Source organism: Mus musculus, chromosome 16, assembly GCF_000001635.26.
Source record: "Mus musculus strain C57BL/6J chromosome 16, GRCm38.p6 C57BL/6J".
Classification (NCBI taxonomy): Eukaryota; Metazoa; Chordata; class Mammalia; order Rodentia; family Muridae; genus Mus; species Mus musculus.
Window position 1 is genome coordinate 4,561,180 of NC_000082.6, and position 274,034 is coordinate 4,835,213.

The 274,034-nt window shown below is 47.1% G+C and overlaps 8 protein-coding genes and 1 long non-coding RNA gene across 28 annotated transcripts; 4 read left to right on the plus strand and 5 right to left on the minus strand.

Moving 5' to 3' along the window:
• Positions 1-29,760: 29,760 nt before the first annotated feature.
• On the minus strand, positions 29,761-33,076 carry D330022H12Rik. Its single transcript, XR_875867.3, has 2 exons — positions 32,253-33,076; positions 29,761-31,538 (listed from the first exon to the last, which is right to left on the minus strand). It is a non-coding gene; the product is annotated as an RIKEN cDNA D330022H12 gene (long non-coding RNA).
• Positions 33,077-33,140: 64 nt separating this feature from the next.
• Positions 33,141-63,962, plus strand: Glis2 (GLIS family zinc finger 2). Of its 5 annotated transcripts, XM_011246050.2 has the most exons (8): positions 33,141-33,756; positions 47,419-47,639; positions 49,079-49,251; positions 50,101-50,277; positions 50,354-50,487; positions 50,572-50,690; positions 60,430-60,527; positions 63,291-63,962. In XM_011246050.2, exons 2-7 carry the CDS (start codon positions 47,468-47,470, stop codon positions 60,480-60,482), a joined length of 828 nt encoding a protein of 275 aa, XP_011244352.1. In that variant the 5' UTR covers positions 33,141-33,756; positions 47,419-47,467; the 3' UTR covers positions 60,483-60,527; positions 63,291-63,962. The 5 variants fall into 5 exon arrangements, with proteins under 5 accessions (XP_011244352.1, XP_011244350.1, XP_011244351.1 ...); XM_011246048.3 differs by lacking the exons at positions 60,430-60,527; positions 63,291-63,962 and adding an exon at positions 52,879-54,777; XM_011246049.2 differs by lacking the exons at positions 60,430-60,527; positions 63,291-63,962 and adding an exon at positions 50,823-51,067.
• Positions 55,287-63,767, minus strand: Pam16 (presequence translocase-asssociated motor 16 homolog (S. cerevisiae)). Its single transcript, NM_025571.1, has 5 exons — positions 63,672-63,767; positions 56,740-56,824; positions 55,947-56,083; positions 55,634-55,699; positions 55,287-55,454 (listed from the first exon to the last, which is right to left on the minus strand). Exons 1-5 carry the CDS (start codon positions 63,672-63,674, stop codon positions 55,368-55,370), a joined length of 378 nt encoding a protein of 125 aa, NP_079847.1. The 5' UTR covers positions 63,675-63,767; the 3' UTR covers positions 55,287-55,367.
• A 1,742-nt stretch (positions 63,963-65,704) lies between the features above and the next one.
• Coro7 (coronin 7) lies at positions 65,705-118,541 on the minus strand. The gene is made up of 28 exons (NM_030205.4): positions 118,373-118,541; positions 115,757-115,853; positions 114,584-114,658; positions 109,323-109,393; positions 108,679-108,862; positions 107,565-107,641; positions 100,686-100,736; positions 94,369-94,455; positions 93,831-93,913; positions 74,205-74,259; positions 73,806-73,863; positions 73,583-73,728; positions 73,410-73,502; positions 73,120-73,251; positions 72,535-72,658; positions 72,076-72,251; positions 71,234-71,342; positions 71,040-71,126; positions 70,808-70,950; positions 70,632-70,736; positions 70,270-70,355; positions 69,185-69,326; positions 69,009-69,098; positions 67,877-67,993; positions 67,497-67,632; positions 67,005-67,096; positions 66,431-66,517; positions 65,705-66,320 (listed from the first exon to the last, which is right to left on the minus strand). The coding sequence occupies exons 1-28, from the start codon at positions 118,430-118,432 to the stop codon at positions 66,315-66,317; spliced, it is 2,769 nt and encodes a 922-aa protein (NP_084481.3). The 5' UTR covers positions 118,433-118,541; the 3' UTR covers positions 65,705-66,314.
• On the plus strand, positions 78,766-89,987 carry Vasn (vasorin). Its single transcript, NM_139307.3, has 2 exons — positions 78,766-78,969; positions 87,003-89,987. The coding sequence occupies exon 2, from the start codon at positions 87,012-87,014 to the stop codon at positions 89,031-89,033; it is 2,022 nt and encodes a 673-aa protein (NP_647468.2). The 5' UTR covers positions 78,766-78,969; positions 87,003-87,011; the 3' UTR covers positions 89,034-89,987.
• A 4,349-nt stretch (positions 118,542-122,890) lies between the features above and the next one.
• Dnaja3 (DnaJ heat shock protein family (Hsp40) member A3) lies at positions 122,891-146,516 on the plus strand. Of its 2 annotated transcripts, NM_023646.4 has the most exons (12): positions 122,891-123,165; positions 126,058-126,191; positions 128,802-128,885; positions 132,033-132,233; positions 133,185-133,337; positions 135,210-135,357; positions 136,072-136,136; positions 138,570-138,698; positions 139,990-140,105; positions 141,032-141,129; positions 144,665-144,781; positions 145,389-146,516. In NM_023646.4, exons 1-11 carry the CDS (start codon positions 122,955-122,957, stop codon positions 144,766-144,768), a joined length of 1,443 nt encoding a protein of 480 aa, NP_076135.3. In that variant the 5' UTR covers positions 122,891-122,954; the 3' UTR covers positions 144,769-144,781; positions 145,389-146,516. The 2 variants fall into 2 exon arrangements, with proteins under 2 accessions (NP_076135.3, NP_001128584.1); NM_001135112.1 differs by lacking the exon at positions 144,665-144,781.
• A 3,621-nt stretch (positions 146,517-150,137) lies between these two features.
• Positions 150,138-158,177, minus strand: Nmral1 (NmrA-like family domain containing 1). Of its 4 annotated transcripts, NM_026393.2 has the most exons (6): positions 157,716-158,177; positions 155,118-155,356; positions 154,422-154,451; positions 153,238-153,487; positions 152,461-152,651; positions 150,138-150,424 (listed from the first exon to the last, which is right to left on the minus strand). In NM_026393.2, exons 1-6 carry the CDS (start codon positions 157,753-157,755, stop codon positions 150,245-150,247), a joined length of 930 nt encoding a protein of 309 aa, NP_080669.1. In that variant the 5' UTR covers positions 157,756-158,177; the 3' UTR covers positions 150,138-150,244. The 4 variants fall into 4 exon arrangements, with proteins under 4 accessions (NP_080669.1, NP_001277690.1, NP_001277691.1 ...); NM_001290761.1 differs by lacking the exon at positions 154,422-154,451; NM_001290762.1 differs by lacking the exon at positions 154,422-154,451 and having other exon boundaries at positions 150,138-150,501.
• A 7,004-nt stretch (positions 158,178-165,181) lies between these two features.
• On the plus strand, positions 165,182-205,563 carry Hmox2 (heme oxygenase 2). 4 transcript variants are annotated; one of them, NM_001136066.2, is made up of 6 exons: positions 165,182-165,292; positions 201,380-201,498; positions 202,550-202,667; positions 203,427-203,918; positions 204,584-204,710; positions 204,799-205,070. In NM_001136066.2, the coding sequence occupies exons 2-6, from the start codon at positions 201,416-201,418 to the stop codon at positions 204,924-204,926; spliced, it is 948 nt and encodes a 315-aa protein (NP_001129538.1). In that variant the 5' UTR covers positions 165,182-165,292; positions 201,380-201,415; the 3' UTR covers positions 204,927-205,070. The 4 variants fall into 4 exon arrangements, with proteins under 4 accessions (NP_001129538.1, NP_034573.2, NP_001365928.1 ...); NM_010443.2 differs by lacking the exon at positions 165,182-165,292 and adding an exon at positions 180,434-180,560; NM_001378999.1 differs by lacking the exon at positions 165,182-165,292 and adding an exon at positions 195,702-195,948 and having other exon boundaries at positions 204,799-205,563.
• On the minus strand, positions 204,282-229,113 carry Cdip1 (cell death inducing Trp53 target 1). 9 transcript variants are annotated; one of them, NM_001358082.2, is made up of 6 exons: positions 228,973-229,113; positions 209,492-209,556; positions 208,864-208,972; positions 208,461-208,616; positions 207,566-207,839; positions 204,282-207,470 (listed from the first exon to the last, which is right to left on the minus strand). In NM_001358082.2, the coding sequence occupies exons 3-6, from the start codon at positions 208,946-208,948 to the stop codon at positions 207,359-207,361; spliced, it is 627 nt and encodes a 208-aa protein (NP_001345011.1). In that variant the 5' UTR covers positions 208,949-208,972; positions 209,492-209,556; positions 228,973-229,113; the 3' UTR covers positions 204,282-207,358. The 9 variants fall into 9 exon arrangements, with proteins under 9 accessions (NP_001345011.1, NP_001345009.1, NP_001345010.1 ...); NM_001358080.2 differs by lacking the exon at positions 228,973-229,113 and adding an exon at positions 228,652-228,762 and having other exon boundaries at positions 208,864-208,917; NM_001358081.2 differs by lacking the exon at positions 228,973-229,113 and adding an exon at positions 228,652-228,762 and having other exon boundaries at positions 207,566-207,788.
• Between the last annotated feature and the right edge of the window lie 44,921 nt (positions 229,114-274,034).

Consider the following 274,034-nt stretch of genomic DNA (forward strand, 5'->3'; position numbering starts at 1 on the left):
TTGCACACCTGTAATCCAGAATTCTAGCGCTTGGAGATCGAAGATACGATCGTGCCTCTAAAAAAGACAAAGAAGCAAGGCGGTGGTAGCGCATGCCTTTAATCCCAGCACTTGGGAGGCAGAGGCAGGTGGATTACTGAGTTCGAGGCCAGCCTGGTCTACAAAGTGAGTTCCAGGACAGCCAGGGCTATACAGAGAAACCCTGTCTCGGGGAAAAAAAAAAAAAAAAAAAAGACAAAGAAATGGGAGAAGAAAAAATCAGGAAGGCAGGTGAAATGGCTTTATAGGTAAAGATGTTGGCCTGCAAGCCTGATGACCTGGTTTTTATTCCCAGAATCCCCGTGGTATAAAGAGAGAACCAGCTTCCACAAATTCTCTCCTGACCTTGGCATGTGCACTTTAGCATACATACATACATACTTAGAAATTAATTTTTAAAAGTTTAAAGGAAGTAAAGAATATGAAAAAAGGCAATTTCACCCCACCTCCACCCCCAGACTGGGTTTCACTATATAGCCCTGACTGTCACAGAACTCACTGAGATTCCTCCCCCCACCCCCTGCTTCCTCTGGAATTAAAGGAGCCACCACTGCACAGATGTGTGTATGTGTGTGTATGATTGTTTCACCTGTGGGTGTCTCTGTACATCAGGTATAAACCTGGTGCTCTCTAAGGCATCTGAAGAGGGCATCTGATCCCCTAGGACTGGAGTTAAAGATGGTTGTGAGCACCATGTTGGTGCTGGAAATTGAACCCAGCTCCTCTGGAAGAGCAGCCAGTGCTGGATGCTGAACCATCTCTGCAGCCCTTGGTTTTTGTTTTTTGAGATAAGAGTCTCCTGTACCCCAGGCTGGCCTCAAACACCTCCTCCCAAGTGCTGGGGTATTAGGTGTGTACCACCAGAGATTTTTAAATCCTACCACACACAGCCTCACACAGCTTTTTTAAAAAGATTTATTTATTGATTATATGTAAGTACACTGTAGCTATCTTAAGACACTCCAGAAAAGGGAGTCAGATCTCGTTAAGGATGGCTGTGAGCCACCATGTGGTTTGCTGGGATTTGAACTCTGGACCTTCGGAAGAGCAGTCTGGTGTTCCTATCCACTGAGCCATCTCACTAGCCCCCCTCACACAGCTTTATAATAGGGTCTTGCGTGCGCCCAACTGGCCAGGAAGAACGACGCTGCAACAGGATCCTTCCACACATGTTTATTGGGAGAGCTTGATTGCAGAGGCAAAGTGACCCCAAGCCCAGAACTGGTGCTGCTTATATAGGCCTAGGAGAGGCGTTCTCTCTCATCTGATTGGTTAACTTTGGTTAATTCTCAAAACCTCATCTTGGCAAAAGAACCTTTACTGCCTATGTATGTGTGGTGGCCAGCAGTAGCCAACTGCCACTCTGCAACTGCCACTCTACAATGGCTTCCCACAATCGGGGTCTTATTTAGACGTTTATGTACCCCTCTGAGCATTACCCCTGTGGTTATCCTTGATTAGCTGTGACCTTAACCTGATCCAGAGTACAGAGTGTGAGTGTCTTTGGCCCCTTCCTTCCAAAAGAGATGACATGATACAGGGAAGGGATGTGGCAGACCCACGAGGACTCTCATTCTTGAAGTACTTTGAAATGTTGACATTTAAAACCTCACATCCAAAGAGAGATGGCTGGGCAGTTAAGAACACTTGCTGGCTTGCCAAAGGACCAGAGTTCTATTCCCAGCATCTTTATCAGCTGGCTCATAGTCACCTGTAATTCCACCTGGAGGAAATTTAATGCCCCCTTCTGGCTGCCTCTGGTGCCACACACATGTGCAGACACACATGTATACAGGCACGCACATATACATGCAGATACACAAGTGCTCAGACACACATGATTAAAAATAATGCCAGCAGCAGTGATGGCTCACAGTTTGAATCTCACATCCTAGAGGCAGAACTCGACAAAGTTCTATGAGTTTTCAGACAGCTTGATCTAATAACAAGTTCCAGGCCAGGCAACATTTCTTAGTGAGCCTTTGTCTCAAAAGGGGAGTGTGTGTGCTGGAGAAACGGCCAGTGGTTAAGAGCGATGGCTGCTCTTCCAGAGGAACCAGGTTGGATTGTGGACACCCACATAGCAGCTCACAACCACCTCAAAGCCCAGTTCCAGGAGATCCAGTGCTCTCTTACAGCCTCTTTGGGCACAGGGGAAAAAACAAAAAGCTCAGTATTGGTGGCACACACCTTTAATCCCAGCACTTCGGAGGCAGAGGGTCAATGTGAGTTCGAGGTCAGCCTGGTCTACAGAGTGAGTTCCAGGACAGCCAGGGTTATAAAGAGAAACCTTGTCTTGAAACAAACAAACAAACAAACAAAAAAACAAAAAAACCTACAATCAAGCTCATTGCAGTGGCTCAGGGCTGAAATGACAGCACTTGAGAAGATGAGGCAGATAAAACCCTCAAGTTCAAGGCCAGCCTGTGCTACCATGTGAGACCTTGTCACAAACAAACAATTCCTGAGGAAGAGTTCATAAGCAAGGGGAGCTGCTATAGTTCTCTTTACAATGTTTATGTCTCCGTTTGATGCAGGGCGTCAGGGGATGTACATGTGTTCCCATGCCAACAGAGATCAGAGATGTTTTATCACTTGGAGCTGGGGTTACAGACAATTGTGACCCATTGAATGTGGGTGCTGAGAATTGAACTCAGGACTTTTGGAAAAGCAGTCAGAGCTCTTAGCCACTGGGCCATCTCTCCAGCCCCTGTATGTTTTCTCATTTTTTTATGCAGTCCTGGGCCTCGATTTGTAACTGGGCCACATCCTTATCTCTGTGGAGGAGGGATAATTTTCCCTGTTTCTAAACAGCCATCCTACAGGTGTCTAGGATGCTGTTCTTTTGAGTTCCTGTTGCTATATAACAAATTTACACAAGGCTGGCAGCTTAAAATCGTACCCATGTATCAGGGCTGGGGATGTAGGTCAGTACAATCCTTCCCTAGTGTGCATGAAGCCCTGGGTTTTATCCCTAGTGACAAATAAGCCAATGCCTTTAGTTCGAGCACTCCAAGGTGGAGAGAGGAAAATCAGAAGTTCATTCTTTGAGTGTGACCAGGATGAGCTACATGAAATCCTGTCTCAAAAACAAACAAAACCCTATACCCACATGTCAGTTATAGTAAATGAGTAGCTGTGTACAGTGTTATATGGCAAAACTTTCCCTGAGGAGACACAACATATGCATCTACTCACCCCAAATAGGGACCCCACAACAGACCAAAGTATAGATACCACCAATTGGTACTTGGTGAACCAATGAGTTTAACTGGGGTTCCTTAATATGGGTGAAGAGTCACTTACAAGAGTAGAAATGACTCGAAGACAGCTGCATCACCAAAGCCCATCCCAGCATAGGTGACAGCTCACAAAACCTGAGATATATGGAGCACACTGTACAGCCTGCAGGCAGCCCAACAGGTTGCAAATGTCCTAAGTGATTTTGATATAAACCTCTTCCAGGCAGCTCCCCTGGTTTCTGCTGCTCCCAGGTAGCTGGTCTGGTCTTAGAGTCTTCACTGCAGCTTGGCTCTGCTATCCTAAAAGAGACTCTCCATTTTTATTGCTTACTCTGGCCAGACAGGGTATAATAAATCTGATCAGTTTCAGGGACTTTGTGAAACTTTTGTTTCCCCTCCTGCATAAGAAGCGTCTCTGCTGGATAGAATGTTTGAATCTTGGAGTAAACTATTACACAACAATCAGTAATATTAGTAGAATTTCATCATTTTCATGTGCTACAACAGATCATATTTTTTTTTTATTATGGCACACTTTAGGTCACAAATGCAGGCCATGTGACTAAGCTGGACCCTGAGCTTGGAGCCTTGGTGGATGAAATCCACCTGCGTTCCTCTGAGGTTTGGCATGCTCCTCTAGGCCCTCTGGTTGTTGTCTGCAGAATTCTTGCTTTTGGCTAGATAGCTAAGGTTACCCCCTATCTCAATGACTCCTGTAGGGACCACTCCCACCTCTTCAAGTCCTTATGGCATGGCCCCCTCCCTGCAAGCCACAATCCCTCAGTGTGGCCTCTCCTTCTCTGTATCCTCGTGTCTCTGTCTTCTCTCTTTAAAGCTGGCATTAAGTTCCCCAGGCATTGTTCTTTCTGGACTCACATGGCCCTTCTGCCTCTCTCCCAAGTGGCTAAACCTACAGGCGCACACCCCTGTGCCCAACTCAAGCCTTCTCCTGCTTTGTCTTGATTGCTTCCTCTTCTCCAAACACCTGGAGGAACCCTGCTTATGCAGGACCCACCAAATGACCTCTCCAAGGTCACCAGTCACAGAAGTCAGAATCACAGTCTACCTACATTGGCCTAAGGAATTAAAATGAGAGGAGAAGCTAGACATAATAGCACACACCTGAGGTCCCCGTACCTGAGAGGCTAAGACAGGTGGTTTGGATCTTGAATTCTGGGACAGCCTAGACATACTGAGATCCTGTTTCACAAAAGCAGCAGCAGCCGTGAGGGAAACATAGATACTACATGTTACATGTTACACAGAGTGGGGACATAAAAACAAAACAACAAATTAAGAGATATTCTAAGGACACACAGCAAGCTGGAGATGGATCTGTAATGTTTAATTTTAATTGTTATCTTGACACAATCTAGAATTACCTGGGAAGGGAGTCTTAGTGAGGCATTGTCTAGTAGGTTGGCCAGCACGCATGTCCTTGTGGCATTGTCTTGATTCCAGTAATTGATATGGGAAGACCCCAGTCCCACAGATAGTGTCATCTGTCAACTTGATGCTGTCTGAGTTGTCTATTGGGAGATCATCTTAATCATTGCCTGTAGACATGTTTGTGTGTCATTTTCTTGATTGATGCAGAAGGACATTGTCCACTGGGCAGTATGTTCCTTTGGCAGGTATAGAAAAACTACCTGGTCTGGGGAGATGGCTCAGCAGTTAAGAGCACTGGCTGCTCTTCCAGAGGACCTGGGTTCTATTCCCAGCACCCACGTGACACTCAGACCTGTTCGGTAAACCTCCAGTCCAAATATGCCCCGGCAATGAAAACACAACTCAATGAATATGATTACATGCTGTGCACCTAGATTGGGCAGATGTACCGCTACACTACCATCTTCCACATCTATACATCTATGTCTGTCTTATAACTTGTGGTTTCTCCAGGCCATGTGCTTCTGCTTGCTCCTCCTCTCCCTCCTCTTCCTCTTCTTCCTCCTCCTCTTCTTCTTCCTCCCTCCTCCTCCTCCTCTGCATCCTCTCCCATTTTGTCTTCTCTCCCCCACCTTCTGCTCCACCTTCCCTTTTATCTGGCCCAATCTGCAGCTCTCCTTTATTTCACAAATTAAGGTGGGAAGCAGGTTTACAGAAAATCACCAGAGTGCCCACACATTCCGGGTTCTTGTTCAAAGCCTCTCACAGGAGAACAGAATTAGCATCAAATATAATTAGCCCCGGGGCTATCTACAACACACACCTGTCTGTAATTCCCGTACCAGGGAGCCAGACACTCTCACACAGACTTGCTTGCAGGCAAAACACCAATGGACATAAAATAAAAATAAGTAAAATTTTAAAGAAAGGAAAAAAGAAAAGCTTCCTGACTGATCATGGAAGAGGAAGCAGGCCTGTAAGTGCCACACACACCCCACCCCACCTCTGTATGATTCCTGCCTCCCGACTTCCCACAATGGTGGATTATGACTGGAAGAATACACTGAAATAAATGCTTTCTTCCCCAAGCCGCTATGGGTCTTGATGTTTACTACAGTGATAGAGAGCGAACTAGAACACCCCATGTAACCACAGGCAGCACTAATCCCTGGGCTTGGGTACTGGGCTATAAAAAAAGAGACAATGAGCCTGGTGGTGGTGGCGGTGGCGGCAGAGGCGATGCACACCTTTAATCCCAGCACTTGGGAGGCAGAGGCAGGCGGATTTCTGAGTTCGAGACCAGCCTGGTCTACAAAGTGAGTTCCAGAACAGCCAGGGCTACACAGAGAAACCCTGTCTCAATAAACCAAGAGAGAGAGAGAGGGGGGGGGGGGGGAGAGAGAGAGAGAGAATGAGCTGAACATAGTATGTATGAGCCAACTCCGTGTCTCTCTGCTCTCCACTGCAGATACGCTGTGCCTAACAGCGTCACCTCGAATCCTCTGCTATGAATGAACCCAGCAGGACTATGTCCCTAGCTTCAATTTGAAGATGTTTCTCATAGCTCCATACACTATATACACTAGGAACAAAAGTACAAATGGGGCATGGACCACTTAAGCCCTGGTATGCTCTGTGGGAAAACAGGATCTGCTATGTATAAAGAGTGGACACCAGCCCGGTACACACCTGTAATCCCAGCATTTAGGAGGCAAAGTGGGTAGATCTTTTGTTTGTTTGTTTGTTTAAAGATTTATTTATTTATTATATGTAAGTACACTGTAGCTGTCCTCAGACACTCCAGAAGAGAGAGTCAGATCTTGTTACGGATGGTTGTGAGCCACCATGTGGTTGCTGGGATTTGAACTCCTGACCTTCAGAAGAGCAGTCGGGTGCTCTTACCCACTGAGCCATCTCACCAGCTCTGGGTAGATCTTTTTAAGTTCAAGGCCAACCTAGTCTACACATCAAGTTCCAGAAAAACCGTGACTTTGTAGAGCGATCTTATCTCAAAAAACAAAACCAAAACAAAACCAAAACAAAAAAAAAAAAACAAAAAACAGTGAATACTAATTATTGGAGCCAGGATGAGACTTATAGACTGAAAATATCAATGTCTGGGAAAGGACCCAGTGATCTGGGCAGAGTAAGGTTCCAAAGTCCCTGTTGGGGTTAAGAGCAAATCCATTATCCTTCAATACCTAGTCCCCCTATCCCAACAAAGCTGGGACCCCGAACCACTAGAGGGCGCCTAGCACATGTGCCACTTTGTGGACAATCGACCCAGGAATAAGAACTAAGCAAAAAGTTTATTCATGCTAGGATGGAGCCCTGTGGCATCCACAAAGCCTTACAGATCTAGATAGTGCCCAGCTTGACCTCTATGTCTTCACCCAGCTATGGTCATAAGCCAGACCTTCAATGCCAGCCAGGAAAGAGAGGCACCGCTCTGTGTGTCTTGACCTCTGCCAGGGTTGACTGCAGCTTGTCTTTCCCAGCCATACCCTGCCTTCTTCTTTTGAGCATATAAGTTCCCTTGCACTCAGCTCCCTCACTTAGCAGTTCTTCCCCTTGGGACAGTCCCTGCTTCTCAATGTACCAACAGACAATGCAAACAGGTTCTTGGGCTGCGTTGCCCAGAAACACAACTCCCCCCTTTTTTTAAATTTTTTTTTTCCAGAGCTGAGGACTGAACCCAGGGCATTGCGCTCGCTAGGCAAGCGCTCTACCACTGAGCTAAATCCCCAACCCCTTTTTTAAAATTTTTATTTATTTTATGTATGTATTATATATATATTTTTTTTTTTTTTTTTTTTTTTTTTTTTTTTTTTTTGGTTTTTCGAGACAGTGTTTCTCTGTATAGCCCTGGCTGTCCTGGAACTCACTTTGTAGACCAGGCTGGCCTCGAACTCAAGAGATCCACCTGCCTCTGCCTCCCGAGTGCTGGGATTAAAGGCGTGCGCCACCACGCCCGGCGTATTATATATTTTTATGTATTTTATTTATTTTATGAATACACTGTTGCTGTCTTCAGACACACCAGAAGATGGCATTGGATTCTACTACAGATCATTGTGAGCCACCATATGGTTACTGGGAATTGAACTCAGGTCCTCTGGAAGAACAGTCAGTGCTCTTAACCACAGAGCCATCTCTCCAGCCCTGTACCCCCTTTTTATTAACAGTCAGTTTATATCTGCGTGCTAGACCGTTCCTGATTCTGACAGAAACAGATGTAACTGCTCCTTCCTCATTGGTCTCAGTGAGCAGGTGGAGCAGTTACAATAGTTATGATAATCCCACTAGGAAACAGTATGGTGGCACATGCTTGGAACTCCAGCAAAACTTGAGACGCTGAAGCAGAAAGGTCTTGAGTTCGAGGGCAGCCTGAGCTACCTTAAGACACTGTCTGCTCACTTGAAACAAAAGGAAAAGAAACCCAACAGGTTTTATATCAATCAAAGACTCAGAAATCAGTATCAGCAGTGAAGAGACTGAGCCAGTGCTGAGGTACCTGACACCCAGCTGGGCCCCTCTCACTGGGAGTGAAGCAGGAAAACACCTTAGTTTTGGTTTATGTAAAAGGAAGTTAGCCAAGGAACCAATGGGTGTGGCTGGAGAGAGCCAAGGAGGCCCACAGGAAGCCAGAAGGGGATATGTTTTGAATTCAAAAGAAAGGTAGGGAGGAGGTGGGGTACGGGAGAAAGGCTACTATCTGTCCTCTCATGGAGTGGACAAAGGTAGGGGAGAAAGTGGAATGCCAGGTCATTTTTCTGTTTCTTTTCTTCCTGTTTCCCCTAGTACTGAGGAGGAACCCACAGTTTTGCTCATTAGACAAGTGACATCCCTGTCCTCTTAATTCCTTTGGTGACTAGAATAGAATGATCAGGAACTGGTCAGGATGGAAAAGGGACAGGGGCTACTGTCATAAGCCAGCCCTGGACTTCAAAGTGAGAGAGGGAGCCATAGAACAAGGACACAATTTCCCCAGGGAGCGTGAGCTCAACACTCCAAGACCTCCTGGGAAGCTGCAAACTGTGACCCCAGTACTGCTCTGGCCAGTTTTCTTTTCTTTTTTCTTTTTTGTTTTTTTTGAGACAGGGTTTCTCTGTATAGCCCTGGCTGTCCTGGAACTCACTTTGTAGACCAGGCTGGCCTCGAACTCAGAGATCCACCTGCCTCTGCCTCCCAAGTGCTGGGATTAAAGGTGTGCACCACCACGCCCAGCTCAGTTTTCTTTTCTTTTTTCTTTTTTTTTTTTTGGGGGGGGGTCTGAGACAGGGTTTCTCTGTGTAGCCCTGGCTGTCCTGGAACTCACTTTGTAGACCAGGCTGGCCTCGAACTCAGAGATCCACCTGCCTCTGCCTCCCAAGTGCTGGGATTAAAGGTGTGCACCACCACGCCCGGCTGTCTGGCCAGTTTTCTTATTTCATCTTTGAGACAGATCCCAAGTCTTCATTCCAGATCCAAGCAACTTGCTCTCCATCATTACAGCTGATCAGTACTGAGCCTAGGTCATTTCACACTCCTCTAGTAAGTACCCTGTGAGATGCTCTGAAGAACACCATCCACTCTGGCTTTTCAGCTCAAGAGCTCACCTGGTGCTGGTGGCCCAGCCATCGTGAGAGGCAGCCAGGTGCCAGAGGCATGTCCAGCAGGCTGCACAGAGGGATGCAGAGGGAAAGCCATCACCATGCAGGCTTAAGATAAAGGTAAGCAGAGAGGTAGCACATGCTGTTAATCCAGCACTCGGAAAGGCAGGTCTCTAGACCTGATCTAGATTGAGTTCTGGGACAGCCAGAAGTACACAAAGAAACCCTGTGTGTGTGAATGAATGAATGGATGGATGTGCAAATTGGCATGTAATCTATGCTCTCTGGTGCCAACCTCAGGGTCCTGGAATTTTGGTCAATAGGGAAGAAAGAGGCAAGATGAGTCCGTGAATAGGATGAACCAGGGTGCAAAGGTAGAGACTCAGAGACTCACCAGAGTGCGGCTCTGTCCTCACGCTAGCCTTCCAGGCTTTGGGCCGCTGCTGCTCAGTCCTAGAGGAGCTGGCATTGCCACCAGCACATCAAGAGTTAACATCTGCCTGCTGCAGAGGCTCAGACCTGCCAGTAACTCAGAAGCTGAAATGTGAGATGTTGGATGTCAAGGGCAGGACTGGGGAAGGCTGAAGGGAGAGGGTTCCCTGGCAGGAGCCAGAACCTGCTACTTGAGCTTTGGTTCTTTGGTCCAGGCTCTCCATAAAGCTGCCCCTCCTGCCTCAAGCTAGTGTCTATAGCACCCACTTAGGGCAGTTCATGGTCCTGGCCGGTATCCAACCATGTTGACCACGGGGTGACATTTCCATACTAAAGATCTGTAACAGGAACAATGGGCTATTTCCTGCAAGACTTAAGAGGACAGGGACATCTCAAGGGTTCTGACCTCAGACCCAGACTTGAGACCCCTGCATATTGTGCAGAACAGAGACATAGGAAATCTCCCAGGCAACCAAGTCTCTTGCTAGTCGAAATATGAGGATCCCAGGCCTGGGTGCTGGCATACCTCTACACAAGGGTGCCAGGCATGATGTAAGAGCCAATTAGCCCAGTGGCTTCCACCTTCCTAACGCTGTGACCCTTTAATACAGTTCCTCATGTTGTGGTGACCCCTACCATAAAATTATCTTTGTTGCTACTTCAGAACTGTATTTTGCTATTGTTATTAATTGTAATGTAAATGTTTTTGGAAATAGAGGTTTGCCAACAGGGTTGTGATCCACAGGTTGAGAATCACTGAACTAGAAGCATAGCTGAGCATTGGCCTCCATTCTCCCAGATAATCCTGAGTCCACCTGTGAGTGGAGACTGTTATTGATGGAGAATGGGAGTTCAGAAACTGAACACCACACAGCCAGTCAGCTGGCAAGACTGATTTGAAATTGGGCTTGTTTGACAGGTGGACTCATACCCACCATACCACAGTACAGGAAAGAACCGGGTGGAGATGCTGCTTGCTGTCCACTCGTGGAGTAGACAAAGGTAGGGGAAACAGTGGGATGCCAAGTCTTTTTTTTTTTTCTTTTTTACCCCCCCCCCCCCAGTACTGAGGAAGAACCCACAGCTTTGCTCATACTAGGCAAGTAAGTGCCTTACCACGGAGTGACCCCCCTGTCCTGTCCCGTTCCTTTGGTGACTGGAATAGAATGATCTATATATATGGGAAATGTGGGTCTATGTGCTCAATCAAGAAGGTAAGGAGTGGATGGCAGCAGCCCTGAAGAAGTGGTCAGTGGTAAACAGAGGGGCCTAGCACCTATCCTTATGGGCTGAGAACAGCATCTAGACTCTAGATTCTAAAAGAAGCTGGGAAATGCCTGGCCTGCAGGCCTGGGGAAACTATTGTGCAGCAGGAGGGAACCTTTCACCCCCTTCTACGCCTCTTGGGACAACAGGTACTTTCTTTTAATTTTTATTCTTTTAGACAGGTTCTCATGTTCATGCTGGCCTGAAATTCAATACATAGCCAAGTATGACCTTGACTTTCTCGTTCTTCTGTCTCTACCTGGCAAGGTGTATAGGCACAGATCCTCACCCCCCAGTTTGTGCTGTGCTGAGGACCAAACCTGAGGTTCTGCTCATGCTAAGCAACAACTCTACCAGCAGAGCCACATCCCAGCCCCACGGATCACTTCTGAGCAGCTATCAAGCATCCACCTATAGAGATCACAGACGTTTCTGAAGTCTGAGGTTACATGGACCTGTTTAAAAAATCAGTGACATTTGCTGCAGGGTAGCACTCTGCCAAACAGTGTTGAGAAGGATCAGAAATGCCTTCATAGGCATCACAGCATGGTGACTCAGAAGGTCTCAGCTTCCCTGCCTGGCCTGCCTCACTCCCTCACAGCAGCATCACTGTCTTCTTGTCTGTAGATGGGAGGGTGCTGCCCGTGAGCAAACTACCATCTTGTTTTGTCTCTGAGACAGGGTTTCTCTGTGTAGCCCTGGCTCTCCTGGAGCTCAATCCAGGAGACCAGGCTGGCCTCAAACTCTCAAGAGATCCAACTGACTCTGCCTCCAGAGTGCTGGGACTCCAAGTGGTGTACCACCGCCACCACCTGGCCTAGCTGTCTTTTAGCTCATTCTCTCTGTCTCTGTCTCTGTCTCTGTCTCTGTCTCTGTCTCTGTCTCTCTCTCTCTGTCTCTCTCTTTCTCTCCCTCCCTCCCTCCCTTCTTCTTTCTTTCTCTCTCCCTCCCTCTTTCTTTTCTTTCTTTCTTTCTTTCTTTCTTTCTTTCTTTCTTTCTTTCTTTCTTTCTTTCTTAAGTTTTTCCTTCCTTCCTTCGTTTTTTCTGATTTTAAGACAAGGTCTCACATAGCTAAACGGGACTGGAACTCACTATGTAGCTAAAGATGACTTTGAATGTTTGACCCTTCTAAATGCTGAGATTACAGGGCTGGAGAGAAGGCTCCGTTAAGAACATGGCCTGCTTTTCTGGAGGACTTGGGTTCAGCATGGCAGCTCGCCATCATCTATGACATTGGTCCCAGGGAATGCAGTGGCCTCTCCTGGCCTCCTTTGGCGTCACGTACATGTGGTGAAAATACCCATCTAGTAAGCATAAATTTAAAAATTACAAAAAACCCACAACAAACAAACAAAAACCATTATAGGCATGTGCCAGCATGCCAATTGTTATTTTTTGAAGATTTATTTATTTTTATGTGCATTGATGATTTGTCTGCATGTATATCTGTGTGAGGGTGCAAGATTCTCTGGAACTAGAGTTAAAGACAGTTGCGAGCTGCCATGTGAGTCCTGGGAATTGAACACAGGTCCTCTGAAAGATCTTAATGGCTCAGCCATCACTCCAGCCCCAATTTGTTTTATTTTATTTTAAAAGATTTATTTATTTATTTATTTATTTATTTATTTATTTATTTATTTATTATGTATACAGTGTTCTGCCTGCAGGCTACATTATAGATGGCTGTGAACCACCATGTGATTGCTGGGAGACCTCTGGAAGAGCAGTCAGTGCTCTTAACCTCTAAGCCATCTCTCCAGTCCTAGTCCAACCTTTTTTTTTTTTTAGTAAGTCAGGATCTTGTGAACATATTCAGGTTGACTTTAAACTTTATTTGTGGTTCAGGAAAGCCTTGACTTGGCTCCTCCTTCCTCAACTAAGAGCTACTGGGGTTTTTTTGTTTTGTTTTGTTTTGTTTTGTTTTGTTTTGTTTTTAAAGGCAGCACTTCTCTGTATAGCCCTGAATGTTCTGGAATTTGCTTTTGTAGACCAGGATGGCCTTGAACTAACAGAGATCTGCCTGCCTCTGCCTCCTAAGTGCTGGCATCAAAGGTGTGTACCACCACACCAGGCTAACATTTTATTTATTTTTTTAAATTTGTATGTGTGGTGTGTTTGGGGTGTGTGCACATGCTCATGTGCAGGCCAGAGCAGAATACTGGGTATATTTTTTCATTAACTTTTACCTTGATGCTTTAAGTAAGACAGGCTTTGAACTTGAAGAAAGCTTGATGTTTTGCTTAGGTTGGCTGGCCATTGAACTCGGTTCATCTGTCTCTGCCCAGAATCCTGAGAGAAGGGGACACACTCAGCCAAGCCCAACTTTTGTCTTGGGTGCTGGGAATTTGGACTCAGGTCTGTATGCACTGTCAGGGTTCCCTAAAGGAGCAGAACCAATTAAATGACGGTTAGATTGGCAGTGTAGACAATACAGTCTGGGTAGCCCAACAATGGTTGTCTTCATATGGGAAAGGCTGAGAATCCCATAGCTGCTCAGTCCATGAGGCTGATACCTTAGTCAACCTGACTTTGTAGGATTCCTGGATAGCCACTGGCTTTCAGTCCACACTAAAAGCTGAGTTCTTATGCGGTGTTGGAATGCCATGGTATAGACAATGGGCCAGATGAACTCACAGTCACCCACAAAGGCAATGAAGCCAAAAGACAAAGCTTTTCCCTTACATCCTCCTGCTATCTGAAGTGGCAACTGAAGACCCCACCCACATTTGGGGTGCATCTTCCCACTTCAGATAGCCCTACTGAAGCCTTCTCTCACGGTGTGCCTGTCAGTTTCTCTCTTAGTTGACTCAATTAACAATTACACAGAGGCAGTGCTCTCATCCACCGAGCCATCTTCCAAGCCTCCCTTTCTCCCTGTTTAAATTGTTTGCCTTTTGCTTTGCTGGGAATGGAACTAAGTGCTGGGGAACACTCTACCTCTGAGCTAAAACTCCAGCTTCCGGGTCGGGTCAGCATTTTGAAAATTTGTTCTCATTTTATGCTTGTGAGATTTGCCTGTAGGTATGTATGTGTGCCCTTGAAGGCCAGAAGAGGACACTGGAACCCTCTGGAGTTGGAGTTACGAATGGTTTTGAATATTGAGAACTAGACCTGCGTCCTTTGCAAGAGCAGCAAGTGCTCTTAACCACTGAGCCACCTCTCCAGCCCCCAGATCAGTATTATTAAAACAAAAAACAAAAAAAAACCACACACACACACACACACACTTTAAAAGCTTAGAAAATTTGGCTGTGTAAACCTTTAATCCCAGCCCTTGGAAGCAGAGGAAAGCTGATCTTCTAGTTTGAGGCCATCCTGGTCTACAGTGCAAGTCCCAGGACTGTCAGGAGTATCCAGAAAAATCCTGCCCCCCCCCCCCCCAAAAAAAAAAAAATTAGAGAAGGAGAGAGAGAGAGAGAGAGAAAGAGAGAGAGAGGCTAAAGAGATGGCTTAGCAGTTAAGAGCACTGGCTGCTCTTCCAGAGGTCTTGAGTTCAATTCCGAGCAACCACATGGTGGCTCACAGCCATCTGTAATGGGAACTGATGCCCTCTTCTGGTGTGTCTGAAGACAGCTAGCTACAGCATACTCATATACATAAAATAAATAATTAAAAAAAAAAAAGAATGAAAATCACTGAGCTCAGATGGATGGGCTGATGACCAAGGTTTGGAGACTGAATCCTGCTTTTGCAGATGACTCCAGTTCAGTTCCTAACACCCACCTCAGGTGTCTCAGGTAACTCCAGCTCTGAGAGATTCAATGCCCTAGGCCTCTTTGGGCCCCTGCACTCATGTGTACACAGCCACACATACAATTTAAAATAGAAAAGTTTTTAAAAGATTTATTCATTTTACTTTATGCATATGACTGTTTTGTCTGCATGTCTGTCTGTGCATCCCATGTGTCTCATGCCTATGGAGGCCAGAAGAGGAAGTCAGATCCCCTGGAACTGGAGTCTGCAGTGGTTGTGACCCAGCCAGTGTTGAGAATCAACAGGTTCCCTGCAAGAGCAGCAGGTGCTAAGTGCTCTCCAATGAACCAGCTCTGCAGCCAGTCACTGAGCCGGGACACAGCATGCTCTTTCTAAAAGCATAACCTACCTTCAGCAAATTCCAGGAGGTGCTGTTTCCAGGGCAGGAAACAGCAGCAAACAGAAACGCCCATTATTTTATATGCTAATTAAAACAAGACTTAGAGGAGGCCTTTGCTCCTACAGGATTTAGACAGGGCATCTAAGAGGCTCTGCTTGGGCACTGAGTCTCCTCTTTGGAGAAGTCAGGGCCAGCCTCCTGATCCTGACCCACCAACAGCCTCCAGGTGTCCGGAGGGAAGGCAGAGATCACCTGAATGCTGATTTAGTGACCCTCATAATATATACTGTAGCTGTCTTCAGACACACCAGAAGAGGGCATCAGATCCCATTGCAGATGGTTGTGAGCCGCCATGTGGTTCCTGGGAATTGAACTCAGTGCTCTTATCCATTGAGCCATCTCTCCAGCCTCCCTTCTGCTCTATTTTTTTTTAAAGATTTATTTATTTATTATATGTAAGTACACTGTAGCTGTCCTCAGACACCCCAGAAGAGGGCATCAGATTTTGTTACAGATGGTTGTGAGCCACCATGTAGTTGCTGGGAATTGAACTCAGGACCCTTGGAAGAGCAGCCAGGACTCTTAGCCACTGAGCCATCTTTCCAACCCCAACCTTCCACTATTAAATGACCACACATGCATCTGATGTAGAAGCTCCTTAGAAGATTACCAGCCCCTCCTCCAACCTCAGGTAGAGCCTAGGGAGTTCCCAGGGGCAGCCTGGAAGGGGACATCTCAGGGCCAGGTCAAGCCTTCCAGCCCTGCAGCTGAAGCACACTTGCTGGGACTGATCTGCTTTCCTCCTGCCCACTTCCTGCCCACTGTTTCCATCAGCTTTCCTGTGCAGCCCGGCAGCCCTCTGCTGGGGAATCAGACCTTACAAAGCTCTTGGAGTAGCAAAAGGGAAGCTGAGCTGGGTGGGCCTGCTGGTGCACGCCATCTGACAGCCCAGCTGAAGCATAAGGATCCCAAGTTCAAGACCAGCCTAGGTAACTGACTGAAGCCTTGCTTCAGAATAAAAAGTAAAAAGAGGCCTGGGTGGCATCTGGAGATACAGCTCAGTTGGTAAAACGGTTGCATAGCAAGCATGAAGCTCTGGGGCTGATCCTGAACACTACATGAACTGGGTATGAGAGCACACACCTGTCACCCCAGGCAACCTTGAACTTCTGATCCTCCTGGCTTCACTTCTCGTCGCTGTATAATGAGTTTGATGCTAACCTGGGCTAAATGAAACCCTGTCTTAACTTAAAAGGATGGGGGACACTGATGGGAATACAGCTCAGTGATAGAGGGCCTGTCTGTAAGGCACAAGACCCTAGGTTCAATGCCCACTATTGAAAACAAAACAAAACAAAGCAAAAAACAAAGCAAAACAGTAGGAGCTAGAAAGATGGTTCAGTGGTTAAGAGCTTGCTGTGGGCTGGAGAGATGGCTTCGTGGTTAAGAGCACTGACTGCTCTTCTGAAGGTCCTGAGTTCAATTCACATAGTGACTCACAACCATCTGTAATGGAGTCTGATGCCCTCTTCTGGTATGTCTGAAGAGAGCAATGATGAATACATAAATAAATCTGTGTGTGTGTGTGTGTGTGTGTGTGTGTGAGAGAGAGAGAGAGAGAGAGAGAGAGCACCTGCTGCTCCTGCAGAGGACCCTAGTTCAGTTCCCAGCACCCACATTAAGCAACTTACAATTGCTTGCAACTCCAGCTCCAGGAGATCTGATATTCTCCTCTGGCCTCTTTTGGGCACCTGCACTTACACATGTAAGCACACACTCACAAATTCACCCCTGCCCCATTCACGTAGTTTTTTAAAAAATAAAATCTTAGGGAAAAAAACAAACAAACATAGGGGCTAGAGAGCTGGCTCTGCAGTTAAAAGCACTGGCTGCTCCTCAGAAGACGTGGGTTCACTCACATGGCAGCTTACAATCTTTTGTAACTCCAGGGGATCCAACACCTGTCTTCCTAGGACAGTAGGCACACATGTGGTACAAAGACATATGCATTCACATCTGCACAAAGATAGAACACCATTCACATTAGAAAAAAATAATAAAATAAGGGAAAGAGGGCCACCACTTGGGAGAACACCTTTGTAGATTATACACGGCCACAACGTAAGTCAGAGAGAGACATGGTCCTTTTCACTGTGTGTCCTCTGGCCAGGCAAATGCCAAGAGATCTGGATGCACTATCTCATTCAGTCCTGAAGGGAACCCCAGGAAATGCCGCAGATGAAGACAGTGAATTGCTTAAGGTGGAGACTAAGCTGAAGGTATGGCCCTGGTGGATAAAAGCGCACAGTTGGGCACAGTGCTGCGTACAAGCTCCTATAGCCAGTCCCACGGCCACAGCCAGCAGAGCTGAGCGCCACTCAGGAAGGCCCCTACTCACAATTTCTTGTAGCAATAAAGCTTTTGTGTCGGTGTGAGCTTCTGATTCCCCCACAGCAGTCTAATCACCTGCTTGGAGACCTCCTCAGGGATGAGTTAGGAGCTGACTCAAGCTAAGAAGAGTCCAGCCTGGGGTCTTGCTAGAAGCCACCGGAAGCTGCAGCCCTGTGATTTCACGGCCTCCCCTTTGGAAGTACTGGTTTGAGATCAAAGCAAATGAGGAAGCTGCTCCTTTTTTGGCTCTTGCAATCGCAGTTCCCGTAGGTAACGGTGCTTTTAACTCAGACTTAACCTGTCCTGTCCCTAAGCTCCCGGTGGAGATTCTAATAGTAGTTTAGGGCTTGGGACAAGGAGAAGAGCTAGGTCTTATCTCTCTCCCAGCCCCTCTGTTGACCTTCCCAGCTTACATGCGTAGTAGAAATGCTTTGTCCTCCAGGGATTCAGCTTCCAGGTCAGGTCCAAGGCAGTGGCCAGCAGCAGAGGTCTCCCTCCAGACGGAATCAGTCACTTTCCAAAGGTGCAAAGGCAGGGACACACCCGAGGCAGCCTGGGGCTTCAGTCTTCCTCTGCTATCTGCAGCCTCAATCTCCTTCTTTTTGCCTCCTCTTATCTGCCAGACTAAGCTTTGAGTTTCCTTCCCAGAGACATTCCTCTGCCACTGAACATACAGAAAACCACTGGTGCTGGAGACTCCACGAGCTTCTTGAATGACTGGCTTTCCACATCATCAATATAGGTGAGCTTGAAGGTTGTTTGTTTGTTTAAGATTTATTTATGTATGTGAGTACCCTGTAGCTGTCTTCACACACATCAGAAGAGGACATCAGATCCCATTATAGACACTTCTGAGCTACCATGTGGTTGCTGGGAATTGAACTCCAGACCTCTGAAAGAGCAGCCAGTATTCTTTTTGTTTGTTTGTTGTTTTTTTTTTTTTTTTTTTTTTTTTTTTTTTTGAGACAGGGTTTCTCTGTGTAGCCTTGGCTGTCCTGGAACTCACTCTGTAGACCAGGCTGGCCTCGAACTCAGAAATCCGCCTGCCTCTGCCTCCCGAGTGCTGGGATTAAAGGTGTGCGCCACCACACCCGCCTGGCGAGCAGCCAGTATTCTCTCTCTCTCTCTCTCTCTCTTTTTTTTTAGTAAAATTCTGATATCTTTATCTAGTTGTCTGAATATTTCTTTTTTATTTATTTCTTTTTAGATTTTTGTGTGTGTGTGTTTTTGACCATGTAGTTCTTAAACTTTTTTTTTTTTTTAGATTTATTTATTGTTATACGTAAGTACACTGTAGCTGTCTTCAGACACACCAGAAGAGGGCATCAGATCTCATTATGGATGGTTGTGAGCCACCATGTGGTTGCTGGGTTTTGAACTCAGGACCTTCAGAAGAGCAGTCAGTGCTCTTAGCCGCTGAGCCATCTTGTCACCCCCGATATTTTCTTTATATACATTTCAAATGCTATCCTGAAAGTTCCCTATACCCTCGCTCCGCCCTGCTCCCCTACACACCCACTACCACTTCTTGGCCCTGGCATTCCCCTGTATTGGGGCATATAAAGTTTGCAATACCAAGGGGCCTCTCTTCCCAATGATGGCCAACTAGGCCATCTTCTGCTACATATGCAGCTAGAGACACGAGCTCTGGGGGTACTGGTTAGTTCATATTTTTGTTCCACCTATTGGGTTGCAGACCCCTTTGGCTCCTTGGGTGCTTTCTCTAGCTTCTCCATTGGGGGCCCTGTGTTCCATCCAATAGCTGACTGTGAGCATCCACTTCTGTAAGCAGCCAGTATTCTTAAGCGCTAAGCTGTCTCCAGCCTGCTTGAAGATTTTCTTTCTTATTTATTTATTTATTTATTTATTTATTTATTTATTCACTTCACATCCTGATCACTGCTCCCTGCTCCAGATCTTCCTTACAGTCCTCCCTGACCCCCTTCTCCTCTGAGAGGGGAGAGTTCCCTCCCTGCCATCTCCCACCCTATCCCACCACCCTGGCACATTGGAGCTTAAAGATTTAGTTAGCTGCCAGGCGTGGTGGCGCACTCCGGGAGTAGGCAGAGGCAGGCAGACTTCTGAGTTCAAGGCCAGCCTGGTCTACAAAGTGAGTTCCAGGAAAGCCAGGGCTATACAGAGAAACCCTGTCTCGAAAAACCAAAAAAAAAAAACAAAAAACAAAAAATAAAAAAAAAAAAATAAAGATTTAGTTAGCACATACTAATTGAGCACCTATTGTGTGGCAAACAAGGTAAAGATAAGCCTCTGACTTTCTGATTTCATGGAGCTCTGGAGCAAGAGAGTCAGAAAAAAATCAAGTTCGTAAACAGAAAAGAATTCCAAGGGTGGAAAAAAGCTACAGAAGGAAGAAGGCGACAGAGACAGATGACAAAGTGGTAAGGGGAGAGGGGGGCATGATAGAACTCTTTGGGCAAAGGCACCAGGAGAGGGCCTGGATCCCACTTTAAGTGGCTATGAACTGGTGGGGGGGTGCTGGGAATTGAAATTGGGTCCTTTAGAAAAGCAGCCAGGGCCGGGTGTGGTGGCGCACTCCTTTAATCCCAGCACTCGGGAGGCAGAGGTAGGCAGATTTCTGAGTTCGAGGCCAGCCTGGTCTACAAAGTGAGTTCCAGGACAGCCAGGGCTACACAGAGAAACCCTGTCTCAAAAAAAAAAAAAAAAAAAAAAAAAAAAAAAAAAAAAAAAAAAAACAGGAAAAAAAAAAAGAAAGAAAAGCAGCCAGGGCTCTTATCCACTGACATTTCACCAACTCCCTGGATCATTTTTATAAAAGTTTCAATGAGATAATTTCTAAGCCATTTGATGCACACTTTATATATTTATTTATTTTGGTTTTTCGAGACAGGGTTTCTCTGTGAATCCCTGGCTGTTCTGGAACTCACTCTATAGACCAGGCTGGCCTCGAACTTAGAAATCCACCTGCCTCTGCCTTCTGAGTGCTGGGATTAAAGGCGTGTGCCAGATGCACACTTTATAACACTATAGAATTTTTTAAATTATTATTTATTTATTTTATGTATATGTATATATATGTATATACTGTATGTATATGTATATACTGTAGCTGTCTTCAGACACACCAGAAGAGGGTATTGGATCCTATTACAGATGGTTGTGGGCCAACATGTGGTTGCTGGGAATTGAACTCAGGACCTCTTGAAGAGCAGACAGTGTGCTCTTAACTGCTGAGCCATCCCTCTAGCCCAACACTATAGAATTTAATGGTTTTCAGCATAGTTACAGTGTCCTGTGCCCACAATCTATTTTAGAACATTTGTTGTTGTTGTTGTTTTGTTTTTTTGAGACAGGGTTTCTCTATGTAACCCTGGCTGTCCTGGAACTCGATTTGTGGACCAGGCTGGCCTCAAGCTCAGAGATCCACCTGCTTTGCCTCCTAAGTGCTGGGATTAAAGGCATGCGCCACCACTGCCAGGCCGGAAGATTTCCCCCAAAAAGATACCCTAGACTACACTTGCAACCCTAGTGCTCAGAAGGCTGGGGAAGTATGAGTGCTTCATATTTACAGTCTATATACAATTTCAGGCCAGCCTGGACTTGGAGTAGAACTCTGTCTTAAAATACAAAATAAAGCCGGGCGTGCTGGTGCACGCTTTTAATCCCCGCACTCGGGAGGCAGAGGCAGGCAGATTTTTGAGTTTGAGGCCAGCCTGGTCTACAAAGTGAGTTCCAGGACAGCCAAGGTTACACAGAGAAACCCTGTCTTGAAAAAACAAAAACAAAAACAAAAAAAAAAACCCAAAAACAAAATACACAAATGCATGAATAAAATGGAGAGGACTGCTGCTGTAGCTCACTTGGTAAAGGTCCTGCCTAGAACTTATGAAGCCTTGGATTTGATCTTCAGCATCACATACACCAGGCAAGGCGGTATACACCTGTCATGTTAGCATTTGGGAAGTGGAGGCGGTAGAATTGTTAAGTCCAATACCATCCTAGGTTACATGGCCAGTACAAGCCACCCAAAGAAGCATGATGTTATACCAACATATAAAACAGGGGCTGGAGAAGTGGCTCAGTGTTGAAGAGCATGGCCTGCTGTTTGTTGTTCTAGCTCTCATATTAATCACTCCGCTAATAATAATTGTATTATAATACAAATGAAATTGAGGGTAGCCTGCTCTACCGAGTGAATTCTAAAACAGCCAGGGCTACAGAGAGAAACCCTTTCTCAGAACAAAACAAACAGGGGCTGGAGAGATTGCTCAGAGGTTAAGGGCATTGACTGCTCTTCCAAAAGTCCTGAGTTCAAATCCCAGCAACCACATGATGGCTCACAACCATCTGTAACAAGATCTGACTCCTTCTTCTGGAGTGTCTGAAGACACAGCTACAGTGTACTTACATATAATAAATAAATAAATCTTTAAAAAACAAAACAAAAAACCACAAAGGAGAACAGGGTTTGTTCTTTTAAGAGGACCTGGGGTTCAATTCCCAGCACCTACATGTCAGCTGACACTCCAGTTCCAGGGAATCTGACATCTCCTCAGGCACTGCCCTTGTGTGGTGTACAAACATGTGCAGCAAAGCTTCCATATACCTGAGCAACCAAAGCACAACCAAAGCAAGCTTGGCCTGGAGGCTCACACTTTTAGTCCCAGCACCCAGGAGGCAGAGGCAGGTGGGTCTCTATGAGTCTGGGGCCAGCTTAGGGCACATGAGAGTCTGTCTACTTTTGTGTGTGCTTAAGATTTATTATTTTTATGTATGGATTTTTTTTTTCCTGCTTTGTGTGACTACTTGAGTTTCTGGTACCAGAGGAAGCTAGAGGACAGTATTGGATCCTCTGGAACTGGAGTTATAAAGTTGTGAGCTGCCATGTAAGTATAGGGAACTGAACTCGGGTCCTCTGCAATAACAGCAAGTGCCTGTAACCTCGAAGCTATCTCTCCAAAACTGAAAACAACTTTAAAAGGAAACTCTGATATCTTCACGATTCCTTCATGTAGCAGTCAGTGATTCATTCCTTTCTAAATTCACTCTCCTATCAGTAGACACAGGCCAGTCCTCTAAGACTTGATGATGTAGGACATTTGGAACCAGGTATGGTAGCAAACGCAGGCAATTCCAGCAGGCACAAGGCTGAGGCAGAAGAGTTTCATATTCAAGGACCTCCTGAGGGTTAGGCTAGCTTCAGTGACCCTACTTCTTAAAAAGGGAGGAGGAGGAAGAGGAGGAAGAGGGAAGAACAGGAGGAAAGAAGGAAAGAGAAGCAGAGAAACAGGACTTTTGCTACAAGGTTTGATGTTACAGACTCAAGGCTGGAGCTGTTAACTCAGTGATATGGTGAGAGAGAGACAGAGAGTCATAAGCAGAAGTGGGAAGATCTGATAGTTATCTTCAGCACTGCAAAGGAAACCACAGAGGCTAGCGAGATGGCTCAGTCAATACGGGTGCTCCCTGCTAAGCCTGTGTGTGTGTGTGCTTGTCTAGAGGCTGGAGGTCAACCTCAGGTGTATTTTATACACGTACCTATCATATATATGGGGCATGTGTGGATACATGCCATGGCAGAGGTGTGGGAGAACAGAGTGTGGGGTCAGCTCTCTCCTTCCACTGCTTAGGTTCCAGATAGCGAAGTCAGGTCTTCCAGCTCGGCAGCAAGCACCTTCTCCTTACCATCCTGCTGGCCCCAGCTTGTTTTCTGGGTCTCTCGATGACCTGGAGCTTGCCAAGAAGACTAGACTGCCCAGACAGCATGTCCTCAGGACCTATCTGTCTTTACCTCCCCAGTGTAGAGATCCCAAGTGCTACCAACTCTCTGATTGATCCAGGTCCCCAGCCCTCTCATCCCATCTTTCTCTCCAGGGAGTTCATGACTCTTCTTTTGTGTAGTCTTGAACCTCTTGGAGGCTCGAAAGGCACTCCTGCCTCCTCCATTCCTGGTATTACATTCTTATAGATTTTGTATTTATTCACTTTGATTTGATGTGAATGGGTGTTTTGCCTGCATGCACGTGGACCACAGGCATTCCTGGTGTTTTGAGGCTAGATAGCGGTAGATCCCCTGAAACTGAAACTGCAGATGGCTGTGAGCTGCCCTGCCAGGGCTGGGAATCACCCGTGTGAGTGAAGTGTTCCTCTGAAGAGCAGACAGAACTCTTTTTTTTTTTTTTCTTCGAGACAGGGTTTCTCTGTGTAGCCCTGGCTGTCCTGGAACTCACTCTGTAGACCAGGCTGGCCTCGAACTCAGAAATCCACCTGCCTCTGCCTCCCAAGTGCTGGTATTAAAGGCATACACCACCACCGTCCGGCAAGCAGACAGAACTCTTTTTTTTTTTTTAAGATTTATTTTATTAATATATGTAAGTACACTGTAGCTGTCTTCAGATACTCCAGAAGAGGGAGTCAGATCTTGTTGCGGATGGTTGTGAGCCACCATGTGGTTGCTGGGATTTGAACGCTGGACCTTCGGAAGAGCAGTCGGGTGCTCTTACCCACTGAGCCATCTCACCAGCCCCAGACAGAACTCTTAACCATCCATCCATCCCTCTAGCCCCTAGTGTCCCCGCCACTTCCCCACTCCCACTCTTCTTCCCTCCCTCCCTAAAGCTACTTTTACCTGACTGCATACCCTGGAGAGGTGACAGCTCTTTCCAGACAATAAAAGCATCTTCCAGAAGAAGATATCTATGATGGCTGTTTTAGTCAGGGTTTCTATTCCTGTACAACATCATGATCAAGAAGCAAATTGGGGAGGAAAGGGTTTATTCAGCTTACAGTTCCACATTGCTGTTCATCACTGAAGAAGTCAGGACTGGAACTCAAACAGGTCAGGAAGCAGGAGCTGATGCAGAGGCCATGGAGGGATGTTCTTTACTGGCTTGCTTCCCCTGGCTTGCTCAGCCTGCTCTCTTATAGAACCAAGACTACCAGCCCAGAGATGGTCCCACCCACAAGGGGCCTTTCCCCCTTGATCACTAATTGAGAAAATGCCTTACAGTTAGATCTCATGGAGGCATTTCCTCAACTGAAGCTCCTTTCTCTGTGATAACTCCAGCTGTGTCAAGTTGACACAAAACTAGCCAGTACAATGGCTTAGCCACACCCTTATTCTGTGTAGGGTGCCCTTTACTGGGACAGGTCCACAGAAGCAGTGCCTGCTCATCTTTCATCTCTGGGGATAGGTCAGTCTCTGCTCCTAGCCCTAGCATTGAGAGTGGGAAGGGAGGACTAGAGGGTCTCTCTCTGGTTGAGGTCATCTAAGTCTGGTCTCCACAGCAGGTTCAGGCAGTGATGTCAGCCATCAGTCTCAATCCCGGATGATATCTACCTATAAAGCTACGTGACCTCAGGCAACTAACTTAATCTTCCTGAGCCTGATTTCCTTCCAGATAACAAGAGAGAGCACTCACTTCCAGCTGTCTTGATAAAACAAAACAAAAACCAAACAAACCAAAACCCATAAAACACTTATCACCTGCTCAAAACAATAAGCCTTTGCATCATAAGTCCATTCTCTTTCTGCACTCCAGCCACACCAGGCAGCACTTTCGACCAAATGCATTCAGGTGGTCTGTTCCCCTGCTTCCTTCGGGTCTTTTTGGACAGGATTTCAAGTGGTTCACGTTGCCCTCAAAATCGCTACACAGCCGAGACCTTGAATCCTGGTGCTCCTGCCTCTAGAGAGCTGGGATTACAGGTACGCGCGAGGCCAGCCCTGGTTTTATGTGATGCTGGGCAGTACTTTACTACTGAGCTACATCTCTAAGCTCCTTCCTTAAGTCACCTTCTCAGCTACTCTTCCGTTTCTGTCTTGTTTCTGCCAGCCTACTGGTTGTATTTTTTTGGGCGGTGGTCCATTGGAACTGGAACCAAAGCCCCAGGGCTGTTCTACTTTTTACGCTGGAGCCGAAAGAAGGAATCCCTATGGCCTCTCCTGCAAGTCAGACTTGCGTGAGGGGGGCGGACAGGGACAGAGTGGAAGAGGACCGCGGGACAAAGCTTAGCCACACCTACGGACTGCCGCGAGCTCCTCCCCGCGACAGGCAGTGGAGAACACACAAGAGGTCAGCTCTCGGGCGCTCCCGGCCGGAAGGAGGCCTCTTACCGGCCGGAGGGGCGGGACGCCCGAGGCTAGCCAACGCCCCCAGCTGCAGGCTCTCTGTGTGGGGCGGAGCTAGCAGGGCTGGGATATGCTAACACTTCCGCGCCCAGTCGCCTCATTCATATTTATGAGCCGGTGGGGGCGGGGCCCGGCTCGCCCTCAGTGCCCCGCCCCCGGCCTGGGATTCCCGCCTCCGCGGAGGCTCCAGCCCCAGCGGGGCGCCCCCGGCTTCCGCTTTGGGGAGGGAGTTTCCACTTGGTCACGACTCAAAAATGTGTCGCGGCCGCTCCTCCCTGCCCCAGGGTGTGTCTGTGGGGTCTCCTCCTTGCGAGGGAAGGAGCAAAGAGGCTAAGGAAAGGATTGCACCTCTCCCCTGGGAAAGGACAGAGAAAACGCTGGGCAGACCCGCTGCTAGTTGTGTTGCTGCCTGTAATTAGTCTTTTCTTTATTCAGGAGAGGGGTTTCAAACTCAGTACCTCAAGCATGCTAGGCCAGCATTCTACAACTGAGCTAGACCTTTGGTTGTATTTTCCTTTCTTGTCAGGCCCCGTACCCGCTATATGAACTACCTTTTAAACCACCCAACAAGAAATCAACAATTAAATTTTAAAAGTTCACTATTTCACTGATATACAGTGTTCTCACACAAGAAGTTCAAGGACAGCCGAGATTTGATGAGATAACACAGTGGCCCTCCAGGTAGCTGGTGCTTGACCTCCCATCCCTTCATAACCAAGGCTTTCAGTAAGGCCCTCCTGCCTTGCTGTGTGCAGCCAAGGGGCAACTTGTCTCAGTGTTTAAGTCCCAGGGAAGCCAAAGCACCAATGTTTCTTATGCAAGGACAGACTTCTTAGGCAAAATAAAAAGGCAGGCGCTGGGGACAGCCAGACATTCCAACCGGCTGTCACTTCAGTGTGCCAGCACAGTAACTGCATGGGCTGCATGTCCACGAAGCCAGACTGCTGAAAGATCCCAGCCAGGGCCTTTTCTAGGGTGGAGTAGCCACTGTGGATAGCGCCACTTGCTGTGTTATTCTCCCCTTGGAGCATCCAGGGCCTTTAGTGAGAGTGTGTTCTGGGTCTACCAGACTTAGCCAGGGGTTAAGGGTATGTGTCCTGGACATTTTCTCCTTGGCCTTACAGGCACTGTATAGTCATGCCCAGGGTAGGTCTTAATTCTTACTCTAGGCCTGCTTTTTCTCCTGGATAATGGTATGAGGAACAGCCAGGGCCACTTCCAGAATAAACACTCCACCCATAGGCAGCACCAGCCCTGCAGACTCAGCAGGGCCAGCAGCAACCAACAAATTGCTGGAGTGTTGCTCACTGCTCACAGTACCCATTACAGAAGGTTAATAAGTCATCCGCTCTGTTCCTCCTATTGCCCCTTCTACCTAGGCCTTGCCAACATGGCTTGTAGCATTAAGAACAAGAGAAACCATTTGTTTCCTTATCTTTTCCAGCTGCACCTGTGGAAGTCTTTCCTTGAGCTTTCAGCTGAGCCTCCTGTAGCCCCAAGGAATCCCAGTAGACTGCTGGTCCACAGGTGGGGAGTGAGGCTTAGATATCTATGTATCTATGTATCTATGTATCTATCTATCTGTCTGTCTGTCTGTCTGTCTGTCTATCTATCTATCTATCTGCCACCTATTTATCTATCTATCTATCTATCTATCTATCTATCTATCTGCCACCTTTTTCTCCACCACTGCCTGGCTGTCTCCTGTTTTTTCAGCCTAAGGTCTCAAGCTTACAGAGATCTAGCTACGTGTGAGTGTTAATATTAAAGGCCCATTTCACTACACCTGGCTTTGCACCATAAGCCTAAAAGCTCATTCTTATTTATGTTCATTTTTATTATTCAGCTCATGTGGTTTTTTTGTTTGTTTGTTTGTTTGTTTTGAGACAGGGTTTCTCTGTATCACCCTGGCTGTCCTGGAGCTCACTTTGTAGACCAGGCTGGCCTCAAACTCAGAAATCCACCTGCCTCTGCCTCCCAAGTGCTAGGATTAAAGGCGTGCGCCACCACGCCCGGCTAGCTCGTGTGTATTTTATCATAGGTTTTATCTGCTTGTATGTATGTGCACAATGTGCATGCTTGGTGCCCTGAAACTTGAGTTGGGCTACATCAAGTGGGTGCCAGGTTTAGACCCCAGAACTTCTGCAAGAGCAGCAAGTAATCTTAATTACTGAGCCAGCATCTCTCAAGCTCCTATTTAATTTCTGTTGTTGTTTTTGTGTTTTGGGTGTTTGTTTGTTGAGAAAGGGTTTCTCTGTGCAACAAGCCTGTGCTAGTCTTGCTTTGTAGACCAGGCTGGCTTCAAACTCACAAAGATCTTTTTTCTTTTCTTTTTTTTTAGTATAGAATAGAGTTTATTAAGGGCATGGGGAGGGGAGTTAAGAGGGTAGTAGAGGCAGAGAAAGAGAGTAGAGGAGTAGAGGCCAGCCATGAGCATGGGGAGAGAGGAGGGAAGGAAATGGGGAGAGAGGGGAGGGGAAGCAGCAAGAGAGGAGCAAGATTAAATAAATTAAATAAATCTTTAATTTTTTCTTAAAAGATTTTTTATTTATTTTATGTGTGAGTACATTGTTGCTGTCTTCAGACATGACATCAGATCCCATTACAGATGGTTGTGAGCCACCATGTGGTTGCTGGGGATTGAACTCAGGGCCTCTGGAAGAGCAGTCAGTGCTCTTAACCGCTGAGCCATCTCTCCAGCCCCCTAATTTTTAAGACAGAATTTTATACTTGCCAGGCTGGCTCAAAATTATTGTGTAGCCTAGGATGACCTTGAACTTCTGACCTGGATGCCTCTACACCAACATTTCAATTCTTTCAGGTGATGCTGGGCCTGGAATTGGGTCTTCCCAATGCTAGGAAAATGCATTACCTCTGAGCTCCACTCCTAGTTCAAGGCTCACTTATGTTGCTTTGTATCATTTACACTGGGCTTCCAGCTCAGAAAAGACAGAATCTTCCTTATGCCTCTGATGTCTTTATGGCCCTAACCCTGGATGTTAACTGAAGAACCCAGTCATTAAACTCCTATATGGTAAAGGCGCTCGCTCTCTGAGCTGCTGTGAGCATGAGCAGTAATCCTTTGGGGATATGACAGTAAGAGGTTCCTCTAGACTCAGTGATCTCCTTAAAGCCTTGGTGGGGGGCTGGAGAGATGGCTCAGAGTTCAAATCCCAGCAACCACATGGTGGCTCACAACCATCCGTAACAAAATCTGATGCTCTCTTCTCGAGTGTCTGAAGACAGCTACAGTGTACTTACATATAATAAATAAATAGTTATATAAAAAAAAAAAAAAACCTTGGTGGGGCTGCCTATCCTAGCACATATAGTTGGCCTTCAATAAACAGCAAACAAACACATAATAATTTAATAATCAGTCAGGTACAGTGTCACAAGCCTTTGACCTCAGCACTTGGGAGGCTGAGACAGATCTCTGTGAGTTTTTTTTTGTTTTTTGAGACAGGGTTTCTCTGTAGTCCTGGCTGTCCTGGAACTCACTTTGTAGACCAGGCTGGCCTCGAACTCAGAAATCTGCCTGCCTCTGCCTCCCAAGTGCTAGGATTAAAGGCGTGCGCCACCACCGCCAGGCTCTGTGAGTTTTTTTGTTTTTTCCTCTTAACGGTTTCACACCCTCTTGAACTCTCTCTTCAAAGGTCTTTTCAACTTTCCTTTACGGTACTTGTTGACTATCGGTCTCATGCTGGTATTTAGCGAGTTTTTTTTTTCTTAAAGATTAATTTATTTACCAAAAACAAACAAACAATACAAGACAGATGGTGGTAGCGCATGCCCTTAATCTGGGGTCTCAGAGTTGGAGGCCAGCCTGGTCTATAGAGCAAGTTATAGCACAGTCAAGGATACACAGAAAAACCCTGTCTCAAAAAATATATATATTCATTTTTTAAATGCATGAACGTTTTGCTTACATGAATGTATATCACATGAATGCCCAGTGCCTGTGGAAGTCAGAAGGACATTGGATCCTCTGCAACTGGAGTTACAGGTGTTTGTGAGCCATATGTGGGTGCTGGGAACTGAACGCAGGTTCTCTTCAAGAGCGAGGAGTACGCCGGGCGGTGGTGGCACACGCCTTTAACCCCAGCACTTGGGAGGCAGAGGCAGGCAGATTTCTGAGTTCGAGGCCAGCCTGTTCTACAGAGTGAGTTCCAGGACAGCCAGGGCTACACAGAGAAACCCTGTCTCGAGAGCAAGGAGTACTTACTTAACCACTGAGCCATCTCTCCAGACCTCTCTGAATTCAAGACCAGCCGGGTCTATAAAACAAGTCCATATCAGCTGCGGTCACAGAGTGAGACCCTGCTTCAAAAACTAACATGCAAACAAATAAACGAACAAAAGATCTTAATAAGCAGTTTTTGAATGGATGTGGGCTGAAGACATATTCAACACATGGTTTCTTTGCTGTGCTTGTTCTTGGTGATGCTAACATGTACTGTCCCACTGAGCTAAACCCCCAGTTCAATACATGTTTACCAGTAAAAGATTAGGACACCAAATTCATCCTTCAGACATACCACGCAGTCATAGTTTGGAGGCATTTACTCCTCCGAAGGGGAAAACACGTGAATCCTACCTTGGGGGCTTACCATCTTCTAGAGAAAACACTCCTCCTTCCACGTCCTTGGCACAAGAGGAAGGATGCCTCTTTAGAGAAGGGCTCTGAGAGAGGAGAGGGCCACTACCGAGACACTAAGATCAGAGAGGATCTTTACTCATTGTTTATCATGAAGAACTCCAAAAAAAATGTCCTGACCCCTATAGTTCCTTCCCTACCTTTCCCAGTATCTGATGTCCTAGGGAGGCAGTGGGTTTCAAGTACATACTTTGGAATCAAACCACTGAGACTGCAACCTGAACTATGCCTACTAACTTTTTTTTGTTTTTAATTTTTTTGGTTTTTCGAGACAGGGTTTCTCTGTATAGTTCTGGCTGTCCTGGAACTCACTCTGAAGACCAGGCTGGCCTCGAACTCAGAAATCCGCCTGCCTCTGTCTCCCGAGTGCTGGGATTAAAGGCGTGTGCCACCATGCCTGGCTGCCTCCTACTAATTTATAAAACCTCGTTATCAATGAAGGTTGAGGTGGAGTGGGGGAGGGGGGAAGTTGAGGTGGGGGTGGGGCACACCTTTAACCCCAACACTAGTGAAGCAGTGGCAGGCCCATCTTTGAGGCCAGCTACACAGAGACCCTATGTTGAAAAACAAAACAAGCAACCACAACAAAACCACTGACTATGTCAATGTCCCTTTGCCTCAGTTTCCACTTTTGTAAAATGGGAATAATGGGAGTTACTCTTGAAGTTGTTGGGAATACAGTGAAAAATGTAGAGAGAAAATAGTACAGAGAGAGAAGTGGTCTCCTTGAGGATGGGTATTTAGGATAGAATCTTGTATCCCCAGCCAGCTTTAAAATCCAGACACTCCTAGCTCAGCCCACTGAGGACCAGCTGCCTGGATTGAGGCCTGAGTTACTTCTACACCTAATTTAGCAGTCTGTCTTCACTCCTTTTTATTTACGTATTTATTTAGTTTTTTTTTTTTCTGACACAGGCTCACTCTATGTGGCCCTGATTGTCTTGGGACTTGTTATGTAAACCAGGCTGGCTTTGAACACATTATTTTTAAATGCTGATAAAGATCTCACTTTATACATAGCCCAGGTGGCCCTGGAATTCACTATGTAATTCAGGCCAACCTCCAACTTGTGGTGGTCCTCCCAAGTGCTGGGATTTCAGGCTTCTGTGTTTAATCTTGTTGGTTTTGCAGAAAACATCCAAATTTTGTTTACTTTTTTCTCTCTCAGTAGTTACGAGGACACCAGCTAGGTTGTGAAACTGGACCAGGCTTGACATCTAAGGGACCACTTGCCTAGTTTATAGTAAGTGTACCTCCATGTTCCCAGATTGCAGTGAGGAGGGGTCATGCCTCACCACCCAGCCTTGGATTCCAGTCTGAATTCTCCCTGGGAACAAAACAAAGAAAAACACTCTGAAGTTTCTTAGGCTCAAGCATTCCTCAACTGAGGTTGTTGGCCTTTTGTCGCTAAAATGGCACAGCACCTGGTGTCCCCCAATGATACTTTTTTCCCCCGTTATCAGGGACTGAACCTAGGAACACGTGCTGAACTACTTTAGCTCCTGAATAAGCTTTTTTTTTTCCTTTTTCTAAACAGATTTATACTAACTAGTACACCAGTTTCACACTACCGATGTGCCTCAGTTCCTGTAGTCAGCTTAGGTGAGATACTGCACTAGGGCTGGGTTAACAGAATAACAGAATAACTAAATTGCAGATTCAAGATGCCGGGAGAGGGCGCTTTGCAGTCCCTCGCCTCAGACTCTAGTGATGTTCGGCGGCCCTTTAACAGCCTCTTCCTGGAAGCAAGCTTTAGGTCCCAGAGCTGGCCTTCTCCGGGTCCATCTGCCAGCTAATATTTAACCCGGCAGCACTGCGACATTATCCACACAGGGGAAATGGGGGTGGGGGGGCATTATCCCCGCCTTACTCCTGGTGAACCGACCTCTTCCTAAATCCCTTTCATGTATTAAAAGATCATAAGAATCTAATATGTGTCTTCGTTCAAACCGAAGCACCCATCATGACTACATAATCAGTTAAGAGCACTGACTACGTATCCATTTGATCACCACATCAGGAGCACCAATTATGTGCCTACCTTCGCACCAGACCAGGAGCGTGTGCCAAGAGCAGTGCCTGGGAATGGGGATGCCCCATGATCAAGATTCATGTCTTGATGTGGCTCTGGCGCAGACCGAGGCATCAAATGCCCGAATAACAGATTTCCAACCCGGAGTCAGTACTTCACCTACTGGTGATGCTGACTTTGAAGTGCCTTTTCGTTTCCTGAGTTCAAGTCCAACTTCGGATCAGGAGGGCTGTCTTTTTGAACTGAGATTTGTCACCAGACAGGTAAAAAGATATTAGGCGTGGACTCAAGACTCGCCCAAAGAAAACACTAAAGAACGCCAAGTCTGAGCTTCCCAGGAAAAGGTGGGAAACAGCTTGGCTGCGGTGTGCAAGCGTTACTGACTTACATCCACTTTTCAGTGACCAACTCATTGAACTTACTGACGCCAAGTGCGATGACCCCGGCGGCGCTCAGATTAGGGGACCCAGGTTGTCCAGGCGGATGTCACCAAGATAACGGAATCCTGGATTGGTTGTGCCAGGCCTTGTGCTTATTTCACCAGGAGGGCAACTGAGGCTGAAGACAAGGCAAAGCTGGAAGAGAGAAGCGTGGCCTCGAACCTGTCGGAATTGAAAGGCCTTTGCCTGCGCGGTCCTGGATCTGGACTGGGCGGGGAAATCAGGGCCTTCCAAGAGGCATTTCTATCACCTCCGCGGCAGCCAAGGGCCGCGGGGGCCCTGGCCAAGGTGACCCCGCAGGGGGAGGCGAGGGTCCCCGCCCCTCGCCCGCTGCGGCCGCCTCCATCTTCCCGGTCCTTGGGGCTTTTCCTCCTGGCCGGTTCGCCCGCCCCTCTCCCAGGCTTCCCCCAGGGGCGGGATATCTCGCCCTGCCCCCCGCCCCCCAGGCCTTGTCCTAGCGCTGCCCTCGGGCTGGGGGCGGGACCGCGGCAGGCGGGGATGGGGGGGGGGGGAGTCGAGGAGGACGCGCGTCTCTGCCGTGGCGGGGCTCCCTCCTTCGCTCCCCCTTCCCTCCGGTGCCCGCTCCTGCGGCCGTCCGCTCTCCTCCCCTCCCCGGGCCCAGCCTCCCCCCACCCCCACCCTCCACCCCCCGCGCACGCTCCGTCTGGCAGCTGGCGCTCCGGGCCTGGGGCCGCAGTAGTGAGAGGGGTTTGTAGGGAGGGCGGGAGCGAGCGAGCGAGCCGCGAGGGAGGGAGGGAGGGAGGCCGCCCCCCGCGCCCCTCCTCTTCGCCCTCCTCCAAGGCCGCCAGTCCCTCCTCCCACCCCCTCCCTCCTCTCCTCTCCTCCCTCCCTTGCAAAGACATCCCCGCACAGCCCGGCCGCCGCGGCCACCTTCCCTGCCCCGAGCTGCAGATGTGGCGGAGCGGCCGGGTGCCGCGCGGCGCCAGGGGAGCCCGTGCCCCGTAAGCCTCGCGCCCCGGCCCCCGCCCGCCCCGGCCCTCCCCCTCGCCCGCTCCCCGCTGCCCCAGGACCGCCGGAACCCGCAGCCGGAGCCAGTCAGCCCGGCAGCCGAGGTAGGAAGCCCCCGGGCGTCGCGCCGGGAGGACGCGGGCTGGGCCAGGGACTTGCCTGGTGCGCGGGGCAGCGTAACCAGAGGGTCGCCTCCCCCTCCCGCGTCCGCGCCTTGCTCCGGGCCATTGTGAGCCCTCGCTGAGGCCCCTGCGCTCGTTGGTTTTGCGCTCTCCCTTTCTCGCCGGCTCCCTGGCTGGGTCCTTCGATTTCACCGTCTTTTTTCTCTTTCCTTCCCTCCTTCTGTTTGGGGGCCGAGCTGAACTGTGGCCCGGCCCGGGGCGGGCGCAAACTTCACTGGGGAAGTTGGGCGTCTTCAGTAGGGGTGCTCTGCGAGGTGAGAGGGGGCCACCCGAAGCCTGGGCATGAAGTTGTATGGGGCATCTGGCAGCCACCTTTGCTCACCGGTGAGCTCGGGTTATTTGGAAGGTACCCTCCCTTTCTGGGTAAAGTCCTGCTCTCACTACCCTTAACAAGCCTTGGGGGAGGCAGAGAGGGGGGCGTCCCTTGATTCAGCACTAGGAGTTGGAATATTGTGTAGCCTTTGGTCCACTCCTGAAGGGTGGATGGAAGCAGGTGAGGGACCTGGCTGGATGGAGAGGGTGAGTGATTGCATCCTCAGGATGGGTCTGGAAAAGAGGTGACGAGGCAGGTGCATCCCCCTCCTACCAGGATGATGCTTGCACCTCCCCGCAGGCCCCCTAGGATGGGGCTGGAATCCAGGCTGGCACCTGGACGCCTTGGCACACTGCCCTACCCAGTGGGATACTCAGGCCACAGCAGGGCAGCATGCTGCCTGTCTGCCTACCCAGGAGGGCCCGCCCAGCCCAGCCAGAGGGTGGCGGGGAAGCACTGGTTGCAGGGAGTTGCCCAGCCCTGCCCTGGGGCCTGGGAAGCTGGAAGGGATGCTGGGAGGAGCCCTGGGCCCCCAGCCATCAGGGCCCAAGATCTTGGCTCTAGAGGGAATGCTTGACACCAAGGGGGCAGTCAGGCTAGCCAGTGGCCCTACCAAGACTTGAGCTCCCATGGGTCTGGCCAGGGCTAGGGCCTGCGTCTTGGGCTTCGGTGGCAGGCACCCTGCACGGCTGTCTCCCTGTTGTCCTGGCACCCAGGAAGGAAGGTGGGGTTGAGCCATGGCTAGGGAGACAACTGCTATCTTAGCTAGCTTTCTGAAGCCCCTAGGCTCAGGGAATGTAAAACTGTCCCCTTCAGTGTGCCCAGCTCTCCCCAGGCCCTGCTCTGGTGGCACAGTACCACAGCTGTCCCAGCCCCAGCCCACACATCCCTCTCTAGTGACCTCAGAGCCCTCTCTCTCTTTTCTTCCCTCTGGGCTCAGGCTGGGCCTCTCAGCTGGCCCTGGCTTGCACTGGGGGAGGGGTCTCCTAAGACACCCTTTGCTGAACTGCCGTCTAGCTCATTTCAGGATCCAGTCCCAGTGTAATATGTCCCTGTCTGCCATCAGTCAAGCAGGAGGCAGTGCCAGGCTGTGGTTTTGTGGGGTGGGGAACCCTTGGAAGTAGCCCTGTGTCTTTAGCCTTTCCCCCCTCCCCCTTCTTTCCGGAGCTACCATTAGTGCTGACCCCCTGACCCCCTATGCCTGCCTGTCCTTCCCTGTCTGTGACCCCTGACCTTTGGTGTTAAATCCCTCCAGCTGGGTCTCTCCAGCCTCAGAGTGACCCTAGCCCAGGCCCCCTGGGGCAATCTGGCTCTTGGCTCTCTATGCGGGGACACCTGCCAGCCCTCCCTCCTAGATTGGGGGTGGGTGGGAAGCCAGACAATGAGTCACCCCACTTCCAGGCACTGCTGCTTTGGGGGTCACTGGCCGTTAAGGGACTTGCTGGATCCAGGACACAATTTGTGTGTAGGGCATATGGGGGAAAGCTCTTGGCCAAGAAACCCTTTTTTTGTGTCTTGGGTTCAAATCTTGGCACAACCATCAGCATTTGAGTGTTGCTTGGCCTGACTCTTCCCCTGTCCAGGCCTCAGTTTCCTCATCTGTAAAACTTAGGGTCAGGCAAGGTGAGATAGCTGAGTCCTAAGATGAGGCTGGCCTGTGGGTGGGGGCAGGGAGAAAGGATATGTCCAACAAAAGCCAACTCTCAATTATCCGTGGGTGGAGCCAGCATGAATAACTGGATGCCACAGACATCCCAAAACCTCATTTTAAACAATAGTGGAAACCTCTTTCCGCAAAGCTTTTGTTTCTGAAAAACTCAGCTGCAAAAGGGTACTTGTAGTCATTTCTTCTTTAGCCCTCTTTGCTTAGTGTGAGTGTGAGTGAGGGGCTAGAGGGCAAATTGGACACAAGACAGACAAAAGTCTGCCAGGGCCACTTCTCAGGACCCGGAGGGAAGCTGGACCTCACCTCTGCATCTCAGGCTGTCTTCCAAGGCTGGTTCAGCCTTGGCCCTGTGTAGTGGGAGGGTGCACTGGCCACCTAAATTGTTCCAGGGTCTGTGCTGGCTTTGGCGTGGAGGGAAGAATGTGGTTTTCCCATGCACATTTCCGTCTCCCCAGCTGGACTCTCCTGGAATCTGAATTTCCCACTTATGGGAGAGGGCGGTGCCAGTGCTGGGCAGGGTTTGGGGCAATCCCAGAATGAGGGAGGAGAAGGGTAACAGCTGTGGCTAGGGGACCAGATGTTGAGGCTGGGGCCTGCAATTCTGCTCTTGGGGAGGCATTTGGGGTGCGCGCGCGTGTGTGTGTGTGTGTGTGTGTGTGTGTGTGTGTGTGTGTGTGCATGTGCTATGTTGCTCCTGGCTTGATCCCCCTTGGGCCTTGTACCCAGTTGGGAAATTTGGATTCCAGAGGAGAGACTCTCTCAGTCAGGGCTGAGTGAGCCTTTCCCAAGGCTATCCCTGAATCCCTTCACTGGTCATCAATGGTTGTCACTTGGAGGCCATCCTTACTGAGTGGGAGGGCCCTTTCTCTTTTCAAGGATGGTGGGGACCCTATGGCTGGTATGGGTGTGTGCTAAGCAATGAGGTACCCTCTCTTATCAGACACAAGGGTCTCTGGGTGGAGATAGAGCATTTGGGTTCTCCAACCTCTGCCTAGAAGTCTCTTCCCTAGGAGCTGTGGAGCATCCTCACACCAGCCTGAGTTAGAATCCAAGCATGCATATGGAAATTCACCTCTCAGGACAGCAGAGCCGGGTGATGGGCCAGTCATCCACCCCTGGCCCAGCCTGCTGCCAGGGGAGTGTGGACTGAGGCCCCAGCTAGGCTTGTGGGACAGTGTTTTTCTTAGGTGGCTGCAGCGGGCCCCACCCTGGGGAGTTCTAACACAACACACAAGCGTGGCCAGGTTGGGAACTGGGCATTTTTAACAAGCACCTCCATGGCTGATCACAGGGACAGGATGGAGCAAGCCTGCTCTGCTAGTAGTAAGAGGCCATGTTCGCATGACTGTCTGCCTGCCCCCACCTCTATCTTCCACCCTCTCAGAGTCAGCCCCCCTACTCACTCTGGCTAATAAAAATGGCACAAGTTCCCCAGTACGGTGTTGAGGGGTAGCGCTGATACCCTCCTAAAATTCCTCCCTGGGAAAACCCCAATCGACATGCCTTCCACTTGCCTGGCTAACTTGGCAAAGGGTGTGTTTGTATCCTCACCTGAAATTGCCAAACTTGTGACTGAGACTCATTTATCCCAATTTGATAGTGAGGAGACTGAGGCTCAGAATGGATAAGGGCCAGTGGGCATGTGGGCATGGGAGGGGTATGCCAGCTAGTTTCCTAGTCTGGACATAGCTAGGGCCTTGTGCCCTGAGCCGCTTGCTCGGTTTTCCTTTACAGCTGCCTCACCCTGCTTCTCTATGGAAGATGGGAGATGAGAGGTTAAACCTGGCTGTCCTCCCCATTTGTGCCCTGGGGTTTGGAGGCCATCCTCAGAAGGCCTCTAGAAACCTCACTTACATCTGGTTGGTCCCCTAGGAGTCCGGAGATTGAATCTGGGTGACCCTTCTGGCACTGCAGCTGGGACACCTTCCTCTAGGCATCTCCAGGCTGGGCAGACACAGCCCTTGACTGTGGCTGGTCATTCCACATCCCCCAGATTGGAGAGGGAGGTCCTAGTTAGCTGGTGGCTGGGCTGGGAGGGGCGTGAGGGTGGGAATGACTTTGCTTCGGGAGCACGGGCTTCCCATCTGCTCCAGATGCCCTCGGTGGGGGATGGGTAAATGGGCTGAGAATCCTCCAGTGCCAGGACTGGGGGTGAGTAAGGAGGACTCCTCAAGTTCTTTGTCTTGGGTGCCTGAGAGCCTAGGTAGTATCCACCACAGGGGAGGAGTCTGGGGCCTTCCAAGAGTGAAGTGTAGGTGCCCTAGCAGATGGCTAGGGGAGGGGACTCACATCTAGCTTTGGGTGTCTTCCTCCAGTCTCTCGGCCAAGAGTGGGTAGAAACCCAGCAAAGGCCCTCAGCAGGAGGCTGCTGTGCCTCCTGTCTCAGTCTGGGCTGGGAGCCTGAGGGAAACAGCCCCTCCCGTCAGACAAGGGCTCTGTGGGTTCACCATGCTCACTGTCCCCTTGAGGTCCCAGCAGTAAGGCTAGTGGGGGAAAGGGAGGCTCTGAGGTTTGGTGACTTGTCCCTTGGTCTCTGAATGAGGGGAGGGTAGAAGGGAGCTGGCATTTAGAACTCTCTGGTTCTGACCCACGAAATGCTACTTTAGCCTGGAACCTGACCAGTTCCACTCCTAATTCCCAACTCTACCGCCAGTATCTGTGGAAGACCCTGTCCTTTGCCACCACTGCCCTCTGGGTCTGACTGGCACATCCCAGCCTGCTCGAGCTAGTTCTCCCTTGAACCACACTTTTCAGAGCCTACACTGCCAGGTTACAAAAGCTGTGCAGCCCCTCCCTGAGAAAGGTATTGGACCTCCCTCCTGAGTGCCCCTGGCCATGTCTCTGGGATACCTTACCTTACTCAGTTCCACAACCCTGGACCCTCAGGTCGTGGGTCAGGTCAGGTCTGGCAGGGCCCCATCTGGTGGGCATTTCCCTGTGATGATGCTTCTGGATTTGCTTTGTAGTCCAGAGTGTACCCACTAGGCAGAAAGGGATAACTGAGGAAAGAGGTGGGGTAGAGGCCAGGGATTATGCGATGTGCCCACTGGTGTGGCCTGGATAGGTGGGAATCCCAGGAGATGAATCTGAGGAGTGAGTCCTTCCCCACTGACCAGTAATGGGAATATTGTCCCTCCTCTCGACCCTTGTTCAAGTCTGTACCTAGTCCCAGTGTGTAGGTTCCAAGTGCGTGTCCCAGACAGGAGGAAGAGTTCTGTGTCCTAGGCCCTGCTTCCAACATTGACCTTGGATGTCACTTACCAGCCGTAGGGCACCTGCCACCTCACGTGGATTATAAACACAGTTGAACTCACTTATCCACTCACTCAACAGACATCCATCAGAGACCAAGTGTTTGGGAGAAGAGAAGGTCAGGCATAACAGAGCCATGTGAGGAAACAGGTCTGGGTATTGTAGGGGTCCCTGCTCCCATCCCACTCCAGGGCAGCTCCATTCTGCTACAGCAGGGAAACGAAAGCCCAAAGTCCTGCCTCATACCAAGTCAAGACACATTGGTTTTCCAAACCCATAGCTCAGGGTCTTCACATCTCTGCTCAGTTCAGTATGGAAAGACGATCATTCTCTGGGTCAGCAGGAGCAGGGGAAGGGTCTGCTAGTGTGATCTTCCCCTCTGTATGTGTGTGTGTGTGTGTGTGTGTGTCTGTGTGTCTGTGCGCACACACACGCACGCACTCATGCACATGTGTATGTAGAGGTCAGAAGTTAATCTTCAGTGTATTTCCTTGGAAGCTGATCACCTTGTTTTTTGAGAGGTCTCTGATTGGCCTGGGACTCACCAGTTAGGCCGGCTGGAGCCCCAGTGTTGCATTATAACAAGCATGTGTCATTAATGCTGGCTTTTTGGTTCTGAGGGTTGAGCTCAGGCCCTTACGCTTGCATAGCAAGCATTTTATCAACTGAGTCATCTCTCTAGCTTTGCGCATCCTTTCTATTCCTCAGTGGGATTGGAGCTGCCCAGGAGCCCCAGGCCTTGCCCACCTTAGGCCTTCCTTCTTGGTAGGAGGTCCTTATGCCCGGAGAAGGCTTGAGGCTGAAGGTCAGGCAGCAGGACACAGGGCACAGGGCCCAGCGAGGGCTAGGCACACTCAGTGTGCTTGAGAGTTGGTGACATTGTGGTATTAGTGATGCATTAACCTGGATTTAGACCTAGGGCTGGCATGGCGGGCCCCACACCACTGCTGCTGGGCTTGGTGAGTCTCCTGGCTTTCAGCAGTAGCGAGCGTCCTGCTGGATACTTACTTGTTCAGGTGGCTTTTGAGGCCAGGGCTGAGAGGGTGTATCCCAGAAGACACGCCAGACAGAGGAGGGGTTTGGGGGAAGTGATAACTGCAGGGGAATATGGGTAGCTGTCTACTTGATAAGTAACCCTCAGGCTTTTGGGGAGGTAAGGATCCTACAAAAGGAGAGGCTAAGGAGAGGAGGCTCTGAGCCAGAGGGGCAGGTGATGCTCTTCTGTGTAGAGCACTCTATGGCTCCCCAGTGCCCCACAGCTTTAGGTCCAGTCCCTCTGAGAAGCCTCTCCCTTTGCTGCCTTGTCCTAGGCTGTTTGGGGGCCACACTTGGGTCCTTGCTGCAACCTTAGGCTTAGAAGACTGCTTTGGAGAGAGGCGTTGAATCTCAACCAGCCTCCCTATTTACAAGCTGTGACCTTGACAGTGGACTGTAACTTAGAGATGGGGAGACCAGCACTTCATTCACAGGTGGCAGGGTAAGATGGGACATAGGAGGCCTGTAGGTTTGTCTCTGGCCAGGGAGGACTTGGTCCCCTTGTCCCCAGACTTCTTTTTTTTTTTTTTTTTTTTTTTTTGAGACAGGGTTTCTCTGTGTAGCCCTGGCTGTCCTGGAACTCACTCTGTAGATCAGGTTGGCCAGGGACTCAGAAATCCGCCTGCCTCTGCCTCCCAAATGCTGGGATTAAAGGCGTGCGCCCACCACCGCCCGGCTGTCCCCAGACTTCTTCGTCCCCTTGGCCACTTTGACTTTTCAGAGCAAATGTAGGCTTAAGGAAATGTGAGAAAACCCAGAGTGGGAGAGGCTCAGAGAGAGGGCTATCTTCTTTTCTTACTGTCCATTTTGAGACAGGATCTTACTGTGTCACCCACAGTGGCCTTGGGGACTCACTCTACAGTCCAGAATTTGTAATCCCCCTGCCTCAGCCTCCCAAGTACCTGGCAGTGTAGGCAGCTCCCAGGTTTGCTTTGTGTCCCCATGGCCTTATCAGATCTGCCCCTCCCAACCCTTAGCAGAGCTGTGTGCCCCTGACACTGCTTCCTGGGTTGCCTGTAACTGAGCGACCTTCAGGCCCTGTTCCATCTGATTTATCCTGGACCCCAGCTGGTGCTGGAATGCATAAATGAAGTGGGAGGGAAGGGCCAAAGTCCAGAGCCTGCCTTCACCCCCTGCTGTTGGGTTGGCAGGTGTGGTTGTTCACAGTGGATGGGGGTTGTCTGTCCCGAGGAGGTGAGAGGGGGTCACATGTGTGGAGCCTCCTGATGTGTTCATGAAATGGCCCGGCTTGGCTTGGGAAGTGCAGTTTTCTTGCTTTTATGGATTGGTTGCCCATACTTATCTGGTCTCCTGAGTAACAGCAGCACCAGCCATTGACGCCTAGGGCAGGCCTCTGCTGCTGTGCACAAGGGTAAAACACACTCTGCTTGCCCACCGACACTGAAAGACTGGCCAGTGCCTGCGCTGGCCTCAGAGCACTGCACCCCCCCCCCCAACAGCCATGTAGCAGCTTGGTGGGTTGGTTGGTTGTCTTTTGGTGTTTGTGTAGCCTTGGCTGTCCTGGAACTCTGTAGACCAGGCTGGCCTGGAATTCACAGACATCAGCCTGCCTGCCTCTGCCTGCCAAGTGCTGGAATTAAAGGTGTGTGCCACCACCTCCTGGCTGGCTTTTTGTTTCTTGTGACAGAATCTCATTATGTTGCCCATGCTGACCATGAACTTCTGACCTCCCTGCCTCCACTTCCCGAGTGTTGGGGTTACATGCCTTTGCCACCATGCCTGGTTTGTGCAGTGCCAGGGGCAGAAATTGGAGCCTTGTGTTTGCTAAGCAAGCATGTTACCAGAAGAGCCCCTTACCCAGAACGGTTCTGCCTGTGTTCGACCTTGCTGAGTCTGTGCCTCTAACTGCCCACCCCTCCCAGGGATTGCAGTGGCCGGCCTTGCCCAGCCCTGCGTCCTTCCCTTCCCACCCAGCAGGCTGTGTGGGGGCTGCTTGGCCTGCTTGCCTCTGGCTGAGGCCCAGGTGCAGGCTTGCTCATGGCCCTATACCCTCCCCCCCAAAGCTGGGCAGACAGGAAAATACCAGACATAGTTGTGCAAAGGTGGCTGCAGGCGGGCAGGCAGCAGGAGGTGGGGGCCGGAGAAGGGGGCCCAGAACATTTGGAGGCCTCTGGACCAGACAGACCTTGCAGCTGAAGGGCCACATGTTTGCATGAGTGCTTGTGTGTGTCAGGGTTCTCAGGGCTCTGTTAACCCATCCTCCAGGTCTGGGACAAGGACAGGCCTATGGTGGGGCTGGTGAGGGGTGCAGAAGGAGTAAACCTCCTGGCCTTTAAGTTTCAGCTCTGGAAGACCTTGGTAGACTCTGTGTAGGTCACCCCAGCCTAGGGCAGAAATGTGGACCCTCAGGGCTACTAGTTACTGGCATCTCCCGTGTGGCTGCCTCTAGGGCAAGGCTTGTCCTCTAGGATGTCCTGAGTATCTAGGCTCATACTGTGGTGCTTGAGTTACCAGTGAAGAAACTGTCCTGTGGAGGCTGAGACAGTGACTGGGAGCCACATAGCCAGGGGAGGTTACAGCCAGGTAGTTTGCTGGCTTTGTTCAATGAACTTGTAATGGTCAGGTTCTCTGCAGGCTGTGTTCTCAGGTGTCGCTCAGCCAGTCAGTCCTCAGTGCTCTTTAGCAGAGAAGAGTTCATATCTGGACTGGTTGTCTGGGGACATTTGAGTTTCTAATGAGGTGGTGTGAATAGGCCAGGTGCCCCCACTTAGGACTGTGAGGGAGCTACACATAGTCATGGCTTTCCAGGGAAAGCAGACTCCAGGCCCTTCCAGGACAGTGGCCTTGGCCCCTTTCTTAGGCCTAGAAGGCTTCTGGCTTCTACACCCTCCTTCCAGGGCCTCTTTGTGCTGTCAGGCTCCACAGCCCCCCCCCCCCCCCAGGGTACCCTCCCAACTCTGTGGTCACTCCACAGGACAGTAGAGGCTCTCGAAGCGGTACAAGCCAGCCAAAGTTCTGGTCTGCAGTGAGAGTTTAATGTTTGTACAGGGAGGACCAGGCCTCAGGACTGTTCTTATAGGCTAGGGACCGTAGCAGGGGTGACCTCAGGATTGTTCTTATAGGCTAGGGACCGCAGCAGGGGTGACAGGATGATGTTCACTTTACAGTGCCTACTGTGTGTCTAGCGCTGTTCTATATGTTGAACGTTACATCCCAACTTAGGGAAGGGGAGAAGGGGGTCAGGGAACGACAGGAAGTAGCAGAGTGGGGTTAAGGCTCCATGTGGTCCGACCCATTAGAACCCTGCCTGCTGCCTGGTTGGGAAGGGCCCTGAGAGGTCCTTCCTTGCCGTTGCCCTCCAGTCTCCCTCACTGGGCGGCCAAGGAGGGTGGGGCTTTTGGCCAGAGTAGGGAGCACAGGCGGTTCCCAGGAATGTGGGGTTATGGGCCGGCTGCTTTGGCAAGTGTTGCTGCCCTCAGCTCTCCCAGCCTTCTGGTGGCCCCCAGTCCCCTCGTCCCCTCCAGTGCCTACCCAGTGCCTGCCCTGCTGCCTTTCTTGGGTTCTGTACCTAGGTATCCCTCCATAAACCCTCTGAGTGGGGAGGCAGTAACCAACCTAAGTCAAGTCCAGGGGCACAGGTGGGGCCGATAATCCCTTGTTTGTTACAGATGAACTCTGTGACCCAGGGCAGGTCACTCTCCCGAGCCTCAGTTTCTGCATCTATAAAGTGGGATGAAGTGGCACCTGGTGTGACAGGTGCTGCTATGATGGACTATCAGCCTCTGGCTGGTGCAGTCACTGACATAGACAGCATGGTGGTCTTGCCACCCATGATTACAACCCAGGGCAGACACTTCCCCCTAGACTTCAGTTTCCTGGTGCTAAAGTGATGTTCCAGTTGGAGACACTCTTAGATCAGGGCCTGGCTACTGTCAGGTGAAAGGAGACCAGGAATTCAGTTTTAAGTGTGTGTGTGTGTGTGTGTGTAACTGTGAAGCTAGCCTTGAATTACTGATCTAATTGCCTCCATCTCCCAAGTGAGCATGACTGACTGTGTGGAGAGGTGCATCTTGGGTCACTGTCCCCAAGTTCTAGGCTGGTTTTGCCATAACTAACTAAATGTGCAGTTTCCAGACTACCCCTGGTGAAATGGGGGTGTTCACCATATTAGTGATACATACGGCTGTGGGTTGGGGGGCAGTTCACCTTTGCTGAGGTCCTTGTTGAAGGTAGCCCTCCCTCTGGAAGGGAAGAAAGGACTTCACCCCAGCGGGAATTTGGTCCCCTTCTCTTAGCTTGGTGTCTTTGAAGCTTAGTTTCCCCAAGAGGGAGGGATGGTGGTCTATATTGGTCTATAGGGGGCCTGGTGCCCTGCAGGAGCTGCAGCTGGGGACCGTCTGCGCAGGGTCTGCAGTGGGCGCACAATAGCAGTCATTGTCTTGGCATGGCTGGCTGGAGGCGCCCAGCCCACCCTCAGGGTGACCCCCGCTCGGGTTGTGGGAGGGCTGTCTCCACCCCTGCCACCCCGGTGGTCTCTGCTCTTCCTCCCTTACTGCTGCTTCCTCCAGCTCCCTCTGCTCTAATTAGTTCCTTTTGCAGCTGGAAGAGCCTCCAGGGCTGGCCCAGCACCCTTTGGGGTTGCTGCTGCGGGTTCCCTTCATGGCCCTTGCAGGTGGGTGTGTCTCGGGACACACCTAGCCTACCAGGAGTGAGTGCTACAAAGCATGGCCTTTGGTCCCTGATCGCAGCCCTGCAGCCCAGGGTGAGAGTCACTCAGCCATCTGACCAGTAGGAAAACAGGCACAGGTGGTTTCTCCGGCAAGTCTTTCAGGCGGGTGGACTCCCTACCCCTGGGTATTGTACCCATGAGAGAGGGTGGTATCCCGTCCCTTTGGACCAGTAAGTTCCGGAGACCCACTGGTTCCAGATATCCTGAACTATAAGGGCAAGCTGCTGCTGGACCTTGGCTAAGGAGGTGATGGCTTCACTTTTCCCAGGATCATGGCCTGCCATTGTCCTTGTTCCAGGCATTTAAGTCTGGCTGGAGAGCTGAGCTGCAGAGTCAGTTAGAAGAATGGGGGACCTGCCTTTCTCCTCCCCCTTTCATCTAGCTCTAGGACAAAACCAAGCTGAAGCCAGATAGGCTGCTGCTGGCTGGGAGTAGGAGTGAAGAGGTCTTTGAGGTTGGCCATGGTCAAAGCATGAGTGGGGTCATAGGCCATCTGCTCCCTTGGGGTGGAGGATCAGAAAACTAGCAGGACTCGTTGCGACATCTCCTTCCTCCTTTCTTAGGAGGAGTGCAGAGCCTGGGCTGGATCCTGGCTTCCAAGAATGATCCCTACCTCCCTGGACAGAACCAAGGGACAGGAAGTGAAAGGGTATCCCTGGAGACTGGATCTGCTGATGGTGGGGGTGGGGCAGTCATTGGCGTCTCCTTTCCTGCTCTGGGTGCTGGCCTCCTCACCCAGGGAGATGGACCCTAGGTGAATGCTGTGCTGTTCCCTGGAGGTCCTCAGAACCAGATGACAGATCAGAGGCTCCTCCTAGGCTCCCTCTGGTGGGAGGACATGAGACAGGAGCAGGTGCCAAAGGCTACTGCTTGGTTGGCACTGTGACTGAGAGCCAGTGCTTGACTCTCTAGCTCAGGCACCCTGCCAGGGGTCTTTTCTCCATGGTGGGTGGTGGGGGCAGAGAAACCTGTGGCTTTGGGCCAGACGAGGGACCAGGCCACCAGCCCTTCCTGGCTCCTGAATTCTTAATCAGCATAAATATTTACTTCCTTCCTCCCCTTCCAGGCTCCCAGCATAGAGGAGCTTCAGGGAGGTTAGACTGAGACTGCGTCTAAAAATAAACAGGTAGAGACAGACAGACAGATTTAACGGGCTACAGGTCAGGCAGAGGGCAGCCTTTGCCTAGACAGGAATGGATGAGAAGGTCTAAGGCCATCACCATCACCTACCCACCTACATGGGTCTGGGACTCCCAAGAGGGTGGTGCTCTGGTCACCAGGGTATGATACAGTGAGTCTCTGGTCCAAGCGTTGTCTGAGCAGTAACAAGTGCATCTGACAGCCTCAGTGGGGACAAGTTACAGACCTGAATCTCACAGTAAACAGGTTTCCTGTGCTCTGATGATGCAGCCCTGTGTGCCCAGATTCCATGTAGCCACATGTAGTGGGAGCTGGAGATACATCCTTACAAGCAGGATTGCATTGCAGGCCAAGGAAGGGTGCACACTGTGTACTGGGGAATGCCGCTGAAGCTTGGAGTTTGAGGGCATAAGAGGGAAGCAAGGGACGACCAGGTAGGAGAAGCTGCCCTAGAGCCTTGGCCTGGAGAACAGATGGGAGGAACACAGTGAGTGACTGTCCTCTCTGCCATCTCCGCCCCATGTAAGGGCACAAGGTCTTACAAGCCCCCGAGGACACACTCAGCTGCTCCAGGTATTTTTCAGGTTTTTCCTTCCATGCCCACTTTGTATTAAATACAGTAGTAGAGTCTTTTAGTGTGGGTGTTCAGTAAAAAGATTTTTGCAGTGTGACAGTCTACACGAACAAAGGCCAGAGAAACAAGTGGGAGGTCTCTCGAGGGCGGAAGGTGAGGTGTTTGGTGTGGAAGGGCTGGCCTTGTGCTGTGAAGACCCCGCAGTTGCATGAGAGGAGGAGAGTCGCAGTATGAAATTTTAAGAATGTTACCACTAGCTTTTTCTACCTACTGTCCTTTTCTGGTCCTGCAGAACAGGTCTGGCCACAGTCCTCAGCTGCCCCCTGGTGGCAGCCAAAGCTCACTGGCCCTGGTTTTTGTCACAGCCTCTTTTACCTGGGAGGTTCAGTCCTTGTTCTTGCAGAGCCTTGCCTGGGACCAGCCCTCAGGCTGCTTTCCTTGGAGGTGATAGTCCCCTGCCCTGACCGGGCATTTCTGGCACGCTTAGTGGGTGCTTAACTGGTCACCAAGGACTACTGCTTGCATCTTGGAGGATTTTTGCTGCTCCTGGCCTCCTTTTAGGTCTCCGGATTCAGACTGGCAGGCCTCCTAAGCGTAACTTCCCATCTATCAGAAGCAACAGTTGGGGCTTAGCCAGCTAGTTTCTGGGAGATGTAGCTTCAAGTCTGGCCATTCTGCCAGACTGTGAGTTCTGCGTGATTGGGGGCAGTCTCTAACACTCCCATGATTAAATGGAGACTATAAACTTGGCCTATCCCAAAAGGCTAGTAGGGAGTGGCAGTGGAATGTAATTTGACTCTCCAGGATGCCAGTAAGCCAGGCCATTTAGGCTGTCCTCTCTACTCCTCTGCTCCCAGAAGTTTCAATGGGTATAGCTGAAAGAGAAACCTAAGGCTACACGACCTCTCCTGCAGGTTCCTGCCTCAAGACCAGTTGGGTACATCTTTGACACGCCCTCCCACCATGCACTCCTTGGACGAGCCCCTCGACCTAAAGCTGAGCATCACCAAGCTCCGAGCGGCAAGAGAGAAGAGAGAAAGGACACTGGGTGTGGTCCGGCATCATGCTTTGCATCGAGAGCTGGGCCTGGTGGACGATAGCCCCGCCCCTGGCTCCCCAGGCTCTCCACCACCAGGTACTTCACCCGTCAGCTGGGGCCTCAGGCGGGACTGCGCCATGTGTGCCCAACAGGAAGGAGCTTACAGGTTCCAGCTGACAGCGCCACCGGCACTCGTGTCCACTCATCCCTTAAGTGGATGAGATCTGCCTAATTTCACACGGCATGCAGGCATGCATGTAGAACTAGCTCCAACCGAACAAAGCCTATGGAAGGATCTGGAAAGAAGCGGGAGAGGAGTGGGCAAAGCTAAAGTTCCGAGACTGTAGCTGTGGACTCTGAGGTTATTCTATGTATGGGTGGTGACTGAGGGTAGTGATGTGTCTTAGAGATGCTTCGTGCCCACACCTGGGTGGTATTCATCTCATCTGTTTAACCTTCCGAGAACCGGCGTACCATGTGCTTGAGGTGGGAGAGTCAGTCAGCTCATGGAGAATGAATCTAATTTAATAAATCTCAGTGCAGGGTTCCTTCCCGCCTTACGCCATTGACATTCCCCAATGAACACACACAGGACAGACACACACAGCCTCAAGCAGCACAGTAGCAGGGCCTAACCTCCACGCTGCTGCAATCACCTCCCACCCAGAACTCCGAGTTACTACTTACTAGTTTCTGTGTCCATCTTGGCTGCTCTTGACCCAACTGAGCAGCCATCTGGGTCAAGTTCTCTTGGCCCCTTTACATGGCGGCCCTGCTTCTCCCTCCTGCACTCTTCTTCTTCCATGGCCTCTCTCTCCTCTCCTCTCCTCTCCTCTCCTCTCCTCTCCTCTCCTCTCCTCTCCTCTCCTCTCCTCTCCTCTCCTCTCCTGCACACTTCCTAAGGCATGGCAGCTACCTACCTCTTCTCCTCCTCATGGTCCCAAGCTGGAAACCTAACCCCACCCCTCTCTCCTCCCCAACTATTGGCTGCTGGCATCTTTATTTACCATTCAGAATTAACTGGGGGTAGGGTCCTAGAAGCTATGTGCAGACACCCTAGTGCAAACAGTTTTGAAGAACCCAAATTAGCATTTGAATACAAGCAGCTACAAACTTATCCCAGTTTTCCCATTTTATAGAAGGGAACATGGAGGCAGAATATTATAGGGAGTAGGGTAGTCTTGTGTTTCAGTTCCAGTTCTGCTGTTTATCCCATGAGGTAGGTCTCATCTGTAAGATGGGTATTTCTAATTTCCTTCTTTGTTGTTGAGATAACCTTGTGTAGTGTCGGCTGCCTCAGCCTCTTGGGTGCTGTGATTACTCAGGTATAAACACCACAGTATAAAGTCAGCTTCCTGTTTGTGGCAGCCAGCTCTCTTGGTGAAGGTCAGACACTCTGTGACTATGCTAGCTGTTCCTTGGATGTCTGGGGTCCCAGAGGAGTTGGAGTTGGAGATGGTGACAGGGATCCAGAGGTGGTGGGACTTGGTCCACCAAGATGCCAGCTGGCTTCTCTGAAACATGATCTCCTTCAGGTTTCCTGCTGAACCCCAAATTCCCTGAGAAGGTGGACGGACGCTTTTCTGCAGCCCCCTTGGTGGACCTCAGCTTGTCACCACCCTCTGGACTGGACTCTCCCAATGGCAGCAGCTCCCTGTCTCCTGAGTGCCAGGGCAATGGGGACTTGCCTCCACTGCCTACTGCTGTGGTAAGAAAGGGAAGGTTCGCTGGGCGTGGTGGCGTACTCCTTTAATTCCAGCACTTGGGAGGCAGAGGCAGGCGGATTTCTGAGTTCGAGGCCAGCCTGGTCTACAGAGTGAGTTCCAGGACAGCCAGGGCTACACAGAGAAACCCAAAAGAAGAAAGGGAAGGTTCTAGAGAGGGCTCCTTGACAAGTGCCCCCAAATTAGGTGGTTTAAAACAAGAGAAAGGAATTCTCTCAATTCTACAAACTAACAAGTAAAGATGGTGAGAGAGCTGAGCTCCCTAGAAGATTCCAGGGGAAATTCACTCCTTGCTGTTGTAGATTCTGTAATCCTTAGCATTTGTTCCCAGGCTGGTAACTACATCCCGTGTCTCTGCCTGCATCTTCAGCTGGTCCTTCTCCCTGTGTGTGTATGTCTGTGTCCAGGCCTCGCTCCTCTTTGTCATAAAGACAGGAGAGGATCACCTTACAGAAGGACCTCACCTTACCCCATCATCCAGGACAAACTGTTTCCAAACAAGCTCACATGTGGACACCATGAATCAGTACTTCTGTTTGTCTTTTGGGCTGATTTTTTTTTTCCCGTCTTTTTGGTTTTTGTTTTTTTTTTTTTTGTTTGTTTGTTTTATTTTGTTTTGTTTTGTTTTTTGAGGCAGGGTCTCTTTACCTAGCCCTGGAACTTTCTGTAGACTTGGCTGGCCTTAAGATCTACCTGCCTTTGCCTTTCAAGTGCTAGGATTTAAAGGCATGTGACATGTTGATAGAATTTAACACTGTCTACAGGAGGGCAAAAATGGGGGGTGTCTGGGTCTGCCGATGGGGCACTAACTCGCTCCTGTCTTTACTCCTTAGGATTTCCAGCCACTTCGCTATTTGGATGGTGTCCCCAGTTCCTTCCAGTTCTTCTTGCCCCTGGGTTCTGGTGGGGCTCTGCACCTACCTGCTTCCTCCTTCCTTCCCCCCCCCAAGGACAAGTGCCTCTCACCAGAGCTGCCCCTGGCCAAGCAGCTGGTGTGTCGATGGGCCAAGGTGAGTGGGGGCTGGGAAAGTGGTGGGGGCTGGGGCAGCACCCTACTTGGGCTCAGAACCCTGCCTGGCCCCACAGTGTAACCAGCTCTTTGAGCTCCTCCAAGACCTGGTTGACCATGTCAACGACCATCATGTCAAGCCTGAACAGGATGCTCGATACTGCTGTCATTGGGAGGGCTGCGCCCGCCATGGCCGTGGCTTCAATGCCAGGTGAGGAAGCAGGGTGAGGGCAGGAAGTGAGGGGCTGGGTTCCCACTGAGCTGAGTGTGCCCCCCTGGGCTCTTCCTGGAGCAGGTACAAGATGCTCATTCACATCCGGACACACACCAACGAGAAGCCGCACCGATGCCCCACCTGTAACAAGAGCTTCTCCCGCCTGGAGAACCTGAAGATCCACAACCGCTCCCACACAGGTGAGCCTCTTGTGGAGGGGCAGGGGACTGCAGGGAGGGCCTGGAAAGAGGAACAAATCTCATTGTTCACACCCTGCTCCCCTTGTTTGAGATAGGGTTTCTTGTAGCCCTGACTGGCTTCTAACTCTGTAGGCATTGATGACCATGGACTGACAATATTCCTGCCTTCGTCTCCAAGTGTTGGGATTACAGGCATGGCTTTCACATCACCTTGATGTCACTTGCTGGGGTCCACACCTTACAAGGACATGCTCATCTGACACCACCTTAGGGTAGACAGACTGGGCCTGCTCCTCCTCACTGTTCCCTGAGCCCTGCAGAACCACACACACCATCTTAAGTTACTCAAGTACTACATTAAAAGGAGAAAAGCTGGGCACGGTAGCATATACCTTTAATCTCAGTATTTGGGAGTCAGAGGCAGGAGGCAGGAGGATCTCTGCGAGTTCAAGGCCTGCCTGGTCTATATAGCAAGTTCCAGGCCAGCCAGGGATACACAGAGAAATCCTGTCTCAAAAAGCTCAAAAAAACCCAAACCAAACCAAAAAACAAAACAAAACAAAACAAAAAAACCACAAAATTTAAAAAAGCAGTATGAGATAGGTGAAATTAATTATAACTGTATTCTATGAAACCCAATATATAAATATGCATGCGAATGTGTGTGTGTGTGTGTGTGTGTATGTGTGTGCGCGCGCACATTTAAATAATGCCAGCAGACCTAGGAATGGAGATGAATGTCTGTACTCCCAAATGATTGGGAACTTGAAACAGGAGTATCAACACAATGACACCCTATCTTAAAAACAGAAAAACAAGCTGGGCGTGGTGGCGCACGCCTTTAATCCCAGCACTCGGGAGGCAGAGGCAGGTGGATTTCTGAGTTCGAAGCCAGCCTGGTCTACAAAGTGAGTTCCAGGACAGCCAGGGCTACACAGAGAAACCCTGTCTTGGAAGAAAAAAAAAAGAAAACAAAAAAAAAACCCAAAAAAAACAGAAAAAGAAACAATGACCAAAACAAGAGATCTAGCAGGTGTTAGCCTCACAGCATCTCCTTGTGGACCCAGCTCCATTTCCAAGGCTGAGTAGCTCCAGATGGCTCCCGTCCTGGCCAGCATAGTGACTCTGTGACCTAAGTCATGCATGGTGCACTGTAATCCCAGCACTCGGGAGGCAGGCGGATGTCTGAGTTTGAGGCTAGTCTGATCTACAGATCCGGTTCTAGGATAGCCAGGGCTACACAGAGAAACCATGTCTTCAGAAAGAAAACTGTGAGCCATTCTGAGTAAGTCCACACAAGAAAGCCAAGCAGCCGGTGGACCTTACCTGTATGGACACACTCTTCAAGGTCAGGTTCTGCCTACAGCAAAGGACCTGAAGGGTGCACAGCCAGGAGGCCCACGCATAGCTGCAGCTGTTGGGTCAGCCTGCTTCAGGAGCTCTGGGCCTGGGAGAGGCAAGAGAATAGTGGAAAGATCTGTCAGTTGCCAGCACTCAGTGCAACCCATCCTTATAGGTGAGAAGCCCTACGTCTGCCCCTATGAGGGCTGCAACAAGCGTTACTCCAACTCCAGTGACCGCTTCAAGCACACCCGTACCCACTACGTAGACAAGCCCTACTACTGCAAGATGCCCGGCTGTCACAAGCGTTACACGGACCCCAGTTCACTGCGCAAACACATCAAGGCCCATGGCCACTTTGTGTCACATGAGCAGCAGGAGCTCCTGCAGCTGCGCCCACCCCCTAAACCACCACTGCCCACTCCTGACAGTGGCTCCTATGTCAGCGGGGCTCAGATCATCATCCCGAACCCTGCTGCCCTTTTTGGAGGCCCCAGTCTGCCTGGCCTGCCATTACCTCTACCTCCTGGCCCCCTTGACCTCAGTGCTCTGGCCTGTGGCAATGGTGGAGGTGGGGGTGGGGGTATTGGCCCTGGGCTGCCAGGCTCTGTTCTGCCCCTCAATCTGGCCAAGAACCCGCTGTTGCCCTCACCCTTTGGGGCTGGTGGACTAGGCCTGCCTGTGGTTTCTCTCCTGGGTGGCTCTGCCGGTAGCAAGGCCGAGGGGGAGAAGGGTCGTGGGTCAGTACCTGCCAGGGTCCTGGGCCTGGAAGATCACAAGACGCCCCTGGAAAGGACGGAGCGCAGCCGCTCCCGGCCAAGCCCTGATGGACTCCCTTTGCTCCCAGGCACTGTACTGGACCTGTCCACAGGCAACTCAGCAGCCAGCAGTCCAGAGGTGTTAACTCCTGGCTGGGTGGTCATTCCACCAGGGTCTGTGCTGCTCAAACCAGCTGTGGTAAACTGAAACTGGGCAACCCATCTACCAGCTGTGACAGCCCAGCCACCTACCGTGGGCTCATCCCCCGACGAACAGAAACTCTTCTGCGAAATAGCAATAATATCCTACTGCCCCAGGGCCAAGCTGCAGCCCCAGACAAGCTGGGTGGCAAGGTGGCAAGGATGGTGCTAGAAGGTCTGTGCTGGCCTCCTGGCTCCAAAGTGAGGACTTGGCTTGGACCTGCTGTCCAAGAAGAGCCATTCTCTTGGGTGCTAAGGCCTCAATCACTTCCATTTCCCTAGTCTGTAGTCTGGGTGAGGCCTTTGCCTGTCCTCCCAGGACGCTCAGTCCTGCCTCTTGCTCTGGTGCGTTCCTCTCTATGGCCACCCTGGCTGGGCAGGGTTCCAGTCCTCCCTGCCTTACCTACTTGTCAGCTAGGAGCCCCCAGTGATCATAGATAGGCCCACACTTGGGAATTCCTTAGACCCCTTTCCCTCTGGTCCACCTCTAGAGGGAGAGCAAGACAGACACTGCTGCCTTCTCCTGCCTGCTGCTATGACAAGGTGCTTCTCTGCTTGCTTAGCAGAGAAGCCTGCTCTGCCAGCACTTCTCTTTCCTGCCAGAGGGTTGGCAATACTTTCCAAAGAGGAGGGGTAGCTGACCACTCAACCTTCTCCTTGGGGATGTGCAGGCAGGTACAAGGGTCACTGTGCTGACCTGGCCCGGCTTGGCCTGGCCTGAGCAGTGTTACTCTGCAGAAGCTTATAAGGCACTAGTCTACACCACGTGGGCTCTCAAGCTTGGGACACAGCTACAGGTTTGGGGGCACCAAGTAATGGGATGCAGGGAAGAAGACTCATTGGAAAGGCGCTTTCTAGAAAGCACTGACTGAAGCCCCTGAGTGTTAAGGGAGGCTAGGCAGCCAAGCACAGCATTAGCTTGGGAAAAAGCTAGCTAGAGAAAGGCCTGGCCATCTGGCAGGGTTCTTTCCTGACTCTAGTTGAACCCTTTTCTTGGTGCTGCCTCTCTTGCCCATGAGCTCTGCCCAAGCCAGCGACCCCAGGGCTTGTGCAACAAACCAAGGACATTGGAGGACTGTGTGCTCCATAGCTCCAAAAGGCTAGCTGCCCCAGCTTGGGCTTCTTGCTGTCCCCTGTACTATGCTGCAGTGGCTAAGCCCCTCATGTCCCCATCTGTAGAACAAGAGAGCTGCTGAGGTGCTAGTGGGTCCTTGGCTCTGTGGTTCCTCTGAGCAGTTCTGTCTAGTCTTTTTCTCAGACTGCCTTTCTGTTTCAGAAGGGTCACCCTTCCCTAACCTACCTGACTGCTGGCCTTAGAACCCCAGCCCTGATGGGGCTCGGCTGTGCTGGCTCTCCTTGATGGGGCTGTGAGCAAGTTAAGGAGCTGGTCTCCTACCTTTGGGTCTGCCTAGGATCCAAGCAACTCCTGGCTCTATTAGGGTCCTAGGCCTTAAGTCCCTGGCTGGGGGATTTGGTTTGAGACTCAAGCCAAGGAGAAGAACAGAGCACTGGACATTAGCTCAGCATGTGACTCAAGTGATAGACCAGGCTCAGAAGGGCTGGTTACTTCCTGTCAGTTTGTTGCACATTCCAGGATTCAGTATTTTAACAGGTTCTAAGTGCCTTTCTCTTGTAGTGTATGGTTTTCCTCCTTCTGGCTCCATGGCTGTTAGCATAGAGTTTAAAAAAAGAGAGATAAGCTAATGACTATAACAATATATTCCTCCATGGGAGAGGAAGTTTATACAGAAACAATAAAGTGAGTTGCAAAGATGGTTTCTGCACGTGCCAGGGCTGGGACACCTGCTTTTGTTCGTGCCTGGTTGTTGACCTCCCAACTAGAGCTCCCGAAAGCCGTCTGGAGCTTTCACCTCAGCCTACCACAGGCCACCTTCATTGTGAAAGTGATCCGAAGGCCTCCTATGTGGGACTAGAAGGGTAGGTAGTAAGGGACAAGTGGGTAGAGGTTATTCTGAAGGTCACATCACAAGGTTCAGGTCTTGGTCTGTCACTGCCTGCTGGTCAACACCTTGGTCCAAAGCAAGAGGCAAACCAAAGCTGCTTCCCAGCTACACATAAACATTCTGACCAATCTACTGAGCAATATCCAATCCTAGCTGGAAGTTCCGGGGCTAGTACTTGTTTATCCCTAGGGAAGGCAGGGACAGACCCTTAGGTTCTCAGGACTGTGGTAGGATACATAGGTGGGAACAAGTAGCTGTAAAGGCTACCTCCTGATTCCATCACAGCCCAAAGTAGGCAGTGAGTGAGCAAACCTTCTCAAACAGGAACATATGCAGTGGAGAAACACGCAAAAGACATTTATTACTAGGCTATAAATTATGAGGCAATGGCTGGGGTGTGGAGAGCCCAGCAGTCACGTTTTGGGCTTCTGCCCTTTCTCTCTGTCTTCCTGGGCTTGTATTCGGAGTTCCTCATCTAGACGTTCCTTTGCACGGACAACCTGAGGAGGAAGAGGGAGATCAGGTTCTGACAGTCTGCTCTTTGCCTGACTGGAGGACACCTCCCGCCCCCCACCACCAGAGGACAGTGGACTTAAATGATTAAAACAGCCTTAATAGCACCCCAGGGTAGGAGGGGAAATATGTGGCATCCTTCCTCAGAGAGTTAAGGAACACTCACCTTTGACTGCAGGTAGAAAGAGCCACCCACGGACTTATCATTCACTTTAAATAGGTGTTCATAATTCTGCCAGGAGATGAGACAGTGCACATTAGTCTCTGAGACATTAGGAAGGCCTGACCTCTGATCTGTGTCATGCAGGAAGCTGGTGTGACCACAAGGATTCAGAGGGACAGGTGGCTGCCATGTTTCTTTAGTTGTTCTGCCTGGGGCTTTTCAAGCTCCCACTGGCTGTGGTCAGCACTTGCACACTTGCCCTCCCTCTTCTGCCTGCCGGTGGACCACCACCCCATCACAGATATAGGGGCCTCACCTTCTGGACCTCCTCGGGGCTCAGCTTGGAGACGTTGAGAATCTGCTGGGCTTCCTGGAGGCTGAGGCCAGAGAGATTGGATGCAGCTGCAGACTGGTGCCCAGCACGCCCTCGAGCGTCAGCGGCTGCCTGGCTGGCTGTGGATACACGGGTGACTGCTTAGCCCTTTGGTGGCCCAGAACTTTCCCCAAGCCTTCTAAGTGACATGAAAGAAACAATCGGCCCAGGAGTGGCAAACACTCCACACTGAATGGTAGATATGGCCAGACTATGCTTTTGGTCCCCCAATGTAGACTGCAAGACAATTTACTCCTCTTCCTTCCCTCACTCCTTGTCCCAGAGGCCTAGCAAATGTGGAGCTTTAAGCTACCCTGGGGATTAGAGTGAAGCTACGGGCAGGGGAGGGGCAATAGCTGGTGTGTGGAGCCTCCACAATTGCCTGGCCAGTGCCTAGACTATCTCATAGAACTTGAACTTTGCAGCCAGTCAGTCTGTGTTGGGATTACTCAGCTTCTTGAAGGCAGCCAGATGTGACTCTTACTTTATTTACCAAAATGGGCCGCCAAAGGGCTGCTCACCTTGGACACTCTAGCCAGGCCTAACTGGAAGTTAACTTTTCCTATGCATAGGAAACTATCAAAGTCTGGCACTGCCTCCTACCACGGGAAAGTTCTCCAGGTCACCCAAGCCACAGAACTCTACCCAAAAGAGATCCCTTTATTCACAACTGACACAACACGTGGGAAATCTAAACTGGTAAGGTTCCCAAGCACACAAGGAAATAGAGGCTTACCTGCAAACTCCTGCCTCAGGGCCCTGGCAAAGGCTCTGCCCACCACCTGCACACCCATCACAATGATCTGGGCCAGGTACTTGGCCTGTGGGCAAAAGAGGCACCTTGTAGATGGCTACTGAGCAGAGAATCTATGGACTAGCTCTTCTAAGCATCCTTTCTTTGGTGGCTCCAGACACTCACACTGGAGTTCACAGAGGCAGACTGGCTTCCCTCGGCCTCCAGGAAAAGGCTGGATGGGATGAAGACATTATTTTTGGGAAGAAACTTTTTCTCGAGAACCAACAGTCCAGACTGCCACCAGCTTAGTCCAAGGCCACTGATGGCTCTCCTGTACTTGTGAAATTGTCTGGCCCAGCTTTTATATCACCAGGGAAAACAGATCCATCCTAACTCTCGCAAGACTATTCAAGTCCTATGACTTGAAATCCGTCTATGAATATAACAACAACAAAAATCACTAAAGGTCTGTGTGTGGTACCGCATGCCTATAATCCTAGCATCGGGGAGGCTGAGGCAGAGTGATCATGAGACTGGACTTCATAGTAAAACCTTGTCAAATGGGGGCCAAGAAGATGGTTCAGCAATTAAAAGTGCTTGCTCATGTAAACATAAGGACTCGAGTTCAGATCCCAGTATCTGTAATAAGCCAGGAATGGTCTTGCCCTGTGTGTACCTGTTATCCAAGCACCGAGTAGGGTGGAAGCAAGAGGACCATTGGGGCTTCCTAGCCAAAAACAAGTGTTTCAGTTCAGAGAGAGAGACCCTGTCTCAAAGGAAAAAGGTGGAGAGTGATAAAAAAAAGCACACCTAACACCACTGTGCATGCAGCCATGCACAGGTGTGCATACACACACACACACACACACCCCGCTATACAAAGGGGCGGGGAGAGCTAAGGGTCCACAAAGCTCAAGAGAGAAGAGCTTACAAAGGAATTCAGTAATACAGTAAGGTAGGAACCCAGCAATTGGAAGAATACAGTCATGTGTTAAGCTACTGGGTTCACAGGTCTATTCAGTCAGTTTGCTTTGGACAAAGATGCATGGGACCCAATTCCTGCTTTCAGAGCAAGCTGTACACCCACCGTTGAAGCAGAAAAATCAACTCCCATATGGCATTGCCACCCAGATCCCAATACTATGTAAATCAAAGTACCATGAAGGCCCTAGGGAGACTTGACCAGCAGCAGTTTAATGAGGGAATAATCAACAATGGGGCAGAAGTTCTAGGGGAAGACAGCATTTCTCGTAGACTGGGTCTTGAGGTGCAGGTGGAGCCATGTCACTGAGCCACAAGTGAAGCAGGCAGGTCTAGGATTAGACACCCTGGGAACATCCTAGGCTGGAAAACCACCGAAGGGAGGATGGATTTGTGGAGAACCAGTAAGCTTTTTATTGTGAAACAAATATTTGTAGCCAGTATTCATAAAACTGGATCCCACACGGGGCTGGAGCGATGACTCGGCAGTTAAGAGCACTGACTGCCCTTCCAGGGGTCCTGTGTTCAATTCCCAGGAACCACGTGGTGGCTCACAACCATCTGTAATGGGATCTGATGCCCTCTTCTGGTGCGTCTGAAGACAGCCTGTAGTGTACTCACATACATAAAATATTCTTTTTATAAAAAGTTACACATGGATTAAAAACACACACAACTGGATGCCATGTCTGTGAAGTGATATAAAGGGACAAGCCGAGGACTTAAAAAAAAAATGCTCACTGCCCTAGCAGTGCTCATGTGGCACAGCTGAAAGATTGGACCTTTCTTCCTAGTACATCCCTGTGGCTAATTTTCTCAGTCAACAAGTATTGACTGAGCTTGTGTAGCAGGTACTGTGTCAAACACATTCTAGTGCCTGTGCCATTTAACCCCAAGAACTTAAGAGGTTTACTGGAACCAGTGAGAGGGCTGGGATAGCTCAAGTCCTATTACCCATAGCGCCTTACTCCAAAGGGATAACAAGGTGGCCTTGCATCAAGACTCAGACTCTAGAATTCGCCTTTCTGGCTTCTAGGCTCTGTCCTTTCTTTAGCAAGCAGATATAATTATGGGTCATTAGGGAAACCTCACAGTAGATTGGAATTTTATAAGCCCTACCTTCCATATGAGAAAGCATGGCCCAGAGAAGTCCCTTCTGTGATCAAAGACAGGCATGGGGTTGGGCAGCTGTGGCACGGATCAGGAGTAACAAGGCGCTTGCTGACTGGTAATCTCACTTGACTTGTGCCTTGCTCACTTAGAACCACTGCCAAGTAGGACAGGAAGCTTTGAGATGGAATTTGGTTTCTGACTGGCTCTAGAGGGCTCCTGGATCTACAACCCCCCTCAGGAGATCTCACATCACAGCAAGTCTGCCCTTTTTGTTGCCACACATCCATCCCAGGGCCCTGGAAGCAATGATGTACTTTTCTGATAAGGTCCATGACTACTGTTAAATAATGTTAAGAACTGAGGCTGAGCAGGGCAGTGGTGGCGCACGCCTTTGATCCCACCACTTGGGAGGCAGAGGCAGGGGGATCTCTGTGAGTTTCGAGGCCAGCCTGGTCTACAGAGTTGAGTTTCAAAACAGCCAGGGCTGCACAGAGAAACCCTATCTCGAAAAAAACAAAAACAAAACAAAAAAAAGAACTGAGGCTGGCCAGCATGATAGTGCACACCTTTAATCCAAGCACTGCGGAGGCAAAGGCAGGTGGATCTCTCAGTCCAGTGACAGCTCCGGTCTACATAGCAAGTTCCAGGATGGCCAGAACTATATAAACACTCAGAAAGATCTCTATGCAGAGTAACAAAAACAATAAAACAAGCTATAACTTCAGAACCCCACTCCACCCTCAAACACTTCAAGCCTAGAAGCTATTAGAGAAGGCAAAATGCCTGCAGAGGTCCACCAGCCACCAGGGATTTGCAGACAGAACTACCCATGTTTGAGATGTTCTCTGGAGGTTGGCAGACTGATAGAGCATTTATGTAGGCCATCATTGAGATTATCTCCTGTACCCATCCCAGCTTCCTACCCTGGTCAAATTCTCAACCCCTATGTGCCTCAGTTTCTTGACAGCACAAGTGGCTATCAGAGATTGATGTTTAGCATGAAGCCTAAATGACACAGCAGGTAACCAGCAAGTATTGGTCTTCACCTGTTATTATTCTGTTTTAATAAAAGTTTTTTAAGGCGTGGTGGTGCATGCCTTTAATCCCAGCACTTGGGAGGCAGAGGCAGGCGGATTTCTGAGTTCGGTTCTACAGAGTGAGTTTCAGGACAGCCAGGGCTACACAGAGAAACCCTGTCTGGAAAAAACAAAAAAAAAAACAAAAAAAAAAAAAAGTTTTTCAGTGGTCAGGCAGTTAGCCTGGTGGTTCATGCCTTAATCCCAGTACTCAGGAGGCAGAGGTAGGACAGCCACAAGTTCAAGGTCACCTCAGTATACATAGTGAATTCCAGCAAGGGTTATATAAGGAGACCCTGCTTGTTTTTAAAAGAAAGGAAGGAAGGAAGGAAGGAAGGAAGGAAGGAAGGAAGGAAGGAAGGGAAAAGAAAGAAGAAAAGAACAAAACCACAATTTCTTCCAGTCAGGCCCTTTGGTACCTCAGAGGTAAAATCTACACAATGGTCTTCTAGGAGCAATGAAGAAGGGAAAGGAGCCAAAAAGAGGCTGAACCCACTGGAATCCTTCCTTTGCTTTGTAGCCTTGGACAAATTACTCAACTTTTCTGAACCACATCTTAAAACTGCAACGTGAGGAGAATAATATCTGCAGGAGAGGTGTAAAGCCTTGGACTGCCAGGTAAGGAGGGTCCTAGAGTCAGAGCTCCAGTTGGCTTTGCTCTCAAACAGTACCTGCTTGGTGCTCATGGTCGGGGAGTCGATGCTTTGCTCACAGCTGGAGACTTCCCGTGCAGAGCTCTACCAGCTATAGCCCACTCCAAGGGTATTCAAACAGCCATAACTAAGGCCCCTCTAAGAAGGCCTCTAAATAACTCACTGACAAGCCTGCCAGCTCAACTGGTGGGTAACTTCAGACCAAGCAGTAACTGAGGGCAGGCAACATAGACAGGACTCCGACCCTGAAACCTGCCATTAGCAACACGCTACTGTGGGGCAGAGGACGGTGACATCAGACAGAGAACTGCCAAGGTAGTAGCAAAGTTGAGAACCCCGATAAAACTTAAAATGGAGAATGGCAGGAGTTCAGACTAGCTCCTGATCAGGTTCCCGTCCTGGAGCACACGACCATGACACTCCACTAAGGGGACCATGACAACCAGTCACATAGCATGGAACTTACAGTTCTCTTGCTAACGAGTTATCTAGGGATTCCTTACCAATGAGCTTTTCTTCCTGGGTATCCCTTCCTGCAAAAGGTATTTTAATCTCTGGTTCACCCCGAGTAAGTCGCATGCATCTTCACCATTAACAAAGCAGTTTGGACAAGCAAGAACTGTCACCTTCATCAAGGACCACCATGAGGGTGGAAGGTGGGGGCTGTGTCCTACAGAGCAGTGCCTAGTGCCTAAGTCTCCTGCAGAAGCTCTTTCAGCACTCCTGGCACTACCCTGAGCTAAGCTGGATTCCCCACACCTTAGGGCTCATCGCAGGCCCTGTTCTAACTCTCTCTCTCTCTTTTTTTTAAGATTTATTTACTATATGTAAGTACACTGTAGCTGTCGTCAGACACCCCAGAAGAGGGAACCAGATCTCATTATGAGTGGTTGTGAGCCACCATGTGGTTGCTGGGATTTGAACTCAGGACCTTCAGAAGAGCAGTTAGTGCTCTTAACTGCTGAGCCATCTCTCCAGCCCCTGTTATCAACTCTTTGAGGTTCCCAGTGATGTCTGGGTGCACAGGAGTTTGAGAACCACAGCCATCCTCTCAGCCCCCACTGTCTATCACCTTTATCAACATGATCCCCCCATCTTAGACTGTATTTCACCTCTCCTGAGCAGTATGTTGGTGACCCAAGAACCTGGCACCCCACCATCAAGAAGTAAAGCAGGAGGTTTATCCCTCAGTTTACCCCAAGTATCCTTCTAATACCCCAGTGGCAAGGTGGAAATGCAGACCACCACATTTCATTTCCCAACTGGGAAGCAATATGGCACAAAGAACCTCAACAAGGGTGGTGAGCAGGGATCCCAAAAATGATGCTTAAGTCATGGAAGTGCACTAGGAGGGCCCTAGCTTTCAGGTCTGTGTACAGTGTTCCTCCAGTGCACAGTGGCAGGCCTTACAAATAGTTACTGGTGTCCCAGCTAGACAGGAGGAAGGTGGGCACTACAATGGCATTTATGACAGTGTTTCTGGGTCCCTACTGGCCTGAACAGCACATATCTGAAAGAACATGATTGTTCATGAATCAACACTTTAATCAAGTCACTCTTAGCTCTGTTTGGTCAAAGCTACAGTCTCATACAGTCCACTCCCCAGGCAGGATTTCTGTATGCCTCCAATGCTGAGGAAAGGCTCTGGCGGGGGCCCAGTTCTTGCACAGTGCCCCACCTCTGATGCACTGCACTGACCTCCTTCCTATCTAGACACTGTCAGAGACTCAACACTGCCAAGGCATGGTGGTAGTAGTGTCCTTGGGAAGCGGAGGCAGGAGGGTTTGAGTTATAAAGCATGACAGTACCCCAACCCAAACCTGGGCCATTCCTAAGGACCTGACAAAATTAGACATAATCGGACTCCCAGGGGTAATCTTCTAGGCTCCTCTTACCTCACCTTCCAACAGTACTTTCTCATCCTCTTTTGGATGAGAAATCCATCTGGGGATGGATTTAAGGCCTTTTACCTGTGGTGGGCAAGCACTGCAACACTGAGCTATACTCTCAGCCCTATGTACTAAAGTTGCCCTGGAACTCACAAATTCCTGATCTTCCTGGCCCAGCCTTTCAAGTGCTGGGTTTACAAGTATAAGCCTTACACGAGCAGCTGAGGTAAGTTCAAGGTGGAATGTGGAGAATGCACGCTAAAGACCGAGTTCCACGAGGAACCAACAAAGGTTCTTACTAAATGGCAGCGACCTAATTACAAGGAATAATATAGTGGCAAATGTTTAGTCTCAGAACAGAACACGAACAAAGCTGGGGCCAAACTGACTCTTGTGGGAAAGATGAGCTTGGAAAAGTCAAATTCTCTGAGCTTCAAATCCCTTAAATTAAAATGGGGACGATTGAGAAGGCTTAAATGACAATCTACATAAAGCTTCAGCTCCAGACAACGCATTGTGAGCGGTTAACTACTACCTACTTTCCCATGGTCAAGGAAGATGCTCCCAGCTGGGTGAGATGGCGCACACCTTTACTGCCAGCCCTTGGGAGCCAGAGGCAGAGACAAAAGGATCTCAGTGAGTTTAAAGCCAGCTTGAGCACATAGGGCGTTCCGGGCGAGCCACACTATCTATATACATAGTGGTACTTAGTCTCAAACAAACAGATAAATAGGCTTCCCTAACCTTCCAATCACTTAGGGGCAAATCTCAAGAACCTGCGGGCAACTTTCAGGTGCCAATGGTGCCAAAACGCTCAGCCTTTCTGGTTTCAATTCTAGCAAGTCTCAGGTCTACCACTTCCTTGGATGAGCCAACTGTCAAACGCGGTTAAAAGCCAAGCGACACAACACCAATATCGCCGAGTCCTGCCACTCAGGAGCCGGCCCAGTCAACGACCGTCTCCTCCCACTGCCCACAGCGGACCGCGCACGCCGAGGCAGGGAACGCACAGGCCGGGATTGGCCGGGAGCTTTCCGCCAACCGAGCCTCGATTCCCCGGTCCGCGGTCGTCACTGCCCGGGCACCAACGACCGACCGGGCGCCACGCTACAGACTCTGCTTCCTGTGAGGAACCCGGGGGGCTCACGGCATCAGGACCAGAGCCCGCTGCTGGACTCCGATTTGACCTCCCTTCCCGAACACCCCATCCCGGGCCTCACCATGGCGGACGCTCCACTTTAGGGGGACGGGTGCCGCTTCCCGACCCAGTGGGACCAGCTCAAGGGTTGCTGGTGGGTCAGAGGTCAAGGGAGACCGGAGAGCGCGTGCGCAAGGACGCGACGCGTTTCCAGAGGCGTGACTCTCGCGGCACCGCGCATGTGGGCGGAGCCTGCCTCGGGGCCAGAGGACCAGTGGGCGGCCCCAGACTTGGTGCAGTTTGGTGGCCTTCCCTTCATTTTCCCAAAACACTTAGGAAGAAGCTATCATATGAAATAAACCAGAGTATAATAGGGTTGGATGTTAAAATCGCTAGAATATTTAAGAGAACCAGGTATTTCAAAATAGGATTTATTTCACATTGCCCCTTCTGGTGAAGCTCTTTCCTAGACGCCTGAGGAACTGTTTCTGCCCATGTTCAGTCAACTTTGTAATCTAATGCCATCTCCTCAGTGAGGGCCACCAAGTCCCCTACTACAGTGGCATGCCCAGCACGCTGTCCTGATTTCAAAGGTCTGAGGTGTCCTTTAAACATCAGATGCTTAGTTTATTCTTTTCTGATTTTTGTTTGTTTTGTTTTTTTTGAGACAGGGTTTCTCTGTGTAACTCTGGCTGTCCTGGAACTCACTCTGTAGACCAGGCTGGCCTTGAATTCATTGCATTCTGCCTGTCTCTGCCTCCTGAGTGCTGGTATCAAAAGGCGTGCGCCACCACTGCCCAGCTGCTTCTGGAATCTTTATGCCAGGTTTGGTCTCTAGTCAAGCTTCTTTGCTTGGTTTGCAAAGGCTTCTCGTCAAGTCCTCACAAGACCTTCTCTGGTCTGTGTGTCTGTGTGTTGGGACAGTTCCATCAAGACAGCCGTAATTCACACACCAAGCAGTTCCACCTTTTGGAGTGTACAGTTCAGTTTTGCCATGACCAACATCCAGATCAGACCAGTTCTTGCCCAGCAGCCACGCACGTCCCTACTTTGAAATCTACTCATCTGTACTTTGTGTCTGGGTTTCTCCTCAACAGTCCACAGACTCAGAATCGGAACAACACATGGTCTTGTGACTCCATTATCATTTCATGCTTCCTTTTTTCCCCTTAGTTCTCAATTTGTGCATCTTAACTCCTTTGGCAAATTTCTACCTCCAGAAATATTTACATTGTGATATATAACAGTACCAAAACTACAGTTATGAAGTAGCAATGAAAGTATTTTTTATGATTGGGGTTCACAACATGAGGAACTGTATCAAAGGGCTGCAGCATTAGGAAGGATGAGAGACACTGCTCTATGACATAATTCTTCTTTTTTTTTTTAACATTTATTATCATTGCTATGTCTCCTACTAGAGTAGGCACTCACAGTGAGCAGGACATTTATGCCTTTACTCCTAGCTATCAAGCACCGGGACGGCTGCCTGGCATGGGTACTCATGTATGTTTGGTGAATGGCCTTAAGTCAGATGCCTCTAGACTAGTGGTTCTCAACTCTCCTAACCCTTTAACATAGTTCCTCATGTTGTGGTGACCCCCAACTATAAAATTATTTTTGTGGCTACTATTATGGACCGTAATGTAAATATCTGTGTTTTCTAACATGTTAAGCCACCTGTGAAAGGGTCACTTGACCTCCCAAAAGGGTTTGTGACCCACAGCCTGAGAACCTCTGACCTAGACCAGTGCCCAACCTACCTCCACACTCTCCCTTCCCTGCGTACAGTGCTGACCTTCCATTTGCTTGCCATTGGGTCCTGCAGATCTTAGTTTTCACTTTAGGAACGGAAACATCTCCCCCTCAGGCCCTGACCCTGCCATGAGCCCAAGTCAGCTCCTTTTCCGTTTCCTCATTGCTTTCCTATGCACCACTGGTTCCCTAGTGTAACAGAGCTGCAGTCAGCGGAGCGCCATCTTTCCTGTATATTACAAGGAACGTGTAGCAAAGTGAAACCAGCACGAACAGGAACAGACCCAAATCTTGCTCGCTCACTCATATCCCTGTATCCTTCTTTCTATATTCCCAGGGAGTGGAGCAGCACAAGAGGCAGCCAGCTTAGAAAAGTTTAATTGCTGGAAACATCCAGAGCATATCCTATATAGGCTGTTTGTTATGGGGTCCACACCACTGTAATGAGGCTGTTAGCGCCATGAGACCCTTTCTCCTCAAGCCAGGAGAAGCAGGACAAATGGTCCTAGGCCCCTAAGGAGAAAGCGGCTCCCAACAGCTTGGTGGGGGACCAGCCCCCAGTGTCCTTGACTGGGGCTGGTGCAGTAGGCAAGACAGCTTGGCTTGTAGTAACTGAAGATATTAGAGGAAACCAGCAGAAAGACTGGGAGAGACAGGGCATCCCGAGTTGGCCCAGAGACATGCTACTGACACCTACCTCCCACCCACTGGTGTCACATGCTAACAGGCAGCTGAAGATAAACAGTTGGCTCCAGAGGGTTAAGGAGCAGGCAGTCTCTGCAGCTGCATGGAGGCCCCACAGCTGTGGAAGTGCCTGAGGCTTGCGTGACACCCAGGGCTTCTGAGCTGGATGTGCGTGCCAGGGCCAGTGCAGCATTGTCCAGGTTGCAGAGATCTTAGGTGTGGAGGGCAGCAGGTAGTTGTAGGAGGTGGCAGTGGCAGCTGTGATTAGGCGTGCCTCGCGTGCAGGCTAGTCCTGGGGTGAGGCAGGAAGCAGGAGTTAGAGGCCTGAGAGGTGAAAGAATGCAGCACACTGTCTCCAGGACAGTGCTGCTGGCTGAGGGAGCCGGGCCAAGTGCCACTCACCCACTCATCTTCATCCACCCCTTCAAAGGAGTCCTGTGGCAGTGGGTCTTCTCGGTTCCCCAGCTTTGCTACCATGGCATTCAGCAGCTGCGAAAGTGAACAGGAGAGGGACCGAAAGAAATGACTCTCCGACCTCAAGAACTTAAAACCCCATTTTTAACCCCAACAATGCTAAAAAGCGCCCTTTCAGTTAGAACTAAGTTGTTGGGTTTTCATTGTGAAACACAGTAAAAAGGGGTCAGAGACAAGAGACTGTAGCACGTGGAACCTGACATGAGGAGCCGCCATCTCTTGTGCATTGCCTCAAAGGCTCAAGTGGACACCAGGCTGACCAAGGGCTTAGGTCTTCAATCTTTAATGTTGGTTAGGTAAAGGCTGGCTAGCATGTGTGCCTCTTGCTGCCCTCCCTGGCTTCCTGTGCCCTGGGTGTGACTCCCTACCCAGAGTCTGGTGTGGAGACAGGGGTAACACGTGGTTCTTCCTGCCATCTGGATTGAGGCTCCTGAGTTGGCAGATAACTAAGCGCATGGGGGACACTGCCTGTACCACATAGCAGCCCTCTCCCGAGGTTCACCTCTTCTTTCTTTTGTTGGTCAGACTTCTCTTCCAAGTATTGTGCTGAAGATGGGGCTCTTCGGGCAGGGACCTCACGGGGGGCCTGGCTCACTGGGGTAAAGCAAGGACAGGCATCAAAGAAGGTGCTGTTTAGAATCAACCCTCAGGGAATTTGCTGGCACAGATCAAAGAAGTGGCATTAACAAGTTATTAAAGCCCCTGTTCACCAGGCCTGCCCATAGCACCAGGATATGTATATGTAAGGATACTGCATGTGTTAAGTATACAACACATGCATGTGTGTGTACATATGCATATGTGCTAGGATAAAACACAAGCCACAGAACTTGCTCTCCAGGGGTTCAGAGACTGGGTCTGGAGACATGTCTAACATCCTTAGGAGGTCTGTGGCAGCAGGAACGAAGGACTGTACTTGGGCCTCCTGTTCCTCCTTCCACCCCTGTCCAGATTCCCCGCCCCTGCTGTCTCCCCGTTTTATTCCTTACTCTACCTGGGGTCATGCCAGGGGGCTGCAAACTCAGTAGCCGGGGCTGTCCATTAGCACCCTCAAACCAGGCTTTGGCACTGAGTGCTGGCTCCCAGGTCACAGCTGTGTCCGGGAACACATCATCCTGGAAGAATTCTTTCTGCAGAGGGTGAAGGGGCTGTCCTGAGACACTGACCAGCAGCCCAGGACACAGAGGCCTGAGACCTGGCCCCACCCATGCTGGCATTCACATGCTCTGCAGAACTTCAGTAGAATACGAAGGCAGATATTCCCTCCAAAGTAGACAGCTGGGAGGTTTGGGTGCAAGAACAGGTAAGAACTTAAATTCCTTGGTCTCTGGCCAGCCACTAAAAGAGGAGCTTGAGTGCTTGACCCAAACTCACTCTGACCCGGGGCAGCCGGAAAGCAACAGGCTCCAAGGAGGTCTGGCGCAGCCGCAGGCATCGGGCAAACTCCACATCCTGAATGTCACACTCAGTCTTGGGCAGAAGGACAAAACCCTAGGGGGAGTGAGGAAGCAGGAGCTAGAGTCAATCCTCCTGGGTGGGGCCTCCTGGAGTAGCAGAATTCCTTAGGCCCAGACACGCCTGCCCTCAGGGAGCCGTGGTGCTCTGAATGAGAATCTTTCCATGGGCTCATCTATTTGAATGGCTGATTCTCAGAAAGTGGAGCTAAACAGGCTAAAGAGGCATTGCCTTGTTGGAAGAGGTTGCCACTGTGAACGGGCTTAGAGGTTTTAGAAACCCATGCCTTTCCACACTTGGCTCTCCCTCCTCACCTGCTGCCCGTCTCCCTGCCACGATGGTCACGACCTACCTCTGAATCAGTGAGCAAGCCCACAGTTAAATGTGTTCTTTTATAAAAGTTGCCTTGGCCATGGTGTCTCTCCGCAGCAACAGGAAAGTAACTAAGTAACTAAAGTACTGGTGTGCTGTCAATGGGAATAGCTAGTGCTTTTAAGGGAAAAAGACCAGATATGTAGCACTGGCCTATTTCTACAGAGAACAAAAGTCCCACCAAGTCCTACTTCAAGCAGTTGAAAAGAGATGTGAGGGGTATGCTACTGTGGGAGGGACATGCCACTGTGGGACAGTCCCCTGAGAGTTTAACACACATGCACACCACATCAAGATAAGCAAGCAACTAAAGAGAATCTGTTTCCTTGGATTTCTGTTTGACTGACTGAGACAAAGTTTCACCATAGCACCCAAGTTGGTCTCAACTCATGATCCTCCTACCTTGGCCTCCAGAGAAGTGGTATGACGGGTATGTGCCACCATGCCTGGTTCATTTAACTTAACCTTATATGGTTTAATTTGTAGTAGTGGCTGAATATAAAGCCAGCTCTCCAAACTCCTGGATTACTACAGTCTGCTCTATCTGCTGCTGGGCACAGGACCTCGGCTCTCCTGACCCCCATTGGCTCCTGCACTTCCACACATGGCCACGAGGGGGCACGGAAACCTTGCAGTGCAGCTTAGGGACAGGAGGTTCAGTGGTGAGGGTGATTATCACCTTGTGAGGGTCAGGTGATGTGAAGCTGTTGCACTCCAGGAAGAAAGGGGCCTCCGGGAGCACCTCATACAGGAACACACGGGTATCACCCTGGGGGACAGAGGGGAGGCTATGAAAGGAAAGCACCCAGCCTCATCAGACCCTGCCCGACCCCCAGCCAGTCCATTCCAGCTAACCTTGCCAGTGAGAAGCACCAGGCCTGTGTCAGGGTCATAGCTGGGAAGCAGGGTCGAGGGAGCTACATCGAGGCCCAGCAGTGCTGAAGGGCCTTGTGCCAGGGCGTCAGCTATGTACAACTGTAGCTGGCGTTCACTCCGGCTGCCAAGGAGTCAGGGGTAGAGCAGATTCTTAGAGCTGAAGAGGCCTGAGGTAGGGCAAAGACTCCTACAGAGACCCTGCTCCTTTCTGGGCTGCATAGCCTAAGGGCCAGTAATCAAAGGAGAGATGAGTCTAGCCCTTAGAAGTGGCCTGGTGGGGGAAACAGTGTCCAACTTCCTGTTTGGCCTCCACTTGTCTTGTCCTCTATACAACCCTGGCCCCAGTGACTAGCCTGATCTACTGCGGCCTCCTGTCTGGCCTTCTTCCCTCATGGTCTGTGTTGCACCCTCAGCTCCAGCAAGGCTGGACGTCTCCCCTGCAGTTCAGCCTTTCTCCTCAGGCTTGGATGACCCAGATCATATGATACCTTCCTTGGGATGCCCTCCCCAATCCATCATGCAAAGTACCCGAGGCCCACCCCTCAGGCCTCTCCTGTGGGTTCTCTTCCCTGTGTTCTACCTGGTCTCCATCAGGCAAGGGTTCCTGGGCCTGACCTTACCCTCTGAATCCCGTTATGACATATTTCTTCTCCAATACTTCCTCCCACCCAACCAATTGCCTACCTATTCATCTGTCTAATCATTTACCAATTTATCTACCCATCACTCGATAATCCACTGATCCATTGAATGTACACACACACACACACACACACACACACACACACACACCAACCTCATTTATCCATTCTTCCATTTAATCACCCATCATGGGTGGGACCAGTTTTTTGTTTTATTTTGAGACAGGGTCTCTCTACTATGTAGTCCTGGATGTCCCTAAACATCTTATGTAGTCCTCAAACTCACAGAAATCCACTTGTGCTGGGAATTAAAGGTACACACCATCACACATAGCTGTGGCAAGTTTTTGCAAGCTGTGACTTTGGGAAAAAGGAACCAAGATAGCTGATGGAGCCAGGGAATGGTAGTCCCTAAGTCCTCACCTGTCAAAGCCAGAAACCAGCAGGCAACCACCATCACACACCCAGACAATGCGGGCTCCGCGGCCACCTTCAGGTCCTGGGCCTTCCTGTTGAGGTCCATCACATGAAACTCAGTCAAAGCCCCCTCAAATCAGTAAAAGAGACCTTTTACCTTTAGCCCAAAGGTGCTCACCTATGGGGATGCAGAGCTGCCCCAAGGCTCATTCATAGACCCTGTGCCCTTCCCCCAGTTCTATAAAGCTGCTCAGGGACAGTAAGACCTTGAAATTCCCCCACCCCCAGCCCATGCATGTGCACCTGCAGGGATGTTCAAAGGGCTGTAGACCCTAACTTTGTCTCTGTCCCAGATCAAGCATGCTTACCTGTAGGGGTAAAGGGCTGCTGCGGGGTTCATAGACCCGCACATGCCCATCCTTGCATACGGTGGCCAGTTGCTTTCCATCTGGACTCCAGGCCAAGCTAAAAATCTGGGGACAGACAAGGGAGTAAGAGGGAGCCTCTCTTCTCATTTCTGGGCCCGTCTCTGCAGCTGTCCTACCTGGTCCTGATGGCCCTGCAGTTTCAGCCGCTCAGCTCCAGTCTGAAGGTCCCAGATGCGAACGGTTAGATCATAGGAACTGGAAGCCAGTACATCGGCAGCCAGGGGGTGGAAGCGCAGAGAGTAGATCTTTTCTGTGTGGCCTGGAGAGGACCAGGAAGTGATGTTGAGTCCTTGAGAAGCCACTGCCCCAACTGGCTCTGTCTATCCCTCTATCACAGGTCCCTCTAACCTGTGAGCACAGTCTCAGGTGTGGTGAGAACATTCTCGAGGCCACCAGGGGGCACCCGCCATAGTCGGATCCGGGCATCCTCCCCAGCTATGGAGAGAGGAGTGTATCTTCACTGAAGGGCCAGACATACCTGGCTTCCCTGCCCACTCAGGGACTGGAGCCTTCTCTCAGTCCTGGGCACCCAGGCTCCTTACCCACAGCAAGCCGGTGTGGGTCAAAGGGATCCCAGACCAGATCCATTACAGCTGTCCCATTCTGAAGTGTAGGCAATGCTGTGTCAGGCAGGCGGCCTGGCTTCTGCAGCTGTAGGAGAAACCCCCATCCCAAGGCATATCAGAGCCAAGCACAAGAGCCAGTCCCAGGAAAACAGGCGCCTGGGACCCACCTCCTTAAACAGACAGCCTTACTACTGGGTGGCCCAAGCTCTCTGCCTTGGCCAACTTGTGCTAAGTCCCAAGTGCCAACTGTGAGGCCCCAGAAAGTGAGGGCATAGCAACATGGACTGGTGGGAGGAGCCAGGTGGGACTGGTGGGAGGAGTCAGGTGGACTGGTGAGAGGAGTCCAGCTTGGAGCTCAGGTTGCTTGGGTTTGAACCCTGCTCCACTTACGAAGCTGCATGACAGGGTCAGGTCACTACACCTCTCTGATCTTCACTCTCATTTGAAAGACGGGGTAGGGCTGGCGAGATGGCTTAGTGGTTAAGAGCACCCGACTGCTCTTCTGAAGGTCCAGAGTTCAAATCCCAGCAACCACATGGTGGCTCACAACCATCTGTAATGAGATCTGACGCCCTCTTCTGGAGTGTCTGAAGATAGCTACAGTGTACTTACATATAATAAATAAATAAATAAATAAAAAAGAAAGACGGGGTAAGGAGCCTACCACACGAGGCTGCAGGGGTGGTCAGGGTTATGCCAGACAGCTGCCTAATGCATGCATGGTCTGTGCTCAGTGACTCGGGGTAGACCTTAGTGTCCTATTCTTGCCCACTACAGGGACCTGAGTCAGGGTAACCCTGAAGGGGCAGGGCCCTTACCTCAAGCACAGCTACCTGCCCACCACTGCTGAGCAGGGGAACAGCCACACGCAGCCGGTTAGCGCAGAAGCCATCACTCTCACCAGGTGTTGTGAGGTTGAGTCCCTTAAGGTTGGTGATGTGACTGTCGCGGTGGAGGAGGCTGCCCTGAGTGTGGCGAAATTTAGAACTGGGGCCTGGTGGGCAGTGGGGACACAAGCAAGTGTGAGAAAGCTGTGCCTGTGCATCCTGTACCTAGTCATGGCCACCCACTGCCCTTGTCATTGGAAGGAGTCTGGAGTGGGCCCAGCTAGGCTACTGCGGGTGGGGTTGCCATGCACAGCTAGTCTAAGAAGCTTGCCCACGTTTCTCTACAGCCTGCAAGCCGGTGGTCCTAGAGGCACAAGTCTGGGCTAGTCTCTATAAGGCCTCTCCTTAGGGCTGCTGGGAGACAAGGCCTTCCCACTGTGAGCAGCTTACCCAGCAGACTCTGAAGGGACCTCTGACTGGGGCTGGTACCAATGCCGCTCGTGCTGGAGAGTGAAGGCCCCAGACTGGATGGTGTGGAGGGTGACATCAGTGAGCTAGGGGAAGAAAAGCCCTCCTGGAGAGAAGGATGTGGTCAGCCAATGGTCCCTGGGTGTACTAACCAAGCAGAAAGGGGTCAGATGGCTAATTCCTGGGCAATGTCTCTGGGCTCCTCTGGGCTTTGGGATAATGCGCTGGGCATGAGCCTGCTGAAGCATGAGTCAGGTGGCAATTGAAAAAGGGAAATGAGCTTTAGGTCATGGGGACAGAGGTGGCTGCTCCTGTCTCCCAGTTTTCTTGGGGGGTGGGTGGGGGACATTACAGCTGCCAGCATTTCAAGAAACAACCCTGCTTCTTTAACACCTGCTCAGCTTAGCACACAGTGCTAAGTTCTTTACTGTGCTGCACACACCTCTGTTATGCCTGACAGCTAGAGATCATAAAGGCTATTTGGCAGGTGAACAGACTAGCCTCTTGACCACTTCACTGTCTACTGTGGTATCTCATTAGCTGTGGGTGAGGTGACTTGGTACTTACACTTAGGTCTGTGTCAGCTCTGGGCATCTCTGCAGGCTGGACCATGTCAGGGGCCGGTTCCATAGTGGGCACCAGGGAGGACGTGAAGCAAGGGTGGGGTCGGCGAGCTGGGTTGAGGCTGACCTTCTGAACCTGTGGGTAGACAGGTCACTGAGGGAGGCACATGCTGCCGGGTATAAAGGGGCCCTATTGAGGGTAGACATGAGATTGAGAGAACCACATGAGAGCTCCCAGGGGTTGCTGGGACCAGGGGATGAGAGGGGAGCAGCATGAGGCAGGGCTGGCCTTACCTGCTGGTTGTCCCCAGCCCACCACATGTGGGCATCAGAAGCAGGCACAGAACCGGCTGTGTCTGGAAACAGGTCCTCATGGAACTCTACAGCCTGGTGAGGGACAGGCAGGGAGCTAACGAGGCCCAAATCCCCTTGGTCCCTCTCCAATCCCTTGCCAGGGCCCCTCTCACTTTTCGGGGCACGTGGTGGCTGATGGGTATGATGGCTGTGTCACTCAGCTGCAGGACTTGGAGCACCTCGCAACTCATGACAGCCAGTGCTCGCCGGGGAACAAGGGCTGCTCCTCGTAGTACATTCTCCAGAATGCACTGAGTCACTGTCAAGGACACCATAGGGGACAGTCAACAAGGGAAGCAATCCAGTGGCGGGGTGGCAAGGAGAGCAAGGACTCACCTGGGCTCAGTGCAGGCTGCTGTGGGGTCACCTCGTAACAGTATAGCTGATTCTCACCCTGAAACAAATACAGCCTGACTTCCACCTGACCATGTGCTGTAGACCTGCAGCAACCACTCAGAGGCCTTGATTCTGCTGGGTGCTGAGCTGCACCTGCCTCAGGCCTTCCCTCCGCACTCATTACATTATGTGGTGAGAACCATCAGCATTTATGGCACGCCAACGGCATACCAAACACCCACCGTGGTCTTTTCCTCCTAAGGACAACCTAGAGGTCATTTCATCTTGGCTGCCTACGTGGGATGCACAGCTCTCGCTCACAGAAAACAGCCCAGGGGCCTAATTTCTGAGTAGTGCACATGGAGGGCAGTGGGTGGGGCGATTCAACTTTTTGCTCACCTTTCCTGCCAGGACCAATAGCCCAGAGTCTGGATCCAGCAGAGGTATCAGAGGCCTGGGGAGAGAGGGCCAGCGGGCTGGGTGACAGGATGACAGCAGGAAGTTTGCAAGGCTGTGAACTCAGAGCAGGGACCAGGAAGGTTCTAGCTGGACCTAGCCGGCCTCTAAATCCTCAATCTCTTCTTCTGGCACTGCCCTTGTACTAAGCCACAGTCATCCAGCTGCTCTGTTCCCTACAGCACTTGCACTGGCCCTGGGCATTGGGAGCTCAGGCCTGACTCTACTCCAGGCACTCATGAGAACACACACAACGCTACTTCAACCAGTGTATGTGACCAGAACAAGCAAGGAGGTTAAGCGGGTAGCTGCTCCAACCAGGGACTCTCCAGCCTCCAGTGCAGCCTACGCAGAGTGTGTCCACTCTGGCAGCTCTAGGGATAGGGTGGTACTGTCTTCTTCATCACTCTATATCCTAGAAGCTCAGATGGCCTCTGTACTAGTTCAAGCTGCCTGTGCCCGGCTGTGCCCAGCAGTGAGAAAGGCTGCAATACTGCCAGGCTTTCCTGGACACCCCCTGCCACCCCCCAGCGACAGCCCAGAGCAGCGGAAAGCACATTCCTGAGGTGAGGACATGGGGGAGGGGTTTGGGGTAGGCTGGGAGCCCAGTACTATGACAGCCCAAGGCCAACCTTTTCACTGGCCAAGAACTCCCACCTCCCCTCTCTGGGCCCTGGAGACCCTTTACATAAAAGTCCCAGGCCCAAGGCACCCTGCCTTGCAATGACTTCTCGTTGAAGGAGGGGCATCCAAGAGAACTTGAGAATCTTCTGGTTATTTTTTTGAGTCAGGGTATCTTTACGTAGCCCTGGTTGTCCTGGAACTTGCTACATAGACCAGGCTAGCCTTAAACTCTTGCCTCTACCTTCCATGTGCTGGGGATTAAGTGCTTGCACCCCCATACCTGGCTGTGAGAATTTATCCCTTGCTCCTGGTCCCAAACAGTGTTCCATCCCTGTTGTGGTCCCCCAGTGGTGTCTGCTGTCCAGTCCCCTCCTCCCCTACCTACTAGTGTTCTGCCAGGAGGCACAGAGTGGGTGGAGAGCTGGGTGGGGCCCCGAAGTGTATCTGTAATTTCTTGGAGGGCCCTAAAACTGGTAACTTGTAACACAGGCCAGGCCCTCATTACCTCAGGCTGGCAGGGTGAACTGGCCTCACTGCTGGCCTTCTCCACTCAGCCTGACCCCTGCCTGCCACAGCAGAAGGCATGTAAGACATATAAAGGGTGGTCAGTGGCTTAGGGTCACCCTACAAGACTGGAGTTGACATTAGCACTCTTCCATTTGGTTTTCCTCATTCGTTTATAATCATTTAATCTGTGCTTAGTCCTCAGCTCAGCTTGACCATGTGAATAGAGGAGAGCTGCGACCCAGTACAATGCTCAAGGCACTCAGTTGCCTGTGCACAAGGCAGACACAGCTCAGAACTAGACAAGTGAAGAAGGCTTCCCTGGGGCTGAGCAGTAGCAGGCAGGATGGCTTGGTTTTGGCTAGGCCACTGAGGAACGGGTGTTTCTTTGATTCCAGTGTTAGGCAGAAGCCAAACATGACAGGGGATAGAGTCCCAGACAAGGAGAACGTTATATGCCAAGAGCTTATAGCAGGAATTGAATTAAGGCCTTTTGGGGATAGGAAATGTGGTGTGTGGTGACCCTATGCAGTGAGGAGATAGCTGAGACTCAGGTGGGCAGGGCCAGGTGAAACAGAACTTGCTGAATCAGAAGTTCTGTCTGCAGTAGGTGATAAGCAATTAGAAGGTTGTCATTCTTGTTTGTTTTGTGAAACTTGGGAGCTGTGATTCAGGGCCTTATACATGTTAGGCTAGATGGTACGATTTAAACAAAGTGGGGAGGGAACGAGACGGGTGCACAGACTTTTGAGGCAGGAAAGGTTGGGAGATTGGGAACTAAAGGAGCAGAGCACTGGAGCAGAGCTGGGGACAACTCTGTACTGCCCAGGAGAGAGCATGAGAAGAACCCCGAGAATTCCACGGGAGCACGGGCAGTTCACCAACTCTCTGAAACACCTCCTGAAGAAGCCTGTTTAGGCCTCCCCTCATGCCACCCCCTCAGAGCCTGCCCACTGACTCAGGTGTTGGGTGGCAGGAGCAGGAAGTCAGAGAGGGCAGGGCTGGCTCCTCTGACAGGTCAGGCCAGTCCTCCTTGCCTCAGGTAGAGCCATCTGGACATCTCTGCTAGGCAGGAGCATCCAGCTGCCCACTGCCTAGGATGGGCAGGGAAATGGGGTCACAGCATCCAGCACTAACAGCCAACACCTGGCACAGGCCTGCCTCTAGGCCTTGTGAAGAGAGCCAAGCTGTGTTTGGGTCAGGATGCAGAACACACTTTGACTTGACAGAAGGCCAGACGGGAAGGGATACTGTGCCCATACCTGTGCTGCTGCTATGGTCACTATGGTCACCGCCTTGAAGGGTTTCACTGACATCTGTCCAGAGTCTACCCCAGATCCAAAGTCGGGGAAAGGCAAAGGCCTGGAGCTATTCCTAACTAGAAGACTAAGGATGTTGCCACCTACTAGATGGTAAGAAGTGACTACAGTCTGACAATGTCATGAGCCTGCCAAGTGCCCTGTGATGATACTGTGAAAGAACAGGGGGGCTGGTGAGATGGCTCAGTGGGTAAGAGCACCCGACTGCTCTTCCGAAGGTCCAGAGTTCAAATCCCAGCAACCACATGGTGGCTCACAACCATCCCGTAACGATATCTGATGCCCTCTTCTGGAGTGTCTGAAGACAGCTACAGTGTACTCACATATAATAAATAAATAAATCTTAAAAAAAAAAAGAAAGAAAGAAAGAACAGGGATAGTGTTGCTGGGGGACAGCAGCTCTTGAACATCTCCGCTATCCCCTCCATTCATGCCATATATCCCATAGATCTGTCACTGCCATCCAGGCTGGGCCAAAAGCATCCCACACTCTCTTCCCTTGTGGGGACCTGGGTGGTACCTGGAGAGCAATGAGAGACTGGACAAGATGGGATATACTGGAAGCTGTGAGTTCTAGGAGGATGGGGCCTCAGAGGCCTCATGGTTCATGGGAAGTGGCTTGGGACAGTCTGACTGGAAGTCACAGAGCACTTGTGTATTCCCTCTGTTTTGCTGGTACTGGATATTGATCTAGGGCCTTATTTATCTCAAGTGCTCTACCACTGAGTTAAACCTTCAGAGTTTTATTTTGAAAAAGGTCTTAAGGAGTTATTCAGGCTGACCTTGAATTTGTGATCCTCCTGCCTCAGTCTTCAGAGCAGCTGGGATGACAGACCTGACTTACAACACTCGGGGCTTGAGGAGCCTGCCATCCAGAAGATTGGTGAATCTGGGGACAGTTGCCACCCAGCCTTCAAAGACGTCCTGTTTAAGACAAGCTCGGAAAACTAATTGTCATGTGAAATCACCCAAATTTTCAATTCTGGAAATGACATCCAACTTTCAAACCTGCCACACAGGCCAAATGAAACACCTGGGGTCAGTCCTGCCCCCAATTGTGGGGGTGTGGATGCCCTGCCTTTACAACACAAGTACCAGCTGAGGCCAGATAAGCCTCCAGATAGTGTGACCCAGACAAGGCCTTCAATACAGACCCGGCGGGAAAGGGATATGATGGTGAAATCCAGGAGCTGAGTTGGGTCCCCAAAGGCCCTGAGGCCTGACTCTAACCACAAACCATGGGGGTGGGGTGGGGTGGAGAGGATGACCATTTTCCTGGAATCCTACAAGGCAGGGGATTTTTTCTGAACCAGCCCCTGGCACAGCACCCTCCTGCTTAATCAAGGGCTGCTGTCAACAAACACCTAGGTCCCTCCTACTGCTGATGACGTCCCCAATCCTGCCTCCCATCCCAGGCATATTCTAGTCTTGAAGCTTTCAGTAACTGAGGGGCTTGAGCTGACATATGCTCCTAGGTCCCAGTCTCTCATTTAGAGCTGGGGAAGGTGACCAGGGATGCTGTCATGGCTACAAAGATCTCAAGTCCAGCATTAAGAGATTTTATATAAGAGGCTCTTGGAACCACTTCATGTGGCCTTTCTAGCTTTTGAAATTGGAATTAGCTAACAACAAAAACACATTGTGAGATTACGCCTAAAAAATCTAGATTTGTATGAAAAATCCTCAGTTTTGGCAGACTGGGTTGGTCATGGGGACTCAGCCATCATCCCTGCTGGCCCCTACAATCTACCTCTGCTTCTCCAGCTCTTTACTGACCCTAATGTCCACTTCTTGAATTTGTGTCACCAGATATTTTTCAGTTAAAAAGCAGGAGCCTGTCCAAATGTCACACAGCAAAAGATAGACTTAAGCCAGCCTAATAAAATCACTCCTCACTGGGATCTGGAGGTATATCTAGGTGCAGACTAGGCCTGCTTAGTGCAATGACCCATTCAGAGGAGGTGGGTGTGTATAGGCTTGGTCAAACCCCGCCTCAGCCAATTGGAGGAAGCCCCGCCCTCGGTACAGACGGTCCCACCCACTCCTACATCTTAAGCAGAGACCAGCCTCTTACGAGTCAACTTCGAGTCTGGAGCCGGAGCCAGAGACCGGGGCTGGGAAACCCCAGCCCGGGACGGGACGCAGCAGCCTCTGGATCCCGGGACCCCGGACCTCTCAGGACCGGCCAGAGGTGAAGGACTGAGGCCCCACTGAGGCCTTGGACCGCACCGCCTGGCTCCTTCAGCCGCAGTCGTCTCCTGGTGAGTGTCTAGGGGCGAGGGTGGGGGCGACAGGCGGAGCTGATCACACTGGAACAGCACACTAGCACATTCTCCAGTGGGACTGCGACTGCCGGAGCGAGGGGCTTATCCCCGCCTCGGGCGGTTACCTGGGCGGGAACGTCCAGTTGCACCCCCCTTCCTGAGTGGGTTCAGGGGCCTCCGTTGACCCTCGGGAGAGCCAGGGCGTGCGTTTGTACATGGCTAACCTACCCGTGAGGCTCTGAGTAGACAAAATAAACACCCCCTCCCTTGCTTCCTCCTCCCACGACTGGGCCCTCTGGCGTGACCAGTTTTATGAATCAACCCTCTTTTAGGGGATGGCCCAGCCGTAGTCTGGTTACTTTTCCCTCACGGGGGTCAGACAGTCTGGTGCCCTTGTGCAGAATGGTTGCTTGGGATCCTCTGGGCCTTGTCACACATGGCAGAAGCCACGAATACACAGGCAAGCCTGGAGAGGACCGGGAATGGGGAGATTGATAGGTGTACCCCCAGGTGAGGGATGAACTTTGGCTAACCATAATCTTTAGTGCTCCAGTATCAGCGCATCTCATCTCTACCAGTAATGGGCTTTGCTTGGGCTGCAGACCCAATGGCCTATAGCCAGTCTAGTCCTTTGTGTTCCCCAGCTTGCAGCTCTGGGGCCAGAGGACTGCTTAGGTTCCTTGTGGTCACAGGCAGGCCAGCTGATTGGTGCCAACCACACTACCTCACCCCCATTCGTTAACGATTACCACACCAGGGTCATTGACTGCTTCTATTGGATCCCAGAAGCAGCCTCTGCAGTAGAAGAAACCCAAGGCTCAGGAGTTCCCTTGCTTGTTTTTTGCATTAATAGTAGGTGATGCTCCAGGAAGAGGCACCAAGAGAGCCTTCTTCCCTATCTGGGTCAAGAGTTCCTAGGGGAGAGGGTCTGGCTAAAAGGTAAAAGGTCCCTTCCCCCTAGGCTGCTGGGAAAGCAGAGATGTGGGTGGGCTGGAGCCTTGTGAGGGGCTACATTGGTATGGGCAGTGAAGGCCAGTATGGACCCAGCTGTTAGCATGAGCTGGAGCAGGCAGGTGGGGGATGGGAGGGTAGTCCCTAGAGTTTACTGTCCTCTCCCAGGGGAATCAGCCCCCGGGGAACTTCTGTAAACAGAGTGTCAGAGGCAGGAAGAGGGCTCTGGTAATGAGCAGCCCAACTGGATTCCCTCCAGACCATTATCTAGCATCTCCCATCCAGAGAGGAAAGGACCTAGGAGCACACATGCCAGCCCAGGGAGGGGGACAGACGCTGCTTGTCCCCAACTTGCCAAGCCTCAGAGTTGCACACCAGAACAGCCACCTGAGATCTGTGGGTAAAGAGGGCACTACGCAGAAGGTTACTGTGGCAGAGTGTTTGGAGACCACTCTCTGGAAGTGGTGGGAGAAGAGAGAGTACAAGAGGCTTCTCAGACACTGTAAGACTTATACTTTCCTGAGCAAGTCCTCTCTGGCAGATAGCCCTGGGGCCAAGAGAGATAGCCAGACATGCATGCAGGCAGGCAGGCAGACAGACAGTCAGGCACATGCTTAGGTACATGCACACACACACACACACACACACACACACACACAACACACACACAACACACACACACACACAACACAACACACACCACACACACACACACACACACACACACACACAGAGTCACTGCCATTCCAGATATCCCCAGCCTGGGTTAGTTAGGATAAGTACTAAGGAAGAGCCAGGATTTTTGTGGCTAGGTTCAACTGGAGTCCCAGGAAAGTGGGGCTCCATTTGGCAGCAGGAAGTGGTTCCTACCTAACCACCCCCAGCACAGTTCTCTTGGGTAAGTGCCTAAAGTCATTCTTGACCACTGGCAGGTCCTAATCTTATGTGAAGGAACCAGTCACCTTAGATCCCTTAGAGCCCCCCGCCCCCTTCTCCCAGAGCTGTGGAACCCAAGGCCCTTGTGTTGCCAAGAAAACCAGCTCCCCTCACTGCTATGGAATTTGTGTGTGCTTTTGGAAAAGGGAGAGGTGTGTGTGTGCGCTCGTGCGCACGCGCGCGCACACACACACACATATGCAGGAGTGTGGCCCAGAGGGTGTGTGTGTACACGTGACGGCAGCAGGCCAGTAGGGGTGCTCTGGCATCGTTGGGAGGACTAGCCCTCCTTCCTTTTATCAGTTTCCACATTCCAGAGTCAGCCCGGCTGCTTTCCCCAACCCCTCAGCCTGCTGTCCAGGCAGCAGGCCTCCCCCGCTTTTCCTCATTCCAGTCTCCCTGGGTGTGAGGAGGCTTCTTCAGGCCACCTCAGTTTGGGGGCGGCTGGGGAAAGGCAGAAGGCCAGTTCTTCTTTAAGGTTGGGAACACCCCCTCCCACTCCCCCCCCCCCCCAGCTCCTCCTGGGGAATGCAATAAGACTCTGACATTCCTGGAGGCTGCCTAAGAGATCTCATTAAGGAGAGAGCTGGCTTGCCTGAGGGAGCTGGGGTGGGTTGAGAGCCTTCAGCCCCAGCCACTGGACAATAGTGACAACTGTAGGGGCAGAGTGTGGTTCAATGACCAGTTCATAGACCCCAGAAGGGGTTTCTGTGTGTCATACAATAGCTGAGGGTTCATCTGAGATTGCTGAGTAACTTGTAGGACAGTGGTGTGACAAATGGAATAGAGAAAAGACCCTTGTGAGGCCATTGCCTTCTCAGACTCCTGTGCCGGGGAAGCTTGGGGTGGGTGGCCTTCTGTGGTGACTAAGGTGTTGTGGAAGGTCCAGGGTTAATTGCAGGGTTACAGCTCATTCAGTGGGTGACAGGCCCTGGGCAGGGACAAGGCAGTAGGAGGCCGAGCCCCAGGAGCGGCACACCTGCCACGCGTGCTGACAGTGTCCTTCTCCTAGCCCACATCTAGTTGGGCCACAGCCACCACATAGCTCCTGGGGCCACAGGTGTTCTTGCCCAACAGGTGGCACCTCTCTTAAGATGGCACAACCTGCCACCCCAAGGGTTCACTTAAGCCAGAGACTGATCTTAGTCACTGATCTATCTCCCTTGGCTGACAGGTCTGACAGCAGCCAGGTCACCCACCTGGGTGGAGACATGCCACCTTGGCCACACCTACTCCAAGACCCAGAATCCTTTCCTGGACAAACACAGCAGTTGCCCAATGGATGTTCTCGCGGTCCTTTTGGCAGTCCCTGTGCAGACGACCCAACAGAGAACTTTACTCAGAATATAGCTGCTTGACTCTCCCCACAGGAATGACTTAAAAAACATAGACAAAGCCTAGGGAATTGCAGCTTAGAGAGCTTCCTAGGTAGGTGATCTATCCCTGCAGCTCAGATAGGAAAGCCCTGAGTTAGCTATAGGCAGAGACGGGACCCAACACAGGGAAGGGAGTTGGGGTGAGGTCACAAAGCAAAATGAGCAGAACTGGCTTGGGATCCCCTGACTTAATGACCAGTCTGGGCTCTGCCTCCTTTCCTCGAATTCTATTCGAAAACCTATAATAGAGACCCTCAACTCCTCTTCTCTGTTGGGCCAGGACTGCTGTTCTAGAGAGGCAAGATGGGGTGGACCAAACCAGAGCCCAGAACTGCCTTGGACACGTCAGCGAAACTGGAGCCAGCTATTCTGGCCGCCGGCACAATCCCGCCTGCAGGAGGGGGTTGGGGGGGTGGTGTTGGCAGCCTCCTGGGGCTGGGCTGCTGCCAGGCCTGGCAGGCAGAGTAGAGCCCATTCAGTCCAGCCCCAGGAGACAGAGGCTTGGAGCCCAGAGCTGAGAGGCAGACCTTGCAGACCCTATCTATATCTAGCCTGAAGAAGTGTGCGAAGAGGGGTGGCTCTCAGTTGTCCTCTCCACCTCGATGGGCACATGACTAGCTCCAGGGCTGATGTGTTCACTAAATGCCTGGGTCCTACCCCACCCACTCTCCCGTCCCTGCCTGACCTCAGGCATGTGTATGGGTGGGTGTCCACAAGTGTGTCACACACTTGGGTGTGGAGGGCATCCTTAGCCCTTGAGAACTAGATGACCAATACCCTTGGTTGTCTTGACTCACAGATCCCCTGCTGGAGGTCATGTGCTTCAGGAGGTTGGACCAAAGGACCGCTGACCCCACATTCCTTTACAAAACTAAGGACTACACCCCCACTTTCGTATTGCCTTAAGAGTAGACGGATGCCTAGTCATGCAGCTTTGGCCTGGGCCCAGGGGTCCCTAGCTAGCATGACAGTGATACAGTCTCCACAGTAGATCCTGCTCATTGAGGAAGGCAGAGCTCCTGGCTTACAGGCAATACCTCCAGTAGCTAATAATGTTTACTGACCATCTGGCAATTGCTTTGGGAAGCAGGTGCTGTGATTAGCTCCAGTGGATGCTGAGGTGGAGTTTGTGGTCTGGTTCTAGAGCCTGACCTAAATACCTCCTCCTGGCTCTTGGGTACTGAGAACCAGGCCTGTCTGCTGTGATAGAGTCAGGCCGACCTAGGTGAGGAATCTAAGAAGAGGCAGCCTGACCCTTCATAGATGCTGCCCTCCTGACCCCTAAAGGCCAGGCTGTTCCAGAGCTCTCCCCATAACTTTTACAAAGGAAATGGTCACTCTGTAGCCCCACAAGGATCAGATATCAAAACAAAAGCGCTAGTTCTGTCAGAGCATAATCAGCTGAAAGCACAGGCCAGTAGCAACTCTAGAGAAGCTACCTGCCCCCGCCTGTTCATACAGCAGGCACAAGGACGGGCATCCCAGACAAGCTAAATGTCCTTCAGAACTTATTAAAAGAACTCCTTGTTTGAGGCTGGAGAAATAGCTCAGTGGAAGAGAGCACAGGCTGTTCTTCCAGAGGACCCAGATTTGATTCCCAGTACCCATAAGGACACTCACAACCACCTGTTCCACTCCAGTTCCAGGGAGTCCAACAACTTTTCTGGCTTCCACAGGCACTGTACACACCTACACCTACACACACACACACACACACACACACACACACACGCAGGCAAAATGGCAAGGCAACTTTATATATTAAAGAATAAATTCCCTGTTTAAAATCCACACCAAAAAAAAAAAAAAGGAGAAGGAGGAAGGAGGGGGAGGGGAGGGGGAGGAGGAGAAGAAGAAGAAGAAGAGGAGGAGGAGGAGGAGGAGGAGAAGGAGAAGCCATCGTCCATAGGACTGCCTGTAACAGCTCACCAGCTCTGTAGGTGAAAGATGAGGCTCAGTCCAGAAGGAACCCAAGCTGGGCATTGGTGATGCACACCTTTACTCCACAACTTCAGAGGTGGAGGCAGGAGGATCTCTGTGAGTTGAGAATCTGCCTGGTCTATGGAGAAGGTTCCAAGACACCCAATCTCAAGTCAGGCCTGTCTTCTGTTGCTTCCCACCATGGTTAGCCTCTGTCCTAACCACACTGTTCCCAGAACTACCCATGACAGAGCTCCCAGACAACAGACTATCGCTTGCAAACTGGAGTTTTCCAATGCTTTAGATCTACCTTTTGCCAGGGGTCAGGCAAAGAAACTAGCATTATTGGAGGAATGGAATTGGATTAGCTATTCCTTGTATGGTCTTCCTGGCCTAGAACCCTGGTCACTGCTTATCTCTCTTCTACCGATTTGTATGGCTATTCCATAGCTCTCAGCCCTTAGCCAGGCATCCATCCCATGGTCAGCCACTCCTGCATATCCCTTTTCCCTTCGTGCAAAGTAAGGAGCCCCTCCTTAGCACCCATTCAGCCCCACAGCTCTAAGATGGGGAGGACATACGGAAGAGAGTCAAGTGCTAAGCTGATGCCCCCAATTGAGGCCTCACAGCTTGGACAACTGACTGTAGGGCCACCTGCCTGCAATGAGCTCTTACAAATCAGCAGTGTGGCCAGGCTAGCCACGTGCAGGGTCCCCTCCTGTCTGATCCTGGCCTGGTTGCACTGAGAAGACTGACTGGGGGTAGGTCTCTCACCTCCTGTGTGGATGGAGGTCATTTGAAGCCCATATCTGGCAGCCAGGCCAAACAGGCTACCTTGAGTTAGGGAGAATAGAAATGGTCCTATAGGTAAGGGAGCTAGGGGTACGGCACGGCTAACAGGTTTAGGTTATTAACTGAGGAGCCCCATGGTGCTGGTAGGTCAGGGACCCTTGATCCTTGAGGTTCTGGTACTTGTCTCAGCTGATTCTCAATAGGAGCCCCTACCTAAGTGCTCCCTCAGCAGAAAAGCACTGCACAAGCTCTGCAGCTCAAGGAGAAAGGTGAGCAGGACTTCTGCCTAAGGAAGTTGTGAGCTATCTACAGAGCAGGTCAGGGGTTGGGAAAGCTACAAGGTGTTCTTCACTGAGGGATGCTTTGTAGCTCAGAGTAACAGAAGAGAAGAGGCTTTTAGAGTTACCAAGGGAAAGATTCCCTTCCCTGACAAAGGGATACTGCAGGTAGTAGACAGGCAAGTGGACTTAACCTGGGCAACAAAGACTTTTCTTTCACTTAGAGCTGGCATAAGGCCCCACGCAGCTAACTCACCTGTCCTGGGACCCAGTCTGTCTGTCTTCTTCCCTTTCACACCAGGGGCCCTTGTACTTTGGAAAAGGGGAACCCATAGATGGGACAGTGGTAAAGGAAGACCGGGTAGGGGTCTTGTTACCTGTTTTAGCCACACGTGGGGGAAGGGAGGCCCCAGCTCTAGCACAAAAGGCCCTTGTGTGAACAGCAGGTGCCTGGAACTGGAGGGGATTGTCAGCCATTAGAGAGAACTACCTGCCTGGGGAAGGTTTACATACCAGCAAGGCTCAGGCCTATGGGGCACCCAGAGTGAGGACTGTGCCTGAGTGTGGCCCTCTACTAGGAGCCTGAGTGAAGCGAGCAAGCTGTTAACCCCTCTCATCCCAGGACAAGAGCGGGCGCCCCAGCTTTGGTGGGGTTTGATAGGACATGCAGCCGTAGAGGGCATGGGCCTCCCAGGGGCAGACCCTATCACACTGGCTATGCTCAAGTCCTGGGCTCCAGCTCAAATGCACTGTACCTTTAAAAGCCCCTTCTCTGTTACTCTGGAGTGACAAATGATCTCAATTGGCTGCTGAGGGGACTGAGACAGCAGCGGCTGAGCAAGCACTGGCATGTGGAGAGGATGGGCCACTGTCACTTCTGGGGGACAATGCTGTTTATTGTTCTAAGGGCTAGCCCAGAGCAGAACCTCCAAAAATTATCTGAAGAGTTAGCCTGATATTCTTGTCCACTGTTACAGGCCACTGTTCACGGTGAGGACAATGTCTTTCCCCTCACCTGAACCAGAGAGTTCCTCATCTTTAGTTCGTGCTTTGATGATAGGGGAAGAAAAGGAGTTTCAATTCATCCAGCCACCCCTTTCCCCAGACGGGGACCCGACAGGCGAGGACAGCCAGCCAGCCTTTACCCTTCCTCTAAGAACCTCATCACTAGCCACATCCTGGTAGCCCACAGCCCCCATCCTGGGCAGGTCTGACAGCACAAGTGGAAAAACACAGATCCCATAGTTTCCATGTGAAGTTTTCCTGCTGCGGTCTCTCCTCCCTCAGAGGAGGGAGGGAAACAAGAGTGTGTTGCAGGGGCCAGCGGCCTCAACAGTCAGCTTCTCTGCTTACGCGCCCGGGCCAACTGCCCATCCTGTCTCTCCAGCTTCTACAGGGAGGGGCTTCAGGACCCACAGTTCTTCCCGGTGCATGCAGCCAGCTAGAGGGACTGAGCTTGGCTGGGGCAGAGAGGTCTGGGTTCAAGACAGAGAACCTTGTGTTGTCATTGAGCTATTGCGGTGGCTGACGGTCCTTAGGCTAAGCTAGCCTCCACATGATCAGCCTGCTGTGTGTTCATTCATGACAACACCACCGTCGTGGTATGATCACATAGAGAAGAGATGACAGAGATGGCCCAGAAACCGGCCAAGGGCACTAGGGACCTGACTCACACGTTCTGGGCTCTAGTGCATCTGAGGGTGGGGAATCGAGAATTCTTCTCTGGCTTCCTGATGTGTCTGCCCTCAGCCCTGACTCATAAGCTCTTTGCTCTTAGGGACAGAAGATGCACTCCAGGAGCTGCCTGCCACCTCTCCTGTTGTTGCTTCTGGTGCTCCTGGGGTCTGGAGTACAGGGTTGCCCATCAGGCTGCCAGTGCAACCAGCCACAGACAGTCTTCTGCACTGCCCGTCAGGGAACCACAGTGCCCCGAGACGTGCCACCTGACACAGTGGGCCTGTACATCTTTGAGAACGGCATCACGACACTTGATGTGGGCTGTTTTGCTGGCCTTCCGGGCCTGCAGCTTCTGGACTTGTCACAGAACCAGATCACTAGCCTGCCCGGGGGCATCTTTCAGCCACTTGTTAACCTCAGTAACCTGGACCTGACTGCCAACAAACTGCACGAGATCTCCAACGAGACCTTCCGTGGCCTGCGGCGCCTGGAGCGCCTCTACCTGGGCAAGAACCGAATTCGCCACATCCAACCGGGTGCCTTCGACGCGCTTGATCGCCTCCTGGAGCTCAAGCTGCCAGACAATGAGCTTCGGGTGTTGCCCCCATTGCACTTGCCCCGCCTGCTGCTGCTTGACCTCAGCCACAACAGCATCCCAGCCCTGGAAGCCGGAATACTGGATACCGCCAATGTAGAGGCATTGAGGTTGGCTGGCCTAGGGCTGCGGCAGCTGGATGAGGGGCTTTTTGGCCGCCTTCTCAACCTCCATGACTTGGATGTTTCTGACAACCAGTTGGAGCATATGCCATCTGTGATTCAAGGCCTGCGTGGCCTGACACGCCTGCGGCTGGCTGGCAACACCCGTATTGCCCAGATACGGCCCGAGGACCTCGCTGGTCTGACTGCCCTACAGGAATTGGATGTGAGCAACCTAAGCCTGCAGGCCCTGCCCAGTGACCTCTCGAGTCTCTTTCCCCGCCTGCGCCTCTTAGCAGCTGCCAGGAACCCCTTCAACTGCTTGTGCCCCTTGAGCTGGTTTGGTCCTTGGGTGCGTGAGAACCATGTTGTGTTGGCCAGCCCTGAGGAGACGCGTTGTCACTTTCCACCCAAGAATGCTGGCCGACTGCTCCTGGATCTGGATTATGCAGATTTTGGCTGCCCAGTCACCACTACCACGGCCACAGTACCTACTATAAGGTCTACTATCAGGGAACCCACACTTTCAACTTCTAGCCAAGCTCCCACCTGGCCCAGCCTCACAGAGCCAACTACCCAGGCCTCCACCGTACTATCGACTGCCCCACCAACCATGAGGCCAGCTCCTCAGCCCCAGGACTGTCCAGCATCCATCTGCCTGAATGGTGGTAGCTGCCGTTTGGGAGCAAGACACCACTGGGAGTGCCTATGCCCTGAGGGCTTCATTGGCCTGTACTGTGAGAGTCCAGTGGAGCAAGGGATGAAGCCCAGCTCCATACCAGACACTCCAAGGCCCCCTCCACTGCTGCCTCTCAGCATTGAGCCGGTGAGCCCCACCTCCTTGCGTGTGAAGCTGCAGCGCTACTTGCAGGGTAACACTGTGCAGCTACGGAGCCTCCGGCTCACCTATCGCAACCTGTCTGGCCCTGACAAACGACTGGTGACATTACGGCTGCCTGCTTCACTTGCAGAGTATACAGTCACCCAGCTGCGACCCAATGCCACCTATTCTATCTGTGTCACACCCTTGGGAGCTGGACGGACACCTGAAGGTGAGGAGGCCTGTGGGGAGGCCAACACTTCCCAGGCAGTCCGCTCTAACCATGCCCCAGTTACCCAGGCCCGTGAGGGCAACCTGCCACTCCTCATTGCGCCTGCCCTGGCTGCTGTACTTCTGGCTGTGTTAGCCGCTGCAGGGGCAGCCTACTGTGTGCGGCGGGCACGGGCAACTTCTACAGCTCAGGACAAAGGGCAGGTGGGGCCAGGGACTGGACCCCTGGAACTAGAGGGGGTGAAAGCCCCTTTGGAGCCAGGCTCCAAGGCAACAGAGGGAGGTGGGGAGGCTTTGTCAGGTGGTCCTGAATGTGAGGTGCCTCTTATGGGCTACCCAGGGCCCAGCCTTCAGGGGGTCCTCCCTGCTAAGCACTACATTTAGACTGGTGAGAAAGAGCAGCCAGGGGGTCAGGCTTTCAGTCACCACCCTCCTGCTGCCACAGAAGGAAGTTCTCAGTATACACCACAGTGCACGTGCATGATGGAGCTGTGGGACCCTCTCTGGGCTGGGTCTCATCTGTAAGCTGCTACAGCCCAGATGAACTCTGCCAGCCGCCAGTGCATCCAGTACAGCGCCTGCCATCTTGTGCAATGTGCAACCCTGGGATGTGAGCCCTGCCATGTGCTGGTAACATGGCTAGGCATGTTGGGCTTCCCAAACCATGGAGTCTGGTAACCAGTGAAGGAAGCCCCCAGAAATAATGAGTGGGGAAGGTACTAGGGCACTGGCCTTGGCCTCAAAAGTGCAGGCACACTTGAAACTGGAAAGGAAGGTGCTCTGGGCACATGTGGATTTGCTTCTATTGTTTTGTTTTGTTTTTTCTAATGTATTTATAAAAGATCTTTTCCCATTTATGCTGGGAAAGTGTTTTTCAAACTCAGTGACAAGGACTTTGGTTTTTGTAAGACTGTTGATGATATGAAGGCCTTTTGTAAGAAAATAAAAAATAAAGTAAATTGCCTGTCTCTCTGGTTGGGCTTGAGATTTAAGGTCTGTGGACATGCACAGGATTGGAGGGCTGCTGCCCTGCCATTAGAATGCTCTAGCCATGGGTCCTGACCCATGGTAAGGCTTGCACTTGGGTGGGGCCGGAAAATGGACTTGTTAGGTAGCTTACCCTAGGCTAGGCCTCCTCTTCTGCCAGCAGGAACCACAGTGCTTAATGTATAAGGCAGAAAGGGGCTCATAGAAAACACAGAACACAAAGGGAGGTCACATCCCTCCTTGGGTGTTCTGAAAGTGCAGTCCACTATCTTCAACTAGAGAAGACAGCCTGGAGCTTCCTCATTCTAGAGCCTAACAGCTGATCCTGGGACCAGGTGGCTTCCAGACTGGACCACAGAGTCTTAGGCTGGCTAGGTATGTGTGTCCTGGCTCCTTCCTGCTGTCCACACTGTTCTGGCACAAGCCTAGCTGTAATGAAGGGCAGTGGTGGGGGAAATGTGGATTACCAAGGCAAGAAACCCAGTGGGTGGAAAGGAGGGCCAGACAGAACATTAGCAGTAAGGACAGGGCTAAAGGACTGCCTGGCTTGCAGACGGTGCCAAGTTTGGTGGTATTCCTTAACTTCCTGCTCTGGGATGTGACCAAGAATTCTAGAACCCCAAAGGATTGTTTCCTAGGAAGACTACAGGCTGTGGGGGCAGCAAGACTAGGTTCAAGGACAGCTGTAGCCTGGACTGGGTGTGGGCAGCTCCAAAAACTGATGGCTCATCTTTGTCTGTTACCCTTAGGGCTGAGAGAGGAGTTGGGCCCTGGCAGAGTAGAAGGGCCCAGCAAAAGCAGAAGCCAGTCTCTCACAGGCTGCGATGCCAATCAGTGTCTTCTTGTGGGTCATGGCCCCGGTACCAGGTCTCGCCCCTGAAGGGAAGGAGTAGGCCCAGCCAGGCCTGGGGAACAGGCCCTGTGGTTTGGGGTGTTGATGTCAGCATCAAGTCAGGCTGAGCCACATGAGGCTCTGGATTCAATTAGTGGCTGCTGAGGCTCTGGGAGAGGGAGGAGGTGGATGGTGGGTCATGTTTGGCAGTAGGTGGTAGCACTGGCCAGGGTGGGGCTCCTTTCTACTGAGGCTGCAGTGTGGCGGCAGCAGCCCAGGTGGATTTCCTGTAGGCCTGGGTTCTATTAGGGCAGTAGGCGTGGCGAGGCTGCCCCTCTCGGCAGCCCCATCAAAGGGGCCTTTGTGGGCCTGTGGGGCACTGCTGAAGAGCAGTGACTGCCGAGTAAATGTTTTTGCTGCAAAGCAAACCTGGCTTAGAGGGATGGCAGGGTAGGGTGGCAAGACCTAGAGAAGGGGGAGGAGCCCTCCAAGAAAGATATCCAGATCATGTCATCCCTGGTGGGGTCCAGGCCAAGATGCCAGCCTCCACTGAAGGTAATTCTCCCAGCGTGAGGCCAGGCGGATGTGGGGAGGAAATTTGGGCTCTTCTCACCAGGAGCATGGTTCCTTAGAGCTTTGGAAACTCAAGTTCCAAGCCACAATCTCCTTTAGGGAAGAGGAGAACATCCCATGGGAGACAACAGTAACAGCTCGTAGTGGCAAGATGGATGGGGTCCTAACACCTGCTTCCTGGTCTCCAGCAAGGTGAGGTGAGCAGCTGCAGGGAGAGCTTTCACCCTCTTGCTATAAAAAGCAGGACTTGCAGTTCACTCACACTTCCATACAATCTCCACAGACACAGCACCTCAGTACACCCAGGAGCAAGGAACATGAAGCAGGCATTTCTCTTCACCTCTTGGACCAAAGCTGCTCTTTAGTAGGGGCTTTGCAGAACTTCCTGCTCTCATGCACCTTCCCCCATGTTGAACCTGGGATCTGGTACATGGGAAATGCTGGGACATCCTCTGCATGTCAGCGTGAGCCCTCCACAAGGCATGACGAAGCCTGGCAATGTTCTGCCACTCTGCACAGAGCAAGGATCCTCACAGACACTCTAGAAATGACCAGGAAAGTGCAGAGACAGGAACCATGCAAAGGCCTTGGCAGAGATTGGTGGTGAAAGGCACGTGCCTGACCCTTGAGCCCTGTAGCTCTTGTGAGTACATACTGTTCTGCCTAAACTAAGATGGAAACTCTGTAACAGAGAGATCAAGAGTGGCAAGGAGACACAGCTGCCAAACTCCCCTATGGCTGTGTCCAGAGTTGGCACTCTGTAAACTTTCCATCTTCACAAATGGGGGAGGGGGGTCTGCTTTATGATATGCCTAGGAGGACCCAGGGACCTACCACCTCTCTGAACAGTCTGGATACTGGCGTGTGCCAATGTCTACCAGGTTTGTGGAGGCTGGAGAGTCCTAGCTCCCTTGCCAAGGGTGTCAGCTTGCCAGGGCATAAGCCAGAACTGGGGGACTGAGGGAAGGAATGCTGGCCTGACAGCCCATCTGGGAGTAATTTGACAAATTCCAGTCCTTGTTGGTCCTTCGAGGCTATTCTTAACTGCAGTAATTACAGGGTCAGCCTGGCCAGTGGCACCATGGGGTCTGGGCATGGTTAACTCTTCCAAGGGCCATCCTAAGGCTAGGCAGGAGATGCCCTGTGGGGGAGGGAATAGTCTAATCACTACAGACTGATTGGCTGGAAGTAGCAGGTGAAGAATACTGGACTGAAGGTGCCAGGGACCCCACAGCACCTCTGCTGGAGGCCTGTAGAAAACAGGTCATCTGGCTTGAGTGTCTGGAAGAAACGATGCTAGGAAGGACAGTGCCAGGCCTGGGGTGGATGGACAAGACAAACTCTGGTTGTGCAGCCCCAAGGCTAGCACCTCTGTCTCCTCCAAGGCATGACCATCTTGATGATAGCTTTTTCTTGAGACCTAGCCCCAACCCTGAATATGTCTCAGCTTTGCCTTCTTCACTCTAAATAGATATCACCAAGTCAGGCAGTGGTGGCACACGCCTTTAATCCCAGCACTCGGGAGGCAGAGGCAGGCGGATTTCTGAGTTCAAGGCCAGCCTGGTCTACAGAGTGAGTTCCAGGACAGCCAGGGCTACACAGAGAAACCCTGTCTCGAAAAACCAAACAAACATCCTGGCTTCTCCTCATCCATTAGAGGGTAGGATCTCCCTGACCACACCTCATTCTCTGAGGGCATAAACAATATTTCTTTCCCAAGCATTCCCTGACCCCACATATGATACTCTTGTTTCTGGGCCTTTGAGAAGTCCTTGTCCCTCATGATTCAGGTTCTTCAGTTCTGAGACATCCTAGAAAGGATGTGCTGGACAAGATAGCTAAGGGCAGGACGCCTTTCTTGGATCTAGTATTCCCTGGATCTAGAAGGGTCTCTGGACAGCCCTTCCATTAGTCACAGCTATGGCTTCAGAGCTGGAATTGAGTCCCTCCCTCCTTCCCCTGCAGCCATGCCTGGCCTGTCAAAGTCTCTGATCCTCTTGGAACCTTCATTTCCTTAGCTATTCTTACAGACTGAATAAGTGCTTATCCTAAGTGCCAGCTTGCTAGTGCCTGGTTTATAAGCCATTACAGACCAAGGCCATTTCTCCACAAAGCTGCTCAGCCTGGCCAGGGATCCCACCAGGAAGAGTCGTAAACTTTCTTCCACACTGTTCTGGGAGGCACTGGGAGGGAAGAATGAGAGTATGAAGCACACGTTACCATCCTGTGCTGTCTGGGAACAAATGTGAGGCAGGTCTCAAGCAAGCTTCTTACACAAATGGCAGTAGACTCCAAGCCCACCTGTAGCTGCCACACACACACGGGCAAACAGCCGTCCGCCCCAGCATCTCAGATCTCATATCCACTAGTGTCTCTCTTCCTACCACAACCTCAAGTATCCTTGGGCCCTCAGCTCCATGAAAACATCCACAGCAAAAACCACGCTCATTCCTGCCATCTGTCCCCCTGGTAACACATTTTCAAGGTCATAACCCCTACCCTAAATTTAAAAACACACTTAAATGAACCTCTAGAGAGTGAAGTGTGCCCACGACCAGGAGACTACATGCCTGACAGAGTTCATGTACTGGCCCATTTAGGACTGCCTCAGCACCACCTGCCGGAGAAGCTGGGGATCCTGCAGGGTTGGGCCCAGGTCCAGCCCAGGCTCGGCATCTGTCACGCTCTAGGGAGCAGCCAGCCTCAATGTCGGGGGGCCACCACTAGTGGTCACTTGGGACACCTTCTAAACACTAGGCTCCCAGCTCCCAGTCTGTCAAAAGTCCTACCCAGGAGAGGTGTCCAGGGTGACGGAGGCCAGGGCACTGCTGAAGAGCCGGGTATCCCAGAGCTTCGCTTCTCGCTCACGCATCTGTGGGGAAGCCAGAGCAAGGCTCAGAGGAGTCTCCCTACTTCTGGAACCCAGTGCCCGAGGGTGCAGCCTGGCATCGCCACTGCCCCAGAGCATAAGGGAGTCATGGCAGGGAAGAAGAGTTTGGGTTTCATTTCCTGCCCTGCCCCTTTAAGAACTTTTAGGTGACTAGGGACAAGGGGTGTTTCTCTTCATGGACTCTGGTCCCTATGGGGCCCGCCATGGCTCCAGAGGTCAAGCTTAGCTACTGCAAATGGAATCTGCCAGTTTTCTAAAGCCCTCAGTTCCCTGGGGCCCTGAGACCCAGCTGCAGTCAGGCCGTATATGGACAGGCCTATAACTGGCTGTCTGCACCTCACCTCCCAATGGCCTCACCCAACGTTCTTGAAGCAAGGGCCTAAAGGACTAGACAAGACCCTGGCTGGCAGTACCATGAGTGCTTGAGGAACCACTACCTGGTTGAATCCAGTGGACACAAGGTGCTCTTGAATGCCTGTCCATGCCAACCGGATGTCTCTGTTGTTCTCATGGGCCTGTGTGCTCTGCAAAAGACAAGAGACAGCACTGAGCCACCAGGGCCCCCTGCTGGGGACAAGGATCTCTTGAGTGGCTGGGAGCTGGGATGTTCTGTGCCTACTTGTCTGAGCACCCACAGAGAACAGGGGAGGTCCTGAAGGCCACAGGAATCACAAGAAGAGCCTTGAGGGTCCCTGCATGCAGGGGACAGCAGGCTCAGCTTCATTCTCCCTCCTTCTGAGAGGGCTGGTGTGGTGGGGCCACCTCTGTAGGTACCCCGAGGAAGCTGATGGCTGAGGGTCCTCATTCTGGAGCTGTATGAACCTGGGGAATGCACACCCTCTACAGAGCTCATCTTCTCACTTGTAAATGAGGCTTACAGTGCCCGTGCCACCCACTCCTTGGGGCTGCCTAGAGGATCAACTGAAAGCGCACACAGAAGGACTGGGCCTTGAGAAAAGCCCCGTGCAAATCATAGGATTAGAGGGATTATTTCTGCCTCCTGTCGCTGCCAGTAGGCCAGAGGGAGGGCCTGGGGCCAAGCTCTGGGTAGCATCCTGGGAAGGGTAAAGCGGTGCCCCTGGTGGCCCTTCAGGGTGTTGGAGCATCTGACAGACAGGAAGGCTAGAGGCCTCAAGAAAGGAAGAAGTTCACATAACAGGCAGAGCAAATGGTCCTGTCCCCCTTGGGCCCTGGCAGGAGGGAGTCCAGGGGCCAGAGGAAATGCAAACAGCTTCTCTCCCAGTCACCCTGGCCCCTAGAGCCTGAGACAAGGACCCTGTTACCAAAAATAGCTCACCCAAATGTGGCCAGCCTCCTCCAAACTTCCCACGATCTTGTCCTTGGGAATGAACGAGGGAGGGAAGCATCGTGGAGAAGCTGTCCCTGGGCCCCCTCCCCAGCACACAGAGGCTGACCCCAGCGTGGGAGACCACTGGAAATGCTCCGCCTGTCCTTCAAGGGACTTTTCCCACTGTTCCCGCCCACCCAGCCACAGTGACACAGGAAGTTGGAGTTAGAGCCTGAGAACTAAGGCCCAACACTTCTCTCTCCATGTAAGAGGGGCTTAAGGGTCAGGACAAAGGTGAAGCCATTGGCCTGCCCCACCTCTGACACACTCACTATTACGGGTCAGAAGTGCTGTGTGAGCTCTTGTTCCTCATGAGTGTGCAGAATCCCTTGTGAGGCGGAAACTGGATGGTTTGTAACTGGTTTGCATCTCACACACTCACTCACATTTAACAAGCACGTGAGGCTTGCCATGGCAAGAGCTGTGCTAGGAGCTCACAGTGGGGTAGGACAGGTTTCAAAGACAAGCAATGTGAATATGCCGTGCTAGGAGCAGGAGACACAGGAGACAAAGCAGGTCCGGTTCCTAAGTCCATGGGACATTTATACACCAGGAGGCCAAGAAGACTAAACGGGGTAACTCAACTGCTGCGGCTATTAAGTGCCACAGAGGAGAAAACGAAGGCTGTGAGAAGCACAAAGACACCTTCCCTGGACATCTACTTCAAGGACTAAGTATTAAAATCTCCTAAATGCTCAGCACTGAACCTGTATTGTGCTGTTTGAATTGGGGGGAGGGGGGCACACGTTTTTTGAGACAGGGTCTTGCCAAGTCTAGTCCAGGCTGATCTTGAACACTTGATTTTCTGCTACAGCCTCCTAAGTGCTGGATTTACGTGTTTTCAGATGTGCACCACAACATTCAGCTACAGATATGCATTTTACAAGGTAACACGGCACAGAATGTATCTGAAAACATTACAAATGATGTTTTGTTTGCACTAGAATGAAGACTCTATACAGAGCTAGCACTGCAGAGACTGGAAGGGAACTTCTCCCAGGGTGGGGGTGATTTCTTCAGCAACTACAACTAGCAGCAGATACCTACGTGTTTCTTGGCTGCCTCTCCTCCCTCTCCCCAGCTCTAGTTTTGAAACAGGGAATCACTATATAAGCCACGATGATACTACCACCACCTTCCTCTTTAGCCAGCATCTTGACATTAGGAGGTAGTTAGAAAGCATCGTCCAAAAGACAAGTAAGAGGGCTTGTCCTGACCTCTCCTGTCGCTAATTCAGGTCTTGAGTCCTCACCACTGACAGCCATCATTGTTCAAACTCAAGAGCATTATGTTGCTCAGAGGTTAAGGGTACTACTGCTTCTCCAGAAGAAACAAGCCTGGGTCTCAGAACCCACATGGCAGCTCACAGCCATCCGTAATCCAGTCCCACTTACATACATGCAGAACATTCATACATATACAAATAAATACTTTAAAAATAAGAGCTGCTGCTTCTCTGGATTGGCAATGGCTTCAGGGCTCTACCCTAAACTCTGTCTTAAGGGACAGCAGAGAGTCTAAGGAGAGACTGCTGGGTCCTAGGCCAGTGACAGTGGGGACTTCTTCATCTCAAAAATAAAATTAAGCCAAAGACAGGCAAGCCAAGCCAAGGCAGGAAGACCAGAAGTTCAAGACCAGACTCAGCTGTGTAGTAAGTTCAAGACAAGCCTAGGCTACATGAGGCCCTGTCTCAAACACAAAACCAGCTTAGCGGTGGTGCTTGCCTTTCTTTAATCCTACTACTCAGGAGGCAGAGGCAGGTGGATCTATGAGCCGAAGGCCAGCCTGGAGAGAGAGAGCCAGTTCCAGGACAGAGCTAAACAGAGAAACCCTATCTTGAAAAAAATTAAAACTAAGTAGGGGTATAAAATACAGTAGGGAGCTGGGCGGTGGTGGCACACGCCTTTAATCCCAGCACTTGGGAGGCAGAGACAGGCGGATTTCTGAGTTCGAGGCCAGCCTGGTCTACAAAGTGAGTTCCAGGACAGCCAGGGCTATACAGAGAAACCCTGTCTCAAAAAAAAAAAAAACAAAAACAAAAAAAAAAAAAAACAAAAAACAAAACAAAACAAAAACAAAAACCAGTAGGGAGCCACCCAAGGGTCATTTGCTCCAAGACCAAGTGCCTAGAGGAACAGGGCAAAGTTGAGTACAACTCTAGTGGTATGTACAGCCTCCAACCTCTGGGGACAATGGGGTTCAGATGAGGAGAGGCCCAGAAAAGGCACAGGTAGGAGGATGCAGGGCAGTACACTGTACCCACCCCCACCTTGACTCCTGTTAGACAGGAAGGGGGAACTCAGAGAAAGCACTTTCAGAAGGAGTCTCGCTGAGCTGGCCCCTCAGCTCACACCACCCTGGCCAACAGCCGTGGTTTTCCTAATAGAAGCCAGGTGTGGGCCAGATGCCCTGGGCGGAAGTTGGGGGTGTGTGTGTGCAGGGACGGTTGGAGGGCAGCATTCCAGGCCTGCTGCTGCCCCCGCATCGCATAGAGCCAAGCACAGGCACCATCCTGGCGGCCAGTGGAGCTGCCCACGCTCTTCCCAGATCTCCTGGCTAAAGCCCCTCCAGGGGGCTCCTGCAGACTCCCCCCCCCCCCCCAAGTCCTCAACGCCTGCCTGTTTTCTTCAACAACTTGGAGCCCGCCCCTTGGCTAGCAGCCACAGCAGCTCCACCTCAGCCTCACTCACAGACCACCTCTGTGGGGTGTTAGGGAGGCGTAGGAGGGGAGGGAAAGGGGAGGGGGATGGGGGAGAAGGCAGGCTGGAAAGAGGCCACTGGAAAGGAGAATGGAGAAGGAAAAAAACTAAAGGATTTGGCCGGGTAGGCGTGAGTACAAGGTGTTGTGCCCCCCAAACCCTGGGCAAGTCACCCTTAAAGGGGCTTCTATCTTACCTTAAAACAAATCTGGGGACATCTAAAGCTTAGAGATCAGAGAAAGCCTTCCAGGCAAGGCCTACATCACCCTGAGATTCAAATAACCCTGTGGGATGGGATCAGCAGGGACATGGGGCTAAGGTGTGGCCAACTTTGGCTCTCTGCAGTTCTATCCAGTGGGGCCTCGTTTGGCACAATAGATTTTTGAGGATGAAGGGATGCCCCAGGCTGTCCTTAACTCCCCACGGGGAACAGAACAAGAGGGCTTAGGTCTTTACTAGGAAACAAGAGTTTGTACTACACCTCCCTGGGGGTGGGGGTGGGCCAAGCCTCATCACATTCTGGTTCTTTTTTTTTTTTTTTTTTTTTAAGATTTATTTATTATTATATGTAAGTACACTGTAGCTGTCTTCAGACACACCAGAAGGAGTCAGATCTTGTTACGGATGGTTGTGAGCCACCATGTGGTTGCTGGGATTTGAACTCCTGACCTTCAGAAGAGCAGTCGGGTGCTCTTACCCACTGAGCCATCTCACCAGCCCACATTCAGAACAAATTCTTAGGGCTGAAGAGACGGCTCAGCTGTCTAGAGCACTGGCTACTTATCTAGAGGACCCCCAGGAATCTGATTCCCAGCACCTACATGGTGCTCCTAACTCTCTGTGTTCAAATCCCAGAGGATCTGATACTCTCTTTTGGCCTATGAGGGAACTAGGCATGCATGTGGTGCCACAGACATATGTGGACAGTACTCATACCCATAAAATAAAAGTGCGCTGGGCGGTGGTGGCGCACGCCTTTAATCCCAGCACTTGGGAGGCAGAGGCAGGCGGATTTCTGAGTTTGAGGCCAGCCTGGTCTACAAAGTGAGTTCCAGGACAGCCAGGGCTACACAGAGAAACCCTGTCTCGAGAAAAACAAAAACAAAAAATAAAATAAAATAAAAGTTTTTTTTTTTTTTTTCTTAAACTATCCTTTTTCAAAAACGAAATAGAAATCCTAGAGTTAGAGACAGTTCGGGGTTAAATGTGCATGATTCTCTTGCAGAGGATCCCAGTTTGACTTGCAGTACTCATGTTAGACAGCTCACATATATGTGTGTTTTATATATATATACATATATATAACTGTTTTAGTTATATATACATATATATGACAATTTTTTTTAAAAAGAAAAGAAATATAAATCTTCCAAGTATGGTGGTGTACACCTTTAATTTCAGCACTCAGGAGGCAGAAGCAGGTGGATTGCCTAAGTTCATGGTGTACATAGAGTGCCAGCTGGGGCAACATGAGAGAGAGAAAAAGAGAGAGACCAGAAAAGATGGCTCAGCCCCGGAGGGTCTGGGCAGAGTTCCCAGCACCCACATCAGGTGGCTCACAACCACCTACATCTCCAGCTCTAGGCAGCCAATCTCCTGTCTGTCTTCAGTGGGCACCCATGTATATATGTGCACACACAGTCTGCCCCACTCTTCCCCTCCCTCCCTTTCCCTCTCTCTCTTTTCCCCCACTTCCCAACACACATAAATAAATAAATCTTGAGAGAGAGGGGCTGGAGAGATAGCTCAGTGGTTAAGAGCACTGGCTGCTCTTTTAGAGGTCCTGAGTTCAATTCCCAGCAACCACATGGTGGCTCACAACCATCTGTAATGGGATCTGATGCCCTCTTCTAGTGTGTCTGAAGACTTATACATAAGATAAATAAATAAATCCTTGAAAAAAAAAACTCTTGAAAGAGAGAGAAAATACAAATAGGAATTCACTGGTCTCACTCCCTGCCTACAAGCCCAGGGGACCTGTGTAAACAGCCTGCCTCTCCTCTGGACCTTTCAGATGATTTCTAGAACAAGCTCTCACCTTCCCTCTATACCCCTCTAATGACTTCTAGAACAGTCTTCCCACCTCAGTCCCTCTGCTTAGGGCCTCAGGGAAAACTGAGTCCTAATCTGTAAGCCAGTTCCTCAGGACAAACACCAAGCCCTCCCGAACAGAGAACCTTCAGCAATCATCAGGGGCAAGGCCAGATGTGTGGCTAGCTGATTGCTGTCTACAGGGGTCTCAGTCTGAGAAATAAATGACTCTCCAGTGGCCCTCATTTGGAAATCATGACAATGTGGCTTCCAGGCACCAAGTAAACAGAGAATAACAAAATACCTACAGTCCCCAGGTCTAGTAGGAAGGGGATATGAGTCCATCCCATGGCTCACTAAAAGACCTAGATACAGAAAGTGATGAATTGAAGATTCTTTCTGACTCCTAAGTAGCTGGTCTGTGCTGACCATGCTGAGAAAGGAAGGATGGGTATCAAAGGAGGGGAGGAAACTGAAATCTCAAATTACATTCTTGCAGTCAGGGAATGACTGTCTGTGGGCAGCCTGGCTGGGTCCCACCCTGTGATCAAAGCTAGGCCCTTACAAGGACCCAGACATCAGGCCTCTGCACCCTGAACTCCAGCAGCAGCTGTTGCCACCGCCAAGTCCCTCACATGCTGGACTGTGTGGTCCTCATCCTGTGCACATAACTCACCTGAGAAGCCTGGGTTCTTGCTCTGGGGTCAAAGATCCGAAGCTGCTTGTCCTAAATGAAGAAGAGAGAAAGAACCAAATGATACAGTTAACTGGAAGGTTGCTGGAGGGGGGCAGCCTGCCTTCACACTACAGGCTCTCAGTGAGTCCTACATTACACAGACGGTCTCCAAAGAACAGAGCTTACTTCCTTCTTACTTGGAAGGTCCCCTCCTGCCCAGACTCCCAGAAGATTATATTCAACAACATTCCACCTTTTAAAAAAATTAATTAATTAATTAATTAATTTATTTATTATTTTTGTTTTTTTCGAGACAGGGTTTCTCTGTGTAGCTCTGGCTGTCTTGGAACTCACTCTGTAGACCAGGCTGGCCTTGAACTCAGAAATCCACCTGCCTCTGCCTCCCAAGTGCTGGGAATTAAGGCATGAGCCACCACTGCCCGGCTTACCCTCCACTTTTTTAATTATTATTATCTATCAGACATGTCACGTGTATGCCCTCTCCACAGCCTTTCTGTTCTCTTTCTTTCGTTTGCTTTTTCTTTCTTTCTTTCTTCTTTTGAGACAGGTCCTATGCAATGATGTTACTTCTGCACTTGAAGAACTTCATCCTGAGACTAGAGAGATGGTTCAGTTGATACTGCGTGCCATGCAAGCATGTGGACCTGAGTTTAGTCCCAGTGCTTATATAAAACAAGGTGTGCATCAGTAAGCCTAGCCATGGAGCACGAACAGAAGGGCACTCAGCTCTCACTGCTAGCCAGCCTACCCAAAACAAAGAGACCCAGGTTTGGTAAGAGACACTATCTCACAAAATAAAGTAGGGGAGGGCTGGAGACATGGCTCAGTGGTTAAAAGTAATGGCTCCTTTACCAGAGGACCTGGGTTTAATTTCCAACACCTACATAGTGGCTAACAACCATTTATAACCATATATATCCAACTGGCCTGTGAAGGCACTGCACTCATAGGATCGCTGTCTTCAGACGCACCAGAAGAGGACGTCAGATTCCATTACAGATGGCTGTGAGCCACCATGTGGTTGCTGGGAATTGAACTCAGGACCTCTGGAAGAGCAGTCAGTGCTCTTAACTGCTAAACCATCTCTCCAGCCCAGATTAAATGATTATTAAACATAAAAAGAACTAATCTTTCCTAACCATCCTTTCAGTGCACCAACTGATCAAGATTACCTGAGGGCTCAGATGAAAAAAGACAAATGCTCATGCCCTATATACAGGTCCTATTTCTGCAAGATGATCTGGGTGTCTACATGCTGTCAACATGCCCAAGCACAAATGCATAAAAGCTGGAATGTATGCCTGGCCGTGAAGCTCAGTAATAAAGCCCAGACCTAGCATGCAAACATACAAAAGATCCTGGGATCAACAACTCAAAGAAAAAACAATTCAGTAGAGTTTCTACTCACTATTTATAGATTTGGCCATAGTGAATTGTTAGGCACAAAGAGGGAGTTGAAGATAACATGCCATGGTGTGAGTCTGCTATGGTTACAATAAATACAAATCTCCATTTGAGTGACCATGCTCTTAGACACTTTGGAGTCAAGCAGAGAGAAAAGACTGAACTCAGACCAGTGAGTTAATGCTGGGTGTGAGGGATGTGAGGGGAAGTGGAGGCCAGCCGCATTTCCTTTCTATAGTTTAGTACAGTTCAACTTTGTCTCCATCAACACAGATGCCTGCTTTCATATTTTGAAAAATGATACTCAGACTTACAAATTTAAACATCACCACTTGCATCAGCACCAAGGAAATTAAATGCTTATTTATAAATCTTACAAAGTAAGTATCCACAAAACATGAGGCAAGCTACAAACACCGATGAAAGAAACCAAAGATAGAAACTAACGATTGCATAGTCCATTTTTATGGATATAAAATCAGTTTGGGTGAGTAAAGCTATTGCTGTCCAAGCTTGAGGACCCGAGTTTGGGTCACTAGTACGCCATAGGAAACCAGGCACAGCAAGGCACATCTGTAATCCAAGCACCAGAAGATGGAGGCAGAAAGATCCAGGTTAGCCAATTGGTAAGCTTTAGGTTCACTGAGACAGACAGTGATGGATGGGCTGGGTACAGTGGTTCTACACAGTGAGCCCCAGACCAGCTGTGATGGTTTGCATATGCTTGGCTCAGGGAGTGGCACTATTTGGAGGTGTGGCCTTATTGGAGTAGGTGTGTCACTGTGGGACTGGGCTTTAACACCCTTGTCCTAGCTGCCTAGTAGTCAGTCTGTTGCTAGCAGCCTTTAGATGAAGATGTAGAACTCTCAGCTCCTCTTGCACCATGCCTGCCTAGATGCCACCATGTTCCCACCTTGATGATAATGGACTAAATCTCTGAGCCTGTAAGCCAGCCCCAATTAAATGTAGTCCTTTATAAGACTTGCCTTGGTCATAGTGTCTGTTCACATCAGTAAAACCCTAACTAAGACACCAGCCAATGCTACACAGTGAGACCCCACTTAAATAAATGAAATAGGGTAGAGGGGCTGGTGAGATGGCTCAGCAGATAAAGGTACTTGCTATGGATCCTGGTTGGGTTTTTAGTCAACTCAACACAAGCAAGAGTTACATAGGAAGAACTACCTCATTTGAGAAAAGTCTCCCATCAGATTTCCTGTAGGTAATTCTCTTGACTAGTGATTCTTATGGGAGGACCCAACTCAACTGGGGGTGGTGCCTCCTCTGGGTACATCATCCTGGATGGTGTAAGAAAGCAGTCTGAACAAGCCATGAAGAGCAAGCCAGGAAGCAAGCAGCACCCTCCATGGCTTCTGTGATAGTCCCTGCCCTGAGTCACTCCTGACTCCCCTTAGTGATGCATGTGACCTACAAGTGAGATGTAATGAGTGTCCTCCCAGGTCGTTTTTGAAGGCAGTATTTTATCACAGCAATAGCAACCCTAACTAAGATACTGTGTAAGTCTGAAGATCTGAGTTTGAATCCTGGAACCATAGTACAGGTGGGAGGAGGAAACTGACTGACTCCATAAAGTCATCCTCTGACCTACCCAACTTGTGTACTATGGCACAAGCACAAAATAACTTCTTTCTTTTCAGTTTTTAAAGACAAGGTCTCTCTATATTAGCCCTGATTGTCCTGGAATTCACTATGTAGACCAGGCTGGCTTTGAACTTGGAGAGACCTCCCTACCTCTGCCTCAGGACTGCTGGGAATAAAAGCATGCATCATGCCTGGTTTGGGGGCGTGAAATGCTGACTCAGTAGTTAAGTGCTCTTATCGCTGTCAAAGAGGACCAGGTTCAATCAATCCCCAGCTCTCATTCACAACCATTGTTGACTCCAACTGCAGGGGTCCATAGCCCTCTTCTGACCTCCATGAGCAACAAGCATGCACTGGTGAGCATACAAATATGCAGGCAAAACTCTTGCACAGAAAAGAAAATGAATATATACTGGGGGAAAGGTAGACAGTGATTAGAGAAAGCCACCAATGTCCGGTCTACATGTACTGCACACCCCTCTCCAACATGGAGACACATCAGCAAACAACCTCATGAAAACTGGACTTCAGTTTCTAATAATTTATCAATATTTATATAATTGTAACAATGTATCTAACTAATGCAAAAGGTAATAAGGAGAAGCAGGCATGAGATATGTTGGTAATCCCAGCACTTGCAAGGCTGAGGCAGTAGAAGGTTTCCAAATTCAAGGTCGGCCTGGGTTATATAAAATACAGTAACAGGTCTGAGCATGGAGGCACATGCCTTTAATCCCAGCACTAAGGAGGCAGAGGCAGGTGGCTCTCCATGAGGTCAGTCTGATCTATGGAGCCAGTTCCAGGTCAGTCAGGGATACGTGGTAAGAACCCGACTCAAAACAATTCATCTTATATACAACAAGGTAACAAAGGAAATGGATGTGGAGGGGAAATATATGAACTTTCTGTATTACCTGCTATATTTCCTCTACAAAACAGTCTGCTAAATAAAACTAAAACTGCCAAGAAGTGACTCGCACCTACAATGCCGGTGGTCAGAAAGTGGAAGCAGATCACTTTGAATCTGATGCCAACTTGGATTATGTAAGTGAAGTTACAGGTCAGCTTGAGCTACAGGCTAAGGCTTAAACTATAACCTGAGATCCTGCCTCAAAATATGTTTTGGGGGTGCTAGAGAGATGGCTCAGCAGTTTAGAGCACTGGATATTATTCCAGAGGACTCAAGTTTAATTCCCAGCACACACATATCTGTTTACAACCATCTGTAACTCCAGTTCCAGGGATCCATGGGCACCAGGCACCTATAAGGTACACAGACACACATACAGACAAAACACATATACACATAAAAAAACAAAACATGCAAACAAAAACAGATCTTTTCTGTTTGTTTGTTTGTTTGGTTGGTTGGTTTTTTGAGACAGGGTTTCTCTGTATAGCCCTGGCTGTCCTGGAACTCACATTGTAGACCAGACTGGCCTCGAACTCATAAATCTGCCTGCCTCTGCCTCCTGAGTGCTGGGATTAAAGGTGTGCACCACCACGCCCAGCCTAACAAAAACAGATCTTAAAACCTATCAATAAATGAATAAAAGATCAAATATCAGGGAAGCCGGGTTAATGCTTGCTCTGTGCATAGCTGGAGTCTGTGCTTGAGGAGGAACAACGAACAGCCAGTTCCAGGAAGGACAAGTTCACAGCAAAAGGCTGCGGTCTCCAGCCGGAGACTCACAAAAAAGCCTGGAAGAAACCTGAGTTGAAGCTCAAAAGTCAAGTACGAGACAAGGTGGAAAATCCCATCAAGATGCTGAGACAGGCTTGCTGGTGCATGGTGTGAGGGGAAAGACACACAACGAAGCAGATAGGGAAGATGGAGGAGCAGTGGGCAAAACTGAGCTGCAGGAGGCACATAGTGGCTAGACAGGGCTGGGTACCTAGGCCTGCTAGGACAGTCAGGGAAGCCCAAGGTCTTCTGGAAAAGATTTCCCAACTGCACTTTGCTCTGCACCAAGCACAGTCTGGGTTTTGGGTCCTGAGCAGCATTGCCCCCAACAGTCAGGGTTCTTGGGGCCATGTGACATGCGATCAGCCACGAAGAGGAGGAGGAGGAGAGGCAGAGTAAGAGTGAGCACAGCAGTGACAGCAGAGGGCAGAGAAGAACGTTAGAGATTCAGAACGGGGAAACAGCCACAAGGGATGAACAGCCACATGGAGATGGAAAGTTCCTAAACAGGAGAGCTAGAGAGAACACTTCTCACTCAGCAGGGCTAGAACTGCTGAGGAGAGCTGGATGCATACATTCAAATGCTAACCCCACCACTGACCAGCTTTGTGACCTGTGCAAACAGCGTCCACTGAGCAATGACCAGGTTCCAGCAGCTTCCCTTATAGGGAGGCAACAAACTCCACAGAGAACCAACTAAGTCTAACAGTTTAAGGCTGGATGCAAACCAGGTTCAGAGCAGGCTGGCTTTGAGCTCAAAGCAGGCCAAGCCTGCCATCTGTGATGGTTGTGCGCCCTCTAGTGGCTCTGTTTTCTTCTCTCAGTCATTAGGATTAGCCTGAGTGCTCAGAGAGGAGGCTGAGCAGCCCTGCTTTAGCAGTGGTAAGACAGGACTCAGGTACCCCTGATGGAAAATGTCATGCCATTTTGGCAGCACAAGCAGCAATGGCAATAAGCTGTTAGGCCAAAGCCTAGTCTACAACTGCTGGCAAAGAGGGGCTCTGACTCTGTCTCATGGAGTGAGCTTACCTACCACTCTGGGCATCCTATGTAAGCCCATGGGCATCTCCACCTAGCCTGTGGTCATAAGGGGCAGCCTCCTGCTATCAGTACTATATTAGTAAAGCTAGGACTTCCTCCCAGGATCTCAAGACACCTTTCCAGCGAAGGAAAGCAGAAGTGGCATATGATCAAGGTACCTTCTAGTCCTAGCATGTGCTAGGGGCCAGCCTGGAAGAGATGGTACATCCCCACCGGTAGCACACCTAGGTCTGGAAAAGAGGGGAAGGAGCAGGGGCCACTTTATAAGCTCATAACTTTACTGTGCCTTCTGCCTGGGAAACAGAGATTGCTTGTCCTGAAAGCTTTGAGCTCTGGGTATAGAGAGGAAATGTCTTCGTGTGCGGAACTAGCGTGAGTCTCCTGGGCTTGGCTTTCTCCATCTAAGTTTGCCTTGCAAGATACAGCAGGCCACCCACCCCTCAGACCCTAACCTTCCTACCTGTTCACTGCCACCACAAGACCACCAGCTCTTACTCCTGAAGGCTCGGCAGTGTCTCCAAACCACAGACACATGCTCACTCTGCCATTCCTGCCCCCGGAATGAACTCTGCCTCTGGCTGAGGCCAAATCCGGATCTATGACCAATCTGATCAGTTCAAAGCACTATGTCCCTTTCAGAGGTTAAGTTACAGGTCATATCTGCCTAGTTATCTGTACTGTCCTTGAAGCAAGTTGGATGTTATGGAAGGCTATTTGGAGAAACTATTCAGGCAGCTGGTATGGCTTTGCTTATAGGCAAAATCAAACCAAACAGCACAGGCCAGCAAGAGGCAGCGTGAACTTTCCTCAAGCCCCTCTAGTGGGGCCTCAGATGGAGCAGGGAGCTCAAAAATGCCAATCCCTAGCACCTAGGTGGTGGCGCACGCCTTTAATCCTAGCCCTTAGGAGGAAGAGGCAGGCAGATTTCTGAGTTTAAGGCCAGTCTGGTCTACAAAGTGAGTTCTAGGACAGCCAGGACTACACAGAGAAACCCTGTCTCAAAAAAACAAAGCAAAACAAAAAAATGCCAATTGACTGACTTGGCTCTTCAGCTCATATTGTTAAGCATACAAGGCTGATCATACCAGCCCCACATGATGTTTTAAGACTGCTTGCTGCCTGCTTACCTTACATGCTGTGCCCACAATGGCTCCATCCCGGCTCCAAACAGCACTCTGCACCAGGTCCTTGTGGGCCTCCAACTCTGCAGGGAAACAGCCAAGGTTAAGCACCAGGTGCTGAGGGAAGCAGGGGAGTAGATGAGGGGAGGCCTGCCTTGGGGTAACCCCAGTTGCAAAGTCAGCAGCAATGATGGTCTTTCAGCCTGCAGGGAGTGGGGACAGCAGCTTTATCAAGACATGCTACAGATGCATCTACAGGCTTCCTTCAAGTCTGCCCTCACCAGGATATGCCTCTATTTGATAACCCTCTGAGGCTGCTGCATGCTTTTAATCCCAGTACTCAGTGGGCAAAGGCCAGCCTGGTCTCCCACCCCCTCAGGAAAAAGCTTCCGAGATTCCCTGCTCCGCAGCGTGGCTCTCATTTCCCAGGCACATTTGCTGGCTCTAACACATCCCGAACCCCGGCACTGCCACCACCACTGCTTTCCAGCTCCCTCCTCCTTCTGTAGTTTGGGGGTTTGGAGTACAATAGATGCCTGCTGGAAGCGGACAGTGATATACTACTCATTATAAGGCTTTAGAATGTATACCCTATGCCTGTCATCTTTTGTAGGTTGTTGGGGATGGAACCCAGGACCTCAGAAATGCAAGGCAAGCAAGCACTCACCATCGAGTTGTACCCCATCCTTGATATTTTATTTATTTATTTATTTATTTATTTTGGTTTTTCAAGACAGGGTTTCTCTGTGTAGCGCTGGCTGTCCTAGAACTCACTCTGTAGACCAGGCTGGCCTCGAACTCAGAAATCCGCCTGCCTCTGCCTCCCAAGTGCTGGGATTACAATTTTTTTTTTTTAATCATATTTAAGTACATTGTAGCTGTCTTCAGACACACCAGAAGAGGGCGTCAGATCTCGTTACAGGTGGTTGTGAGCCACCATGTGGTTGCTGGGATTTGAACTCCGGACCTCTGGAAGAGCAGTTGGGTACTCTTACCCACTGAGCCATCTCACCAACCCTACTTTTTTTAAAAAAAACACTACCAAAAACACCAATAGAGAAGGGAGGGTTGTCCAGACAGGGGCTGCCAGAGAAGGGGAGCCCTTCCAGAGTGACCGTACCTGTCAGGGGCTGCTGCTTGGCTACATCCCAGACCTTCACAGTCTTGCCAGCTGTGCTCACCAGAACACCGTCTACAGTGGGGTGGAACTGCAGTACCTCCACTGGCAGCTCCTCAGGACCCAGCACCACTCCAGGCACAGAGGGAAGCGCTTCTCCAGTGCCAGACAGACGCCAAAGCTTTATCTGAAAGAAAGATGGAGTTTACGATCCAGGTGCTGAGAGACACTACGATAGCCAGACCTGCCCAAAGCTATCCTGGTCCTATCAAGAAAGGTCCCATGCTGAAACAAGGCCTATCCACAAGAGGACAAGGTATCTCACCTGCCTTAGCTGTTGGAGTTAGGTAACCACATATCTTGCCATGGAGAGGGAGAGAGCCCAACTCAGGAAACATAGGACGTGATCAGAGAACAGCAAGGATGGGCTGTGAGTCAGGGCATGGGTTCTGAACTCCTCTTTGGCCTCACACACCACCCTAGCCTGCTCCCCCCAGGGCAAACATCTATTGTAAGGGCAGATCACAACAGCAGCTCTGAGAAGGCACTTGGGGCGAGCAAGGGCATAAACAGAAGCCAGGGCTGCTTGGAGACCCCAGGGTGTAGGGGGTGGGTCATAGGCAGCTCTTGGAATCAGCCCCACTCACCGTCCTGTCAGCTGAACCGGAGGCCAGGAGGAAGTCATCAAAGGGGGAGAAGTCCAGGTCAGTGACCAGGTCTGTGTGGGAGGAGCAAGCGGATGTGCTGAATAGCCCTTCCTTACAGAGTTTCAGTCCTGTCACTTTCTTTTTTGCTTTTTTGGTTCTTTTTCGAGACAGAGTTTCTTTGTATAGCCCTGGCTGTCCTGGAACTCACTTTGTAGATCAGGCTGGCCTCGAACTCAGAAATCCACCTGTCTCTGCCTCCCAAGTGCTGGGATTAAAGGCGTGTGCCGCCACCACCGCCGCCCGGCATCACTTTCACCCACATTAAGAAGCCACATTCTTTCTAGACACATCTAGGTCTCTTCCTACAACACATATCCTGGTGAGTCCTTTGGCTGCTCTTTCTGTAATTATATTAGAGTAGAGCTCTACCATGTGTGTGGTCTGTGTTGCTTCTAGCAACAAACTGCACAGTTACGTACCTTTGGAGGTTTTGTTGTTTGTTTTTTGAGGGGGTTTCACTGTGTATCCCTGGCTGTCCTGGAACTTGTTCAGCAGATCCATCTGCTTCTGCCTCCTGGGTACTGAGATAAAAGTGTGCACCACCACTACCCAGCTTCTTTTCTTTTTTTTTAAGTGTTGAGGATCAAACCCAGGGCACTGTGTGTGCTAAGCACACCCTCTACTACTTCCATGCAACTGCTACCCACAGTTGAGTACTTGGGGCAGAAGTCTTGGCATACTAACATACAAACTCCCTTGAACTTTATAGAAAATGTTTGATGGCCCTACTCTGTGCCTTAATGCAGTATCACACAGTATAGTACAGAGTCTTTCTGACCAGTTTGTTTCTCTCTCTCTCTTTCTTTTTAAAAAATATTTATTTATTTATTCTATGTAAGTACACTGTAGCTGTCTTCAGACACATCAGAAGAGGGCGTCAGATCTCATTACAGATGGTTGTGAGCCACCATGTGGTTCCTGAAATCCTTCGGAAGAGCAGTCAGTGCCTCTAGCCCTCTTTCTCTTTCTCTCTCTCTCTCTCTCTCTCTCTCTCTCTCTCTCTCTCTCTCTCTCCTTCCTTCCTTCCTTCCTTCCTTCAATTTTTATTAGATATTTTCTTCATTTACATTTCAAATGCTATCCCGAAAGTCCCCTATACCCCCGCCCCTGCCGCCGCCCTGCTCCCCTACCCACCCACCCCCACTCCCCTACCTACCCACTCCCACTTCTTGGCCTTGGCGCTCCCCTGCACTGGGGCATATAAAGTTTGCAAGATCAAGGGGCCTCTCTTCCCAATGATGGCCTGTTTCTTTCTTTCTTAATTAATTTTGTCTGGCATGTGGGTGTTTTGCCTACACGTATGTTTGTACACCACTTGCATGTGTGATGGCCACAGAGGACAGAAGATGTTAGGTTCCCTGGAACTAGAGTTCCAGATGCTCGTGAGCAGACATATGGGAACTGATCCTGGATCTGCAAGAGCAGTCATTGCTCTTAACTCTCTCCAGACTTTCTTTCTTATTTTTTGAGATCCATTGTGATGTGACATGTAAAAAAGAAGTTTCTCTCTCTCCCTCTCTCTTTTTCTATTATTACTGTCATTATTATTATTATTACTACTACTATTTTGTCGGGAGTGACTTTGAACTCCCGAGTCTTTTTCTCAAGTGCGAGGATTAAAAGTATGTGCCACCAATCTGGCTTGTTTTCTCATCTGACTTTAAACACGGTTGTGGTTAAGTATACATATTGGTGTTTTAATTATTTTATTGTAGTTAGTGTATGTGTATGTATGTGCAGGCATACACATGTCACGGCAGCCTGTGAAGGTCAGAGGTCAACTCCATTGAGTAAATTCACTACTGTTCCTTGATGAGACCCAAGGACTAAACTCATACCATCAAGCATCCATACAAGTGCCTCTACCTGGTCAGCCATCTCCCCAGATCAGCAGTAGTTTTAAAATAACCCACATTGGGCCTGTGAGATGCCTTTGCAGGTAAAAGCATTTGCCATGCAAAGCCTGATGACTTAACTTTGATCCCTAGAACTCCTAATGGAGGAGATCCAACTCCTGAGCTGTCATCTGTTCTCACATACATGCTGTGTTCTCCATACATGCTGTGACATATGTGTACCTCAACACTGACTCTTGTATCTCTCCTTCACACACATACACACACATACCAACACCAACAACACAACAACAACAACAATAATAACCCATACCAGCATTTGGGAGGCAAAGGCAGATGGATCTCTGAGTTTGAGACCAGCCTGGTCTACAGAGAGAGAATTCCAGGACAGTCAGGGCTACAAACACAAAGAAACCCTGTCCCCAAAACCCCAAATAGTAGCTAGCTAGATACATAGATCATAGATGATAGATAGATGGATAGATAGATAGACAGACAGACAGATAGAAAAATAACCCACATTTTGGGTTAAAAAAACCCTGAGGTTCAGAACTAGAATCAAGATCTAGATGTGCCTGATCTCATGTTTGCTTCTTGATGCTTTTTACTTATGAGGGAACTACTCCAAGTTGTTAATGTCTGGAGAGTAGTAAGCCCCCTATCAATAGAGCACTCTACACAGAAGGCAGAACAGTGTGCGGGTAAGTTGGTAGCTCTGGTGCAGTGACTTTAGAGTTTTTCTTTGCAGGGTCCCTGCTGTCAGGCTGCCCTTTCATGTAACTAAGCTCTGGCTCCCCAGAGCCCTCCCTAAGCTGAGGTTGGTAGCATAGATCTTTTAAGTCTGTAATTCTAGCTACTTGGGAGATTGGAACAGAAAGAATAAAAAAGTTCAAAGTCTGCGTGGGCAACCCAGTGAGAGGCTGTCTCAAAAATAAACAGTGATGAAAATATAAAAAAGGTTAAGGATATAACTCTGAGATACAGAGGGCAATGTCTGCCCTAGAGATAGTAAGTGTTATCTGGCCCACATAGGCACCAATAAAGGGAGACCCTGGGCACACAAGACCTGGCTACTGCCCTGACTTTGGAAGCTACCTGCCCTTGAGCCTCTTTCATCTTGGGGCACACCTGCTTGGACCACCCAGCAGCCAGAGGAATGGAATAATAGGGGCGTCTACAGTTCCAACCATACAAAAGACAGCATGTTACCACGCTGGCAAGCATGGGTTCTGAAGCAAGACTGGCTGCAACTAACTGTCAGCCACTCCTTCTCAGCTGTGTGCTTCTGGGTCTGTTTCGTACCCTTTGGGTTTGGTACCCTCATTTTCCTAGTTGGGATGATGCTGTAGCACTAACTGCTGGGTTGTCATGGGGATCAGGGAGGCCTGTGTGTGCAAGGACTTGGTAAAGGTACACTCCCGTGACTCAGGTTAACTCCTTTTTAGATGCCAGCTGCCTGCTCTACGGCCTTATCACGCTGGCTAGAAATCCAGATGAGTCACTGGAAGGGTCCCTCTCCACATCCATCTCACTTTCCTTGCTTCCTCTGACACGAGGGACAGCAGTGGCATCTCTTGCTGTGGTGATGCTGGTTTGTTGCCCCGGCCACAGCCCCATCTTTAACCCGCTACCCTCCATGTTTCCTCTCCACTGCATTCCTCCAGCCCTGATATCCCCTTAGCATTGGTTCATCCTGCACCACCATATTCTCCCCAGTTAAATAAGAGAGAGAAAGAGAGAGAGAGAGATCAGCTGTTAAGCCACAATGAGATTTGTGGGGTGAATCCCAGCAGCCTTCCACAATTGGAGGTACGGCCGGATGTGTTACCTTAAGAGGAACTGGGTTGGGTGGTTGTGGTCCAACCGTTTCCTGCCTGCTTTCCTGCCAACCTCAGATGGTTATGCCCGTGAAAATCATGTGCAGATCTTTGTTTTAGAAGCAAAGAGTAAAATGACTGCTGCCTAGGACTCTGTGATGATATTTCCTACTAGACATAAGGGATCCTGATAAACAGAAATGCTCTGAAACAGGATGCTGGAACCCACAACTCTATAACTTTAAAAAAACAGGCAGCTAACAGCCATCTGTACCTCCAGTTCCAGAAGACCCAACACCATTTTCTGGCCTCTGAGGGCATTGCACGAATGTGGGACAAACATGCAGGTAAAACAACCATACACATAAACAAACTAACAAAAACAACCTAAAAAGTCAACGATCCACTTATAACAAAGTCTCTATATGGTATCCAAATGACATCTCAAAACTCTTTTTCAAAATTTGGATTAGCGGGCTAGAGAGATGGTTCAGTAGTTAAGAGTACTGGTTGCTCTCTCAGAGGACCCAGATTCAGTCCCAGTCCACATGGCACTCACAGCCATCTGTAACACCAACCCCAGCCTTCTCCTGGCCTCCTTGGCACCGGCATGCATGTTATACACAGACATACATGCAGGTAAAACACTCATACATAAAGAAATTTATACAAAATTTAGATTGGGCTAGGCATATTGGTGCACACCTTTAGTTCCAGCACTTGAGAGCTCTGGAGAGGCAGGGGGATTTCTGAGTTCAAAGCCAGCCTGGTCTACAAAGCAAGTTCCAAGACAGCCAGGGCTACCCAGAAAAACCGTATCTTGTAAAACAAGAAACAAGCACATTTAGATTAGAAGACGTTCGGCATACTCTACATAAATCTTGGCTTTTGTTGTTAACAACCTAATGATCATCATCAGAACTCTGACAATGAGCAGAACCCTACTTTCAGATCTCCCTCAAACCACCCTACCTAAGGAGTAAGAATTTATCCTCTTCCTTTACCCCAGGTCTTTAATAAGAGATCTAGCTCATAGAAACCACAGCTATGGAGACTAAGCCGACTAGGCCAATGCCTAGAGTATAATAAATGTTCCCCAAAGTGGGCATTCTGCCACACAGGCTGCTGAGGACCCCCAGAATCAGCTGCAGCAGACAAAAGTCCTTTGTAAGGGTTCATCTCCACCCTGCAGCTCAGCATAGCCACTCCCTGGAGTGGCTTTTAGCAGCATGGCTGGGCTTAGAAATGAGAGGTGCCCTGCTAGACTCCAGAGAATATGTAGGGCTGAGAGCCATAAGGGTGTGTGTCTGGTCCTCAGGAAGGAAATCCAGGGGCCCAGGACTTCCTTCTGCCACCCCGATGGACTGGAACATCTACCTTCCTTTCTGCAGGCCAGAGTTCCAAACCAGATGCAGCCTTCTGACCCCCCAAGGACTTTGCAGAACATACAGTGAGAACAAGAAGCCATAGGCGACAGGACCAAGAATGAATCCCTGGTCACAGGTTTCCTGACTCAGGCATCACTCACCTGAATGACAGCCAAGGTAGGTCACATGCCTCTTGTTTTCCTCATGGCCTTCCAGAGATATGACACCCAATACACCTGTTAAACAAACACAGAGGTTCTCACTTTGAGCTTAATGGTGGCCACTTATCTCCCTTCAAAGGACTCCAGACCCCAAGCCATGTGACCTCCTGAAAGCCTCTCCCAGTTGTCCCTTTTTTTCCTGACACTGAAGGGATCTAGGGTCTTCCCCAGCTTGAACCATCTGCACTGAATGTATAGAACACTAGAAAAGGAGGTGCTCTTTTTCTCACACAGACCATGGACGAGGTCAGCTTTGGGCTATCAGCTGGCACTCCCACCATCCTCACCAGAGAAGGAAGTCAGCACCTCAAGGCAGCAGGGTTGAGGGACCAAGAGAAAACTGGGAACAGGTGAGGTGGTTTACACCTATAGTCACAGCCCCTGGGAGACAGGGCTAGAGGAATCCTGCAAGTTGGAGGCCATCTTGGGCTATAAAGTGAGATGCTATCGGAAAGCAATAGGATGGGGGTGGGGTTAGAGAGTGCAAGTGGAGAGAACTTGAGCAGCTTTGGCTCCAACTCTGCCTAGAGTCCCTGGTGAGGAAAGAGGCATTTATCTGTGCTAGCTTGGTCTATCGATGTTGTCACAAGCAGCCAAGGGAATTCAACCACACAAAAACTCATTTTGGTTTTTTTGTTTTGTTTTGTTTTTTTAAGTTTTTGGTTTTTGGGGTTTTTTTCTTTTTTTTTTTTTTCTGTTTTTTGTTTTCTTTGAGATGGGGTCTGAGTAGCTCAGGCTGGCTTGCATCTCAAACTCTTCCAGATTCAGCCTCCTGGAGTGCAGAGATAGCAACACAACACTGTACAAGGACTTTTCAAATCTTCATTGTGATCAATCCCAGCCCAAGGTCCAATACAAGGAGGGGGATTGTCTGTGGGGATGGCTGAAAACAGAAATACCATTTTCTTTCCTCCCTGGCTAGAACCACCACCATAGTTTACATATAAGCAAGATCTGACTGCTATATGTTGACCAGTGTATAGGGGTCTAAGGCCTGCCCCTCCCCACAGCCCACTCCATTCCAACTCCCCACTATGAATGGAGTTTGCCCTTTTCCTGACCCTATCTATGATGATAATGTCTGAACCTTTTCTTCTATGTCTACCTCCCTACCTGGGCGGTCAGAGTTGAAAGCGATCAAGCTGCAGCTTGATTTGATGTGGTTCCCGCATGTGGGGGTGGTTACAGCACGAATATCACTGATCCAGGCCTGCAAATGAAGAATAACATGGTTAGTGTCAGGTCTCTCCTCAGGGCCATAGACAGGGCCATAATGCAGGAAACTGTGTGTGTGTGTGTGTGTGTGTGTGTGTGTGTGTATGTGTGTGTGTGTCTGGTGTCATCCACGCAAATCACCCACTTTGTTTTTTGAGACAGGGTCTTTCCCTGAATCTAGAACTCACAAATTCTGCTAGGCTGGCTGGTTAGTGAGCTCCAGCCGTCCTCTTGTCTGTGTGGGTGTGTGATGATTGTAAGCATACATCATCACTTAGGTTCTGGACATCAAACTTATGTCTTCATGCATTATAGCAAATATGTTACTAATAAAGTTGTTTCTTCAGCCCTTAAAGCTGCACCATTAGAGCAGTATTTTTTGGGATAGATATTTGGATTTTTTTTTTTTTTTTTGGTCTGCCCCCACTCAGTCCCTTAAAAAATAGCAAATGTTCTTGAAATAATCTAACTAGCTCAGAGGGTGATTCTATTTAGCAAATCAGTTCCCTAATAAGGATGAGGAGGCGGCTGTCAGAGGAAATGCATGTGTCTCTGGGGGGAATATTTCAGTTCAAAGAGTGGGAAGGAGCTGGGCAGTGGTGGCGCAGGCCTTTAATCCCAGCACTCGGGAGGCAGAGGCAGGTGGATTTCTGAGTTTGAGGCCAGCCTAGTCTACAGAGTGAGTTCCAGGACAGCCAGGGCTACACAGAGAAACCCTGCCTCAAAAAGAAAAAAAAAAAAAAAAAAAAACAAGAGTATGAAAGTGGCAAGGAAGTGACCATCTAACAGAAGATGGGTGTGCTCCTGTGGCTACTCTGCTGAAGCCAGGGCCCACGGCCCCTTGTGAACATCACACTCAGTAGGGAGAAGATAAAGATCTGGCTTCCTCAGAGCATGCTCCGCCCTGGATGAGTGAAGGCAGTAATGGTGACACCCCGCATATGGGAAAGAAGAGCGCTCGCCCTGCAACTGAGATCAAGGACCCCATTCCCTCTGTTGGTGTCAAAGCACAGATCTGCAATCCTTCTTGCCTCAGTAACAAGCACTCCTGAGGCCCCCGGTTCTGTGGGCCTGTCTGATTAACTTACTAGAAGGAGGTCCATACAGAGAGAAGCCACAGAGCCCTGAAGGTCTCTCCAGATCCGTCCACTAATCATTACTGCACTCTTAGTAATAGTCTGCATCCAAATCTAAGCACTGTGTACTTCCTCTCAAGCTTTCAATGGCGCCATACTATACTCATAACAAAACTCAACTTCTTCCTCTGAAGGGCTGCCCTGTAACTCATCTGTCACCAGCTTTGCCTGGCTAATGGCCTCTGTCCACCCTGGGTTCACTTTCTTTTTTTCTTTTTTCTTTTTTTGGTTTTTCGAGTCAGGGATTCTCTGTGTAGCCCTGGCTGCCCTGGAACTCACTCTGTAGACCAGGCTGGCCTCGAACTCAGAAATCTGCCTGCCAAGTGCTAGGATTAAAGGCCTGCACCACCACCGCCCGGCCACTTTCTTTTTCTTTACTGGCTTTTTTTCTTCTCACCCTTCTGGCCTCTGTTGAAATCCACCCACCTGGGCACTGTCCTCCACAATACTATTACGTTCAACTCTACTTCACTTCTTTACATCACAGCCCACCACATACCCCCGGGTGTTCTGATTCTTCAGTGGATTTATATTGTGCTTGCTGACCAGAGGCTGTTAAGTTCCACAGAGAAGGGGAAATGTCACAATGTTCACTGTTTTAGAGAGCTGAGCAGCACACAATAGGTACAGAAAGGCTAACTGTCCAGAGAATGAAAATGGAGCACGGTTGTCCTAACTTGCTTTGGGACACTAGAGGTCCAAATAACACAGGGGGAGAAAGGCCAGTGCCTCACCGAGTGGAGTGTCCTTCTTGACACTCCATCTGGGATCCACCTGCTCTAGGCTTCTCCAGGCCCCAACAACCGCTAGTATCATCACCCCAGTAAAGGAAGAGCTTGCACCAGTAGACAAGGAAGAGTGGCAGAAACTCGAGGGAGGAAGCCTGCCTGGCCCCAGGGGCTCCCTCTCCAGATGATACCTTCCCTCTCACTGAGACCACAAGAAAGAGATGCATCTCTCCCACAGCCCGGCCGGCCCGGAGCAGGGGTGATCCTAGACTGCTGGAAGGGGGAGACCGGCGTCGACAGTTTCCCAGCCAGGTTCCCAGCAAGGCCGACCGGAAACAGAGGCCTGTTCGCGTCTGGGAGTGCTGCGAGGCCTCCTGGGGTAACAGGGGGAGGCGAACCGGCCAGGCCGACCTCCGGGATCACCCAACTACTAGGGCGCGTCATCAGACCTCCGGACTCTGTCCTCTGAGCAGTGAAGGGGCGGCCTGAACTCTAGGGTTCATCTAAAGGGAGAAGTTCCGGGTGGACAGATGGGGCGAGGTGGGGTGAGGGTCTTCACAACCCAGAGTGTGCACTGCACAGGCAGGCACTGGGAATGGCAGTCCTCCGGGACCAGAAGCCAGGGAGTGGGGTCCACTGGCCGGGCTCACCTCTCGGCGGGACGGCCGGGCCTCCATATGCCGAAACTTGGACACCTTGAAGCGACTCATGGCAGCTGGGACAGAGCAAGCTCAGGCTGGAGAACGAGGGTCGTCAGGTACTAGGTGAATGAAGAGAAGCCGCCCTGGACTCTTGCAGCCTGCCGCCTCAGCAGCCTGCAGCCTGGTGCCACGCCCTTATTGATGACAACCAATCGGAAGCTCCTGCGGCCTGCCTAGGCACGCCCCCACGTCACCCTTCTTCAGCGCGACGGCCTTCAGCCCCGCCTTCTTCAGAGGCCAGGACGACCTGAGAAGTCACGCCCTGATGCCTGGGGGACTACTGCACTGGTCGGAGGTCATGTGAGCCGCAGCTGTCCTACCGAAGGAACCACACTTCAATTGCTGCAGGATTAGACTTGCAATACTGGTCCCTGAGGTTTTACAATGACCTGAGAAATAGCAGGACAGAATTAACTAGACTAAAACTGGGAATAATCCCCGCGACCCATAAAAGATAAGAACCACTGAGACTCAATCTTTCTCTCTCTCAATCTCTCTCTCTCTCCCTCCCTCCCTCCCACCTCTTGTCTCCCCTTCCCTCCCTTTCTACCCCTTTGTTTTGAGTTTTATTTTTATTTTATTTTATTTTTGTTTATTTATTTATTTATTTATTTTGAGACAGGGTTTCTCTGTGTAGTCCTGGCTGTCCTAGAATTCACTCTGTAGACCAGGCTGGCCTCAAACTCAGAAATCCCCCTGCCTCTTCCTCCCAAGTCCTGGGACTAAAGATGTGCACCATCACTGCCCAGCCAAAAATACACATTTTATAATGCAATTTTTTTCATACTAGAGTGTATGATGATAATGACCAAGTGATATATAGCTTTATTCTCAATATCTGTGAGCATCAATTTTCCCTTAAAAATGATTTTAGCTGTGGATTGTAGCTCAGTTGGTAGAGTGTTTGCCAGGCATGTATGAAGCCCTGGGTGCCATCCCCAGCACAGTGACATAGTCCTATAGTCCCAGCATTCAGGAGGAAGATCAGAAGTTCAAGGTCAGCTTGGTTTACATAGTTCGGGACTATATAGTGAGAACCTGCCCAAAAAGAAAAAAAAGAAAAAGAAAAAAGAAAGAAAAGAAAAGAAAAGGGAGAAAGAAGGCAGGGTTGGGAAAATGGCTCAGTGGGTAATTATGCTTGCTCTTGGTTAGACTTGTTGGATCCCCTGGCCTTGTGAAGTGTCTTAAACTGCCACATGGGTGCTGGGAATCAGACTTGGGTCTTCTTCGAAAATAAGGAGAAACAAGTACTCTTGACTGCTGGGACATTTACTTTTGTTCACCTGTCTATCCCTGCCTACTCATCTGTGTGCACACAATGTTGGGGTCCAGGAATTGCCTCACAAATCACACAGACATTGATCTCGGTCAGACCAGGATGGTTTATTGATCATATGCTCCAGGATTGGTCGACCAGGGCCATGGTCAGGATTTCAGAACTGAGCCACTACCCTGAACTAAGATCCTACAGGGCTTTTAAGCCCAAGATCTACAAACATTTGTGCCAAGTTATTTCATCAATCGGGATTTAAAGACAGGAAGATTTCCTTAGGAACATGTCTTTGTTGTACACTTATCCTGCTCCCATTGGTTGGGGTAGTCAACTGTGGCAGGCAGGGGACTTGCCTTGTCTAATAATATTCATGTCCTAACTTGTCAACCAGGATGGGCTTTGTCTAACATTCATGTCTTTACTTGCTAACCAGGATGTCTTTTTCTGCCAAGTAGGATGTCAGTTCCTAAGGAGGTCTTGGGAACTTAAACTTTACTAGACTCCTACTCTAAATGGAAGTCTTACTCCAAATAGTTTCTTATATTGGTGCAGGTGCTCTCTTATGTTGGAGTCCATCTCAGGGGCAGCTTATACCATAAAAGCTCATACGCAGGTGCAGGAAGTGCTGCTGGGTGGTTGGTTCAGGTCCAAGCTTATTGTGGGTAACTATACAAAACAGTTCTACCGACTTCTATAGTGATTGATTTCCAGGGACACAGAACATAAGAGAATATGTAATCAGTCTTGGCATTAGAAAGTTTCCTAGTAACAGCAGAAACTTATGACAAAGTTTCCTTATGGTAGACTATCAAAGGTAGGTTCTCTGGAAGCACAGCAAGAGCTCTTACCTGCTGATCCTTCTCTCTAGCTCCAATAAAAATGATTCTTGCAGGGCTCAGTGGTGCCTATCTGTATTCTTAGAAATTTTCAAGAGTGAGTGGGAGGCTGGCTTGAGCCCACAAGTTTGAGACTAGCCTGGGCACTATAAGATTAATGACATTGCTATAGCGTGTACAACAGAGCCTGAGATTTGAGCAGTAGGAGCTCCAACTTTTTGTTGTTGCTGTTGTTTTTTGTTTTTTTGTTTTTGTTTTTCAGTTCATAGTCTTAGTCATTGTGCTGGAGATATTTGAATGCATTTGCTGCTGGATGCATTACAGAACTGTCCCCTCTCATTCCCTGCGCCTTGCCTTCCTCCTTGTTTCACTGAAATGCTCTTTGTTCCCATCACTGACACCCATGCACAAGCTCTCCAGCTGCCCTTGCACTTTACACTAGCTTCATAACTACTTTCTGCTTGATTGGTAGTTTTTGACCTTAAGAGTCTCAGAATCCACTGAGAATTTGGTTGGTGAAGGTTATGGATATCTATCCAGGGTAACATGCACACACATTTTGTGTACAAAACTGGGGGGTAGAAAGTGCCAGTGTGCTCTCTCTTGTGCACGTGTATGTGTGTGTGTGTGTGGTGTCAATGTAGACTGATCATCCTAAACCCATTCATAAGCCCTCAGATTCTCTTCCTTTTATTTGGGAGGGTGGTGAAAAATGTAACTTTCCTAACTAACCAGCCCCAGTCTAGCTTTCTGGCTTCATTTTCAGTTATGTATACTAAATTTAAGGTTTAAGCATATACTTCTACACATTTAGACACCAGCTTTTATAGCTTTTTTAAAAAATTTTTGTAATAAACTGATGACATGACTGTTCCATAGTATGCTAGACCTGGTAATTTGAGGAGAGAGAGAGGGAGAGGGAGAGGGAGAAAGAGAAAGAGAAAGAAAGAGAATCGAAGGGTTATAAGCTTGGGGAAGTGGGACCCATGAGCTGCAGAGTTTGAAGTTGGGGAAGAAGTGAGAAGAGCTAGGATGCTAGCATGAACTTTGAAATTTGAAACAGGTACTTTTGGTACAAGGGAGCCTGAAGGCCTGATGTGCTTTGGTATGCTAATAGTCACCACAGATAGCCACGTGTCCCTTCAGCCAGGGATAAAGAAAATGACTCCTTTTGATAATAGGAACCAGCTTCACAATTTTTTTTTTCAAAAACAGGATTTCTCCAGGTAGCCCCAACTATCCTGGAACTTGCTCTGTAGTCCAGGCTGGCCTCAATCTTAGAGATCTGCCTATCTCTACCTCCCATGTGTTGGGATTAAAGTTGTGAGAAACCATTGCCTGACTTGCTGGTTTTTATCTAACCACTAGAAATCCTGTACTCCAGGTTGAGTCTTATTTCTGGATATTTGTACTGCCTTTTGGAGTTTGGGGAGTTGGATTTTCCTTCGGGCCTAACTCGAAGATGGGGGTCTCATGTAGCCCAGACTATCTCGAATTTGCTCTATAGCTGAAAATGATCTTGAACTCCTGATCATCCTACCTCAATCTAGTCTGGCAGCTTTTGGTGTTTTCGTCACTTGGAATACTACATCTGTACTCGATTCACTTTTCATCAAAGTTCAGTTATGGACATTATGACTCAGAAAGTTTAACAGCCCACCCCCACCCCCCACTGCCAAGCCTTATGCGTGTAAGAAACTTATCATAAGAAACAGATCGAGTACACTGGTATGCTTGTAACTGTGCACCTTTGATAGCACTTACCGTTGTTACTTAATAAGAAGTCTGTCCCTGTAAGGCGAGTTTGCTCCCCTGGAGCGGGTTTCCTCTAACATTCTTTCTAGAACATGGATAACAAACAGCAGGCGCACAATACATAATAGGCATTTACAATGCTCATTGAATTTTCGCTACAGGTTTGGAGAAGGCTAACGTGTTTAAGACGGACCTGAGTGTTTCAAGTTCTGCTGGGAAGGAATCAGACGCGGAAAAACTGCAGCCAACAACCGGGGTGGAGCCTTTCTGAGAGAACATGTAATAAGATGTAATTTTCAGGGTCAAGGGAGGGCATCCACACGGGGTATACCGGAATCTGATACTGACGCCGCGTTGTCTGCTGGGGTTTGTAGTTCCTGCCAGGGCAAGGCTCGCTAGATTATGGTTGCTGCACTCAGCGACAACATTCACAAGTAAAGTGCAGCATTCGTTCCTACCTCACAAAATTCCAATACAGGGAAAAGTTACAAACTGACATCCTCATAGTCTAGCACTTGTACACGTTGGCCTAGGTTCTACCGTTCGGAGACCGAGGCGCGTGCGCAATGCTTACGCTCTGCGTGCTACGGATGCCTCGCCTCCGGAAGACGCGACCGGCGAGGCGGGCCAGTGACGGTCTGCGCAGGCGCAGTGTCCCCGGGCCAAAATGGCTGCGTGGTGTTCCCCACGCTGGTTGAGGGTGGCAGTGGGGACTCCCCGGCTGCCGGCTGCAGCGGGGAGAGGGGTCCAGCAGCCCCAGGGGGGCGTAGTGGCAACATCCCTGTGTCGCAAGCTGTGCGTCTCTGCCTTCGGGCTTTCCATGGGCGCTCACGGCCCCCGGGCGCTGCTGACATTGAGACCCGGTGTCCGCCTCACAGGTGAGGGAGGCTTCCAGCTCTGGAGTAGAGGCTCCTGGGATTAGAAAGGGCGATTCGGCTCCATCTGATGACCAGGGTAGCGGGATGGAGATGTCTTCCGGCCCAAGAGAGGAATTTCTGGGGACACAGGCAAGCAGGAGGCAGAGAGGCCAAGGTGCTGGCTACCCAGAAGCCGTCGAGGGGAAAGAGCTGCGTGGAGCCGGAGGTGTTGAAACGCTCCGAACGCCATGAACCTTCACCTCTGTCAACAGTTCACCTCTCTGTCCAGGCTGCTGCCCCCTTGTCATAGCCCTTCTCTTTTTCTTCACGCTCTAGCTTGTAGTGGAAGATGTAACTGCCATTTAGTGAGTGCTAGGCACCCATAAATCAAGGGAGATGCAGGTGCTTGCCCTCATTAAGGTTAGAGAGTGTGATGAATTGTCATTTCATAGCGTTCATCCTAAATATCACGTGGTGTAATAGAAGGGCATTTATCAGTCTTTTAGAATCCTTAAGTCAGTGAATGTAATAATGGAGTCTAACATTTATTAAACATTGTGTAGGAAGTATGATTTCACTCCTTGGAGAATGTTTCAATGTGACAGGCATTGTTAACCATTCCATTTTATGGAGAAACAGGTTTAGATGTTAAAAAACTTGAAAAAGTCACAAAGCTAAAAACTGGTAGACTTGGTATGGTACCTACCTTCCTTATAGCTGGAGGGGATGCCAAATTAGTGTGCATTAAGCCTTGAAGTGTTTTAGCCACGATCTTGTCTGTCTCTTTAAAAAATATTTTTGTAAGTTATTTTGAGTTCTGTGTGTCTGTGTGTGGGTATGTGCTCTTAAGTACAGGTGCCCAAAGGGGCCAGAGGCATCTGATCCCCTGTAATTATGAGCTGCTAGACTTAGGGACTAGGAACTGAACTTGTGTCCTCTACAAGAGCAGTATGTGCTTTTAATTGCTGAGCCATCTTTCTGTCATCATAGTTCCTTATACTGTGTTATCACTTAATTTTCAGTGAGAATGAAGGAAGCAAGCACTGAACTTTATTTTGGGTAGTTCTAGGGATCAAGCATAAGGCTTCATGCATGCCTTAGAGTGGCTTTTAAATTATGTATCCTTGTGTGAGAGAGATATGGAGGCGCATGTACACAGGCACTAAGTATTACTTCTGTATGAAAGCATAACTGAAGAACTGCAGTTGGCTTTCCTCAAGTCAGCCCATAGGCTACAGTGGGCATATTTTATCTCAAGTGACAATATGTGTGGACATGGCATCCTGTAGTGGTGTATCCTGACACCACATCTAAGGTCATCAGTTTGGCCCCAAACTTTAGTCTGTGATCATTCCTCAAGTCCCAAACAGGGGCTGGAGAGATGGCTCAGCTGTTCAGAACGCTGACGGCTTTTCTAGAGGACCCAGGTTCAATTTCAATTCCCAGCACTCATATGGTAGCTCTCAGCTGACTGTGGCTGTAGTTCCAGGGGATCTGACACCTCTTCACAGACATACATTCAGTCAAAATACCGAAACATATGAACTAAAAAGAAATCATAAAAAAGAAATCTCCTAACCAGAAAGAAATCAGCAATTAGCTACTGGATTAGGCATTCTTAGAACAACATGAAGACTAATCCTATTCTGGGTTCAAAAAGCAAGACATGTGCTGGGCATACTTTGTAGAGAAAAAAAATAGATATTTCCTAGTAGTTGCTAATCATTGGCCTTTAGAATAGAAAAAAGCATCCGCTGTGTAATAGTTACCTGTGGTTATTCACAGTTTCCTTGAGCTGTCTGCTGATGTCGTAGAAGCTGGTACAGCTGACAAACTTTTGCCACTAATAGACTCATGCTCCTGATAATGGAAGGAGTGAGGAGTACAGGAATACAGCCAGGCAGGTAGCAAGTAAAGAGATCCAATATAGGATCACCAAGTATCGAGGTCTAATGTCTTCTCCGGGAGTGACTGAAGAGTCAATCACAATCTCATTCTGATTATTCCTGCTCATTCTTTTTTTTTTTTAATTCCTTTCTATATACTTTTTATTTTATTTTATTTTAATTAGGTATTTTCCTCATTTACATTTCTAATGCTATCCCAAAAGTCCCCCATACCCACCCCCCCCACTCCCCTACCCATCCACTCCCCCTTTTTGGCCCTGGCGTTCCCCTGTACTGGGGCATATAAAGTTTGCATGTCCAGTGGGCCTCTCTTTCCAGTGATGACCGACTAGGCCATCTTTTGATACATATGCAGCTAGAGTCAAGAGCTCTGGGGTACTGGTTAGTTCATATTGTTGTTCCACCTATAGAGTCTATATACTTTCAACTTCTCTGGCTGATTGTTTGTTTGTTTTTGTTTTTGTTTTTTGTTTTTTTGTTTTTTCGAGACAGGGTTTTTCTCTGTATAGCCCTGGCTGTCCTGGAACTCACTCTGTAGACCAGGCTGGCCTCGAACTCAGAAATCCGCCTGCCTCTGCCTCCCGAGTGCTGGGATTAAAGGTGTGCACCACCACGCCCGGCTGTTTTTGTTTTTACTTTGGAAACAGGGTGTTCTATGTTCCAGACTGGCCTAGAACTTCCTGTGTAGCTATGAATGGAGCTTGAACTTTTGATCCTCTGCATCCTTTTCCTCATGTTAGGATTATGCTGGGTTTGTTCAGTTCAGGGAATCAAATTCAGGGCCTTGTGCATACCTGGTAAGCAGTGTACCTACTGAACTATGTCCCTGAGCTTTGCCCACATTTGAAGAACATTGAGTTTGGCCTCTAGTGTACTCAGTGGGAATAGGCCCTATAGCTGGGGCTTGTTTGCTTTTTTACAGATATTTCGTAGCTGGTCACTTATTTATAATTTCTTCTTGTTGGATAAACTCCCAGACTAACTTACTTTCTTGTTTCATTTCCAGGAACAAAAAGTTTCCCTTTTGTTTGTACCACCTCTTTCCACACAAGTGCTTCTTTGGCCAAAGATGATTATTACCAGATCCTGGGAGTGCCCCGAAATGCCAGCCAGAAAGATATCAAGAAAGCCTATTATCAGGTCTGTATTGGTCTTAGGTTTACTGACAAGACTGTAGAAAGATTGCTGGTCTGGTCACTGTGTGTGTATGTGTGTGTATGTTTTGCTTTAATTTTTGTTGGTTTTTTTTTTTTTTTTGTTTTTGCTTTTCGAGACAGGGTTTCTCTGTGTAGCCTTGGCTGTCCTGGAATTCATTCTGTAGACCAGGCTGGCCTGGAACTCAGAAATCTGCCTGCCTCTGCCTCCCGAGTGCTGGGATTAAAGGCATGTGCCACCATGCCTGGCTTTTGTTTTAGTTTTTAAATTTGTGCATCTGTGGAATATGCACATGACTGCAGATGTTCACAGAGGACAGGGGTAAGGGATCCCCTTGGGACTATAGTTACAGGCAGCTGTGAACCATCTAACATGGCTGAGAATTGAGTTCAGGTCTTTTGGGAAAGGGGTATGTGCTCTTAGCCACTGAGCCATCTCTTCAACCCAGCTTGGTGCTGATGTTGTCTGGTCCTTACTGCCTTGATGTATAGCCTGCTAAGGCAGGTCACAAGCAGCCGAGCCTATGGAATGATCTGGGAAAGATGGAGTTTGGGGTGCCTTTGGTGGGCAATGAATGTGATATCAATCTGTTAACGTTTTAAGAAAGAAGAGAAGAGGCAGGTAAGATGGCCCAGTGGGTAAAGGCATTTGACATCAAGCCTAGTGACCTGAGTTCAATTCCTCCAAAACCATTTAAAGTCAGGAGAGAACTGATTTCACACGTACACCATGCTGTCCACACAATTATGACATATATAAATAAATAGAAATTATATAGGTAAACATCATTACTCTTTTTTTTAAAGCAGTTTTATCATTATGTATTTTATATATAGGGGTACACTGTAGCTGACTTCAGACACACCAGAAGAGGGCATCAGATCCCATTATGGATGTTTTTGAGCCACCACGTAGCTGCTGGGAATTGAACTCAGGAGCTCTGGAAGAGCAGTCAGTGCTCTTACTGCTGAGCCATCTCTCCAGCTCCTCATAATTCTTTCTTAATTCTTAATTTCTTTATTTTTTATAGCAGTAACTGTCATACGTTTATTACGTAATTCTTCAAAACCTTGCACAGCAGGCAAGCCAGGTGTGGTTGTGCTGCCTTTTTATCCCAGTACTGGGAGACAGAGGCAAGCGAAGCTCTGTGAGTTTAAGGCCAGTTTGTCTCAAAACCAAACCAAACCAAAACAAAAAACCATACTAGTCTACAGAGCTCATTCTAGGACAGCCAGGGCTACATAAACCCTGACTTGTAAAACCAAACCAACCAACCAACCAAAATTGTGCAGGTTATTTGCTTCCCTGTTGCATAGGTTCAGAGCACCAGGATGCTAAAGGGCTAGTCAAGTATTTACTTATTACTTTTTTAAAAAAAGATTTATTTATTTATTTTTATTTATTTATTTTTTTAAAGATTTATTTATTTATTATATGTAAGTACACTGTAGCTGTCTTCAGACACACCAGAAGAGGGAGTCAGATCTCATTACGGATGGTTGTGAGCCACCATGTGGTTGCTGGGATTTGAACTCAGGACCTTTGGAAGAGCAGTCGGGTGCTCTTACCTGCTGAGCCATCTCACCAGCCCTTTATTTATTTTTATATATGTGAGTACACTGTAGCTGTACAGATGGTTGTGAGCCTTCATGTGGTTGTTGGGAATTAAATTTTAGGACCTCTGCTTGCTCCGGCTCAAAGATTTATTTATTACTATACATAAGTACACTGTAGACACACCAGAAGAGGGTGTCAGATCTCATTACAGGTAACCACCATGTGGTTGCTGGGATTTGAACTCAGGACCTTCGGAAGAGCAGTCAGTGGTCTTACCTGCTGAGCCATCTCACCAGACCCTACTTATTACTTTTAACATATATTTATTTTTGGTTTGTGTGCATGCATGTTTGTCTCATGTACATATACTGCATGCATTCTTGGTGCCTTCAGAGATCAGAAAAGGACATCAAATCCCCAGGAACTGGAGTTTTAGAGTTGTGATCTAACACATCAGAGCTGGGAACTGAATCCAGGTCCTCTGCAAGAGTAGTAAATGCTTTGTTTCCTAAAGATTGTTTTATTTATTATGTATGGAGTGTTCTGCCTGCATGTGTACATGCTTGCCAGAAGATGGCACCAGATCTCATTACAGATGGTTGTGAGTCACCCTGTGGTTGCTGGGAATTGAACTCAGGACCTCTGGGAGAGTAGCCAGTGCTCTTAACTGCTGAGTCATCTCTCTGGCCCCTAAGACATCTGTGAAGGAATGATTTATTTTCAAATTTTAAATCTTGCTTTAAGAATTTGTTGCTGTCTTGGCCGGGCGTGGTGGCGCACGCCTTTAATCCCAGCACTTGGGAGGCAGAGGCAGGTGGATTTCTGAGTTCGAGGCCAGCCTGGTCTATAGAGTGAGTTCCAGGACAGCCAGAGCTATACAGAGAAACCCTGTCTCGAAAAACCAAAAAAAAAAAAAAAAAATTTTTGTTGCTATCTTAAGAGAGACAGCTGTTATAAAGAGACATAATTGTAGCAAGTATTTGGGTTCTGTTTTAGTGACTATCCATATCTATAGTAATTTACTTTTTTTCCCCTTAGCTTGCCAAGAAATATCATCCAGACACAAATAAGGATGATCCCAAAGCCAAGGAGAAGTTTTCCCAGCTGGCAGAAGCTTATGAGGTAATGTGACTTGTGGGTTCATTCACTGGCCATTCAGCTCTGTGCACACATCAGAGTCTGCACTGCACAAGATAGCTTGGCATATCATACAGTCCAGGGTGGTGCTGTGTCCCTGCTAGTTCTGCTAACTTAGACTCTAAATGAAGAAAACAGGCTGGTGCGATCTATCTGCTGCCAAGCCTGATGACAAGTTCAATCCTCAGCAACTTCCATAAATCGTCCTCTGACCCCTGCTGAGTTCCATAGCATTTGAACACTCACATATGTACACAAAAGGAATAGGTGTAATTTTTAAAAAAGAAAAGAGACCCGAAGTGGTGGCATATATGTAATTTAGCACTGGTGAGGCTGAGGGCAAGAGAATTTCTGTAAGTTTAAGGCTAAGCAGGGCTATATAGTCTGCCTTCATACAAAACAAAACAAGAGCAAGGTTCATCTGATCAATAAATATACTCAGGTAATTCATATTGATAGCTGATCTCGGGAAATCCCAGTTAGACTGATCAAATCAGTCCTTATTTGATGACTTAAGTTAGCAATTGTAAAAATAGACCGTAAAGCACATAGGAAGAAACCAAATATCTGTGAGAGAACCATTGACCAGTTACAGAATTATTGGAGAATGACCCTGTGTCTTAGCTAGGGTTTTGTTGTTGTTGTTCTTGTTTCTGTTTTATTTATTTATTTATTTATTTAATGTTATGTTTATGGGTTCACTGTCGCTCTCCTCAGACACTCCAGAAGAGGGCATCAGATCCCATTACAGATGGTTGTGAGCCACCATGTAGTTGCTGAGAATTGACCTTACGACCTCTGGAAGAGCAGTCAGTGCTTTTAACCAGTAAGCCATCTCTGCAGCCCCGTAGTTAGGGTTTTAGTTCTGTGAAGAGAGACCATGGCCACAGCAAGTTTTTTTTCATGGTGCTAGAAGGGTAGCTTTGCGTTCTGCATCTGGATCAGCAGACAGCAGGAAGAGAAAGCAACACTGGGGCTGGCTTCTGAAATCCCAAAACTCACTCTTAGTGACACACTTCCTCCAATAAACCCACACCTTCTAATAGTGTCACTCCCTGTGAGTCTGTGGGGGCCATTTTCATTCAAATTACCATAGCATTCCTCTTGGAGTTGACTATCCCCAATGGGTTCTGCATGTGTTTATGTGTTCAAGGGCCTAGATAGCAACATGTAGAGTCATAGTTCAGTAAGTACGAAGGTTTTATTACCTGTCAGCCATAGCTAATCTGTGCTAGAGCTTTCTCGAGAAGTAGAACCTATAGGATATAGGCAATCAGAGATTTATTAATTGGATCATAAGATCAGCTGCTGAGGGACTGGAGAGATGACTCATTACAATGTTACAAGCATTCTAGAGGACCCAGGTTCAATTCCCAGCACCCAATTGGTAACTTATAACCATCTATACCTCCAGTTTCAAGGGATCCAGTGCCGTCTTCTGGCTTTTTTTTCTCTTTCTGAGACAGGGTTTCTCTGGTGTCCTGGAACTTGCTCTGCAGACCAGGCTGGCCTTGAACTCACAGAGATTCACCAGCCCTTTCCTCTCAGTGCTGGGATTAGTAACATGCACTACACCTGACGATTTTCTGGCTTCCGAGAGCACCAGGTACACAAGTGGTAGACAGACATCAATGCAAGCAAAATACCCATACACATAAAATTATTACTGTTTTTTTTAAAACAGGGTGTCTTTGTACCCCGGATGGCTGGAACTAAGAGATTTGCTTGCCTTTGCCTCCCAAGTGCTAGGATTAAAAATATGAACCACCATGCCAGGCTTATAAAAATTATTTGTGCTGGGCATGGTGGCGCACGCCTTTAATCCCAGCACTCGGGAGGCAGAGGCAGGCGGATTTCTGAGTTTGAGGCCAGCCTGGTCTACAAAGTGAGTTCCAGGACAGCCAGGGCTACACAGAGAAACCCTGTCTTGAAAAACCAAACCAAAAAAAAAAAAAATATATATATATATATATAATTTGTAAAAGAAAGGTGCTGCTCAAGAGCCCATGGTGGCACCTACAGGCTGTAGCATCAGAGCAACTGGCAGCTGCTCAGTCTAAAGCTAGAAGCAGTGGCAGTGGCCCAGTCTGGAGCTGCAGGCCTGTGGGCCCCTGAGAGGGCCTGATGCAAGTGTACATTTGAAAGCTGAAGAAAGGAGCGAGAGAGATGGTTCAGTGCTTAAGAGCACTGTCTGCTCTTCCAGAGGACCTGGATTCAATTCCCAGCAACCACATGGAAGCTTATAACCATCTCTAAGTCCAGTTTTAGAGGATCCAACACCTTCACACAGATACACATACAGGCAAAACACCAAATAAAATAAATATTTCTTTTCCACATTTTTTTCTAGGACAGCCTGAGCTACACAGAGAAAGAAATCCTGTATCAAAACACCAAAAAGTATAGTGCTGTACCAGTCCTGTCCTGTCCTGTCCTGTCCTCTCCTGTCCTCTCCTGTCCTCTCCTCTCTTCTCCTCTCTTTTCTTTTTTTTCTTTTCTTTTCTTAGAGACATGGAGGGTTTCTCTGTGTAGCCCTGGCTGTCCTGGAACTCACTCTGTAGACCAGGCTGGTCTTGAACTCAGAACCGCCCACCTCTGCCTCCTTAGTGCTGACATCTAAAGTGTGCGCCACCAGGCCTGGCTATTTTACATTTAAAAATAATTTCTGCCCAGTGTGGTGGCGCACACCTTTGATCCCAGTACTTGGGAGGCAGAGGCAGGCGGATTTGTGAGTTCGAGGCCAGCCTCGAACAGAGTAAGTTACAGGACAGGCAGGGCTATACAGAGAAACCCTGTCTTGGAAAAAAAAAAAACAAAAAAACCCCTCAAAAACAAAAGAAAAGAACTGAACCCAAGGATGTGCAGAGGCTTAACGAATGCCCCAGCACTGATCTCTAACGTGATTGTGGTGTTTGTTGAAACAGGGTGTCACTGTGCAGCGCCAGCTCTCTTCATACTCATCCTCTTGCCTTAGCCTTCTCACTGGTGGGATTTCACCACCATGCCCGACTTCTGTAGAGTGTTTTGCACTTAGTAAATCGACAGACTTGTTTGACATAAGCTGTGTTGCCTGTGTCCCTGAGCCTTAGAAGACTCAGAGCTCTCTGACTGCTGTGTTATCTTTCATCACAGGTGTTGAGCGATGAAGTGAAGAGGAAGCAGTATGACGCTTACGGCTCTGCTGGCTTTGACCCTGGCACCAGCAGCTCTGGGCAGGGCTACTGGAGAGGAGGTCCCTCTGTTGACCCCGAGGAGTTGTTCAGGAAGATCTTTGGGGAGTTCTCATCTTCTCCTTTTGGTGATTTCCAGAATGTGTTTGATCAGCCTCAGGAAGTACGTTTCTTATTCTTTATTTTTGTATTTTTTGAGAGAGGGTCTTACATTCTAGCCTTGGCTGTCTTAGAACTCACTCTGCAGACCAGGTTGGCCTTAAACTCACAGAGATCTGCCTACCTCTGCCTCCCAAGTGCCAGGATTAAAGACACGTGCCATCATACCCAATGTTCTTTATTTTAAAGGATCAACTTTTAGGTTTAAGTGCAGCACAAGGGTCTTTTTTAGTTTTTGTTTCTCAGAAAGGCAGTGGAATGATTTAACGTCATCCATTTGACAGGAAGGAATACTTGGAAAATCCTTTAGGTAGTGATGAACATGTACATTGTGATGTCATTATCAATAGCTGCTTACTCAGTAGATTGATTCATCTAGAGCAGGGGTTCTGAAACTGGATTGTGACTTCTTCGGGTGGGGCTTGAATATGAGATATCCTATGAACCAGCTATTTTTATTATGATTTATAGCAGTAGCGAAATTAGAGCTATGAAATAATGTTATGGTTGGGGGTCACCACACCTGTGTTAAAGGAGCTCAGCGTTAGGAAGGCTGAGAGCCACTGATTCTAAAAATAAAATAAGAGGACACATCCCCAGTGTCATAAAACCTCTCACCAGACTCCACCTCTTCAAGGTCCTCTACCTCCCATTAGTACTAAATTGAAAACCAAGTGTTGGGCCTTTGGGAGATAATCTAGATTTAGGCCAAAACAAGTGTTAAATGCAGACATTATTCATGTCTTCAGTTGAAGAGAAAATTTTTACCTAAAACATTTTAGAATCTGTATTTTACATCTATTGATCAACTAAATAAATATTGCCATTCTTCCCCTGAAAAGTGTACATGTACACATGTTTGGTACTTCAGAAGTAACTCCAGCTACTGACCTCAAACAGAGCATCACTGTAGTCACTGTAAAGCTAAGCGACAGGCCATGCCTCACTCTTTCAGTACATCATGGAATTGACATTCAATCAAGCTGCCAAGGGTGTCAACAAAGAGTTCACTGTGAACATTATGGATACCTGTGAGCGCTGTGACGGCAAGGGGAACGAGCCTGGAACCAAAGTGCAGCATTGCCATTACTGTGGCGGCTCGGGCATGGTAAGGATGGATGCTTTGGGGCCCTGCCCTACTTCTCCTGGTACTGATTTGCTGTTACCCACCTGCCTGTGCTGCTCTCCAACCCTTTCTTTCCTGTTCCAAGAGATCCTTTATTTAGATAGTCCTGGGGCTTGGGCTGGGTCCCCTAGCACTGGACCAGGCTGCTCTCCAACTACCTATATGTGTGAGGATGATCTTCCTTTATCTTCCAAGTGCTACTGTCCCACCCTGGCTCTTCTAGGGAGTGGGGGTTAGAGGAAGGACAGGGTCTCACTCTATTTCAGGCAGACCTTGAATTTATATCAACTCTCTAGCCTCAGGCTCTTGGATGCCGGAATTATAAGCATGTGTCATGCCTGGTTATAATTCTTAAAAGTCTTTTTTTATTATTATTACTTTATTTATTTATTGTATGCTCATGTGTGCTATGTGTGCCCACATGTGGCATTCAAAGGACAATTTGTGAGACTCTTTTCTTTTTTTTTAAACACATCTTTTTTTTTTTTTTTTTTTTTTTTTAAGATTTATTTATTATATGTGTGTACACTGTAGCTGTCTTCAGACACTCCAGAAGAGGGCATCAGATTTTTGTTACGGATGGTTGTGAGCCACCATGAGGTTGCTGGGATTTGAACTCAGGACTTTTGGAAGAGCAGTCGGTGCTCTTAACCGCTGAGCCATCTCTCCAGCCCCATGGGACTCTTTTCTCTTTCATCGTATGAGACCCTGGGAATGAACTCAAGACATTTTGCTTGGTGGCTTTAAGTGCCTTTACCTGCTGGCCATCTTGCCATCCATTTTATATATTTATGTTTTATTTTATTCATTGAGACCGAGTCTCAATGTATAGTTCTGGCTGCTCAGGAGTTTGCTGTTTAGACCAGATTAGCTTCAAATTCAGAATTGTTCTTCTATATCATGTGCAGGCATTCCATATTTAGAGTTCTTGTATAGGGCTGTGTCTAATTGGTGAACATGTTCTTAGCATGCTCAGAGCTCTGAATTCATATTTTGTTTTGTTTGAGATAGGCTTTAACTCTAATCTAGGCTGGCTTGGAACTCAATATATACCTCAGGCGGCCTTTGAGCATGAGTTAGTCTTCATTTGTCAGTCTCATTAGTGCTATCCAAACAAGTGTGAGCCATCGTGCCCAACCTTGAAGTCAGTCCTCAGCACGTACATATGCACACACACACATATACATATATTCATTTAAAATATTTGAGTGTTGGCACACACCTTTGATTCCAGCATTTGCAGAGGCAGGTGGATCTCTATGGTCTATGAAGCAGGATCCAGGACAGCCAGGGGCGGGGTCAGGGTGGGGAGTTGACTTCTGTGCTAGGTGTGGTTGTAGGTATTTGTACTCCCAGCACTTGGTAGGTGGAGTCAGAAACATCAGAAGGTGGAGTTTATTCTTCACTACATAGCAAGTTTGAATTCAGCTTTGGCTACATGAGATATCATCTTTCTTCCTCCACCAGAAAAAGAAGTTCAGATTATCAGTGTGAGGCCCTGTCCCTGTTTTCTAAAAAAAGTGTGTTCTAGAGCAGCATATAAGGAGAAAAAAAATCCGTCCATCCATGCTCCCTCCCTCCCTTCATACCCTTGTCTCTCCCACTTAAGATTTAAGATTTCTATTCTTTGAAGTTTTTATGTGTGTATATAATGTATTTAAATTGTTATTCACACCCGCCCTCCCAATGGGGGTAGGGTGTGGGCAGAGTCTCATGTAACCTAGGCTAGCCTTGATTGAACTCCTGATCTGTCTCTACCCTCCATATTTTAAGATAATAGACCTGTGCTATATAAAGTCTTATCTTTTTGATAAAACAATGTATCTACGTTCTTAGCATTTTTCTCTTCATCAGGAAACTATCAATACAGGGCCTTTTGTGATGCGTTCCACATGTCGGAGATGTGGTGGCCGGGGCTCCATCATCACAAATCCCTGTGTGGTCTGCAGGGGAGCAGGACAAGCCAAGCAGAAGAAGCGCGTGACAATTCCTGTGCCTGCAGGTGGGCCACTGCCTGGCAGACGGGCTAGCATGTGTGCCTGTTGTATGCATGATTGTACAGTTAGAGATAAAGCCCCAACGCCCTGGTTGAAGGAAGAGCTAGACTCCTTTCTTTTTAAGATTTATTTATTTATTTATTTATTTTATGTATATGAGTACACTGTAGCTGAACAGATGGTTGTGAGCCTTCATGTGCTTGTTGGGAATTGAATTTTTAGGACCTCTACTCACTGTGATTAGCCCTGCTAGCTCTGGGGCAGGGTGTAAGATCTCATTACAGGTGGTTGTGAACCACCCTGTGGTTGCTGGGATTTGAACTCAGGACCTTCAGAAGAGCAGTCAGTGCTCTTACCCGCTGAGCCATCTTGGCAGCCCCCAAGAGCTAGACTCAAGTTCTCCTTTGTTCCAGTCATCGTTACAATGTGCCCGCTCTGTTCTTGTCTTGGGATGCTGCAGCTCCTGTCCAGTTTTCTGACCTCGCTCTCTTCTGTCTTCACTCAGTGAGGACCAACATGAGCAGGAAACAAGCTATTACCTAGTGATACTGTTAACCTCAGTACTCAGGCAGGGGGAGCACAGGTTTGTGGTCAGCCTGAGGTCCATAGTGAGGCCCTCATAGCCAAAACAAGAAGAAACCTGGACAAGTGGGTTTTCCTGGGTAGAAATTGCTGTGGGAGACCCCTACCATAACTGCTATTTGGAACTTTTGTTCTAGGAGTTGAAGATGGTCAGACTGTAAGGATGCCAGTGGGAAAACGAGAAATTTTTGTCACATTCAGGGTAGGTGCCTGCCTGTCAGCTTATGTTGGGTCTTGTTGTCTTGGAGTGGGTGCAGCTGAGATTGTTCATTGTAGTAAGGTAGACAGTTCACGGGCACAGGTGTTGCTGTTCCAGTTAAGGAAAGGCTGCCTGGCATGATTATTAATTGCTTTCATGCTTATGTGTAGAGAATGAAGCTTTCTCACAACACTGACAAGTTAGAAACACAGCCAGGCAGTGGTACGCATGCCTGTAATCCCAGCACTACCGAGACAGAGGCTGGTGGGTCTTTGAGTTTGAGGCCAGCCTGGTCTACACTGAGAGTTCCAGAACAGCCAAGGCTACACCAAGAAACTCCATCTTGGGGGGGAAAAAAAACAGAAAAAAAGAGAAAGAAACATAGAACACAAATCCCAGAACATCTGATGTGTGGTGGTGGTGTTGTTTCTGTATAAATTGTTGGTTAGAGAGCAAAAGCAAAACCCTTTTTTTTTTTTTTGGTTTTTCGAGACAGGGTTTCTCTGTGTAGCCCTGGCTGTCCTGCTGGAACTCACTTTGTAGACCAGGCTGGCCTTCACCTCAGAAATCTGCCTGCCTCTGCCTCCTGAGTGCTAGGATTAAAGGCATGCGCCACCATGCCTGGCTTTATAACTTTTCTTTCCCCGTTTTTGAACCAGGATCTTCCTGTGTTGCACAGGTTGGCCTGGAACTCATAATTGTCATGGCTTAGCCTCCAGAATTTTTGTATTATGGGTGGGCTTCCCCCCCCCCCCCCCGTCTAGTATCTTTGTAATGCTTAATTCCATTAGCTTGATGTGTAGCTTGATGTGGGTGTCTTATTGCTGTGTTTACTTTGCCTTTTTCTGTTTGTGAGATATCTCATTGGAATCGAGTACTAGAGATAGTAAGTAGCACGTGCCTACAATCCTAGCACGTGGGGTATGGAGGCAGGAGGACCCTGAGTTCAGAGCCAGCCTGGGCTATACAGTAAAACCCTGTCTTTAAAAACAAGACTGAAAACAAAAACAAGAAATAGTACTCAGCCGGGCATGGTGACGCTCGCCTTTAATCCCAGCACTCGGGAAGCAGAGGCAGGCGGATTTGTGAGTTCGAGGCCAGCCTGGTCTACAGAGTGAATTCCAGGACAGCCAGGGCTACACACAGAGAAACCCTGTCTCGAAAAACCAAAAAAAAAAAAAAAAAAAGAAAAGAAAAAGAAATAGGGACTCAGGATGTAGATAAAGTTTCTCGAGTGACTGGCCATGGTGGTGGCGCATCCCTGTAATCTCAGTGCTTGGGAGGTAGAGGCTGGGCCCACAGAGGATTTGAAGCAAGTCCCCAGTAATAGTAGGAAAGCTGGCTGTAGTGGCACTACCTGTACAGGAAAAGCTGAAGCAGTGGGTTTACATAAGTCTGAAGTTGGAGTCTACCTGGACAACATAGTGACATCTTCTCTGAAGCCAAAGATAGCACAGTAAATAAAAATAGTGGGAGGGGTAGATCTTGTAGCTGGAGAATTCACAGATGCAGGGATGTGCTGAACTGTAGCTTAGTGGTGGTGTGTCTGATATGTGCAAAGCCCTGTGTTTTTTCCCTAGCACTGCAAAATAAATAAAAATTTAAAACTACATAAAGGCAGAAACCTGGAGGGCATTTTATAAGAATTTGGTTGAGGATCCAACTGCACTTTCCATTTTATAATAAATGAAAGAAAGAAGAAGTCAAAGGCAGAGGATATTTTTGAGATATGAAAAACAGTATTTGAAAGCCAAATAAATTCCTGTCCTGACTGTTGTCCTGAAGGCAGCTTGTGTTAGGTGAGCATCGGAAAGCCGTGTGTAAACCTGTGTCTGTGCGTGCAGAGGACAGAGGTTGGTGTGGCTCCTTTCTCATTCCTTGTTCTTGCTGAACCTGGAGCTCAGTGATTCATCTAAGGTTTCTGGGCAGTAAGCTCAGAGACTCACATGCACGCACACGAGCACACACACACACATACACACACACACACACACACACACACACTTCCCAGCAGTGTACTACCATGCCCAGTTTTTACATGAGTGTTGTGGATCCTTGTCTTGTGTGGCAGGCACCTCCACGTCTCCTGCAGATCACGTTTACCTTTGTAGATGTATTGGTCTGTGGTTTAGTAAGATTTGGGGAAAACATTTAAAAGCCCGATTGCATTCTTTCTTCTGTAACTAAAAGTAGTGATGGAGGCTGAAGCAGTGCAGACATTGCTCTGCAGTGCAGTGTGTGTGGAGGCTGTGTCCCTCCAGAGCCTTGCGGTGCTGTCTCCTATTGATGGGAGGTGTAGGTCTCGAGGCGCTAGTTAAGTGCAAAGAGGTTAAAGTGTGTCAGGTTCCAAGGTCAGGTCTGACAAGACACATGGCTGGTGTCTAGCCTCAGGCAGCACTTCCACCGCCCTTACACCTGTCTTCTCTCTGGCATTAGGTGCAGAAAAGCCCTGTGTTCCGGAGGGACGGTGCAGACATCCACTCGGACCTCTTTATTTCAATAGCTCAAGCTATTCTTGGGGGCACAGCCAAAGCCCAGGGCCTGTATGAGACAATCAATGTGACGGTAAGAGGGCATGAGGACAGCTGTCTCTGCAGCTTGTTGATCCTTTTTCTTCCCTTCCCCTCCCTCCCTCCCTTCTGTTTTACTTATTTATTTTTTGAGATGGCTATTATGTATCCTCAGTTGATCTTGGACTTGTAATCCAGTTGCCTTCCCTGTGTTAGGTTTGCATCCATGTGCATGCATGTTATTTATTTTTTTTAAGTGGGAAATAGCTGAGGTGGTCTAAACCTGAGTGTCCAGCCTGTCAGGAACTCTGAATAGAAGAGGCATTGGAGCCTGTGACACCAGGGGCTGCAGGCTGTTCCATGAGGAGTAATTACAACGCCACGCCTTTCTGCTCCCTGGTCTGTGCCTCCTCTTCCGATGTCAGTGTCCTGGGGACTAACAGCATAACTAATGCTCTGGAAAAGGTGCTGTTTGTTCACGTTCCCGCCCAGGGATGTCTGGAGAGCAGGGGCTCTAGGACTACTATGTGCTACTCTGGTAACCACCTCTAGTTTGGGAGTTTGTATTTGTCGTTTTTTTTGGGAGGGGGGGTTGACACAGGGTTTTTTGTGTGTTGACCAGACTGGCCTGGAACTCGATTGGTCTACCTCTGCCTCCCAAGTGCTGGGATTAAAGATGTGAGCTACCACCTTCTGGCAACCATCTCTAGTTTTTAATTGCAGCTGTAAATGGATGCTTCCTGTACCCACACTTACACCACTATATTTGTCTCGGGGCCATCTCCAGCCTCTGGGTATAGAGACTTTGGCCATACCATAGGCTGTGGCAACAGTCACTGGGGAGTCTTCTTCCACCTCCTCCTAGAGACCACCTGGAACCTCTGCTTCTCTAGGGTCCCTTGCTATCCAGCTCTTGAGAGTAACAGAGCAATCTTAGTCTCACACCTGCTCTCAGTGTTTTGCTTCTAGAGCCTTTGCTTCACTTCTCACATCTGTTTCTAGGGTCGGCTCTCAGCTGTCCTACAGCTGTGTGGGTAGTTAGTTCTGCACACCTGGTGGAAGTCCTTTTTTGAAGACATCTCAGGATTATCTCTGTATAGTGAGATGTTTTATTTTTGAATAGTGGGAACCAGGAAGCATCAGCATATTTCTTTTTTTTTTTTTTTTTTTTTTTGGTTTTGTTTTCGAGACAGGGTTTCTCTGTGTAGCGCTGGCTGTCCTGGAACTCACTCTGTAGACCAGGCTGGCCTCGAACTCAGAAGTCCGACTGCCTCTGCCTCCCGAGTGCTGGGATTAAAGGCGTGTGCCACCACGCCCGGCTCATCAGCATATTTCTTACTCAACAGATCCCTGCAGGGATTCAGACAGACCAGAAGATTCGTTTGACTGGAAAAGGCATCCCCCGGATTAATAGCTATGGCTATGGTGACCACTACATTCACATCAAGATCAGAGTTCCAAAGTAAGTATTCAGTAAGACTATGGCCAAAACTGTTCCGGCAAACAGGCATCCTTTGAGTCTTTTAGCTGCCAGGCCCAGCACCCAGCAGTTCAGTTGCCCTTTGAGCTCTTGGCTTGGGCAAGTTTTTTCTTCCTTGGAACCAGTTTCGTCTGACCTGATTCCCATCTGAGCATTGGCTATAGTAAGTTGGCCTCATTGAGTTGTGGAATGAATGACACAGGAGCTGCTGAACTCCTGATGTGTTCTGGGCTTAATGCTGTGGCACCCAACATGTGCTGTGCCTGTTCCTCTCAGGAAGCCAGTGTCAGCTCTTGTCCCTTTTGTGAGATTGGTTTCTCACCTGTTGCCTGACAAACACACATAACATGTGCACCCCAACCTGTGAGCATCTGCTTAGCAGTGATGACAGTTTAAACAACTCAGGGTTTCAGAGAGAAGCTCAAAGGACCAGCATTAGCACAAGGTACCCCAAGAAAGGGAAGGGAATAAGGGTGAGGGGCATGGATAGAGGCAGACATGTCATAGGCAAATGACTGTCTATAAAGGTAAAGGGGACCCCCCCCCCGTGTTAGGATGAGGTGTTTAATTTTGATTGCTGTACTCCAATTCTTTGATAGTTGAACCTTGGTGGTCAGCGTCAGGAGGAGGAAGTGGCCAAATAAGGGAATAGGCCTTGATGGCTAGCTTTAGGAATGTGATCTAACAGTTTTGCAAGGAAGAGAGAATAGTGAAGGGTAAGGCCTGCCAGAGCCACACTTGCCATGTGTAGGCTGGCTAGAGCCCTTTTCTGAAACGTTGACTTGGCCATCAGTTCCTCACCACTGGCTCAGTGCGTGCCTCTGCGCGAGTCAGACATGTATGTGCTTATGTGCTTTCAAGGGCTGCCTGGAGGAAGTGCTCGGCCACTAACTGTTGTTGGTTCACAGGAGGCTGAGCAGTAGGCAGCAGAACCTGATCCTGAGCTATGCCGAGGATGAGACTGACGTGGAGGGGACGGTTAATGGAGTCACCCACACAAGCACTGGTAAGGTACCTGGGACTGACATGGCGGTGTGAGGGACCTCTGAGTCTCTATTGACAGACATTTCAGAACTTGAGTTTTCATAGGCCCCCAAAAGTCATTGGAAGAGGGGACTCGTGGGTATACAGCCATCTCTCATGGGTGCGTCTCCTATTCACTGCATCCATATATTTAAGAAAGCCCAGGAGCACTTGCTGCCCGGCAGCTGTGCCTAAAAGTTGTTTCCTGAGTTCTAGCCTTGGTTCTGCCACTTGCCCTGTGACTTTGGGCAATTACCTCCAAGAATTCTTTGTAATAGTTTAAGGGGGAGATGAATTGAACAGAGCTATAGACACTTTACTAGGAGTCCAAAGTAAACAGTGCTGACAACAGTATAAAGATACTACCTCCCACTTGATGAACAGATTTGTTGCCTAGGCTCAGATGTCATGAACTCAGACACAAGTGGTTGATGTGTGGGCTGGAGCTTTCCTGTGCCCCTGAGGCTGTTTCTCAGGTGAAGCTTCTGTTGATTGATATAGGTCAGGACAGGTCAGGACAGGACAGGACAGGTCAGGACAGGTCAGGACAGGCTGTGCCCAGCTGCACGTGTTTCTACCTCATTGCATCATTTTGTTTTTGTGGGAACCTGAACAGAGTCCTCAGATCTGGAGTGGCCTTATATTAGTGTGTGGTGGTTTATAGCCAGTATTCAGAGCTAGGGCAGCTTTTCCAGCAGATTAGAGGGAGGATTTGGAGTTCTCAGAGGGAAGAGACAGTAGTGGAAGTGGAAATCCCAGCAGCCTTCCCTGGAAGTTTTGTTGAGCTCCTGTTAAGAACAAGAGCCCTGTTTATAGCTTGACCAAACACCAAATGATATTTATTTTAGTGTTTAGATGCATAATGCATAAACTTTTCTCTTTGTTTTTCACTCATGTTTGCTTGTTTGAGATGGTCTTGGTGGCATGTAACATGAGATCCTACTGCTTAGGCTTCTGAGAGCTGGGATTCAGGCTTGGTCCACCATACCAGTTCTTGTGTTCTCTTTTAAGCTAAATAGGAAGTGGGACAAGTTATTCCATAGAACTCTGATTGTGTGCCTATAACTTCATGACAAGTCCCCAAGGTTTCATAATACACGAGATTTGCTCTGTACACAGGAGCTCCTGTTCTGCAGGGCAGGGCGCAGATGGGGACAGGAACAGTCCATCCTTTTTAGAATGTCCTTACTATTTTCTTCCATTAACCTCTGTTGTCATTGTTTTCAAAATCGCATCTCTTTGGGAGTTTGACTCCCAGATTTGATTTTGTAAAGCAGCTCAGTTGATAAAGTGCTAACCTAAAATCCCTGAGGTCTCAAAACCAAAAACCAATGGGCTTTTTGATAATCTTGCAGAGATGGGTTGGGGAGAGGGTCATGAGGCTCCCTCCTTCCCTCCCTCCAGCACCTCCTGCTGGCTGTATCTAATTCTACTCCATAGCATGTGTTCTCTGGAATGCTAACTGACAGGGGACTCCACGATGCAGTCTGTTAGGTCATTGACCATGTGTAGGACTTTTCTGCATTGAGAACATTTGGGCATCACCAATGTTCCTGTAAGCAACCCCTCATCCATGTCTGCAAGTAAACCCAAAAAACACATTGGTTCCCTCAAGCTGGACATAGTTGGAACTGCTTTCCTGTGTCTGTGCCCATCTGGGGTGAGTAGACATTGTTCACATCCATCTCCCTGGGGTAGTTGATGCAGCATCTAGATGCAGGACAGACAGCAGGAGCACAGCTCACTCTGAGTGGGCACACGGAAAGGAGTGCTGTAAGCAACGCGCTCAGTGAGGCCGGTGCTATTGGGAGCTGCAGAGGTGACTCAGAGACATCGCTGCTCTTACAGAGGACCTGGATTTGGTTTCTGACACCCACTTGGAGGCTTAGAACCATTTCTAACTCAAATTCCAGGGAATTCAATGACTTATTATGGTCTTCTCCATGGGCACCAGGCAAGCACGTGGTGCACATATGTACATGCAGACAAAATAGCTATACACATAAAAAGTAATTATAATCTTTAAGGAAAAAGAAAAATGTAGATGGGCAGTGATGGTACACACCTTTATCCCAGCACTCAGGAGGCAGAGGCAGGCGGATGTGTGAGTTCTAGGCCAGCCTGGTCTACAGAGCTGGTTCCAGGATAGCCAAGGCTATACACACACACACATTTCTCTTTTTCAAAAAAAAAATGCTTTAAAACAGTCTGGGTGGTGGACAAAGCTGCCAGGACACAGCTGAGCTCCACGCTTCACACAGAGCCAGAGCCAGAGCCTGCACAGCTCTCTGCTCAGTTCTGAGCATTTCCTTTTGTAATATGTAAAGGGTTAAGTAACATAAAGGACTCTTAACACATCAACACATCTATAAACCATGGGCTCCCTATACCTCCTGAGTCTTCTAAGATAAAATACATTTCATTTCCTTGGTAAATGATGACAGACATAATGTGTTGACACTGTAAGTCACCACTGGTGGCACTTCTTTCTTTTTTTCTTTCCTTCCTTCCTTCCTTCCTTCCTTCCTTCCTTCTTTCTTTCTTTCTTTCTAAGTACACTGTAGCTGTCTTCAGACACTCCAGAAGAGGGCGTCAGATTTCGTTACAGATGGTTGTGAGCCACCATGTGGTTGCTGGGATTTGAACTCAGGACCTTTGGAAGAGCAGTCGGCGCTCTTAACCACTGAGCCATCTCACCAGCCCCCTGGTGGCACTTCTAATCCATGCCAGGTACCATGCCACTGGCTGTACTTTATCACTTGGTCTCACCAAATTGCATAGAGGCCCTATATATTTTGCTTTTTGAGACAGGGGAACTCACTATGTAGTGGAGGATAACCTTGAAGTCTTGATTCTCCTGCTTCTCTCTCAAGACGCCCGTGTACAACACATGTCGCTGGTGTTGTGAGAAGAGACAAGATGGGGTGTACAGCAGAGGATCCTGGGTGAGAGCAGCTCACTCGTGGGTTATCTTAAACATGTTAATGTATACAACATAGGCAGTGTGAAATGTGGCAGTGGGTTAGGAATTGGATCTTTTCTTGAGGTCCATTGCTTACGTTGCAGCCAACAGTCTGGTGGTGAAGAGTCTGGGCTGGGGTTGAGTTAGGTTCTGCCTCTTTCTAGTGGCTTTGGGACTCTAGGTGGACCTGACAGCATGGCTTCTGTGTACATGGAGCTGAGATGAGCTACTGCATAGCCTTTGTGTCTTGGCCCCGAGGCCTCTGGCACTTAGTGTTGCTGTTGTTGTCATTGTTCAGATTATAGACAGTCCCTTCCCCTCCCTTTTTTCTTGTTTGCCTACTGTGGGTTTGTGACTCCTAAGGCTCTGAGTGTCCCATTTGCTTCAGTCTAATACCTGAGGTACCCCTTGCCAGCCTGAGAGTGGCCCTTATGTTCCTGGAGTGGCCCTTGGCTACTCCTCAGCTTTTGGGCAGTTAGGTGGGTAGGTGGGGCTGGCATTTGCTGCATGGAGGTGTCTGCTCTTGACCTCGGTTCTTTCTGTTGTTTGTGCCCAGGTGGCAGAACCATGGATAGCTCCGCAGGAAGCAAGGATAGGCGAGAGGCTGGGGAGGACAATGAGGGATTCCTTTCCAAACTTAAGAAAATATTTACTTCCTGATACCCCTGCTGAGGTAGGAAAACCTGTGAGCTTGCTTTCCTGTAAACCTCTGAACTAATCTCTCTTCTTTAACCAACATGAGATCCCACCTCACCCTACCCTATCCCAGGAGGTGGGAGAGTATAGTAAATGTGGTTCCCCTTCAATCCTTGGGGCAGAGCATGTGGTACCTAGCCAGCACAGCGTTGAGCAGGCTTCAGTGGCCAGCCTCTTCATTTTAATTCAATTTAGATTCCTTCCTAAAGAGGTTAGATTTAGAGGTACCTTACAGTCCTCATTGTCATTTCCCAAGGACTCTGTCCCTCTGTGGTGGGACCAGCTTGCCCGAAGTCCAGAGGGCAAATTGTGGCAGAGCCACGCCTAGAACTCAGATCTCCTCCACCTCCCACCTGCTTTTCAGCACACTGTTCTGCCCAGGCAACATGGCACTGTTCATGTTTGGGCCACTGAGGAGTGACGGACATTTTGTCTGCCTGGAGACACACTGTTGTTTCATGTTCACCCCAGGTCCTGGGGCTCTTGACCCTCAAAGCTCAGCTATTCTCCAGGGATTAACAGAGCCTCTTCCACAGGGATGTGTTCTGAGATGTGGAATATAACTGTTTGTCTTCTTGGCTCAGGAAAGCGGTCAACTGGAAACTAAATGGAGCAGCAGCTCCTCTCTGTGGCCAGGGCATCAGACACAGGAGGATCCCAGAACGGCAGCACTGAGCCCCTGCTCCCAGATCCCTCTGAACCGCCGAGCAACAGCAAAACTATGTGACAACACTTCTCCGCATAAAGGTTATGGTGCCCTAGGCAGTGACATATGGCCTCAGGCTGGACACCGAGACAGGTGGAAATACCCTGTCCATTGGTAGATGTCTTGCTTCTTCTGGTTCAGGCAGGGAAAACACTTGGACTCTTCTTGCAGCACTAAAACTAACCTGGAATCGCATGTAGTAGAGCTGAAAGAATTAAAGACCCGGCTTACAGCTTCAGATGAAGCTTTAAGCTGCAGTGTTGTGAAGTGATTAATTCCCTTTCTACCAACCCCGTGGGAGTTCTACAGTACGGCTGTCCTGACACGGCTCTTGTCTAGGACCAGGGCGGCACATCCCACCAGCGCCATCTTCCTGGACAGAGTGAGCTGTCAGTCACTCCCCAGGTTTTTTTTGTTTTTGGGGTTTTTTTTTTTTTGTACCAAGTAGCTAGAAAGTGGGACCTAGGGCCCTGGGAGGACACCTAGCAACAGCAGGTTCCATTTCACCTCAGATGGCAGCTTGCCTGGCAGTGGACTTAGAGTGTTCTAGTCTGATGTATGTGGGGTTTCCTGCCCTGTTGGACCAAAGTTTCCATGGTCCTATGGGATAGCCTTCAGCCTCTGGAGACCCAGAGCTTGCCTGCCAGGGCTTGGTTCTCCATTTCCACTGCTGACATTTGATTTCCAGTGTATTTAAATTACTCCGTGGTAAATTTCATTGTCTTTTCCTGTGTAAATGTTAAATGACAATACCATCGGTGAAGGCCCTCCACAGTGGACAGAGCAACTTCCTTTCCAGCCTCTGCTGGTAGCATGCTGCAGCTTCTGTGTTAAAGGTCCTCTGGAGCTCGTGTAAGACAGGAAGAACACTTTCTCTGTAGTTTCTTTCTTTTCATTTATAATTTACAAAAGTAAAGCATTTATTAGTGTCTGATTTAAGAATGTAAAGTGATTCTGTATCAATGTAAATAAGATGATCTACTACAAAAGATATTTAAAATCAAAATTGTGGTCATTTCTTCTTTGAGAGTTCAAAGTAGCTTCTGTAGGCTGCCCAGCAGAGGGCAACAGGAGAGTCAGCTGGCAGCATCTGCCAGTGCAGACCCCTACTCTCATTTCCAGAGCAGGCCCTTTCCCTGAGACAGTGCTTCTATGTGAGCTTGAGCCCAGCTGAGACATGTACACGTGCTCCCTGTGCCCTTTGGTGACTGTTCTGTTTCCCCTAATAATTTTTCAGTCTTTGTTTTGCTATGTAGCCCAGGCTGGAACTCCTGATCCCTTGCCTTCACACACACACACACACACACACACACACACACACACACACACACACACACACACACCCTGCACAAGTACTAGGACCACAGATGTAAGCCACCATGTCTCTAAAAACATTCTTTGTAAGTTTTTGTAAAGGTAGTAGCTGGAAATGAACCCAAGACCTCAGGCATGGTAGGCATGTATTCTGCCACTGAGCTATGCTTCCTCAGCTGCATTTTCCTATATTACACATGTATGGTATTTTGTCTGCACACATCTGTGCACCATTTGCATGTAGTACCCATAGAGACCAGAGGGGTTGACTGGAACTGAACTTATAAAGGTTTATTAGCCACCATGTGGGTGCTAGCCACCAAGCCAAGTCCTCTGCAAGAGCAGCAAAATGTTTGTAACTGCTGAGCCATCTCACCAGCCCCCATATTAACAATTTTGAGTTGGGAGGTAGTGGTGCACAACACCATGAATCCCAGCACTTGGGAGGCAGAGACAGGCAGATCTCTGTGAGTTCAAGGCCAGCCTGATGTAGAATAAGTTCCTGGACAGCCAGGGCTACATAGAGAAACCCAGGCTTCAAAAACAAAATCTCCCAAAATTGGACATGGCAGAATGGCTCAGTGGGAAGCAGTACTAGCAAGCCATGAGCTATGACCCAATGTGGGAGGAAAGACCCAATTCTTGTAGGTTTATTTTTGCTTATTGTTATCTGAGTATGATGGTGCATGCCTTTAATCCTAGTACTTGAAGGCAGAATCGGGCAGATCTGTGAGCTTGAGGCTAGCCAGGTTGACATAGCAAATTTCAGACCAGCCAGGGCTATATACCAAAGCTGCATATTAAAAAGTACATGTGGTTCCGCTTCTTGTATTTTTAACTAGCCCGGGCTCCTAGGAGAGCCATTAGGCTTTGAGATGAGCATGATTCATTGGGCTGAGTGGGGAAGAGATTAGGGGAAAGCTGATGAGTAAAAAAGACTCGGGTAATGTTACCTGGAACACTTACCAACATTTCTTTTTAATAAAATGTCTACAGAATGGACAAGGTAATACACAGACACAGGATGCAACTGCAGTGAGGATAGACACTTTTCTCAGGAAGGCATAGGTCCCGGGCTGGGAGGAGGCTTGGGAAAGGAACGTGGGTCTGTTGGCTGGGACTAATTACCATGGTGAGGCCTTGGTCACGTGGCATCTAGAGAAGGAAGGCTTATCTCCAGACGTAGTTTGCATTCATTTCTACACATAGCTCTTGAGGTATTTGATCTTAGACTTCTTTGTGACATCTAAGCTGGAATTGGGGTGCAACGTACTTGAAAATGATCAAGCAGCCGGGGCGGCAGTGCATGCCTTTAATCCTAGCCCTTGAACAGCAGAGGCAAGTGGATCTCTGATTTCAAGGACAGCCAGGGCTACACCACATGCTGGTGAGGAGCGGTGGCGTCCACTCTGGACCTTGATTTTGGCAGGCTTTTGCCAGGGTTAGGTGATGCTGGCATTAAGACAACCTGCTGCGTCTTCCTGACCTAGTGGGTTCAGAAGTCCTCACTTCTTATTGCATTTTCCCTCTATTCCTCTGAGACAGCTCCTGCCTGCCCTCAGATTTCAGCATCGTTATTGCTTCCTGTCCTCTTCACTGGTCGATCGATTGGTTTTCTCCCTTAATTTCTAAGTTTTTCTTTTCTTTTGTGTGTGTGTGTGTGTGTGTGTGTGTGTGTGTGTGTGTGCGCGCGCGCGCGCGCGCGTGCGCTGGGGATGAAACCTGGGGTCTTGTGCATTCATACTCTACATCTTAATTTCATGCACAGCCCTAACCCATCATACCAGGCACCTGCTATTTATTTCCATCTGTTCTTTGCACCTTGAGGTCTTTAATATCTCTATATATATTGTTGTGGCTTTCCTACTAAATAACTCCCTCAGCTGGATGGTCGTGGAGCACACCTTTAGTACCAGCACTGTGGAGAGAGGCAGGCAGTTCTCAGAGTTCAAGGACATCCTGGCCTACAGGGCAAGTTCCAGGGCAGCCACAGCTATACACACACACACACACACACACACACACACACACACACAAAGGACAAAAGTTTCCTCAAGGTAGACAGCATAGCTTTAGTCTGTTTATCCCATATTTTAGGGTATGACACAGTAAATCGTTCCTCAGCCAAGAGTCCATGGTAGATGAACCTGATGGAACCACTGTTCCTTTCCCTGCTAGAGGAGTCTGATGTTAGGAATGGACAGCAAAAAGATAGTGTGCTAATGGTTAGAAAAACCCAGGGGCTGGAGAGATGGCTCAGTGGTTAAGAGCACTGACTGTTCTTCCAGAGGTCCTGAGCTCAATTCCCAGCAACCACAGATCTGATGCCCTCTTCTGGTGTGTCTGAAGACAGCGATAGTGTACTCACATACAAAAAATAAATAAATCTTTAAAAAAAACAACCAAAAAACAAACCCATACACAGGTTGAAGTTCACAGAGGTATCATGAAATCTCAGCAAGTGACTTGGGTTTTCTGGGCCTTTGTTACTCCCTCTGAAAAGCTTAGAGCTAAGTTGACCTATCGTGCAAGTCTTAGCCACAGGCACCATTACCTCAAGTCCATGGCTCTGCCACATCTTTGTTTGTTCAATTTTAATCCGCCTCAAGCAGCACAGTAGCAGGGCCTAACCTCCACGCTGCTGCAATCACCTCCCACCCAGAACTCCGAGTTACTACTTACTAGTTTCTGTGTCCATCTTGGCTGCTCTTGACCCAACTGAGCAGCCCTCTGGGCCGCATTCTCTTGGCTCCTTTATGTGATGGCTCTGGTTTCTCCCTCCTTCCCTCCTGCACACCCTCCTAAGGCATGGCTCCTCTCTTCTCCTTCCTCAGAGTCCCAAGCCCAGACACCTAAACCCCACCTCTCTCTTCTTCGCAGCTATTGGCTGCTGGCATCTTTATTTACCAGTCAGAATTAACTGAAGGCAGGTTCCCAGAAGCTCCTTGCAGACTCCAAATCTTGGAGGCCAGCACTTAGCGCTAGAATACAAGTAGTGTTAGGCCTACCTACTACAGTTAGTCTTCCGTCAACAATTTAGAGTGAATGCACAGGTGGCCTCAGTGCCTGTGGTCCTGCCTGCCTGGGGGTATTCAGGGGTGTCAAACACTCAGGGGTGTTGCCTCCCAGTGCATGCACAATGCTCAGGGTTGAGAGTCGAGTAAGTACTTCATGACTTTAAACACACCAAGTAAGCCTGCGCCTCCTATTCCAGTTTTGTTGGTTTTGTTTGTGTGGTCTCAGGGCCCATTTTCATGCAGCTGCCCCTCCAGCTCACTTCCCACAGACAGAGGCCTTTTCTTTTGGGAAACCATTTGTGATAACAATGGTTTTATTTGGGAGGGAAAAAAAACCCAAACACAGAACTGTATACAAGAAAGAGTGTTTGTTGTGCTTGTTGTCCCTACAAATGCTTCAAGATCACAGCTGTGCAAAGTCCCCTTTGTGCTGCTCCAGCCACTGGTCCAGTGTCTGGGCTTTGGGGTTGAGTCGCAGGGTCAGATGAATGTTCCGATCAGGTTTCAGGGTGTAGAAACGGAACATGTTGGCCAAGTCTTGAGCCCCCTGGAAACCAAGTTTCTCGTAATCCTCAGGAGTTGTCTGGAAACAGAGAATCCACCATGTCTGTCTCCTCTACAGCCTTGGTGATGCCAGGAAGACTGGCTTCCTCCAGAGTCCTAGAAAGCCAGGGTGGGCTAGGTATCACCCAAAACTACATTGGCCCTAAAGCCACTAACTCAAGTCCTTGCCGTAAGGCCAAACGAACACTTGCAACTAGAAAGCCAGAAGTATGGAAACCAGAGCTCTCACTGCTACCTGGCACCCATCAGTTCAAAGACTACTTACTCTTTAAGGTCATGGGATGAAAGCCATCCATCCTGCCTTTCAGAGCAGAAATCAACAGTATCACTTTCTTGTTCAAAAGCCGACACTATTCCTATTTTCCTCCCAAACCCAATCTAGCCTTTTGTGCTCCTCAGGCGCTCCGTCTTCATAGCTTAGTCCCGCCTCTCTTTAAGGCTGCATGGCCACTTAGTGCACTTTATTTATTCATTTGCCTCTCACCCCAGATGGCTGTCTTGTAACTTAACTCTGTAGACCAGGCTAGCGGCACATACACAAAACAGTTTTAAAAGACTCTGGTGATGCACGCCTTTAATCCCAGCACTTGGGAGGCAGAGGCAGGTGGATCTCTGAGTTAGAGGCCAGCCTGGTCTACCCATTGGGTTCCAGGATAGCCAGGGCTATATAGAGAAACTCTGTCTTGAAAAAACCATTAAGGAAGCTTTGTCTATTATTATATTTAATTCTCACAGCAACCCTTGAAAGTGGATACTATTAGTATACCTGTTCTATAGGTAAGAGACAGGTCATGGAATGTGTCCAGGCTCCTGGGCTAGCTCTGGGGCTGGAACCAGGCTCTGAAGCCCAGGATCGGCTCCCCAGACCCCACTTCCCGCTGATGTTCTGCTTGGGTCCGTGTGAGAGATTTGTGGGTGACGTAGATGTCTTGACTCAGCATTTCCCAGGATGTTTTTAATGAACAGGCTTTAGATTCATAAGAAGGAGAAATATTAAAAACAGTGTATCTGGAGGCCTGGACAAGAATTGTGAGGTCAGCAGAAAGAGACCAGACTTGTCTCTCCCATTGTCCCTTTGACACCCGTCCTACAGAGGGGCTTGGCAGACTCTTAGATTTCACTTAACTGACTCCTTCTTCCTGGAAACTTCAGTCCTCTCGGTCAAAACTAAGTCAGAACTTTCACCCTGACATGTAAGTAAGTGCCCAGAAACAGTATGGCATTAGCTTAGATTTAAACCTAGCTCTGAGGGGTAGGAAGCCCTGGATGAGTGGTTCTCAGCCCTCCTAATGCTGCATCTTTAATTCAGTCACTCATGTTATGGTGACACCCCCCCAATCATAAAATATGCTTCCTTGCTACTTCATAACTGTAATTTTGCTGTTATGAATTGTAAATACCTGATATTCAGGATATCTAATATGCAACTCCTATAAAAAGATGTCTCCACCCTTCCCCAAGGGGTCAAGAGCCACAGGATTAACAATCATTGCTCAGATAGTCCTTCCCACCCCCCACCCCCAGAAGACCCCTGTGGGGGCCAGTGAGATGGTTCAGTAAAAGTACCTACTGTCAAACCTGATGACCTAAGTTTGGTCCCCAGGACTCATGAGGTAGAAGTAGAGAGCTGACTGCCATTAGCTGTTCTCTGCAGAAATGCTGAGGCACATACATGTACACACACACACACACACACACACACACACACACACACACACACACACGCGCGCGCGCGCGCGCGTGCATTTGCACATAAAATAATTGGCCAAGAAAAACAAAAAACAAAAAACCAACCAAACAAACAAACAAAAAAACCTAGCCAGGAGTAATGGCACACACCTTTAATCTCAGAACTCAGGAGACAGAAGCCAGTAGACCTCTGAGTTTGAGGCCAGCCTGGTCTACATAGTGAGTTCCAAGACAGCCAGTGTTACATAGTAAGACCCCGTCTCAAAGACAAAAGAAAACAAAAAACCCAAAAACCAAACCAAAACAGAAAAATGTCTGGGGAGTTAGGGGCTGAGGCATCCCAGCTCTGGGAAGGGAGGAACCCACCTTGGCATGATGTACAGCCTTGCCAGTGTGCTTGCTAAGCAAGGCAGCATACTCCTCTGCGGTGTGCCTGCAGGTACTGAGCCCGATGTTCTGCCCTACGTACTCTTCTGGCTTCTTCAGCAAGCTGAGCACCACGGGGCCCAGGTCACTCACAGACATTCCATCCATGGGGACGTCACCCATGGGCAAGTCTGTGAGAACAAAGAGGGTTTCCCAGCAGTCAGTTCTCTGGGCATCCACACACATCAGTGTTGGTCTTTGTCTTTGTGTGGTGCCAGTGGTTTGACATTCCCTGGGTGGGTAGAACTCCCAATCTCTGTGCCAACAACACCAGCACCCTCATAGAAGGTGATATTCATAGAGGCAAAGAGTGGCCAGCAGCCACCAGCCCTATCAACCTCGCCTCCAGTACTTCCTGCTCTATCTACCCACTGACCAACTGGCAGGACACAAGCTGGCTGAGGTTCCTTTCAAGCTGGGCCAGGGCGTCCTGTTCATTTACAAACTGGACAGCAAGCGCCATCCACATGCTCTGCCTCCCTCTTCTGAGAACGGGAGTAACCCTGGCTGGGTTTCTCACTCCTCCAAGGGACCAGGGTTAAACCATTTCCCAGAACACGGAGTCACGGTCTACCTAGATGACATGTCTAGTCTCAAGCCTAACGTCGGGGGACCCAGGCTTGGACCAGAGTGATCTGACAACAGTCCCACTTTGGGCTACCGCTGATGCTCCATGTGCTGAGAACTGTGTTTCACTGTGTGGGGTAGGGCACTCACCCAGCAAGAAGCTTTTTCCATCTGCAGCTTTCTGGGGCAGGAAATAGGAAAGGAGATTCTCGAAATAGCAAGGCAGCCGCACACTGGTCATGGGAACACCGATGTCTCGGAAGTATTCCTCCACCTCCCCTTTGCCATCAAAGTGTCCTGCGGCCAGCTTCCCAGCCGTCAGCTTCCTGATGTTCTCCAGGCCACTGTACACTACATAATGGAGGCCCAAGCGTTTGGCTAGATCGGCTAGAAGCTTGCCCTAGTAAGCAGGAAAGAAGAGACCACAAGGGCAAGAGGAAGAGCATGAGTCCCTGATCCTCTTCCTCTACCCCAAGGAAGCTCTCTGCTCAGGAATAATGTTCATGTACAGCACTACACAAAGCTTGCCAACTCTAGGATCACCTTTAAGCTCATGGGTTTTCTAAGGAAAAGGGAGCCAAGAGGTGAAGCCAGGAAGATCAGGTGTTCAAGGCTAACCTCAGCTACATGAGACAATGTCTACAAAAAAATTGAAAGATTTAAGTCGGAGCAGATCTGCCTTGGGAAGGGCACAGAAGCCCTTTTGGTGTGCAAATCCATGGCCTTTGTGACCATGGCACTCAGCTGATACCGTTGGAGAGCTCAGAGCCATCTTTGGAGAAGATACAGCTTCATGGTTGAGCACATGAGCCACTCAGGGTCATCTGGGTTGAGATGAACGGACTTCTGTGTGACCCGGGACAAGTGGTCTAGCCACTGTGACTCCACTGCTTAATAAACAGTGATCTGTCATTAAAATTGGGGGTATATAACTGCAACCCTCCAAAAGACCTGCCCGTAGCTTACCCCTGCAAAGTTGTAAATGTGACTTGATTTGGGGACAGGGTCTTTGTACGTAGCATTCAGAGTTGAGATTTGACCATCCTAGATTAATTGCATGACTCCTAAATCCAAAATAAGTATTCTCCTAAGAGAAATGAGCCGAGGGTCTGGAGTGGAGGCTCATCAGTTAAGAGGCCTGGCTGTTCTTCCAGAGGACCAAGATTCAGTATTCAGCATCCACACAGCAGCTCACAACTGTCTGCAGCTCCATTTCTAGGGCATCTGTCACCCTTTTCTGGCCTCTGTGGATACTGCATGGAAGTGGTACACAGACATAAATGCAGGCAGCACCCCTGTGGTGATCTGAATGAGGACAGCCCCCATAGGCTCACTTGTTTGAATACTTGGTCCCACTGGTGGGGCTGTTGGAGAAGAATTAGGAAAAGTAAAAATAAATAAATAATAACTATCATCATCATCATGATGCCAGGCATGGTGGCATTGGCCTACAATCCTAGCACTGAAGACCTCAAGTTCTCGGCCCACTTGGGCTACATAGCAAGACCTGGCCTTACCCCTCCCTCCCAGAATAAAACACAAGAAGCCACGAGAATATGGAAGCAGATAGTGGTGTGACCCAGCCATAGGCTTAGTCACACCCAGAGCCACAGAAGCACGGAGGAAGCGTTTCTCCCCAAGCTCTAGGAAGGTCCGTGATCTTCCCGACACCTTAATACGGCGCATCTCCAGCTTTTAGAACTGTGAGGCAATTTCTGTGCTTTTGAACTACTCAGAGTAGTTCTCATGACCCCAGGGAGCTCACAAGGGCTTCCAGGAGTAAGGACACAAATCTATTTCAACCAGATCGTTGCCCCAAGTGCTGTGGGATGTATGTGGTTTATCCCTGCAAAGGGTTCAGGAACTAGGTAGAGGGTGTGTCCTCCATCAGTTTGCAGAACAGTAAGGAAAATAGCAGGGGCTTCAGTGCTCCACCCTCCCTCGCAAATCAGAGCTACCTTCTGGATCAACTGGGGTCCACAGGCCTTGTCTGAGACACACTAAACCAAGCCCCGGCTCCTCATACCTACCTGCTGCACTTCTCGGTCCTGGCTGCACGTCTCCCAGTAATTGGTCACAATGAAGGTGGCATGGGCTCCAGCCAAGGCCAGCTCCATGCTAGCTGCATCGTCCTGGTCTCCTCGCACTACCTCAGCACCTTGCTGCTTCAGCTCTTTGGCTGCCCTCTGCTCAGGGTTTCTTGTTACCACTCGAATCCTGAATGTCCCATCTTCTAGCAATGCACGGGCCACAGAGCCACCTTGCGCACCTGTGAAGAGTCAAATATGTCACAACCACCAGAGTCAGAGTGAAAGAACAGTCTAGAAGGGATCACTCCACCAAAGCAAGCCTGTCCAAGAAACATGGTGTCTCCTTAACCTGTCTTTAGGTTTTCTGTATTTGTGGGGAGATTAGCTAGTTTTGTTTTTAGACAATCTTGCTGTGTGCCCTAACCTGAAACTCAAATATAGCACATGCTGGCCCTGAACTCAATAGGTGTTTTTGTTTAGAGAAATTGAACTCCTTCTCCTTTGGGTTCATTCTCCAGAATGTTGGGAATACAGGGATGAACCACACCACAACATGCCTGATACCCCCCCCTTTTTTTTTTTGGAAAGTTTTCTATTTTATGTGTATGAGTGTTTGTAATGTATGTATGCATATGTAGCATATGTGTGCCTTGTGTTCCTGGAAGCCAGAGAGAGCTTAGAATCCTTAAAACTAGAATTACAGACAGTGTGAGCTGCCTTACACGGGTGGTGGGAATTGAAGTCAGGTCTTCAGTAAGTGGCTCTTTACTTTAAAATGTATAATTTGGGCTGCAGAGATGCCTCAGCGGTTAAGAGCACTGACTGCTCTTCCAGAGGTCCTGAGTTCAATTACCAGCATCCACATGGTGGCTCACAACCATCTGTAATAGGATCTGAAGCCCTCTTCTGATGTGTCTGAAGACAGCTACACTGTACTTATATAAATAAAAATAAATAAAAAATTTTTAAAATGTATAATTTAAGAGATGATGGTGAGCCGGGCGGTGGTGACGCACGCCTTTGATCCCAGCACTTGGGAGGCAGAGGCAGGTGGATTTCTGAGTTCGAGGCCAGCCTGGTCTACAGAGTAAGTTCTAGGACAGCCAGGGCTATACAGAGAAACCCTGTTTCGAAAAAACCAAAAATAATAAAAAATAAAATAAAAAAATAAGAGCTGATGGTGTAGTCTGATGGTAGTGTTTGCCTAGAATGTTATGAGACCCTAAGTTCAATCCCAAGCACCATACACACAATAACAACAAAGGAATAAAATGTATAATAAAACTCTTTTAATGTAATCACTAAATTGTGAAGCCAGTTTTATCTAACTCTGCCACCTTGTGTCCTCATCCCCAAAGAAGCCTCATCTCCATTAAGAGCCATTCTTTAAGGGCAGTGGTGGCACATCTTTAATCCCAGCACTTGAGGAGCAAAGGCAGGTGGCTCTCTGTGAGTCTGAAGCCAGCCTGGTCTACAGAGTGAGTTCCAGGACAGCCAGGGCTACACAGAGAAACCCTGTCTCAAAAAAAAAGTATTAAATAAAACATAAAAATATAAAGGACATGGATATACACGTGCTGCTAGCTAGAAATGTAGTTGTGGGCCAGTGAGCTGGCTCAGGAGGCAAGAGGCTTGCAGCCAAGTGTGACCACCTGGACCTTCACATGTGCACTCACAAGCAGTACATCAAAAAAAAAAAAAATTGTAGATTAATCTTGAACTGACAGAAGACAGTCACCAAAGGACACAAGTGTGATTCCATTTGCATGAAAGTCAACAGGGTAAACCCCAAGTAAATTAGTGGTTGACAGGTTAATGGAAGGGAGATGGGAGAATGAATCGTGTTGGTTTCGTTTCTTGTTTATTTGAGGCAGGGTTTCTCTGTGTAGCCCTGGCTGTCCTGGCACTTACTTTGTAGACCAGGCTGGCCTTGAACTCAGAAATCCACCTGCCTCTGCCTCCTGAGTGCTGGGATTAAAGGTGAGCGCTACCTCGCCCGGCTTCCTGCCTCTGTTTTAGGAGTTCTCGGATCAAAGGTGTGCGACTCCACGCTTGATCATATATATTTAGTTGCATATATATATTCAAAACCAACCTGCTTTTGTAAGATTTGTGGTAGCTCAAAATGACCACTGTTGTAAAAAGTTAAGTAAATGTCAAGATGTTCTTTTCCCAGAATTGGCCTCCCGTCCTTAAGTTTACTCGCTACGAGATGGTCCTCTGGTTGTTTAAAAAAGCCCACACAATGTCTCCGGTCCTTTAGTCTGCCCCCTTAATGCGTTTAAGGGTTAACCAATGATAAACTACCAGCCCTAAACTGTGACTGAGAACTGCTCTAAAAAATGTATAAAAGGTGTGTGCTTTAGCTACTCGGGGTCGCTTCCATCCCGATTTCAGGACGCCCCCAGCATGCTGGATCAATAAACCTCTTGCGTTTTGCATCGATCTCTGTCTCTGCGTCTCTATGAGTGGGACATCCCGGACGTAAGGCTTTTCAGGTTTTACAATTTCAGGTTTTGCCGCCCCCAACCACACATATGTATGAGAACCACAGCCGTTCTTCCTACAAACAAAGGTCCGGAGGACCGGCTCGCTCACCTGTGGCTCCAAAAACCACCACCAGTTTCCTATCAGCCATGGGGTCCAGAGCCCAAAGAGCGTGATCCAAAGAGGCCTGGGGTGGCAGAGTTGGCGAAGGGCAGAATCTCTACCCTGAGACGTCCGGTCCCTGAACGCGTCCCGAGATTCTGTCTGGCAATACCCAGTACCAAGTCCCCAGACCACAACTCGGGTGACAAAAGGCTAAAACAAGGGTCCGAGAATGGGCTTTGGCGGGATCTGCAGGCCTACAGCAGAGTCCACTAAAAAGGGGGGATGCAATTCTGTGCAAGCCGCCAGCCCCTACTGGAACCCTTCTACCCTAACAGAGCCCGTTCAGACCGCGCCAGTGTGTGACCTGCCAGTTGCCACGCTTCCAGGGGGGCGCCTGAGGTCCTGGTCCTGGCCCTTCTCTTGCTCACTCAACCTGCCCTCCCCCGTGCTCCATGGCCTGATGGTTCCTCCCTTCACGCTCCTGCTGCTTCTGGGTTTAAGCGCCCGAGTGAGCACACTGGCACAAGTGTGCAAGTCCGTTTTTTGCCTAAGTGCACGTGGCGTTGTGTCTGGCTTGAGAGCGGGAGGTGGGGTTTCTGCTAGACATAATACCTGTCTCAGCCTTCCGAGTGCTGGGATTAGAGGTATGAATTACCATGCTTGGCTGATTATATCTACATTCCGTAAAACATTGACCTATACTCATAAAATGCTTTTGGTATTATTTATTATTAGGATTGCTATTTATTATTGTTGTTATTGGTATTATCGATGTCCCACGATGTAGTCATCTGGCCTGGAAGTTGATATGTAGACCAGGCTCTGCCTTTCCAGTACTGGTGCCACACCTGGTTGACTTGTTTACTATTTTAATAAATACATGAGCATCTATCTTCATTTGCACACATTGGCTGTCACCTAAAGGCTCTTAACCCTCTGAAAGCTATCTGTGGGACTCCTTTGTATGTCTAATTAACTTTTGTAGGAACTGTAAATTATTTATTTTTTTTTCTTTTTTTGAGGCAGGGTTTCTTTGTGTATCCCTGGTTGTCCTGGAACTGTATGGAACAGGCTGGCCTCAAACTCACAGAGATCCGACTGCCTCTGCCTCAGGGTGCTGGGATTAAAGGCTTGCACCGCCGCCACCACCACCAGGCTCTTTTTAAAGACAAGTGAGATTTCTATTCAGCTCACACTTGGATGTGCCATATAAATTCTCTGAAAAGTTATTGCTGAGTGCACCATCCATTTTCCAGTCCTTAGTTTGTCTCATATCAAATTTCTCCTTAGCATCTTCTCCAGAGCATAAATTAGAGCATGTATTTCGTTGCTTGGTTGCTAATAGCTCTGGAAGAAGTGCCTGCACTAAGACAGGCAAATGACTGTTGATGAATTAGTTAACCAACAAGCTGTGAATACTGCAGCTCCTGTGGAAGCCAAAAACACCACCAGATTAATTTAGTTTCCTGTAAACCTAGCTTTTCAGATACCTCAGGGAATCGTTTGTTTTTGATGTGTTTATTTTTTAATTTATTTTTATCATTTTTAGTTTTGTGTATGTATGTGTGTGGGCAGGTCTACATATAAGTTCATTTTGCCTGCAGAGGCCATAGTGTGAAGAGTTACAGATGTCCCCCAGCCACTGGAGTGGGTGCTACACATCAGACTCAGTCCACTGGAAGAACAGTTTTGTTTGTTTTGTTTTGTTTTTTGTTTTGGGACAGAATCTCTTCTATATAGTCCTTGCTGTCCTGAAACTCACTAGGTAGACTAGGCTGGTCTTGAACTCACAGAGATTCACCAACTTTTTGACACCTGATGTGTGGGTTTTGTTTTGTTTTGGTTTTGGTTTGTTTTGAAAGATTTATTTATTTACTTTATGTATATGAGTGCACTGTATATTCACTGTATTATGTATATTCAGACACACCAGAAGAGGACGTCAGATCCCATTGCAGATGGTTGTGAGCCGCCATGTGGTTGCTGGGAATTGAATTCAGGACCTCTGGAAGAACAGTCAGTGCTCTTAACCGCTGAGCCATCTCTCTAGCCAGCCCATGGTTTGTTTTTTGAGACAGGGTCTTATTATATTGCCCAGCTGGTCTCAAATATTGGAGTCTCTTGCCTCTGTCTCCAGAATACTGGTATTATAAGCATATATCACTATGCATGGATGGTTATGCTCTGTAAGATAGTGACCCTTGCTTTAAAAAAAATGCATGTGCTTATTGTTTAATAAATTCACATTTAGGGCTGGAGAGATGACTCAGTAGTTAAAAGCACTGACTGCTCTTCCAGAAGTCCTGAGTTCAGTTCCCAGCAACCACATGGTGGTTCACAACCATCTGCAATGTGATCTGACGTCCTCTTCTGGTGTGTCTGAAGACAGCAGTAGTGTACTCATACACATAAAATAAACAAATAAATCTTTAAAAAATAAATGAATTCACATTTATATTTTTGTTTATATTTACAAATGCATGGCATTTGTGAATTTTCTTTTAATAGCATATGTTAGTTATCTGTAATAATGGGTAGACATTTTATGCATGTATAAAGTCACCACATTCGCCCCCTACTATCTCTTCTAGTTCTTCTCCTGCTCATCTCCTTCCTTCCCAGCCATCCTCTATTTTCATACTTGTTTTGTTCTTTTCTTTTCTTTTTGGTTTTTCGAGACAGGGTTTCTCTGTATAGCCCTAGCTGTCCTGGAACTCACTTTTGTAGACCAGGCTGGCCTCGAACTCAGAAATCCGCCTGCCTCTGCCTCCCGAGTGCTGGTATTAAAGGCGTGCACCACCACGCCCGGCTACTTGTTTTCTTAAAATATTTTATTCTAAAGTGAATGAAAAATAAATAAATTATAAAAAATATTTTATTCCATTTTTGCCTTTGTGAATATGTGTGTGAGTGTGTGCATGTGACTACAGGTGTCTGTGAAGAACAAAAGATGGTGTTTGCTCCACTGAACTGGAGTTACATTTGGCTGTAAGATGCTTGGTATGGGTGCTGGGGACTGAGCTGCCATCTTCTGGAAGAGCAGCAAGTACTCTTAACCTCTGAGGCAGCTCTCTAGCCCTACACACCCCTTTTTTTCCATAATGATTTCACTATGGTTGCTTACAGCAGCTTGGGATAAGGGGAGAGGTCATGTATTGGAGCGTGGGCATCCACTTATGAATTTATTTTGTGTATATCTCTTGTCATCTCTGCCACCCTATGATATTATGCTTCTGTGCCTCTGAGACAAAGGGAATCCACATCTTACTGGGGTGTCAGGCAGGTGCTGAGCAATTGTAGAACACTGCAAACATCTGTTAAAATCACTCCTTGATGTTGATGCTAAGTTCTTCAGTTCCTATTGTAAACACTCCTTCGGTTTCATTTTCTTGCCGATAAGCAGAACCTTTGGGGAACTGAGACCATCCAATTCCCTAATTAGCTGCTGTTGAACTTGGTCTTGCTGACTTAAGTAAAAGAATTGTCAGTCAAACAGCCAGCTGGGCTGTATTGTGCCAACACCAGCCACATAGAGAAAACTAATGATTGTAGTGACTGCTTTAGCTGCTGAAGGCACAGCTTCTTCAGCAAGGGCTGTTTGAAAGTCTGCTATACAAACGTATTGCTTAACAAGAGCCCCAGTGAACTCTAAATAATCTTGCAACTATTTCCATTTCGGGAAGAGGGGAAACAGGATTTCTTGTGGCCTAGCAAAAAGATGAGTGTGATTGGTCTTAAAAAGCTAGGCTCTGAATGGTCCAAGCGCAAGTCTCAGTATCTCTCATTGGTGCTTAAGAGGCAAGACTGATTGGCCAAAACAAATAGCTGAGGTTTGTCCAAAGCAGAGGGCTATGACTGGTTTCTCTTCCAAACACCCTTGTCAGGCTGTGTAGGGTCAACTCGTGGGTTTGCCAGGAGACTTCTCTCAGCTGGCATAGCTGCCATAGTTCTGCCCGGCAGCTTCTTAACTGGATGAATTTTGGTTTTGTGTTATTTCTGTTCTTCCCTCTTTTCAATAGAGTTGGCCAAGAGTTAAGATGGAGGAGGCAGCAGAGACAGAAGTGGAAATGGCGGGTTGTTGGAGAACCCTGCTCTTAAGGTCACAGTTTGCCATATCTGATTAGCTCTCTGAGCTCCCTGCAAAATGGAGGACTTCCTTCCTCCGAGGAGCTTCCTGTTCTGTGACTAACCTTACTTAGAGAGTGTCTCTGAGCACAGATGCCTGACTTTATCTGGGTTGTGACCCTGAGCAGAGCTCTCTACAAACTCTGGATGCCTCAGTACACGAGTTCCACTCTAGTTTCCCACCTGAATGATAACTGGGTGCTGTGTTATAACCAATCCACCACTCCTGCCCATATGGTAAGTAGGTAATGTGTTTAGGACCAATCAGCCCTGTCCACCCATACCCTAAAAGCCTTATATACCCTACCCCTGGAAGAGTAAAGTAGAGCTGTCTCACTGACCGTGTCCCTGCAAGTCCGTCATCCTCACAGCCCTCTGAACCCTGCTTTCTGCTCTTGCTTCCTCTGCCTTCATGAACTAGTGGCCAGCGACCTCTGAGGAGAAGAGAGACCTACAATGGGTGACTCAAGAGGCAGCTCTGTGGTGTGTAGAACCACCAAGTCAAGGCAGCCAACTATTTGACATCAGAAAAGGAAGTTGAACAGATGAAGAAAAACCAGCATAGGAAGGACAGTGGAGGGGCTGGAGAGATGGCTCAGTGGTTAAGAGCACCTACTGCTCTTCCGAAGGTCCTGAGTTCAAATCCCAGCAACCACATGGTGGCTAACAACCATCCGTAATGAGATCTGACGCCCTGTTCTGGTGCATCTGAAAACAGCTACAGTACTTATATATAATAATAAATAAATCTTAAAAAAAAAAAAGGGAAGGACAGTGGATGCAGAGAGACAAGAAAGAGCAAAGAGCTGAGACTGAGGGAACCAGAGAGGAAAGACTGCAAGGCCCTGGGCACAGAACTGTCAAGTCTTCAGGGTCTTAGGGTCTGAGACTCTGAACCAACACTATAATCAACCTTGCCTCTTAGCACTGATCTCCATCCTTCTGCGAGGCCACGAGGAAAAGAGCTTCTCTTTTAGCCTAGGTGCACATCTTTGTAAGGTCATCTTGAATTCACTGAGACTCGTGAAATCAAAAGGTCCAATACAAACTGTTTGAACCAGCCTTCGGGAGCCCATATGATCATCTGTGATCATCAGTTAGCGTTCTTGAGGTGTCTGTGGGGTGTCCCAGATGTCTGGTTCTTGAGGTGTCTGTGGGGTGTCCCAGATGTCTGGTTCTTGAGGTGTCTGTGGGGTGTCCCAGATGTCTGGTTCTTGAGGTGTCTGTGGGGTGTTCCAGATGTCTGGTTCTGGCAGAAGAACAGCCATTTGGATGACAGTCCTTTCCTTAAAGACAGGTAGGCAGCAAGAAAGAGTCTAAGGCAGCCATCAAATGAAGAGTCACACTGGACCGTCCTGAACATCTTTGCTTACTTTTAGAACCACAAACATTAGAAGGAGTGCTTGCCTTTAGCTAAGTGTTAGTGTTAAAATCACTAACAGTGGTTTTAACAGCCATTGACTTTACCAGAGTCCAACACCTGTATAGTGCCTCAATAAGAGATGGGTCTCTTTAATCTATCTTGCTTCCAACTGGCACCCATCAAGTGCCCTAATGATCACACCTACCCCCAGGAGAACACCTGACTGCCTCTACTTTGTTAAAAAGCCCTACTGAGCTGGCAGTGGTGGCGCATGCCTTTAATCCCAGCACTTGGCAGAGGCAGGCAGACTTCTGAGTTTGAGGCCAGCCTGGTCTGCAGAGTTTCAGGACAGCCAGAGCTACATATTGAGATCCTGTCTAGAAAAACAAAACAAAAGGAAGCCATAGGGACTGAAGGACCTTAAATCGTTATGATATTAGGACACCCATTGGTGCCAGGACAGATCTAGCAATGAATAAATTAGGTAAGAAAAGAGGTGGTACTCTGGTTTTTGGAAATGTTCACCATGAAAAGCTCTGATAATATAGCACAGTGGAGAGTTCTTGTCTAGCATGCTGGAGATCCTGGATTCAATCCCTAGTAGTGTGTCCTCTTTCAACAACAACAACAACAACAACAACAACAACACAGAAAAGAAGGCTCTGAGGAGAGCTTACATAAACTACTTTCTTGTAACTCTGTCCCAATAAAATCCAACACCCTGGTCCTGCTCATGCAGAAACTGCCTTCATACTTTGGTCATCAATTAGATTATCTAGGCTGCTTCCAGAACTTGTTGTTTTTTTTGTGAATAGTGTTGAGTAGGAAAAGATTCTGCAAATTTGGTTAAAGCTTCTAGTGTGGAAATCTTCCTAGCTTGTGGGTGCATCGTGCACCTGAATAATAGAGAGGTAGAAAGAGAACATTTGTTGGGTTGGGGAGACATAACTCTGCAAAAGTAAGGAACTTTTCTATGTCCTCCTTGCTTAATGACACGGAGACCTTTATATTTATTATAAAGGTGAGGCGCAGAGCCAGGCAGACTCTAAGCTATTCTAACCAAGTATGCTGGCCTACTTCCCAGCCATGTGGACCTTTCCTGCCTTCTCAGGCTTGCTCTGGCTCCTCCTCCTTCATTCCTGTTCGGATTCCTGTCTCCCTTCTCTCCCACCTGAGATGCTCTCTCTGTCTCTGGCCTCAGAAGTCCTGCCATATCCTCTCCTGCCCAGCCATAGGCTATTAAGCTCTTTATTTAACCAATCAGGAGGTGATAGAGAATAATATTTTATAAAATACTGAGTCATACTAAAGTCGAGACTGGAGCTGGACCTCTGGGTACAGGAATCAGACAGAATACAGAGTGCACAGAAATGTCCCTCAGCATAACTCAGTAAGAGAGCTTACTCAAAATCTAGAATTCCATCTCCAGCACAAAACCAAACCAAAACTTTAATAGTTAAAAAAGTAATTAAGTGCTGGGCAGTGAGTGGTGGTGCATGCATTTAATAACCCCAGCACTTGGGAGGCAGAGGCAGGCGAATTTCTAAGTTCGAGGCCAGCCTGGTCTACAGAGTGAGTTCCAGGACAGCCAGGGCTATACAGAGAAACCCTGTCTCGAAACACCCCGCCCCCCCAAAAAGAATCTATTAATTCTTCCCCAACAAGTTACATTCCCAACCCTTTTGTGTTTTTGTTTGAGCACTGACAAATGCTCACACTGTAGCCCAGGTTGCTCTTGAATTCTCCAGGTTGCTCTTGAATTCTCCAGCCTCAACCCCACCCCTGTCCCCCACCGAGTGCTGGGATTCCAGGCTTGAGCCCCCACTCTCGATCAACAAGCAGTTGGCTTTGGCTGACACGCTTCCTTCCTCTCCGGTTAACATTACTACTCCCCACTCCCGAAGCTTTCTCAGAAGGCAGTGTCGGCTCGCCCAAGAGCCTCCCGCTAGCTGCCGTGCGCCTGGGGGCGTGGCCTGGTGACTCCGCCCCTCGCTGCGTGCGCACGTCCTACCGTCCTGGCGCTCGCCCTCTCGGCTGCGAAGGTACAGAGAGAGTCGCAGACGCGGAGACTGACTGACCTGCGGAGCCACTGACGGTGAGTGGTCCGCTCTGTGCCCCGTCCTCCCCTCCCGGGTCCTTGCATGGCGGCGGCCTTCTTCGAAGCTCTGCTCCGCTGTCCCCCCGCGACTCGTCCTCAGCCTGAGGGGACGTCGGGCGGGGGGTGGCCGGAAGCGGGCTGAGGCGGGCGAGCGAGCGAGCGGGAGACTGGGGGTCGGAGAGGGGCCACCGAGCGGGCCTTGAGCGTCAAATGAGCCCGAAACCGCGGACGTCGCGCTCTAGACGGCTTTGAGCTCCATCCCCAAGAGTCCTCTGGTGTTCCCGTGGGGCATAGCCCCTCCCAGCGTCACGAATGCTCTTGAGGTGACTCCGGGGTCGAAGTTAGTGCAGCAGCGCAGCACATGAGCCTACCTGAGGTCCCGGAGGAGCCCGGGGCGTGGCGGCCTTGTTGGCCAGCCTTCAGTGGCTCCCCTCGGTGGCAAGATCCCTTAGAATCCCTGTGGGGACTTGATGAGTGACCTGTGGTTCTGAGTGCAAGACTGGGAGGACTCAGTCGTAGATGTAGCCGGTTGGTCTGGCCCAGGAGGTCACCTGTCACCACCAAAGCACAGAGCTCCAGGTGACTTAATTGCTCTGTAAGAACTGCCTGGACCGCCTTGCACACTGCTTGCACAAGGACTGTCTTGTGTCATGCCGTTTAAATTGGTTCTGAAGGACCAGTTGTGGCCTGTGTTCAATTGTGGGCACCGCAAACTCAACTAGAGAAGGGAGTGTTCCCGAAAGACAGAAATATCATATACTGTCCAGTTGAGGGAGAGCGCTTGCTCTCCAGTCCTTTCTAAATCCTTGAGTGTTTTACTACCTATAAAGTGAGAATATTAAGAGACTCGTGAAGTAAATCCACGAACATTCCACAGGCGAGATAACAGCACTGAAGATCTTAGTTATGCATAGACATCCTGTGATTTTTTCAGAAGTGGATTAGAGATTAGAAATGGTTTTGTTTAAGTGGTCATACTGGCCTTAAACAGTCTAGTCATGTAGAAGGTTTTGTGCGTTCCTATTTCTGGTATAGTGCTTCAGTTTATAATAGTTATTATAAATGTCATTTAATACATAATTATTAAGAAAGTTTTTTTTGGCGGTGCAGTTTGAACAAGATGAGCATGTATTTTACTACTGAGCCCACAACCCTACCCAGTGTTTTGTGTTTTGAGAAGGAAATCTTGCCATGTAGTGTGCACTAACTGAATTTGAGATCCTCAGGCTCCTAACTGTTAGGATTATGATGAGCTTGCACTATAGTGCCCAGCCTAAATCTTTTTTTCCCCCCTTTGAGTCAGGCTCTCTCAAAATTATTTAGTCCTGTCTTTAAACTTTCTCTATAGACAGGCCTCAACTCACAGAGATCCCACTGCCTCTGCCTCCTCTGTGCTGGGATTAAGGTGGGTACATCATGCTGTTTTGTCAATGTTTTTAGTTTCTTTGAAGAGTAAAAAGTATTCAGTTTTTTCTTTTTTTCCCAGAAACATCACAAGACATAATCTGTTTGCTAGGAGTTCCCAGTTCAGTAGGATATTTATAAATTCACTTGATAAAAATTGGTAAACATTTGCTGATAAAGTCCCTCAGCCAAAACACTGATTAGGGTGTGAGGATCTGTGAGCCTTGGAAAGTTGCATGCTTACTGAATGGCCTGATCTCACTGGGGACCTGAAGAGGAAATCCTGCAAGGCCCCTGGTTTGACTTGAGTTCCTTTCTTTCTTTGCTTGTGGCAGTCAGTTGAGACGTTGAGTCACTAGATATAGGAATATGAGTGCTCTACAATTGCTAAAGCCACTGAGCTACAGAGGTCAAATGTTAATTGTCTTTAACTTAGTCAGATGTGTTGAAACTTGGCAGACTTGGATAGTTGGGCCTACCTTGACTTTTAAATTTTTCTTTTAATAGCAGACTGTACAGGACAGCTGTACTTTGCATCAGAATTGCACCAAAAACTAGAATATCACCCTTCCAGAAGGCAGATCTTTTAGAAACTGGAATTGCATAATTCAGAGTAAAATTCATAACTTAGCCTTTCACTCCTTGGAGAAACAAAACAAAATAAAACCTCAAATGGTCTTTGAATCTTACTGGCCATAGTTAAGTAAAAAATTAAATGTATTCCTTTTTTGGATGCTTGGGAAGCAACCAATGGGAATTTCGGAGCTGGTATAAGACATAGTGATCTGCTGTAATTCCAGCATTTGGAGTTGTTCAAGGACATCCTTGACTACTTATGTCCATTGGTGTTTTTCCCACGTTTGTGTCTATGTCTGATCCCCTGGAACTGGAGTTATAGACAGTTATGAGCTGCCACGTGGATGCTGGGAATTAAACCTTTAGAAGAACAGTCAGTGCTCTTAACTGCTGAGCCATTTCTCCAGCCCCCTAATATCAGTTCTTGGCAATAGAGAAAGATTTTTTTGCTTGCTAAAATTTGTAGCCAGGTATTGGTTTTCTGACTTTTTTGTAGCATCTGAGCTGGAGTTGGGGTGCAAGGTAATCTACTTGAAAATTCAGGAGCAGCCAGACAGTGGTGGCATATGCCTTTAATTTCATCGCTTGGGGGGCAGAAGCAGGCAGATCTCTGAGTTCAAAGTTCAAAACCAGCCTAGTCTATAGAAAGAGTTCCAGGATAGCCAAGGCTGCACAGAGAAACTTTGTCTTGAAACAACATTATATGTGTGCTCATCAGGGAGGCCGGAGCACAGCTTGTGGAAGTTGGTTCTCCTTCCACAGTGAGATCTAGGGGTCAAACTCACATGGTTAAGCTTGCACTATTACCAGAGGATCCATCTTGCTGCCCAAGGAACTTTTTTTTTTTTTCGGTTTTTTGAGACAGGGTTTCTCTGTATAGCCCTGGCTGTCCGCCTGCCTCTGCCTCCCGAGTGCTGGGATTAAAGGCCTGTGCCACCACGCCCGGGTAGAAAGAGACTTTTTTAGTTGGCTGTTTAAATTTTAAAAACTGAGATGGGGGTTGTTGAGGTTGGAGAGCTCTGTGTTGGTTCTTTCTTTACAACCATTTGAGTCCCAGGGATCAAACTCAGGTGGTCATGTTTGGTGGCCTTTCTCCACTCTACTCTCACTGGCCCTGTTTTGCTTTTGAGATAAGGCTTTCACTTTGTAACCTAGGGTACACTTGAACTGGAGATCCTTCTACTTTAGCTCTTTGAGTGCTGGTATTACAGTGTTTCCCATTATACCCAGTTAAAAACTGCCCTGCTTTTTTATTCTTAATTTTTTTTTAGATTATTTTTTACTTATGAGTGTTTTGCCAGCATGTTAAGTTGTGTACTATATGTGTACCAAGTACCTGAAGGTCCCTTGGATCTAGAATTATGAATGGATGTAAGCTACCATGTGGCTTACTGATCCTGAACCTGGGTCTTCTTCAAAAGCAAGTGTTTTTACCCATGGACCCATCTCTCCAGCTGCTTTTTTTTTTTTAAGATTTATTTATTTATTATATGTAAGTACACTGTGGCTGTCTTCAGACACACCAGAAGAGGACATCAGATCTTGTTACAGGTGGTTGTGAGCCACCGTATGGTTGCTGGGATTTGAACTCCTGACCTTTGGAAGAGCAGTCGGTGCTTTTACCCGTTGAGCCATCTCACCAGCCCCCGCTGTTGTTCTTTTTAAAGATAGTCTTACCTGACTGGCCTGGAACTCCATATATTAAGATTGAAGGGATCTTCTGCCTCCTAAATATTGGAATAAAAAATTTCTTTTCCTTCTTTGACACAGGGTCTCACTCAATGTGCTTGTATGTTAACTCCCAAGGATCTTCATCTTCTGCTTCTCTAGTGCAGGGATTGTTTGCACTACCATTCCTAGCCCAGGCTTTAGTTTTTATATCCACAAAAGCGGTTATTAATGCTTGATGAGTTCCCCAGTCTTTGGAGCCTTTAAATACTGCTTACTTATTTAAGATGGGGATTACTAAAACCATCTATTTGGTAACTCTGAGATTGGGACTGGGAATCTGTGGTTTTTAGGATTTGATTCCTTTTTTTGTTGCGGGGAGATAGGGTGGTGGTTCTCTGTGTAGCCATGGCTGTCCTGGAACTCTCTCTGCAAGCCATGCTGGCCTTAAAAGTCTTGAGAACTGCCTGCCTCTGGCCCTCAAGTACTGGGATTAAAAAGTGTGTATTACCAACATCCAGCTAGAATTTGATTCTTGCCGGGCGTGGCACGCCTTTAATCCCAGCACTTGGGAGGCAGAGGCAGGCGGATTTCTGAGTTTGAGGCCAGCCTGGTCTATAAAGTGAGTTCTAGGACAGCCAGGGCTATAAAGTGAAACCCTGTCTGGAAAAACCAAAAAAAAAAAAAAATTGATTCTTGATTAGTCCTTTGGAATAAAGCCCAGACTGAGCAGAGAAGGGAATGAACTGGAAGACTTATAAATTAATGGGCTACACGGCAAAAGAGGATGACAGGGTAATTGTCAGTACTGTTAGCTATGTTCTCAGTTTGTGTGCAAGAGGCCAACCAAGCAGATGTTACCTTCTTTCTGCCTAGGGGAAAATTAAGTTTTGTCACAGGAATGGCTTTTGTTTCCTTCCCAGGAGTATCATGAACCTAATTATTGACATAGTTCTCAGTAACTTTAAAAGGGCTTTGGGGAAGAACAGAATAATGAGCCTGCTGGCTTTTCCCTAGCTTGCCTGAATACTCCCAGCTTTTGCTTTTTTTTTTTCCCCTGAGATTTTCTTAGTTTTTTTTTTTTTTTTTTTTGCCTTGTCTTAATTTTTTTATTCTGTTTTGTAGATCACTTAGAATAACATTTCTTTTTTTTTATTACGTATTTTCCTCAATTACATTTCCAATGCAATCCCAAAAGTCCCCCACACCCTCCCCCCTCCCCGATTTTCTTAGTTTTAAGAGACACTGGTTGTACTGTAGTTTGTATTCACTCCCACATTTACCTGAGAGTCCAAACTACTCTTTTCTTTCTTTTTCATTCTCTCTTTCTCTCTCTCTTTCTTTTTGGCAGGTACTCATTTTGTAGGTCCAGGTTCATTTTGAATTCATGTTGACCCTCCTGAGCATTTTGCATGTGGGGGTTACAAGCAAGTGGAGGAAGTGTGTCACTGTGGGTGTGGGCTTTGAGAGTTTCCTCTTAGCTGCCTGAGGGTGCCAGTCTTCTCCTATTTGCCTTCGGAACAAAATGTTGAACTCTCAACTCCTCCTATGCCATGCCTACCTGGACACTGCCAAGCTCCCTCCTTGATGATAACCAACTGACCCTCTGAAACTGTAAGCCAGCCCCAGTTAAGTGTTGTTCTTTGTAAGAGTTGCTGTGGTCATTCTGTGTGTTCAGCAGTAAAACCCAAGACACTTACCTAGGAAAGGATAGAGAAGAGGAAAGGAAGATAGAAATTCCTGAGTCGAAGCTCCCTATTTTGTTTTTTCCCTGTCCATTACCATTATTATTTGCAGTCATCCCCTAAATGACAACGTATCTATAAATCATAAAATGACCATAACCATCCACCCAAACCTAAGGGACTGGGACTAAGGCCGCCTTATAATTGCTTCCTGCTGAATTGGGGCGAAGAATTCCTGTTTGGATTCCCAAAAGGAAATTGGAAAAATGGTTAAGTCAAAAGAAAGCTAGCCGGGTGTGGTGGCGCACGCCTTTAATCCCAGCGCTCAGGAGGCAGACACAGGCGGATTTCTGAGTTCGAGGCCAGCCTGGTCTACAGAGTGAGTTCCAAGACAGCCAGGGCTATACAGAGAAACCCTGTCTCAAAAAAAAAAAAAAAAAAAAAAAAAAAAGCTAGCTGGTATCATTTGTTGTCCAGTCTCCATACTTTGAGAAAGTTCAAAGCTTAACTGAAGTCCTGATTGGAACTTCTGATCCTAGAGGACCATGGGCACTGGGTCGTGTAGCACAAACACCTGGAGTTCTCCATGCTAATGCGGTATCTTGATAGCCTGAGCATTTAGCCAATGAGCTTCCCTTCCTGGGCATCTGGGATCAGCAGTCCTTTGTGAAGCTGTTCTAGAAGCAAGACTCTGGAAACTTCATCAGTTTGAGGCAGGATCAGTCAGGGAGCTGGAACAGTGAGTTCTGTCAGGGCTACCCTCTTGGTCTTCCATTCTGTAATATATAAATCTTAGAAACAATATACACAGTTCTATAAAGACATCTGAATGGAATGTGCAGGGTGAACATATCAATTAAGGATAATTTTCTGCTCTTAGTTTGAACAGGTGAAAAAGACAACTGCCTTTTTTTTGGAGGTTAGTTTGATTATATAACCAAACTACAATATAAATCTCTATTCAAGCTATCTGAAAGGATGGCACGATGAATCTTGAGGACTATGTAGCCAATAAGACCCATTGGCTATGTATAGCTGAAGTTCTGGCTAGAGACATTTTTATGTCTTAGCCAGTTTCAGGGCTGTTCCCATGTAGAGGGATCAGCAAATCACGTTACCTATCCTGTTTGGTCTTCTTGATTTTTTTCTTCCTGTCCCTAGCCGAGACCCCTATCAAATCTGATTCTTATTACTTTGGAAAATTCCAGAGCCTTTCTTCTTACCTGTTAACAAAAACTTAGAGCCTGTCTCCCAAAATAACATATCCTTTGTCTGGCAGTCTAAAGTCATTCAGAGTATAGATTAATCCAATTTAGTAGCCCCTCTTGGTCTGCTTTATTTTGACCTATTTTGTAGAGAGTTTGTAATACCATCACAACTGTAGAACTTACAACTGCTGTAATTTAAAACAATTAAAACAGTTGTTTTATTGAGACAGGGTGTTTCTGCGTAGCTTGGGCTGACTTGGATTTGCTCTATAGATTAGACTGACCTCGAACTCACAAAGAACCTGTGTTCCTGCCTTTGTCTTCCAAGTATTGAGATCAAAGGCCTGGATTTATTTATTATCTATGTACCCTTGATAACATATGAATTCCCATTTCTTTCTCCCATCATTGGAGATGAGTATCTCTGTGGATAAATATGTCTATATCCCCCTTCTCTTTTTATAATTCAAGATTGATGTGGGTGGGTAGGGAAGTGGGGGGGTATGGGGGACTTTTGGGATAGCATTGGAAATGTAAATGAAGAAAATACCTAATAAGTAAAAAAATAAAAATCACAAAAAATCACAAAAAAAGAAACAAAAACAAAATAAAAAACAAAAAAAGAGATTGATGTGTATTTATTTTTTTTTTGTTTTTTTTTTTAAGATTTACTTATTATTATATCTCAGTACACTGTAGCTGTCTTCAGACACACGAGAAGAGGGCGTCAGATCTCATTACAGATGGTTGTGAGCCACCATGTTGCTGGGATTTGAACTCAGGACCTTCTGAAGAACAGTCAGTGTTCTTAACTGCTGAGCCATCTCCCCAGCCCACCTGATGCGTATTTATTGATTGGTTGATTGATTGATTGATTGGTTTTTTTGAGACAGGGTTTCTCTGTGTAGTCCTGGCTGTCCTGGAACTCACTCTGTAGCCAGGATGGCCTCGAACTCAGAAATCCGCCTGCCTCTGCCTCCCAAGTGCTGGGATTAAAGGCATGTGCCACCATGCCCAGCTGTATTTATTTTTTAAAACTATTAAGGATATTTATACTTATTCTTAAACAAAAATCTACATACTATCTTTAATTTATAAATGTGTCATTCTGAAGTTTAGTCATTTGCAAGTAGCTGAATCTATCATCAGAGGGCCCCACTCTGACTTTATTGTGTAGACCAGACAAAGAACCTTTTATTGGACTAAAGAGAGAACATCTTATGTATTTATTGTATGGATGCATCACCTATCCATTAAGATGCCTGTGGTCTATGGCTTAGGCAAGAAATAGAAGGTGGGACATTGAGAGGAGAAAGAATTCTGGTAGAGGAGGAGGTGGGAAATTTGTTGGGAAGATGTGATGAGATGGATGCATGGTACCTTTGCACAGGTAACCAGCCATGTGGCAGAATGTAGGTTAGAAAACATGGGCTATTTTAAGTTATGTTTACTCAGAGAAGAGCCTAGCTATATGGCCAAGGTATTTGTAAATATATTTTGAGTCTGAGTTTTATTTCTGGGAGCATGAGGCTGGAAGGAAGAACCAGGGCCAAACTTCAACAATTTGCCTCTACCTTTGCCTCTGTTTCTTTTTTCTTTCCTCTTTTTTTTTTTTTTTTTTGGTTTTTTGAGACAGGGTTTCTCTGTATAGCCCTGCCTGTCCTGGAATTCACTTTGTAGACCAGGTTGGCCTCGAACTCAGAAATCCACCTGCCTCTGCCTCCCAAGTGCTGGGATTAAAGGCGTGCACCACAACGCCAGGCTTTGCCTCTGTTTCTTAACTCTCCGGGAGCCTTATTATTATTACTTTTGTGGTATACACCTTTAACCCTAGCACTTGGGAGGCAGAGGGAGGCATCTCTTTGAGTTCAAGGTCAGCCTGTTTTACACACTGAGTTCCAGGACAGCCAGAGAGCTATGTAGTAAGACCCTGTCTTTTTTTTTTTTTTTTTTTTTTCTGTATATGTCTATATATTATGTATGTGTGGGTATGTTTGCCAGTGTTTGTTTGCGTATGTGAAGGCCAGAGATCAACTTCAGATAGCTTCTTTTATTTAATTTTTAAAAATTTTAAATTATTTTATTTATTTACATTGAAAATGTTGCCCCCTCCCGGAGTTTTTCACCCCAACCCTCTTCCCCTTCGCCTCTGAGAGGGTGCCTCCCCCATCCCCTTTCCTGGGGCATCAGGATTCTCTCCCACTGAGGCCAGAGAAGGCAGCCCTCTGCTACATATGGAGGGGAGGAGCTCGAACCAGCTCATGTATGCTTTTTGGTTGGTGGCTCAGTCTCTGGATGCTCCCAGATGTCCAGGTTGGTTGACATTGTTGGTCTTCCTGTGGGATTGCCATCCTCTTTAGCTCTTTCAATCCTTCATCTAACTCTCCCACAGGGGTCTTGACCTCAGTCCAATGGTTGGCTGTAAATATCTGCATCTGTCTCAGTCAACTGCTCAGAAGACAGCCATACTAGTCTCCTGTCTGCAAGCACAACATGGCATCAGTAGTAGTTTCAGGGTATGGTGCTCACCCATAGGATGGATCCCAAGTTGAGCCAGTCACTGATCAGCCATTTCTTCAGTCTCTGCTCCTTTTTTGTCCCATTTCTTTTAGATGGAAACAATTCTGGGTCAGAAATTTTGAAGGTGGGTTGGTGTCTCTGTCCCTCCACTAGGAGCCTTGTCTAACTGCAGGAGGTGGTCTCTTCAGGATCCATCTCCCCACTGTTGAGCAATTTTGGCTAAGGTCACCCCCAGTGAGTCCTTGGATCCTCTCACATTCCACATTTCTGGGACTTTCTAGAGGTTCCCCCAACTCCCCACCCAGGCAGCCACATATTTCCATTCATTCTCCTGGCCCTTTGGGTTTCTCTCCTGTTTCTCCTCATACCTGATCCTGCTCCCCTTTTTCCTCCTGTCTCCGCTCCCTCCCTTCAGGTAGCTTCCTTAGGTTGCTTTCCACTTGGAGTTTTGAGACAGGCAGGGCTTCACTAAACCCAGGGTTTGCAGTTTGAACTAGATTGTCTTGTCACTGAGTCTAGAATCTTCCTACTGTTGCATCTTCCCCCATACCCGACTAGGGTTACAGGTGCGTGCCACCATGTCCAGTTTTTATGTGGGTGCTGGGAAATTTTAAATCTTCATGCTTGCACAGCAGGAACTTTACCCACTGAACCATCTCTCTTAACTCTGCTAGGCAAGCATTCGACTAATGAATTGTATTCTCAGCCAGCTGTATATTTATTTATCTTTAAAAGGTGAGGTGGAGATTTAACTTGCTTTGTGGAAGGCTTACTTATTATGCCCTGAAGCTCTGGGTTTGGTCCCTAGTACTGCCTAAGCAAAACAAAAACCACAGAGGTCACTCAGGGTTCTCAGACTTTCCAAGACCTTATAGAACTCAAAGATTGACGGTTGTGGTTGCACTGTACCCATACCCATGGAAAGTGAGGGAGCCTATTTAAAAACAATGTAACCCAGTACTTTTCCTCTAAAGAGTGAACAGAAAGCACCACATGCTTGATGCTCCCTCAAGGCCAGTCTTACCCCTACTAGTAGTTTCCGCTATAAAAATACTGCTTACAGAGTGATATCCTGTCATTAACTACCTAGCTAGATATTTTCTTTATTTCTGTAATTATATTTTATTTGTATGTATGTAAGTCTCTCTCTCTCTCTCTCTCTCTATCTGTCTCTCTCTCTCTCTCTCTCTGTCTCTCTCTCTCTCTCTCTGTGTGTGTGTGTGTGTGTGTGTGTGTGTGTGTGTATAAAATTATCTGTGCAGATGGCCACAGAGGCCAGAAGAGTATGTTAGATTCACTGGAGCAGGAGTTATAGGCAGGTCTTACTTGAGTGCTAGGAAACTCTGGAAGAGCAGCAATTGTTCTTAACTGCTGAGCCACATCTCTCTAATTCCCCCTGAGATTCATCTTGTTATTCGTTCATTGTCTTGTCTTCAGCTCCTTGAACATGCCTCAATTTCTCTTTCCTTTTTTTGAAAAGTTTTTTATTGGTTTTTAGAGACAGGGTTTTAAGTATGACCAGCCCTGACTGACCTGGACTCGCTTTGAAGACCAGGCTGGCTTTGAATTTACAGAGATCCACCTGTTTCTGCCTCTTGAGTGCTGGGATTAAGGGGTATATCACCACGCCCTGCTTAAGAACACCTCAATCTAGAAATCATTCATCCAACAAATTCTTCATTATGTTTATGTGTCATAAAATGATGATGCAGGAGAAACTTGAAGTAGTAAAATTGATGTTATAAAGGATTTACTAATAAACTTGCTTATGAGCCAGGTGCATGTTTCAGGAGGCAGAGGCAGTCGGATATATGTGTATTTGAGGCCAGCCTGATCTACATAGTAAGTTCCAGGACACCTAGGATTGTTAAATAGAGATACCCTATCTAAAAAACAAACAAACAAAAAACCCAATTGCTTAGGAAATATTAAACTATGCAAAGTAGAATTTAGTTAAAGACTCTAGTGTACCTACTAGGCTTGTTAGAAACTGTTAGAAAACTTTGTTACATAATTGAAGGTTTCTGACTTAAAACCAACCACTAGGCATCATCCTCATATCATGCTCAAGGGTAGTTCAGGGGCCAGCTCAGGGCTACAGCCATAATTGAGTCCTGTTCTGCCTTAAAGTTCCTCAAGCTCTTATTAGGAAAACTATAATTTTGTTAAGTGGGCAAGATAGACCTGGCAATGACTCCACAAAGAACAATACTGGTTTGGTTAGGTTCCCTCCCTCCCTCCCTCCCTCCCTCCCTCCCTCCCTTCCTTCCTTCCTTCCTTCCTTCCTTCCCACTGGTGTACTTAAATAAATCTGGGAGCTAGAGAGATGTCTCCATGGTTAAGAGTACTAATTGATTATTTTTTTAAAAGATATAATTCTGGCAATATCAAGATACAATTCTGGTGATATCTTTGCTGTGCAAATATCCCATCTGTCCATGTAGCCAGACTTGAGTTTCCTGTCTTTGTTTAAATTGTTAAAAGTGTAACCTGGGGCTGGGATTGAAAGAGATTTAAGGATGACAACGGATTTGAAATGCATAAGCCTTCTCATTGGCCTTACCCAGAGTCCCGTTCTTGATATTAAAGATCTTTCTTGCACTGCCACTCCCTGGCCCCCACCCCAGACAGGGTTCTCTGTGTATTCAGGGCTGTCCTGGAGTTTGCTTTATAGACCAGCTAGCCTCAAACTCACAGAGGTCCTCCTGCCTCTGCCTCTCAAGTACTAGCATCAAAAGATGTGTACCATCACCACCTGGTTATATCCCCCATTTTTTTTTTTTGATGTTTTTTGAGATAGGGTCTTATTAGGTGGCCCTGTCTGACCTAGAACACACTATATAAACCAGGTTGGCACCAGATTTGTGGCAATCCTCTTGCTTCAGCTTCCTGACTGCTGTGATTACACCTGTGCATCACCTCACCACATCCAGCATGTTATTTTGAGACAGAATCTCTCCAGCTGACTCCTGTCTTTCTGTTTGAGCATTCTGAGTTTTGGGATTACAGCTGTATGAGTGTATGCATGTAATCATCCTCTTCAGTTTTGACAGTTTCAGACTCATTTATTTTCTCATACTACCTTGCAGAATTGTTACTACAGAGAGTAGAAACTCAGAGAAATTAAAATAAGTAGATTTTCCTGTTTTTTTTTTTTTTTTTTTTTTTTTTTTTTTTTTTTTTTTTGAGACAGGGTTGTTTCTCTATGTAGCCCTGGCTGTCCTGTAACTCACTTTGTAGACCAGGCTGACTTCGAACTCAGAAATCCGCCTGCCTCTGCCTCTGCCTCCGAAGTGCTGGGGTTAAAGGCATGTGCCACTACTGCCCAGCTTAGATGTTCCTGTCTTATGTTTTGTCACATAAGCTTGTATATGACAGAACCAGGGTTTGCTTCTGATTGTGAGCAATGAAAGCTTGTGCTCTAACTACAGCCACATCCATGTGATGCCTCTTGTCCTGTGCAGCCAGCAGGCTTCTCTGTTGTTGACTGATTTCAGTTAGCTTTTATTGAGTGCTTACTATTGTTGAGGCTCTAGAGCTCATCACTCAGTACCTCATTTCAGCCTCTTGTTTGTTGTAATAGCACACATGGTAGACTGCTATGCAGGAAAATGTCTGGGCATATGCCTGTTGTTAGATTTGCTGAACTCATTTTCTAGAAACATTCAGATGGAGAGATTCCATCTTCAGGCCATAGGATAATGTAGTATGATACAAATACTAAAATATGTATCTAAACTAATAGTCATATACTCCATTCGTGTTAATAGCAAATGACTGTTGGGTTGGAAAGACTATGTTCTGGGACTCCACTAGTTAATAAAATAACACAACTCAGAAATTTCTGGTGTAAATCAAGTAAATGCATGGTAGCAGCCTGTTTCTTCTTCCTCTCAATCCTAGGAAGTATCATTGAGGGGCCAAAGTGTCTAGAAAGTTTTTCTAGAAATCTAGTGGAAAGTTCTGCTAAGTAATCACTGTGTTACTATTGTTTTTTGCCTTTTAACTATAATTATGAGGTATGATACAGTTAACTTTTTGCTAACAGTGAATGATTGTGAATTTATCTTAGAAATTTGATTGAGGAGCTGGGCATGGTAGTGCATGCCTTTAATCACAGCACTTGGGAGGCAGAGGCAGGCAGATTTCTGAGTTCAAGGCCAGCCTGGTCTACAGAGTGAGTTGCAGGACAGCCAGGGCTACACAGAGAAACCCTGTCTGGAAAAAACAACAACAACAAAAAAACAACAACAAAAAAGAAGATATAGATCATTTGATAGGATGCTTGTCTTACATACATACAGTTCTGATTTCCATCCTCAGCAAAAATAAAGTTTAATTGGATTAAAGTACATTCCTGTATATTGACCAGCATCCACACACACACACACGATTTCTCTGTGTACTCCTAGCTGTCCTGGGACTTACTCTGTAGTCCAGGTTGGCCTCAAACTCAGAGAGATTCATCTGCTTCTGCTGCTTTTTTTTTTTTTTTTCCAGAATTGAGGACCGAACCCAGGGCCTTGCACTTGCTAGGCAAGGGCTCTACCACCGAGCTAAATCCCCAACCCCTGCTTCTGCTTCTTAAGTGCTGAGGTTAAAGGCTCACACCACCACTGCCCAGCATTTTATTTTTAATTATATTTGTATACATCTGAATGTGTTTGCCTGCAGAGGCCAGAAGAGGGTGTCAGATTCCCAGGAGCTAGAGTTACTGGAGTTACTGGTAGTTGCTAGTTACTGGTAGTTGTGAATCACCACCCAACATAGAGTGTTTGAATTCAGTTTCTCACTAAGAACAGTATGTGCTTTTAATTGCTGAACCATCTCTCCAGCCCCAAAGGTTTTTTATCATAGAAAAAACTTGATGAGTCTATACTCCAGTGTGTGGCTCTTCCTATGGGACATAGTTGTCTGTATGTAAATCAACCCTTATTTAATGAGAACACAGTTGAAGACCCCCACTCCTAGAGACTCCTGGTGCCTTCTCATTAAGGTAGGAAAAAAAGTGTAAGATGAAAGTTCAGTCCTGACAGTCCTTCAAGGCTGTTCTTGAACAAATAATAAAAGAATAAAGGCTGTGCTTTATTCTCTACTACCATAGATTCAAAGCTATATAAAACATAAAGCAGCCATTGGAGTTACTTGATCTTGTTTAGGAATGTCACTGTTAGGAAGTCTTGGAATAATCCCATACTCTGTAAGCCCCTAGGAAGCGTATACTAGTGCCTTGCAGAAACTAGATGAAATGTAGAAGGTGCCAGTTGATGAAAGTCTCATTCTGTAGAGTTGCTGGTCTTACAGAACTTTTCCGCACTCCTCTTATCCTACCATTTCCAAACAACAAAATATTTTTTTTTAAATTAAAATTAGATTTCTTCTTCTTTTTTTTTAGTTTTATGTGTGTTTTGCATGTATATATGTATGTGTACCATTTACATTCCTGGCATGCACAGGAATTCAGAATAGGGTATTGGATCCCTGGAACTGGAGTTAAAGATGGTTGTGAACCACCATGTGTGTACTGAGAAATGAACCCAGATCCTCTGGAACGAGAGCAAGTGCTTTTAACCACTCTCCAGCCCCTATTAGTATACATTTTCAGAAGCAGATTGGACTGCTTAGATTTTTAAGTTATCACTACAAGACACAGAAATGGGTTCTCTCTCCCCCTCCCTCCTTCTCTCCCTTCCTCCTTTTCCTCCTTCCCTCCCTCTCTCCTGCCCTCTCTCCTCTCTCTCTCTTTCTCTCTCTCGCTCTCTCATTCTCTCGCTCTTGGGCTCTCTCTCTTTTTTCTTCCCTCAAACTCACAGAGCTCTGCTTCCAACTGCTGGGATTAAAAGTCTTCACCACCACCTCCCAGCTTACACACTGAGATCCCTGGAGCTCACTGAGAGTTCTCCTATCTTGGAATCACCACTCCTGGCTGATTCTTGTTTCTAGATGTTCTGTTTCTCTCATTGCTATGGCAACTAGTGCTATAGAGATGTAGAGACCCTATTGTGACTTCTTTAGTGTAAGAATGCCTCCAGAGCCTCTAATTTTATTATCCACCAAGGCTTGATAGGTCTGGCTGTTTCTCTCCAGTCACAGAGTGTTGGGGTGTGCCACCTCCCCTTTGGGACCACCTTGGGTTGCCCTCTTAACAAAGTTGGCCTTACCAAGGAGCAGTCATCTTGGATTGTATAATTTGAATGAGCCAAGGTAGGTGTTTGAGAGATAGGAAGTAACACCTCTTAGTCGTGTGTGTGTGTGTGTGTGTGTGTGTGTGCATGTGGAGGCTAGAGGTCAACACTGGGTACTTTGCTCATTCCTTCTCCACCTTAGTTGTTGAAACAGGTTCTCTCACAAAACTTGTTGCTCATTGATTTGGCTAGGCTGCCTGGTCAGTGAGCTCCAGGGATCTGCCTTTCTCCTCACCCTCAGAACTGAGGTTAGAGATGTGCCACTGTTTCTATGTGGGTCATGTGAATCTGAATGCAGGTCCTCATTGATTTTACCCACTAAGCTGTGTCCTCAGCTCGCTTTTAAAATGGAAGCTTAAGTGTTTATATTTCGGAAATCATAGGGTTGTGTTTTTCATCCTGAAACAAACTATAGTTTATTACCTTCCTGTAGGAATATTTAAAGTGTGATACAGGCACCTGTACCTCAGTTTCTGTGTAGCCTGGAGTTTGTGGTAATACTACACTAACTCTCACATGTATGAACCAGTGAAAACTAGTTGGGGACACAGGAAGACTCTCTTGCATTCTGAATGACTCAGATTTAGTTCCAACTTGACTGTCACAGTGTTTCATGTAGCCAAAGCTGGCCTCACATTTACTTTGTAGCCAAGAATGTCCTTGAAGTCTTCCTGCTTCTACCTCTGGAGTGCTAGGATTACAGGGCTGTACCAACATTTTCAGTTTATTCAGTGCTTGGGATTTAACCCAGGTCTCTGTGCTGGACAAACACTATACAGCTGAGCTATAGCCCCAGCCAAATTATGGTCCCCCCTTCCCCTCCTTCATTAGACTAAGGAAACAACACAAGGCCTCTGCGATTGTTTCATTTTAGCTTTCTTGCTCTCTCTCTTTTTAAAGATTTATTTATTTTATATGCATTGGTATTCTGCCTGCCTGTATGTCTATGTGAGGGCACCAGGTCCCCTGGAAGTGGACTTTCAGACAGTTGTGAGCTGCCAGGTGGGAGCTGGGAATTGAATCTGGGTCCTCTGGAAGGGCAGCCAGTGCTTTAGTGAACCATCTCTTCAGCTCATTGATTTTAGTTTCTTTATAGTCAGTAGAACGCTGCTGAAAAGTGCTTTAGCCTGATGGAGTACCCAGATCTGTCATGCTTATGGCCTGTGGTCCTCTGTTTTGCCTACAGGAGAATAGCTTCTAAGGCTCTTTAGTGTTACTAGAGAGGAAAGTACCTGGGAGCTGGGTTTGCATTTTGGAGCCATCTTAATTGCTGATTCTTTCTCTCTCTCCAACCTGAAATGTGATTCTTGTAGGCTCCACTATCAGCTCAGGACACCCCAAGACCAGGTTCTCAGCACAGAGATTTATTTGCCCTAGAGGGACAGAGAGCAAGGAATAAGAGACAAAGACAGGAGATAGAGGACAGGGAGAAGGGAGAGGGGGAAGGGATATTTGTCTTGGGGGACAAAAGACTGCCTCTGGATAGAGAAGACACAGATGTAGCCCTTATGCGAATGGCAGTTTATAAAGGTAAAGGGGGAAACCCTGTGTTAGGATGAGGTGCTTAATTTTAACTGGGCATGTTAATTAAGTGAGACAAAGGGAAGTTCTGATTGCTGGACTTCAGTACTTTGATAGCTGGGACTTAGTAGTCAGCCTCAGGAGGAGGAAGTGGCCAAGTGAGGAGGTGTGTTATAAACGCGTTCTCACGCCCGGCCAGGAAGAACACAGCAAACCAGAATCTTCTGCGGCAAAACTTTATTGCTTACATCTTCAGGAGCAAGAGTGTAAGAAGCAAGAGAGAGAGAAAACGAAACCCCGTCCCTATTAAGGAGAATTATCCTTCGCCTAGGACGTGTCACTCCCTGATTGGCTGCAGCCCATCGGCCGAGTTGACGTCACGGGGAAGGCAGAGCACATGGAGTGGAGAACCACCCTCGGCACATGCGCAGATTATTTGTTTACCACTTAGAACACAGCTGTCAGCGCCATCTTGTAACGGCGAATGTGGGCGCGGCTCCCAACATCTCCCCCTTTCCTTTTAATAAGAGCAAATAGGCCACCCATATTAATGAGAGTGGAGATAGAGGTCAAATCCCCAGTGTGTAGGTAAAGGAGCCATGTACAGGATTAGCTCTTAGGCTCACAGGCTTTTACCCAGAGCAACCCTGACCTGCTCCCGTGTCGTTTTGCCTGGAGAGAAGGACACTTGGACACTCAACCTTCTTGAAAGATGACATGTCTCCCTAGAATAGGCTCATATATGCCGCAGAGCCTTTCTACTGCAGTGCTTAGCCGTGCAACTCTCTCGGGCTGCTGAAGCACACTCACTCTATCCCGTGCAATGAGACTAGCCTCATGGGATATAAGAGCTGAGTGGCCAGCGACCTATTGCCTAAGCATAGATATATCAGGGGAAGCTCCATGTTCTAGTCCTGCAAGCGCCTGGGCAATAACCACCTTGTCTCTCCTAGTTTGGGCCTTAAGCTTACAGACCAATCAAAGAAGCAACACTAATCCACAGCAAAGTGTATCTCCAAATAATATTAATCCCACCCATTTTTTAAAGAAAGAAAATGCTGAGGAGATCCAATTGGGTAATCCTTTGGTCAGGGACAGGTCCAAGCGCGTGGAGTTGACCTGAAGTCTCAATTCCCGAAGGATCTGTTCAAATTCAGCCGTCCAATTCTGTAACATATACTGAAAAAGACTTTTTGACAAATTAGCTGTCCTAGTAAATTTAACATACTGAATGGAAGTAACACACAATCCCGGAAACTTTTGTTCACATCTCAGCTGAGCTATTTGCCATAATACATCTAGTTGTTTCTGGACAAGATCTATGAGTTGATTAACCAGCATGAGACCTCTCTGTATCTAGACATTAGCTGAGGCCTGTTCATCTATGACTGTAGTCACCGAGGCTGACAAAGTGTTAATGGTGTCAGTCATCTGGACCTGTCCAGACAGAGCCAAGGCTGTCTGAATCAAGGCCAAACCCAGTTCCTAGTTAGTGGTAAAAAAGCAGGAGAATACTTGAGCATTATACATCACCGTCATTGGGAGTGGAAATGTCGACATTATCCCCCAACGCTGCTCTCTCTTTATTATTGACGCCCTGGACATCACCAAGACGAGGGACATCAGTATTCCCTTGGTCAGTCTGGATTTTTCGGGTGAGTCTTTCTGGTATCCAAAATGGGTTGTCTTCATTCTGTGGGAAAACACAGATAGCTCCCCTGGATCTTATCAAAATAGGATCCGGGCCATACCATTTATTATCAAGGACATTTTTCCATTTAACCATCTCATTGGGCCTATCTGGCTCTGAACAATGACGTTCAGCCGCAGTATGGCCATGAGCATCAATATTTAAAAAATTGAGTGTAAAGAGTGCCAAAGACACAGACACTCTTGGTGCTCGGGGTAAAATCTCTTCAATTCCCCTCTTTTGCTTTATAAGATAGGCTTTGAGGGTGCGATGCGCACGCTCAACAATACCCTGTCCTTGAGGGTTGTATGGAAGTCCAGTCAGGTGGGTCACGTCCATCTGACGGCAGAACTGTTGGAATTTTTGAGACGTATAAGCTGGTCCATTATCAGTCTTAAGGAGTCTGGGTTTCCCCCAAGCACTCCATGCCTCAAGGCAATGTTGAATCACATGTGAGGCTTTTTCTCCGGTTAACGGAGAAGCAAACATGATGCCAGAACATGTGTCAATGGACACATGGAGATATTGAAGTTTTCCAAAGGAAGAAACATGTGTAACATCCATTTGCCAGACCTGTAGAGGTCGAATACCGCATGGGTTAATTCCCACATGAGGAACTGGCAAGAACTCACAGCAGCTTTGACATTGAGTAACAATGTCACGGGCTTCTTTTCTTGTCAGGGAGAAACGACTGCGTAATGTTTCAGCTGTCACATGAAAATTGTTATGAAAATTTCTTGCAGCCTCTACCGGGGATGATAGGGCAGCAGCCACCACTTTAGTGGCCTTATCTGCCAAATCATTTCCCAGAGCCATGGGGCCAGGTAGGCCTGAATGGGCTCTAACATGAGTAATATAAACAGGAGATCTTCTAGATAACAAAACTAATTGTATCTGCTGAAAAATATTGGCAACTCTACTGGAAGGCTTAATCACTCCAGCCACTTCTAAAAGATTTACTGCATTAACCACATAACAGGAATCTGACACAATATTAAGGGGTTCTAAAAAGGTTTTTAAAACTTCTAAAACCACTAAACATTCTACCACTTGAGGTGAATTTTCATTATATTGTTTGGATACCACTTTACCATTAGCCACATAGGCACCTATGCCAGTTTTTGATCCATCAGTATATACCACAATCCCATTTTTAAGTGGGTTTCTTACTGTTATTTGTGGAAAAACAACAGATTGATTTTGGGCAAACTGTAAGATTGGATGTTTTGGATAATGGTTATCTATTTTTCCTGAAAAGGAGGTAACTAAAACTGCCCAATCATTAGATGTGGCTGCCAAGGTTTGAACCTGTGCAGCGGTATAAGGTACAATTAAAAGATATGGACTTCGCCCAAAGTGGGTGATTGCTGCTTTTAGGCCTTTAAGGGCAAGCTGTGCAATTGCATCAGGATACCAATCTATTATTTTAGCTGGGGATACGTTTGGATGGATCCACAACAATGGCCCATTCTGCCACAAAACTGCGGTTGGCAATTGTGCTGTCTTAAAGACACACAAACTGAAAGGCTGCGAATCCTCAATACGTTGTAATTGTGCATTCTGTAAGGCTTTTTCCACTTTTTGTAAGGCCTGGTTAGCAGCTAGAGTAAGAGTCCTAGGGGAGGAGATATGAGGATCTCCTTCTAAAATACCAAACAAAGGCCTTAACTCAGCGGAAGGAATCTTTAAAAAAGGTCTGAGCCAATTAATATCTCCCAACAGCTTTTGAAAATCATTTAAGGTATGGAGGTGATCTCTTCTTATCTCTACCTTTTGGGGCACAATCTTATCTGGGGACACCACAGAGCCCAAGAATTGTCCTGTATCAGAAATTTGGACCTTTTCTGTGGCTATCTGTAAACCCCACTGACTTAAAGTTTTAAGTAGAAAAGGATATGCCTTTTGTAGCATGGTAAGGTCTTTATGGCACAGGAGGATGTCATCCATGTAAAGGAGCAAAATTAAAGAGGGGAATTGTTCCCTCACTGGCAAAAGAGCTTCTTGCACATAAAGTTGGCACATTGTAGGACTATTGGACATTCCCTGTGGTAAGACCTTCCATTGATACCTCTTATCAGGTTCCATGTGATTAATAGAGGGGATGGTAAAGGCAAGTCTGGGCCTATCCCTTGGACACAAAGGTATAGAAAAGAAACAATCTTTAATATCTATAATAATTAAATTCCAGCCACGTGGTAAGGCGGAAAGTACAGGGAGACCCCTCTGTACTGGGCCAAATAAGTTCATTTGCTCATTAATGGCTCTGAGGTCATGGAGCAGTCTCCACTTTCCTGACTTTTTCTTAATTACAAAAATTGGAGTATTCCAAGGTGAGGTAGAGGGTTCAATATGGCCTAGTTTTAATTGTTCCTCTACCAGTTGAATCACAGCTTCTAGTTTTTCAGAGGATAGGGGCCATTGAGGAACCCACACTGGGTCCCCTGTTTTCCATGGTATGGGCCGTACTGCCCCAATGGCCACTAAGGAAAAACCCAGACCCTGTCTGTCTTGGTTTCCATTAGGTGAGATGGGCTCTATCCTTCCCTGTTCTTGATGTCCTAACCCTTTTCCTTCTTTATAACCCATCTTTGCCATGATATTTTTTGCTTTAGTTGAATACCCTCCCGATGGGGCGTTTTCATTGGACAAAATAAGGCCCAAATGCTGCATAATATCCCTTCCCCAGAGGTTAACCGGGAGTGGGAGCACATAAGGTATGAATTTCCCTTGCTGTCCTTCAGAGGATTCCCACGTCAAGGCAACGGAGCTTATAGTGGGACATGATTGATATCCTAGGCCCTGTAATGAATGAGATGACTCTGTGGTGGGCCATGCTTTGGGCCACCAATGTGTAGAGATTATACTTTTATCTGCTCCGGTATCAAGGATGCCTTCAAACTCTTTTCCATTAATCTTAAGGCGGAGCTTAGGTCTATCATTTAAAGATACAACCAAATAGGCAGAATCATTTCCTGAGGAGCCCATTTTCTTTATCTCAGGTCCTGCAGATTTCTCCCTGGTATTATCAGGGAGGAGCAGCAGCTGAGCTATCCTATCTCCTTTACTAATAGAAAAAACGCCTTTAGGGCTTGAGCACAGGACCTGTATTTCAGGGGAATGTTGACAATCCATAACTCCAGGGTGGACTACTAAGCCCTGCAAGGTGAGTGAACCCCGGCCGAGAATAAGGCCCATGGTTCCCGGGGGCAAGGATGGTATAGGCTCCACTGGCACCGGCTGAATACTCATTTGAGGCATTAGTAGGAAGTCGGAGGCGGCACGCAGGTCCACCCTTGTGGGTCTTCCTGGGTCGCCTCTCTGACTGCTTCCTGGGTCCTGACAAACCGGTTCCCATATCTTTGAGGGCCCTGGGACCGAGGGCCCGATGACCCGTTTTTTGGCACATCAGTTGATTGACTATCAGGTGGGGGAAGAATTCTGCCCTTTATATCCCTCACAGAGCGACACTGGTCGGCTCTATGATAACCCTTGCCACACTTAGAGCAAAGAGTGAGAGTCCCTCCCTGTTTATCTGGAGCTCTGCAATCTTTCTTAAAATGCCCAGGCTTTCCGCAGTTAAAACATGTCCTCTGATTATTTCTGCCCATGGAGCGGTTTTGGGATTGAAGGATGGCAGCCGCTAAGCCTGCATTGGTGAGAGGTCCCCCAAGCTCTCGACAGACCCTGAGCCAGTCTTGTAAGCCTTTGTTCTTTCTTGGGGCTATGGCCGCTCGGCACTCCTTTGTGGCTTGCTCATAGATTAGCTGTTCTACCAGAGGCGCGGCTTGCTCTGAATCTCCAAAAATACGCTCTGCTGCCTCTGTCATTCTGGCCACAAAATCTGAGAAGGACTCCTGAGGTCCCTGGACAACTTTTGTTAATTGACCAGTGGTTTCACCTGCTCGGGAGAGCGCCTTCCAGGCCCTAATAGCCGTGGAGGAAACTTGGGCATAAGCTCCCCAATGGTAGTTTGTTTGATCAGCAGAATAAGCTCCCTGACCCGTTAACAAGTCAAAAGTCCAATCTCTCTGCTCTGGAGTCAAAGCAGCTGCGTTTGCTCGGGCCTGCGCTTGTGCAGTTTCATGCCAAAGAGCTCTCCATTCCATATATTTGCCCATACTAGGGAGAGCGGCTTTTACAACCGTTTGCCAGTCGGCAGGAGTTAGTGCCATGCCGGCAAGCCTGTCTAACTGCACCAAGGTAAAATTAGCATTGGTTCCATATTTACGGACCGACTCGGCGAGCTCTTTAATCTGTAAGTATTCTACCGGAGCGTGGACACGCCCACCCTCGGCTCCTTCAAAGACTGGAAATGCCTGTTGTATTTTCCTTTGTTCCTCTCTGGGAATGAATGAGTCTGCGCACTGCCTCTCTGCGCATTGTCTCTCTGCGCAGGGCTGACGCACTACGCAGGGCGGGGGCTCCGCATAGGGCGGACCTTGAAGCCGACTGCCCTGAGGCCAATCAGCAAACTGGCCTTCGCCAGCCGCTTTTGGCTTCCTTAACTGATTAGCTAGCACTTTACCTGGCTGGTACCCTTTTTTCTCATAATGAGCTGCTTCTTCCTCCCAGTCTGTTTCTTCAGAGGAGAATTCATCATCTGATTCAGAGCTACCAAGAGCTGGCTCCCCGAGCCCATCCAGCGATGAGCACAGGCTCCTTTTCCTAGAGACCTCCGCTAATTGATCTTTCTTCTTTTCCCTTTTTCCTCTTTTTCTTCTAATCTCTCTCCAGGTATTCCTACCTAACCTTAACTTTTCCTCGGGTTCAAGACCTTTGGAAAGGCCTGTATACTTATTTTGTGTACCATATTTCCTCTTTGTTCCTACTCTCTCTCCCCACTTTACTTCTGATAGCTTGTCCTGAATTTCCTCTAGAATTTTCAGCCCTATCTTAATCACTTGATAACATGTGAAAAGGAACAAAAGGGCTCCTAACACCAGAAAAAATTCAAGGCCAAACATATTCCACTTTACTTCTGATAGACTGTCTTGAATTTCCTTAGAAAGTTCAAGACCAGACTTACCTCGTAAAGCTGTACTCACTGGTACTCTCGTTCCCCAGCTGAAAAGTTCTGAATTCATACAGTTGAATCCTTCTTAACAGTCTGCTTTACGGGAACCTTTATTACCGCGACCCGCAGTTCTGGTTCTGGAATGAGGGATCTTCCTTGCGCCAGTCCCGAGTTTTTTCTCGTCCCGGAATTCGGCACCAATTGTTATTAAACGCGTTCTCACGCCCGGCCAGGAAGAACACAGCAAACCAGAATCTTCTGCGGCAAAACTTTATTGCTTACATCTTCAGGAGCAAGAGTGTAAGAAGCAAGAGAGAGAGAAAACGAAACCCCGTCCCTATTAAGGAGAATTATCCTTCGCCTAGGACGTGTCACTCCCTGATTGGCTGCAGCCCATCGGCCGAGTTGACGTCACGGGGAAGGCAGAGCACATGGAGTGGAGAACCACCCTCGGCACATGCGCAGATTATTTGTTTACCACTTAGAACACAGCTGTCAGCGCCATCTTGTAACGGCGAATGTGGGCGCGGCTCCCAACAGAGGTGGCTAGGTAGTACTTTAGCTAGGCAGAGAGAATAAGGGAGAAGGGCAGGTCCTGTCAGAGCCATGTTTGCCATGCTTCGACGGGCTCTAGTTTCTTCAATTCTCAGTTCTTTCTAAAAATTAAAAAAAAATTATACATGTATTACAGTGCATTTTGATCCTATACTTTACAGCTCTTGCTTTTATAGAAGCTGATGACAGCCTTTGTGCCTAAGTGAAAGAAAATTAGTGACTACTTATGTATGGTTTTAAGCTTGCTCAAAATTATCAGAGCCTTTTCTTTTCTCTGCCTCTACCCTACCCCACCCTTTGCACTCCATTGGGTTTCTTTGTGTAGCCTTGGCTGTCCTGAAATTCATCTGTAGACCAGGCTGGCTTGGAAATCAGAGATCCACTTGTCCCTGCCTCCAGATAGCGGGATTCCCACTTTTTTTTTTTTTTGGTTTTTTCGAGACAAGGTTTCTCTGTGTAGCCCTGGCTGTCCTGGAACTCACTTTGTAGACCAGGCTGGCCTCAAACTCAGAAATCCGCCTGCCTCTGTCTCCCGAGTGCTGGGATTAAAGGCATGTGCACCACGCCCGGCCCCACCATTTTTTAAAAAATTATTTATTTTGGTGAGAGCTTTATCTTAATGGTTATCTAGGATTTATCTGTGGTTTTTGTTTGTATTTTCCCCAGCATTTCTTCAAGGAAAATTGGTGTTTGTACTTTTTTTTTTTTTTTTAAAGAACAAAGAGATCTACTCGGGGTTGCTAGAGAGATGGCTCAGGGGTTTAGAGTTCTGACTGCTCTACCAGAGGGCCTGGATTTGATTCCCAGCACCAACATGGCAGCTCACAACTTCTGTAACTCCAGTCTCAGGAGATATGACACTTCAAGTATACATACACAGACATAGACACACACACACACACCACACACAGACACATATACAGAGTACTCTAACATATACATACATGCAGGCAAAACATCTCGACACTATATATATACACACACACACATACATATAATATATACATATATATCTATACTGTTTATAGTTATACACACACATATATCCTGCTCAAATCATTTTAGAATTCAGTCAAAGTTCTATCTGCACCTTTCATTTTTTCTTACAATACTAGAATCACTACCTTCTTGGTCTGGATATTTATCTCATACAGTGTTAGATGGTAGTCAGGGAGCAGGAGGAGTATGCTGTTAATTTAATTTATTGTAGGAATGCAATGCCCTCCCTCCCTCTCTCCCTTCTTCCCTCTCTCCCTTCTTCCCTCTCTCCCTTCCTCCCTCCCTCCCTCCCTCCCTCCCTCCCAGTCTGGGACTATGAGAATTAAGCTTAGTGTTTCACATATGCTGGGCAAATAGGAAGGCTGTTTAACCAGTGAAATAAAAGAATAAATAAAAAAGGGAAGAAAAGGAAACATGACTGGTCCTGGGTTTCAGTACCAAATGATTGGGGAAAAAAGGGAAAAGGAAAGGAATATGAGTGTTCCTAGGTATGGTGGAGAGAAAGTTTGTTACAGATTTGTGGGAGAGTGTAGTTAGGCAGGGACACCTGGCCAATCCAGAGTGGACCTGACCAGACTGAGCTGGGCCATGTGAGAAAGGGGGAGGGGAAGAGAGAGGGGAACCAGGTACAGCAGCCAGGAGACCAAAAGTACAAAAAGAGAGAGCCTGTATTCAGAGTGGTTGGATTATATAGGGGAGAGGAGCCCAATCCCCTGAGCTGTAGAGTTCAGGGTAGGCCAGCTAGAAGGACCCTGTAACAAGATGGAGCAAAGGGATTGTTGAGAGAATCTGGGGCAAGGTCTGCTTTGATGTATTAAGTCGGCACCACAGTCATTTGTTCCAGGTTTGAAACCTAACCTCCAGGACTCTTGATTTACCTCAGCAGTCAGTTTCGGATCCTTCTCTGTATGTGTTTACCATTGCATCCTTGGAGTTTTGACTGCTAGTGCTAGTATTTGGACATGCTAGAGATGAGGGCACCCGTCTTCCTCAATTAAAAAAATGCTTCTGGAAGGAGCCTTAGACATCCTGAGTTGATGTCACTTATTGAGGTTTATAAAACTGTTTTTTTTTTTAAGATTTATTTATTTTTATTATATGTAAGTACACTGTAGCTGTCTTCAGACACTCCAGAAGAGGGAGTAAGATCTCATTACGGATGGTTGTGAGCCACCATGTGGTTGCTGGGATTTGAACTTCGGACCTTCGGAGGAGCAGTCGGGTGCTCTTACCCACTGAGCCATCTCACCAGCCCTTGTTACTGTTTTTTGAGATTAGGTTTCACTATGTAGCTTAAGCTGGCCTGAACTGCCTCACTCCCCCATTAAAAGATTACAAGGATGGACCACTACACCCTGATTTTTCTCCCCAGTGCTGGGGTTAGAATATAGGACCTCAAGAATACTAGAAAATGTTCTGCCAAAGACTAACCTACCCTGTGCATTTAGCTTTTTTTTTTTTTAATTTAGCTTTTTTTTAATTTATTTTTTTTATTAGATATTTTCTTTATATACATTTCAAATGCTATCCCGAAAGTTCCCTATACCCTCCCCCCGCCCTGCTCCCCTACCATCCACTCCCGCTTCTTGGCCCTGGCATTCCCCTGTACTGGGGCATATAAAGTTTGCAATACCAAGGGGCCTCTCTTCCCAGTGATGGCTGACTAGGCCATCTTCTGCTACATATGTAGCTAGAGACATGAGCTCTGGGAGTACTGGTTAGTTCATATTGTTGCTCTACCTATAGGGTTGCAGACCCCTTCAGCTCCTTGGGTACTTTCTCTAGCTTCTCCATTGGGGGCCCTGTGTTCCATCTTATAGATGACTGTGAGCATCCACTTCTGTATTTGCCAGGCATTGGCATAGCCTCATAAGAGACAGCTATAACAGGGTCCCTTCAGCAAAATCTTTCTGGCGTATGCAATAGTGTCTCTGTTTGGTTGCTGATTATGGGATGGATCCCCGGGTGGGGTAGTCTCTGGATAGTCCATCCTTTCATCTTAGCTCCAAACTTTGTCTCTGTAACTCCTTTCATGGGTATTTTGTTCCCTATTTTAAGGAGGAATGAAGTATCCACCCTTTGGTCTTCCCTCTTCTTGAGTGTCTTGTGTTTTGCAAATTGTATCTTGGGTGTTCTGTGTTTCTGGGCTAATATCCACTTACCAGTGAGTACATATCTAATGACTTCTTTTGTGATTGGGTTACCTCACTAAGGATATCCTCCAGATACATCCATTTGTCCAAGAATTTCATAAATCCATTGTTTTTAATAGGCATTTAGCGTTCTTGCTACTTAACCAGATTTGTGTGTTTTTGTCACTGGGTCTTTACTTTTCCAGGATTCCATGTCTGATCTTGCTGTTGTTAAAGCAAGAGGTTAATAGTCATCTGTTCAGTGAACTGTGGAGTTGAACTTCAACAAATCAAATGAGGAAAGAGTGAAATTTATGTAAAAAGAGTGAAACTTGTATTAGATTTCCTGGGGAATGACAGTGTCAGAGTTCAGAGACCTTGGCCCATTTATTATGGAAACTCAGAAACTGTTTATCGAGATAACATGATCTCCATAGGGTGTTGAGAGGCCTCTGTTATCAAATGTCTTGTTGGGTTAGAATTGATTTAGCTCTCTGTTGTCCTAGCACCAAACACAGCTAACAATTAAACTGAGCCAGCCCAAAGAATGCCATTTGGTGTGGGCATTCTTTCCTGCCTTGGGAACATGAAAAGAACATTGCCATTTCTTCACACTGCAATCTGGTATGACGTGTCTAGAATCATATGAATTGGCTGGATTTCTCATACTTCCTTCCTCATTGTTCCACAGTTGTCCAGTTGCTATTTCTTAGTTTTTGTGCTGTTTGGGAAAGGATCTCATGTATCCCATGCTGGCCTTGAACTCTTGTATATCCAACTTTGAACCTCCTGCCTTCACCTCCTACGTGTTGGCTTATGCTACTGTGCCCAGGTTACTAAACCTAGTTGGGGTGAAACCCAGGACTTTCCCAGTTGTTAAATCTTACCAACACTTTCTCAATAAGAGATCAACATTTAAGGCAGCATTACGTTTATTTCATATAATATTTTCATGTAAGGTATCTCATTTCAGTCCTCATAGCATATTTGAGAAGGTAAGTAGTTTTTCTTGGCCTGTTTTATGGATGAGGAAACTCAGCTTTCAGGAAATTATGGCTCATACAGTGCCAAGAGCTACTGAATATGGAGGCTTCATCTCTCAAATCAAAATATTTTTATCCCTAAAGTCCGGGCCTTTTATGCAGGGTCAAGCTGCACCTTCCACTCTTGAAGATGAGCTGGGATTCTAATAATTTTTAGCCATAAGTAGAAGTCCAGAGGTAGCTGCAGTATACTGGCAGGTCTACATAGCATGTCCCTCCAATATCAGGTGAAGTGGCAGCTAACCTAGAAAACAGCTTACATCTTCTCTGTACATCCATTTGCTACATGGAATGCAAAACTGGTCCCTTAGTATTTAGTTAATTCTTTTTGGTTTTGTTTTTTGTTTCTGTGTTTTTGTGGGGGTTTTTTGTTTTGCTTTGTTTTGTTTTGTGTGTGTAGGGGAGGGGTGTTGTTATTGTTTCCTGAGACATGTTTTCTTTTTGTAGCTCTGGATGTCCTGGAACTCCCTCTGTAGATCAGGCTGGCATCAGATCCATCCACCTGCCTCTACCTCCTGAGTGCTGGGATTAAAGACATGTGCCACTACCACCCAGCTTAGTTAATTCTTTTAAAAATTATTTTAAGTACTAGGGGAATTTGGTGTGCTTTGTGTGGGTGAATGTAGGCTTGTTTGGGAATTGGTTCACTTACCAACCCACAATGATTTTCAGGCTCATGATCAAAACAATTTTACCCTGTTTATGTGCAATTCTTACAAACGCTAGGTTTTATTTTCCCCCATCCCTCTTGGCTGTTTTGTATTGTTTTCAAATAGGGTCTTGCTATATAGCTCAAACTGGCTTTGGCGTTTCTGGCAGTCCTCCTGTTGCACTTCTCAAGTGCTGTGATAACAGGCATTCACAAATGCTAGATTTTAAATAGCGCTAAAGAGTCCAAGTTACTCTCTATGCTGCCTTCAGGGACTGGGTTTATTATGTTGGCCATTTCCTGGTTCTGGAAAGGTCTGAAAAGCTCACCCAGGAATGCCTAATACTAATTCCATTTCCTAAGGTTGATAGTGTGAATCATTCCACAATGTATGCATGTTTAAAATCATCACATTGTGTACAATAAATATATATAATTATTTGTCAACTAAAACTTTGAAAGTAAAGAGAAAAAAGAACCGGATCTGAAGTTAAAATCAAATCTTATACTGACCAATTTAGACATGGCACCCAATTGCACACCCAACACATAACTTTCATTTAGCTTGTATTTCCAGTGCATTCTGAGTGCACATTGAGAGTCTAAATAACTTTAAATGTCCCACAGTCTTTACATATTCTTAAAATTTCAATCTCTTTAAAATATCCATCTCTTTTAAAAATCCAAAGTCTTTTTAAATTAAAAGTCTCTTAACTGTGGGCATCACTAAAACAGTTTCTTCCTTCAAGAGGGAAAATATCAGGGCACAGTCACAATCAAAAGCAAAAATCAATCTCCAACCGTCCAATGTCTGGGATCCAACTCACGATCTTCTGGGCTCCTCCAAGGGCTTGGGTCACTTCTCCAGCCATGCCCTTTGTAGCACACGCGTCATCCTTTAGGCTCCAGATGCCTCTACTCCACTGCTGCTGCTGCTCTTGGTGGTCATCTCATGGTACTGGCATCTCCAAAACACTGCATGACCCCTTCAGTCCTAGGCCATCAATTGCAACTGAGGCTGCACTTTCACCAATGGCCTTCCATGGCCTCTCACAGTGCTAAGTCTCAGCTGCTCTGCTCAACTCCTTCATGCCTTCAAAACCAGTACCACCTGGGTGACCCTTACACGTTACCAAGTCCAGCCAGAGCACAAGGTACAACTTTGGCTATATCTGGAACGCAGCCACTGTGCTCTCAGAAAACACTTCCCAGAAGATGTCACCTCAATGATGCTGGTCTCTTCTTAATCACCGCTAATTTCTTAGCTCCAGCTAACCAGCATCAATAGTCCCAGTAATGCAAAGTTTTTGCTTTAGTAGTTCTGGTATCTTGTTAATCACAGCTGATTCTTCAGCCCCAGCTAACCAGAACTACAGAATCTTCACAATCAAAACAGCAATGGCCCTGAAAAGAGTCTTTAATTTTCCCTCTGAAATTTCACAAACCAGACCTCCATCTTCTGCAGGACAGGACAAACTTCCTTTTTCCCTCTCTTCTCAAAATCTTTCAGCGCCTCCTGCAGCCTCTCGACGTCCATGGCGCCGCGCAGTCCCTCGCCGCCGGCGCCTCCCTCGGCCGCCGTCCCGGGGGCCGCGGCGCCCGCCCCCGCCCCCCCCGGACGCCCGCCCCCGCCCTCGCACACACTCCGCCACACGCCGGCGACCGGGGAGGGGGGTCCCGAAGGGAGCCGGGGCGGGGGGAAGCGAGAGACGGAGCGAGACGGACAGAGCGAGAACCTCCCCGAGCCGCTACCACCAGCCCTCCAACATGGCGCCCGGTTAAAATGCAGGTTGGAGGCTATGAGGTGTGCTGATAAACTGAGTCTGAGGGAAATCTTCATCTGCTGGGTAGGAAGCTTCTTGTTTAAGTGGAGGTGGTCACATATAGGGCAAGATGGTGCCAGGTCAATATAGGAGTGAACTCTTGAACTGTAGACAGCCATTTCTTTTTTGTGTTCAGTATAGAATGAATATAAGAAGTCTTTATTATTAGATAGGGAATGAACCGTGATATAGTCCTTAGGTTACATTTCTGCTAGGCAGCAGTGCTCTGAATTACCTGGCCTTGTGAAATTTTTGGAGCTAGTCTCCATGAAGGAGAGTTTCTTTGAATAACGTGTTATTTCAGAAAGTCCTGGTGCCTTTGCAATGATTTACCAGGAACACTGTCTTTGAGGTGGATGTTCTAGATTTGCTGGGTAGATCTGTAGGAATCTCTTGCTGGAAGTCTCTGTGATAGGAACTTGCTGCTTCACTCAAATCAGGTATTAGCATGAAAATCATAGCTGATTGAAAAACAGCTGACTGCATGAGAATATAGAGTAGCAGTCAGTTTTTTAAAGGGGAAGGGTGCACAGAAGTGACCTTTCTGGAACTTGTGATTAGCAGAAGGGCCAAGGACTGACTTTCTTGTTGATTAGTTCAGGAAATATCTTAACTAGTTTGCTTATACCATCCAATTCCTATCTCTGGGTTTCCTTCTTACCCTTTCCTTCCTTGTATTTGTCTCTTTCCCTTTTTTTCTCTCTAATAGGATCATGCTACATAAAAGAAACAGCCAGTCGGCTAAGTTGTTCGACAAAAACTATGACTGAAGAGTTTTCCAAATTTCCTATCAGTATTAGTGTACCTATATACTGATGTAATCCATGCTGGGCAAGAACTGTACCTCTGAGCCACAGCAGCCCTGTATGCTGTTAATGTATAGTTGTAGTCAGTGGTTTGGCTTTTTTAATGTGTGTGTGCATGATCACAGCTTAATCAGCTTGCCATAGCTGTGCTAGCATTCCATTGTTTACTGTCCTTTGAGTAACTTAGTGTCCTTGGCTGTTAGGCTGTGTGATTTATTTTCTTTCTTTATAGTGTGACTATCTATATATTATTATTGAACAGATTGCTATGAGCAATTTTTTAAAAAAAGATTTATTTCTTTATTGTATGTAAGTACACTGTAGCTGTCTTCAGACACCAGAAGAGGGAATCAGGTCTCATGACAGATGGCTGTGAGCCACCATGTGGTTGCTGGGATTTGAACTCAGGACCTCTGAAAGAACAGTCAGTGCTCTTAACCATTGAGCCATAACCATTGAGCCATCTCTCTAGCCCAGCTATGAGCAATTTTAAAGAAGTATATCCTAGAGTAAACATGTCAGCAGGGGATTTGGAAATGTATCTTTTCAGAGATTGGAGATAATTGTTACCTCTTAGTGTTACTCTATATGGTCAGTCCCTTGAGGAATGGTGATTAGGTGACAGGAATGGACACAAGTTGTCTCCCTTAGCAGTAGCCTATGATGGTTGAAAGTGATACTGAGCCTTCCCAGGAAGGGAGCTTTCAGACACCTTAAGGACTCAGTATTCTTTAAAGGGGATAAGTAAATTGTACTTGGAGTTTAGAAACCTTAAAATGATAGACAGAAGGCTATTAGTATTATTTTATTATCTTAAAAATACATATTGTAAACTAGATGTGGTGATACATGTGTGTGATCTAGAAGGCTGAAGCAAGGCTGGAGGATTGAGATTGAAAATAATCTTGCCGGGTGGTGGTGGCGGCATACGCCTTTAATCCCAGCACTTGGGAGGCAGAGGCAGGCAGATTTCTTAGTTCGAGGCCAGCCTGGTCTACAGAGTGAGTTCCAGGACAGCCAGGGCTACACAGAGAAACCCTGTTTCAAACAAAACATAAAAATGGAAATTATCTGGGCTAAACTGGGCATAGTGGTGCTCACCTTTAAAGCAGAGGAAAGTGGATCTCTGAGTTCAAGGTCAGGCTGATCTACATAGTTCCAGGATGGCCAGAGCTACATAGTGAGATGACACCCCCCCCCAAAAAAAAAAAGGAAAGAAAGGAAGGAAGGGAGGGAGGGAGAGAGGGAGAGAGGGAGAGAGAGAGAGAGAGGGACAGAGGGAGGGAGAGAGAGAGAGAGAGAGAGAGAGAGAGAGAGAGAGAGAGGAAATAGCATAGCCTGAGCTACATAGCCAGACCCTCTACAGGTCAGGCTATTTTCAGTCTCAAAGTAAGATACATACTGTTGGTATATTTAACTCCTTTCCTCTGCCCCTACCCTTTTATAGGCCTTTTTCCAAGGATAATCTGGAACTCCTGCCCCTACTTCAAAAGTACTAGGATTACAAGCATGTGCCATTATAACTCTTCTTATTCCTTCCCTCCTGCCTGCCTTCCTTCCTCCCCTTCCCTCCTTCTCTCCCTCTTTCCACTACCTAACTACCTAGGCTTAGAGAGTGTTTTGTTTTGTTTAACATCAACAAGGCTTTATAGAAAGTCCAGTATCCTGTGTCCTGGAGCAAAAATAGTTGAAAAGTCAGCAGTAGCCCTTTCTTGGAGCCAGACTTCAGTCTGTTTCACTGGCTGTAAAGACCAAAGTAGGGGCTAGCAGATGGTAAGATTGAAAAGGATGGTTAGTGGGATGGCTTTGGGGAGGGGGGGGGGCAACACACACAAACTAAGTGCTCAGAATATGAAAATGATGAATGGGTACCAATGAAAGCCAACTTTTCCTTTTCCTTTTGTATTTTTAAAAGATGAAAAAGGTTTTGTTGCTTAAGAAAACTACACTCTAGAATGAGCATTTTGTAACAGATAAAACAGGAATTATACTTAGTCACTGCTATCCATTGAATAATTGAGGTACAAGTATCATTTGCAGAACCATTGAAGTGATAAACAGCATTAATATTATTTTACTGTTTTATCTACCTCACCGCATGGTAACCTTTGTGGCTGTGCTCGTCCCTGACATCGCCATGCTGTACTTTGAAAAGCAAGGGATCTGCAATTCTAAGATGTTTAGCTTTGTCTTCAACATCATGGTGCAACCTAGAAGCTCTGGAACACTTTACTGCACTGTACCCTTCTCTCTTAGGAGTAGCCAAGGGCTCTAATCTTGGTACTCTCTTTGCCTTGTTGCTATCTGTCACTGAGAGCGCAGAAGCATTTCTTGTCTGTTAGAGTCCCCAGAGGTGTGGGGCATAGCCTCCTCAATTTTCACTGCTCCGCCCCACATCCCACCTCCTTTTCTGCCTTTTTTTTTTTTTTTTTTTTTTGTGCATTTGGTTTTTTGTGTGTTTATTTGTTTGTTTTTGTGGTCTTAATAAGAGACCAAACCTATTCCATCTTGGGACCAGCCTCCATCTTAGACCAGCCTCCATCTTAAAAAAAAAAAACAAAACAAAAAAAAACCAAAAACCTGAGAACTTGAACTGCAGCAGAATCCAAGTTCCCAAGTTCCAGAAAGGACCCCATGGCTTGTCCTTCGTCCATATCCCAGGGTTACTCCCTAGCTATTTCCTAGCAACAGCTAATCAAAGATTAGTCTGATTGTCTGAGATGTACTTTCAGGCAGTTGGTGATTGTTCACAGTTTTGTTTCAGGACACCCACCTGTCAGCTTACAATAGTTATTCTATTAGATGCCTGCCAGGCTGGATACCCCCTTCCCATCCTACTGTGTCAGGGTTGGGTTGGAGGAGAGCCCAAGCCTGAGCTTGTAATAAAGAGACCCTAATGTGATTTGTGGTCTTTTGGGGTTCATGAACACTTCTGGGCATAACATTAGTAGGTAGCCCTGATGGGCTGGAACTCAACTTATAGACTTGTAAATCCACACTAGTTCTTTGCAAATCCTTAGAAGGCCCATGTAAGAGTCACCCTACAGTTGACAAAGCTTGCCTCAGCCCTTCATGAGGAAATCTGGCAGAGAAGTCTTGTACTACTATCTTTATCATGTTGTTACTTTAATCTGCTGCACCGACATTCCCAACTTTGAACCCTTATGTTGTCCTTCTGGAAGCTACTCTACATTCCATTTTTGATGGCCATCTGCCTTTACATTCTGATGGACAATTCTGTGTACCATAGTTAAGAAGAATGTATGCTTTGGAGTCAAGCGAATGTTGTCTGTACTATGTAATTTTTTTTTTTATTTCACTATCATATTTCATTAAACCTCAATCAGAATACAAGAAGAAGACCTGGTTTATTGGCACATGTCTGTAATCCAGTACTCGGGAGGCTGGGGCATTAAGATTATCACAAATTTAGACATGGTTTCTCTGTGTAGTCTTTACTGTCCTGGAACTTGCTCTGTAGACCAGGCTGGCCTCAAAATCAGAGCTCCATCTGCTTCTGCCTTCCAATTGCTGGGATTAAAAGTGGGTGCCATCACTGCCCGGGCTTTCAAGGGTGTTTTCTACAGTGCTGGACATTTGAACCCAGGGTCTCACACGTCAGGCAAGCACTTTACCCTGAGCTACTTACATTCCTACCTTATGGGCTGTTCTTACACCTAATGGTCTCCCTTGTGGAAAATGCTCGGTAAACAAGTGCTGATTGAGGTAGAAAATTTCTTCTTTTCCTTGGCCCAGTTTGGCTAGATATGGCTCCAGAGTTGGAATTTTTGTCTTTATGAGTGCCTTTCTTAGTTGGTGCTATTGTGTCACACTGCTCATCTAGAAAGTTCTCCATGGGCGCCCCCTTTATATACTGCTAGAGTAGAATAGTCTCCAGGGATGGAGGATGATGCTATCATGTTATGGGATTGTACTTTTCTTGCTGATGAAAGCTCAGCCTTGAAGTAGGCGTGGGAATTAATCAGCTAGTTTATTATTCCACACACCTGGGACAGTTTGCTAGGTGACTTATTTGAAGGTACTCAGGATTGTTGAGTTGTTCTATTCTACAGTGGAGCTGTTAGGCACAGCCTGGCTTAACTAAATTCTTGTCAATACTCTGTTCTCATTCCTTTCATCTGGCAGCCCACACAGGAAAACTAGTAAAATGGAAGCTTTGCATTGCTTACGAAGCTGAGAGCTCCTGAAGCTTTTATCTTTTTTTTAAAAAATGTAGCTTTCTTTTATGTCTTTGGTAGCCTTTTATTTATGTATAAGTTCAAACATGCAGAAAAAAGATAAGCCTAGTGAAGAACTTCTGTATCCCTTTTAGCCAGACTGTCAACACTTTTGCCTTCTTGTTTCACATCCATACATACATCGTAAGTGCTGACAGTAGTTGCAGATAGCATCCCATTTACTTCTGAATGCCAGTGTGTATTACCTAAGAACAAAGCATTATTATAACCCACTGTCCATCTTCAGATTTGTCCATATTCTGAAATGCTCCCCGTAATGGCAGAGCTTTCAGGTGCAGGGCTGTCTCTGTTATGTTGGCTTACATCAGAAAAGGTTACTCAGTCATAAATTCCTTGTGTTTCTACAGGACCAGAGTGAGGGCAGCACAAACTACTCAGCCACAATGTCTTCAGAGGTGGAGACCTCGGAGGGGGTAGATGAGTCAGAGAAGAACTCTATGGCACCAGAAAAGGAAAACCATACCAAGTGAGTGAAAGCAACTGGCTGCTGCATCTCAGGAGGCCTCCGCACCTGTCCTGTCAGTGTGCCTGATTCAGTATGTACTAGGAAATGCTCATCAGCACTGAGCTGTATAGATGTTTGGATACTAGCCCCTGCTGCGCATTGTTCTTAGCTTCTCAGTAGAGTCCTGTCACTGGCTAAGTTATTTCTTATATCTTACTATATTTGCTAATAAACCAGTTATTAGGACATGGGGTGATACAAAATGATCTAAAAAAATTAGTGTGCAGAGACTAGACCACAAGAAAACCAAAATTTTCTCATGCTAACAGATGGAGTTTATAGATTCACAGTCGTCCTTCCTAGGTTCCATTGTACTTATGATGATACTTTTCTTCCATATCCATTTGTTGATGTAACTTTATCCTGAGTAATTCTGTTAAATATAAAACTGGTGGACGCAGTGGATCTCTGAGTTCAAGGCCTTCCTGGTCTACAGAATGAGTTCCAGGACAGTCAGAGTTACACAGAAACCCTGTCTCAAAGATAAAAGAAAAGGGAGGAAGGGAGAGAGGGAGGAGGAAAGGAGAGACAGACAGACAGAGACAGAGAGAGACAGAGAGAGACAGAGAGAGAGAGAGAGAGAGAGAGAGAGAGAGAGAGAGAGAGAGAGAGATATAGAGAAGCCAACTAAGATCTCTGCCTCTCAGCTATCTTCCCACACCTAGGCCCAGCCACAGGAAAGGCAGCTCTTTCCTGGATAGATTGTAAGTTTTGGTTCTTCAGCCACTAGGTGGCTACAGAAGCAAAGCATCGTTCATTTGGGTGCTGACTAACAGATACCAATCCAGGCACTTTTGTGGAGACCATAGTAAACTTCATGTCCACTGAGTTTTTGTGCCAGATTGTCATATCTCGCCCTGTTCTCAGCTCAGTTACTCATGCTGGACTGAAATAGTGTCTGAGCAGCTCCTACTTCCAGTCTCTATCTTGGACCTAAACTGTCTTTTGCCCTTTAGTCCTTTCTGGAGAACTGGAAAGGGCTACTGTCTCACTCAAAGTTCATCCCCCACAGAATGGCAGACCTTTCTGAGCTCCTGAAGGAAGGGACCAAGGAAGCACATGACCGAGCAGAAAATACCCAGTTTGTCAAAGACTTCTTGAAAGGAAACATTAAGAAGGAGCTATTTAAGGTTTGTGTCCCTCAGTCAGATGGGGTTGGGTTCTAACTTTAATAAGGGGTGGGAGGTGGGGTGGCTTTAATCAGCTGAGGAAGTTGCCCTGTAACCACTCTAAGAAAGAAGCTGCTGGGTCTCTGCTACTTTTTCTTGGAGATAGTCTGGCTACATAGTCCATATAGGCCCTAACCCTGGTTCTTCATCCTTACCTTTCTGAGTACTGGGGATGAAAGGTATGTGCCACCATGCCCAGCCATATATTTGATTTCCTAGTGTTAAGCCATGGCTATCCTATCATAAATGGAGTAACAAAAATATATTTGCAAATATTCACTAGAAGCTTCCTAGGTGTATTAAAGTAGTTAAATATATTTTAAAAGGGTCACAGTTGGGTCTTTAGGAACTGGGCAAGTGGCTTGTCTTGAACCATTCTTAAAACGTGGTGATGGTGGTGGTTGGGGGTACTGGAGAGATGGCTCAGAGGTTAAAAGCACTGTCTGCTCTTCCAGAGGTCCTAAGTTCAATTCCCAGCAACCACATGGTGGTTCATAGCCATCTGTAGTGAGATCTGATGCCCTCTTCTGGCATGTAGATAAAGCCCCTATTCATTCATTCATTCATTCATTCATTCATGTGTGTGTGTGTGTGTGTGTGAGAGAGAGAAAGAGAGAAAATGTATATATATATAATCTTAAAAAAATAAAAACATGGTGGGTTCTAGAGTTGCTGGCTTGGCTTATAGCTCTCTTCCACAATCTTCCATCACACTCACAGCTGGCCACCACTGCACTTTACTTCACATACTCAGCCCTTGAGGAGGAAATGGACCGCAACAAGGACCACCCAGCCTTCGCCCCCTTATATTTCCCCACGGAGCTACACCGGAAGGCAGCACTGATCAAGGACATGAAGTATTTCTTTGGTGAAAACTGGGAGGAGCAGGTGAAGTGCTCTGAGGCTGCCCAGAAGTATGTGGATCGGATTCACTATGTAGGGCAAAATGAGCCAGAGCTGCTGGTGGCCCATGCTTATACTCGTTACATGGGGGACCTTTCAGGAGGCCAGGTACTGAAGAAGGTTGCCCAGAGGGCACTAAAACTTCCCAGCACTGGGGAAGGGACCCAATTCTACCTGTTTGAGCATGTGGACAATGCCCAGCAATTCAAGCAGTTCTACCGCGCTAGAATGAATGCCTTGGACCTGAATTTGAAGACCAAAGAGAGGATTGTGGAGGAGGCCAATAAAGCCTTTGAATATAACATGCAGGTATTACTGAGCACTGATCATGGAACCTGATCCATGGATGCATGAGTTTGATTCTTTTAGCAGTAGAGTCAAAGCCAGAGATTTCTTGAGAGGCTATTGGTATCATGACAAATAAGCTCCTACATGCCCTAGAAAAAGGTGAGGGAACCAGTTAGCCATCAGGGAGCATGGTTCCCAGGAGGCCTGGCTTGAGGCCCATAACTAGTGCTGGAAAGGGCAAACCCCCAGCATCTGAAAGGTCTGAAATAGACCTATTTCCCTCTGTCTCACTACAGGATGTCAGGGTTGAGGAATGGGTAGTTTCCTCGTTTTGTAGCAAATATTGATATAAAAAATATTACTTAGTATAGAGCCAAAGTCATTGGGAAGTAGAATAAGTAGGTTTTATAAGTCTCAGGTAGGGCTGATCTTACAGAAACCATTTCTGTCCCTAGTACCTCAGTGTTGGGAGAGGATAGCTGTGGGCACTCAAGTCCTTAGTAGCAGTCACTTGAGCTCTCACTAAGACATGCAGGATAGTGTTCACTTTTCTGGTTTGATGTTCAGCTGGTTTGCAGTCCTCATCAGGTGTATCTGGGCTCTAGCTTCTCCATGGGTCATCTGTAGAGTGTAAATTCTGAGTCTTCTTAGTTTAGGGATGGCCTCTGATGACTTCTGTTCCTCAGATATTCAGTGAACTGGACCAGGCTGGCTCCATGCTAGCAAGAGAAACCCTGGAGGATGGGCTCCCGGTACATGATGGGAAGGGAGATATACGTAAATGCCCCTTTTATGCTGCTCAGCCAGACAAAGGTAGGTTGTGGGTCCTGAACTAACATTTCTGGAGCAGGTATATCAGTGCCTTCCATTGATGCCATGTCTTATGTTGTGTTGCATGCAGGTACACTAGGAGGCAGCAACTGCCCCTTCCAGACAACCGTGGCTGTGCTGAGGAAGCCTAGCCTGCAGCTCATTCTGGCTGCCAGTGTGGCCTTGGTAGCTGGACTCTTGGCCTGGTACTACATGTGAAGGACCTGTCATGTTGTTTGCATCCTACCCCAAGTGACCTGTTCTATCCCCATCTCCACCTCTGCCTAAAACTACCACCTCAGGTGACTTTTTTTTAATGCTGGGTTTGAGAAAACAAGCAACCAATAAAAGCCAGACACTAGAGCCTCTGCCTAACAGCATTTTCTCTGCCAGCCAGATATACACCAGATAAAGGCTGTCACTCTATTAACAGCCAGTGCTCTAGGAATTTTGCCATTTAGGAGGCCTGGGTACATTGCTTTCTTAGCAGTGCTTGGAATGGTCATTGCCATGCTGGGAGTGAGATGCCCATACACACAGGGTTTGTGGGAAAGGGTCATGCCAGCTGATGATGGCTCAGTTTTCTAGGCCTTTTGATAGTCTAAAGAGCTTATTCTGCATAACCGGGATCTCCCTAATAAGTCTATTAGCCTGATGTGTCTCAGCTGACTGGTGTGCCTGCCATAACACTCTAAAAACAAACGCCACACACTTCCCTCCTTCCTGGGATAGGATAGAGTCCCTCAGAAACAGCATACAAATGGACATCCTCTTTCATGGCACTCCTTGCCAACTTCCTAGCACCTTCTATTTCCATGTATTCATGCTAAATACCATAAAGATCCTTAATATCTGCTTGGACCTGTGATTTTTCCTAACTCAAAATCTTTGAGGTTTCTTATTTCAAAAGCACATACTTAGATTTAAACAATGCATGGTCTAAAATAGAAATATGAAGTTAAACATTTTTATTAGTAGGAATCTATTCCTATAAAAGTCTTTGTGTGAAAAAATGGTAGAACAGCAGGGAAACTCAAAGAGACTGAGCCCACCACCTTCACAGTTCAGAAGATTGATTTACCAAGAACTGAGTGCCGAGACTTCAGTGTGTCATCTTCAGACTATCAGGTCTTAGTCCAGTAGTGCTGTCTTGTTTAAGGACGAAAGAGCAATAGCTATAGGTTAAGAAGTTACTAAGCTAAGACGGGGCTCCAGTTCTCAGGTTCTGCAGCCTGGACATCTAATTATGCAAATGGCAGAAACCAATGCCCTGGCCCAGAACAGCTGGGTTTCCCCAGGGCAGGTCTATATATATAAATTCTGGTTTGGTGTAATTGGGTTCTTAAATGTGTTGTTTCCCAGGCCCGGGCTCCTGCCTGCCACTAGACTACCTATAGTCCCACCCTGTCTCTCAGAAAAGAAGGAAGCCAGGCAAGACAGCAGAGGCCCAGGGCAGGGGAGTGAAAGGGCCATTTAATGAAACTACAAACTGCGACCAGGCCACAATTCACAGTGATAGGAGGCCATGCAGTGTGAGAGACCAGGAGAGGGACAGCAGCAGGATACAGCGTCCACACAGGCATATTCACAGACTGTTCAAGAAATGACCAGGTTTGGGTTTATACCCTGGGCACGACTCATGTCCCTAGGATACTCCCACCACTTGTGACTTCTTCCTGGTCCCCAGCCCAGTGCCACAGCTGTTCCTACTGAGGAGCTCCAATATGGAAGCAAGTCAACTATGGCAAAAAGGCTGGCACTTATTCCAGAGACCAATGAACCTACAAGGAGGCACTTCTGATCTGCCATGTCACAAACCACCAGGCAGAAGTTGCACCCCCACATAGCACAGACACAGAAGTAGACAGGACATGGGCATTCATTCCTTCCAGTCCCAGAAAATATAGGGGTTCACAGAGGTGTGGCCAGAAAGGAGCTCTGCACACTGACTGACTCAAAGAAGCTAGGTAAGAACAGGGGCAAGTTCTTCTCGGTTACCAGAGCTTTAAATAGCCCAGGATCCTCTTTGCTTCATACCAGGCAGCTCTTGAGTGTTTCCATACCTGAGAATTCTGAGGTCCAGGGCTGGCAGTCATTATTTCTTTCTTTCCCTATCTTGGTACCCCAGACAAGAAGCCCCACTTAAACCCAGGCCTTAAGACCCTGTCTTGCTTGGGTCTACTTAACTTTAGATGATACTCTGACTTCATTCCAGCAGGTCAGCAACAACTGTGGTTCCAGGTTCTACCCTCAGTGTAGGCCCTAGTCTGGGGACCTGTTAATGCCTCTGGGTGCTTTTGGTCCCAGGAAGAGTAAGGACCAGCCTGGACCTTATACTTATACAGAAAAGGAGAAATGAGGGCCCTAGTAAGAGCCTCTCTAGCTTATCTTCTGAATTGCAAATGTCCAAGCAACACACAAGATTAGTGCCACCCCATGCCACCCACTGGCCCTTGGCCTTAAATCCAACAGAATTGTTGCTGGAAGAGTCGGATGCTCAGGGAAGGGCAAGGTGAGGACAGGATTTCCAGAGTACAGTGGCAGAACTTCCAACCCTAAGTGGGGAGTTGAGGGGATAGTGACCACTGAGCATGGGGAGCAAAGCACATGGGGGCCAGACTAATAGGTAGGGGAGTCCAAGTCTGGCTCTGTTAGCACAAGCGCTTGTATGTGCAGATGTAGGCTTTGCAGCTGGGACATGTGTGCGTCACATCCTTGAAGTCATTGATGAGGCAGGGGATCAAACAGCAGCCCAGGTCACACCTGAATTGAAGACAGAAATAGGCTGAGGCCTGAGACGGCTCAGGCAGCATATAGAGCCCCAGCAGCACCACCATTTACCAGTGCCCCACACCTACCCCATGAAGCAGCAGAAGAAACCCAGCACAAAGTTCATCAGGCCTATCTCGTAGGAGATCTTGGTGGTGATGGCCTGCTGGCAGTGAGGACACACTGTCTGCACTGGTGCGCCTTCAAAGATCTCTCCCTGCAGTACTGTCACCGTGGTGGCTGCCCCTGATGGGACCAATACTGTGGCCGTGTGGCCCCCAGGGCCAGGGTAGGGCCCTGGTGGGTAGGGTCCTGGTGGATAATAGCCCATAGGTGGGTGAGGCCCTGGAGGAGGGTAGAAACCTGGAACAGCACACAGAAAGGTCACTGGCTGGCTGGGAGAACACAGAACATATGATTCCAACACTCAACGCACAACCCACAGCTTCTTGCTGTCTTCCAGAAGAGGGTCAGAGTGTCAGCAGGAAGAGGCCTTGGCTCAAGGTGACCATTTATAATGACCCATTTGATCCCTACCACATTAAGACCAAGACAGATGTGGCAGAGAGCTAGGAGTATATCGCTCTACTCCATTTAACTTCCTTGCCTCTGGCATGCCAAGACTTCTTTTATGCCTGCAAGGATAAGGACTTAAGTAAAAAGAAAGTATCATTCCTCTTATGCATACAAAGCTTTTGCAAGTCAATATTTGAAATACCAAAGACAACCCAACCTAACCCAGATACTGCAGGAACCACACACTTTGGGCCTGAGTGTAGCGCCAGTGAGCTACTGGTGAACAAAGGTCCAGGCCTTCTCTGGGGGCTTCTGTCCTTAGCAGGAAAAAGCTCCCACCTTACCACAGACCTTAGCATGAGCCACTGTAACCTTCCTTGGTGGATGCAAAGTTCCTCCTAGCTGCCATTTTCATTTTATATGGAATGACTGGTGACTTTCCATAGTGAATTTGGGGTCTCAACTCACCTGCAGGCATGTAGGTGCCATCTGCATTCATATGGGGGGGCACAAAGCCAGGCTGAGGCACTGGTTGGCCAGGTGGCTCATAGGGTGGAGGGGCAATGTCAGCAGAAGGCAGTGGCATGCCTGGTGGAGGCTGCATCACAGCTGGTGAGGTTCGGCCTGGATAGAGATGGGCAGAAAGAAGAAGGCTCGGCTTCTGCTCCACACAGAAGCAGGACACTGGATGACCCTGAAGCAGGATTTGAAAAGCCTCAACCACACTTGGAATGGAGAGCTGTGACAGGGATCCCAGAAGGCAAAAGCCAGGAAAGACCCTTAAGACAAGAGCCAATGACAGGGTATAGGCCCAGCAGTCCCATTAATGGACCTTATCCAACCTCTACCAATGATAATTTAACATCCTTACCTGGGGTAAGTGGGGCTCCACTTTTTTCCTCCAGTAGTGGGGCTGTAGGACCTCCTGGATAAGGAGGGGGTGGCTCATTAGACATCTTTGCCTGCTGATACTCCTGGATCTGGAGGAGAAACAAATTTAGCTCCTTGTTTCCATGCAAGGCCAGCACACTAGGTTGTGACCATCTTTCGATGCTCATCAACCCACACACATACATATTTCCTCTGGCTCCTCTCAGGGAGCCTCAGGCTCAAACTCAGCTACCTGAGCTCTTCTACCATTTCCTTTCCTCAAAGGTGTGAGAAGGATCAGGGTTGGTGGATAGATCCAGCAGTACCCTTGGGGTGTCAGCGGCCACTGAGCTCCCTCTGACACTTGGGATGCTCTACCTCTGCCAGGGACAACCCACCAGAGCTACCCTCCTTTATGCTGCTCTATGGTCACCCATATTTTTTTGGAAGCTGGAGGGTAAGGACAGAACTCTTGGTGACAAGGCCCAGCAGTCCTGTCTGAGAACCTAACCCCAGTCACTACCCAAGGAAGCTTGGCACCTACAGTCTCCCAACTCAACTGAGCTATGGGGGACAGACTTTCTACCACAGGCTGCTGCAACATGGTTTGGAAAGGGGTGATTTCTTACCTCAGATTTCTGGTGCAGAGAACAGAAGTAGGTGAGAGTAATTCAGCGGAGGCAGATCTAGGAGGCTATTTCAGGGAAAGAGAGAAAGCAACACCTTTAATCACAGGCTTCCAGGTAAGCTATTTCCCCAATACTCACAGCTTAACCACCCCACTCCCCGAGTGGCACAGCTGCTGAATCCTCTGTGGGCCCACCCTTCTCCATCCTATGGATCCAATTCCCAGGCTTGAAAGGAAGCAAAAAGAGTCAGCCGTGGGTTGGTGTCTGGCACTGGCTTGTCTCCTGTTTTGCTTGGTAGGTATGAAAAGAGTCGGGGGCTGGTGAGATGGCTCAGAGGTTAAGAGCACCGACTGCTCTTCCAGAGGTCCTGAGTTCAATTCCCAGCAACCACATGGTGGCTCACAACCAACTGTAATAAGATCTGACACCCTTTTCTGGTGTGTCTGAAGACAGCTACAGTGTACTTACTTATAATAATAAATAAATCTTAAAAAAAAAAAAAAAGAGTCAGTCAAAGGAAACAATCTGTTTTATTCCTTTCATCAGATGTCCAGAGTACCTGCTATAAGGCATTAGTGGAGAAGCCGACACACTCAGGTCTTACCTTCACTCTATTTAACATAAAAGATTAGTCATTAGTAGCAGTTTGAAGTGGGGACTGCCTTTTGTTAACTGCAAAGCAGTAAGAAATCAAAAAAGTCCAGTACTATGGTATGTTCAATAAAAACGACATTTCTAGCAAAGCCTAGAGCCCTTACAGTAAGTCCAAACATAGAAGTACCAAGCCACTTAAATTTTTTTCCCATTTTGAAGTAGAGTCCCACCACTGTGTAGTCCAGTCTGGCCTTCAACTCTTCATCTTCCTGCCTAGTCTACCATAAGCTAGGATTATAGGCATATACCAGGACAACTTGCTTCCTATGCTTAACAAATCAGGGGCAGGGGCTGAGGGATCAGATCCCAAGCTTTGGGGTCAAATTTGTGGTGATCTGAATAGGAATTGCCCTCATAGACTAGTGTTTGTCCATTGAGAGTAGCACTTATAGGAGATGTGGCCTTGTTGAAGGAAGTGTGTCACTGTGGAGGCAGGCTTAGAGGTCTTATGTGCTCAATCTTAGCCTAATAATGTGGTAGTCTCCTCCTGCTAAAGATCAAGATGTAAAACTTTCAGCTCCTTCTCTTGCACCATGTCTGACTGCATGTCACCATGCTTCTCAGCCTGTCGATAATAGACTAAACCCCTAAAACTGTAAGCTAAACCCAATTAAATGTTTTCCTTTTTAAGAGCTGTGGTCATGGTATCTCTTCACACTAATAAAATCCTAACTATGACAAATTTTAATACAGGTTTGAGAAACTCCAGTCATGATCAATATAGCCTAACATCCTCCATGCCCTTCTGCAGGAAGTTACTGCTTTGCCTGCACACAACTGCAGCTTCAGCCCATCTTTCCTTAGGCAGGCCCACATCTGAGGCTTCCAGGATCCACTACTTCAGATTATAGGACTACTACTCTACAAAGCTACCCTTGCATTTCACAGCCCCAACCTACAGATAATGTCTGAGTTTGAAATGCCATGAGCATTTCATTCAGCTGCTTTGGGTGCTGTGCTGCTTGTTCCAAGTAACCATAATTGAATGGAAACCTGCTGGGTGTCCCAGCAGTGCAGCCCTGCCTGGCTTCCTCTCACTCTGTATGAAGCTCTACCAGAGAGTTGCATACTCTACCTTGGCTTGGCCACACACACCTACCAGACTGAGCTCTTGTTTCTCTGAAGAACTCCAGATAGGAATTTTCACAGGAACAAGGATGTAATTGACATTCTGAGATGCCTACCAAAACTTAAGGAACACTACAGAGCCATGAAACCAAGCAAAACTGCTTTATTCCCCAACCCCGGGCCAGGCCATGTAGACTATGACTCAGCTTCAAGTTAAACAAACAAACAAACAAACAAACAACCCACAATCTTGTAATTTGGGGTCAGCAAAGCACCAGAACTCCTGCTCCCTCAGAGGAGAAAGGATCAGCCTTGTTTCCAGTAAACAGAATAAACAGCAAAGAGATCTGGAGTCAGACAAACCTGGCCTCAAGTCCATGGCGTTAGCATGTCAAAGTCCTTACCTTCTTGTATGAGAAACCTTCCCCAGGCCCAGACAGAACCCAATCTCTAGTACATCTATCGGGAGGAGGTCCTGCTGAGAGGTGTTCTAAAGTTACATCTTGGTGATAGCTACAAAGCTCTATTAACATATTAAAAGCACCAAACATAATTAACAGTGAGAAATCATTCATACAAACAAATTGTTAGGCAATTCAATGTAGTATAAACATCACAGATTATACTAAGACGGCTATAAAAGCACTAAATCTTATGGGATCCTGTTGTATATGCAATTCATCCTTTACCAAAACATTATGTAGCATGTGGCTGTACTCTGAAAAGAATGTGATTCCAAAATAGGACCCTGAAGGCAGTATTGCGTGGTATGATCTTGTCAACCTGGCACACCTGGGAAACAAGACTCTCCAATGAAGAACTGCCTCTGTAAGACTGACCTTCAGTATATTTTCTTGATTGCAAACTGACATAGAAGTGGCCAGCCCACCTTGGGCAGTAATAACCCTGTAAGTCTGGCAGCAAGCCAGTAAGCAGTGCTTTTTGGTTTTGTTTCTTTTTTAAGGTTTCCCCTTGAACTTCTGTCCTGGCTTCCCTTGATGGTGATAGACCTGTAAGCTGTAAACCCCTTCCTCTGCAAGTTGCTTTTGGTTATGGTGTTTTATCACTTCAACAAATTGCTGTTGTGGTTTAAAAAAAAAAAAAAGACACTTGAGATGGAAAGTGAGAAAGAAATGGGGCCTGGACTTTTGGTGTGCCAGGTTCAGTTGCTTTCCTCTTTGGGTCTCTTGCTTCCCAGAGAAGTTTCAAGTACAAGGTCTCAGGGGCCTGAGAACTGTCTCTGGCATTCTGCTTGGCTTTCAACTATTTATTATGCAGTGCAATTGATCTAACGCCAAGGCAGAGCCTGGCAGCCTGTCTGCTGATACAGGGCCCCTTGGAGTGGGGCATATCTCCTGGCCAGCACAGCATTGGGTCTGAAGGCAAACTTAATTCTCTGGTTGAAGCTGTCCAACACACTACAACAGAGGGTAACCAACATACTCCCATGGTCTTTCTATTTCCCAGAGTGCCAGTGAGCAGGCATTCTACCAAGGCCAGGAGAGGAAAGGGGAATTTTGAATCCTGAGACCTATTGGTGCAATCAGACTGGTCAGCTCTGTGCACAAATTCTCACAGGACTGAAGACAAGTACTGAGGGGATGAGGTAAAAGGTGAGTGAGGACAAGGCTCAGAGGGACTTTCTGACATGACTTTTTCCATGTCTACAAGACCAATGGTTCTCCAAACTTTTGTTCTGTGGACTTCTTTATACCAGATTATCAAGGACTTCAAATAGACTATCTCTCAATATGGCATTAGAAAATATCTAAGTACTTAATAAAGAATTTTTAAAAATTCGTTTGGCCATGCAGTGGTGGTGGTGCAAGCCTTTAATCCCAGAACTCAGTAGGCACACATCTCTGTGAGTTCAAGGCCATCTGATCTACAGAACTCAGTAGGCACACATCTCTGTGAGTTCAAGGCCATCTGATCTACAGAACTCAGTAGGCACACATCTCTGTGAGTTCAAGGCCATCTGATCTACAGTTAGTTCCAGGACAGTCAGGCTACACAAAAAAACCCAGTCTCTAAAACACAAAAATAAAAAAATTAGTTCAAGGATAAGGATGTAGCTTGGGGAGAGCAATTTCCTTACATCTGCAAGGTCCTAGGTTCAATCTCCACCATAAATAAATAAATAAAGCAAGCAAGATCACAGTGGCAGATTAAGTTTCCAAAATTCCAATTACTATTAACCAATAGAACAAAATTTAACAGTGGCAACAAACCAATTACACATTTATCTAGGAATGGTGGCTCAGCATTTGGGAGGTTGTGGCAGGAAGACTGCTGTAAACTTGAAGTAAATTGAGCTACAGAGTAAGACAGGCCTCAAAAAATCCAAACCAAGGGTTAAAGAGATGGCTCAGCAGTTAGGAGCACTTATTCAGTTCTCAGCATCCACATAGTAGTTTACAACCATCAAGTTCTAGGGAATCCAATGCCCTCTTCTGATATCCACAGGCACCAGGCACATATGTGATAAACCCGGCCCAACACGCATACACATAATTTTATTTTTTAATCCAAGGCATTGGGCTATGAAGATAACTCAATAAGTTAAAGTGTGTGCTATGCAAGTCTAGGAACCTGAGTTTGATCCTTGGAACCCATAAAAAGTGAAGAACCAACTCACTGAGTTGTCAGTTTACCTCCATTCAAGTACTGCAGTGTACACACCCTCACACAGAAAAGAAATGCAAAGAAGTTATAGCAACATAGAGACAAAAATTGTTTCCCTATGGAATAACTTAGCTTATACTCAACACGGTATCTCTGGATGCCTAAATCACCCGTTTGTTTGTGCTGGTAATTCTTTGGGGAGGTGGGGAGCACAGAAGAAGGAACTTAGGACCTCAAATGTGCACTTTGCCACTGACACCCCCAGAAATTGCATTAAAAAAATAAAGTGTGCTTATGTCTGTTTATCTGTTTGCTAAGGTGTGTTTATGAGTGGTTTTGGAGCCCAGAAGAAAGTGTCAGTCTCTTGAGCTATAGTTATAAGCATTTGTGAGTCACTTGTGGTGGGTGTTGGGATCTGAGCTCTAGTCCTTAGGACTGAGCAGCAAGTGCTCTTAACTGCTGAGCTATCCCTCTAGCCCTCTGACAGTTGTTTTTCTGGGCATGAGGGGAAAAAACAGCTACTTTGAACCATAACTTGAATAAATACAACTGTGTATATGCTTTGCTCCCAGATAGCTATCAATCTTGAGGTTTTCTTGTGTGCCTCACACTTTATCACACAAAATGTTCAAAAGCTATGTACATACACACACACCAAGAATTAATAAAGGTGTGTTTGCTTTGGCAGCACATATACTAAAGTTCAAATGATACAGAGATACCCCCACCCCCTCGCACAGGATGATTCATAAATTCAAGTGACCAGTAGTTTTTTTCTTTGTTAAATTTCTGTAAAATTCTTTATTAGTTGTGTTTAGGTTAATAACCATTTTCTTGTGATAAGACTTTGTGTAAAGCTAATGGAAAAGGTTTTTTACCATACTCATTTTGGTAAGCTCTTGTTGCTATTAACTTTTTAAATCTTTATTGTTTGTGTACATATGCCATGGTGTGTGGAGATCCAAAGAAAACTCTAGAGTCTGTTGTCTCAATCCACCTTTATGTGAGTTCTGGAGTAGAACTCAGGTCATCAGGTCTGTATGCTAAGCATCTTTACCCCCAGAGCGACCTCACTGGCTAGCCATTAACTTTTGACTAATAAAAACATATCTTTAGCTAGATGGTGGTGGTGAATACCTTTGATCCCAGCACTGTGGAGGCAAAGAAAGCAATTCTCTGAGTTTGAGGCCAGCCTGGTCTAAAGAGAGTGTTCCAGGATAGCCAGAGCTACACAGAGAAACACTTGTCTTGAAAGACCAAAACCAATCAGAGAAGCAAAAAAATCTAATCTACCTTTAAACATAAAAAAGAATAAAGTTAATTTTTATTAACTTTATGTGTGTGCTGCTTTGTGTACTGGTAAAGACTGGTGCAGGTCAGTACCCCTGCCCTGATCCAACCCAGGCTCCAGTGCTTTCTTTTCATGTGATTCTGAGGCATCCATGCAAATACTAGTACAATGCAAAGTCAAGGTCTAATATTGGTTTTGCTCTACTAATAAGACAGTCTGGCCGGGTGGTGGTGGTGCACGCCTTTAATCCCAGCACTTGGGAGGCAGAGGCAAGTGGATTTCTGAGTTCGAGGCCAGCCTGGTCTACAAAGTGAGTTCCAGGACAGCCAAGGCTACACAGAGAAACCCTGTCTCGAAAAACAAAACAAAACAAAACAAAAAAGACAGTCTGACCTCCTGCCCTCAGGAACTCTCCTTCCTGGCTGTAGAAGATACCACTGTTATGGAGAGACCCCACTAGACTGAATGCAGGATCAATTGCCTACTGCCAAAGAGACCTAGAGTCTTAGGTTTCCCTAGGGAAATCAGAGCCTGTTGTTCTACCTGAAGAGCACCCCAGGGAGGCACGTGCTACTGTGCAAGCTTTTTACATTAAACAGGCAGTTGGGACAAGGACTCTGCATCAGCCTTAGTAAATCCAGCTCCACCATTATCTGGCTCAACATCAGAGCCTTGGTTAACTCATTTGCCTTCCTCTCAGAATGGAAAAAGGTTACCAGAGGGGGTACAAAATGTCCTCTGCTGGACTGCAGGGGTTGGCCTACAGAACACTGAATAAAAAGAACCTGTTACATAGGCCTGAGGTGATAGTGTACATCTTTACTTGGTAGGCAGAGGCAGGTGGATCTCTGAGTTCCAGGTCAGCCTGGAATACAAAGCAAGTTCCTAAACAGCCAGAGTTCTGCACAGAGAAACCCTGTAAACTGTGCCTCTCCAAAAAAAAAGGAAAAAAAGAAACAAGAAACAAGAGCCTGCTACTTTACTACTTAACAGGAACCAATGCCTCTATCCTGGAGTTATCTGATCATTGACCATGTGATCCTGTGGTCACCCACAATGACCTCATTCAAAGACATATAGACCCTAGTCTGAGCAGCTCACCCCTATGGCATCCATTTCCAAAACAGCAGAGGTCATACATAACCTCTGTGAGAAATCCTCTAGATTGCTCTCCTGTTGGACTGCCCTCTTAAGACATGTGGGGACTTGCCTAGAGCTCCCAAAGTCAACAACACCCCTGGGAAAGCATTCTACCTGGACCCAGAGGCATGCAACTGTGGTGCATATGCTGCAGAGCTGCGTTCCCAGGATCATTTGACTGCCACTGTCCCTTCACAGAGGTGGTCCCCTGTGGCATCCATGGATTATGACACCAGCTGCCTCACATGGGCTCCTCTGTCTCTGGGAATAGGTCTTTGGCATCTGGCCAGGGGGAGGGCACTCTGCTTCACCCATGGCCTCCCATTTGCTGAACAGGGCAGGAGGCCATGCAATGTGATGGGTCATCACAACCAGTGGGCACTACGAACCTCAGTGTATCACTAGGTAAGACTGACCCCTGGGTAACATCACACGGCTGCCCTATCCTAGTTGCCCAAATACCCCAAAAGTATGTGTTAGCACAGGCTCATGTGGTGGACATATGAAGGAAAGCCATGTGGGGAGATCCAGATGGCTGGTGCTGCTCTTGGAACAACTAGCAACCAGGCCAGCATCACAGCTGAGTCAGCACTCATTCCAACTACTCATTGTTCTGGGCTCTAGACCCAGCCCTGTTCAAAGCCCAGAAGGAAGGCTTGGAGGAGACAAAGTCCAACAGGCAAAGGAAATAAAGGAAACAGTGACTAAGGTGGCTGTGCTGGCTGGACAGGACAAAGCCTTGAGGCTTGCAGGAGGACCCAGCTACAGGGATTACTGCTAAGGTCCAAATCTCAGATCTCAAGACACAGCGGGTCAAGGAAGACAGTCCCAGACCGAGGAGATCTCTCTTCTGAGATCTCAGTGGCAGAGTACTTGCTTAGCATCTGTCATGGTTTGAATATGCTTGGCCCAGGGAGTGGCACTATTTGGAGGTGTGCCTTGTTGAAGTAGGTGTGTCACTATGGGCGTGGGCTTTAAGACCCTAGTCCTAGCGGCCTAGAAGCAAGTCTTCTGCTATCAGCCTTCAGATAATGATGTTGAACTCTCAGCTCCTCCTGCCTGGATGCTGCCTTGTTCCTACCTTGATGATAATGGACTCTGAACCTGTAAGCCAGCCCCAATTAAATGTTGTACTTTATAAGACTTGCCTTGGTCATGGTGTCTGTTCAGAGCAGTAAAACCCTGACTAGGACAGCATCCATGAAGCCATAGGTTCAATTTTTTGTAGTGAAAAGTAAAAACTCAGGAGAACTAGAGCTACATAGTAAGATCCTGTCTTAAAAACAACAACAATGGGGGGGGGTGGGAAGAACAAAACCATAAATGTAGCAAAGCCACCTTCCTTTCTTGCCTGTCAATGGTATACTAAGAGCATAGGTCTTCTTGGCACTCTAGTATCAGGATAATGGTTGAGGCCCTAGACAAATTCCTTAGTCTCTGACTTGTTTTGGAAAATGATATTCTTGTGAGGCAGAACTAAACTCCACATGCTGGGCAGAACAGGCTTTACGCAGGTAACAAGTGGTGGTTATTTCAGAAGATGCTTTTAATTGAACTACTGTGTAAAGAAACATCATCCACTCCTAATGAAATCAAGGCTTTGATTATGCCACATTGAAAATAGTGACAGATTGTAAAGAATGACAGCCTCATGAAGTAGGTGGCTCAGACAGCTAGCTGCACCCAAAGCCATCCTTCCTGTGTTTTTCCTTCTGTTATGAAATCAGTGGATTAACGAATTCACTCCTGCCCTAATTACAGTTCCCACGACCATCTGACTAAGCTCTGGCCAATACTGGCCTTAGTGCCTGGGCCATGGAAGGCACGGATGGAAGTCAGCTCAGTCTAGCCCATGGACCCTTCTCTCATTCCTGCTGGCTGGGCTATAGGGCATGGTTACAGCAGTACAGCAACCATGGAGAAATATACTATGTATGAAAGATGGCCATAGAGACTCCAACCACCTCTAACTGTTCCACTGATAGAAATAAACCTGTTTTAGTCAATTATTGGTAAATAACTTCTAATTATTAGAAAACTACATTAAAAACTAGTGTTACTTGGGCCTAAAGGCATACATCTTTCCAGGAAATGAATTATCCAAACATTTCTATTAACTTTCCAATTAAATGGCTTTCTCCAGGTGACAGAATATAGTCTGTTGGGGTAAATGCTTTTTGTTGTTTAAAAACAGACCCCAGCCATATCTAACGATGGTATATAACTATGCTGAATGCAAACTTTCCAGTATGGCTGCTTTAAGGTTACTATGCACTAAGCTCTGTGAATAAGCCTAATACATTCAGTGGTTACCCAGAGTAAACTTTGGTAGAATCACACCTTGGTCTGTTGTTGGGACCATATGAGTGGGTAGACATTATTTATTTATGCCTTCCCAAGGAAAGGAATTTTATCAACAGAAGCTATCATGGGCCTCTACATTGAAATCCTTTCTCAAAAAAATTAAGGGTACCAAAAAGCAAAACAAAAAGGGCACAAAAAAACAAAACAACAACAAAGGGTTAGGGGCTGTAGTTTAGTGTAGAACACTTGCCTAATATGAGCAGGGTTCTGGGTTCAATCTCCAGCACTATATACAAAAAAGAGAGACAACTAGAGGCCCTGGAATGGGGCCACACAATCCTAGCACTCACTTCAGTGTGAACACCTGGCTGCAGAAGCCGTTGCTAATGTATAGGAAATACGGATGGAGCATTTACCATGTTGACATAGATTCCCATCATGGGGACAGAAAGGGAAGGCTCACAGTGAATGCAGATATGCCAATGTCTCAGACCCACACCATCTTCCTCTCCACCAAGGTCTGCACAAATCTGCAGCTAAGTCAGTGTGTAACCAGGCCAGGACTCCTACAGCTGCCCAGAGACAATATACTAGGCAAGAAACAAAGAGAACGCCAGGCATGTTGGTACATACCTTTAATCCCAGCACTCAAGAGGCAGAGACAGGTGGAACTCTAAGTTCAAGACTAGCCTGGTCTACATATATTCAGTCTCAAAGAGAGAGTGGAAGGGAAGAGGCATTGTTCACAAAGTCCATTTGGTTTCAGAGAACCCTGGTGAAGGCTGAACCTGTCTACAACTGTGCTGAGAAGACAGCACAATCCAGTCTGAGAGACCTGCCCAATCAACATCAGCTAGTCTATGAAAGTCTAACTGCAGTCCATCTTCCACCAAGTCCCAGCAGAGGCAAGCCAAGAGGGGCAATGCCACTGCGGGCCCTGACCATTTCTGGCTTGTATCAATGAGGGTACAAGTACAACATGAGAAGGAAGTGAAAAGAGAAGCAGAAGCCAAATCAAGATAAGACTAGTGGTTCCAGCTGGACATTGGTGGCACAGACCTTTAATCCCAGCCCTCGGGAGGCAGAGACAGGCGGATTTCTGAGTTCGAGGCCAGCCTGGTCTACAGAGTGAGTTCCAGGGCAGCCAGAGCTATACAGAGAAACCCTGTCTCAAAAAAACAAAACAAAAAAAAACAAAAAAAAAGACTAGTGGTTCCAAACTTACAAGTAGGTATGACTTCTAGGCCAAGATGAAGACAGTCACTGTGCATTGATGTCCTAATGATTTCTCACCAGTGCTCTTAGCAAACACCTTTCACTCCCCGTGACCTCAAAAGAGGGGCCACAAGGGAGCAGGTTAATTCTCCTTTTCTGAAGGAAAGCTGTGCTTCCAGGTATATTCCACTTTGAGGGCAGCAATTCCCACAAGCAAAGGTATCTATATGTATTGTCTTGATATTCGGCCAAAAGGATGTCTAACTCCAATGCAACTACAAAGTAACTACATTCACACCTCAAAGGATACCTATCTACTTTTAACAAATATGGAAAAATGGTATGGACTAGGATCTAAATACAAGCAGTTAAGAACAGAGTGATCCTCCTTCAGTAGTGTTCTCTGGATAGTGAGATCTTGAGAGGTTTGTTCATACATAAATACAAATGCAGAAGCCTTTTACTTATGTGTAGATTCTAGTTTTTCTATGATGAGCACTAGCTCCTTCTTCAAAATGCTCAAAACTGTTAAATATTATTATTTTTCAAACCAGAATGGTGCCTCAGACTATGAGTGAGTTCTGGCGAAACAGGGGCTTCTGAGAACTCTCCCTCTCAGATGTCACAAGCATCTTTTACTGCATCTTCCTCGGTTTTGTAGAGTAACTCCCACTTCTTTTCTGGATCATAGCCCAGGCAGGGCTTTGGGCACACTGTCAAGTTGGCTAGGTCTTGCATGGAGAGCCAGCAAGTCACTTGAAGGAGGAGGGCAAGCAAGCAACTCCCCCAGGGACACCTGATCCACTAGAGAGTGATGAGGTTACTGCGCTTGAGGCAGGTGATGCTTGGTTCTAAGCCACGAACACAGCCTAGGCTGGTCCTGTGCCCTTGCCCTGCTCTCTGAGCTGTTTCTGTGTTCAAGAGCTTGTTTCTATATATTCTGCTGCTAGCATAGAACACAATGGAAGTCCACATAGGAGAGGAAATGAAGAGCAAAGGATGGAAAAAGGGCTACAGCTGCAGGCACAACCAGAGATAAACAAGTTGTCGGCACCTGTTACAAGGCAGGCCATGGTGACTGAAAGCTAATTTTAGAAACACCACAAGCCTAAAGACCCATCTCTTAAGCCACCAAAATGGAACCTTAGGGGAGAAAAGTCCTGATATCTGCCTGCAGTGAACTGACACAAAACAGACAGCCTCTGGGTTATTTTAACCATTCTTCTGACCAAGGACAACACACAAACCCCTGATGTGCAGTCAAACCATGTAGTCACGACAGTCATAGCCACCAGGTGCAAGTTTTTTGTTTTTAAGATTTTTATTTTTTGCTGGGCAGCAGTAATGCACGCCTTTAATCCTAGCACCTGGGAGGCAGAGGCAGGTAGATTTCTGAGTTCAAGGCCAGCCTGGTCTACAGAGTGAGTTCCAGGACAGCCAGGACTACACAGAGAAACCTGTCTCAAAAAAAAAAAAAAAAAAAAAACGGAAAAAAAAAGATTTTTATTTTTTATGTGTATGCATTTGTGTGTCAGTTCACACCATGAGTGTTCCAGTGCCTGCAGAGGCCAGAGGTAGGCATCAAATCACTGAAAGGAATTACAGATGGTTTTGATCTACCCAGAACTAAACAATCTCTGGGCTCCTTTCTCTCACACAGCTCACTAAGTGCTCACCCTCCAAACTTTCTATCACAAAAATGAGGTGACATCATCTTTAAGATACTGATCTCCCATGTAATAGATCACTTCCTCTATTATTCTAGGGAAATTTCTGCTTGGGGGAAGATAAGCTACAGAGATTTGTCACTGCTAATACTAGATACTTTGTAGAAATCACAGCAATTACTAAAAGAAAAGAAAAGAAAATACCACAAAACATAGCAGACCTGAGCCAGACCTCAACAACTCTTTAAGTTGCTGTCAACTGCTTTTACAAGAGCAATTTAAAAACAAAACACTGTATATGTTAGCATACACTTTTAAAAATGGTATTGAACTCTGTAAATTCAAGGCCAGTTTGCTCCACTTTTCCAGGCAAACCAGGACTATACAGTGAGACACAAAACCTGAGGAATGTGTCTAGTCCAGGGTCATAGTGGGAACTTATCAATAGCCTGCCCTGTGGATCCGTGCACAGATGTCAGCAAAAGCACCCAGGAAGAAACAAAACACAGCAATCGGGGAACAAAACACAGGGAATCAAAGTGGAAGGCAAGGCTACTAGTATTTTATATGCAGTATACTACACAGCAGAAGCTTAAACCAAATTCCTATTACTTGAAGTAGACATGGGACCCTGGAATGTTCACCTATCAGTTGGCACAATAGCTCTGGATTTGGGAAATGGGAATGTGGTCACATTTGGAGTTGTCATTGGCATGTGTACATTTCTCTTCAGATATCTCACCTTTCTGGCTAGAAAAGCATCAGAGATAACTGAATCTGAAGTCTCTGCTAGCGATCATTTGGGTGTCAAGCACTTATTAAGCAGGAGCCATGTAAACTACTGGAAACTATGGCAGAGAGAGCAGAAGCAGCAGGTTGGGGAGTGGGCTCAGGAATGATGTAGCTATTCTGGTTACTAGAGCAGAGCCAGGCCTCAGCTGCCCTGACAAATACCCAACATGCCTGCCCTCCTCCAGCTCTCTTGCCACATGCTCCAAAATGTTCAAAGTACACTGGTTGCCCAGGATGGTGGTCCACGTGTATAAGTATTTGGAAGGTAGAGGCAGGAGGATCAGAAGTTCAGGGCCAGTCTCAACTATATAGAATGTCTGAGGATGTCCTGGGCTGTATCAGACCCTGTCTCGAAAACAGTAACACAGCCAAACATGTGAGTGGGTGGGGTCCTCTGCACTTAAGTTTACATGGATTTCACAGTGCCACGAACAAAAGGCTGAAGTCCTAGGAAAACAGGGCTGGAAAGAAAAAGGGAAAGAAAATGAAATGTCTCCTTGGGCTGGAGTCTCTCTACATTTCTCAAAGCTCACAGGCTATTTATTCAAGGACCTTAAAGGGCAGTGTGACCTCATGAAGTCTTTGTTCTACTAGCTTATTTTAGAACGAATCCAATGACTGTACACTTGAGGATTCAACTCTCCATTCAAAACTGTATTTCGAGGGAAGAATGCATACACCATGGTTCTGTGCCTTCAGAGCTGGTAAGCTCACAGGAAGACAACTGAAATTCAGGCAGTACCTGATTTTATTCAGCCAATAAACACTGTCTGCTATGTGTCAGACACTTTCCAAGGCAACCTGGGTGGGAGACATTTCCCTTAACAGATTGAGGAGAGGAACTATAAACAGAGAGGTACAGTGATGGAGGAATACGAATTAGAGAAGGAGTCCTACAGAGCTTAATTCTACACAGGAAAGGCTTCACTGAACATGGAACATTTCAGCACAGGCAAAGGTGAATTACACAGTATGGGAAGAAGGTTCAAGCAAGAAGTTACATGCAAAGGTCCCCAGAGCAAACTGGGTAGAGGAGATCCTAGGGGTCTCCCACCCTGAGTCCAGGAGGCAGGCAGGAGAGCAGTGGGATAAGTTAGGAAATGGGGAGGAGGTTAAGTTGTCCCAAGTCTCCCTTTGCACTGTGTGTATACCATTATCAAATAGGTGGCGGCTAAAGGGAGAAACCTACAGTACTTGGTACCCCTGGCAGTGCTGGGTATGGTTCCTTTTTGGCCAGTTTGAGGCCACAGAGAAACAGGTCATAGTGTGGCTAATCTCCAGGATGCACAGGTAAATCAGGCATTTATGGAAGCCAAGCTTGACAACACCAAGGACCAAAACTAAGGCTGGATCCTTAAGGGACACAGAACACCCGGGAAATCTGTGAACTGAGAAGGGATCGTTTGAGTTCTTCCCTGAACAGAGCAGGGTTCTTCAGATCTGAACAAGGGCCAGTGAATTCATCATTAGCTAAGTTTACTTTTCTAAGTGAGTATTTATTTATTCAAGAGCCAAGACCCTTGACTCCTTAATTCAGGCAATTCACTGCACCCAAGAGTAATAACTCAATTCACAGTCCCAATACTCAGATAACTATACACCCACCTGGGAACCTGGATCAGAAGAATTTACAGAACAGGACAGTCCTACAACCAGGGCATTAGTTACTTTCAGAAGAGGACCAAACACTGTGCTCAAGAGCCCAGACTAGTACTTGGGGACAGTCTCTCTATAGCTCATAAAATATGTATACTACAGCTTGGCTGACATTCCTAGGCAGGATTTTCCCACCTAGGTTTATTTCTATTTGCCATACCCCAGTCACCAAACGAGATGGGTGAAAGGGGGTCTAAACATTTTTCTTTTTGAAATTACAATTTACTTATTTTGTAATATGTGTGAGCTCATGTGCCATGGTATGTCTGTGGAAGTCAGAGGACAATCTGAGGGAGTTTGTTCTTTTTTTTACGTGTGTCCTGGGGATTACACTTTAAAGTCAAATGCCTTTACCTGCTGAGCAGCATGTCAGCTGCTTTTTTTTTTTTTTTTTTTTTTAAGTGTGCACAGGATTTTGCATCTATGTCTGTGCACTGCATTCATTCAGTGCCTGAGGAAGCAAGAAGAGGTGTCAGATGCCATGGAACTGGGATTACCACAGCTGCTGGGAATTGAGCACACATTCTCTGGAAGAGTAGTCAGTGCTCTTAACTACAGAGCCATTTCTCCAACTCTGAAAATTTAAAACATTTCCTTTCAACCTTGACCAGTATTTTAATTCTGTGGTTAACAAAAACAAAACAAAACAAAACACAAACAAAAAAACCTCACCTCATCTGATGGCAAAGTTTTGAGAGAAAATGTTCAGCCCTATATCCTAAACCTCCTTCAGTCTACTCCAGCCCCACCCACTGTACCTTGCACGTCTCTGAACCATCTGCCTGTACATACCCGCTGAATAAATGAGTCCATGAGATTTGGAATGAAGCTCCCTGGACGCCCTGCTAGTCCTAACACAATGCCCATTATTCTCGCTCCAGAGGCAGAGCACAGCCACATCTGAGGTAGATGTCACTGTCTTCTTTCTGAAAGTGCCTTTATTTATGGCCAATATTCAAAACAAGAAAGAATGCCACTTCTTGAATCACAATCAGCTCCAAGGAGGAATAGTCATAGTGAGGCCAGGAAAGCTCCCACTTCTGTGACCCCCCTTCCCTTTAATCCTGTTATTTTAGGATATGAAGGCCTGCTTTGTTATTATTAGAAATTCTTGCTGCTTCCTCTGCTAGAAGGGCTATTCCTAGGCTACCTCCTAGAGCAGTGGTTCTCAACCTTCCTAATGCTGTGAGCTTTTAATGTAGTACCTCATGTGTAGTGACCCCCCCAACCATAAAATTATGTTTATTGCTACTTCATAACTAATTTTGGTACTGTTATAAATCGAAATGTAAATATCTGTGTTTTCCAATGGTCTTACATGACCCCTGTGAAAGGACTGTTTGATACCCACAGAGTCACGACCCATAGATTCAGAACCACTGTCTTAGGCAGATGCAGATGACAAGTGCAAATCAGCCAAGAAGCAACAATAAATACACAAAGGACACTGTGTCCTTTCCCATTCCCCCAACTCTTAACGTCACTGAACCATAACAACTACTCATCCAGTAGTATAGAATTCTTCTCAAACACCACCCAAACAACCCTGCCACCTTACTACCTACGTCCACTGGGTTTCTTCTAAATCCCAGGCACAGCACACAATTGGATCTGAGTTTAGACTAAATTAACATTTATTGATTATGTGGTTTCTCAGGCACATTCAGAGATTTATTTAAACTGGACACCTTGTAGTTAAGAACTGATAAGCAGCTGGGTGGTGGCAATGGTGTCTTCAATCCCAGCATTCGGGAGGCAGAAGCAGGAGGAGCTGAGTTGGAGGCTAGCTTGGTCTATAGAGCGAGTTCTAGGACAGCCAGAGTTACACAGAGAATCTCAAAAAACCAAAAGGAGGAGAAGGAGGCAGAAGAGGCAGAGGAGCAGAGAGAAAGAGGAGGACAAAGAGGAGAAAGAGGAAGAAAGAAGAAACAACTGACAAGCTAGATCACCCAGTGGACAGACCCATAAAGGATTCTCCGCACAACCATATCAGGAGCATGGTGACAAGAAATATTTTCTTTAAAGAAAATGCACTATAACTGCTTTCAAGGGAAGAATAACAGCGTTTTTTTGAAACCAAACCTCCCCTGCCCATCTTTTGGGTTCAAGCAATCCTTCCACCTCACCCTTCAAAGTAGCCAAGAATGCAAGGATGCACTGCCAGGCTGGGTTTTTAAGACTTCTTTGTGTCCTACAGTTTCTTTTTTATTTTTATTTTTTTCTTTTCTTTTTTTCGAGACAGGGTTTCTCTGTATAGTCCTGGCTGTCCTGGAACTCACTCTGTAGACCAAGTTAACAAAAACAAAACAAAACAAAACACAAACAAAAAACCTCAACTCATCTGATGGCAAAGTTTTGAGAGAAAATGTATGTTCAGCCCTATATCCCAAACCTCCTTCAGTCTACTCCAGCCCCACCCACTGTACCTTGCATGTCTCTGAACTCAGAAATCCGCCTGCCCTGCCTCCCAAGTGCTGGGATTAAAGGAGTGCGCCACCACGCCCGGCTGTCCTACAGTTTCATGTCCTTTCTTTTGTCTACCATGAAGGAATGGGAATCTTCTCGGCACTTAGAGCAGGCACCTGCCATCATCTGGTCTGGGTGCTGTTCTTCACTTAAATGTAGCACATGAGGTCTGGGAAGGGCAATGGCTTGTCCTAAAGCTTCAGAGTTACAAAGAGGAGCCTTCAGTGTGGTCTGCCATCTCAGGAGCCTTCATTGTGATCTGCCATCTAAAGTCTAGGAATACTTGTCCCAGGACCCTATTATCACCAAAGTTGTCTGATGACTCAAAAAAGAGGCATCAGGTAGGTGTAAGGGGCCACAGGCTCAGAACTGTGTGGGTGGTAGTTCTGGGAGGGGAGGTAGTTGTAAGACAGGCTGAGGGCATAGAGCTATAGCCTCTGTAGTGGGATACCTACCCTGCAGCCTCTCCTACAAGACACAGTGCCTCCCAGAAATGAGTCCATTTCTATTGTGTACAATCTACTTCTAAGTTCTCTCACAGGACAAGAAACCTCTCATCCACACTTCCAACACCCACCCCAGGAAAGACCAAGAACTCTGGAGAACTCCATACATGCTATGTCTCACTAGAAGATCTTTTACTTACAAGACAGAGAGTTTCACAGAGCCAGTCTCTTCTCCCTTTCAAATGAAGAGAGTGTGTGACAGACTGGTGTTCATAGCTATGGAGCCAATTACAAAGGCCTGTGGGACTCAAAGCTGTAACTATGAGGTCACCAACTGTGCACTTCAACCCTGTTCTAAAGCTTAAAAAACATCCATGGCACCAGTAGGTTCAAAATGGGCAAGCTTGAAACATACAAAAGAGCCAAGAGAACAAGGCCAAGGACTGAACAAGCAGACAACTCACTTTAATTATTGCCAGCATAATCTGCTGGGACAACCAGGCCTCTGGGACACATTCCATTTTCTCTCTCTCAAAACAGTTTTGTCCCCTGAAGTGTTCTTTACACATTCCCTCTTTCTTCTGGTCAGCTACCTTCTCAACATCCATGTAAAGGTCTTTCCTGGTTCTAAAAACACATCCTATAGAAACCCTCCAAAACCCTTTGGATCGTCAGGACTGGGAGGCAGACTGATTTTCAAATAGCCAAGGGGAAAAAAAAAATCAATAAGCAACAAGATTTCTAAGTCTAGTTAATAATATGTAAGCTTTACTAGGAATGGAAATATACTATTATCTGCATGTACTTTGGCATGAAAATAAAAGACTGAAGGATAAGTACCCAATAAAGATATTAATTGTACATTCTAGGTGGTAGTCCATAGGTGTGCACTGTAAAGTTCAACGGTTTTTGTATGCTTTGAATTTTTCCTAACTAATGTCAAGGTAGAGGAGGTCTTTGAGATAGTGAGTGACCAAAAATATCTTTCTTATTATGAGCAGAGAGCAAGAAGAGCAGACATGTTCACCTCTTTCTTCCCACCCAACTCTGGTCAGCACCAACAAGCTAAGGACCAGAAAGAGCAGTCCTATTTGCCCAGAAAATGCCCTGTTTGGAGTACACTACAAAACTGATATAAAAACTACTGCATGCCCTCTCCCCAAAGTCCCTGATCCTTACTCCCAAGACACAGATTCTCAGTTCCAAGTGTGCATGAGAATTTCTGGAGAGCTTACTAAATGCAGATTTCTGGGCCTTACCCCATAAATACTCAAATCAGATCCTGGGGAATGGGGAAAGTCCAGGTCTTTCTGATACAGAGGATCCTATCCTGATCACTCCATCTTCCTTGACACCTGTTGAGAGGTCCCAGGAGACCCACCTTCTCCAAGGTCCTGGATGGCTTGGGGCTTCGCCAGCCCCTCGCCTTCCTAACGTCCTGCCGGAGCGCCACGTAGAGCCAAGTCTAGACCTGCAAACCGGCGGGGGAAAGAGGGCGAGACGGCCTCCTCCAGGACCGCCAAGGTCACCCGCGGGTCTCTGAGGCTTACCTCAGGGATCCTCCCCGACCGATCGCCGTTCCTCAACCCTCCATACCCCGAGGAAAATGGCTCGTACAGCCGTCGCTTACAGAAAAGTAGAAAGGCGTGATAATCACCCGAGTGGGCTGGCCCTTCTCTGGCTGATATCCCCTGTCTGCAGGCCCAGTTCGCTCGGGGCCCTGGAATGCTAGCCCTCGCAGCCCCGCAGCTGCAGCCACGCCGAAATCAACTGCCCTGATTTTGCGTGGCGTTTCGGAGGGAACGGACTCCACCACGACAACCCAGGCCCGTTTACCTCGAAATCCAGAAGCCTGAGGCCAGAGGGACAGAGATCTGCAGTGGTCCGGCCCGCTGCTCCGAGGAGCCCCTCTACCAGAGGACTCGCAGCACTCACCGCCCCCGCACCGAGAGGACCCTGGAATTTGTAGTCTTTCGGCGCACCCGCAGCATTCCCTGAGGCGGGAGCCTACAGCTCCCGGCACCCACCGCGCGGCGGGTGAGGGCGGAGCTCGGCGGGCTAGGTCACGCGGGCGGAGGGTTTCGAAGCCTAGCCCCCGCCTCGGCGTGTGAGAGGGGTCCCTTCGGAAGCCGCTTGGAAGTCTCAGAGGTGACTCACCGTCAGTTCCAGCCCCTCACCGGCCAAGCGCTGCCGCAGGAAAGGCTGCCTCAGCCCCGTAGCTGTCCAGAGGGAACCGCAAGGCTGTGGAGAAAGGCCCAACCTCCTGGCCTCTCGCCTTAGGGCGGGGCTTCGCGCCTCACGCAATGAGCTTGGATGACGTCAGTGGAGGCCCGTTGCGGGTGGGAGACGAACGAGTGGTAGTTCCCCAGGCCTTTATGATGGGGGGGGGAAAGGCTCGAAAGAAAGATGGTGGTGCTAGCGCTCCCTCAGGCCAGCCAGCCAGGCGTGCTGCGCACCCCAAGAGTTGAGGGAGAGCTACCACCCTTGCCCTAAGCTGCCTGGGCTTTCATGAAGCTGTGAACCACACCAGCTGTCCCTGCCCTCACACAGATTCCACTCTGACAGACAATACACAAATAAGCCACAAAATGACCAGCATCTCAAAGGAAAGCAACAGGATGTCCCAACAGAATTAGAGTGTTGCCTCTGAGTAGGGAAGGTAGGAAAGGCTATGTTGGGATGAGGTGTGAAGTAAAGAAAGAGACTGGCAGTCGTGGCGCACGCCTTTAATCCCAGCCCTCGGGAGGCAGAGGCAGGCAGGTTTCTTAGTTCGAGGCCAGCCTGGTCTACAGAGTGAGTTCCAGGACAGCCAGGGCTATACAGAGAACTCTGTCTCCAAAAAACAAACAACAACAACAACAAAAAAAAACAAAAACAAAAAAAAAAAGAAAGAAAAGAAAGAAGACTGGTATAGATGAACTTTTGAAAGGCACTTTGGCCAGCAAGGTGAAGACTGGAAGACAGCACCAAGGTCATCAATGAAGTTTGGATTTATTGCACATGGAAACTAAAGCTCTCTTCTTTTTCTTTTGTATTTGTGTGTGTGTGAGGCACGCATGTATGTCAAAGGGCAACTTTCAGGAGTCAGGCCTCCTTCCAGCATGTGGGCTTTGGTTCTCACTCAGGTCTTCCAAAATGGCAAAGACCCATGAGCCATCTCACGGATCCTTTTGTATGTTTAGGCAGGGTGTTCCTCTGAGTCTTTCAGGCTCACAACCATCCTCCTACCGCTCAGTCTGTCAAGTGCTGGGATTACAGGCAGGGAGACATCACAATTTGAGGAGTTTTAAGCATTAGAACTACAACTGAGTTTCATTGGTCACGGGTTTTGTACTGCACATTTCATCTGACCAGTAACATATTATTCCAAAATCAATACTTGTATTTTCACGTTTATTCATGGACATATGGATCCTGTGCATTGTTAACTGAGGTTAATTAAGAGCAACCTGTTAACAAAATATTGCATGTATAGTGTTAGTGGTTTTGTTGTTTAAAATGGCCCTAAGGGTAGAGTTGAAGTGCCATCTAGTGTTTCTAAGTAAAACTAGATTTGATGTCCTTTGTGTGAATTATACCCGTTAATGATTAACTTGGAATTACCAGTAATCATCAGTGTAACATTAAAGAAATAAAAGCACTTCCCCTTTGAGTCCTTCAATCAAGAACAAGCTCAGAGTTTTTTGTTTTTGTTTTTTCATTTATTTTATGTATAAGTTCTCTATCTGCATGTACACCTGCATGCCAGAAGAGAGCATTAGATCACATTACAGATGGTTGTTAGCCATCATGTGGTTGCTGGGAATTGAACTCAGGACCGCTGGAAGAGCAGCAATTCCTGAGCCAGTTCTCTAGCTCCACAAGTTTAGGTTTTAATTCTGTACTTCATGCTTCTTGTGCCTTCCGTCCTCTGTTGTCTGAATTTGTGACTGCTTGAAGGCTGTCTTGTGAAGGTTTGTTCCTGTGTTTTTGTGTCTCTGTGTCTGTTGTATGAGCTGTGTGTTTGTCTGTACCTAACAAAGAGTACTCTGTCTTATTGAATAGTACAGAAGACATCATGTGGGTTACAGTTATAGAAAACTTCGACAGTTTTACAAGGCGTTAAGTCACTGGGTCCTCCTGATCCCAACCCACCCAGATAAAAAAACACCATTGTTCAACAACCAATATCTTAGACAATGCTTTCAAACTTTGTTGTAGATTTTAAGAAGTTTCTCTCAACCTCTATTGCTTTCAGCAAATGATACACAAGTATTATCTGGGTAGGAGGCATGGAAGTACACATAATCTAAGATCATAGCTATGAGTTTAGGTTGTAATGTTAATTATTTGAGAAACCCAAGGCAAGTTAAGGATTATTACATTGCATTTTTTGTTTGGTTGGTTGTTTTGTTTTTTTTTTTTTTTTTTTTTTTGAGACAGGGTTTCTCTGTGTAGCCCTGGCTGTCCTGGAACTTATTCTGTAGACCAGGCTGGCCTTGAACTCAGAAATCTGCCTGTCTCTGCCACTGAAGTGCTGGGACTAAAGGCATGTGCCACCATTGCCCAGCACATTGTCCTCTTAAAGACAGTTTAAACAGTTTGAGTTCACAGTAGGATAGCAGCCTTAAGTGCTAAGGTTTTAATTAAGGTATTAACTTTGGCTATGAGGTCCAGCAAAAGTCCCAGACTCTAGAGTGTAAAAGATATTTTCAGAATATTGCATTGCCACAGTGCCTTAGAAAAATGTACTAGATGAGTTTTGTGTAGGCTTGGCTTTAAGTTTAATTAAACAGAACCAGTAATATATGTTAAATAAAGTGTCTTTAAACATAAACACTCAAAAACACCAAAAACCAAGGTTGTATACTGATTAGTTGACAAAAGAAAAATGATGTTGTAGTCTCTGGCTACAACAATTACTAATTATTTGTAGTAATTTGATAGACTATAGCTACCTCAAATTCTAACTATTTGTGATTTGACTGATACTTCATGGCCTCATTCTGACTAATGTGTAAACAATGATTTAGACCAAGGCTAGCATGTAGGAAGCTGGAATGCATGCACATAATGCAATTAAAATTTTTCTACTAACCTTCTTTTAGTAACTGTAACATGACAGGGTGTAGAAAGATAGCTCAGCAGTTAAGAACATATAGTGCTCTTATAGAGGAGCCAATGTCAATTTCAAGTTCAGGTGGCTTATGACTGACTAACTGCTTGCAACTCCAGCTCCAGGAGGTTAACACCTCTGGCCTCCACAGGTGCCCATACTCACATGCATGTGCCCTACATACAATTAAAAATAATAAAAATAATGCAGGGCGGTGGTGGCACACACCTTTAATACCAGCACTTGGGAGGCAGAGGCAGGTGGATTTCTGAGATGGAGGCCAGCCTGGTCTATAGAGTGAGTTCCAGGACAGCCAGGGCTACACAGAGAAAACCTGTCTCAAAAAACCAAATAATAATAATAATAATAATAATAATAATAATAATAATAATGATAATAATAATGGCAGCTTAATGAGATGGATTACTTGCTACCAATCCTGACAACCCAAGTTCAATCCTCAGGACCCACATAATGGAGAGAGAGAAAGCAAAACCCAGTTGATGCATGACCTCTACAGGAGTTCTATGGCACTCCTGCCTCCACACACAAGAAATAAATACTTTAAAACTTTTTATGTATTTACGTAATTATTTATTTATTTGTTTGTTTATTTATTTTGTTTTTTCGAGACCGGGTTTCTCTGTGTAGCTCTGGCTGTCCTGGAACTCATTCTGTAGACCAGTCTGGCCTCGAACTCAGAAATCTGCCTGCCTCTGCCTCCCGAGGGCTGGGATTAAAGGCGTGTGCCACCACCACCTGGCCTAAAACTTTTTAAAACTACAATTTTTTTCAATGCACATTAAAAAGCTGGGTGTAGCTGGGCAGTGGTGGTGCACACCTTTAGTCCCAGCACTCAGGAGGCAGAGGCAGCAAAGTCTCTGAGATGGAGGCCAGCCTGGTTTACAGAGAGAGAGACAGGACAGCCAGGGCTATACAGAGAAACTGTCTTGAAAAGCTAAAAAACAAACACAAAGCTGGGTGCTCCAGCTGGGCCTGGTGGCATAAGCTTTTAATTCCAGTACTCCTGAGGCAGAGGCAGATGGATATCTGAGTTCAAGGCCAGCCTGGTCTACAGAGGGAGTAAGAGCCTAGACTACACGTACTGGATCCCCAGAAACCTAGTCTATAAATGGATCTCAATATCCCTAGTATTACACACACACTTTAAAAGAATTACATATATATATATATATATTTATATATATATATGTATATATATATATATAAAATGAATGGATGAAAGGTGCTAAGGTCCTGTTCCCCAATTGGTCCTTGATTTGTCAGTAAAGAAAGCTGGGGGCCAATTGTTGGACAAAAAGTTCAGGAGGAACTTCTGGGTCTCAGGAGGAAAAGGGAGACTCAAGGACGGAGAAGGGAGTTTTTGCCATGTTTTGGTAGAAGAAGAAGCCAGCAGCCATGTGAGGTTCCAGGAGGAGCTGGGGCCTGTGGCCTCAACTACAGGTGGGTGGTCAGGGATGTTTGGCAGGAGCTAGATGGAACTAGTCACTGAAGTTTAAGGCAGGTGGGAGGAGCAAAGATAAAAATATTATTAAGGGCACACTTTTCCAGGTGGGAGATAGTAACACCCAGCAATTGTGCCAAAAAGGAAGTTGTAAAGGAACAAACTGTGTGTGTGTGTTTTATCCACAGATTCAAGGTAATTTGGGAGAGGGCTGGTAGCACCAGTAACCTCCTGGAGCAAAAGGCTGTAGCTAAAAACTATACCCAACAAATACAGTTAAATTACTGTTTCACTATTTAATCAATATAAAGATACCAATGAAACATTTTACTTTTCTTCACAGTGTCTTTGAAAGCTACACTGTATTTTATTCTTACAACATATCTAAATTTAGACCTGCTACATTTCAAGAGCTACCACATGTGGTTTGCGGCTGCTCTATTGGATAGCACTGATTTAGATAGAACATTTATTTATTTACTCATTCAATCTAGCAAGGCCTTGTAGCCCTGGAAATACACAAAATGGAGGAAGGCCAAGCTCTGTTCTCAAACACATTGTCCAGCTGGAAAGCCTGGTATAGTAGCTTATTTTGGAAATGACAAAGTACTTTGAGACAGCTAGGTATGGTGGTGTATATAATCACAGCACTCAGGAGGCTGAGGCAGGATTGCCATGCATCTGAGACCAGCCTGTGCTACATACCAAAACCCTGTCCTTTTTCTCTTCCTCTCTTCTTCTTCTTCTTTCTTTCTTTTTCTTTCTTTCTTTCTTTCTTTCTTTCTTTCTTTCTTTCTTTCTTTCTTTCTTTCTTTCATTTTTTAGTTTTTCAAGACAGGGTTTCTCTCTGTATCCCTGGATATCCAGGTACCCACTCTGTAGACCTGGCTGGCCTCAAACTCATAGAGTTGCACCTGCCTCTGCCTGCCAAGTGCTGGGATGAAAGGTACAAACCATCACCGCCTGGTGTAAAACCCTGTCTTTAAAAACGTGGGGGGAACTGGGGAAATAGTTTAGTCAACAAAGTTCTTGTTAAACAAACATGAGAACTCACTTAAATATCCATGGGTCCTATGTACTTTTATTTTTTTATTTTTTTGGTTTTTTGAGACAGGGTTTCTCTGTGTAGCCCTGGCTGTCCTGGAACTCACTCTGTAGCCAGGCTGGCCTCGAACTCAGAAATCTGCCTGCCTCTGCCTCCCAAGTGCTGGGATTAAAGGCATGCGCCACCACACCCGGCTCCTATGTGCTTTTAGTCCTAGTTTGGAAGCCAGACACAGATCCCTTAGACGTGTGGGCCCCAGCCTCGCATAATCTGCAAGCTCATGAAAGATCCTGTCTCATAAAACAAGGTGGAAGTTCGTGAGGAATGACACCGAATATTGACCTCTTGTCTTCACACACATTCACACACATGTATGTACATATCCAAACACATAAATACAGATACACTAAAAGGAACAGGGCTAGGAGTTCACTCAGTTGCTAAAGTCTTGCCTTACAAGCAGTCACCACCACCCACAGAAGAGGTCTGATCTGGTGACCCATGCTTATAATCCCAGCACCGAGGAGGTGGAGCTTTCTGGCCAATTAGGCGAGCCTGCCTGGCAAGATGCAAGCCAATGAGACACTGTCTCAGAAAACAAGATAGATGGCTCCTAACAATATCCAAAGTTGTCCTCTAACCTCCACACCTACACACATTAATATGTACCTACATACACATGCCCATGAGCCCACACAAACACTCTACTATCAACTGAAGTAGAAACCTAAGGGTTCTTTAGAAAGTCAGTTAGATGGTGTTTTGTTGGGGCGAACACATGAAGGAATGTTTTCCTAAAACAGACACAGGAGAGAGGATGTTCTGTTAAAGCAAGCACGTGAAAAGACAATAAAAGATTCGCTACTAATGACACACATATATTGGTCCACCTTACTTTGCATAGTTGAGCTATATTTGTCAAGAAACCATAGAGAGAAACACACCAAAAAACTTCTGGTGGTGTACTGCAGTTTGTTTCTGCTTCCAAAGCCTTGGGCTGATTGGATACACATACTGAGTCAAGACCCTTTCTGAGGCAAGACACATGGAGAACACATGATATTTAGAAGTTATAAATAGGACTCCATGAGTAATAGACAGATCTTGGCTTGCTGGTACAGCTAGCTGTACAATGCATGTGGGTCTCACATCTTTGCTGATCTTTACTTTCCTGAGAGAGGTGCAGCTGAGAGCTTTTCCTGGTATTCTGTCGGTCCCTCCTGCTGACTCAAGCCGAGGATGAAGTGGAAACTTAAGAGTTCTTTGTAAAGTTAGTTGGATGGTGTTTTGCTGAGACAAACATGTGAAGGAATGTTTAGCTGAAGTGGCCACAGGTGTAAAAGACTAAGGCAGACTCGTGAAGGAACATTTAGCTGAAGCAGACACAGGAGAGAAGATGTGCTGCTAAAGCAAACGTGAAAGGTGTTTGCCAGTGGATCCAGTTACAAGGAAGGTTAAAGCATTTAAGAACCATCATTAAAATTAAGAGAAAAAAGTTACAATCAACAAAAGTGCTGTGAGATTTTAGGAGTACCAAACTAAAGAAGCCTTTAGAAAGGAGGCAGCAGTAAGCACTGGATGTCTGGTTTCTTTTGTTGGTTTGTTGTTGTTTGTTTTTGAGACAAAGTCTCTCTCTTCAGCTCTGACTGTCCTAGAACTAGCTATGTAGACCAGGTTGGCCTCAAACTCACAGAGCTCTGCCTACCTCCACTCAGATTAAGGCCATGGGTCACCACACCCTGAATATGAAATATGACACAAGAAAATCCCTGAGGATGGAAGGGATCAAGAGGGAGAGCAGATTCATGTTGTGAGGCCTTTGCCTCTGAAGTATAAACAGAAGTAAACTGTAGGTAGGAGTGGAGACTCTCATCAGCCACATTTCAGAAAGACAAATTGGAGCTGCCTGCAAGTTCACAGTTTCCTGTTAGTAACCCCTAAAAACAAAAACAAAAACAAAAAACTCACTGAGTCCTGGAGAGAACATTTGTGGTTAAGAGTACTGGCTCCTTGTTGAGGTTTTGTCTATTGTAATGCTAAGTTTGGCCCCCAAAACCTGAAATCTGCATGTAGCCCCTGTGACCCTGCCCTAAGTTATTTCTGATTGGTAAATAAAGATGCCAACAGCCAATGGCTGGGCAGAACAGACATTAGGTTTCCTGGGTTTGGGGTCAGAGAAGGAGAAACCACCATGGGTTTGCTGATCCATAAAAACATGGCCCTGGCCAGGCAGTGGTGGCACACACCTTTAATCCCAGCACTTGGGAGGTAGAGGCAGGCAGATTTCTGAGTTCAAGGCCAGCCTGGTCTACAGAGTGAGTTCCAGGACAGCCAGAGCTACACAGAGAAACCCTGTCTCAGAAACAAAACAAAACAACAACAACAAAAAACATGGCCCTGAGGGCTGGCCAATTATCATGTTTCATCTGGAGTTAAGCCCAGATGAAACATGATAAATATGAAAGACCCACAACGTGAGAACTCTCCCACCTTCTGACTAAGGAGAGGCGACACCCCAAATCACTCACGAGAAACGGTCTTGCTGCAAACTGCAAGAGGACTTTTAATTTAAGAGTGCTCTCGGGCCCACGGTCATACAACACGCAGGGGTAGAGGACCGTGGCACCCCGAGTAGCTGGGTAAGGGGGTATTTAAAGGAAGAAACCACAACTCAAGGAAGTGGGGAGGGCATTGTTGGAAAATACCAAAGATACCAGTTAAGAGTCACAAGGAAGGAAAAAGTCAAAAGAGTCACAAGGAATACCTGGTAATTTTTCAGGTTATCTCTCAAGACAGTTTCCAAGAGCCCCTAACAATAGCACATTTGCATAGCAGGTTCCAGCAATGGTCAGGGTGGGTCAGGGTGACTTTCTTTGAATGAACACTCTTTGAACCCAGGAAGCAGGTGGGTGGAGGAATGTCACTATCTGTTTTATGATTAACATACCTTGGAGCATTGAGTCACAGAGGTCACATTCCCAAGCCTGGGCCTAAAGGCCTAGAATTTTGCTTTTATATTTTTTCAATAAATACTAAGTAGTAATTTGGGCTTATTGATCATAAAGTAGATTCTAACAACATGGAGGCTAAGTATCTTCCCAGTTCTTGTGCTGATTAAGACTTATTAAAAACATAAAGGCTGTGGTTTTTTTGTTTTTGTTTTTGTTTTTAATCTAAGAACTCAATGACTAAGGCATGTTAGAAGGCAGGGTCAGGATTAAATCATTCCTGCAACAGTTCCTCTTGCAGAGGGCCCAGATTCAGTTCCCAGCAACTAAAAGGAGGCCCAAAACCATATGTTACCCAATTCCAGAGGAACCTACACCTCTTCTGACTTACAGTGAACATCTATACATGGTGTTTCATATATCTATATATCTATCTATATCTATCTATGCAGGTAAAACATTTATATGCCTATAAGAAAATGAATAAATCTGAAAAAGAAAACAACAAAAATCATTGACTCAGAAAATTGGACATGGGTACAGTTGTTACTTTAGTCTGTCACGGGCTCCCTTTCACAAAAAGTTTATCATACAACAGAGCCAAAGGGTGTTAAAAGGGTCTCATGCAGTAGAGGCCAAGTAAAACAGATTTTATACACCTTCTAGAACAGTTGCCTATGAAACTTTCCTAACTCTCTAGAGTCTGGTGTAGACCAGAGGTTAGAAAGCAGAGCCAGACAGAGCAGCAGCGCCTGCAGTAAAATCATTAGGAGGTGGGAGGAAGAACTCAAGAGTTGTATGCTGGGGCTGAGAGATGGCTCAGCGGTTAAGAGCACCGACTCATTCTGGAACTCATTCTATAAAGTAGGCTGGCCTCGAACTTGAAGATTTACCTGCCTTTGCCTCTCAAGTACTGGGATGAGAGGTGTGCTCTGCCACATTCCAGCTATTCCATCATTCTTATTAACAGCAGGTAGGATGTAAGTCCATTTTGTCACCGAGCAAACTACCCTCATTATCGTGAGTTCAAATCCCAGCAACCACATGGTGGTTCACAACCAACCGTAATGAGATCTGACACCCTCTTCTGGTGTGTCTGAAGATAGCTACAGTGTACTTAGATATAATAATAAATATATCTTTAAAAAAATTGTAAGCTAGCCTGGGTCCAATGTAGTAAGGCAGAGTAGGGTTCAAGTCTGTGGTGGTTTGAATATGCTTAGCCCAGGAAATGGCACTATTTGGAGGTCTGGACTTGTGGTAGGTGTGACCTTGTTGGAAGAAGTGTTTCATTGTGTGTGTGGGCTTTGAGAGATTCCTCCTAGAAGCCTGGAAGCCAGTTTTCTATTGGCCTTTGAGTAAAGATGTAGACACTCAGCTCCTCCAGCCCCATTTCTGCCTAGACACTGCTATGCTCCTGCCTTGATGATAATGGATTGAACCTCTGAACCTGTAAGCCAGCCCCAATTAAATGTTGTCCTTATAAGAGCTGCCTTGGTCATGGTGTCTGTTCACAGCAGTAAAACCCTAAGACAAGCTCTTAGGTCATTAGACCATTGTGTTGCATTGTTCATGTAACACTAGCTTCTTAGGACTGTTGTAAGCATGGACTGGCTTAATTGGGCTAGTAATTAGTAATTTAGGGTGCACAATAAAGGGTCAACACTTTATACAATCTTAGCTGTTACTTGTTAGATAATGAGGGCAGTTTGCTCGGTCACAAAATGGACTTACATTCTACCTGCTGTTAATAAGAATGATGGAATAGCTGGAGAACACACCTTTCATCCCAGTACTTGGGAGGCAAAGGCAGGTGTATCTTCAAGTTCAAGGCCAGCCTAGTTTATTGTATGAGTTCCAAGACAGCCAGGGCTACACAGAGAAACCCTGAAAACATACACATACACACACACACACAGAACAAATAAGACTTTTGAAGTGCATGTGCAAATGAAAAGGCAAATGTACCTTCAAAGATTACCACAGTGGGCATGTTTTTAAGTCCAACACTCAGTAGGCAGAGGCAGAGAAATCTGTGTGAGTTGGTCATATGCATAGCAGATTCTAGGCCAGCTACAGTGAAATCCTGTCTCAAACAAACAAACAAACAAACAAACAAACAAAAAGATTAATCATAAACTCAAGAACTCTGCAGTTCTATTCGTAGGAATATTACACAAAGATCTGAGGAAACAGATCCATAAAAAGCTATGTGCACAAGCATGCACAGAATGCTCACATATAATAGAAAGTCAACCCACAGACTCTGACCGAACCATGGTCAATCTCTGGATCCTTCTCCCAACTCAACCTTGACTTTTGGACATCTGCCGCTCTCTCAAAGCTGTCCTGTTTAAGCAGGAAGCCCTCTTATCAGTTAAACCTCCATCCACACTGTCTGACTTGAACCCTCATGCCCCAAGCTGATCAGCTTGCCTGCCTTTAGCAAGAATCTCACTAGGTTTATCCTAGAGTTAACCCTGCCCTCTCTAGAATGCATCAACCAACTGCCACCACTGCTGCCACCACCACCACCAACAACAACAACAACCCCACCCCACATACACTGGATATAAATCCCTGCTTTTCCTTCTTGTAATCAGAACCAAACCTATTTCAATGTTAGCCTGTTGCAACATTTCCTGAATAAAGTCTGTTTTACAAACAACTGCTGCTAGCTGTGTTTTCTTTAACACAATGTGAATGATTGTGAGACTCCCGACTCGCCAGCAAGTAAGACACCACAACAGGATCCTTCTGCACATGTTTATTGGGAGAGCATTACTGTGAAGGTGAAAGACCCTGAGCCCAAAACTGGTGCTGCTTATATAGGCCTAGGAGAGGCGTGTCTACACCTGATTAGTTATGCTTTCAGTACCTCATTTACATTTACATCCCTCAGGCCAGGCCGTGACTCAGCACAAACTCTTATGCACATGTGCACATTGGTTGTTTACCCATATTCATGGGCGTCGGCTTGTTGAAAGCAGCGCAATCTTGTAATGCCGTTTATTGGCTTCCCACATCTCCCCCTTTTTTATTTAATAGAAAAAGGCCTAATCCAGTGATCTAGTCTTGCACTTCCTCAGCACAAAACGATCAAGAAGGATTTAGAAGGGCAAATCATGGTCACCCTACTGCGTGCAATGAGGAAACCTCAGCAGTGTGCAGGGGCTGATCAATGATCGTTGAGTCTCTCTCATCCCAGTGCAATGGATCCATAGATCCGTGGGGTGCAAGAGCAGAGGACTCAGATGCCGACTAATTCTTGAGCATAGATAACCAAACTTCAGGGGAGGCGCAGTTTTCAATGGCTAAAAGTGCTTGAGTTATAATTACCTTGTCACGTTTTTGTTGGGTTCTGAATTTGCAAACCAACCAAAGCATGAATATCAATCCACAGCATATGGCAGCACCAAACAAAATCACTCCCACCCATTCCTTAAAGTAAGAAAATGCAGAGGTAAGCCAAGAGGTAAAGTATCCAAGGGCCACTGGTTCCACTCTGATTCCAATAAGGTTCAGGATCTGTATCTGCAGCTTCGTCTGCAACCTTTCCAGCTCCTGCGACCAGTTCCCCTTCAGATAATTCGATAAATCTGTACTTTTAATAAAAGAATTATTAATATACCTAGTGGGAGTAATGCACACATTCGGGGCTGATGCCACACAACTCATTTGTATGACATCCATCATCTGTTCCATGTTATGTTGTAAACCATCCACTCTTTGATTCACTAACAATAACCCTGAGGCGAGGCGATATGAGAATCCACCCTTTGCAGGGTAAGCAATGCCTCAGATGGTTTTTTTTTTAATATTTATTTATTTAATGTGAGTACACTGTAGCTGACTTCAGACACACAGCAGAAGAGTACATTGGACCCTATTACAGATGGTTGTGAGCCATCATGTGGTTGCTGGGAATTGAACTCAGGACCTCTGGAAGAGCACTCAGTGCTCTTAACCACTGAGCCATCTCTCCAGCCCACCTCAGATGTTTTTTCTGCTACCTGACTTATGGTGTCAGCAGTATTAACTTGACTGGCCATAGCAATTCCTGTGGTAACCGCTGACGCCGTGGACACCACAATGGCAGTAACAATGGCAGCTGTGATTCCAAAATCTCTCTTTTGCTGAACAAGACTCATGATTGGGAACTTTCTGGATCTGCCTCAACAGGCACAGGGACAAAGGTTTGTAGATGTACCACTAAGGCTAAGAAATTGGTTCCATTCCAGCATTGCGTCAAAAAACAAGTGACATTTGTACAATCTAACCAATCTATATTATTTTGAAATTCAGCCAATATAAAGAAAAATGGAGGATTGACACAAACTTCTACTAGAAGAGTAGTCATATTTCTGATAACTCTATTAGATGTTACATTATCTAAATGAGCAGAGGTTTTAGAAAGTGTGGCAGAAACATTCAATATTTCATGAAAGGTTCCAGTCAGCAATGCAAAAGCTGACAAACTGGTACTAGCACCTGCCTCATATTTGCCACCATGGTGGGATAATGCTCTATAGTCTTATTAGGGTATATATGTGGATGTATCCATACTATAGGGCCATCTTGCCATAACACAGGCCAGGCAGCGGGCACTCTGCAACTTATCTCTGGAACATAGATCCTTGGCTTGGGTGTCAGGCTGGGCTCAGGCGTAACTCATGTCCTTGGATGGCATGGGAGTTCAGGAAGAGATAGGGAAGAGGGGACTATAATTCAGCTTTTACAGCCTCAGGTGCCAGGAAGGGAATAGGGAGGAGGGAGTGACAACCGGCTCCTATCACGAGGCCATTTGGCCTGTTAGGGAGATTGTGAAGGGCTCACTTTCTCACGGGATGGTCTCTGACATCTCCCTCTTCTGAATTAAATTTAATAAGGCCACACTTAACTGAGGTGGTCAAATAATTTCCTCATCCTTAGATGAATGGGCATTACCATGGCTGGGGGGGGGGAGTGACCCAATTCCTTCTGTGGGTGCTGTCACAGACCCACACTTGTAGCTCTTGGTATCTTTTGAGGAGGGGAGGCAGAGCCTTAGAAAAGTTCTTCACTTGCAACTGAAACTAGATACCAACCTCCATCCAAATCGGGTTTGTCCCTCAGGGAACTCAGAAACGGTCTATATGGACCTTCCCCTACAATACTTAGTTTGTACCCATGCTGGGCCCATACCGGATTCATATTATCACGAACCAGCATGCACAGTTCTGAGTTCTGTGCAGCTCCCGTAGGAGAATTGTCAACCTCAGACTCAGTAAGGCCTCTACAAGAATTAACCCAATTGGAACACCACAATTTGTGGCTCTTAAGCTATATTAGGAGCTGGAGGTCACCCTTTCTCATCCCTATTGTCTCCAAAGCCTGAGGAACCAAGGGGACCCTGCATTAGCAGCAAGGGTGGAAAATTGGAGGCCAGTCACTGTTTCTACCTCAGTGGGAGGAGAATCTTCCTCGTTTGAGTCCTGGATATCCAGCTGATGGTAGTGAACTGCAACCAGCTTACTTAAAGCAGCTTCAATCTGTGACTTAACAAAACTGGTTAATTTTCTAAAGGCCAAGGGGCCAAAAGACAAAAGCAGAAAAATACCCATGAAAGGTCCCAAAAGGCTGGGAAGCAAGGTGGTGACCCAAGGAGAAGTAGAAAACCAATTTTTATACCAATATTCTTATTTCTCTCTGTTGCGTTTTCTCTCTTCTAAACTAGTTATAACTTTGTCTATGCTATCTTGAACTAAGGCAGTCTTGTCAGAGTAAAAACAACATTTGTTTAATACCTGAAATTTCTGTCTTTGTAGCCTTAATATTTGTTATACCCTGTCTTATTGTAGAGACCATTACTTTTAAGACATTAACCTTTGCCTCCTATTTTTTATCTACAATAAGTTGCTAATATTCTTATGCATATCATTAACAAAATGAGCAGTATGCAGCTGTTGATCTAAAGCTGTGGTAGATATTGAAGTTAAAATTACAATTAAAGCAGTAAGTCTTAAAATTGCTCATTTGACCTTTTCCAAGTTTGCATTCTCGGATTTTTAAACCAAGGATCATTTCCTAAGTCTAACAGGCAGCAAAACATAAGCAGGTCTCTTTAAAAAAAATCATAACAGCAAACTCCTTATCTAAATTAGGATCTACACAATTAGTTAATTGACAACAAATACAATGAATATGAAAAGACTAGTCAAGATTGGTGATCTTAACTCTTAAAATTATCTAACAATATAGCATATAGGTAAGGTACAAAAGCTTTCACAGTTATAGGAGAGTTGGCCTGAATGGCCAAAATCAGTGTCTCTGATGAAATCTTGTTAAATACACTGTAGCAGTCCCTCCACCACACAGGTCATCATTTATAGTTGTCCTCAAATTGACACCAGGTTGGCTGTCCTTGCTGTAGCCCACGGCAGAGATAGGAAATTTCTTCATCTTGTTTGCAAGTGGCTGCTCTCCCTGAGTTCTTTTTCTCTGTGCACTCAACACAGCTTTCTTGTCATCACTGCTAGGGCACTCATGAACTCACAGGTCAGTCTGTCACACGAATCATACTGGAAGTTAGCATGCTTCTGTAGCGTTCTGTGGAAAAACCAGAAACACCGCCCCCTTTTCCCCGTAATAACCTTCTGTTCAAGCTCATGCCATGTGTCAATGAGATCCTTTTCATCTCACCTAGACATGATTATGCCTAGTTTTAAGATACTCTAAGGCATTTATTAAGTTCTTTGGCATCTAAATTTCAAAATTCTTAAAAATAAAAGTATGATTTAAATAATGTGTGTATGATTTAAATAATGTATACAGGGTATAATTTCTTCCCCCCCTTTTTTTTGTTTGTTTTTAAGAAGATAGAATTTTTAAAGTTCTATAATACCTTGTCTTTGATAATTATTAAATTGTTGACAAAACCACTTAAATACTTGACTGTTATAGTCAGTTTTAATATAACATGGACAGTGACTAATTACACTTTCAATTGTTTCTCTTGAAGAGAGATTGTAACTAGAATGCTTGAAAAGTTATTATAGTCACATGTGTATAATTTATTTATTTATTAATCAAAAGTAAGAGAAAGTCCTTAAGTTTTCTCTGTGAATAACTATCTTCTAGGGAAAAACAGCTTGATCAGTATGTCTAAAGCCCAAATAATTATAAGGATCCTGAGTTTGTATCCTTTTAGGAGCTATCTGTAATCTTTATCAGCTAAAGCTTTATGTAAACATCTATAACACAAAAGCAGATCCTGGGAGTCTTTTCCAGGCAACCCAGGACAATTTCTTAACTGCCCAAAAACAATCTTCTTAAAAAAACAGTATTTGGGGCTAGTGAGATGGCTCAGTGGGTAAGAGCACCCGACTGCTCTTCTGAAGGTCCAGAGTTCAAATCCCAGCAACCACATGGTGGCTCACAACCATCCCTAACAAGATCTGACTCCCTCTTCTGGTGTGTCTGAAGACAGCTACAGTGTACTTACATATAATAATAAATAAATCTTTAAAAAAAAAACAGTATTTTTTCTTATAAGTTGCATAAGCAATTGCAAGCTCTGAGATATAATATTGACTATTAATATCCAACTTAAAGTTTGATTGTTCAACATTTTTAAACACCATCTACAGCACACAATTTAATTATCTGTGCTGAAACAGGAGGAAACTTAAAAGAATAAGCATGTGATTCAATTCACATATACTTTTCTCCCATATAAAGGCTGTTTTAAAACACAGTTAATGGGATGCATGCATGCATGAATTTATAGAAGATATACAAGCATGCATAAAAACAATTATTTTAACTATCTTATGATAATGACTATCCATTTTACTTAATATGATGGTATGCAATAGATCAAACATCAATATTCTGCAATAACCAAATTAATGGCTGTTTGGAACAAGGAACAGACACTTGTACATATAAGCAAACTCTGTACACTATAACTTTATATATATAAAGTAGGCAAGCCAAATTGCACTGTCTTGATAAATTTCACAACCTGATTGGCCTTTTATAAACTTTGAATTTAAATTCTATTTAGAACAACATCTGGCTAGGTCTGTAACAAGGCTCTTTCAGCTAAAAGAAAGGGAGGGAGAGCTGAAGTTCCAGGTTTCCCTAGTCACGGTTTGCGAAACAAAAGAAGTGCCACACAAGCCTCGCTGAGGCTGCTCCCCTCCGAGCTCAGCCTCAACCCAAACGCAAACATTTTCTCAATCTGAACATTTTGCTAGAATCCTGGCCCAAAGATTATCCCTATTTTGAAGTATCCTTAAAGACCTGTTTTCTTGGGTTCATTCATGCTGCATGTTGTTTAGAATGACTCTAACCCTGAGTTCCCAATTTTAAGCTAACTTTCTGTTACAAGCAAAAGGCTGCCTGCCCCTTTAAGGGGCAGCCTCAGTAGGGCTTTTTCAGCTGTACTTGACTCTCAGCCACAGTGCAGCTAACTTATCAGTTTCTGCTGTGCAAATTGAGACTGCTTTTTAAACAAGTTAAACTAAATCAAAGGATGGACAGCCAGCAGATAAAGTTTTAACCACTTATATTTTCAACATGAAACACAGAACAACAATCATTCAAACAACAAAACAAAAACAAACATGAATTAACAGACATATGGACAATTTGGTGCACCAAAAACAGACAATAGACAGACAGGGAATAGAACTTGATGTCTCAAAGGGACCCAGATATCCTAACCAGAGCTAAGAATATCTCCATAGGAGCCAGAGAGGAAGCAGGACGTCTCCCATTTTCCTTCTGTCCCTAGGAGAGCTCTGAAATAGCTTATTTTCATTTTTTCTCTTTTCTGCTAAAAGATCCCAAACAGGGGATAACTGCTTTTCTGAAACTTATTTTCTCTCTCTCATGTTCAGACTCTAATTCTTTATCTCCTTCTTCTGGGAATTCTGCCAGAGAAGGGAGAGGAGGCACAGTGGCTGCTTCTGATAGCTACTCCTCTTTCCCTGAGAGCTATCTTTAAACCTTTGATGAAGGCTGCCTCTTTAGTCAAAGTCCTCGAGAGGAGGGTAAACTGACTTAATTTTTTGATCTTCATTCTTTATTTTGTCTTTTGAATTTCTATATTTTGGTTTCTTTTCCTTTTCTCTTTTTATATCTCTTCCTTTACTTATGTTTCTGCGCGCTCATTTTCATTTCTCTCTGTTTCTGACATACTTCCTGGTGCTCCTGAAAAAGTTGCTGCCCTTCCTTAACAGCTGGTTCACATTTCTTGTCCTGGATACAAGCCTTAATCAACTTCCATAACAGCCTTGTTCCTGCTTTAACACAATATCAGGACAAGAAAGAAAACAAGCAACACAACCCCAGCAACAATTACCGGATCTATTCCAAAAGAAAGCATACCTCTCAGAGACATATATTAATTTCTTTTTACTTAACAGTACCACCGTTCCCCAGCTGAAGAGTTCTGAATCCGCGCAGTCCAATCCTTCTCAACAGTCTGTATTGCGGGAACACTTCATTGACTGCTCTTTCCCCGTGACGCAGTTCTGAATCCTCCCTGTAACAGGGGGTCTTTGCTAGTGCCTGAAGATGTTTCTTTTTCCGGGTTTCGGCACCACTTGTGAGACACCCGACTCGACAGCAAGTAAGACACCACAATAGGATCCTTCTGCACACGTTTATTGGGAGAGCATTACTGTGAAGACAAAAGACCCTGAGCCCAAAACTGGTGCTGCTTATATAGGCCTAGGAGAGGCATGTCTATACCTGATTGGTTATGCTTTCAGTACCTCATTTACATTTACATCCCTCGGGCCAGGCCGTGACTCAGCACAAACTCTTATGCACATGTGCACATTGGTTGTTTACCCATATTCATGGGCGTCGGCTTGTTGAAACCAGCGCAATCTTGTAATGCCCTTTATTGGCTTCCCACAAATGATAAATGTATAAACAAGACATTTGCTAGCCACACTATGGAATAATATTCATCCATTAAGAGAAATGTAATCTTGGGCTGGAGAGATGGCTTCATGATTAAGAGCACCAACTACTACTCTTCCAGAGGTCCTGAGTTCAATTCCTAGCAACTACATGGTGGCTCACAACCATCTATAATGGGATCCGATGCCCTCTTCTGGTGTGTCTGAAGACAGCTATGGTGTACTCATAGATACATAAAATAAATTAATTAAAAATGAAATCTCAGTTCTGATATAGGCTACAGCATAAATGAAGCTTGAAAGGACTATTCTGAGTGAAAGAAGTCTTTTACATAACATGTCTATGTTATGGCCCAGAGCACATGTGGTCTGTTTGGTTGGTAGTTTTTAAGATTAATCGTAATAGTTGGACATGGTAGTGCACCCCTTTAATCCCAGCACTCGGGAGGCAGATGCAGGTGGATCACCTTGATGATAATGGACTGAACTTCTGAACCTGTAAGCCAGCCCCAATTAAATGTTGGTTTTTTTATAAGACTTGCCTTGCTCATGGTGTCTGTTCATAGAAGTAAAACCTTAACTAAGACAGAAGTTGGTACTGGAAGTGGGGTATTGCTGTAATAGGCCTGACCATGCTTTTATTTGAAAGAATGTGGATTTTTGGACTTTGGATTTAGAAATCAGTGGAATGCTTTAAATGGTGCTTAATGGGTCATCCTAGTAGGAATATGGAAGATTTTGTTGCTAGGAGTAATTTGAACTGTGTTGACCTGGTCCAAGAGATTTCAAAGGAGAAGAATTTCAGTATGTGGCATAAAGACTGTTTTTGTGGTATTTTGGTGAAGAATGTGGCTACTTTTTACCCTTGTTTGAAAAGTCTGCCTGAGGCTAAGGTGAAGAGACTTGGATTAATTGCATTAATTGCATTGACAAAGGAAGTTTCAAAAAAGCCCAGTAGAGACTTTGTTCTCTGGTTAAGTCTCACAAGAAGAAGTTTGAACAAGCATAGCAAGCTTAGAAAGGCAAAATATAAAATATATGGTTTGAGTATTAAAGGAGTACCAGGAAGTGAAATGGAGCAAAATCTTGTGTTCTAGAAGATGACAGATTAAGGGAGTGGGACCTTGGGGCAAGATTCTACCCAGCTTAATTAGATCCAGGCATGGTGGTACACACCTTTAATCCCATGAGATAATCATGCTGATCTCTGCATTCAAGGTCAATCTACAGAGCAAGAACCAGGATAGCCAAGCTTAGGCAGTGAAGGATTTAGAAAACATAAAGCCAGTGTTAACAAGGGAATCATGTTCTAGATCCTGTAAGCAGCAGAACTTGGCAGCTTCAGCCATGTGGCTCGGGCTCTAGAGTTAAGAATGGAAGGAACTACTGGGACAATTGATGCTGGTTAGCTGGAGCTAAGACATTAGCAATGATTAAGAAGAGACCAGCATCACTGAGTTGAAATCTGGGAGTTGTTTTCTGGGAGCACAAAGAAGCTGTGTTCCAGAGATAGCCAAGGTTGTACCTCATGCTGCGGCTGGACTTGGTAATGTGTAAGAGTCACTCATAGTACTGCTTGTGAAGGAATGAAGGGATCATGGAGAGAAGCTGAGGCTTAGCACTGTGAGAGGCCAGGGAAGGCCATTGGAGAAGGTGAAGCCTCAGCTGTAGTTGATGGCCTAGGACTGAAGGGGTCATGCAAAGGATTTGAGGCTTGGCACCCTGAAAGAGAGCCTATGAGAGGCTATTGGTGAAACCTAGTTGGAGTGGAACACCCCAGTGTATTGGAGATGTCAGTACCATGGGATGATCACCAAGAACAGCAGCCATAGTGGAGTGGATCTACCTGAGCATAGATTGGTAGAGAGGACAGAGATGGAGAAGTGATGCCAGCCCTTAGGAGGAGTCCAAAAGATAAAGTGGAATCCCAGACAATGAAAGAAGCTGTAACATTGAAATTGCCTTGGAGACTCAAAGATGTTAAAGATGCCAGAGCCATGGGATACATGGTGAGGAAAGCTGCTAACAGGGAGTGGAACCAGCCCAGGAGAAAGCAGTTTGTTGCAGTAAACAAAGATGAAAAAGGAGTGGAGATCTGAAGACCACTTTGACATCAGCCATGGAGATGCAGAGTTTGGAGTTTGCCCAGCTGGTTTCCTGCCTTGATTTGGGGATTACAGTTAATTAAGTTGAATGAATCTCAGAAGAGACCTTGAACTTTATACTTTTAACATTGTTGCGACTGCTATAGACTATGAGGACTTTGAAAGTTGAACTAAATGCATTTTGCATTATGCTATGTTTAAGTATGGCCCCCATAGACTCATGTTTTTGAACAAGTCTATGGGGACCAGGGAGTGGAATGTGATGGTTTGTATATCCTTGGACCAGGGAGTGGCACCATCTGAAGGTGTGGCCTTGTTGGAATAGGTGTGACCTGGTTGGAATGGGTGTGTCACTGTGGGTGTGGGTATAAGATCCTCACACTAGTTGCCTGGAAGTCAGTTCTTCCACTAGCAGCCTTTGGATGAAGACATAGAACTCTCAGCTCCTCCTGTACCATGCCTGCCTGGATACTGCCATGCTCTCACCTTGATGATAATGGATTGAACTTCTGAACCTGTAAGCCAGCCCCAATTAAATGTTTTTTTTATAAGACTTGCCTTGGTCATGGTGTCTGTTCACAGCAGTAAAACCCTAACTAAGACATTCTCCATGGATTTTCCAACCAAGGTCAGAAATCCTGTTAGAAGAACAGAAAGAACCTTGAAGAGCTGTGCTTACTCTCCAAAGATCTCCAAACAGCTCAGCTCTCGATAGATAAAAATCTAAAAAAAAAAAAAAAAAGAACTGCTATCACTTTCTGCTAGCTCATCTCATGCAGACCAAAAACCCAGTTTTTTATTTACATATCAATTCAGTTATTTATTCCAGGTTACTTCTTGACCATCTCACAAATCCAAACTTTGAGACCTTAGCCCCTTGACTCTTAGGGAGAGACAGCAAGCAGAAGCAGCTGTCATAAGCAAGAGACTGTAAGATAGCTCGTTTGGACCCTGCCCTGAAGTTACCATGCTGTCCATGCCTGGACCTAAATTTTCACTCTCCAAGGATGACCTTTAACTTAGGAACCTGCCTGACTTTGTATCTTTCTAAAAGGCTGACTCATAGTGCAGCTGCTCCTGTTCCTTTAGACCTGTTTATCCCTTGAGTCCTACTTATACTCTCTCCAAACATCACATGTCCTCTCACGGGTCCTGCCTCAGCAAAACATCATGTGACTCTGCACCACATGACACAACCAGAAATTTTTACTTCGTACCCCCTTTCTGCTTAAAAATTGTCTTTTTCCCTACATTAACAATCTATATAACAGTAAAAATAATTATAAGAACCACAAAACTAAGCTGGGCAGTGCACGCCTTTAGTCCCGCACTTGGGAGGCAGAGGCAGGCAGATTTCTGAGTTCGAGGCCAGCCTGGTCTACAGAGTGAGTTCCAGGACAGCCAGGGCTACACAGAGAAACTCTGTCTCCAAAAACAAAAAAATTCAAACAAAACACACTTGAAAGTTTTTTGGACCCAGAGTCTCTCAGCAGCTGTTGTTCCCTTTTCACCAACTTTAAGAAAATTTAGAGTTAACAAGGCATTATTTATGTTCCTGGTGGTTTTTTACTCTTCCTTTTTTGTTTAATAAGCATCTCTTTAAGATACAATTGGCTCGGCTGGGCGTGGTGGCACACGCCTTTAATCCCAGCACTCGGGAGGCAGAGGCAGGTGGATTTCTGAGTTCAAGACCAGCCTGGTCTACAGAGTTAGTTCCAGGACAGCCAGGGCTACACAGAGAAACCCTGTCTTGAAACAAACAAACAAACAACAACAAAAAGATACAATTGGCTTGGCTCTTTCTGTAACTTCTTGTGAAAGAAAGAAAACTAAATTCAAGGCCTGAGTCAGAGGATTTATTCAAGGCCTAGTCAGAAGTTTTATAGACTTAAAACCATAAAGATAAGAGAGTCGGGCCGACATAAAGGCTGTAAAGTCATCCCAGGAACAAACTAGCCATTAAGATAAGAAAGGCATGCAAGGACAATCTCTGGACAAGCTCAGATGAGTAATGGACCACCTGGTCTGGTCTCCTTCTGATAAAGTTTGAGTTTAACCAGATGCTCTGCCAACAAAGATAAACACCCTCCCTTTAGAGTCACTGTTACATACTTCTTGCTGATGTTTAAACTGCCCAATTGTGTGTAACTGCACCAATCTCCCCTATCACCCCCCCACTCCTTTCCAATATAAACCCCTAACTTTTGAGCCTTAGGGTCGACTCCTCTGTCTCCTGCATGAGATACGTGTCGGCCTGGAGCTCCATCATTAAACTGCCTCGTGTGTTTGCATCAAGACGGTCTCTCGTGATTCTTTGGGTGTGCACCGTCCCGGGAATTGAGTGGGGTCTCCCCACTAGGGTCTTTCTCTTGTTCTGTTGGATTATGTGGTATACCAGTAACGTACTTTATAATATGCAAAGAATTGGTTAATCTTATTGGATACATATGTGGGAGCATTGTCAGTTTTAATTTGTGCTGGTATCCACACAATTGCCATTATTTCCAATAATTGTGTAATTACACAATCAGTCTTCTCAGAACTTAAAGCAGTTGCACATTGAAACCCTGAGTATGTGTCAATGGTATGGTCTATATATATCTTTGTTTTCCAAATTCTGCAAAATGGAAAACATACATCTGCCAGATGTCATTTCTTTTGGTAAACCTGGGGTTACTACCAGCAGGTAATAGAGTTGGTTGATAGAAAACACGCAGGACATTTTTAAAAAATTATTTCTTTGGCTTGTCGCCAAGTGATGGAATTTTTTTCTTTAAACCTTTCCCATTAATATGATGTTTTTCATGAAATTTTGAGGCTTCTAAGACATTTCCTATTAGTAATTGGTCAATTTCATCATTTCCTTGAGCTAATGGACCAGACAAAGCTGTATGAGACTGAATATGAGTGATATGTAATGGATGGTGTCTGCTGACGGTGGCCTGTTGTAATTATATAAATAGCAAAGTTAATTCCGAGTATCAGGTACAAATTCAGCAGTTTCTATATGCAAAACAACTCTTTCTGGATATGAAAAAATAAGTAGTTATGTTAAAAGTTTCAGGATATTCTAATAATCCTATAAGGATTGCATGCAATTCTGATTTTTGAACTGAGGTATATGGACTTTTGAGCACCTTGGTTATTTTATCTGATTTATAACCTGCCATCCCCACCTTGTTAGCATCAGTATAAAATGTTGGTTCCTATGGAATTTATATTCTCTTTACTATACATGGAATAATCCAATGAGTTCTTTTTATGAACTATATACATTTGCTTTTCATATATCTCTTATTAATTTTACCCAAGTAATTATTACAAGCTCTTTGCCAATCTGCATTGATTACCCATAATGACATAATCTCAGCCTTTGTGAAAGGTGCCACGATTTCAGCCAGATCGGTTCCTGACTATTGAAGTAATATTATTCTGCTTGTATAAGTCTCAGAAATCTTTTCTATATGTCTTCATTTTTTTTACTTTGTTTATGAGCTAAGAAAGTCCATTCCATAATGCTATCTTCCCTTTGCATAATGAGCCCAGGAGGAGAATGAGTTGAAGGCAAAAGGACCAAAATACAAGCAAGTTTAGGATCAACTTGATCCACATATGCCTCTTGCAGTCTTTGTTCTACAAAGGTTAACGCTTTTTCTACTTCAGGTGTTACACATCTTGGACTGTTTAAATCTGAATTGTAATGCTTGAATCAAATGACTTAACTCATATGTGCTTATTCCAATTGTAGGCCTCAGCCAGTTATTATTTCCCATTAATTTTTGAAAAATTGTTAAGTGTTTTCAATTGGTCCCTGTAGATCTCTATCTTTTGTGGTTATTTTTATTTGTTTATTGATCTTATGAACCAAATAACCAAGTGAATCTCCTCTTTGTATTTTTTCTGGAGAAATCTGTATTCCCCAGCATGGCAGATTCTTTGAGTTACCTAAAATGTAATTCTCTAAAATGTCATCTGTATAATGATAAATGAGAGATTAAGGGAATTGCTTATGAGTTATTTCTAATGGTTGTTGCACAAGGCACTGACATAAAGTTGGACTACTTTAACATTCTCTGTGGAAAAACCTTCCAGTGGTATCTCTTAAGCGGATGACTACTGTCGAGAAATCAATCTTTCCCCATCCTGCTAAAGTAAGAGTATTGTGAAAAAGCAATCTTTCAAGTCAATTACTATTACAGGCCATTATTTCAGTAACAAAGATGGTAAGGGAAGTCAAAGATGTAAACATTGGTTAAATCTCTTATCATCCTCCATTTTCCTGATTTCTTTTTTACAACACACACAGGGGAACTCCATGGGCTGGTAGACTCTTCTATCTGATGAGCCTCCAGCTGTTCTTGTACCAGTTGTCCAAGTGCCTACATTTCTTCTTTTGTTATGGGCCACTGGTCTTGCCACACAGGTTGGTTTGATGACCATTTTAGGGGCAAGGCTGTTGCTATGTGAACAGTGGCCCCTTTTATAAATTTGGAAATTTGATCCCTGTGATTTCCTGATTTGGGAGCATGAGAACAGCTTGTGATAGTTTTCAATCACCAGTATCAATACCTTCCTCAGGGGCATCTTCCATATCACCTCTAATTGCCTCACTTGCAGTCCCTGCAATTGCCAGGATATTAGTTGGCTTACCCCACTATTGTAAACGATCCCTTCTCCATAGGTTTATGGATATATCAGCCACATAAGGTTTCAACTTCCCTGTTTTCCCTTCTGGTCCCACACAGTGAATCTATTGGACACTTTGTTTTAATTCCTATAAACTGTGTATAAACCTTCTGAAGTGGCCAATTTGGATTCCAAGACATAGGGGAAAGTATACTAACCTCAGCTCATGTATCTATCAAACCTTTTATGTCAGCATTATTCATTTGCACCATTAATTTGTGCCTCTGATCATTGACCATTGTTTGCCAGGAGATGTTTTCCAGTATTCCCCCAAAGGCCCTGTCCTTCCTCCTGGAGTGACCTTGCCCTTAATGCAAGGAAACAACAATAGTTGAGCAATTCTATGCCCTGCATCAATTTGTATCTCCTCACATAATCCATGAATCCAATTTCTTCCTTGCTATCACACAATAAATCCTTGAGAAGTTACCCACTTTTCCCCAAGAATATTCCCACTGTTCCTGAGGGTAAGGACCATACATACCAGTGTTAACTTGTAACATTCAACTTTTGGGGATAGGGGAAGGGGTATGTCTGTGACCAGAATCAAAACTGCACTTCTTTCTCTAGCATGTAAAAGTTCAGAAATACTTAATTTTGATTTTCATTCCTGCTTGGTATCTTCTGGTTGACCAAAGGAAGATGGCTTGTATTGTTTATGGTGGTGTCTAGAGCTGACAAGGCCCTCTGTTTATTTCCTGAGGGCAAGAGGTTACCTCATATGCCCCTCTTGAATTACCAATTCTTTGACCAATGTTTGCCCCTCCATGTGACATGTCAGCTCCTGATTAGCTGCTCACTCATCACCCCACTACTACGCCCCGGTATGGGCAGTGACTTGGCATGAATTTACTCTTGCACCTGCGCACATTACTTGTTTACCAGTTAGGCACAGCGGAGGCTCATGATAGCAATTGCTCGCGGCTCTCCACAGAGATGCCATGTCTGAGAAGAGTGGAGGACAGAGAGGCATCACCACCATGTGAAGGAGCTGGGAGAGCATGGCCTAGAGAGCAGCCAATTCTTAACATAAAATTAGTAAGCAATAACTTGGGATTAACTGCATGGAGGTTAGGAAGCTGCCCAGCTATTATGCTGATTAAGGCATATTAAAATATAAAGGCTCTGTGTGTGTGTGTGTGTGTGTGTGTGTGTGTGCGTGTGTGTTATCTGGGAACGAAAACCATTGAGGAAACCTGCTGCCAAGATTTATTTATTAATTATTTCAACACCCGATGATATTAGCATGATATTAGTATGATGCTCCTGAGAACCAGTGCCAGTTAGCTCTCTTATTCATTCATCTACTGGGGTTCCTCCTGCCTTCAATGATCTGATCTCTCTCTCTCTCTTTCTCTCTCTCTCTCTCTCTCTCTCTCTCTCTCTCTCTCTCTCTTTTACAAAACAGGGTTTCTCTGTGTAGCCCTGGCTGTCCTGGAACTCATTCTGTAGACCAGGCTGGCCTAGAACTCAGAAATCTGCCAGCCTCTGCCTCCCAAGTGCTGGGATTAAAAGCGCCACCACTGCCCGGCCTGATTGCTCTCTTAAATTTAGTATTCATGTTTACAAAGGCCACTATTTCTATCAATGACTGTCTGGTTTCAGGGTCTAAGATAGCTGTATTTACAGCCGAGTCTAATCTCCATAAGAAGTCTATGAATGTGTCTACAGTTCCCTGTATTACCTTCATAAACGAGGTGGATTTTTTTCCCCTGACTCCTCAGTTATACCCTGGGTTCTTAAAGCCACAACATGACATCATTCAATTACACCATCATCAAATCCAATTTGTTTTGTAAGTCAGCATACTGCCCATCACCAGAAGCTGGTCTTTAGTAGCATTTATCTCCCCCGATAATACTGTGTTTTATTTTGTGGCTTCATGCCTCCACCACAATCCCTTCCAATCTTGGGGGATAACCCTATTCTGCGTAGACCAAGCATTTAACATTTCTTTACCAAATGGAGAGTGCAAGCCATACAATATCATGGCCTCTTGAAAATGCTTTAGATCTAGCATTCCTAGTTGGACACCAGGTCTATTCATTACAGGCTAGAGCACCGTCATTAGCAGGCATATGCTGCACAAAGACTGGGAAGGCTGAAGGTGCCTGCGTAGGCCCAAGCAAATTCTCTGGTGGTGCACTTAGCTGAACACTATCCTGTTGTGCCTCCAACATTTCCTGATCCTCCCAGTCTCTAGTCTCACAGAGATGCTCTTGGCACCTGGCAGTAAAGGTATATGGAGCAGGGCAAGGTGGCAGTTTGCCTTCTGGCGTATTTCATTTCACTTTGTCATCATGCAGTACATTCCTGGTCTCAGACACCAAGCCTGAACCCTGATGTTCTCCTCCTGCTGGCTCTTTTTGCTTCCCAAGTACTTCTGCCTCTATTTACAACTCTCTAAGTGCTCAGCCAACTCTGCAATCATCTTGCCCTCCCCCCAGTCTTTTTCAATAGTGTATATATGAAAACCATGAAACAAAACAAAAAAAACAAAAACAAAAACAAAACAAAAACCAACTAACCAACCCACCAACCAACCAACCAAATAACAAACCTTCCAGGAATAAGATAAAAGACCACCTAACAGCCATAGCTGCTATTTTGCCAACCTCCTTAAAGAACATTGCTAACCTCTCATAACCTGACCTTTCCTCTACCACATTTGAAGCAGAATTACTCATTGTACCTAAGCCATGTTGGGTGTCATCTGTAGGCTTAGATTTTTTTAAAACCTACTTTAATAAGGGCTCTCAAACACTTCAACCCCATTCTAGCCCACCATCCAAAGATAGGGGAGAAAAGATGGTAAATAGGACATGGGGATGTGGACCTGTTTAGAAGTAGCTCTTTGAGGGTGATTCCAATTTCCATTTGTCAGGATACCAGCAGTCCAGTTCAGTAGTGTCAAGATATTCTAATTCAAGACTATCACCAACCATGAATCAGCATGAATGGCAGTACTATCCAGCAGAAACTGCCAGGCCTCTGACAAATTGAATTGGCATGAGTCAGAGAAAGCTACCAGGACCAGTCAGAATTCTGGGAGTTCTTTACTGTTGTAAGCCGTCCCGCGGCCTACATGAACCGGGTACACCTGGGAGGCAGGCTGGGGCTGAAAGAGACTAGACTTCGGGAAAAGATAATGAAGCCAAGACAAATGTTCTGATCAAGGCCCACAAGTTTACTAAGAGACCGCGCTTATAAGGGAGAAGGCCCATCCCCCACACCAGTCCATTCTTGGTGCTTTGTAGCCATGCTGCCATGCTGTCAGCAGGAGACTTGCAGTATAGGATGTGCCTCCAGAATATCTAAGGGGCCTCTCAGCAGGTAGCAGTGTCTTGGAGGTGAGCAGCAGCAGGTGACAGAACAATAGAGCCATCTAGGTCCAAAGGCTCCACCCCAGGTGGTCTCATTCTCAGTGGCAACAAGGTTTGCATCATCCAGCTTCAGGCTGGGGGAGGCTACACTCTACCATACCTCTCTCAAGGAAGTGAAAATCAGCAAAGATGTGAGACCAACAAAGAGTTGCAAGGCTAGCTATGCGAGCATCACTGTCCATCGAGCCCTATTTATACTTTCTCCAAACATCACATGTCCTCTCATGGGTCTTGCCTCAGCAAAACATTACATGAGTCTGAATTACATGACACAACCAGAAATGTCCACTTCAGTGATTGATGTGGGAGGACCCAGCTCACTTTAGGTGGTAGCACTCTGGACTGGTAGTCTTGCAGGTTGATCTTTAGAGCAAGCCAGGAAACAGCACTCCTCCATGGCCTTTGCATCGGTTGCTGCCTCCAGGCTCCTCCTCTGTTTGAGTTCCTGCCCTGATGAACAGTGATGTAGAAGTGTGATCGAAATAAACCTTCCCTCCCTACATTGGTTTTGGCCACAGTGTTTCATCATAGCAATAGCAACCCTAAAATAAGCCAGAACTGCTCTTCCATGCTGAGCCATATCTCCAGCCCCAAGAGGCCATACATTACCGGTTCGTTATCAGCTGAGGGCACTGTTAGAAGGCAATAGAAACTCTAGCAGGCAAGGCCTAGTGAGGAGTTAGGTCATTTGAGGGTGTCTAGTAGGTAAGGCCTCCTGAGGAATTAGGTCACTTGAGGGAATCCTGGAAGATGTGTCTTGTTCCTGCTTCCTTATTGGTCTCTGTTCCTGAATACCATGAGGTGAGCAGCTTCTGCTACTCCCTCCACACTATGATGTTCTGCCCTGCCTCTAATCCCACAGTAAGGAGGCTGTGACCATGGACTGAAATGCCTGAAGTTGAGCCAAAAAATATCTCCTAGCTCACCAACTTAATTAGATCAGCTAACCACAGTAACTATGTGTGTGTATATATATGGTTATCATAATATGTTGTTATATATTATATATATACTATATTTCCATATGATGATATTATTATATACTATATAATTTTTGTTAAGGATCTCTTTTTTTTATTTATATGAGTACATTGTAGCTATCTTCAGACACACCAAAAGAGGGCATCAGATCCCATTATAAATTGTTGTGAGACACTATGTGATTGCTGAGAATTGAACTAGTGCCGCAGTCTCTGACCCGCAGAGACAAGAACAACATAGATTGTCGGGTTCACCAGCAGCTTCTTCTTTTACTTGCAGCTTTTTCACTTACAGCTCTCTCCACTTAGGGCAAGGGTAATTCTCCTATACTCACGGCAACTGACCTCATCTTGCTCCACACCACCTCATCCAATCAGAATCACACACACTCCAGGCATGAGCTCAGATCAGTCACAGATAGGCTGACAGATCCGGATCAAGAGGAATAGTCTAACTTGGCAGGCAGCTTACGCATGCAGTTTCACTGCGCATGTTCGGGCAAGGCAGTAAACATGTGGGGTTCACGGGGCCTGGCAATGGACCAGGGCACCATCTTGGCCCATGCAACCGCACCTGCTTCCCGCAAACTAGGACCTCTGGAAGAGCAGTCAGTGCTCTTAACTGCTGACTCATCTCTCTAGCCCCTATAGTTTGTTCTTTTGATTCACTCTTCATCAGGAACTCAAACAGAGGAGGAGCCTGGAGGCAGCACTGTGTAGCTCTGACTGTCCTGGAGCTTGCTTTGTAGACCAGGCTAGCCTCAAACTCAGAGATCCACCTGTCTGTGCCTTCACGCCGGACTCTATTCCTATCTTTTCAATGGTGCTATGATTTTAGGCTTGTGCTACCACACTCAGCTACTAAATTGATTTCCCTCAGTTTTGTCACTGTGAGACCCCGACTTAGAGCGTTTCTCCCTGGAAGGTAAAGCCCCTGGATGTTCCCCAAGCTTGTTTTCCCTGATCTTTAAAAATACAGCTAGAAAGAAGCTCTTTGTTCTCTATAGCCAGCAAAAAGCCTTTTTGTTTCTATACTGTACAACCAGAGATGCCTGCCTTCCTGTGCTGAGGACACAGAGATAAAAATTCAGAAAGAACTCACTCCTCACTCCTGCCTTGTAAATTTCACCAAGGATACCCGGAAGAGAAGAACTCTTCCCAACTCCTCCCAACTCTCCTCCCAACTCCTCAGCTAGCTGTTAAAAGCCCCCTACTGTCACCACTCAGGGTCGAACTTCCCTGCCCTGCACAGCGGAGGGTCTTCGTCCTCAGCTAGCTGATAATAAAACCTCTTGCAGTTTGCATCAGGTATGGTTTTCTCTCAAGATGTTGGGGTGTTGGCCAGCTCATCCCGGGACTTAAGCAGAGGCCCAGCATGGGGGTCTTACATGTGGGGGCTCGTCCGGGATTTGTGGCCTACCCCAGTTCTCAGAGACCCCGCTTGGAGGTAGGATCCTATCTTTGTCTATATCTTTGTCTGCTGGCTGTGTATGAATTCAGTATTCTCGGTTTGCAGTCGTCCGTGCTCATGAGAGCAACAAACTCCCTGTCCGGGATGGAGGGGTGGGTTACTGACAGATGTGTCAGGAGTAACTAACTGGCTGCCACCCTGGGAGATGTCCCAGGAGGTCTGAGGGAGCTCCAGGGATGCCTGGAGGTTTCCCATCGGGGTGCCGGGTGAGAGTGTGCTCACTCGGCCGTCTGATTGGATCCTGGTCTCGGTTATTGTAATCTTTTTGTGTGTATATCTTGTTTGTTTCCCTGTATGTGAGTCTGACGATGGGACAGACTAGTAGCACTCCCCTTGGACTGACTCTCGAGCATTGGACTGAAATTAAGACTAAGACTCATAATCTGTCTGTAGATGTCAGAAAGATTTTGGAGAACTTTCTGCGCAGATGAGGGCAGGGTCTCAACCAGATCAAGTGCCCTACATTCTCATCTGGGAAAATTTAGAGCAGGACCCCCATCCTGGTTGAAGCCTTGGGTTCAGAAGAACAAGCCGGGATCCTGAGTCTTGGCTCTCTGCCACTAGGAGGAAAAAAACTAAGATAAAAACTGCGGGGGCTGAACCGCAGCCCTTGGCTCCTCCCAGGATCTATCCAGAGATAGAAGAACCTCCAGAATGGTGTAACACCCCTCTCCCATATCCCCAACTGGTCCCCTCCCAGATCTCTCAACAGGGTGCTGCTGGAGACGCAGAGGAGGGACCAGCTGCTGGAACCCGAGGCTGGCAAGCTCGGAGTCCAGAGGGACCAGACTCAACCACCATGCTGCCTTTACGTACTTATGGCCCTCCTCCAGTGGACCACAGACAGCTGCAGCTCCTTTAGTTCTGGCCTTTTTCCTCCTCTGATCTCTATAATTGGAAGGCAAACCATGCCCCCTTCTCTGAAAACCCCCCTAGCCTTACTAATCTAATGAAATCTCTCATGTTCTCTCATCAGCCCACTTGGGATGATTGTCAGCAGCTTTTACAGGTTCTTTTCACCACAGAGGAGAAGGAAAGGATTCTGCTGGAGGCAAGAAAGAACATGCTGGGGGCCAATGGACGGCTGGCCGACACAACTTCCGGATGAAATAGATGCAGGTTTCCCTCTGACATGTCCTGACTGGGACCCTAACAGGCCTGAAGGTAGGGAGCGGTTGACAGTTTTCCACCGGGCTCTGGTAGCAGGAATGAGAGGAGCTGGCAGGTGCCCCCCCCCCAATTTGGCCAAGGTAAGAGAGATCCTACAAGAGGAAAAGGAGCCCCCAGCAGTGTCTTTGGAGCACCTCTTAGAAGCATACAGGCATTACAATCCCTTTGACCCTATGTCAGAGGACCAGCAGGCGGCGGTGGCCATGGCTTTCATTGGGCAGTCTGCTTCTGACATTAGGAGAAGGTTACAGCATCTAGAGAGTCTGCAAACATTATCCTTGCAAGATCTGGTTAATGAGGCAGAGAAAGTGTACCATAAGAGAGAGACTGAAAAAGAAAAAAGGAGAAAGAGAAAAGAGAGAGGCTGAGGCAAGAGAAAGTAGACAAGATAGAAGGCAAGAAAGAAATTTAACTAAGATTTTGGCTACATTCGCAGGTGATAGGAAGTTTATAAAAAAGGTAGAGGAAGTAGGCAGAGAAGAAATAAGCAGACAGGGTACATGGGCAACACAGGGCCAAGAAGACCTCAGAACTCCAGAGGACCTTCACAACCACCTCTAGATAAGGACCAATGTGCATACTGTAAAGAAAAGGGACACTGGGCAAGAGACTGTCCCAAGAAAAGACAGATACCAGACCGCCCAAAGTCCTTACCTTAGAGGATGATGACTAGGGGAGTGGGGCTCAGACCCCCTTCCCGAGCCTAGGGTAACCCTAACTGTGGAGGGGACCCCCACGGATTTCCTTGTTGATACCGGAGCAGAGTTTTCAGTCCTGAAAGAGCCACTGAGAAGATTGAGGAACAAGATAGTAATCGGGGCTACTGGTCAGAAACCATACTCTTGGACTAATGATAGGGAAGTTGATTTGGGAAAAAGCCAAGTAACTCATTCCTTCCTGTCATTCCTGAATGCCCCACCCCATTGTTGGGGAGAGACTTACTATCTAAATTAAAAGCCCAAATAAGCTTCTCTTCAGAAGGAACTTCAATCTCTTGGCAAGCCCCTATCTCTATAATTTTAGCTTTAAAATTAGAAAAAAAAGAATATAGATTACATGAGCCTCAAGCCCCATCAAGAAAAGTACTAGAAGGGACCTGGTTAGAGAGAAATCCTCAAGCCTGGGCAGAGACTGGGGGTATGAGAGAGGCAAAGAGGGTGCCCCCCCATCGTTGTGATGCTGAAAACTGGTGCAACTCCTATCGGGGTACGACAATACCCCATGAGCAAAGAGGTCCGAGAGGGCATCAGACCTCATATTCAAAGGCTCTTAGAACTAGGTGTTTTGGTCCCTTGTCAGTCTCCCTGGAATACTCCATTGCTACCAGTTAAAAAGCCAGGCACTAATGTTTATCTGCCAGTACAAGACTTAAGAGAAGTAAACAAAAGAGTACAAGATATTCATCCTACTGTCCCTAACCACTACAACTACTCAATTCTTTCCACCCTGACAGACAATGGTATACGGTACTGGACCTAAAGGACACATTCTTCTGCCTAAAACTACATCCCATGAGTCAGGTAATCTTTGCTTTCAAGTGGAGAGACCCAGATTTGGGACAGGCTGGACAACTAACTTGGATACGTTTGCCTCAAGGATTCAAGAACTCTCCTACTCTCTTTGATGAGGACGTCCACCAGGACTTGGCGCCGTTCAGGTCAGAAAACCCTCAAATTTCTCTCCTTCAGTATGTTGATGACCTGCTTCTTGCTGCCACCACCAAGCAAGAGGACAGACTGGGAACTGAGAAATTACTGGCGGAATTGAGCAAGTTGGGATACAAGGCATCCGCTAAGAAAACTCAGATTTGCCAGACAGAAGTAACCTATTTGGGTTATACTCTCAGGGGAGGGAAACAGTGCCTGACAGAAGCTCGGAAAAAGACTGTGACTCAAATCCCCATCCCAACAACCTCGAAACAGGTGAGGGAATTTCTGGGCACAGCTGGGTTTTGTAGGCTCTGGATCCCAAGCTTTGCCACTCTGGCAGCCCCACTCTACCCCCTTACTAAAGAGACTGGGACTTTCTCATGGACCCCCATACACCAGGAGGTTTTTAAAGAGATTAAAAAGGCCTTGCTTAGTGCACCAGCCCTAGCCCTGCCGGGCTTGACTAAGTCTTTCACTCTCTATGTAGATGAAAGAGCAGGAATAGCGAGAGGGGTCCCTGACCCAAGCTCTGGGGCCATGGAAACGACCTGTGGCCTACTTGTCAAAAAAATTAGACCCAGTGGCCAGTGGGTGGCCATCTTGCTTAAAAGCTATCACTGCTGTGGCACTACTTCTCAAAGATGCTGACAAACTGACTCTAGGTCAACAAACTATAGTAGTAGTCCCCCATGCTTTAGAAAGCATCGTTAGACAACTGCCTGACTAATGTATGACTAATGCTCGCATGACCCATTATCAGAGCCTCTTACTGACTGAGAGAGTGCAGTTTGCACCCCCTGCTGTCCTGAATCCTGCCACCTTGCTGCCAGAAGCCGACAACTCCCTACCAGTACACCAGTGTATGGACATCCTGGCAGAAGAAACAGGAACTATGAAAGACCTCACTGACCAACCATGGCCAGGCTGCCCGAACTGGTACACGGATGGTAGCAGCTTTTTGGTTGAAGGAAAGCACTGTGGGGGCAGCAGTGGTCAATGGAAAACAAACCATCTGGGCCAGCAGCTTGCCTAAAGAGACGACAGCCCAGAGAGCAGAGCTAATCACACTCACCCAAGCCTTGAGGCTGGCAGAAGAGAAGAACATCAATATCTACACAGACAACAGGTATGCTTTCGCCACCGCTCACATACATGGGACAATCTATAGGCAAAGGGGACTACTCACATCTGCTGGGAAAGATATTAAAAATAAAGAAGAAATCTTGAGCCTATTAGAAGCCATACACTTGCCAAAAAAAAAAACAAAAAAACAAAAAAACAACAACAACAAAAAAAAACAAAACCAAAACCCTGGCCATCATACATTGCCCTGGTCACCAGAAAGGTCATGATGCCATAGCAAACGGAAATCAGATGGCTGACTTGGTTGCCAAACAGGTGACCCAAAGAGCTATGATCCTCATAGCTAGAGAGAAAAATAAAGAACTTAAGGACCATTATGAATTCAAAAACACAGGCTTTGACTATACTCCAGAAGATCAGGAACTAACAGGCAAAATACCTGAGATATGTAGGTATACTCCCCAGGGAGTGGCTAAGACCCAAGATGGTCGCTTGGTCCTGCCCACCAGAGAAGGGCAACAATATGTAGCCAATCTACACAGGCTCACACACTTGGGAACTAAGAAGCTCAAAGAAATTGTTAAGAACTCAAACTACTATGTTATAAAACTGTCCGACGTTGTCCAGGAGATTGTTAATAAATGCCAAGCCTGTGCCCTCACCAATGCCGGGCACCACAAGAACACCCCCAGAAGACGGCTAAGAAGTGACCGGCCAGGGGCATACTAGAAAGTAGATTTTACTAAAGTTAAACCAGCCAAGTACGGTAATAAATATCTATTAGGTTTTATAGACACTTTTTCAGGGTGGGTCAAAGCCTTCCCCACTAAGAAGGAGACCACCAATGTCATGGCAAAGAAGATATTAGAGGAAATTTTCCCAAGATTCGGCATCCCTAAGGTACTTTCGTCAGACAATGGTCCCTCCTTCGTTGCCCAGGTAAGCCAAGGGTTAGCCAGACAATTAGGGATAGACTAGAAGTTACATTGTGTTTATAGACCCCAGAATTCAGGACAGGTAGAGCAGGTAAATAGAACATTAAAAGAAACCTTAACTAAATCGACTTTAGAGACCAGCGGAAAAGATTGGACAGCTCTCCTTCCCTTCGCCTTATTCCGAGTACAGAACACCCCAGGAAAATTTAAACTTACACCCTTTGAACTCCTCCGTGGGGGACCGCCCCCCTTAACAGAAGCAGGAGAATGTTTGACCTTGATGTTCCTTTTTTCCCAACCCCTGCTAGCTCGCTTAAAGGCCCTAGAACTGGTCAGAAAAGACCCCTGGGAATTGCTGAAAAAACATACAAACCAGGAACGACCATGGTGCCACATAAATTTCAAATAAGAGATCCTGTCATGGTCCGCGCCACCATTCCAACAACCTTGAACCCAGATGGAAGGGACCCTACTTGGTGCTTCTGACAAGCCCAGCTGCTCCTCTGGCATGTGCCCCGCTCCCCCTCCCGGCCCTGCTGCGGCCCACTGGCCTGGCCTTGCTCACACTCACCAGGCATGGCACAGGAACCTCCTCCCTCCCTCCTACCACTGAGGAGAGACTCTCTAGTCTCATTCGAGGGGCTTCTGAGGCTCTCAATGTTACAAATCCGAAAGTTGCGACCTCATGTTGGCTTTGTTTGACAGCTGGGCCAGAGGTTTAATTTTCCTAGTTCTAAGATTAGAACTATGTACTAGAAGGAGTGGGGAATGTGAGACCCCGACTTAGGACAATTCTCCTCCCAACTCCTCAGCTAGCTGTTAAAAGCCCCCTACTGTCACCACTCAGGGTCGAACTCCCCTGCCCTGCACGGTGGAGGGTCTTTGTCCTCAGCTAGCTAATAATAAAACCTCTTGCAGTTTGCATCAGGTGTGGTTTTCTCTCAAGATGTTGGGGTGTTGGCCAGCTCATCCCAGGACTTGAGCAGAGGCCCAGAATCGGGGTTCTTACATCACAGTAACAGAAATGTGAATAACATAATCCAGAAAAGGCAAAATTACAGACTGAATGATTCGTGGCTTCCTCGGGTTAGACAACTTCACTGCTAACAGATGTAAGTTTTCCATGTAGTTCAGGCTGACCTGGAACACCTTATGTTGCCCTGGGTTGTCTCAAATGTGCCATCCTCCTACATCAGTTTGCCAAACGATGGCATTACAGGAATGTACCAGGCCTACTACCTGTAATGATTTTTTTTTCAGTGCCCAAGACTATACCCAGGGCCTTAACACATACTAAGCAAGCAAACGTTGCACTACTGAGCTAAAGCTTTAACTCTGAGTTTTCTTTCTTTCTTTCTTTCTTTCTTTCTTTCTTTCTTTCTTTCTTTCTTTCTTTCTTTCTTCCTTCCTTCCTTCCTTCCTTCCTTCCTTCCTTCCTTTATCTCTCTCTCTCTCTCTCTCTCTCTGGTTTTTCGAGACAGGGTTTCTCTGTATAGACCTGGCTGTCCTGGAAGTCACTTTGTAGACCAGGCTGGCCTCGAACTCAGAAATCCGCCTGCCTCTGCCTCCCAGGTGCTGGGATTAAAGGTGTGTACCATCATGCCCGGCTCTGAGTTTTCTTTTTATGTTGATAAAAATAATGTTATGAAATTGTGAAAATGGTTACACATACTTGCAAATACACTAAAAGCTATTGAATTGTACAATTTAAATGGGTGGATTGTGTGGTTTGTAAATTACATTGTAACACAGTTGTTACTCCAAGAAATTCACAAAAAATTTAGATCTGTAACAAAATAACAGAATGCCACTCCCCCAAGCCCCATCAAAGGTGCTGCATTTGCACTGCTTACTCTGGCATCTTCATTATCTGTGTCTGAGATCAGGAGCCCACAACTGTGCCAGGGATCATGTTCAGCCTGACAGTGACACTATTTCCTGGGGAACATCAGAACGCAGTTTCTTAATCAGAATATAGTTCTGTTACGTCATTGGCTACTCCTAGCCTCGTGTGCACACGGCAAAGCACACGGCAGAGCCAGCCACCATTTATTTGGTAGTGCAGATTTTAGCATAACTGGGACAGGAGAAATGTCAGAAGCTCAGCACACCTTCGGGACAGGTGCTTGTACACTTAATGGCCCTGCCACCACAAGAGAACTCTTCTGCTCTTGGGTGAAACTTAATCCCCACAGACTGGCCCCCAAGTTCCCAAGCACTTTTAAAAAGTCATTCATGTGCCGGGCGGTGGTGGCGCACGCCTTTAATCCCAGTACTTGGGAGGAAGAGGCAGGTGGATTTTTTAGTTCAAGGCCAGCCTGGTCTACATAGTGAGTTCCAGGATAGCCAGGACTACACAGAGAAACCCTGTCTCAAAAAAACGGAAAAAAAAAGTCATTAATGTAATGTGTGTATGTATGCGGATGCATGCATGCCACAGTATATCTACGAGTTCCTTTCTCTCCTTACACTGTGTGGCTTCTCAAGATCAAACCTAGGTTGTCAGGCTCAACAGCAAGTGCCTTTACCCACTGAGCCCTCTTACTGTCTTACTAGCTCTTCCCAAATATCTGTGATCACCTGCTCGCTCCCAGTTACAGAAACAGCCCTAAGGTAGGAAAATCAGAGCTTAGAAGTTCCAGAGCCAGTTCTCAATACAGTGACACAAAGGACAAATCCCGTGTTGCTTATCTTTGTATGTTAGATCTTTCTAGGCCAGACTTAAAGTTAGACCTGATGAGCCATGTGCAGCTCCAAAGACTCAGGCACCTGATTGTGGCAGGAAGATTGGGAGTTCAAAGAGACCAGCCTGTGTTACATAATGAGACCCTGTCACAGTCAGTCAGTCAATCACCTTGAGTTTACACTGAGACTCCATAAAGCAGAGTGCACTTTGGGCCTGCAGCTGTAGCTCAATGGTAGAGTCCTCATCTAGCAGGTACAAGCACATAGGCTCCATCTCCGGCACTATCCGGTACAGGAAAAGGAAGTCTTGCCAGTCTTGATCATTTTCATAAGCCTCAATTACTAGTGAAGTCAGAACCAAGTGGCTGCCCAGACCACGCCCATGACTGCAGCCTGGGGCCTTTTCCACTCATTGGCCCCAACAGAAGTTCCAGGTTCATTTCACTTGGTGTTTTTCCCAATCTAAGCTAGAAATGATGGGCTACAGCTCTGAAGCAGAGCACTTGTCTGGGAAGGCTCTGGGTTACATTCCTGTCAGCTGGAGCTGAATGGCACCCACAGTATATGAACTGTAGAATGCAGAGGCCTGAGTTGACTAAAGGGTGTTTCGCCTGCAGCTGTATTCACAGGAGCAGACAGTTCGGAGGTACTTACCCTCTGCGCTCTATGCCATCTCTTGCCATCTAGTGAATGAGTTTATATGTCCTTGGCTTGAAAACATCCAACAAAATCATGTACTCATTTTGAAAAACACAACTAATATCATGGAACACTTTGTGCTGGGTACCAAGCCAAGGACTTTGCAAATACACCTTTGTTCATTTCATCAGAGAGCCTAGAAATGTTTACCTCCGTCTCTCGAGCATACATGGAGAAGGGGACGTTGGTGACTGGGGGTGGGGTGGGGTAGGGTAAAGAACATGGCCAGGGCCAGTGCCCTGGAACATCCATGGCTTAGGATTCTAGTCTGAGATAGACCCTACTACTGTAGTACTGCATGAAAATAAACACACAATCGGGAGGAGGTGTTGGACTCAGGCCAGTTCTTGCAAAAATCTGTTTACACCCTGTCCAGGACAGAATTGTTCCCTGAGTTGAACCAGCAATCTTGTGGAACCCACTGTGGCATCAATCATTTGGTGGTTATAAATTCCCAGATGTTTTATTTGTTTTGCCAATAATCCAGCTGAGAGCCTTGCATGTGTCAGATGAGCACCTTCGACACTGAACTTTCCTTTGCCAGCTTGCTCTTGCTGTTTTGAGAAAGTCTGAAGGTATAGCTCAGGCTGATCTTGAATATACTCTGAATGAATCTATCCTCTAACTTGCAATGTTTCTGTCTCTGATTTTCAAGTCCTGGGCTCCTAAGTGGGTTTTACCATACTCATCTACTCCAAGACAGGGATTCCATCAAAATACACACACCTTGTAAATATTCCAGGCTGACTGTACAACCTCCTCTTCACAGTCCCTTCCAAGCCTGAGGGCACTGTAGGGTCTCCCGCTATAGGTTTCCATCCTGCTGGCTTATGAAATTAAACTAAAGGTTAGTTCTCTCCATGTTTTCTACCTTTTTTTTTTTTTTTTTTTTTGAGACAGGATATCTCTATTGTGTAGCTCTGGCTATCCTGGAACTCACTATATATATCATGCTGGCCTCAAACTCAGAGAGGTCTATCTGCCTCTACCTCACAGTACTGGGATTAAAGAAGTGTCCCACCACACCCAGCTCATGTTTGTATGTTTTATAGCAATTGACTCAAGCAATGTGAACTTGATTGAATATTGCTTCTTCTGCCTGTGTTTATAACCGTGAAAGTTGTCCATTGTTGTGGCACAGTTATGAATCTTCCCTCCCATTGCTGTGTCCATTGGGTAACTATGCCACAGGTTTTCTGTTTTAAAATTGTTTATTATGGCCGGGCGTGGTGGCGCACGCCTTTAATCCCAGCACTCATGAGGCAGAGGCAGGCGGATTTCTGAGTTAGAGGCCAGCCTGGTCTACAGAGTGAGTTCCAGGACAGCCAGGGCTACACAGAAAAACCCTGTCTTGAAAAACCAAAAAAAAAAAAAAAAAAGAAAAGAAAATTGTTTGTTATGTTATTAAGCAGGCAGGGGCACAAATGTGCACGAGTGCTGTGGTGCCTGTGGAGGTCAGCAGGATAAGTTTCAGGACTGCTCTCTCCAGTTACCACGTGGCTCCAGAGCCTGAACTCCAGTTGCCAGGCTTGAGTTGTTTCCGCAGCCCAGTTTGTTTTGCTATCCTGGGTATTTCTGGGGATTTTTGATTCTTGTGCTTGGTGTCACAGATGCCCTTCTACATTATATGTGAATATTCCTGTGAATATTCCTGTTGGGCATCCATCTGAGATAAGTAGGATGCCTTCAAGTCCAACACCATGTTTATAGTCACTATACAGAGAGGAGAATACATTTCCAAGAAACAATGAATGAAAGCTAGTTAAGGTCCCCAAACCCTTTCTTTTTAGACTGGGTCATGCACATCCTAGGCTGGCCTCATATTTGCCATGTGGCAACAATGCCCTTGAACTGCTGACATCTTGCCTCTCTCTGCGCCCCCCCCCCCCAACAAACCACATTGGTCATACATCAAGCATCTTCGAGAACACCAAGCATGGTGCTTTGTGTTTCTCAGGTTTTCCCATTAGTGGACAAGCGCAGAGCGTGTCTCTGGCTTTTGTGCCTCCTCCTGAGACTCTCCTGTCCAGCTGCCTTGTCCAACTTTGATACGATAGCTTTTGCTATATCTTATTGTGTTTTATTTTGTTATGTTTGATTGTTATCTCTCAGAAATTTGTTCTTTTCTAATGAGAGACAGAAAAGAAGAGGATGTGGAGCAGAGGGAAAGTAGAGAGGAACTGTGGGAGGAGAGGGAGTGGAAACTGTAATCAGAATATACTGTATGAGAAAAGAATATTTTCAAAAGAACAGTATTATGGAAGGGCTTTGGGTTGGTTTTGGCTTACATTGGAAGGGTCCATCATAGTGGGAAAGTTGGAACCCTCTTGAGAGAGTTTGTACAGGTAAAAGAAGAAACAAAAATAGGCTGGAAGAAACAAACGTTAAGATGGATAAGAAAACATTAAAGAAGGGAGCGCGCAGTGCTAAGCCCCCACTGTAAGCAGTTGGGATGGGTGGAGACTAGAGATAGGCAGTTTTATGTTAGAACTCTGAAAGTGTTTTGAGATAAGTAAACCCGGAGAAAGGGGGTTGAAGGTCAGTATGGGAAAGAGATTTGGGGAAAACTCAGAAGTGAGGTGGAGGCCATTGCTGCTTCAAGGTTTCTTGGGCCGTGGTCAGGAGGCGTGCCCTTGGTTTCTAGGGAAGGGGGAGGTGAGTTTGGCTACTTGAAAAATAAACTTTAAAATATGAGGATTACGGGGTGGGTACACAGCCTTGGACCTGAGCATGTTGCTGGGTTTGCTTTCAGTTTAACTGCTTTCATACTACATTAAGGAGAAGAAAACATTACAGAGAGCAGGGGAGGATATGTGTAGGTTCAGGCAGCCGCGTGGGCTTCAAGCTGCCGCGTGATCTGCCAGAGCCCGGCCCCTAAGTGCAGCCTGCTATGGTCTTGCCCAGGTGGGGGTTGGCAAGTGCACAGAGGACAACCACTTCAGTGGCTGCAGCGCCCTCCTCAGGGCGAGAAGGCTCACACTGTGAATAGTCAGAAGAAGGGAAAATGCTGTCTTATATTTATATTCCTGAATGTAAGGCGTTCAAGGGAGAAAGCTACTGGGCAGGTGCTTCTTCATAAAGTAGCTTGGTCACATCCATCCACACCTGTTTATACTAATGAGTCCTTCTGTTTGGGGGCGTGAGGGGACTACTGCTCTAACCGTCTGGAGTCCCAATAGCTCTGTTTAATCATTCCGGGTGCTACACCCCTGTAATCTCGACAGAATAATTGGGAATTAACTGGGACCCATCTCCTGGGCGGATCGAGCTTCGATATCATGGGTATGGTCAATTATGTGGGCACATCTTGGAAAAGCACAAAGTTTGTGATCAGACTGTTTTCTTTCACTAGTATTGTGAGAAGGAGCTTTGACAATCCTTGCCAAGCTTCAAGGCTCCAATTCCTTAAACCTGTTAAAACTCATTTTGTTTTTGATGGGCATAACAGCTATTATGATCCTTCTTAGACTTGTGGTCTGGTGTTAAGCACTGAACTGCCCCTGGGCTAAGCATGAAGACCCACCCTGAACACCTGAGAGAGAAGAAAGGGGGAAGAGCGGAGGAAGCTCTGAGAGAATGAAGTCCCTAGTAAATGCTGTGGATACGGACACAGCCTTATCAAGACTTAAAGGGAAATGGGGGGGGGGAGCCTTACCCCCCAACGACGAGGCTCAGATGGGACGGCAAAGCCTTCTCTTCTAGTCCACTTGTTTAGAAAATAGCCATTATAGCTTTTTCTCCCAAGGCATTTGTGGCCTGAAGACTGTTCCCCTACCCTTGTTCAGCTGTATGCAATAACCCCACCTTTCTGTTTAGCTCTCTGTAACAAACACCCTGAGCATCCAGACTGATGCGGTCCTTCCATCTGAGAGCCCAACCCATCTGACCCCAGCATTTCCATCTCTCTCTCTCTCTATCTCTCTCTCTCTCTCTCTCTCTCTCTCTCTCTCTCTGTGTGTGTGTGTGTGTGTGTGTGTGTGCTCGCGTGTGCGTTTCATTCCTTGGCTGCCTCTATTTCAAGTCCATCCCTGGAGCTATGTAAGGAGGAAGCACACTAACATTCTTTAAATTAAGATATCACGGGGGTTGGAGAGATGGCTCAGAAGTCAAGAGCACTGACTGCTCTTCCAGGGGTTCTGAGTTCAATTTCCAGCAACCACATGGTGACTCACAACCATCTGTAATGGGGCCTGATGCCCTTTTCTGGTGTGTCTGAAGACAGCTACAGTGTACTTACATATAATAAATAAATCTTTTTTTTTTAATATTAAGATATCACCAGACACAGAAATGGTTCAGACACTGAGAATTTGAGAGAGAGAGAGAGAGAGAGAGAGAGAGATGCCTGTGTACCCAGCCTGGCTCTGAATGGTCAAGCTGTGTTTGTATGGCCCCAGGTGTAACCTATTCCACTTCATTACACTCCCATTGTCTGCCTTTGCCCAGTTGGAGAATGCTCCCTTAAATATTGTAACACATGACTTAGGCCACAGAGACATAGTCCTAAGTTAATAAACTCAGTTCTGTCCTACAGGATCACTTGGAACCACCTGCAGTTGAAATTTGGGGGTACTGTCTCAATGCATCAAGACAAAATGTAGCCTGTGGATGTTTGGCCACCCTTCATAATGCAAGATGGCCAAAAATCCGATACTGGTGACATTGGATGAATATGCCTGACAGAGCTCATTAGTCATATGGACTCACAGCCCATGTGAGGACATGCAGATAGATGTACTTGGTTGCACAGAGAACCAGCAGGCATGTGGGAAGCAGCCTTTGTGGTGGCTGGGGCATAATGTACCTTCAGCTTCCCACTGAAAGATGTGGTGGGTTGTTTAAATATTTTCCAAGAGCTGGTATGAAGAGAACCCAAGCAATGAAATAGGCAAGTCTGAGCATAGCTGATCTGACCGATGGAGGAAGTAGCCAAACAGAGGCCTTTTCCCCTTGGGTGAGGCATTTCTGTCAAGAGAAGTCAAGAGCTCTATGTAACTCAAGTATAAAGGCAGCACTTGAAGTTTTACATCGCTCAGCATAGTGGGGACCCTAAAGGCATTCATTAAAGGGTATGGGGTGGTGAGATTGAGAAAGGGCTCAGTGGGTAAAGTGCTCGCCGTGCAAGAATGTGGATCTGAGTTCAGATCCTTGGCATGTGTGTAAAGGGTCTCCAGCTTGCAGACAGTTTGTCACGGGATGTCAGTCTCCATAACCACAAAAGGCAATGCTCATAAACAGCTCATGTGTCTCCATCACTGCATTCTGGTTTTGTTCTCTCTGGAGCACCCTAAGGCACACTTTAGAAGCCCACAGGTTTTTCTTTCCTCTCTTCTCTCTTCTCTTCTCTTCTCTTTTCTCTTCTCTTCTCTTCTCTTCTCTTCTCTTCTCTTCTCTTCTCTTCTCTTCTCTTCTCTTCTCCTCTCTTCTCTTTCCTCTCCTCTCCTCTTCTCTTCCTTCTCTCTTTCTCTCCCTTCCTTCCTTCCTTTCTTCCTTTCTTACTTTCTTTGTTTTGTTTTTCAAAACAGAGTTTTTCTGTGTAGCCTTGGCTCTCCTGGAGCTCACTCTATAAGTGAGGCTGGCCTCAAACTCAGAGATCTGCCTGCCTCTGCCTCCTGAGTACTAGAATTAAAGGTGTGTGCCACCACCCAGGCGAGCAATGATGCCCAACACTCAAGAGGCTTTATCACCTGGGCTACTGGAATGTACGACACTTGGATACTAGAACATACCTTGACTTTCTTACCTGATCTTCAGGGTGAAGTGCCTGGGTGGCTGGTGGTGTCTTTGACCACATCCAGAAATGAGCTTAATTCTTTAGGCTCTTTTCTTAAAACCTTGGACCTTCTGACTCCAAGAAAACTGTATTCTGTCCTGATTCCAGAGACTTCCAGGGAAACTTCCTT

Excerpts from the sequence above, each read along its gene's own strand:
- Glis2 (NM_031184.3), top strand. The coding sequence starts at position 47,468 with ATGCACTCCTTGGACGAGCCCCTCGACCTAAAGCTGAGCATCACCAAG. Across the intron at positions 49,252-50,100 it reads CTCCACTGCCTACTGCTGTG|GATTTCCAGCCACTTCGCTA; the intron begins GTAAGAAAGGGA and ends TTTACTCCTTAG. Across the intron at positions 50,691-52,206 it reads CCACAACCGCTCCCACACAG|GTGAGAAGCCCTACGTCTGC; the intron begins GTGAGCCTCTTG and ends CCATCCTTATAG.
- Hmox2 (NM_001357050.1), top strand. The coding sequence starts at position 195,944 with ATGAGGTGTGCTGATAAACTGAGTCTGAGGGAAATCTTCATCTGCTGG. Across the intron at positions 203,919-204,583 it reads CCTTTGAATATAACATGCAG|ATATTCAGTGAACTGGACCA; the intron begins GTATTACTGAGC and ends TCTGTTCCTCAG. Across the intron at positions 204,711-204,798 it reads TGCTGCTCAGCCAGACAAAG|GTACACTAGGAGGCAGCAAC; the intron begins GTAGGTTGTGGG and ends TGTTGCATGCAG.
- Pam16 (NM_025571.1), bottom strand. Across the intron at positions 56,084-56,739 it reads CCTGAGGCAGGAGTTTGCAG|CCAGCCAGGCAGCCGCTGAC; the intron begins GTAAGCCTCTAT and ends GTGTATCCACAG. Across the intron at positions 55,700-55,946 it reads GCCCCGAGGAGGTCCAGAAG|AATTATGAACACCTATTTAA; the intron begins GTGAGGCCCCTA and ends ATCTCCTGGCAG.
- Dnaja3 (NM_023646.4), top strand. The coding sequence starts at position 122,955 with ATGGCTGCGTGGTGTTCCCCACGCTGGTTGAGGGTGGCAGTGGGGACT. Across the intron at positions 123,166-126,057 it reads ACCCGGTGTCCGCCTCACAG|GAACAAAAAGTTTCCCTTTT; the intron begins GTGAGGGAGGCT and ends TTTCATTTCCAG. Across the intron at positions 126,192-128,801 it reads TCAAGAAAGCCTATTATCAG|CTTGCCAAGAAATATCATCC; the intron begins GTCTGTATTGGT and ends TTTTCCCCTTAG.
- Coro7 (NM_030205.4), bottom strand. The coding sequence starts at position 118,432 with ATGAGTCGCTTCAAGGTGTCCAAGTTTCGGCATATGGAGGCCCGGCCG. Across the intron at positions 73,729-73,805 it reads GCAGCCTGCACTGAGCCCAG|TGACTCAGTGCATTCTGGAG; the intron begins GTGAGTCCTTGC and ends TGTCCTTGACAG. Across the intron at positions 66,518-67,004 it reads ACCAACAAAAGAAAGAAGAG|CTGCTGAATGCCATGGTAGC; the intron begins GTGAACCTCGGG and ends TCACTTTCGCAG.
- Cdip1 (NM_001358079.2), bottom strand. The coding sequence starts at position 208,941 with ATGAGCCACCCCCTCCTTATCCAGGAGGTCCTACAGCCCCACTACTGG. Across the intron at positions 208,687-208,863 it reads TGGAGCCCCACTTACCCCAG|GGTCATCCAGTGTCCTGCTT; the intron begins GTAAGGATGTTA and ends ATCCTGCTTCAG. Across the intron at positions 207,840-208,460 it reads TGGCACCTACATGCCTGCAG|GTTTCTACCCTCCTCCAGGG; the intron begins GTGAGTTGAGAC and ends GTGCTGTTCCAG.
- Vasn (NM_139307.3), top strand. The coding sequence starts at position 87,012 with ATGCACTCCAGGAGCTGCCTGCCACCTCTCCTGTTGTTGCTTCTGGTG.
- Nmral1 (NM_026393.2), bottom strand. The coding sequence starts at position 157,755 with ATGGCTGATAGGAAACTGGTGGTGGTTTTTGGAGCCACAG. Across the intron at positions 155,357-157,715 it reads GGTGGTTTTTGGAGCCACAG|GTGCGCAAGGTGGCTCTGTG; the intron begins GTGAGCGAGCCG and ends GACTCTTCACAG. Across the intron at positions 154,452-155,117 it reads AGGACCGAGAAGTGCAGCAG|CCCCACCAGTGGGACCAAGT; the intron begins GTAGGTATGAGG and ends CTTCTCCAACAG.